Genomic DNA, 247,158 nt, shown 5'->3' on the forward strand with positions numbered 1-247,158 from the left:
GGGGGCAGTGGTCAAGCTCTTTCCTAAAGTGTGGTTATTGTGTCACTGATGGTGATAGAGACGATTCTTGGAGTTTATATGGGCAAACGTCTTAAATTGCAATAGTTCTATGTTTATTTCAAGTAATACAGCCTTTATGTTATACACAATAAACATATCTGTTCCTTAGTTTTTGACGGTTACTGTGTACCAGGCATTGTTCTAAGTGTTTCATATGTGTTAATGTTCTTACTTAATCCTCACCACAACCTTATAAGATAAGATATTGTTGTCCTTCCCTTAAAAATGAAGAAATTGAGGCCCAGAGAGGTCAAATAACTCGCAGAAAGTCACAGAACTAGTAAGAAGCAGAGCTGGAATTTGACCCAAATGGTTTGAGAAACTCTGCTTAAAAGAAAGCTACTAGGGGATCCCTGGGTGGCTCAGCAGTTTAGCGCCTGCCTTTGGCCCAAGGCGCGATCCTGGAGACCCGGGATCGAATCCCGCGTCAGGCTCCCGGTGCATGGCCTGCTTCTCCCTCTGCCTGTGTCTCTGCCTCTCTCTCTCTGTGTCTCTCATGAATAAATAAATAAAATATATTTTTTAAAAAGTTACTACTATTATTTGCTTTAAAATAAATTCCAGTAAAAAATAAATGAATCAATTTAAAGAAAATATCAAATAAATAACAGACCAAGTGGACTCAGCTATCACAGCAATTGTGGAAGAAGTAAATGAACAGCGAACCCTTGGGGAACAGTGCTCTGGCTGGAGAGTTACAGCGAGAAATCATGAGTGACATGAGCAAGCAAGAGAAATACGTGACAGGGAACCAAACCAAACATAGTCGACACATGTCCTGAGAATACAGTGCAAAAGGAAACATCTGGATCATACTGTTCCCTGCCTAGGGGGAGGTCACACTGCATCCTTTCAATTCTGGGTCATGATCTTCGGGACAGACAATAACAACAAACCACAACTACAATATTCACTACTAACTATCACAAGTGCACTTGTTATTGTGAGGGTGAGATTCCTTAATAACATCATGAAGGATTCACTGGGTTTTTAAAATTTGGCCAAACTCTTCAACATCATGACCATAGTTAAGTGTATTAGAAATGTGCTAAATTACTTCCTTGATTGCATTTTGAACATTTCAACAGCTGAGTACATTGTAAATACTCCAGCAGGAATTTTTATTTCTCATCATTATTTCTTTGGGATCCCGTGAGAAATACAAGAATCTTGTTTATTGCTGAAATATATCTTGTTTAATATCTTTCGTGGCTGTCCCTAGTGTCTTACCAGCAAAAAACGGTAGTGAAAATGCTCCTAGGCAGGGGGAGAACTGATATAGGGCAACAGAAAGGAAGAAAAGGAAAAGAAAATGCACTGGGGAAGGAAGACGGGATTGTACACCTTCTGGGGCTCCAGGTCGTAATCTGGGAGAAGGCAAGAAAAAAGAGATGAAACAAGTTGAATGAGCCAAGCATACTGGTCACGGAGACCCTCCTCTAGGCACTGGAAACTAATGTCTTGGCACCTAAGTGAGAGTGAGGGCAGCCCAGGCCACTGGCACATTTGCCCACACTCCACATCCCTTGCTGGTGCTCGCCTGCATTTTCTTTGGTCCTTTCAAGGTCTTGGTAGCACATTGTTTCCATGGCAACCCCTGGGAGTGTTTGTCCTTGAGGCCTAGAGAGCCATGTGCTACCCCGGACCCCTGGACCTCCAGGCTGGGTGTGCAATCTTCCCAGCACCCTCAGCGGGACTGGGTCACGTCTCGATCTGTACCTCATGACTACAGCTCTCTTGCAGCTGCCGGAATCAGGCCCCTCAAGATTTCCACAGATCTACTTTCTGCAGTAAAGGGAGAGAACAGAAATATGTCCCATCTGGCAGGTGCAAATGAGGTAGTGTTACTAGTAACAATTCAAATGTCACCAGTTCTTGCCAGTCCTTCTCCAACCCAGCATTCTGGCCTGAAAATCGACCCCAGGTGTTGTGTGGGTGTCTTACCTGGTTTTGCCAGCATCCTTACTCTAAGCTCTTCTCGGGTCCTTCCTCTCAGCTGGAAGATTCTGTGATTCTATGGGGTCCGTGAGAAGGGTGGTAGGATTTCCAGGCACTTGTTGATGTTTTAAACTCTTCCTTATAGAAAATTTCAAGCACGTACAAAAGAACAGAGGAGAGTATAACAAACCCTCATGTACCCCTTGCTCCAACAGTGACCTATTCTAAGCCAATTTGTGTATCCTCTACATTTGCGTTGACACTACCCCCCTCTGGATTATGCTGAAGCAAATCCTCAGTCTTTCAGACTAGATCTCAAAAAAGACAGCTCCTAAAAAATAAAACTGAATGCAAGAGTATTTAAGCCTGGGTTTCTGTGTATAAAATGCTGCATCCATACATGCATTTTCCTGAGAAAATGGTCAATATCTTCTGTTAAATTTTTAAACTGGTCCAGAAGTTTAAAATTTAAAAAGCACTGCTCTAAGTGGGACAATGAGACGACAGCCAGTCTGCCCGAGGGTCAATAATTCCCAATGAAACATCTCATCTTTTCACCATTATCGCCATTATACCCATTTGGAAAGCTTTTTCAGAACCTTCTTTTTTTTAGCAATGATGTAGAGCTGTAAATGTCTATTTTAAAGGTTTACAGTATTAAATATACTCTTCAAAAACCAAAAATAATAATTTAGAGAGCAGAGAAACATTAATTAGGGGCATGTATACCATGGACAACATACAGTCACCTACAAGGGCTTCCCAAATGGGCTCCCAGCCGCCCAGTGAAGAAATCCAAGCTGGAGAACCAGAGGGAGGGGCAGCCAGAACAATTTCACTCAGAGCATCAGCTCAGGAGTGTAGCATGTGAGCAAAGCACTGCTCAAAATGTCCTTATGTTGTAAACTACAAAGGAGAACATCACTTCCAGGAATGTGATATGAAAATAAAAAACATTCAGAGGCTGCCTGGGTGGCTCAGTCGGTTAAGCATCTGCCCTCAGCTCAGGTCATGATCTCAGGGTCCTGGGATGGAGCTCCCAGTAGGGCTCCCTGCTCAGCAGGGAGCTTGCTTCTCCCTCTCCCTCTGCCCCTCTCACGCCCCACCTTGTGCACACACACACTCTCTTTTTCTCGCTCTATCTCAAATAAAATCTTTAAAAGAAAAGAAAAAATTCAGAAACCATACATACTGCTGATTAAGTTTAAATAACTAAGTTATTTTAATAAAACAGACAAAATATACATTAATTTTTTTTATTTCCAAAAATCTGGGTTAAACAGTCAAGCTGCACATACATAAACCAAACAACTAAAAAAAAAAAAAAAAGCCCCCAAAACCCAGAACCTTGCAAATCATCAACAGACTCTAATAGACTATCAACTAGAGAGCTGGACTAGATGAACAAGAAAATCCCTTCCACCTCTGACACTACGACAGAATACAGATGCCACATGTGCTTTCCCACACGTATGCCCCCACCTGCACATGTGCACGTGGTACACGCACAGGCATCAGTGGGCGGAGAAAGAAAAAGTTGAAAATGGTACATTAAAATCGTTCAAGTTACTTATCATTTCTTATATTATTCCGAGTGATGTTTCCAGTGTTAGGAAATGATAGATACCCTCCTCTACACCAAAAAACAAAACAAACCCCAACATACCCAGAACAGTGAAAACATTAGGACACAGCTTTGTTGCCATCATTTGGAACATATAGCCACACAGAAAATATTTAAAATTTTAAATAAAAGCATCGCGTTTCTCATCTAAATAGTTACAGTGAACAGACTTTTGTCATTCACGGCCAAGCAATAGGGGACCCTGGAAAAAAAGGTTACCCTGGGAACCCATCCAGAAGAGACTCTCTCCATCTGGAAGAGGTTTGCTGTGCTTCAGAATGAAAAACGAAGCAAATGCAAAGCAACCTGTTAACTCTTCTATTGCTGAATTTAAAGCAAACATGCTGGTTGTGTAGAAAATTGAGAGTTTAAATCGCAAAGAAACTCGGAGCACAGATAAACCTTTATAGTGCCATGAAGTAGAGCATTAAGGCCAGTGATACTCAACATTCCTGGGTCTTTTCAAGTCCCTCCAGGGCAAGCAAATGAGAAACCAAACCAAACAACCCAGCTTCAGTTATAAGGCTGACAGGAGACTCCAGAAGTGATTAATTAGGTTTGTTGGGGTTTTTGTTTTTGTTTTTGTTTTAGCTGCTTCAATTCCCTTAATATCGGAATTTAAAACTTCGAGTACAGCTAAGGAAAGCACTGTCACTGCCCCAGGCCAGCTTCCTGCTGTTGAGACTGAACTTTTTTTTGATATTCTGAAACAAGGTCTGTTTTCCCTGGTTCTCTTTCTAAAACAAGGATCATGGAGATTCCATGGTTTTCTAGTTTGGCACGTGTTGTTAGTTCTGAATTGGAGGAGCGGGGACAGCAGGGGGGATGACCCCAACAAGCTCCAGGCCAGGCTCCCAGATCCCTTGCCCGGGCTCGCTTGACAGCAAGGGAACCTCGCCGCCTTGTGTTCTGAGTGGGAGCGAGGAACCTGCGGGCAATTTAAATTTTATCTGTAAGGGATGAATCTGAATTCTTTATTTATACGGTCATGACGATGCATTACTTCAGTGATAAAAATGAAGGAACACGATGCTGTGATACGGCAATTATTTTCAGGTACATTTTCTGGCGTTAGGGAAGCCCATTCATGTGAGGATGGGCACATTTAGATACGTGCCTTCCAGCCATCCTACCTATTTAAAAGCCCACATATCCTTCATCTAGTGGGTAAATGATCTGGTGTGTAATACCCCCAGAGTCCCTTGAGATTAAATTAAGTAAAAATTGCTTTTTTTTTTTTTAAACCAAACATTGTAGGTTACAGTACAATTTGTTAGAATAATACCGTAGATGGTTTATTTCCTGAATGCTTGTCATAACTAAAAATCCTTTTGTATCTTAACATGGATCAAATTCCAGAATTCCACAATGTTTCCCCTCAAAATTCCCTATTGTTTCCTGGCATTTGGTGCTATAGAGCAGAAGGCTGAAGCCAGAAAGCTCTTTTGTTTTCTGATAGGCAATTTGTTAACTTTCTGACTAGATGCCCGCAGCATTTTTTCATTCTATATCCTTAGTAGTTACAATTTTTGTCAGGAAATGCTTGGGTACAAGTCTCTTTTCCCCTTTTTTTTGGGGGGGGGGTAGGTGGGTAGAGCTGGAATGCAGTGAGTCTTTTCATCCTAAACACATAGACTTTCATTCTGTTCAGGAAAGATTTCATTTTTATAGTCTGATGATATATATATATATATATATATATATTTTTTTTTCCAATAAAGTGTTTCCAACAGGAAAGCAAACCTCAGGAATGTTAGCTAATGCTCTGTCTTCCAAATCCATTACCTTTCCCCATTGCTTTCATCTATTTCTTTTGAAAGAGCATGAGGAAGAAAATCTCAAGTCTGTCCTTCACATTACTGATTTCAGGGTTTCTAAGCTCAGTAGTGTTCTTTTCAGCTTCACTGTGGATTTTGTAATCTGTTGTGCTTCTAGCTTCCTTGCAATTCTTCTTTCTGATCTCTCTTCTTTTTCATTTTATTCTAGCACCTTTTTCTCTAAACCCACTTTCATTCTTAGATAACTATTGCTGGACGGAAGCAATTCTTCTGTTCTTTCAGTTACAACCAGAAGAATCCTACCATTTTCTTGTTTCTCATAGTAGACTGCTTTCATTTACAAATGCTCTTGGAAGCTGTTTATTTTCCTTGGTTCAGTCATTTTTTTACATGCCCCTTTTTGCTTTTTTTTTTTTTCCTCTATACTCATCCTCAACTATGGTCCTCTCTTCCTAGATCCACTATTTGCCCCTGGCTGTGCTATCTGTCCATGTGCGTTTGTCAACTCTCTTTTGTGGGTATATGGATGGCATGGTGGCTAAGGAGGTGCACATATTTTCAAGTCCAATTTCAAGGTTAATGCTTTTCTACTCAAGTGTCTTCCTAGTCCTTCCTATTGTTTTCTGGATCCCTGAACCAATATCATTCATGAAAAATCACAGTATTTGCATATCCTGCTACTTAGCTGTGTCTGTCCTCATCTACAGGACATTTTTCCTAGAATGCACCATGCCTCTAATAGATCTTTTGGCTTTCTGCTCACATTTTAGCCCAAGGTTTTGGGAGTCTTGGACTGAATGAAGAGAAGGTGCAGGGAGAGGGCAGAGAGGGTGGGACAGAGAATCTTCATGGTCTGCCACCTGGTTAGGAGGTAGGATCAGTCCATTATTTCTCTGGCTCAGGAGATCTGATCCAGAGTAAGCAGGCAGACACGGTTGGTGAAGAAAATGTGTTATTAAGTATCTTTCACATTTTTTTATTTCTCAGAATGTCCATGTCATGACATGAAGCCAGAGAAAATAGTGAGCTACAACCTGGAGGACTTTGCCTCAATCCACTACTGCATGCCTCATCACTTGCACCAATACCTTCTAGATTCTAGAACTGAGACTTAGCCTTCTTTGGGATTTTTATGAGTGTTTCTTTAGGAAGTTGGGAGTTCAATGGGGACTCCTGCTAGCCAGATGTCATTCTGCCAAATGCAATTCAATAATTAGTTTTTAAAAATCCAAATCTCCCCAGCTATGGTATAGAGGAGAGTTCTGGATTAATTTTAGTCCTGAATCTACTTCCTGTCTTGTTAACCTTGGATGGCCCCTTAAATAACTCTGGGCTTCAATTTCCTTATTGGTAAAATGAGGGAATTTGACTCCACGATCTCAGAGTTACTTATAACCTATTGTTTTTTAAGTCTCGAAGCAGAAAATAAACATCCCCTGATAAAGGAAAGAGGAATAGAAAACACATGACTACGGTAAGTATATTTTGCTATGAGAGTGCTTTAGCCTAAAGATTACAAAAGTCCTTTGACATCAAAATTAAAAAGCAGAAGTAAAACACATGAGCATATCATTGTGACATTTTAGCAATGATACGAATGTTGAAACAGGTGCAGTTAGTAAACTACTTGACTTTTATTAGAATAAATTGTGGTGTGACCGTCTGCCCATTAGGGTAGATAATAAGTAATACAAGTTATTTATTGGATAAAGACAGAAAGTTTTCAATACGTAGAATGTTCACAGAAAACCATCAGGCTTTCCATCATACCAAGTGACCAATCAATTAGTAAGAGAGAACATATAAGGTGTGCCACCATATGACTTAAGAAATGAACTATTTCCCAAACAGAAATTGTTTTTTTTTTTTTTTAACTTTTGTGATAAATGGACCTTCTTTGCCCCTGAAAGATTTTGCCTCATGAACGGAGCACTGGATTGGGAGTCGGAAGACCTGGATTCAAACTTAAGTTCTCCCACTTATAAGCTCGGTGAGACTTCGGGAAATTTACTTAACTTCTCTGAGCCTTGGTTTCTTGATAAGTAACATGGAAATAATTAGACCTACCTTGCAGAGTTGTTGTGAGATTAGGTGAGAATATGAGGCAACTGTGAGAAAGCACTTACCACAGTGTTGGTCAAATGTGAACCTTCTAGAAACTTTTTTGAACTGTAACATAACTACAGTTAAATGCAAATTAATCAATCAATTATTTTGACCATAAAACACTTAGGAACTCATTCTCATCTCATTGTGGGGGAAGGATCTAACTAATTGCTTTTAACAGTAATGGAAGCAATATGCATCCAATATAACCCAGTGATCTTTTTTTGGCTTGAATAAATATTTCCTGAAATTACTAACTTCCATATCAGCTGCATTAGATTAATAAAGCACTATAATTGAGCATAGAAATCTGATTCTGATCAACAACTAAACATGAGAAACATCTCTGGATTTCTTGGACTGTGAAGAACTAGAAGCCTGTGAAACTGTAATAATTGGCAGACTTTGCCAGAAGGATGGGCAGCCCCTGTCAAAGGAGTTTTGGGAAATCCTGTGATGTCAGATTTATGGACACAGAATACATAGGAATTCCCGGAGGTAAGTTAATCACCCCACCTGGCCTCCTCTTTTCTCAGGAAGGGAACATGTCCTTAGGTCACCACAAATCTCTCCCTCCACTCACATTTCTACGAAGGTAATTAATTCATATGGGGGAAAAGCAACAAAGATTTTTAAGAACATTGGCTAAACAACTGAATGTTTTTCTTTTAATACAGAGCATTAAAAATTCAACCCCAAAGCAAAAACATTTAAAGATATATGTGAATTTGAAACTTTTATATTCTTCTATTCAGGACTGTTAACCGTTTCTAAATGTGCATGAGGCCTAACTTAGACAAAATTGGATCTCATGTAGAGCAAATGAGGTAACTTTGAGGTCTTTGTTGTTTGCAGTTATTGATGCCTAAAGGTACCTGGTTACTAGCTCAAAGGGGGGTTAGCAACCCAGGTTTCAGTAAAAGCAATGAAGTGATGGGTGTTCATAAACACAATATTTAAACATCCTGTTTACTTCACTAATTAAAATGTTATCATTAGCCTAAACTGAGAAAAGTAGTCAACATTTTGCTGCCTAGAGATAGCACAAAAATAATTTGAAAAGTTGTGAAACCTGAAAATTCAAGAAAACTATTTTTTCAAAAGACAGTGTTCCAGTGTAGTAAGAAGCTCTCAAAATTAAGGAGATTCACCGTATGATGTTGAGGAACTGGGAATTTTGCTTCTGAGTTTTGCCGCTTCCTAACTATATGGGCTTCAGGAATTGTAATACAACCGTTCACGTTGCAGATGATCCATTCCAATGATCCCATTTTATCATGGACGAGACTGAGTCCAGAATTGCCAAGTAGGGAAGGAGCTGCCGGTCAGATTCTCTTTCTAGTAGAGCAAGAGCCTTCAGCTTCCACATGAAGGTTAATTTGTCCAGATTCTCCCAGTGACTGTCAATGAACACGCTGGGATGCAGTGCTTGATGCTTTTAATCGGGTCGAATTTAAATAAAAAATCCAAGTAATAGAATTTCACATTTCTTCAAACACCAATTATCAGTCAGGGCAAGCTATTAATACAGCACATAATCCAAGGAGAGCTGGAAAATGCCACACAACCAAGGAGACCATTTCTTCCAAGACTTTGGTTAGGTTCTTCCATAAATACTCCCCTTTGCAGACACACTAAACAATGCAAAAGCTTTCTCATAAAGCCTCTTAAGGCATCTCTGTTCTTCACGTGTTTTTGCTTACAGCTGAGGTATCAGGGCTTGGCTGTGTTGGAGGTAGAATTTATGGGCAGACTTGTGACCAGGTTATCGGGTTTGGTTTCCTCTTCAAGTTTAACAGTTTAAAGGAGGGAGAATCTCCACAATGGAAGAAATAAGAACGATGTGATGCAGATTAGTTGAATAATGTTAATTATTACTATTACCAAGAGTTGTAGCTAAAATAGCCAACGTGTATTGCGTGCGTACTATGCGCCTAGGCTGGGGTTAAACTAACCTTTACCTTTAATGGGCTCACACCCTTCCAAGCTGACCCCCATCACCTCTGCCGGAATAAACTCCCCAGGGGACACTGCTGGGTTCTGGAGAGGAGGAACTAGGCCAGCAGGGCTCCTGTCAGAGCAGATGCAGAAGGTGCCTGGGCAAGAGCTCCCCCAAAGCACTGCACAGCGCCCCCCCAATACCTGTAGCTCCACGGTTTTGATGCGGAGCCAGAGGCAACTTGTGCTTAGGTGAGCTCGTGAGTTCCTGACAGTTGTTCCCACTTTTGAGTGAAATAAATAAACAAAGGTAAGTGGAGTAAATGCCCTTAATCTCTCCCCTCTCCCTTCTCTAGAGATTCTCCTTTCTCCTGGCTCTGGGGAGAGTGGAAGAGCATGGAGTCCCCCAGCGGGCGGGCGGGTGGCCGACAGGGCCCAATGGCCCCCCCCAACTAGCTATTCTGTCCTGCCTCAGACCCTCTGAGGACGGATGTGATCATGTAGTTGAGGAGGCGCTTTGCCACGTTAGCAGGTTTACCAGGCGTCCCCATGTGTAACGTGTGCGTTGCACACACACACACACACACACCTAACACACACACACCTAACACAGTGCCTCGCCCAATGGGTGGTGTGGAGTAGCGCCTGATCAATGCGTCTTCTTTCTCACTCCCACTCCCCAGGGGAGGCATGAAATGCGTGGCATTTAGGATGCTGAGATTACAGTTCTTTCATTCTATCAGGTATCACTGAAGATTCCACCTCCTGATTTTTTTATTATAATCATTCACCTCAGAATTCTGGGGATTTATAGCACATCAAGTAGTGATAAGCAACAAATGTGAGGCGGAGGTGGTTATTATTCAGCTGACGAAAAGCCCCTGTCAACAGAAGGATGACAACCTCAGGATCAGTTATTGCTACTTATGGGAATGTTAAAATCTGAAAAGATCCCAGTGATTCCTAATGGCAGTTTCCTCTTGAATCTATTTAAAATAAAAATGGAGGTTTTATATAATTAGGCTGCACGCTCTGTCTGCCCAGTAGTCCACATGGGTTATATTTCTATTTCAGTGCAGAACTGACAGGAAAAATGACCATCTGCTTTCCACAACACAAAATATCCTTTGGGTGTTTAGCAAACTAAAGGAAACTGAACCTAATGCTTTGTGTCTCTTTTTTAAGCAAAATCCTAAAACCACTATCGGAAATCACAGTAGCATAGTATGCAATATCAAATCATAACACTGATTATTAAATATTACCTGTTATTTACATACACATGGAGACATACCAAAATTAATCCATATTCAGGAAAGATCCACTGGTAAGCAAAATTATAAACGTGCAGTTTAACCAAAAAAGGAACAACATTTAACCTTAAGGCAGCATTGGCTGAGTCTTTTCTGGTAAAGGAAGGATTACATATTTCAACGACTGGTGAATGATTTTGAAGAACAATTAATTAAATACTAAAATAATGTTTTGCAAAAGAACTAGGACTGATTTTAGGACTCCTGCAACATGAGTTTAGATTGGAATTTTAATTTTGGATTAGAAAGCACACACAGGAACATAAAGTTGTAGCAGTCTTTCCTCAAATACAACCTAAAGATTCCTGGACATTATTATTACTGATTAGCACTCTTTGGGCTCCTTTCTTCACTTCTCATTCAGTGGCTATCAGAAAATTCTGCTAACATTTCAGTAACATGTGGTCAGGTTGCAGTTTACCTGAGTGTATCGATAACCTATCATCATGCTCTGCTTTTTACAACTATATCCTAAATGCTGAGTCTGCTTACCTGGGAGGCTGCCTACATCATCATGTCCCAAGCACTGGTGCCCAGCCAAAGGGATGACATCTATGGTGGCTGAGAAAGTCATACTCTGATCAACATTATTTCAAAGTTCGTTAAGAAAGCACATTGTGGGATTTGTTTTCTTTGCAGCTTGCTTTGTTGGATTTTCCTGGTTAAGCCTGAAAATCACCTTTCGCCGTTTTACAGATCTGGTGCTAGATGCTTAACCAACAACTGTATGACACGAAGAAGAGATTGGTAAAATTCAAAAAAAAATGTACAAATGAAAATAGCTTTCACGTGGTGCTGAGAAATAAAACATAGGCACTTCTGCGTCAGGAGGTTTTCATATTTTGATCACAGATCGCTCTTCCAAGCCACTTCTTTTTCACTACTGGAAATTCCCTCACGGTACAAACCATCTAGTTCACTGGAAACCTTGCCCTCCCAAACATCTTCTGGTGCGCTCATCTTTCTTCGTAAAACGAAAATGGTCTCTGTGGGTGCAGAGATCACGTCGCTCCCGGTGCTGAGAGCAGGACTATCAGCACTACTGAGTGCAGCCCCACCAGCTTCCATCAAGCAGAGCTGCTTGCTCTGCGGAACCAAGTTATCCATCAGCAAAATAGAGCGGGGAGTGTCAAGTGCAATTTTTCTCCTGGAAATAGCTAACATGTCTATCTCTCTCCTTCCAGTTGCTTGTTGTGAGTGTGAGTCAACAAAGTATATAAAGTCTTCATAACATTCTAAAGCTACTAGGCTACTGGGAGTTTTTTTTAATGACTACTTAAACAGTCTCTTTTTCTTCCTTTTTTTTTTTTTTAAGAAAATCTGTGCTAAAAAGGCACTAGATAAAATGAACTTCCTCACTCTTGTATGTAATGATGACACATGGTGTTAGATTCTATAATTTAACAAAGGTGACACACGTTTGGATAAAATACCCTAATTTTTCAGACTCATCTACTTTCAGGTAAAAAATAAACCCCAAGTCAAAGAAATAGCAGGTCACACTGACAGAAACTAGCCTGACCTTGAAGTCACCGGCATTCCCTGCCACCTCAGAGCTCCAGCCTTGGTTGCCCGAGGGAGCTCTTGCCCCTCAGGGTAAGCAGGGCAGTGGCCTGGACCCAGGGGAGACTCACTGACAGCAAGTGTGGGAGCCAAGCCTCCTGGACACCTGAGTAAATGAGACAAAGGTGAAGTTCTCACAGTTTTCCAGCTTGACCTTCTTGGCTAAGTTTGGGACGATTCCCCGGAGAGACCGCAGTCCCATCCTCTGCTCCTCATACCATACACTGCCCATGTCCGTGGCCTCCTTCCTGGCCGTAAGGTAGAAAGGCGACTTGGCCTCCATTTGGGTGGGTGGCCGGTGGATGTACATGTACTTGTAGAGAAGGCAGTAAGGGCACTGTTTGTGTCCCCTGGAATGCTCATGGTAGATTTTCCCATGACATACTCTAGTGGAACCACTCCGGCTCTCCCGCTTGACACTGTCTGTCCGGGCAAAATAGGGCTGGTTTTGGGGGTCTTTGAGCAGCTCGATGTCACCATACATCAGATCGGCATGTTCCTGCAGTGTCCGCATATTCAGGTACTGGCTGTTGTACTTGACCACAGTGGACAGGAGAGTGATAGGGCTGTCGTCCCCTAGACACCCTGCCTGCCACATCTCCTCCTCATCAGAAAGAGAGAAGTAGACAATATTGCGAGAACGAGCACCTGACATGCCTGCCTTACTCAGCACCCACAGCTTCTCCTTGAGTTTCTTGGTGGATGAACTGAAGGTGCTGCTCGTGATGGAAAAGCCCACACCTGCATTCTTCAGGATGCGGTCCAGGCCTCGGCGAATGGCATGGAGCGAGGTGGCCAGGAAGTCGGAGCCGTCGCTCTTCTTAACGGTGACATAAAAATTCTCGAGCAGCTCATTCAACTTCGCTGCAGGGATCTCAAATGAGACAAACACTGAGGTTACACATTTGAGGAAACCCAAATAGCCAGACCCTAATCCTTCTCCTAATCCTCACCGGGGGCTGTATTGTGGACAAAATATTTTGTAGGCCTCTAGAGGGTTGATTCCTAGCATGATACAGTGAAAGAACTTCAAGCAGAAGATCTCAATTCCATACATGGAACTACAGTGTTTCAAACAGCAAAATGGGACACAATAATCAAGATCTTCTCTGGGTACCTGGGTGGCTCAGTCAGTTAAGCAATTGCCTTCAACTCAGGTCATGATCTCTGGGTCCTGAGATTGAGCCCCACATCAGGCTCCCTGCTTAGCGGGGAGCCTGCTTCCCCTCTCCTTCTCTCTCTGTGCTCTCCCTCCCTCTCGCTCGAATAAATAAATAAAATCTTAAAAAAAATAAAAACCTTCTCAAAGGGTTATTGTAATGCTTAAATAAAGTAGGGGATGCAAAAAGGTTTGTAAATAGTGAAGAACACACATACATATATATACTCATTATGATTACTGGCCTTTCACTATTCTACTTCTCTCTGGAAAGCCTTTCTTTTCTTTTCTAGCAAATCATTCCCTTCTTTCTCTATTTTCTCAGTAAAATTCAACCATTCTCTCTAAAGAATTTGTGAACTAAATTTACAAATTCTGAATCATCCCAGTATTGATTTCCTTAAAATCTGCACATACTATTGGGTCCTATTGGCACTAAATACAGCGCCATTAGGGAAAGATGACGGATATGTCTGGGTTGCAGAGCAAGTTAACGACCTTAGTTCTTCACCTGAATATATCCAAATAGGCCCTGAAATATCACTGGCTTAATGATCCATAGGGTTGCAATATCAATAATTTTTCAAAAGTACGGAAACTTTAATGACTGCACTGACCATTAGAGAGAGATCCTCACTTGGATATGGTGGGAGGAAAAGAAAGTCTGGGCATTAAGAGAGCTTTATTTTCAAGAGGGAGCTAGAAAGAGAAAACTAGACTTTGCTCATAGTCATTTCAGGTCAAGTACACATTCTAGGACAAAAGAAAGTCTCAACGGACAACCTTTCAAAAGTAGAAACTGTACAGGTTAACATTCATTCTTCTAACTGCCCTTGGGCCAAAGAGAAGATAAAAACTGACTTAGAGTTAAAAATGAATCAAACTGAAAATATTCCATGTCAAAATGCATGAGATTTGCTAAATACACCCTCATAACATCATAGTCTTGAATGACTTTTTTAGAAAATTGTATTGAAAATAAGCAAACTGGTTATTCAGCTCAAAAAGCTAGAGAAAGGAAAGGAAATTCAAAAATAATAGAACGAATTGATAAAATAAAACATAATGACCTAGAAAAGATAAATTTGGATTAAAAAATGAAAATATGTAATCTTTGAAAAGATCTATGAAGTTGATAAACTTCTAGGAGGGTTGACAAAAAGAGAGAGAGAAAGAAGAGGAAAGGAAATACCCATTTAAACAATATTAGGAATGAGAAAGACAGTAACTATAGAAAATGAATCAATAATATGAAAGAACATTATATACATTATATTTATGAATTTGAAAATCAAGGTAACCTGAACAATTTTCTAGCAAAATATAAATTACCAACGTTGGTTCAATAAGAAGTAAAAGATCTGAAGAGGCCCAAAATAGAGTGAAATGATTGTCAGAGATGTGTATCACTCCTAAGGAGATGGCTTTATGGAGTCTATTCAGCTTTTGTATTTAAACAGTTTTGGAGCATAGGAAAGGGAAAGGATCTTCATTTTTCTCTAATCCAAATCTGACAGATACACCAAAAAAAAAAAAGTATATGAATATAAACAGGCAATTTTCGTTTTGCACAGTGCCAGGCTAAATAAGACATGTGCATGTTATATAATCTTGCAAAACAAGGACAAGGCTCTGATACACAGCTCTGATATGCATGAGTAGCAATTAACAGGGCACCATGCAAAGCACGGACTGCCCATATTATCAAATCAAATTCAAAACTGTAGGGAAGCAATACTACATCAAGACAAATGAGGACTGTTGCAGAGTGTAAGGATGACTCAATCTTAATAAATATGTTAATATAATTGACTTATAGAGAAAGTAGTATGAACTTGCTAATTACTGAAAAATTACTTCAAAGTCTGATATCCATTTCAAATTTTTAAAAATTCAAATTAAATTTAGATTGCAAGAAAAAAAATCTTCTTACTCTGACGAAGAGTATTTTACAGACAAGAACTATAAAAATTATACCTAAGATGGAAACATTAGAAATTTTTTTTTATAAAGTCAGGAATAGGATGAGCTTGCTGAATATCATTATATAACATTATATAACATTATTCAGCAGGTTCTACAAACCAGGCAAGACAAGAAAAAAAAATTACACACACACACACACACACACACACACATGTATATAAACTAAAGGAAAAAGATAAAATATAATTGTTTTCTGATAATCTGATTCTTGGTGTAGGAAACTCCCAAGGGATTCAGCTGAAAAGCCATCAGTAGGGTAGCTACATACAAAATATGAAAAGCAACAGTTTTCTTACATACCAGTAAAAAACAGTCAAAATAATCATGAGTCTCAAACTCAACTGGTTTCAGAGTTTTATGTTGTCACTTGCACCTCCCCACTTGTAGGTGATAACATCTTTGTGTCAGTTGGGATTCATTTGGTCCCAAGAGCTGATAAGCCACATGTGAAAAGCCTAGGCAAAGAGAGATGTCCGATTTATCAGCCTCCAAGACCATCAGGGCTCTGTCTCTCACCTCTGCCTCTCTGTGCAGAGTTGCTTTCTTTACACAGCCCCAATCATAACTCCCTGGCACTCTCTAAGGTTTGCATCTGACAGCCTCAGGTACTGGCAATGTTCAACTCTCATTTATAGTAGGAAAATAATCTAAAGAAAGGACTCTGGTTGGCCCATTCCTGATCCAAACAATTGATGCAAAGTTGGCCACTGTACTTAACATGATGGCTTCTTCAGTAACCAAGCGGACTGTAGGAGAGGAAGGGCTCCTTAATAAGGGATGCTGAGCAAAAAGTCTTATTACCATAGTACTTCAAAACAAAATAAGCCACAACACACACACACACACACACACACACACACACACACACACACACACATACAACCTTTGAGGGGCACCTGGGGGGCTCAGTCAGTTAGGCGGCCGACCCTTGATCTCGGCTCAGGTCATGATCTGAGGGTACTGGGATGGAACCCTGAGTCTGGCTCCTCACTCAGTGGGGAGCCTGCTTGAGGATTCTCTCTCCCTTCCTCTTCCTCTGCCCCTCCCTAAGCCCCTCCTCTCTCTCTCTCTCTCCCCCTCTCTCTCTCTCTCTCTCCCTATAGTAAGTAAATCTTTAAAACAAGGACAACTCTGATAGCTCCTGTTGCCCTTAGGATAAATTTCAAACTGTTCACCCTGTAGGCAGGACTTTACAATTTGCTTTCACCACCTTCTACTTTGTTTGCAAAGACAGCCACAACACCTGCCCCCCTCCCTGTTCCTAGGCCCCTCTGCAGTGTGATTTTGGGGCTCCTCCCACTGCGAGGTGGGATCTATTTTCCCACCCTTGGAATCTGGGCTGGCCAGGACTTATCTTAACCAAAGAGTATGGCATGAAGCATATGTCTGAATTACAATGTGTGAATTCCAAGCCTTAGGGCTGGAGATGCTGCTTCCATCTGCTTTGGTCTTACAGGTTCTAGCAGGTTCTGCTTTCATCATCCTCATTGATGTTGCCACGTGGGGAAGCCCAGTCAGACCACGTGAAGCAGAGACAAGTTGCACCCATGTGATGGATACCCCGAGTGAGACCAGTAGAAGAACCCAGCTGAGAACAACCCATAGAATCGTGAGCAAATTAAATGAATGTTGCTTTAAGCCACTAAGTGTTTGGGTGGTTTGTTCTGCAGCAGGAGTTAACTGGTACACACACTATTTCTCTAGCCTAATCTGCCGTTCTCTTTGTACTTTATTTTCCAGCCTCCTTGAACTCTGTGCCATTCACGAGAACCACCAAGTCCTCTGATGCTTCTAAGTCTTTAGGCAAGCTACGTCCTATGACCAGAATGCCTTTCTTCTAAACCTTCTCTATGTGGGAATTCTCTGTTCATTATTTCAGATCTAGCTCAAATTCTGCTGTCTACAATAAAGGCTCTTCCAGCTTCCTTCAGCAAAGTTACTTTCTCACCTAGGATCCCACAACGCCTAACTTAAATTTTTTTATTATGGCCCTCTCCATATGGCACAGCGTCTTATCTATTTATATGTTATGTATCTGCCTCCCCGCAGGGACTGAGAGCTCCCTGAAGGCAAGAACTACACCTCATATGCAACCGGGTCTTCAACACGCAGCAGAAGGCCTGCAGCACCTCAGTGATCCACAATGAACTGATAAATGTGGATTAAGCCAATGAATTAACTTTGTAGTCAGTCAGGAGAACCAAGCTGACTTAAGATGCAGAATATTTTTCTCGATTTGTATAGAATATCACAGGTTTCAAAGTAAAGCCACAACAAAAGCAATTCCTGGAGAAATGTCAAGTCACAAAATTTATGCTGTTTGCACACAAGAAACCATTCAGTCTGGCCCACGTGGGCGGCCTCCTCAGTTTTCTCAGACTGAGATTTGGTTGGTGGTTATTTGCCAAAGTTACCAAGGTCTTCAATTTGTTATAAAGACGTTGCACAAAACTATTTTTCTTCAGTAAAAACTCTATAGGGTTTTACGATGTCAAAATTTGCCATGGATTGTAAACTTGGTTTCCTTGATGTAAAAATGACCAGAGGAGTAAGACCTTGGTCATGGGGCAGATGACTCCAGAGAAAGTAGACTTGTGTGGCAAATTCCAAAGTTCCAGAACTAAACCATAATCTTTGGCACTTGAAAGAGTTAAGACAAGTAAAACCAAGAGTTACTTTTGGGGGAATGCCTCAAATCCCTCAGTGGATAATCTTACCTAAGGGGATGAAGAAAGTGGAGAAATGCTTATGAACTGCAAGTACTCTTCTAGGAGAATAAAACAGAATCTTGAAGTAACCTTTACTGACAACAAAAATGGCTTCATTTTTGCAGTTACCAAATTTTACTTTATTCAGAAAGATAGGTGTCGACTTCAAGATGCTCTGTTTTCAAGAGTGAGTCTAAGTCAGTGGGGGTAGCAGCCTTGAGGGAGATGGGTCAGTGAGGATCAGATCACACTTGGGAAAATAACCTGTAGGAAAAATACTATGTGGAACTCACATAGTAGATGACAGAGTGAGGGTGGCAGTGTCCACCTGCTCATTTAGATGACATTTTGAAGTCTGATTTGACTCCTTCCTTTCTCCCTTGAACAAATAACTAAATGTAAGGCTCACCAGCTACCAAACCATGATCAAGAGCTGTTACCTACCTTGTCTGCTGCCAGCTATATCTATCTTTTTTATTTTTATTTTTTTTAAAGTCAGTTCCATGCCCAACGTGGAGCTTGAACTCACGAGATGAAGAGTTGCAGGCTCTACCGATTGAGACGGGCAGGTGCCCCTTCATCAATTTTTAAAAAATATTTATTTATTTATTTATTTATTTATTTATTTATTTATTTATTTATGATAGTCACAGAGGGAGAGAGAGAGAGAGAGAGAGAGAGAGAGGCAGAGACACAAGCAGAGGGAGAAGCAGGCTCCATGCACCGGGAGCCCAACGTGGGACCCGATCCCGGGTCTCCAGGATCGCGCCCTGGGCCAAAGGCAGGCGCTAAACCACTGCGCCACCCAGGGATCCCCCCCTTCATCAATTTTTAAAGACACTTCCATATTAAAAATATCTTAAAATTAGACCAAAAAAATGAGACTAAAGAATACAGGCTTTGATGCCACAAATCCTTCATTTTACTAAATACCAGCCAATCCTCTAAGATACTAGCCTCTTTCTTAAGAATTTATTATTAAAAATGTTTAATTTGGGGGATCCCTGGGTGGCGCAATGGTTTGGCGCCTGTTTTTGGCCCAGGGCACGATCCCGGAAACCCGGGATCGAATCCCACATAGGGCTCCAGGTGCATGGAGCCTGCTTCTCCCTCTGCCTGTGTCTCTGCCTCTCTCTCTCTCTCTGTAACTATCGTAAATAAATAAAAATTAAAAAAAAATAAAAATGTTTAATTTGGGGCATCTGGGTGACTCAGTCAGATAAGCATCTGCCTTTGGTCCAGGGTCTTGGGATTGAGCCCCATGTTAGGCTCCCTGCTCAGTGAGGAGCCTGCTTCTCCCTCTCCCTCTGCCTCTCTGCCTGCTTGTACACACATTCTCTCTCAAATAAATAAATAAAATCTTTAAAAAAATGTTTGAGTGGCCTATGTGAATAGATTACAGAAGACTGAAATATATATTCTTTCTCACCGGTTATTCTTCCAGCCAACACAGGGGAAACTAAGAAATACTAATGCAGTTGAAAGGTATACTCTTTGGGACAGATGGGACATTTTCTCTACCTGAGATGCAGAATTTATCCAAACCTTGGAGAGTGCAGAGAAATTAGGTTCTTTTTGGGTATTCCTGCCTGGGAACATAAAGGTTCCCAGTAACTGTCAACTGCAAAGTCTGAAAGACAAGACCCTCAGGCCTAGAAAAGGTTAAGGTTAATGGGGATGAAGATGGTGCTAGGGGTTTGTAAGAACAGGTGAATTTTAAAATTATTAATAAAGGTGAAATACATTTTTTACTGTTTTATTTGTTTTTTTTTTTAAATTGCGGTAAAAGATATATAACTTTTACCATCTTAACCATCTGTAAGTATACAATTCGGTGGCTTTAAGTACATTTATAACATTGCACAACCACCATGACTATTCACTTCCAGAACTTTTTCATCATTCCAAACAGAAACTGTCTTCATTCCACAATAGCTCCACTTTTCCTCCTTCTTCCAGCCCCTCATAACCTCTCTCATACTTCCTGTCTTTACGACCCTGCCTATTCTAGATATCTTACATAAATGGAATAATACATAGGTGTCCTTTTGTTTCTGACTTATTTCACTTAGTATAATGTTTTCTAGGTTCATTCATGCCGTAAGCATCTATCAGTACTTCATTTCTCTTGATTGCCAAATAATACTCCATTGTATGAATATGCCACATTTGATCTATTCGCCTGCTTGTGGGCATTTGGGTTGTTTCTATGTTTTGGCTATTGTGATAAGGCTACAACATATATTTATGTACAACTTTGTGTACAAATATATGTTTTTAATAACCTGGGTATATGTGTAGGAGTAGAATTGCTGGGTGAAAGAGTAACCCTATGTTTAACTTGTGAGGAGATGCCAGACTTTCCAAAGCAGCTACATCATTTTATATTCCCAAAAGAAGTGTACTAGGGTTCCATTTTCTCTATGTTCTCATCAACATTTATTATTATCTTTTTATTTTATGATTTTATTTATTTATTCCTGAGAGACACACAGAGAGAGGCAGAGACACAGGCAGAGGGAGTAGCAGGCCCCCTGCAGGGATGCAGGACTAAATTCCAGGACCCCAGGATCACAACCTGAGCCAAAGGCAGATGTTCAGTCACTGAGCCACCCAGGTGGTCCTGTTATTATCTATTTAAAAAATTATTATTATTGCAGTCTTCCTATTGAGTATGAAGTAGAATCTCATGTGGTTTTGATTTGCATTTCCCTGATGTCTAATGAAGTTGAGTATTTTCTCATGTGCTCATTGGCCATTTATTTATCTTCTTTATAATAACTGTTTAATGTCTTGCCTGATAATTCTAAAATCTTTGTTAGATCTGGGCTGGAATGATTGGTTCATTCTTTAAGGGGTATGTTCTTGCTTCTTTACATGTCTAATAATTTTTGTTTAGTTGCTAGACATTATGAATTTTATTTCTTTGGTTCTTATGACACAATGATTCAATATTTGGATGTATTGAAAAATGATTATTATCAGAGTCTAGCTAACATCCGTCATCACACATAAATTTTTTTTCTTGTGATGAGAACTTTTAAGATCTACTCTCTTAGTAACTTTCAAATATACAATGCAATATCATTAATTGTAGTCATCAAGCTGTACATCACATTGCCATGACTTAATTTATTTTATTGCTGGAGGGCAGCCCGGGTGGCTCAGTGGTTTAGCGCCACCTTCAGCCCAGGGCATGATCCTGGAGACCGGGGATGGAGTCCCACCTCAGGCTCCCTGCATGGAGCCTGCTTCTCCCTTTGCGTGTGTCTCTGCTGCGCTGTCTCTGCCTCTCATTAAAAAAAAAAAAAAATTAATATTTTATTACTGGAAGTTTGAACCTTTTGGTCACCTTCATCCATTCTACTCTCCTTCACACCCTCACACCCCCACACCTCTAGCAACCATTAATCTTTTCTCTTTTTCTACGAGTTCAGTTTAGGTTGTTGTTGTTTTGTTGTTGTTGTTGTTTTGTTTTGCTTTTATATTCCACATATAAGTTAGATCATATGGTATTTGTCTTTCTCTGTCTGACTTATTTCACTTAGCATAATGCCCTCAAGGTCCATTCATGTTGCTGCAAATGGCAGGATTTCCTTCTATTACATTGTATGTATATGCACCACATTTTCTTTATCCATTCATCCCTCATGGACACTTAGGTTGCTTCCATGTCTTGGCTACTGTCCCAGGACCCTAAATAAGGGTGCAATGAACAGGGGGGCGCATAAATCTTTTCATTTCCTTCAGACAAATACCCAGAAGTAGATTTGCAGGATCACATGGTAGTTCTATTTTTTAGTTTTCTGAGGAACCTCTATTGTATTTCCCATAATGGTGGCACTAATTTACATTCCCACCAACAGGGCACAGGGTTCCCTTTTCTCTACATTCCTCACTAACACTTATTATTTCTTGTCCTTTTGATACTAGCCATTCTGACAGGTGTGAGGTGATATCTCATTGTAGTTTTGATTTGCATTTCCCTGATTAGTGATATTAGCATCTTTTCATGCGCATGGGTTTAGCTTTTAAGATGTGTTGGGTGGGATCACAGCAGAGCTCAGTTTAGAGCTCACTATTCTCCACACCTGATGAAAGACTTTTCTCAGTACTCTCATTTGTTACCTTCCTCTAAGGGATCAAGTCCTATGCTGTCTGTTCTGTCTGAGAACAGTTGTTGTACATATTGTACTCAGTTTTCTAGTTGTTACAAAAGCAGGGTAATTTTGGATCCGTTTGTCCCTGTGGCCACAAGTGGAAGTTTTTCTTTATTTTCAAATCTGTTGGATTATTTTGATTACTATATTGTTGCTTGCTCAATTTTATGATTCTTTTCATTTCTATAAATATTTCATAATATTAGTCTATTTAAAGTCCTTGGTGTCTAAATGTGTTGATTGTTGTGTCTATTCAACCTCATTCATGGTGACCTATTTCCTTGAGCAGCTAGTGTTTTGGGTTGAACATGTCTCTGGTTTTTTTTGTTTTGTTTTGTTTTTATTTGTGTTTTAATGGGCGCATATTTAGTTGATTTTAATCTGCAAAAAACTTAAGTTCCTTCATTTTGGGTGTTCCTCCTCAAATATTATTAGCATATGACTCTGTGAGGAGCCAGAACCTAGAACCTAGAACTTCTTTAGGCTCCTTTCAGGGTCCTCTACTAAATCAAGGATTCTTCCGTGCATTTGTCTCTTCCCTTCTTTAATAACGTTATCAATATATGCCCTCAGGGTGAACCCTGCCCTTTGTGCTACTGCTCACTGCTCCAGTTTCAGCTGTCTTTGTGTGTGTGTGTGTGTGCGTGTGTGTGTGTGCCATGGATGTTTCCCTTCCTTTCTGCAAGTAGAACAGAGAGGCCCCTCACAGTATCTAGAGCACCATGCTGTCAGAAGTAGAAACCTGGATTTCTTATTTCATCTATTTTTGGTGCCCTAAACACATCACCCAAACCTGGAGATGTCACCTGCTTTGAGCTTCACTTATGACTTCTTTGTGCAAGGTATTTAAGTCTATGCTTCCAGCTTTAACATTTCTCCCATTTTTGTTTGTTTTATATTTTTATTTTTAAATTTTTAAAAGATTTATCTATTTATTCATGAGAGACACTGACTGAGGGAGAGAGGCAGAGACACAGATAGAGGGAGAAGCAGGCTCCCCACAGGGAGCCCGATACGGGACTCGATCCTGGACCCCGGGATCACAACGTGAGCCAAAGGCTGGCACCCAACCACAGAGCCACCCAGGCGTCCCTATATTTTTATTTTTTTAAAAATAAGCTCTAGGCCAATGTGGAGCTTGAACTCATGGCCTTGAGATCAAGAGTCACACACTTTACTGATTGAGCCAGACAGATGCCCCTTTTACTTCCATGTTTTAAATCCCACATTCCCAACTGTTTATTGGACATGTCCATCTGGACATCTGTCTGCTTTAGACTCAGTATATCCAAATCAAAATATGCCTTTCTTTTTTTTTTTTAAGATTTTATTTATTTATCTGAGAGAGAGAGAGAGCGCGCACAACAGAGAGCACAAGTGGAAAGCAGGCTCCCCCTGAGCAGGGAGGCTAGTGTGGGGCTCAATCCCAGGACCCTAGGATCATGACCTGAGTCAAAGGCAGATGCCCAACTGACTGAGCCACCCAGGCACCCCTAAAATATGTCTTTCTGTTCTGTCTCTACATGTCCAAAAGTATTTCCTTTCCATTGAGCAACTTCAAACATTTCAAGTTGGAAGACATTTTAAGAGTTCGTGTTACAACTGGAGAAATTGAGGACGAAGGATACTAAATAAATTTTTGCTCATCACTTCCAATTAATTTTTCCAAATATCTCTTTCACTATATTCCTTCCTGTTAAAGAAACTTCAGTGGTTTCCCCCTTCCCTGACTCTTTAGGTCTTATAGTCAGAGCATTCTCCCTATTTTGACAGTCCCTTCCCTGATGCCAATGCAATAATCCTTCAGATAAAGTCTTTGCTTACAAACAAAAACAAAAGAAAACTTCAACATCTTCCTAGTATTCACAAGATTTTAGTTTGGCATTTAGTTTATCAACATCTGGTTTTATAGTCTACTATTCCCATATCTGAAGTCTCTGTTGCAGGCAAGTCAATCTATCCCTCCAAATCTTATTCTTCTTCATGTCACTTAGGCTAGAAGACTCCTGTCTTCATCCAATTCTACTGAAATTCTAACTCTCCTTTAAAACACAATTTTTCTTTTGATTTCATGTTCTTTCAAAGTTATCTCTGTTCTGTGTTCCTAATAATGCTTAACACAATGCCTAGCACTTAGAAGCTGTGAAGGTGGCTGAAAGAAGAAGTAAACTCAGGAGTTTCTTACCTTGGTGATGTCCGTGTGATCTTTGAGCCCGTTGGTCACACACCAATATCGCCACACATTCAGGGCATATCGCGTGGCTTTGGTAGTATTTGGGCTTACTGCACTGGTACACAGATCATTCAAGTCATCATTAATATTAAACACAGGAAATTTGTTGAGCTTAGTAGAATAGGCTAGAAACAAAAACAATAAAAGGCATTAAAATAATTTGCCATTCCCTTCTTTAGAGAATTGTATCTTGGGATCATGTTAAGTAACAGAAATCTCCTAAGACCTAACACTTTAAAAAATGAAATATCTATCAAGTATACATATATTAGAAGAAATAAAGTAGGGAAAATATTTCTAGCATGGAATCAATGCAGTAACCTTGCATTTGATTCCAGTATTTTTGCTATATATATCAACTGATGCACTAATGCAGGCATTCCAGTAACAGAGGGGAAAAAATGAATGCAGAAAAACAAAGAATGTTCTGTCCAAAAATTTTCACTGGAAATAAAAGGCATTCATATGAACAACAGCAACAATAAAAATAGAAGGAAATAGGGAAGATGAGTTACACATCCTTTCTCGTTGCCCCCAGTGTAGGCAGAGCTGTCATTTCTCTGTAATGTAGTGCCTTATCTACCATCCTGGACAGCCTTGTATTAAATGGTGCTGGCATATTTCTTTAATTCTTTTCACAAATGAACAAAGAGATATTTAAACCCCAACTCCCAGCCCATCAGCTCACTTAGAATCAGAATGGAAGGTAAAGTGAAAATAATTTTAGGGGAAAGAAGGAAGAACATGCCAGAGGGGCTCGCATCATCTCAGAGGAGAAGGAACAGATTTTAAATTGCAATTGCCAAACCAAGTCAGGTGAAAAGTGGTCTTCCCTCAAGGTGTCCACTTTAATTGTTGGATACAGAAGAGATAATCAAGTCCATAACTATTAGGCCTTTCTTTTTACTCTGTGATCTACTAAAATCAAGCTTAAACTGTTTAAATTGTTGTCTTTGGATAGGAAAAAGAAAACCAACAACAATAAGGTGGGCCACTTTAAAATGAAAATAATGCCAACCTCTAGTTTACCAAATGGTCTGATCCTCTCTGGAATGTTTCTATGTTCAAATAAGGCATTAAGAGGCTGAGAAATAGCAGAATGGAAAGTTGGTGCAATTACCAGGGTGATCTGCAAATTGGTTCCACTTTGCCTAACTCATCTCACCTCCCACTGACCCCACTGAGGAACTCCCAACCACTAGCTCCTGCTGTCCCCAGCATCTACTTTGCCCAGAACACCACATCAACCTTCCCCACCTGTTGCCTGAAAAATCTCCCCATGATCTTTGTATCAAATAGTGTCTTTTTTCCCATTTCCAATTCCAAACTCACTTTTATACAACCTTCCCCACGCAAAACAAGCTCCCTTATTCTCCACAGTATGTGTCTCATATTTGCTTTATTATTCCTTAAAGCTGTGATGTAATTGTGTCCAGAAAATCTCCAGTTGGTATGTATTGCTTCTTAAGACTGTGTCTTTACCCTTTAAGTTTGCTGTTGAACCATTAAGCACATAATCTGCTTTAATAAATGCTTATAGCAAAAGAGAAACAATGCTAGAAAGGCTATCCGACTGTGTCATGTGAGTCCATTCTTCTCATCACCCTCATAAAACTGAGATAACTCATATTGTTTCTGGGACTTCCTTGATATTAATGAAAGGATTCTAGTATAAAATTGATCACTAATTCAATTTAGTTAATTGAATGGTTACTATATGCCAAGAGTTATCTGTAATTGCTAAGCAACTGTGTTGTTATACTTATTTTACAGATAAGGAAATTGAGCCTCAGACATTTAGTAACTTCATACATCACTCATCCAATATTTACCAAGGTGCCCTCTCTGTGCCAGGCACTGGGTTGTGTCCCAAGTCATGGAATTAGCAAGTGATAGAGCTAGGGTTTGGACTTGGGTCCCACTGACTCTATGCTCACAGCAAAGGAATCCTGTACTACATGAATAAAATTTCAGTATGGAATACAATTTAGATATTAGCCACTTATGAAAAGTATATCCTGGCCCCCAACATTTACTTGTATTAACCTCCAGTAAGGAGAACTAAGTCTGATTTATTTACATAACCGCTACGGTTTCACTGTGTTTGTTTTTAAACAATCACAACAAAAGACTTCTTGCAACACAGCCCAGTCTCCATTGTCTCAGTACAGCATAGGAGTAGAAAAAAGTCACACTGCAAAATAGGATATTTAAGTTTAATTATTACATGAAACAATTACATGGCCTTAAATAATTTCATTTTTATCCTAGGACAGACACTGTACACCGAAAATGGAAAACAAAATCCTAGAACACAGAGAAACAGGTAAAGAATGCTTGTATGCCTTCATAATGGGAAAGAAATTGCATGGAAATGATTGACACATAGTTCTTTCATAATTCTATTTAAATATTAAATTAAATATACATAATAAATTGCTTTTTAAAAATTCTCAGTAAAAGTTGTAGAGCTATGGTGCTGAGGAAATTTTTAGGAGACTCTACTGATGGAGAAACAAACAGAAGTGAGGACTTAGAAGTGAATATAGGAGAAAGAGGGGACTACTAAAGAAAGACGTGCATTTTTCTTCCATTAGAGGACAGGGAAACTGCAAGCTCAAAGTTCAGAAAAGCTGGCCATGGGAGCAGGAGTGACCATGGAGTCATGTACTCACTCTAAGGACGGCTAGATCTGAACAATTCCTCTGCCCTCAATGCATGGTTCACACTTACATCATTTACAGCATAGGTGTTGGCGAGTACAGTGTGAAAAGTGAGGGAAATTACTGTAAAAAGCTACCCTTGAGTCAGGGAGAGAAGGGGCATTGCCTCAGGAAACTCTAGCTAGCCCCACTGGACACAGGGAAGGGAAAACAGAAAACAGCTGCAAAAAGCAAAAAATGGCTGAATGCATGCCCTCTGTCAGATTACACTTCTCCTGTGTCTACATTTGAGAGGTCCCACCTTCCCAGATTGTTTCCAGCTTACATACCCTGAAAAGAAGCCTATTTGTGGATATTTCTATGTGCACTGATTACAGCTGGGTGAAGACCACTTGCAAAACCCTGCTCAACTATACCTGGAGCTCTGTCCAGATATATCAAACAAGAGTCTTTAATAATATCTAAGGAAATCCCTGTAAGTTAGAGTAATGACAAATCTAGTCTTTCATTTTAAAATGTGAGCACACAGGGGGTGCCTGGGTGGCTCAGTTGGTTAAGTGTCAGACTCTTGGTTTCAGCTTAGGTTGTGATCTCAGGGTTATGAGATCAAGACTTGCATCAGGCTCCACATTCAGTGGGGAATCTGCTTGAGATTCTCTCTCCCCTCTCCCTCTGCTCCTCCACCTGTTCTCCCTCTTTCTCTAATAAACAAATAAATCTTTTTTTTAAAGTGTGAGCACACAAACCAAGCATCATTTGGCACCTGGGGAAAACCAGTAGCATGGAAGTTATCAAGTTACACAAGCGGAGCAACTAACTTCACATTCTACTCTCCCATAGAATTCAGAAAACCAAAGAAAAAAGTCAAAGATCATGAATGTATCATTTCATAGACTTGAGAGCATAATGCATCCTTAAAACAAGAACAGCTTTCATTGGAAAAGGAAAATTCAGGAAAACAAGAAAGACCCTGGAAGTTTAAAATGATTTTAAAAACATATTTAAAAAATACTTAATAGAAAAACTGGGTATTAGAATGAAAATGGCTAAAAGATGAATTAGTGATATGGAAGGAATTTTCTCAGAAGGGCAAGCAAAGTCATAACAGTTTTTAAATTACAAGGGTGAAGTTAAGAGGCAGAGAAGACTGAGCAAGGAGATTCAAAATCTAGCTTGTAAGGATTCAAAAGAAAAAATTATGAGAGGATAGAATAAATAGTGAAAGAAATAATATGAGAAAAGTTTCATTAATCAAAGAGATTTTAATCTTTAGGGTGTAAGGCTCATGAACTGTCAATTATACATACTGAAGAAGACATATTTTCTTATAAAAGATATATATACACATATGTTGGTGAAATTTCCAAGGTCTATGAACAAAAATTCAATAATCTTTATCTGGTAAGAGGGAAAAAGTCTTTAATATAGTAACAAGAATCAGATTTCTCATCTGTGACACCACATGTTAAAAAATGACTCTGTCTTCTCAGAGTTGTAAGGGAAAAAATCTATAAAATGAAGAATTCTTTTACCTACTTAAGGTATCATTCAAGTTCTAGGGCAAAATAAAGACATTTTCAATCACGAAAGTCACAGCATCCAAAAACAAGTTAATAAAAGAAATGAAAACTTAAAAACTTAAAAATGATGGCAGGAGGACTTCCACTTAGGGCTATAAGGAAGGGGCTGGTATTGTACTATCTTTCCTGCTGGAAATAAAGCTAGATTAAATGCATGGGGAAACAAAATTAAGTGGACTCAAGGAGCAAAACTCCTGGAGATAAGGGAAACACATAGAAGTGAGTCCTGCATTGATCACTGTGTTCCTCTTCAATCATTTGAAGAGTTGCAGCGCAGATCACAGAGCCCAAACAGAAACAAGCAGCCTGAAGTCTACAGCAATGTCAGTGAAACAAGTATACAAATATTCATGTACAGGACTAATAAGCAGCCAGTACTTGATAGTCAGAGGTCCTAGGAAGGGCACTATGGAAAAGTGAGTCGACATTCTGCGTGCAATTTTCCTTCCTGGAATTGCTGATTCCTAAGTTAAATATGAAGAGGCAAGACACAGAGAAACCAAGCAGAAAGGAGATATCACTAAGAGAAAACTTCATGGCACTGAGGAATCAAGAATAGTAATCCAGGGCCTTCTAAGGAGAAGAAGAACAACCCTGGCTTTCATTTGAGACCCAGGAAGGACTTAACTATAAGAGTAAGAGAAACTGGAAATATAGATGGTCCCTGACTCATGATTTCTCAGCCATATAATGATGCAAAAGTGATAGGCATTCAGTAAAAATCGTAATTCAAAATTTGAATTTTAATCTTTTCCTGGGCTAAGTGATATGTGGTAGGATGCTCTCCTGTGATGCTGGGCAATGGTAGCCAGCTGCAATTCCCAGTCAGACTCATGATCATAAGGATAAACAACTGATAGACTCACAACCATTCTGTGTTCACATGACTATTCTGCTTTGCATTTTCAGCACCATTTTCAAGAGACTATGTGAGATAATCAACACTTTATTATAAAATAGGCTTTGTGTTAGGTGATTTTGCCCAACTGTAGGCTAACGTCAGTATTCTGAGCACATGTAAGATAGGCTAGCCCGAGATGTTCAGTAGGTTAGGCATATTAAATGCATTTACTACCTGAAACATTTTAACTTATGATGGGATTATCAAGATATAACCCCACTGTAAGTCAAGGAAGATCTGCAGAACAGTCTCACTTGGATGAAGGTGATCTGCTTACCCTATTTGCTAGCTAGCAGAAATTTAAATCCTCTCTGGAGGAAGGATAACATCTTCAACAAGTTTTCATACACAGTGGCCAGCAATCAACAACAAGTTAACAGACATACTATAAGACCAAATGAATGAAAAACAACAGAAAAATCAGATAAAATAATTATCTGCATTATTGCAGTTGTCAGACATGGATTTTAAAATAATTTTAATATGTTCAAGGAAATAAGGAAAAGATGGAGAATTTTACTAGAGCATTAGAATCTATTAACAAAATGGCAATTATAGAATTCTCTTCCTTCATTCTCTTCTTCCCTTCCTCTGCTTTTCCTCTTTTCTTCCAAAACTTTTCAGTTTCAAAGTTGTTGGTAGGGTGGAGCAAAGCAGACATCTGTTTTCCTGGAGTATGTGTGTGTTGAAGGGGCTGTGGGGGCTTAGAGTGAGGCATGAAGTCTGCCCAGTGAGGGGAATAGGAATCTGACTGGGGCAAGAAATATGTTTCAGCAGGAGGCAACAAAGCCTGAACTTGGAGAAAACAAAACATCCCATGCAGGGGTAGCCAGGTATGTGGGGTGACTGCCTGAGCAGTGCAAGGAGGACACTCACACAGAAGTGGGAGACATGGGAAGAAGCCCTACGTGAAAAGTCAGAGTCCTACTGGAGTCTTACTGGAGTGAGTTGGGCTTCGCTGCACGGGAGTGGCTGGGTGCCAGTATTACAGCTCAAGAAGTGTGATGAGGGCTTCCATGGAGGAGGGCTTCCTAGCATGGGATGTCAGAGCTTGGGCAGAGTGAGAAAAGTATCTGTGGTTGGGAGGATGGCCCAGTGCAAGGTGTTATAATTTGAGTAGATAAAAGACAAGGAGAAAATCTTAAAATAAACTGTAGGAAAAATACAAATTACCTTCAATGAAGCAACAACAAATTGATTTTTCAGCTGATATGATGGAAGCCAGAAGACAGATGATTATCTTTAACGTGCTGAAAGAAAATTGCTACGAGTGTGGAATTCATATGAAGCAAAGCATCCTTCAAAAATAAAGGTGAAGTACAGGGGAAGTCATACAAAATAATGAACGTATTTGTTATCAGCAGTCAAGTATTAAGTGATAATAAAGGGAGTTTTTCAAGTAAAGGAAATGATCCAGGATGGAAGCACATTGACAGAGCAAAAAAATAAAGAATACTGGAAAGACTGAATATGTAGGTGAATCTAAATGAACACAGCTGTTTAAAACAATACTAATGGTGTCTGGTGGGGCTTTAAATGCATGTAGAATTAATATTCATTACAATAGCACAAAAGAAGGTAACTGGAGCTAGTGTTGAAAAGGTCTTTGCATTATCCAGAAAATGATGAAAACACTAATTTAAAGTAGACTTTAACAGTGCAAGGATGCATATTTTAATCTCCATGGTAACTACCACAAGAATATTGAAAGAATGTATAAGTTGATAGAGGAGGAAAATGGAATAAGAAAGACTTGCTTATCAAAAACAAGGCACAAAGAATAGATGGGACAAAGCAAAATATGTAGGATTATAGGTTTAAACCTAAATGTACCAAAATTATTCCAGGATCAATATTCAATTAAAAGATACGTGATGTCAGGGCACCTGGGTAGCTCAGTTGGTTGAGTGTCTGACTCCTGTTTTCGGCTCAGATCATGATCTCAGGGTCATGAGACTGAGCCCCATGTCAGGCTCCACACTCATCAGAGAGTCTGCTTGAGATTCTCTCTCTCCCTCTCCCTCTGCCCCTTCCCCTGCTAGTGATCTCTCTCTCTTTCTCTCTTTCAAATAAATAAATCTTTAAAAATAAAAAAGGTAAGTGATGCTAGTCTGGATAAAGAAACAAAACTCAGCTAAGTGCTCCTTATACACAGGAATAAATAGGGTAAAGTTGAAAGCAAAAGGATGATAAAAAAAGGTACATTATGTAAACAAGAAAGAAAAGAACACTGGCATAGCTATATATCAGATAAAACAGACTTTAAGGAAGGATGTATTACTATAAATAAAGAGAAATGTTTTAAAATTCAACAGAAAGAACAATCATAAATTTCTAAGTCTCAAAATATAAAAAGCAGAAGTTGCAAGAATTTTAAAAACAGGCAAATCTACCACTAAGATTTTAATATACCATTTTCTATATAACCAACAGAACAAGCACATACAGAAAATCGTCTGTAGAAGACGGAAACATGCAAACATCAAACTGTACTTAACTGATACACAAAGAACGGCATGTATAACTACCGCACAAGACACATTCTTTTCAAAGATACATGACTCTTTTACCAAAATAGAAATGCTAGGACATAAAAGCAAACTTCAACATTTCAAAGGATTAAATCATTCAAAGCATCAGCAGAATTAAAAATTATAAATCAATTACAAGAAGGTCACTTTTGGCCATTAAGCAGTAATATGCTTCTAAATAAATCCCTGATGACGGGGGGAAAAAAACCAATGGGAATTAGAATATATTTCAAACTGAATAATAACAATATACATGTCAAAGTTGTGGGATACACATATTGCAGTATCTATAGAGAAAATTATAGCGTTGAATGCAGAGATCAGGAAAGAAAGGCTGAAATATCAACTGTACCAGGAAATGAGAAAAAGAACAACATATATACTTTGAAAAGTAGAAAGAAGGAAACAATACACAAAACAGAAATCAATGAAATAGTAAATTTACAACTAAAAAAAGTAATGCCAAAAAGATGAATTTGAAAAGACTAATAGAATTAATAAACTGGCAAGAAAAACGAGAGAAGGTAGAAATTGCAATATCGAGAACGAAACCAGGGTTATCACCACATATCCTACAGATATTAAAAATACAGAAAAAAGATATTATGAACAACTTGATGCCAATACATTTGAAAATTTGGGTAAAATGGACAAACATATAAAAAGCCACAACTTCGGGGATCCCTGGGTGGCTCAGCGGTTTGGCACCTGCCTTTGGCCCAGGGCGTGATCCTGGAGTCCCGAGATCAAGTCCCAGGTCAGGCTCCTTACATGGGGCCTGTCCTCTGCCTGTGTCTCTGCCTCTCTCTCTCTCTCTCTCTCTCTCTCTCTCTCTCTCTTTCTGTGTCTCTCATAATAAATGAATAAAATCTTTAAAAAACCCCACAACTTAACTAAAACTCAACAAGTATAAAATTTAAATAGTCCTACACCCATTAAAGAAATCAAACCTACAATTTAAAATATCACAAAACAGGGACGCTTGGGTGGCTCAGTGGTTGAGTCTGTATCAAGGGTCATAATCCCAGGGTCCTGGGATTGAGTCCTGCATCAGGCTCCCCCTGGGGAGCCTGATTCTCCCTCTGCCTATGTCTCTGTCTCTCTGTGTCTCTCATGAATAAACAAACAAACAAACAAACAAATAAATAAAATATCACAAAATACCCTTCAGGTTCAGATGGATTTCACTAGCAGATTCTTGTAACATTTAAGGAACAAATAATGCCAAACCTAAAAACTCTGCTAATAAATAGAAAAAGAAAATAATACCCATTTTCCTTTTTAGGGTAGTATAACTTTTCTATTAAAAAAATGACAAGAATAATACAATAAAAAACTACAAGCCAACACAACTCATAAACAGATGCAAAAATCCCTAACACAACATGAGCAAAATGAATGCCTACCTCACACCACAAACAACCAAAAGACCCCAATTACAAATGGATCATAAACTAAATGTAAATGGCAAAACAGTAAAGCTTCTAGAGGAAAATATAGATCATCTTTATGACCTTGGGGTAGGGGATCCCAGGGTGGGGCAGCAGTTTAGCGCCTGCCTTTGGCCCAGGGCGTGATCCTGGAGACCCGGGATCGAGTCCCACGTCGGGCTCCCGGTGCATGGAGCCTGCTTCTCCCTCTGCCTGTGTCTCTGCCTCTCTCTCTCTCTCTCTCTCTCTGTGACTATCATAAATAAATAAAAATTAAAAAAAAATATGACCTTGGGGTAGCTACACATTTTTAATAGAAAATCATTATTAATACCTCAAAAGTAAAATATGTGATAAAAAATGAATTTTTTTAAGATTAAAAAGGCATTTATTAAAAGGCACCATTTATAGGGTGCAAAGGCAAGCCACATAGTGAGAGAAGATATCTGAAATGTATACATCTAATAAAACAATTAGAAGGCAGCTAGTTCAATTAAAAATGAACAAACTTGAATGGGTACTTATAACATAAGAAATACTATTAGTATTTTAGGAAATAAAAATTAAAATATATCCGCCAAAATGTCTAAAATAAAAACAAAATCTACAAATATCAAGCATTGGTGAGGATGTGAAGCCACAGAATGCTCCTACTCAGCCAGTAGGAATGTCAGTTTGCACACTCACTTTGGAAACTAATTGGTATTATCTACCAAAGTTGAACATACAAATATTCTACGATCCAGCAATCTTACACCAGGGTATATATACCCAACAGAAACATGTACATATTTACTGAAAGGCATGTGACATGAATATTAACAAAAGTATAATTAATAACAGAAAACCCCAAACTGGAAATATCCATATGTCCATAAACAATAGAATGCATATGAAATTGCAAAATGTTTATACAATATATTATTAGACAATAATGACAAAAGATGGATTACTAGAATCAACTAACATGAAAAATATGGATGGACCCCACAAACACAATGTTAAACAGAAGAGGCCAGACACAATAGAGTGTGTTGAAATGGTCCACTTATGTAATTAAAAAACAGATAAAATGACTGTCTGGTGAAAAAACAAAGTGGTTGCCTGAGGGAGGTAACTAAGGGAGGGCACAGGAGGGAAATTTCTGGAGTTTGGGTAATATTCTATGTCTTTCTCTAGGTAGTGTTTTCAGCAATATGCTTTCTTCATAAAAATTAACCAAACTGTACATTATTTGTGCCCTTTTATATCTGTAAAATTCAGTAACAAAACTTTCAAAAAATTCTTTTTTAAATTATGATTATTTATCTATTTATTTATTTAGAGAGCATGAGCAAGGGAAGGGGGAGAGGGCGAGAGAGAGAGAATCTTAAGCAGACTCCAGCTGAGTGCAGAGCCTGATGGAGGGCTTGATCTCATGACCCTGAGATCATGACCTGAGCTGCAACCAAGAATCAGATATTTAATTGACTGAGCCACCAGGCGCTCCTCAAAAAATTCTTAAAATTAAAAATGTATATATAAAACCTAATATATAAAATGAGCTATACCAGGTACCTGGATGAGAAGGCTCAATATCATAAGAATGTGTAATTTCTTCAAATAATCTTTAATGTGGTGTAATTCTAATTAAAATCCCCCCTTTTCGGTTTTACTGGTCAAGTTGATTCTAAAGTTTATCTAGGAGAGTAAATGCATAAGAAAAGGCAGGCAATTTTGAAAATAATAATTGGGAGGTTTTGCCCTGAAAGATATAAATGTACTGTAACACTGCAATGATTTGAAGTGTAAATTCTGGAGAAGAAAGAGAGAAATACATCAGTGCAACAGAACAAAGTCCAGAAAAGGTCTGTGTAAATATGCAAATTGAGTATATAAGAAAGGCTCCAATTCAAATTGCTGGGGAAAGGATGGACTCTTCAATAAATGCTTTGAGATAATAAGCTACTGAGTTAGAGAAAACAAAAACAATCAAATTTAGATTCCTATGTCATACCACACACATTTCCAAATGGATCTTTTTTCAAAAGGCTGTTTCCAAAAAGAAGACAATTTTCATGATTTTGGGAGTAAGAAAAGCCTTTCTCAGCATGATACAACCCAGAGCTATAAAAAAAAAGATTAACAAATCAGATGACATAAAAATTCAAAAGTTCTGCATTGAATAAATTTAAAAAACAATAAACAGACCTGGAGAAAATACTTATAACACATAAAGTGACAAAATGCATATGAAAATCTCCTTTAAATCAATTGGAAAAAGATAACTCACTAGAATACGGGCCTAGGATATGACAGGCAATTATTCATAGTAGAAATACAAATAACAAAAGCATTAATAATAATAAGATAGTATAATCAAAAGAAGATGTATTTCATTTATCAGACTGGCAAAAACACAAAAAAGTCCCTATCTAAATAGTGGCTAGCATCAGGGGAATTTGTACTAGTTTAGAAAAAAATTTGGACACATTGGTTAGTATTTACCTCTGTGAGACTTTTAAGCTTTACAATATGAATATATTATTTTTTTAAGTTATAAAAATGACTAGGATTTTGGAAATGTATATGTAGGAAAAATAAATGTTTTTTATTTGGCTCAGGGATTTCTTTTGTAGAAATTTATGCCAAACATTTAATCATAGATACATACAAAAATCTACGCTCAAGGATATTCTTGAAGGCAAATTTATGGAAGTGAGAAACGACACAAATCCAATCCAACAAAACCATTGTAAAATAGATTTTGGTACTACTATGTAATGGAAAATTATGTAACCATATAATAATCACACTTTCAAAGGCTAAAGATCTTTTTAAAATGTACAAAACAGTAAATACAGTTTGACTACAATTTTTGAAGTACATCTATGCATAAGAATTGTAAAGTAAAACACCAAAACATTAGTTGAATTGCTTTTATGGCTAGTAAAATTCCTGTGATTTTTATTTCCTTTTATTATATTTATTAGTATTTGTCAAATTTTTCACAATGAATATTTACTGCCTTAACATTTTAAAAGCACTACAAATTTTAATAAAGAAAATGCTCTTTTAAAAAACAATAGTTGGGTCTGAAAATGTTTGCCACCAATTCAATGTTTGCTTTTAATATAATCTTTTCAGAGGCTATATCACCAACATGAAGTATTTCGTACATATTAGACATTTTAGTTACTTGATATCTTCTCAGAAAATACAATTATGAATAAATTAAATAAATAAAACTTTTTGTAAATGAAAACATTTTCTGAGGTGTAGGCTAAATATTATTCAACTTGAATTCTAATGTTCTTCCCCTATTGGGGAAATAAAATTTTTCATGTTTTATTTATTTATTTAGTCATGCCTTAGATGTATAACTTGTAATCAAATTTAAAGGTGAATTCCTTGTTTCTTAAAATACCAGGAAAACATAAATTTTAACTATTTATAAAGTAACTTTAATTTAAAATACTATCATATGAAACTACAGTTGTTGCTTGTATTTGTGATATTCAGCTGTGAGAAAAGACGGGTGGATTATTTGTAGATATGAAAGAAATACATTTGCATTTCTGCAAGATAAATCACTGTGATAAAGAACATTGTATTTTCTGGTGTTTTAATGCTTTTCTTTATTAAAAACTTTTAGTGACACAACAAAGATGTCTGAAGTTAATACTTAATTGGAAACATTTTAAATAACCATTCCTATTCTGCTCAAAGAATATTATCAAATGTGCTAAATGCAACAAATGGCACATAAGGAATTGTATCTGACCAAAAAGATTTTCCTAAAAATGAGGAGTCTGGAACCTGACATCTACTTAGCTTGGTATAACTTACAATTGGCCACAGAGCCCATAGAGTCTGTAGTGGAGCCTTCTGTTCCATTAATAGGATTTTTGGACTGGAGGCTCCAGGAAGCATACGATTAATTCAGCTGTCCTAAAGTGTTTTCCCTACCCTATGGACTACGTGTCAACATTATGTAGAAATGTTTCTCCTTCCATGATTTCCCCCTCCTTCGTGGTTAGAAACCACCTGATATGGAATAGTCTGTTCAATATGCATTGAGTATATCCTGGACGGTAACCAGGACAATTTTTTTTTTTCCAAATGTGTTTTTTTTTTTTTAAATGTGGTTTGTTTTTAAAGTTGTTTGCTGTGGCTACACAAATCAGCCAGTTTTGCAGAAAACTATTTATTAAATGAAGGAAGACTGTTCATATCCAAATATAGACAAAATACTGTGATTAAAGCATGTTCTCCTCATTGCTGATGCTTGTTAGCTGATTTTATTAGATTTTCTTTTGCTTTTTTTTTTAAAGATTTTATTTATTTATTCATGAGAGCACAGAGAGAGAGGCAGAGACACAGGCAGAGGGAGGAGCAGGCTCCATGCAGGGAGCCTGACATGGGACTCAATCCTGGGTCTCCAGGATCACACCCTGGGCTGAAGGCGGCGCTAAATCGCTGAGCCACCCCCAGGCTGCCCTTTTTTTTAAAAAAAGAAAAAAACAGAGAGAGAGAGAGAGAGAGAGAGAGAGAGTGCACAGGCTCTGTGAGGTGGGGAAGAGGAGGGGGAGAGAGAGAGAGAATCCCAAGCAGGCTCTATGCCCAGTGCAGAGACTGATGCAGGGCTCGATGTCAAGACCCTGAGATTATGACCTAAGCCCAAATCAAGAGTCAGATACTTAACTGACTGAGCCATCCAGGCTCCCCACTGGATTTTTTTTTTATGTCTTTAAGTTTTAGTCTATACTAACAGATACTGAAAACAATAGAAAATTACACGACGTTAGAGACAAATATTATAAACACAATGGAATAAGCCACTGGGACATAAAACTAGAATTTTATTTAGCGCACAAGTACACAGACAAATATGAAGCAAAAACAGTGAGCTGAAAAAAATGAAAACACTTTAGTGTGAAAAGCAGTGAGCAGCAAAATAAAAATGAAGCCAATAGTATATTCTTATTAACAAAAAAGTTTTATCATATTAATACAAATATCAACTGGCAGAGGATTAATTAACCAAGAGCATCACAGTCACACATCGTAATGTTGTATTAACAGAAACTTCCCTCCATTTCAATTCACCTTTCTCCTCTTTCACAAATTATAATTGTAGCAGTTTAAAAAGAGAATTTTAAAATATGATTAGAGTGAACATCAGGCACAAATGTGTTTTCACATAAGTCAGTTAAAAGCCAAGTGGCCAGAAAATATATAAAAAATGACAGTTTACCAAACAAATGAGGGGGGGGGGGCGCAAGTGAATGCATCTTCAAAGAACAGTACCATTTTTCATAGAATTTTTCTAAGTATTAAGTGTAGTGGTTATATTTGTTTTAAACAAATGCCTGGTGCTAAATTATACTGAATAAACTGATAAATCTACCTTTTAATTCCCAATTAACTGGTAAGTGGTAGAGTAAAAGAAATCTTAAAATTATTCTTATAATTCATAAGATGGAAGACCTTGTTTAAGTTGAATATAGATTCATTCTACTAAACAACCAAAGTTCTTCATTTTAACAGACAAGAGAATCATTTAAGTGATTCCGTTGAATCCAAAATGTTTCCAGTCATTCTCTTACCAGGTTTCAGGCCTATGGGGTTACAGTTACGTTTCCAGATTACAATGAAAAAGGTACGAGCTATGGCTCATCATGGGGCTAATCTGACAAATCTATGTCTAATTTCAGCAGTGAAAAAAGTTTAAAGTCATGATGGAAATAAACTCTATAAATTATAAACCTAATAAATATATATGCATTATTTAATTTAAAAGTTACCTTGGGCATAACGGCCTCAGGACAGACATAGAAAACGTACAGAAGAACCAAAGTGGGTAAAAAAAAAAATTCAAGAGCAGGATTCAAATAAATGTGCCCACAGCTATCTAATAGAAACTGTTAATCATCAGGATATATCATGCCATAATCTTTGGTGTCCAAAATACAGAAGAAATTCTACGTATAAAGGCTTTGCCTGAAAACCCCCAATGCAGGAATCAAGAAATACTTTAGTGTCGCTCTGGAGGCCACTGGACAAGAGCAGAACTTCTTTAGAACGTACATAATTGAGTTTCCTTTTATTGCTTTATCACCTTCATTGAGGGGTAAATGTTTAAAGCATATTCTGGAGAAAAGGCTCACAATTAAAATCTGCCTTTCGTTTCCTTTAAGCAAAGAAGTGGCAGGGGCCTTGATGAATTAGTTTTAATATTCTTAGAATTAAATCAGCAATTTCAGCAGCAATGTTTCCAAATACAGCATTGGCTGTCGCCATGTATCTGACAGTCACACAAAAAGCCTCTCTATAATTCAGGAGATTATCCCTTTATTAAAGGAATCTCATAATTATAAACCCATTGGACAGACAGAATGAAACCCTGCACTAAGCAAGGAATTTTGGTGTGTCAATATTCAAACACTCTTAATGAAGTAGCCTTCTTTTCTTAACATTTTAAGATAGCTTCCCTTCCCCATTTTAAGAGTATAAATGTATAACGATATTTCTTCCATGTGGAATTTTAACAAAATATAGAATTCATTCACTGAAATAATTTTTCTTTACTTTCAGAGTGTGTTTCAAATTGCTGAGGCAAAATGGAAATACCAGGAACCAAACTAAAGACAGGTGGGTATGCAAAAATTGATGGTCATAAGGCAAATAAATGTTAAAAAAGCCCGTGTGAATGCTGAATATAAAAATTAATATTTGGGAACTCTGAGGTTTCTACAGTCCCTAATAAACTTAAAAAGCTAAATATTCTTATAAAATGCACTTTAAACAAGTCATGATAACCAACAAAAATAATGTAGGTACCTCACAGTCCTGTTATTACATCATTTACCTGGATGCAGATAACTAGATAAAGGTAATTATGCTGCTACATTGTCATTCTATTGGATTTCCTTGTAAGGTGTTCAAGTATCAGGAGAACAAAAAACAAAAACAAAAAAAAGATTTGAACTGGGGGGAGTACTGGAAAAGTTAAGAATTCTTGCTTTCTCTTTTTGCAAACATTACCTTTCAAAGAGTTGGGGAAAGTATGGAAGAAAATCTGACCTGGAATTACACATGTGAAATGAGATTCTGAAGTTGGCACCACTTGACAACTACAATATTTCCTTCTGTAGAGGCCACTAAGTGCTGGCTCAAAATATTAAACAACTAAGTACATACTTTCACAAGTTACACATACAAATGTTGACTGGCACAGCCTCTTAGCACAGTTTTTCAGTTTAACTACAATAAGTGATAGCAGCAATGGTTAACAACTCCACATAAACACCACAAACACAGATATGAAACAGCACCTACACCAACATGCAAGTCTCAACAGTGACATCACTGAGTATTACACAATGCATAGAAATTGTAATGGTTTTTGGCAAGATGGGTTTTTTTTTTTTTGTAACAAATACTTTTATAAAACAAAAGTTCTTTTGTTATAAATGCTATTTAAAAAGTTGTAATATAATGAATTGTAGATATAAAAATTCAGTTAGATAAAGTTAATCTGAGTGGATTAATACTAAAATGGACCTGCTACTTCACCCAGTATAAATAATCAATTATAAATTAATTTCTAGTGGAAGTATACTAAGGTATTTGATTTATAAAATGTAAGAATTACAGAAAGTAAACAGGCATAAAAATCACTTAAATATAGTATGCACAACTACTGTTCGGATTCTATATTGCTGATGTCTTCCTAATTCTACTTACCACAAATAAATAAACTATGCCAAAGCATTTTCAAAGCTCTTTGAAATGAATGTACTATGGTAAAAATACTCTCTAGTTCCAGTGTAATACAAAGAACATCAGAAGTCTACCAAAATTCAACATTGCATTCAAAAGACAATTCCACCATACTTTAAAAAAAATTCTAGAATTTCATCTTTTTTCCCTTCAACTATAGTCTGGTAAATATAATTTGTAAAATAAAAATTTGTGAAAACTTTTCATATTTATGCTTGAATTCCCCTTCAGAAGACCAAGCAGGATAACAGAATTTACAAATACTTTGTATTTCAACATCTTCCTGCTATAGGTCTTCCATTAGTTCCCATTTTCTTTTTCCTCCCTATAACTAAATTCACTTCAGAAACATCCCAATTATGTTGATACAAGTTTGATCCTTTGATTAAAGATATGTCCCAAACTTTTAATATGATATTTTAATCTTTCCATAGAGTAAAAAAGGATACTATAGACTCCACTCAAAACTAGTAATATAAATACTATGTAGCTGGATACACAAATGAATACCACACTCAACAAAAAGTTACTTTTTAGTTCATAATCTACAACTGGAATTCATATTCTTGAAAGCCTTAGTTTTCCCTCTGTAAATGAAAACTAAATATGAATGGGGTAAGCTGAGAGATGTTCTTTCAAAAAGGCAAATGATTATGTTTAGAGATTATTCCATCAAATTTAAAAGGAGAAGTTGCCAAAATCAAGATGTTAACAGTATACAATGAAAAGTAAAAATTCTACATGCAAAAATAACCTATTTGGAAACTGGCAGCTTGAGTCTATTCCTAGTAGAAACCTGATTGAGGGCTTAAAAAACAACGACAGTTTTGAAAACAAAAAAAGCATACCCTAACTCAATGGAAATGTAGGGCTGTTTCACCTCCCTCGGCTCTGACCTGGGGACTAGAAGTCAGGGTGCTTGGGTTCTAGTTCTGGTTCAGACTCTAACGAGGTATGTATACCTGAGCGCTCATTAATGTCTCTGAGGCGGTTTCTCTCTTCTATAAAAAAGAGGGGTGGGTTAGATGTTTCCAATCTTATTTTCCAACCTCCATGTGTAGGATGTGTCATAGAGGTAGTAGTTCATTCAATCAGCTGAGTTTCAAAGAAGGTAGGACATAGGGGACATGAGAATTCCTGGGGAATCAGCACTTGAGGATTCCCTTAGCAGTCTCTCTTTGCCCTCCTTGCTCCTTACCCCCAAGAAGACATGGTGACTCTTATTCCTCATAGCACTGAAGAGCATTGGGCTAGAGGATCTCTTGGGTCCTTTCCAGGTCAGTCTCTATGATTATAATTCAGCAAAGATGATGGTTTACATTAATATTCTGACCTAATTAATATTCTGATCAAATTAGCACTGACTTAATTAATACTGAGTGTAATTCAACAAAGTCATGGTTTATATAACAACTCAATTTAAATGTATTAAAATGCTGTCCTTTAAAAAATAATGCAATCTTTAATACCAAATCAGGTGTTCCCCTCAACTCTGGCAGGCCCAATCGATCAATTTACAAATAAGATGAAGCATGAGAAATTTTAATTATCTTTCTTTTCTCTAATTAGAAGTGAAATTAGAGTTGTTGGCAGTTTGCCAATATCATCACTTTTCCCATTTGCCAGTATCATCCCGTTTTTATATCAGCCGAAATATACCATGATGATATATGCAGTGTATTTCTGTGTCCCAGTTATAGTCTATGGCAAGGATCTCTTAAAATCACCCTATCTTCATAACTTTGCCTCATGAAAAGCTATACATCCATTTCATCACAGCCAGATCCAAGTGGGGAGGAGAAGCAATGTTGAATACCAGGCATTAAGGGAAAAACAAAACACAGTTGAGGGGTCTTTGCCAATGGTGTGTTTCTTAATAAGCAACTATCTGTACCTATATATGGTAATATGCCAAGATCTGATATAAAGGTAATTCTATTTGAGAAAAAAATCTATTAAACTAATTGATAGATAACTTGTTAATTCTTTAGTATTTATAACATTTTTTCATAAAGGAACCTTTTAAAAATTAGCTTACTGCAATAAATGATCATACAGTCCCCTGGACTCCTCCTTTAGTCTTATAAATTTATTCCTTTATCACATAGTAGAGTTTTTACTGATAGATGTTAGTATTACAGCTATATTTTGGCCAGAGAAACAAATGTGCCAGGTGATGGCACTGCTCTCAATTTGGAGTTAATGAATATTGATGATTTTATTACACCAGGGACTTCATTTATAATTTATCACTTCAGAGAATCTGAAAAAAGCAGAGCAAATTACTTTGAACAAGCAGCTACAGCAGAAAAGGACGGTACTTCATAGTATCTGGATCTGGTTTCAGATCCTGACGCTCTTACATATTAGCTGTGATATGGGCAACCCTTCTGACCCTGGATTTCCTCATCTATAAAGGAGAAACAGTCATACTTACCCTCAGGATTTCTGTGAGAGTTAAGTGAAACAACTCACAGAAGTACTTAGTACTCCGGCACATTGTAAGTATTCAGTAAATGACAGTCATTGATGACAGTCTACACCTTCTTATACATGTGTGCACCTATGTGAACACAATGATGGTGTAGGAATGGCTTTGCCTTCATACTGGTTTTAAAACAGGCCCAAAGGAAGATTCTCCTCAAAATACTCAAAGCAGCATTACATATTCCACAGCAAATCAACATACTCAATGGCTGAATAGACAAACTGCGTGAGTACAAAGTTTGGGAAAAGATGCAAAATGGAATTGGCAGATGTTTTTGGTGAGCTCTCAAAAGTGAAATGAAACTTTTATTACAGCATCTTTTATAAATTCTTTGAGGGTAGGGACTATTTTATACATATTTGTATCCCAGTGTCTAGACAATAGGCGGTCAAATATTTGTTGATATTACTATAAATTCTCATCTCAGTGAAGTCATTTGATTTCATGACATCTAAAAGCTAAGCCACATGACTTAGACAAATTAATGTGATGGAAGTTTCAGCTAACAATGACCTAACTGGAAAACCAAAGAGACTTCATCTACACTAGATAATTTTCAGACTACTCTTTTGTGCATCAGGAAGTGATTTAACATAGGGAAAAGTGAATTAACATAGGGTAAATTTAACACAGGGAAAATAATCTATAAAAAACCAAATATGTTAAGGAGCCAGTGTATTACAAATCATATTTAGACTACCTCTACTAACCATGATAAGATACAGAGTTTTAAGAATAAGCTCTGTTGGAAAAACATCCTGAATATTTCTAACCTTTTCAGACGTTATGGGTTTTTTAAAGAAAAACTGCTACCATCCATGGTTTTCAACAGCCAGTCACTCAGAAGAAAGATTGAATTTTGCAGCTATGTCTTTCAAATGCTGACAGATGGGTTTGACATTTTTGTTGTAGACAGTTTTGTACTGCCTTCCAGAGAAACTGAGGGCGCTGTCTTTTTCTTGCATAACGTTACACTGACCTAAAAGTGTAAACTTTGCAAATACGGTTTTATTGTTTTTTGTATGAACCACACGACTGCCTGGAAAGGCAGCATATTTAGTTGTAGTAAAAACCTGCCGGACTGTGAATTTTCACTAAAATACATACGTGATATTTTGGCATGTACCACTGCCACAGTATGAACCTAATTTTTTTAAGTTAAAATAACAAATAATAAAAATGGTATCTGGCAGTAGCATATCTTCAGTATTGTTTATATAAAAACACAAAATTTAGAGGTAGTTGCAGATAATTTTTCGTAATTTCATTAATCCAAAGAGATACTACAATTCAGCTAGACTTTTACCAAGTTGTTCTTCAGAAAAGTTTTCTAAATCTAGCTTACAATGTTCCTATTTGGTCTGTGTTATCAAAGCAAAATGTAAATAAATAAAAAGTAATTCACATTCTCAATTTAATTGTGTTCTTCTGAATGAAGATGCAATAGGATGAAATAAGAGAGAGACTCATTTTAGTAGTACCTCAACAAACACAACAGGGATGCAAAATCTCCTAGTTCAGCTTTCTTAGTACATGCTGACTGCCCTTCTTCCTCAAGACAATCTTACTTTGCTGTCAAAAACATATTAAGAATTTTAAAAAGTATGTCAATGCAAAAATTAAATGCACAATCACACTTTAAGTGTTTCACAGAAAACCTTTTTTTTAAACATGAGAGGTAACCCATTAAAAACAACCTTATTTTTAAAAAAAGAATTCTTTTACAGTAGGCTGTCCTCTGCACTTACAAACCAAGTATAGAATAAGGAGAGTTTTGTAAAGAGAGTGTGGAGAAAGAGGCCCTGTGGTTCAAAATGAACAGAAGAGGGGGCACTAGGGCACACAGTGTGCCATCATGAATGATCACTCAGCATTCCTTTTAATCAGACAGGAGAGATGGGAAGACACTGTGTCCCCATCCTGGCTCAAATCACTGGAAACAGACTAGGAGTTGGAAACAAGGAAGATAAATAGAAAAAGACTCCGCAGTCAGATGACAGTACCATTTCCTTAGCTATAATCCAACTGATTTGCCTTGATCTCAACATAAAATGGAGATAACTAATCTCTTCAAGGATGGAAAGGATTAAAGATAATATAGAGAGAAATAGATATGTATGTATTGAAATGTCTGAAGAAATATTTACCAAAATAGTAATAGTGGCTATTTCGGCCAGCAGAATTAGGAGTATAAATTTCATTTTCTTTATGCTTATCTGAATTTTCTAATTTTCATACAGTTAGCAACTATTACATAAATGGTGCATGTAATAAGTCACTTGGCACAGTGCTGGCACACACACTAGCTCAGAAAATGGTGGCTATCATCATTACTAATACAAAAAAATAAAGCAAGATATCTTCCACCCTTTTGTCTTGTTTCTGGATGCCTCCCCATGGAGGAAAAGTCCTGAAGTATAAAGTAGATTCCACCACACAAAGTCCATGGCAGACTTTCTATTCCTGAGCCAAAGGAAAGGTCACAGTTTAGAGGAACGGGTCTTTATGACTTAGTGTTGGAAAAAGCTGCCTAGCCATGGAAAGCTCAGCTAATGTGATGAGTTAAGCAAAGCAAATAAAAATGAAGTTTGAAAAACAAAAAATGAAGTTTGTCCTGATCATACAATAAATTAATACACAAAATATCACCTACCCTCCTAGCTAATGTGAATCATCAGGTTGCCTTGAAGAACAAATACTTCCCAATAGAATCCAATAAAGCAATTAAGTTTTGCAATTTTTAATGTGTCAATGATTCTACAGGATAGGAACCTAGCTCAACTTTATTGTCATCTTAATGTCTACATTTGTGTTGTTATCGAAGGATCTTAACTAAAAATACACCACAGGCTTCAAGACTTGAAAATAAAGACCTTGGAAAAACCACCACAGAGAGTTGCTTAACCCAAATTATTATTATTATAATTGCAGGGTATCGTAGATAAATTTATATTTACTGTAAAAGAAACTCTGCACATTTTCAAGAATGCTTTGAATTCAGCTAAATCTGGTAACAAAATGTTGTTACCCAAAATGAGTGTCAATATTCTTTTGATCTCAACTACAGAGTCAAGTAATCTCCTAGGGAAAAGAGACCGAAGTTTAATGCTTATAAATAAATAATTCAGAGGATTTGGGCTTTGAAGAGTAGGACTCTTTTGTTGTCTTGACTAGAGCTTCTGGATTTTTAATAAGACTCTCCCACTTTCTACTCTCTCCTTATGTCTGATATACAATCTAATGCTTGGGAACATTTTCAAAGCTTTGGTAGTTTTGTAAATCTGAAAATCACACTTCATTTTAACTGATTTCTTAGGGAACAAAAAAATATTCTATCCAGGTTCAAGCACAACAGTAAAAATGAGCCATTAACAGTCTCTTTTGCCACAATATTGGACTTTGCATATTACTTAAAAATTATATTATCTTCCAAAAAGAATTGCACCTTTATTGCCCCCAAAAGAAAAGATGTTAGCTAAACATCTAGATTTTCAGACATTACAAAAAATGAGGCACAGGAGCTAAAATTCTAATAATTCAGCTAAAAAAAAGTATGTAAATAATTTGATGAGCTTATATCAACACTTTCATATTCTGGATCTGACTGAATGCAATTCTGTGTAAGCAGTAGAGTTAATATTGTCTCCTCATGATTAATATAAACTTTTAAAAATTAAAAAAATAAAGCCATTTATTAACTAGACTAAAAATGAGAGGTGGGGTGGGACGGAAAGCGGGAGTTGAGGACACAAGTGTCTAGGATGACTTTCAGTTACTTTTCTGACAGTTCTTTAAAAAACGGAATTCCTTCTCTACTTTGTGTTGCCTGAGAACCACTGTGGTTTTGTAGAGTCTGTATGTAACAGCAATTACATTTAATCACCCACAAGTACATTTGTGTTAAGCCTATAAATACTATGTTAGCGATACTAAACTATCTCCATTGGCTTATTTGTAAAAAAAAAATATATTATATATTTATATTTTTATAAAGTTAATACTGAGGGCAGAGGAAAGGGAACGAGAAGCAGTGTATAATCACAGTTTCTCTGGACACAGTAACCAGACTGGGGGGTCTTGCTCAAGCCACCTGGTCAAGCAGTGTCTGAGGAGGAGTCATAGGAGGCGGAGACGATGAAATTGCCACTGTTGGAGTGGCCCGCCACTGACTGGGCGGCCTGCTGGCTCAGGTTGTTACAGATAAGCACCAGCTGGTTGCTCTGGGCCTCGGACAAGGTGCTGCAGCTCTGATACACACTGAAGTTGGTTTTCCTGCCGGGGATGTTGCCCTTCTCACACATGGTCTTCACCATCTTGGCCAGCTTGTTCTTGCCGAGGGCTTGGCAGTTGTACCAGTGCAGAGCTGCCAAGTTCACGACTGGCTTGATGGACAGGTAGAAGGGCGCATCCTCGTAGCGCATGGCAGGAGGCCGCCGCTGGGCGTACTCCTTGTAGTCCTGGACCGGGCAGGTCTGGGGGGCGTGCTGGGTGGCATACACACGAGAGTCCGTCCCCCCTCGCTTGGTTTTGGCATTGAGGTCACCGGCGTCTTGGCCCATCCACTCTAAGTACTCCAGCCCTGTCTCAGTCACCCGGAGCCGGATATCACCCCACTTCAAGGTAGATCCGTGGAAGCCTGTGCAGTGCCCGAAAGCTTTTGTGTTGTTGAGCCAGACAAGGTTGAGGAGACCCTCGGGGTTATAGCGGCTTAATAGTCCTCTTTTCCGCAGAATGAGCTCATCAGCGAAGGTGAGCTTCATGGACTTGTGTGGCTTATTTCCTTTTCCTTTGCAGCGGAGTTCAATCTGTTTCTGCTTCAGGGCCTCTTGGGAACGCTTGAATTCCTTATCCCTGGTGATACTGTAGCCGTATCTGTGTTCTTTTAGGTACCGTTCAAGTCCACACTGGTAATTGGCCAGGCTGTTGGGTTCATATTCGGACCCATCCTTCTGCCTGGCATCCACAAAGAAAGAGGCCAGGTAGGCATCCAACTCCTTGCAAGGGATGACATAAATCTCTCTGGTTTCAGAAGGATACTTGGAGATGAGGAACTCGCGGAAATTGCGGAGCGCGGTCTGCGTGCTCCGGATGGTTTTCTCATTCTGCTCCCTGCTGAGCTCAGCTGCTCTTTCATCCTGGTCTGCAACAAATTGGGGAGGGGAGGGATAGAGAGGGTGTTGATGAGTTCAGACAATGCACTTTCTACTCTGAAATAAAGTTTCCTCTTATCATGAAAAGGGAAAGGAGGGATCCATTTCATAGAGACCACTCATAAATGCTATTTACATACCTGCTGCATTCTTATAGTGAACTTCAGTTTCACAAATGATGTACTAGACAAGAGTGTGGCCCGTTACAATCAAAATGAGCTTCTCGTGTCACTGACACACACGTTTTGTGCATGAAGGTTTGTGGGAAGAGAGATCAGAGCCAGCCTTTGTTTTAGGAAGAATGTGAGACAGAAATGTACTATTCACCCTACTGCAGTGCAGTGCAAGGGCCCCACTAAAGCTGACACACTCATTCTGAATCGCTTCATTTGTGAAACCAGAGGTTTTACTGGTTCCACTGTATTGAACTAAAATATTCAAACTTGTTATTTAGCACATCACCAGAGATCTATATTTTAAATAAAGTTACTAAACAGATCACTTGTAATCGTTAATTCAACACTCTATGGCAATTTAGGTAAATGCAGTTTATAATATTCTGTATGTAATTGCAGGGCAGTTTGTAATAAGTGATAAAATATTTGGTATTTTGTAAAGTAATGAGGATAAAACTTCATAGCCATAAAGATAGGACAGTGAAACTTGAATCAGGCTACTATAATCCAGATTTAAGGAGAGGGGTCTATCTCTAGGAAAAATAATTTTATTTTGTTAATTTATTATTTACAGTCTTCCACCAAGGACTAGAGCTGTCTCTTTCCATTATGGATCACCCACAATTAAGGGATGTTGCTCTAGAGTAGCAGTTCTCACACTTTAGTCTACTTCTGAATTACTCAGGATGCCTGATCGGTATCAGATTCCTCAGTGGCAGGAATCCATCCATGCTCAGGATGAGGTTTGAGAAACACTTCCTTAAGAAACTAAGTTCCAGTGCTTATGCCCAAGGGAACTCTATTTTTACTGTTTTTTTTTTTTAAATTAAGTTCAATGATATCATTTAAATGGTTTCCTTTCAGTAATTTAAATTTGAACTCTTTTAACAATAAAAATATTTTGTTGAAATTCACTACTGTTATGTCAGGATATGGGTATAACTCAAAAAGAGAAGTTCTAAAAATGAAAGTACACAATAGAAAGCTGGGCTGATTGTTGAGAGGCAAGTATCAAGCTTAATTTAAAACAACATAAAAATGTAATTTCTGATTCTATAGTATAAGGTAAAATCTTTTGTTTAACCTGATTATATTACTATACACATTTATGAATAAGAATGTTATTATTTTTAAATGACAGCTCTAATGTAAAACTGCCAAAATCCTCATAACTTTATAAAATGAAATGAACTAAAATTCACTAATTAAGTATTTTTATAAGCACATTTTTGAAAGATCATATTTCTAAAATTCAATATACAAAAATATATTTATGCCTCATTAGATTTAACTTTTGATTACACCATTTTCTTCCAGTTAAAATAGTTTTTATATGTACAATAAAGTTATGTATCTTTCCATCAAAGAGATGGAAGGCATACTTTGTGTGTAAAAACCTTTTACCGTGTTGGCTTCCTTGGTTGTTTACATGTAAAGCTAATGAAGCCAGCATATTCTGTTCATTTTGGCTGTTTAAATAAATATCTATCACAGTGGACTTCAAACTTCAAAGATTTTCTAAGAAATAAATATTCATAGACAACTTCAGGGGGAAAAAATTCTAGTTTCTCAAGTTTCATATAGAATCTTTTATAAACTTATTGTCTGAGATGAAAACTGAGTTTGCACATACTGCCATCTCAAAGCTACTATGGCACATATTCTGGGGTGTCAAAGACTGCAGAGGCAAACAAAATTATAAATTGATGATTAAATCCATAGCATGTCTTGTCCTCTGTTTTTATATATATTCTGATATGGGTGAAATTTGCCATCAGAAAGAGATGGGTATTTGGGCCTGAATTGGGGTGAATTTTGGACTTCTGAGGGGACTACAGGTTAGTGACGTTAGTTCTTTTCACTAGAAATAGAATATTCTGCAGGACTATCAAGATGTTCAAGACAGAGGCTTAAAACTATTCAGTTCTTTCAGACTCCGCATGCTTTTTGTTCGTAAGATGTTTGATAACTATCACCAAATACGTGAAATATTAATTCTACTTACAGTCAATCCTCCATTTTCACTTTATAAAATATTCAATATTTTCTACCTCCTTATTACAAAAATAAACTGTTGAAAACCTTTTAGTGCCCATTTAAATATCAGTGAGTGGTACTGTTTTTTCAAAGTTCTTTTGAAGGATATATGAATAAAAAAGTTTAAGTCTATTGAACTTAGTTAAGCAGCCTTAGTCTGTATACTGTTCAGAGGAACTGATGAAGACGACGACTATGGAAGGGTCTGGAGTCATTCATCTGCAAACGTTCTGGGTGAGGCAGTCAGCTATTTCACGTCTACATCTCCTCCATTCACATTTTTTAACCGCCTGCTAACACGCTTACTGCTGACCAACACATTAGCACTGCTTCAACATCTTCAGCCCAGTTTTGTTTCAAGTCTTTCTCCATTTTCTACACCACCTCAATCTTAGTGAAGAGCCATTACATCTATAGAAAAATAAAACTAAAAAAGCCTTTGCTGAGAGCCTGGAATGTGCCGCTAGAGGAGGTGGAAGAGTAGAGAAGCCCTCATTCATTTTGCATGAATAAGAGGAAGTAAATGGTTTTAAAGGCAAGTAATAGTTTTTCAGCTTATTACACAACCAAATATGACCAGGGAAGATTGATAATAAAATATAAAACTGTTACATTTATCTTGTTGTTATCTCTAATTTTAGAAAAACTTGTGATCCACTTCCTTTTAAAAACTTTTTATTAGATATAACATACATACAATAAAGTAGACTAGTCATCAAATGCATGCAATTAGTTTTGACAAATTGAATCCAGTATCCAGATCAAGAAAAAGAATACCACTAGTCCCCGGAGTCTTTCTCATGTCTCCTCCTTCCATTTATTCCCTCCCACAGCTATCCTAATGAAACATAATACAATTGTCTGGTCTATTATTATAAACTAATCTGAATGGAATCTAAGAGGATGAACTCTTTTGTGCCTGGCTTCTTTATTTCAACATAATATTTGTAAGTTTCATCCACATTGTTTTGTAGTTATAGATAATTTACCTTTATTGCTGTGTAATATTCCATCGTGTGACTATATCACAATTTATGTTTCCATTCTATCAGGCATTTGGGTAGTTTTCAGTTTTGAGCTATTTCCAACGAAATTGTTATGAACATTCTATGAAATGATCATGTTGGGTGTTTACTTAGAAGTGGAACTACTAGACCAGAGGAAACCATAGGTTCCAGTAGCTTTAACAGATACTTACAAATAATTTTCCAAAGTGCTTACACCAATTTACTTTCACAAACAGGAGTGTGTGAGAGTTCAGGTTGCTCCGTATCTTCGGCAACACTAAGTAGTCTTTTTTATTTTAGCCATTCTGCTGGGTGTGGGATGGTACTGCACCATTAAAACTGTAGTTTTAATTTTCACTTCCCTGATAACTAAAGAAGTCAAATACCTCTTTATATGGCCATTTGAATATTCTCTCTGTGAAGTACCTGTTCAAGTCATTTTTTTCTGTTGGATGGTCTGTCCTTTTCTTACTGTTTGCAGGTTTTAACATATTCTGTTTGCATCTTTATCAGATATACATATTGCAAATATCTTCTTCCAGTCTGTGGCTTGCCTTTTCACTTTCCTAATGGTGTTTTTAATGAATTGGGGTTAGGATTAAGCTCTTAATCCTAATATAGCCCAAATAACATCTTTTTCCTTTATGGTTCATGCTTTTTGCATCTTGCTTAAGAAATCTTGCTTATTCCAAAGTAATGGAAGATCTATTTCTTCCAAGAGCTTTACAGCTTTATTTTTCAATTTCGATCTGCCATCCACTAGAACATCCACCTGTATGTCCTTAGATAAAAATTATGATTATTTTTTTTCAATATGGACCATGATCCATTTGATTTTAATAATAAACTTTCAACAGGCAATACAGCATCTAGTACAGTATCTAAAAGTTACAAATGGGTATAGAGTGAAAGTAAGTCACCCTTCCAGCCCATCTCCTTGTTCCCACATTTCCCTCTGCATGACAACCAATATTACCAATTTATTTGGTATAGTTTTTTAGATTTTTCTATGTACATGCAATTACTTTTTGTCAAAAAGGGGGTGGAATAAATATACTATACATTCTATTCTGCACTGTTTTTTACCATTACAATGTATTACAATGTAGCTCCATATCATCACATGCATAGTTGCCCCAATATAATGTAAAGTATGTATATGGATATACCATAATACATTTATCTAATCCCCTAATTCTCTGACAGACATTTGCATTATTTCCATCCTTTTACTATTCCAAACTGCTGCAGTGAGTATCCTTATATATGTGACATTTCCCATATATGGGCATGTATATAGACATAATTAATTTCCAAAGTGACATTGCTAAATTGGTACTACCCTATATATATATATATATATATATATATATTATATACTACCCCATATATATGTGTGTATATATATATAGTATTAATTTATACTTTCATGATAAGGTATAAGAGTAACTGTTTAATCACACCTTCCTATATATAATGTATTATTATGGGATTGAATTTATCTCTCTACTAAATGTTTTTTATATTTAGTGGTAGACTTAGAGATGTTTTTCCAACTATGAAACCATAAAACAATTCTCTTATGTTTTCTTCTAAAACATTTTATTTCATTTACCATTTTCATTGTATTTCATTAAACTTTCATTTTGGTGTAAAAAGGTAGGCAACCAACTTGATATTTTTCTAGATGGTCATCCTGTTATTAATAATACTGGTGATTGTGGCTCATTATTCACACTTGACCTTTAAAGTTTTTTTTTTTTACACTGTAAATTCCTATATTGCAGTAGTGTGTCATTATTTATTAGCAGTCTATCATGTCTTTTAAACTATTTAAGTATTTTTATTAGAATTAGTTTGTCTGGTTAGTGATCTGATTACAAAGTTGCATAGTCTTTGAGTGGTCTGTCCCAAAGCTGTGTCATTTTTTAGTGTACCATTTTCAAAATGGTTTTCAGAAATGCAGGTATTCTTTGATGACAGAAACATCTGAATGGGATATCACTGGGTTTTGGTTTGTGATCCATTTTTAGAGTCAACATGGAGTTTATCTCATTTCTTTGTTTTAACAATAGCCGTGTTACTTTGCATACTACACATTAATGTATAGACTTTTCCCCAGTTTTATTGAGAAATAATCAACACATATCACTGTGTAAGTTTATACATTACAGCATAATGGTTTGAATTACATATATTGTAAAATGATTACCACAATAGGTTTAGTTAAAATCCATCATCTCATATAGATACAGTAAAAAGAAAAGAAAATTTCTCATCCACATGCAGAAGAATGAAACTAGACCACTCTCTTTCACCATACACAAAGATAAACTCAAAATGGATGAAAGATCTAAATGTGAGACAAGATTCCATCAAAATCCTAGAGGAGAACACAGGCAACACCCTTTTTGAACTCAGCCACAGTAACTTCTTGCAAGATACATCCACGAAACCAAAAGAAACAAAAGCAAAACTGAACTACTGAGACTTCATCAAGATAAGAAGCTTTTGCACAGCAAAGGATACAGTCAACAAAACTAAAAGACAACCTACAGAATGGGAGAAGATATTTGCAAATGACGTATCAGATAAAGGGCTAGTTTCCAAAATCTATAGAGAACTTATTAAACTCAACACCAAAGAAACAAACAATCCAATCATGAAATGGGCAAAAGACATGAAGAGAAATCTCACAGAGGAAGACATAGACATGGCCAACAAGCACATGAGAAAATGCTCTGCATCACTTGCCATCAGGGAAATACAAATCAAAACCACAATGAGATACCACCTCACACCAGTGAGAATGGGGAAAATTAACAAGGCAGGAAACCACAAATGTTGGAGAGGATGCGGAGAAGGGGGAACCCTCCTGCACTGTTAGTGGGAATGTGAACTGGTGCAGCCACTCTGGAAAACTGTGTGGAGGTTCCTCAAAGAGTTAAAAATAGAGCTGCCCTATGACCCAGCAATTGCACTGTTGGGATTTACCCCAAAGATTCAGATGCAATGAAACGCCGGAACACCTGCACCCGGATGTTTCTAGCAGCAATGTCCACAATAGCCAAACTGTGGAAGGAGCCTCAGTGTCCATCGAAAGATGATGGATAAGAAGATGTGGTTTATGTATCCAATGGAATATTCTTCAGCCATTAGAAACGACAAATACCCACCATTTGCTTCAACGTGGATGGAACTGGAGGGTATTATGCTGAATGAAATAAGTCAATCGGAGAAGGACAAACATTATATGTTCTCATTCATTTGGGGAATATAAATAATAGTGAAAGGGAATATAAGGGAAGGGAGAAGAAATGTGTGGGAAATATCAGTGAGGGAGACAGAACATAAAGACTCCTAACTCTGGGAAACGAACTAGGGGTGGTGGAAGGGGAGGAGGGCAGGGGGTGGGGGTGAATGGGTGACGGGCACTGAGGGGGGCACTTGACGGGATGAACACTGGGTCTTATTCTGTATGTTGGTAAATTGAACACCAATAAAAAATAAATTTATTAAAAAAATTTCTCCTCATGGCGAGAACTTTTAGGATACTTTCTCTCAACAACTTTTTCATTTCTATTTGTTTCATTTAATCTTAGTTCTTGTCATCATAATGTATGTCAGGCTCCCTGTTTTTACTGTTGTATCCAGACTCTTCCTCAGCTCCTCTTTCTCTTGGCTGAACCCTCTTTCTTGTGTTGGCTTCAGCCACAAGCAGGACAACAACAGCCAGAGGCTGAAAAGGGACCATCTATTCTCATAATCTCCCTTTAGGAGTAAAAAACCTCTTTCAGTTTATGTTCTCTTGCTAATTTTTCTAGTGGTTATCATTATTTTGATAACTGCATATCTATTTTTATGCAACATATATTGATACCTCACTATAAGCAATGTCAAAATGAATATACCATACACTTACAGTTCTTCCTCCAACTAACCATTTTTAATTTCCTCATTTTATTGGTCCTTATCATTGTTATATATTATTTTACTGTTTGATTTAGTTCTCCTAGTACTCCTTTATATCTTCAGTATCTGAATGCCCTATTACTCAAAATGTTAGCTTTAAGTAATATTTTTTGAATCCTGGTTTATACTGTTTCCCACATTTCTCTCTCCCGTGCCCTCCCAATTACACATTTCAGGGCACCTGGATGGCTCAGTGGTTGAGCATCTGCCTTTCGCTCAGTTTGTGATCCTAGGGTCCTGGGATCGAGTCCTGCATCAGGCCCTGCAGGGAGCCTGTTTCTACCTCTGCTTATGTCTCTGCCTCTGTCTCTCATGAATAAATAAAATTTAAAAAATAAAAATAAAAACATACATTTCCACATTGTTGTGGTTTATATTTACTATAGTTATAATTTATAATATTTTTAATGATAATTTCCACATTTTGTTCAGTCTTACAGTTAAATAGATGAAATCAATGCTTACCCACCAGTGTTTTGCCAGTCTCCTCTCAGCTAAAGCTTGTCCTCCAATAGTTAATCCAGAAAGTATTTATAAAAACTATGTTTACCTGAGGTCTTGAATTTTTGAGCATGTCTTTAAGCTTTATATTGTTTTTATAACTGGACAACAGTTTGCCTAGGTATAAGATTCTCCATTCATACTCCCCACTCCTCCTACACATCCTAGACAATAGTGGCATTGCTCAATTATCTTCTAGAATCCAATGCTGGTGTAGGAAGGTCAACGGTCAGTGTAGTCTCTTGGTTGTTTTTTGGGCAGAGATCTGGATATCTAAGTGATTATTTATTTGTGAAGGGTAGTGAGGTTACTAGGCTGCATCTCAGTTGATCACTGTGCACCCATCTTTTTTTCTGGTACAGTGTGCCCTTTCAAGCCATAAACTCCAGCATATTTCCAGCAGTTTATCACACGGGCAGACCACCTCCCACAAAGATGGAAAGTGTGTGTGTGTGTGTGTGTGTTTCTTGCCTCAGTCCTGCTTCCTCTGTTATTCTCTGGTGTCAAACCAGGCCCAGAGGGAGAAGTTCTCAAGACCAACCCAGGCGCCCCTGCTCCAGGTCTTCAGAAGTGATGGTTAGCACATACCATCCTCAGTGGAGAACTGAGTGCTCACACCTCCATCTGTGACCTAAGGTCATAGGTCTCCTGGTGTCACATCCAAATTCCCAACTGATCACTGCATCTGGCACTTTCTTCACACACTGTAGTTCTAACAGAAGACTGTTAGTTTAAGAGAATGTTTGTTTCTGTTTCTCTTTCTTATTTTGAAGTGATTTTAAAGAGAAGCCAGAATTCAGATCCAGTTCTTCACATGTGAAGAGATGGCTACAACTTTTAGTCTCTAATCAGGGATCCCATTAATGTTCTTTGAACGTGTTCTTATCACATGATGTCTACTTGGTGAACAAGGGTTGCGTTTCTCAAGATTGTGTCTTTCATCAAAAACTCAACAGCCCAATTTCATTAAATTTTGACTGAATGTATACAGTAAGAAATATAACCTGGATTCTAAGTAGTTCTATTGTTTATGTAATGCTAATGGTAAGTGTTTTCAACACAAACAAAAGATATTCTGTAAAGATCACTTTCAGTTTTCTTAAGAGAAATGTATATATCATTCAGCACACTGAATGAGTCACTGTTATTGATGAAAAAAAACACATGAATTGAGATGAGCAAAATGGTCTTTTTACATATAGGCAATTGTGATTAAATAACAGATTTTAAAAACTATAATGTGGATAAAATCCCAAAGACCTAGAAAACTGAATGGAGAAGACAAGGTAGCAGCCAACAAATTATTTCTGTCCAGATCAGGTATTTAACAATTAGAAATGCAAGTATCAGAATCCTGTCCCTATGGCTCCCATGAACTTAACACACCTAATAGCCTAATCATAATGTGTCCAGACCTAAAATGTTAACTTTGGCTCTGTTCCCACAAATCTGCTCTTCCACCTAGTTGGGGCCTCTACCACCTATTTGCCCAAGCTTGAAACCTGAGCACCACCCTTGACACTGGTGACCCGTTCTTCTACAGCTAATCCATCAATCCCTGTGGAGCCACCTCATCATTCAAGCACACTTAATGAGTGAATGACACCTATTAGGAATTAAGTAGGCTGATTCTACACTATAAGGAAACAGTGAGTGTGAGTATAATAGAAACGGTCCTTGCTTTTGTGGAATCTACCACAGAGTGAGTGAAAACAGACAACACAAATATGCACATCTTGGACAAACTGACACAAATACTATGAAGAAAACAGAGTATTGTGAAAAAAAATAAATGACCAACTTAAAGATGGATGTTCTAGGAAGGAGTCTCTAAGAAGACCTTTTAGTTGAGACCTGAAAATGAGACGTCAAGCACATAAACTGTAGAAGGAGGAAGAACAGAGGCAACAGCACATGAGAGGTTCCTATAATGGCAACTAAGTTTGAGAAACTGAAAGAGTATTAGTGTGCCTGGAGCGATCAAAAGGGAGAGTGGTACAAGGAGGGTCTGAAAGCCCATCCCCCCCAGTGATCACACCAGGCCTTGTCGGCCTGATTAATAACTTTGTGTTTTATCCTAAGAAAACTAGTTGGTCAGAAGGCTACATGGTCAGGTTCACATTGCTCTTTTAAGATATAAATCTATCTATAAGTTTGTAAACCTATCTCTTTCCATGCTAAGAAATTTTCAATAAACTTTGCTTGTATAAATAGAGCTAAGTTCACATCTGAATGACCTGGTGCAAAACACTCCCAGACAGTGAAATGATGTATAAACTACTCTGGTAGGGTCACCTGAGCGGCTCAGTGGTTGAGCATCTGCCTTTGGCTCAGGTCATGATCCTGGGGTCCTGGGATCCAGTCCCACATCGGGCTCCCTGCAGGGAACCTGCTTCTCCCTCTGCCTATGTCTCTGCCTCTCTGTCTCTCTCATGAATAAATAAATAAAATCTTAAAAAAAAAAAAAATCTACCTCTGTGGAAGAAGACAGAGAAAACAAAAGAGACCAATACACCTCACTTTTCTCCCTCTCCCAACCCCCCAAAAAGTAGGAAAGGTATTAGAGTTTGTAAAAATTGTAAGATTGAGTTAATAGATATGAGCTACTTTTACTGAGATCTTAAAGGACAATGAGACACAGATGATAAATGGATTATGCTTCCATTATCCTGCCCTATTTATTTCATTCCATCCCACATCTCTGTTGTCACCTCCTTGAGTAGAAAAGAATGCTCAAGACAGTTTCAGTAAAAATCTTTTTTTTTTTTTTTTAAGGATTTATTTTTAAGTATTCTCCACACCCAACATGGGGCTTGAACCTAACCACCAACTGAGCCAGCCAGGTACCCCAGTCTTAGTAAAATTTTTAAGCAACAGCCCTTTTATCCTTATAGCGTCCATACCCCATTCATTACATTATTTTTCATGTGTTCATCAAATCTATGAATCCTGAGTATCCAGCGTATGTTCCAGCATTCCAAAGCTACCTAATCAAAGTATGAAGACTGACTGAATAAACATATTAACTGTTAAAATAATTTTATTTATTTAAAGATTTCATTTTTAAAAAAAGATCTATTTGAGAGAGAGAGAGATAGAGATAGAGATAGTGAGAGAGGGCAGGAGTGGGGAAGAGAGGGAGAAGCTGGCTCACCACTGAACAGGGAGCCTGATGCAGGGCTCCATCCCAGCACTGAGCAAAAGGCAGACAATTAACTGACCGAGCCCCCCAGGTGCCCCCAAAGATTTTATTTTTAAATAATCTCATAACCCTGAGATCTTTGAACTCACAACCCTGAGATCAAGAGTCACACACTCCGCTGACTGAGCCAGCCAGGTGCCTCAAAGAATTTTAAATCTACAGATCCTACACATACATTTCTAATGACTGAACATCTCAAGCTCTGACTTGAGGATGATAGGAAAGGGAGAACTACTGGACACGTGTGGCTTTCAAAAATGCATTTTTAAAATGTCTGTCTTTCCTCTGGACCTTTAATTTATATTAGCTCCCTGGTACCCATACCCAATTCGCTGCTGGACTTCTATTTTAGGAGGTCCTTGTTGTCACTAGGATGCATCACTAGGATAGTTGTGGTTATAAGTAGGGTGGGGGAAGACTTTTCGGGTAGAGGTATGAGTGTCTTTGGTTCTTGGAATGAACGGTCACTTATTATAGCATACCCAAGAGCTGTAACACTTATCACTTAAACTTCCTCTTAAAAGGAGAAGCCATACCATAAAACCTAGTACAGTGAAATGGGTCTTCTATAAATGTAGCCAAGAGATGGGAAATTTTAGGTTACTGTCTTCCAAGAGTTTGTGACCTCGAATGGGACCCTAGGAAGAGCCTCAGCATTGGCACAGGAACTCTTACCAAAAGCCTGAGTAAAATTTTTACACACACAGCTTTTCTGTACTTATTTACATAGACTTCATGCCCCATTAATCCAATTATTTCCTCCCTTGTTAGGAGATGGCATGGAAAAACACATAATTAGTGCAGTATCTTGTGTTCTCATTTAATTTGAAGAGATTTATGTTCGGTTTAAATTCAGATCCATTTCCCTCTATTGCTGTAGCACTCAATTTAACAAAAAATAAGCTTAGCTATCACATTCCTTTTGTGATTTTATTAAAGCAATACATCCGAAGCAATAAGACACATTTCCTGATATTTAACTTATTATTTTTGAATATTTTGTCTTTTCATTTGATAGAGAAATGGCATCCAAATTCTTTTTATAAACCAGTAAATGTAAGTCCACACATTTATTAAATAACAATGTATTTTTAAGTTTGAAATATAAAAAAGTAAAAAGAAATCTGGTGAGTAGATTTATATCTATGAGACTGCAGTTGGGATGAATATTTAATCTACATTTGTGAGTACCTACCCTGCCCCCTAGCATTTCAAGAAGTCCTGTGGGGTGTAGTCAAAGGCAAGTCCCTGATGATTATGTAGATTACATCATAGCTAGAAGAGATGACTAACACACATAAAATTAATTAAAATGACTATACATGGCACTAGGCAATTAGGCACTGTGTTTGTGGCATGACCTCTAAGTCTTATAGGAATTCAGAAACAAGAGAGAAAGGAGTCGAACAGAGTTTGAGGTATGTTGGAGCTCTGTTCCATGGGAGAACAGATGCCATTTTGTAAAGAAGAACAGGAAGATAGAGCATTCTAGGAAGATACTGCATGTGCAAAGGGAATGAGATGGGAGGGAGTCTGGCTTCTGGTCATAAGGACTGTAAAACACTGATCCTGGTCTGGAGGTGGGAGAAGGGCTGGAGTAAGGAATAAAGCCAGAACAGTGGGAGAGCCACATGGAGCGTTTTATACAGTAATTATAAATATATATACCAGGAGAGGAAACTGAATATGCTGAGTGCAAAGAACTTTCAAATGCCAAACATATGAAGAAACAGCTTTTTAAAAACGAATCAACAACCCATTTCTCTACTTCTGACATTCTTTATTCTCCTTATGCTGTTATATTCTTCTGTATACCTGTCACCGTCTGACATACTGTGTATTTATTTGATACCTTGTTTAGCATCTGTCTCTCCCCTGTGAGCTGTGAGTTCTGTAAGAGCCAGGATTTTTGCTACTCTACGCACAAAGTGTGGAAAAGCACTTAAGAAGTAGTAGCATTCAATAAAACATTTGTTGACTAAAATAACACCAAAGCTAAAAGGAAAGTTACTGAGATAACACTGTGTGTAATTACACAGTCGCTTCAGACCAATCATACTATTGCATTTAAAAACAAAGTCAATGGCATAAAATTAAATTGGGGGCTCACAATCAGAATCTCATAGTCACCTTTCCTTCATTAAGCCTCTTCAGAGAGTCTGTTGTAGTTGGGGCAGGGTGGTTATGAAATGACTAATAAGGTCACTAGAAGCTTTTCCCAGGGCTAATTCCTTGGGATAAAAGGACATATCACACAACAGGGCTCAGTAAGGAGAGCATATGACCTTTTATTTCTGGATCTCAGGGTTATGAGTTCAAGCCCCATGTTGGGCATAGAGTTAATAAAAAACAAACAAAAAACCAAAAAAAGACCTATCACACAAACTGCAGCAGGACAGTATTTTTATCTTACTGTCAAGATAAGGAAAAAACAAACAATACTTTAACAGAAGTCCATATTAGAATTAGTATGTCCATAAAATCAAGTGATAGCTCCTTCTCCCACCTCCAGTCCTGACCTTCACTTTGAAAAAAGATTACACTGACATGATGATGTTTTCTATAAGGTACTTATTTCTTCCATAAATGTATTCCTTTGAAAGAAATTAAATTTTCTTAGGACTCTTTCAGATGTTCAAGGAAAATAATCTTGGTATTTAAAAAAAAATGTTCTGGTTGGTAATCTTAGGAAATAGACCAATTTTACTTGTCACCGGGGTCACAAAAAATCACTTTGCCAACATTCATGTTTCATTTCTGAAAACAGCAACAGCTCCTAACTCCTACAATTTATTTATTGGAAATAAGTAAAATGAGCTATATTTACTTTAAAAGTGGAAATGAGGGGCACCCGGCTGACTTAGTTGAACTTCGGACTCTTGGTTCTGGCACAGGTCATGATCTCGTGGGTCATGGGATGGAGCCCCATGTGCAGTTCCACATGGAACTGAAGATTCTCTCTCTCCTCCCCTCCCTCCACTTGAGCATTCATATGTTCACTCTCTCAAATAAATAAATAATGTTTAAATAAATAAATAAAAGTGGAAAATAGGGGTGCCTGAGTGGCACAGTTGGTGCAGCAGCAACTCTTGGTCTTGGGGTTGTGAGTCAGAGCACCACACTGGGTGCAGAGAGTACTTAAAAATAAAATCTTTTTAAAAAGTGGAAAATAGGGACGCCTGGGTGGCTCAGCGGTTGAGTACCTGCCTTCAGCCCAGGGCATGATCCTGGAGTCCCAGGATCAAGTTCCACATCGGGCTCCCTGCCTGGAGCCTGCTTCTCCCTCTGCCTGTGTCTCTGCCTCTGCCCCCCGCCCCTCTCTGTGTGTCTCTCTCATGAATAAATAAAATATTTTTTTAAAAAAGGGAGAGATTAAGTGGAAAATAAATTGAGGTAACCTTGGAACCACCATAAATGTATAAAAGTTAGTGTCTTTTTTCTCCTTTAAACATCCAATTCTTTGCACATTAAAAAAATATTTTTTATTTATTTTTTTAAGATTTTATTTATTTATTCATGAGAGACACAGAGAGAGAGGCAGAGACACAGACAGAGGGAGAAGCAGGCTCCATGCAGGGAGCCCGATGCAGGACTCGATCCTGAGACCCCAGGATCATGCCCCGAGCCAAAGGCAGACGCTCAACCGCTGAGCCACCCAGGCGTCCTGCACATTTTTTTAAAAGATTTTATTTATCCACATATTTGAAAGAGAGAAAGAATGTGAGCAGGGGGAGGAGCAGAGGGAGAGAGACAGGCAGGCTCTGTGTTAAGCACAAAGCCCAACACACGGCTCGATTCCAGGATCTTAAGGTCATGACCTGAGCCAAAATTAAGAGTCCAACACTCAACTGACTGAGACACCCAGGTGCCCCTCCTTGCATATTTTTATGCTTTCTCCTAGAATTTTAAAACACGGGCTATTTTGTAGGATTGTTAACATCATTAATTGAAGCCAGATTTGTATGTTATTATAGCTATATGATCAGCAAATTAGTCTAATGCTGTTTATCTTTTTCAATAGTGAGAGTAAAACACATTTCTTACATATTCAGAAGCATGAAAATTTAGAACAGTACCAGTCAGTCCAGTCTGAGTTTTTTCTTAAAGATTTATTTATTTAAGTAATCTCTACACCCAACATGGGGCTTGAACTCATGATCCCAAGATCAAGAATCACATGCTCTACCAACTAAGCCAGCCACTAAGCCAGTCCAGTAAGATTTTTTATAGTATTTTTCACTGAAGCAGGCATCACTTAAATAATCATCTGGTCGGGCAGCCCGGGTGGCTCAGCGGTTTAGCGCCGCCTTCAGCCCAGCGCCTGATCCTGAAGACCCGGGATCGAGTCCCGCATCGGGCTCCCTGCATGGAGCCTGCTTCTCCCTCTGCCTATGTCTCTGCTGCGCGCACGCTCTCTCTCTCTCTCTCTCTCTGCCTCTCATTAATAAATAAATAAAATCTTTAAAAAATAAAAAAATAAACATCTGGTCATTTCTCTCAGTTAATATGAGTCCAGAGCCTCTGGAAAAATTTCTCCTTAATAAATATGTAGAAAAATGGGGTGCGTAGGTGGCTCAGTCAGTTGAGCATCCAATTCGATTTCAGGTCAGGTCATGATCTCGGGGTCATGAGACTGAGCCCCACATTGGGCTCCACACTCAGTGGGGAATCTGAGATTCTCTCTCTCTCCCTCTCCCTACTTGCATGCTCTCTCTCTCTCTCTCTCTCTCTGTCTCTCTGGAAGGAAGGAAGGAGAGGAGAAGAGAGGGGAGAGGAAGAAAGGGAGGAAAGAAGAAAGGTTGGGTTCAAATCCCAGCTCTACTGCTTAACCAGCAATGTGAATTTGGGTAAGTTTTTTAAACCTAAGCTTTGTTTTTTTTCAGCTGTAAGACAGTTGTAATACCTATCTCTTAAGAGTTGTATAACAATTGATAAGAAAGAAAAACCACCTAGGTCAGTGTTGGGCACATAAAAATTATCTAGTTCAATTCTTTTAAAAAAAAATCATTTCTTAGAAATATGTTCCAACCCACTAAATCTTACATCACTTGAATTTCTCCTCTATTGATGCTTTCATTTGTATCAAATATTTGCTTATTCTTCCAAGTTACATCTGTAAAGGCCACCAGTGTTAGGCATTTGCACATAACTGAACATATCCAGTCACTGACATATGTAAGCAACCAGAATTGCCATCTTAGGAGACCTTCCATTCGACATTACCTAGAATACTGTGATGTGACAAGGTGACTGTGTCACTAAGTAAGAGACATTATGTGACTATGAATTCAATACAGTACTAACAAGGGTAAAATCATGGAATTCTCGAAGAATTTTGCTTCTTTGCACTAAGAAATGAGGGTTTCTCCTCAATTGCTCTTTCCCTTCAAAAAGAGCCGTAGCATCCCATGTGTAACCTAAGAAGCCTTGGGGTCAGCACAACTAGCTGGGGACAGCTGTAGGCTAGTCACATCTGCTCAGAAGGGAGTTAAACAGGCTTCACATACAGAGGACATGCAACATTGAAGGACAACTAAGATGGCACAAAAAAGGGGGGCGGGGGGGAGACCAGATGACAGAAGTGAATAAAAACCAGATGAAACTTCTCAAATCTCAAACTTAATTTCAAGTCACAGGAAAGAAATTAAGCATTCCAAAGGCGAAAGAAGAGCAGAACAAGAGAATAAATATTGTACTATATTAATCACAATAAGGAGCTCTTTTGTCTTGGCCAAAATATATTCTTAAATCAAGTGTAGAATGTGGCTGCATTTTCAGGCTTAGCAGCATGAAACCCACATGACTGTAATTAATGTAATAAATCATGTTGTGGAATTTTCTACAGAATCTGACAGTACTCAGTGATATACTGCTTATTAGAGACTGCAGAGATTTCTCCTCTACTTTTTTTTTTTTTTTTTACTATTATACTGCCAGAGACACTGAATCAAGAGGACCTTCTGATGGGTCTGAAATATCTTCAGCTAGTATAATAGATTAACTATAGAGTGAGCTGCTGCCTTCAGACTTTCATATATTAAACATCATATACAATTTCCCAAAAGAACCTTATTTTTTAGTTCTCACTTTGCTGGGCTTAAGGCAGCTGTAGAAGATACAGGTATTCATTACTCAAGTGATATTTACATTTTCTAGTTTTCGATCATGAAGTCACAGCTGTACACATATGGCTTTCCTTCTGAGTTTATTCTATGGTGACTCCATTAGTACACAGCACAGAATACTACTAAACAGGCATTATTTCATCAGCCTACATATGTTCTTTCATTGCTTTCAACGTCTGAGTCTTAAGTAAAATTTTATTGGATATTAAATCATTTTCAAAAGTAAAAATTACTCCTTGTACAGTTCAGGAACTCAGCCATGACTGCATATCACTTCAGTGAATTCACATATCCTTAAATATGCTTTGCGTAAATTTAGGAATATCTGAAGTTTAAAAAGCAGTTGGTTTAAAGAGTATTCACATGAGAAAAAAGTTATCTTATGTATATTTCCTCTAATAAAAATGATTTTACTAGATTTATCATGAAAGCAGTATGTGTTTAATATAAAATTTTCCCCCAAAAAATAAAGGTATAAAGAAGAAAGAAAAACTGTCCATAAATCCATCATCCAAAGGTGGCCACTGGATATATTGTGGTGTATATCCATCTGGTTTTTAATTTTAATTAAAAGTAGGCCTCTTTAATCACCAAGGGTTTAGGTTTAGTCTGTTCCATCTTAATTATACACTTCAGTTTTCTTTTGTGATGTATTTTTATTTTTCTCTGGAAATACTGCTTTGTCTCATGTTCAAGAGGAAAACTACTGTTAACACAGTAATGCCTGGTTAACTTACTATTTCTGACATATTCCCACTGATCATCTGAAATTACAGATTTTAAGACCTGAATAAGAATTTGGCATTGGATTTACTATCTATGGATGACACACGATTTCTTTCTTAGCTATTGAGAATTTCCTACATCTATTCTTGCCCCTATCCAAACTGTTCTCCACATAGCAGATTGAGTTTTCCCAAAAGAAAGCAGAAGAAATGAAAGTTACCTCTTTTTTCTTTCTAGAAATTTTAGCATTTGCATATTTACTGTGACACTCAACAAAAACACATTTGTACCTTAACATGGGGTAGGCATTGTTTTAGGCATGTCTGTGTATGTCTCCTCGAGTGTTTCAATACTTTGATTTTCAACCCCACCTTTATGGAGACAGTTAGATAGTAAAAGCAGATAGAGATTGGGACTAGAAAAGAAGAGAAAAAAAAGTCTTGGCAATGAAGCTTTTGTAGAAATAAAGAAAACTGAAGGAAGGTTGCTGTAGGTACTAAAAGGACTCCTAAGTGCTAAGAGAGAGAATACTCAAATGTGCAAGAGAAGCATCAGCATGGCCAGTGACCTCGATAGTTAACAGCATGAACCTGGGAACCGGAATGACTCGGTTAGAATCCCAGCTCTCTCACCCTCTTACTCTGTGACCTCCAGCAAGTTCAACTTTTTTTTGCCTTAGCTTCTTCATCTGTAAAATGGAGTTAATTATAGTCCTAACTTCATAGAGCTGTGAGAACTGAGTTACCACAAGTAGTCAGTGAGATAATAAGCACCCTGTAAGTATTGGCTATTTTTATTGCTATTTTGCATGTAGTAATCAAAGAGAGTTAACAGCATATAACCCTACCTATGAAGAAAAATAATCATCACCATTTGTTAATAGCTCATCAGTATGTCAGTCAGAACGGAGTATTTGAAAAGCACTTTTCATGAGTTTGCTAAAATGTTATGGCTAAAAACAAACAAACACAGATATTAGGTAACATCTGATGAATTTAAGAAATAAAATGCTAAACCACAATAAAATAATTATAAAAAATTTTGTTAAAAAAAACACTATGATTAGAAACCAGGACTTCTTTTAAATTTATATTCAATTTATAGGCCTGCATATCTTAATTAGTAAGGCTCAAATGTGAAGGCATCTTCTACTGAAAATGAATAATAAAGTAAAAAACACAAAGGAATTATTAATCAACTTGAAACAAAAGATGTATGGCATATAATGCAAAAGAAAACAGATAACACATAAAAATAGAAATGCAGAAAACTCTAATAAATTACCTCCTTTTTTTCTTAGTCTATTAATATTCATTAAATTCCATCCAAGAAGCAGTAATTTAATGGATAGGAGAATGCTAATTTCTCTAATTGGGTCAGTGGGTAAAAACAAAACATATTTTTGAAAACTTCATTATAAAATAAAAATTATTTTTCTACATGGATTAGCTTTCTATTACCCATTTATAAGTGTAGGAAAAACAGAAAAAAAATTTTTCTTAATGATGGCTTTTCATTACACAGAATAATAATTTAGCAGCGCTAATTTTAACAGTATAAAGGTCTTAAGAAGTTAGTGATCTAGACACGAAAAATATTATGTAAACTATAATTTTAGGCATTATTTTTAAGGAATACGTACCAAACTCGAAAGTCAAATTCACACCAACAGCACATTCTTAGATGGTAAGGATTCCTTATTTTTTCTGCTGAATGAAGTTAACAGGTGGAAAATTAAGTAATACTTTAAGTTAATTTTTAAAAACATTTCTGGGGGGATAGTGCCTGAGTGGCTCAGTAGCTAAGCATCCGCTTTCAGCTCAGGGTGTGATCACAGGGTCCTGGGATCGAGTCGGGCATCGGGCTCCCCACAGAGAGCTTGCTTCTCCCTCTGCCTGTGTCTTTGCCTCTCTCCGTGTCTCTCATGAATAAAATAAATAAAGTCTTTAAAAAAAAAAAGTTTCTGGGGGTAGGAAGGAGTAATTTCAGCAGGATGCCTGAATAAGACATCCCTTACTCATTCCTATAAACAACAATTTGGTATCCATACGTGGACAAAAGTGTATTTGTGGGAGCTTAGGGACTGAGTGGGAGATTTTGAACCCAAGGTCGGCCATTTTGAAAAGGCAAGTTCACAACTAGGTGGCTGTCTCAGCAACCATGGTCCTGACCTGACTACAGATCCTCAAACAGCTCCATACCCCTGAAGACTCAGCTACAGCTCCATGTGGCTTTAGTTCTGTCACCAGCCAGATGCCAAGGGACCCAGGAGAAGTCTTGCCCACATGCACTAGGTAATAGGCATACAGACCCTGGTTCAGGATGTGGACCTTGAAGTAGCCTGTAAAGCACATCCAGCCTCTTCTTGGCTATGGTCAGGGGCCTGTGGAGGTAAACCCTCCAAACTCTGTCAGACTGTAGATTCTGAAAGGCCCTGTAACCAGGAGCCAGCTGGTTCTAGTTGTAGCCTGAGAACAGTCCAGCTGACATAGGGACCTGACAGGAGACACTCCCATCTGTGCCTCTGAAAATTCCAAAAGGGTCCTATACTTGGCTCTAGCCCTCTGACAGCTGCTGTTTGCCAGCAGTCCTGCAGGTCCAAGGACATATCTGCAAATCCAGAGATTCAGAAAGGGCTCAATACTCAGCTCCAGTCTCTCAGCCACAGTCTATGAGTAGTACTACTGGTCCAGAGAATCTGCAGGTGACACTCCTGTCTGCACCGCCAAGAGATCCTAAAACAACTCTATACTCAGCTCTAGCTCCTTTTGCCACGGACAGGGAGCAATGTAGTCTATCCAGGGACCTGGCAGGAGACACGCCCATTCATGCCTCTACATACCTTGACCTTACCTATGGAACTGGAAACAGCACTGGAGATCTTCTAGGCCATGGTCCAGGGTCAGTCCTGCCAACCCAAGGACCCATCCAGTGACCAGGCAGGAGTTTTTCTAGGGACCTGGTGGAAGCTACAATTGTCTGCATACCCAGTTAATAAGGCCACTGTCTTAAGACCTAACTGTGGATCCTAAAGTGGACCTTTGTCCCAGCACTACCCTACCAAACATGTATGCAAGACAGTCCCATCCACTCAGGGACCGGACAAGATTCACACCTCCTGAACCACTGGTAACATGAATACCAACTGCAACCCTACTATAACCCAGCAACAGCCTCATAACTGTTCAGTCCAGCATGATTGTGATTCTGGAAGTAATCCTACCAGCCCAGGGAACAGGAAAAGATCTTTACTTGCTGAAATCAGTCTGTAAAAACTAGAAGTGTTTGTTTCTTCAAATGTACAGACAGTGCAAAGCTACAAGATTAGGAAGAATCAGGCAAATATGACAAAGAAATTAATAAAGGAACCAAAGGAAACTAATAAAGCTCCCCAATTGGTTTAAAAAAATGAAGATCTATAATTTGCATGAGCAAAAATGCAAAATAATCATCTTAAACTCAATGCAATGCAAGAGAACACAAACAACGAAACAGGGAAACAAAGCACAAACAAAATTAAGTTTAAGAAACAAATAGAAACCATGAAAAAGAACTAATCAGGAACCCAGGAGCTGAAGAGTACAGTAACAAAAGTGAAAAGTTCAATAAAGAGCTTCAAACACACTTGATCATGCAGAAGAATCAGTGATGTTGACAGATTATCTGATATTAGCCAGTTAGAAAAAACAAAAAGAAAATAATGAAAAAAAAATAAAGCATGTGTGAATTATGTGATACCATTAAGTGAATGAACATTGCATCGTGGGAGTTCCAGAAGGAGAAAAGAGAAAGAAGAAGAAAGCTTGTTTAAAGAAATAACAGCTGAAAATCTGCCAAATCTTGTGAGAGATATAGACATCCATGTACAGAAAGCTCAAAGGACTCCAAGCAAGATTAACCTGAAGGTTATTCCAAGACCTATGATAATCAAAATGGTAAAAGTCAAAGACAAAGATGGGGTGCCTGGTTGGCTCAGTTGGTTAAGTGTCAGACTCTTGATTTTGGCTCAGGTCATGATCCGAGGGTCATGAGACAGAGAGCCCTGTGCAGAGCTCTCTGCTGGGTGTAGAGCCTACAAGATTCTTTCTCTCCCTCTTCCTGCCCCTACCACACCTCTTAAAAAACAAAAATTTTTTTTTAGTCAAAAACATTTTTTTAAAGACAAAGAGATCTTTTATTTTTTTAAGGGATTTTATTTATTTTGAGAGAGAAGGGGTGCACGCGTGTGGGGGGTGTGGACAAAGAATCTCAAGCAGACTCCACGCTGAGTATGGAGCCTTACTTGGGGCTCAATCCCACGACTGTGAGATCATGACCTGAGCTGAAATCAAGAGTGGGACGCTTAACTAACTGAGGCCCCCAGGTGCCCCAAGACAGAGTTTTTTAAAGTGGCAAAAGAAAAACTATGTTTAACAGCTTCCAGGTAACCACACATGGAATCATGAGGTCCTAGAGCACACAGGGGCTGCATCCAAGATAGAGGCCAATCACTCTGTGGAACAGGCTCTGGGCTTAAGGACAACTGCAAGGGAGTGTGTGAGAAGATCAGTCTCCTAACCATCCTACTGCTCCACTCTCACCTCCTTAAAAAACAAAAAGCAAACAACCCCCCCCCCCACACACACACACAATTTTTGCTTAAGGAAATTGAACCCAATCACCCAGTTGCTGTGGGAAAGCCACAGCCTCTATTGTGCACGCTGGTGCCTGAGACTTGTCTTTGGAGGCCTTGCTGAGCAAGCACCAGCTCTCTGCCCATGCTCTGTAACTAGAGTCCTGCCAATCAATACGTCCCACATACTTTTCACTCAGGAAAAGGCCCAAAGTAAGCAAACTTATTTACACAACTGCAGAAGAAACCAACACCAGATTCCCGTCCTGTGTTCTTAGACGTGAACAATCCGACCAGGCATCAGAAGAAAACTGGAAGCAATAAAGAGAAGGATGAAGAAAAAAGAACAGAAAAACTAAAGGAAAAGATAATCCGAGGACAGAAGATAATTTTTTAAAAATTCGTAATTGAAATTCGGAGAGATTAGAGAAATTATTTTAACTATAATCCTTGTAAAAGGAACAAGTACTAAAGAAAAAGTTTTAAAATTCATAACAGAGGAAAGGAATTTTCAGTGATTTAAAGGCTCAGAGTTTACTTCCCACTTATCCATCCTTGGGAAATTATTTGATGAACTCCAGCAAAATGAGAAAAAAGAGGGACATGTGAAATCTAAGAAACTGAGGATACAACCTAGAGAAACCTCAGGGTAGTGTTAAAACATTTAGTCCAAACTGCAGCACAGAGACTGAGGCCCAAAATGGAAATCTTGGGAGAACCACACAGATATAATAATGTCACACTGCTCTTCTGTCAAGAAATGGTACCAAAAGTTTTAAGAAAACACACACACAAAAACCCCAAAACTAGAATAATACCATATTTCACTGATTGTAAGATGCATTTCTACATTTTAATATCTGTGAAACTTGTCTCACAATTCCTGGGAATTACAGTTTCATTGGTAACATGCTTTTTCTTTCTTTGTGGAATATAAAACAATGGTATATTTTACTACCAATGACATTTCAGATGCAAGAAATACGGTAATAATAATAATAATAATAATAATGCAACACACTTATTGAGGGCTTACTCTCTGTTCCAGGAATTGTTGTAAGTCTTTTACATGTATTAAGTCATTTATGCATACAACAACCCTTAGGCACATGAACATCCTCCTTTCAGTATTCCAGAGGTGGTGAAATTCATTAGGATGAAAAGAGATTCAGTTTTAGAACACTAATACCTATGAACAATATTCATACTATCAAAGTAACATAAATGCTGTTGTTGGTTCTTAATGTTTTTTTTTTTTTCAAAAAAATTTTTTTTAATTTTTATTTATTTATGATAGTCACAGAGAGAGAGAGAGAGAGAGGCAGAGACATAGGCAGAGGGAGAAGCAGGCTCCATGCACCGGGAGCCTGACGTGGGATTCGATCCCTGGTCTCCAGGATCGCGCCCTGGGCCAAAGGCAAGCGCCAAACCACTGCACCACCCAGGGATCCCGGTTCTTAATGTTTAGAATCAACCTACAAATAGAGCAGGAAAGACTTGGGCACATGGGTTGCTCAGCCAGTTGATCTACTTAGATCATGATTATCTTGGGCTCCTAGAACAGAGCCCCTAGTTGGGTTTGGGGCTCAGTGACGAGTCTGCTAGAGATTCTCTCTCTCTCTATGCCCCTCCCCCACCTCACACATATGTATCTCTCCCTTTCTAAAAAGAAATGAATCCTTTTTTTTTTTTTTTTTTTTTTTAAGGCAGGAAAAGACTCAGTTATGGCCACCAAAGACAATGAAAAAAAATCGACAACTTTGTCAGGTTAAGAAGATGATTAGAAGGAAGGTGACAACAGTGGAAGGATAGGAACACTAAAATCTTCAGTCTTAGGTTGAGAAAGCATATTTTCTTTTTCATTATTTTTATTTTTCTGTTGATTACTTGTGTATTTTATTTTATTTTATTTTTTTTAATTTTTATTTATTTATGATAGTCACACAGAGAGAGAGAGAGAGGCAGAGACATAGGCAGAGGGAGAAGCAGGCTCCATGCACTGCGAGCCCGACGTGGGATTCGATCCCGGGTCTCCAGGATCGCGCCCTGGGCCAAAGGCAGGCGCCAAACCGCTGCACCACTCAGGGATCCCTACTTGTGTATTTTAATAGCCTAAAAATAAAATACTGAAAGGTTAATGAAAATGAGTTAAATTCTCATCATTCATAACAAGGAGTCTGTAGGCATTTTCTCAAGTTGATAAATCAAGAAATAGAAGTATAAACAATGCGTTCAAAATTTGGAAAGAACTGAAAATAGAAGGGCTCAAATGAAGTTTCTCTTGAAGAATGGGATTATGAGGTAATGAGAGCTAAGGTGAAAGACGGCTAATGTGTAGCAATATTTTCTTACTGACTGCCACATACATGTAATTACCTTGATAAAACTATAGAAAATTGAAAAAGGCAATAAAAAGTGTTTGCCTAAAACATTAATCCTATAGATATAGTAAGGCTGTACTGAGCAATCACTATGTGTATCATTACTATGTGAAGACCGCAATCTAACTAAGGTACATCAATCATTAAATCGGACTTACTTGATTATAAATCTGATCACTCTTCTCAACTAAAATAAAGCTTAAAATCACCTTGTAGTCACAGAAGCATAAGTTATCATTTTCACTACATTATGTAAGTACTTTCTCTGGTTCTAATATACTCACGGGGACACAAGCCATTAGTTACATAAATGGGATCTAGATTGAGAGAGAAGTTATTCCTGGGTCTACAATGCAGGGGATCACCTGCACTCTGCCCATCCCTACTGAGACCCAAGGTGGTCAGGCAGGAAAACATTTAAGGAGACGTCAGGAGCTACTGCTTCTCTGAGGAAATCAGATGATGTTTCAATTCTGGCAACTGAAACAAAGACTTCAGTGCTGTAACATGGACTTTTCTGCACAGACGTTGTACATTATTTCTCTCTTCAAACCACAAGGAATGAATACCAAGACTGGAAAATCAAGGTCAATGCCTCTTCAATTCTGAACTTCCTAGAAGCCTTAGTCAAATCCAAATTTACTGAAAGAAAATTACACGCTGAGGTTTATAGCTATTTGCCATCTGCTGTATTTGGGTATATTTTGCATATCTGGAAGTCTCAATTATATTTGGGTGAACATTAAATACATAACAGAGCTCTTATTTCATTTGTATAATAAAAATGCCTTTATTTAAGAGAAGTAAGTCAATTGGGAAGATTTTCTTATGAAATATTAAGACAAATTATATTTTAAAAGTATGTGTAGGATACCTGGGAGGCTCAGTCAGTTAAGCATTTGCCTTCAGCTCAGGTCATGATCCCGTGGTCCTGAGATCAAACCCCATGTCACACTCCCTGCTCAACAGGGAGTCTGCATCACTTTCTTCCCCTACCCCTCTATCTCGCTTGTGTTCTCTCTCTCACTTACTCTCTCTCAAATAAATAAATCTTTAAAAAAAAAAAAAAGTATGTGTAAACACTAGAAAAAAGCTGATAAAAGTGAATTTCCCAGAACATTATGCATTTGTACAAGAGAGCACTTAGGTTGAATTTTTTGTTTTTATTCTGCCTTTTGGAAAACTAGTAAACAATTACACTTTTTTTCCCCCAAGATTTCATTTATGTGAGACACACACACACACACACACACACAGAGAGAGAGAGAGAGAGAGAGGCAGAGACACAGGCAGAGGAAGAAGCAGGCTCCATGCAGGGAGCCCGACATGGGACTCGATCCTGGGTCTCCAGGATCATGCCCTAGGCTGAAGGCAGCGCTAAACCGCTGGGCCACTGGGGTTGCCCAACAATTATACTTTTGTTAAAGACAGATCATTAGTTACATGAAAAAATAAGCAATAACATAATTTTTAAAAAGATTTTATTTATTTATTCATGAGAGACACAGAGAGGCACAGACATAGGCAGAGGGAGAATCAGGCTCCCTGTGGGGAGCCTGATGTGTGACTTGATCCTAGGACCCCAGGACCACTCCCTAAGCCCAAGGCAGGCGCTCAACCACTGAGTTACCCAGCATCCCATGATACTATAATTTTAATATAACTAGGCTCATATTATGTACAGGTGTGTATAAAGTATTTCAAATAAATGATGTGGAATGGGTTGTCTGTAGTCTCTGCACTCTTTCCATCTAAGACTCACCTGTCATTTACCATAGTGGTTTAACTGTTCATTTAACCACATTTAACCATGTATCATCCTAGAAACAGCCTTCATAAATGTATTATCTAAAGGCAGCAAATTTAATCTTACAAAGTCATTTAAAGTTGAACAGCATCTTGGTCCAGAAAATACTTTAAACAGTTTTTTTTTAATTGCTGTTTTGAGAAGGCTAGCATTAGAATCTCTCTCATTAGACTATAGGCAATATGACAACAGGAGCCATGTTTTTGCCCTAAATGTTGGTGTACTAGTGGCACCCAACTTGAATTTGGCTTTTCATAGCCTTCCAATGGCTGAATGGACAAATGAATGGTCACGGCCTGCTTCAGAACTCCAGACACTGTTTTATCCTACATGCAGAGAATTATGACTTCACTGTAGGTATCTGTGTTCTGAAAACTTTTAGTGTTACTAAAATAGTGCTATGCCTTTGGACAAAGAATATGAGGGTAGCAACAGAGATCTCAAGTGGCCAGACACTCAGAGTAATCAAGGTCTGTACTTTCTAATCCCTGAAACATCAACCTCTGTATCTCCTCTCCAATGCCTTTATCGTTGTATCATGAGCACTTACTGCCATCTCTCACTGGAATCATTATAATACCCTATAAAACAGCTTGTGTCCCAGCCTCTACTTCCCCACGGCCATCAGTGTAATCTTCTAAGGTAATGAATTGTGTCCTCTGTTCCCCATGTAGGACATTTGTGACATCACATGTATAGCCCTTCATGGGAGGCTCCAGCCTATCTTTCCAGCAGCAACTCTCCTGACCTCTTGGAAACCTACTCTCAAGCCACACTCATATGCATGCTTCCTTAAGCAATCTGCAAATGTTCATGCCCAAATGTCTTTGCTCAGGTTGTTCTGTTTACTTGAAATATTCTTCCCTGCAAACCATAAGGCTGTGTCAACTGCTCCTCATGTGTTTTTCACTGCATTTCATTTATTTCTTTTCTATGCACTTGGAATTGAAGTTGTTGGCTTACTGGCCTCCTTCTGTAAACAATGCTATTGTGGGGACAGGGAATTTGACATTCATCTTTGTATTTTCATCACCTCTGTCATATAGTTGATCCTGAGAAAAATGTTTGATAAATACAAGTGCAAGTGACTTGGCCAGATGCTTAGCAGAAAAAGAGACCAAGACTAAGACTGGCTCCTAGTATGATGAATCCTTCTTTTTTAAAATTTATTTTTTATTTTTTTAATTGTTCTTTTGAATCCTTCTTTTAAACCCTGGTTTAAAAATGATTAAAAATGATTCTCGGGGAAAATAAATTACATCTCTATGATGTACTCCAGCAGCCTAAACTTTGGGTAAGTGATAGGTAGAACCTGAAAATGAAAAAAGGGGAAGAGGAAACAACTGGAGGTATAGGCTATTCCTATCCCAAGACAAGCAGGGGTAGGTGCACAGCAGTGACTCAAAGCCTATGAGTTAACAACTCGGAATTTTAAGTAAGCAGTCAGCTACTTTCTCTGTGCCTATTTCCCATCAGTAAAATAATGAAAACAACCTTATTCTCGATGGAACTCAGGTAATGTTATTTTGGAAATAAAAGTGCTAACAGAGAGCACCTTGGGGAGGATTTTTGGATGTTTTTTATTTATTCCAGTAGAAAAAATTGAAAAAATTCCCCATGACAGCAAGCATCCCATTATAATTGTAAGGAAGAAAGCCATAGTGTCGAAATTTGTAAGAATAACCCCGAAATTCTTTGTTCATAAACAAGTGCGCTGGAAGATAATGTTAGTCAAGTTTCCTTTCTTAGAAAAAACAAAACAAAACAAAACCCTTCTATGCTCAGTAATAACAATAGTGTCATAATATCCTCACCTCATAAATACTCCACAATCAATTTTGTTTCATAATCTATATTTATTTTAAGATTTTATTTGAGAGAGAGAGCGTGAGAGCACAAACAGAGGGAGGGGCAAAGGGAAAAGTAGACTCCTTGCTGAGGCAGGAGCCTGAGGTGTGGCTCATCCTGCCACCCTGAGATCCTGCCCTGGTCTGAAGTCGACACTAAACCTTAAGGACTGAGCCACCTAGGTGCCCCTATAATCTATATTTGAAAAGTAATCATGTTTTAAATATACAGAAAATTATACAGAATAATATGAACGTATGTTTACCATGAATCAGAGGGCTTTGTATGGATTAACATAATCCTTATAACCAACCCTATAGAATAAATAATTTTCTTCATTTTACAGATGAAAATGCGACACCACAAGTTAAGTAACTTGCCAAAGTCACCCAGAAAATGAGTGGCAGAGCTGGGATATGAATCCAGGCAATTGCGTGTCTGGATTTCCATAATTAAGCAGTGCACTTATGTTGTCTCTTATATAACACAATTCATGTTCCTATCATTCAGATTTAATACATGTTATTACTTTGTCATATTTTTTACATGTTTTTGAAAGAAAATGTTACAGATACAGCTCAAGTTTCCTGTGTACCCATTCCCATCCCCATTCCTCCCCAAAAGCAACCACTATCATCTGTGTCATCTCCTTCCATGTTTCATAATTAATTATTCATGGGGGGGTTGTTGTGTGTGTGCGCAAAGTATAACAACAATATACAGTTAATATATTTTAGGACATGGGACTCTTATTCTGCAACTGTGTTTTCAAGATTTATCTACATTAATAAATGCAGATCTGGCTGATGCATATATTCCACTGAAAAATATATCATAATTTATTTCTCTATTGATACACTGAGGTTTTCAATTTTTTTAAATTTGTTATCACAAAGTTGCAATGTATACCTCTGTACGTCCCTCCCTCCCTCCCTCTACATACATATATACGTTTCTCCACGGCGAATGCCTAGAAACTGAATTCCTAGGTTGGATGATATGCATATCTTTAATTTCATTAAATATTATAAATTGCTCTCCAAATTTATATTCCCACGAGCATTTCCTCATTTTCCATACTTCCAACACTTAGGATAGTTAAAATTAATAATTTTTGCCTTTCTGATGGTGCCTCATTGTTGCCTTGTGTTCCTCTGATTACCAGTGAGATTGAGTATTTTTCTTTTTTACTTATTTATTTATTTTGGGAGGGCAGGGCAGGGGTGAGGGAGAAAGAATCTGAAAGACTCCTTCCTCACTGAGCACAGAACCTGATGCAGGGCTCAATCCCACGACCTATCAGGTGAAACCAAGAGTCAGACGCTTAATTGACTGAGCTACCAGGTGCCCCTAGGTTAAGCATTTTTCATGTTTACTAACCACATGGGTTTCCTCTTATTAGAAGGGCTTCTTCATTTCCTTATTTCCCTACCAGACTATTTGACCTTTTTCCTACTGATTTAATATATATTGTATATGAATATTTTTGGTTATGTGCATTAAAATCACCTCACAAATGATTGCTTGTCTTTTAACTTTGTTTATGATATCCCTTGTCCCAGCTAAGACTTTTACTTAGACTTTTATTTTAAGGTTGTCAGCATTTCCAATCTTTTCCTTTATGGTTTGTACCATGTTTTAAAAACTCTTCCTGACATCAAGGCTATTTTGCAAGATTTCCTTCAGATAGTTTTAAGTTTTATGATTCCACATTTAGATCTTTAAATAAGATTTATTTTCATGTCTGATGTGAGACAAAGATCTAATTTTATTTTGTTACACATGGGTGACCAAATGTCAATACCATTCATTGATTGGTCTATCCTTTTCCCACTAATTCAAGATGCCATCTCCTTCACATACAGTTCCCATTTATGTGCAGGTATGTTTCTGGGCTCTCTATCCTGTTCCACTGCTCTTCTTTTCTATCTTTATGTCAGATCATTCCATTTTAATCTTATAGCTTTATAAAATGGATGTAAATTATGTTATGTAAGTTATAATGGATTTTCATTACTGCTTTGGCAAAACTATCTTTGTAAAAACTTAAATATTTTGAAAAGACATGAAAATATAGTCAATCTTTTTTTTTAACAGAATGACTGTACTTAATCATATATCTCCTCCAACTACTTCTCCAACCCAGTGTAGAAAATAAAACTAAAAATTACTAATTTAAAACCAAATCTTTTATCTTTTCTAAGAACTACATTGCAGGAAGGAAGGAGTGTTTACCAGCCAGGGGCTAACGACCACCAATCTCAGCTCCTTAACCTGATAACAGTTTTCTACTGTGCATGATAAAACCTAAGACAGCCCCCACCACTCCACTCTGACAACTGCCCTTTGATCAGTTGGGGAGGAAGGGCTTTGCAACTCTTAGGTAGAGGAGAGGAGATCCAGTGACACTCAGGAAAGTCAAGAGTTGCTGATCTTCAAGTGGAGAAACAATGATACTCTGTGATACTTAGGGACGTATGTAAGGTGCCATCTAAGAGGCTAGGGGAAGGGGTGCTGATCTTACAGATCTGAAAGGGTGCAGTGTTCAGTAACACATAATTTCATCAAGGTTTCAACTTGCTCTCTCTTCTTGTGGACATGCAGTCCCATATCACAACCAGAGAGAAGGGCCTGATTTTTTCCACTGCCCAATTAGGTGATGTTTTTTAGATGAGGCTGCTAATAGCAAGCAGTGACTCCCAAAGACTCCTGGACCCAGGTACATAATTTTTCCCTAAGATATATTCTCATGGTCAAGAAATTACCAACACAATGATCACACTCATACCATATGCAAGGCACTGGAATTAAAGAAAAGGATACTGTGTAATTCCATTAAAGCCTTCTAAGGCAGTAAGGGAACATGAATAAATCAGGTTAAGTAACTAGTACATTAACTTTCTTCTAAGAGACCTAATGAAATAAAGCTCACTCCCCTTCACCATATCTTACAAAACTTCTGACATTACCACCACTACCAACAGCAAATCAAGGGCAAAAGTATACAAGGAGAGGAAAAAAAATGGATGGTAAGAAGGAAGAAAAGAAATGAAAGGTATATAAGATTATAAAAAACGTCAATATTCAGGTTTCCTAATCTTCCTTATTTGGGCTACCTCCAGGTGATTTTGCTGTTCAATCCCTCTGTCAGAGACATCAACTTAAGAAATGGTAAAGAAATAAAATAGATCATTTCAGGAAATAGTACCATGTGAGTTCATGTGGAAAAAGATATGCCTAAGGGAAAACTAATAATTCAAAATTAACTTTTAACAAACATTTAACATAGTAGTAAGAAGTTCCAACTGGGATTTCTCTCATTTCCCAGAACTGCCTTTTAAAGTCCATAGCTGAAAGCAAAGGTCCTAAGTACCTCCTTCCCCTATGCTAGGTTCAGGGAATATGGTAACCTGTGCTCTAACCAGTCCCCACAAGGGACATATTTCAGCAAAAGCTCCCACTGGGAAGGGAGGGGAGGTTTAGTGTGGGGAGAAGCTATTGCTACCCTCACCATCCTTTGGATTACTTATCAGTTTGTACAGCAAGATATCATATAATACAGGGCATCCTGGTATCAGTGGTTACTACTTACCAAAGGGATGTCATTAATTTTAGCTGAAAATACGATCTCAGTGACAAAAAGAAAATTATTTTATTTTTCATGCAATGTCGAGGAGAGGTTAACACCTTTCCTAGGTTTAGTCGTTAAATTCTTCCAGATTCTTTGTTTAAAACAATGAAAGCCCAGTTTAGCCAGCTTAGACAAAAAAGAATTTAATAAAGGCCACAGAATTTATAGAGCACCAGTAAATCAGGTTTGGAGCTGTCCACAAACAATGCCCCAACCCAACACAGGTTTGCTCTGGTGGAGTCAACAAAGCCACCAAACTCCAGCGACAGCCTCTAAGGTTAGAACTACTGCAGGGATGCTGCTCCTGCTATCTCTAGAAATTGCAAGATTTGCAATTTGCAAAATAGATTCTTTTAGGTACTTCTGATTAGAGTCTGATGTGAGTGCATCTGATTGGTAATGCCTAAGGTCACAAGACTGTGCCCTCATTGAAATATATACTCTGAATCCAAGTTTTTGGCCTCTCCGATAGGGAAATACAGATGCACAAAGGAAGGAATTCCCACACACAGGAAGAGTGTTCAATGTTACTGGGTGGCGGGATGGAGTAACAATGTGCCCACAATATGGGTTCTGCATTCCCTGTATCACTGCTTCTCAAGCTTCAATGTGCATACAAGTTATGTGGAGATCTTACTAAAGTGCAAATTCTGATTCTTTGGCTCTGGGGTAGGGCCTGAGATTCTGCATTTCTACTAAGTTTCCAGCTGATAGCAGTGATACTGTTCCACGGACCATTTTCTAGTAGATAAAGGGCTGTAACTGCATGAGATCAGAGTCTACTTCACTACTTAAAGAATATTGGGGCACAGCCTAATAATGGCAACAATGAAAAAATATTAATATTGGTAGAAACTATTATTTGCTGAATGTTTATTATATGTCAGTTACTCTTTTTAACTACATTTTTGCATTTGGTCCTCAAACAATCCTACAAGACAAGCATTATTATTACTTTACAAATGAGAAAACTGTCTCAGGAAAATGAAATCACTTAGCTAAGTTCACAAGGCTAACACGAGGTAAGACTGGGAATCAACCTAGGCATATCTGATTTCAAATTTTGAGTGCCAGTCTCTACTATCTCAATGCCCAGCACTGCCTGACATATCAATCTTAAGAAAACAGATTTAGTTGGGGCATCTCGGTGGCTCAGTCAGTTGGGCATCCGACTCTTGCTTTTTGTTTCATGTTGTGATCTTGGGGTCATGATCTTGGGGTCATAGGATCGAGCTCCATGTGGGGCTCTGCACTGAGCACAGAGTCTGCCTAAGATTCTTTCCTCTTCTCCCTTCTTTTCCCTCCGTTTCTCCTCCTACTTGTGTACACATTCCTTCTTCCTCTCTCTCTCTCTCTCAAATAAATAAATAAATAAATAAATAAATAAATAAATAAATCCTTTAAAAAAACAAATTTAGTCTTGTTCTAGCTTGCAAGAAGAGACATATATTTCTTGTGGAATAAACCACATATATATATGTATGTATATCCATACATACACACACAAGCATATTCATGTTTCTATCCCTTATATTATTAGAACACTGTTCTAGTATATCCTGTCCTTGAATGACATAAACATCTCTGATCTGCCCACATTAAAAAAAAAAAACAAACTTAAATGCCCAAAACAAAAACAAAAATATATATAAGTGGCAGTCGGTATCTCTGGTGTGCTGTCCCTTCCAAGATTAGGACCTAGAATGTCCTTGAAAGAACCCCTCCATCCAACCTCCAACCTCAGCTATGTAGTTTATGTAGAACTGGTCTCAATACCATTTCCAGGTGGGGGTCTAATGCCCCAAAGACTGATTCAGGGGTTAATGGGAATGTTGTGACATAAGTTCCATCTACTGTTAGACATGAATCCTAGTAGCACTTAGCAACCACCTTGAGGACCATGCAGAAATCAAGTATCTATAGAAAGAACTAATGTCCAGGAACCTAAGGTAAGAAATGGCAAGAAAGAAACTAGACCTTCTTTAATCTTTAGCTAAAAGTTTGTTTTAAGATGTTTCCTTGGACCATAAAGCAATTTATCCTTTTTTTAACTTATTTTAACTCAAGTTTTGTTTTTGACAAGAGAAACCATTGTTTATGCATGTCAACATAGACCAAACAACTAGAAATAATACATGACTTAATCAATTTTTAAAAGCTATTGAACTCAATTTTATATGAGGTTTCAAAAACTACTATATTAAATACTTTAAATTATACCCTTCTTTTTCTATGAATGCATTTTATTTTGTAGAAAATCTAATCAAATAGCAGGATGCCAGGCTGGCTGAGTTGAAGCGTACAACTCTTGATCGTCCAGTGATGAGTTTGAGCCCCATGTTAGGTATAGAGATTACTTTAAAAAATAATAATAATCTTTAGAAAATATATAATAATACAAAAATTAGAAAAGGAGATCAATAACAACAGAACTGAAAATCTAGAAATGGACCCAATTATAAAACTGTGATGCATAAAGCAATTAATTCAGTAGTGACTGAGAACTATTCAATAAATGATGCTAGAACATTTAACCACCTGCAAAATCCAAATGAAGTGAGGTTCCAATCCAAAAATATATTCTGGCTTCAGAGCTAAATGTAAAAAAAAAAAAAAAGAAAAAGAAAAAGGAGATGGTGGGGGGGAGGGGCGGAGGGAGGGGAGGGGCAGTGGCGTGCAGTGGCAAGGGGAAAACCAAAAGAGAATCAGAGGAAGATATGGGTAAATAGTTATCTGATTCAAGGAAGGGAAAGGACTTCCTTAGCAAAATAACCAAATGCAGATATGATGATAGCTATCTATAAATAGAGGCTAAAAAGTATAACTTCCATAAAAATTAAGAAAATTCATCTAAAAAAATGCCATCAACAAAATTACTTTAATTACACCAAAATTATTTTAATGGTAAAGAGGGAAATATATTTCCAATATACAAAATGGGCTATGAGTTAATATTTCTAATATATAAAGAATACATATAATTTATTAGAAAAACTAAAGGTGTCTATTTTCAGAAGAAAAAAACATATATTACAAACTTGATAAGCAAAAGTTGATTGCTTGCTACTATAAAACTTCTGGGGAAAAGCTGATAATAAAAGGGGTCCTTGCACAAAATCATAAAGGAAGTCATGTGTATATTTCTTAAATATATAAGAAATACAAGCAAAAAAACCCTGACTCACAATGCAAGAGAGATTTAAATTTATGACTAATGTCCCAAATTTACATTTAAAAACCTCAAAATTTAATGGAATCTAAGCCACTGGGGAGATAGTCAATAATTCTTTTGATAATATGTCCTCTTTACTTATTACTGCTTCCTAGGATTTGGGCTAAGCAGTATAACAGGGCTGACATGAAAATTAGTAATTTTATCCATACCTTGATTAACATTTTATCACTTTGTGAGTTTTGTTTTAAACATAAATAAGGATGACTGTCCACTAGGAGAACAGAATTTAAGTGGCAATAGAAAACTAAACAAAATGAAACAATTTCTCTTTGTTTCTAGTTGACTCGTCATTTGTCAGATTATTTATTTTAAAAATGTTATTCAAAGACATGCAGTATTTCTACAATAATTTGATAAAGACTCCAGCTTACACAACATCTGTTTTAACAAGAGTACCTGATTTTGCTTTCAGCTAGTTCTTTCAAAAGCTTTCTTCTTTGCTTAATCCAAGTACACTTTATAGATTGAGTAAGGTCCATCTGTACATATTCATTCACATACATTTGGATGTGCTGTATTCTAAATTTAAAAAAAGTCTATGTTTAGAATGAAGATTATCTACTATAATAAATGTGCAAAACAAACAATTAAAACTGTTAGAGGACAGACCCTAATTTGGGCTCTATAGAACAGGTAAATTATAAGTTAACTTTATAAAACTCCCATAAAAGAAAAATGTCAGAGTTTTGTTCCAATGATAGTTCCTAGTATAGAGATATTTCTAGTAAGCTATTTGTATAAAGAAATAAAAATAGTATTTCTTTAAAGCTAATAATATCTTAGCAATATAATACCTTCCAAAGAAAAATGGATCAAAACATCAGGATGATTCCTTAGGAAATTCCCATTACCAGTGACTCATACTGTTTTTCCTTAAAGATTCAACTCCAAGCCAAACCAATTCTCTTTGCAAGAGTAAAGCTAAATCAAAGTTTATGATTATATTCATTATGTGCTATACTTGGCCATACCTGCTTTTTATAGCTATTATAAAAAATTGCAATTTCAAAAAAAAAGTGCAACTTCATTGAGAAGGAAAAAAACCTAAGAGAATGTAATCTATACAAAAATAAATACATTAAAATATTTCTTTTACAAATAGGCTGAATTTCTTTCCCAAAACAATTACATAATAAGATATTCATGTTTTGTTTAGTAAAGGGCCTCAATGTTTCATTCACTACCCACTAGGCAGATGCAATGAAATCTGGGGTGAGTTAGTGGATGGGGTAATAAATAATATTACTAAGCTGCAATAAGTTAGTAGAAGGGTGCTGGGGTAAGTTCGTGGAAGGATGTGTAATACAACAGTCTTACTATAACCTGTTTTGGTATCCTGGACCACTTTGCAAAAAAATACTATTCTGAATTCTACCCTCAAATATAAAGTGAGAATATAGAAAACTCTGTCAGGGGGATCCCTGGGTAGCTCAGTGGTATAGCGCCTGCCTTCAGCCCAGGGCATGATCCTGGAGACCCGGGATCGAGTCCCACATCAGGCTCCCTGCATGGAGCCTGCTTCTCCCTCTGTCTGTGTCTCTGCTTCTCTCTCTCTCTCTCTCTCTCTCTCTCTCTCTCTGTATCTGTGTGTATGTGTGTGTGTCATGAATAAATAAAATCTTTAAAAAAAAGAAAACTCTGTCAGGCTGTCTCCTATTTTATTTAAAAAGGGGGGGGGGTGACACACAAATAAATAAACCAGATAAAACTTTAAGTGAAAAGGTACTACTTCTATCCTATATGCATGAAGAGTCAGATTTCCTACCTCGTACAAAGACTAACCAGCCTAATAAAAAAAAAAAATGTCTAAATTATGCCGAAGACCATACTGTTAAAAAGTTCAACATCGTTAGTCACTAAAGTAATGGAAATCAAAACCACAATGAGATATTACTTCATGTACCAAACAGGATAAATACCATTTTTCTAATGGAAAATAACCAAATATTGGTCAGTATGTTAAGAAACAGGAAACTTCTTACATTGCTGGTGATTTTTAAATGGTAGAGCTACTTTGGAAAACAGTTTGGCAGCTCCTCAAAAAGGTAAACATAGAGTTATCATATACACTCAGCAATTCCACTTCTAGGTAGTTGCCCAAGTTATATCCACTCAAAAACTCGTATACGAGTGTTATTAGCATTACCCATGATAGCCAAAAAACAGAAAAAAACCCTCAATATCCATCAACTGATGAAAGGAAAAACAAACTATGGTATATCCATATAATGAAATATTATCTGCCAATAAAAAGAAATTCTGATACATACTACAATGTAAATTAACCTTTAAAAAAAGTATGCTGAATGCAAAAGGCAGTCACCAAAGGCCACATGCTTTGATTCAATTTTTATGAAATGTGCAGAATATGTAAATCCATAGAGACATAAAGTAGGTCAATGGTTGATGTGCTGGAAGGAAAAAAGAGGGACGGCTAATGGGCATGAGTTTCTTTCTGGGGTAATGACAGTGTTTTGAACTAGATAGTGGTGATGGTTGTACAATTCTGTAAATATACTAAAAACCACTGAACTGTTGTATACTTTATAAAAGAGCATATTTTATGGTATGTGAATTATATCTCAGTAAAGCCATTATTTTAAAAAGAAAGAAAAATGAATAAACTGAAAAGCATAGTTTTGAATCAGGATACGAATATTTTCATTGTATATTTTATTAATAATACCAAGACTGCATCAATAAAATCACAAATTTCATAAAGGCACAGGTACTGTCAGCTTCTAGGAAACTTTTCCCAAAATACATGACTTCCTTGAGAGGGATTAAAATGAAACAAACCAAAATGTGTCACAAATTTCTTTCTATATATTCTGTTCTGTATGTCTGTTCATTCTTGTCCGTGTTTCTACTTCTGGCTTATTAGATTTGAATAATGAACCCAAATGCATGACATCGAAGCCTCTCTATATAGTAATAGCCCACATTAAATAAATAATGCATGTTAGAATTACAGAACATTAGAATGTCAAAATTAGGTAGAGACTTCATACAATTATTTCCCTCTCCTCTCAATCCATTTCAGTCAAGCCCATATATTCCAGTAATGCAAGTTATTGGACTCTTTTAATTGTGAGATAAAAGATAAAATACTTCTAGAATTATTCGTTGCTTTTTAAAACACTTGTTCTAAACTGCTGCACCCACTAAAATGAATAGAAAGGCCAAGTTCGTTCAGACAAATATATAATAATGGAGAAACACTAGTTCTATCGTCATTGTATGCCTAACCCAACATCGTATCATTTTGGCTTCAAACAACCACCAAATGCTTTAATACTGATAGGAGAGGATAAACTTTTTTTTTTCAAAGATAACATTAATATACAAAAATTATTCAGCTTGGGGGACCTTAGTGTCTCAGTCAGTTACGTGTCCAACTCTTGGTCTTGGCTCAGGTCATGATCTCAGGGTTGTGAAATCAAGTCCTGCATCAGGCTCCGCACTCGGCACGGAGTCTATTTGAGATTCTCTCTCTCCTTCTCTCTGCCCCTACTCCCACTTGCACACTTTTTCCTCTCTAAAATAAATAAAATCTTTAAAACATCAAAAAAGTGGAAATTATTCAGCTTAAGATCAGATACAGATCTTAAATCTAGCCATGCAATATCAACAGCACAATCCTACAGCTGTCCTCTCAGCCCTGGGTACACTTAACTGGATGGATGGCCTCAACTCCGATGAATTTCCTTCAGAGTATCACCTGGATGGAACAGATTTCATTATTTCTATCTTTCTGAGAGTAATAAAGGCCTGAAAGCTAGCAAAGCGAGCCAATGGTTTCAAAAGTACTGGCGGCGCAGAATTCTCTGATGTACATGGATGAGGGACCCTGTCACCTCATGTGCCATACCTGGTATGCACTGTGCTGTGGCCTCAGTGGTTATGGTTGGAGCGACTGGGGGCTGCTGCTGACTGGAACTCACTTCTGGCTCTGTGTTAACTGAGGGAGAAAGAGCTACCTCACAGGAAGAGACCTGGCTGGGCAGATGGGGCAGGAACTCTTCAGAAGCAACTTGGTCATCCTGTCCAGGCAGCTGCAGGGCAGACAAAGGGATGCTGATCTGTTTGTTAGGATGGGATGTGCTCACAGGCATCTGCATAGCCACCTGCTGGTTGGTGCCATGGGCACCAGGGGGTCCTCTGTTTGGTGAAGCCAGAGATACCCTGGCAGTCTTCTGGACGATTGGTCTGGACATGACAGAGGGAGATGCAGACACACCATGTGGGTCTAGCTCTGTGCCAATGGCAGATGTTACATGGGGAATCAGCTTGGCTGACCCTATACAAGAGGGACCAGCATGAGTCTGAGGCTTGGGTTTTGCCATCTGTGTCAATGACAGGGCTGGTCCATCTACCCCTCCAGTCAGCTCTGCATTCGCCACAATATAATAATCTTCGGGAATTTCTTGTTTGATTTTCTTAATGATGACATCATTGCTGCATTCATCAACCATTTGAGCCTGGGAGCTGGAATGGAGAGAAGATGGGACTATTCCAGGCCTTTTTCGAGCAATGCTTTGAGGCCTTTGGGTTTGGGGTTCAAAGTCACTATCCTCGTCTGTAACAGAAGACTCACAAACCATGTCAAACAAGGTGTTTTCATCTTCATATTCTTCAACAGCTTCATCCAGTTCAGAGGGCTCACTGCAATAAGAGAAGTCACAAGAGTCTCTGGTCCGATTACAGTCTAGCTTCGCTTTCACTGGTCTCCCAGGGTACCTTTCAACAGGGCTAGTTTGTGTCTCTGATGGTACTCCAATTATACTGGGACTATCAGAGTTAAAACTTCTGTTATCCTGGAAACAGACCCTCTCTTGGGACCCAGCTCTGCAAGTAGCTGTCAGGGGCCAGTGATAAGCATGGCCAGCACTACAGCCCCACATTGCTGTGAGGTTCCCATGGGAACCTTCCGAAAGCAAGTGTTTCAGGTTTGGGATGAGGCTGCAAATGGTCCCATGGCTGTGGGCCCAGCTGACCAATTTGGACAGATTCTCAGATGAAGTATGAAGGCAATCCTCCATGTTACAGGATCAGCAGTGTCTTTCCTAAAGGGAAATAATCAAAATAAGAAGCCATTATTACCCAAGATAGTCCCAAACCTCCATTACTTCAATTTCCTTGAACTATGATCATGTGGCATAAAAAAGAAACATACTCCAAAACTGTTATCTAGTTGATGTCACTGCCCATGAACAGAGACTTACAGGGAAAAGTAAAAAGCAGTGATGCCTTATGGCTGTGAGACAAGATTTTTGTTAATTTTCTTTATTGTTATAATAATACTTGCCTAAAAAATACCTGCATGAGGAAAAAAAGTGGGAAAGAAATAAAAAACTATCGAGCACTAAAAAAGAGGCGAGCTTTTTCATGGTATATTTTACTTCCAAAATCACAAAAGAGGGGCCTCTAAGTCAGCCCCTTAATAATACGTTGTGTGCATTATCTATATTAACCAAGGAAGTACACTTCCAACTTTACCCTCTGCAATCAGAAACTTCATTACTAAAGGCAGAAGCATGAAGGCTTAGGTCCATTCTAGGATGAGGCACAGAAGGGAAGTCAATCCTCTCCTGGGCACCAGAAAACAAATGATGTAACCGAGAGTCCAAGGAGAGAATGAAATGCTATAGTGGGGAAGAAAAGTCTTTAGCAGGGAAGGGAGAATGGGCTAGGAGGAAAGCCACTACAGGGTACCTGCTGGGGTCAGGGGCACAAGCAGTCTGCAGACCAGAAGCAAGGATGAGTGGGCCAGGTGCCAGGACTCTAACCAAGTGTTAGGAGCAGGCATTCTGCCTCTGTGCTGTCTGAAATTCCTGAAATAGTGCCTTTCATCTAACAATCTGGAGGTCAGAGATGTGTCTGGTTTATTCCACTTCTGAGCTTCCTGGGCACTCAAGGATAACCAGCTACCAAATAGGAGTAAACCATTTGTAATTGGGTGGAGCTCAAAAAGAATCACTTGTTATGTGTCCTTGACTGGGTAACACTGAGGACAACATAATGGGCAAAAAAAGTAAAATGGGACATGTAGAGTCTGCATATGATTAGAAAGGTCAAGGAAGTTTCTGATAAAGGGGAGATCCTGGGGAGAATTGGGTGGGGGGGAGGAACGAGGATCTTGATGTATTGTTTAGTCTGTCCTGTTCATCTGTAGCTGTGAGTGACAAGTGGTGCCTCAATGTGGGTGGGCTCTGCACTAAGGTATCAAGATGTGTCATGTCAGGTGGCCGTACAAAAGGGCACATCTGAACCTTCATGGCACCCCATCAGCAGTTAGGTAAACTCAAATCCTTTCACATGTTATGAGGTGTCTGTGATGTGTCATGGCCGCCGTCAACTCCTCAAGCCTCATTTCCCATTACTACGGGCTTTTCTCCCACATTTCTAATGGTCTCCTCTAAACAGTTTCTCATGCCTACTGGGCCTCTAAAAATTTGTTCTTTGGCTTGATATGCAGCCCTCTTCTTTTTTCATTTGGAAAACCCTTTCAAAACTGGACTTGGGACTGCCTCCTGTTGACGTCTTTCTAGACCTCCTTTCAACCTCAGATATTTATTTAGATTCTCTTCACTTGCACTTCTATCATCTCAAGAGATCTCTGTTTCTGTTATCATTGACATCTTTGTCTCCCAAACCTGCCTGAGAATTCCCTGAGGACAGAAAACATAATTTTTAATTTTTTTATTTATTTAAAAATTTTAGTATAAAGGGCTACAATTTTTCATTCATCGATGAGGATCTAGTTGGGGATAGAGATATTAATATGATATGATCTGTTCCTGAGACCTTATAATCTATTGATGATGATAAATAAATGAATGAATAAATATATAAATACTGGCAGTGCCATCAACACTAACAAAATAAACATTTAAGACCCTCAAGTAAGAAACATGACATTTCCCTATCACTTTTACTATAATCATTGAAGGGAACAGAGGATTTTCTCCCCAGTGGTATAACCAAACCACAGCTGTATTGTGCATAGGAGAGTAATATAGGGGCTACCACATTTTATGAAGCAGCACAGTAAAAGGAAAGAACAGGAACTGGTGTAGAAGTTGGGAATTTCAATTCTAGTCCTGGAACTGATGTCTATGGCCTAAGACAAGTCTAATTACCTCTAAGCTAATATGTCAGGTCTATATGATCTTCATGTTCCCTTTATACTTTAGGAATTTAGGGACGTTTATATGCCTTGCATATAACTTTAAAGTAAAAATGCAGGTAAAAGAGAAAGGCTGGTACACTTAGGCCAATGAGCACTGAGTAATGTATAGAATTGGCGAATCACTATATTGTACACTTGTGTATTAAACTAATACAATACTGTATTAGTTTCAAGCGTACTAGAATTAAAATAAAAAACTTAGTTTAAAAAAAGACTGAGGTTTCTAATGTTTATTTTTTAAGCTTTCTTAATATATCTACTTAATTTGTATGGCAGAGACTATTTGTCTACCTAGTATCTATTCTCTCTTTTTCCTTACAGAGCATCCCAATTTGTTGAGGCAGCAATATGCTTACCTAAAACACATTTCCTAACTTCCCTTGAAATAGGAATCGTCACATGACACAGTTCTGGCCAACAGTATATAAATAAAAGTCACTGAGTGGGGGTTGTGAAAGCCCTCAAAAACACAGACTTGTTGAATTTTTGCCTTTTTGCCTTTGTCCTTCCCTTTCTTTCTTCCTGGAACAAGGACATGATGGCTGGAGCTCTAGAGGCCTTGTTAGGAACATGAAATAAGAACTTCAAGATAGAAGAGAAGAACCAGAGGTCCTGGCTTGGGTCCCTGTTGACATCATAGAACCACTGTATCAACTCTGAACTATCTAGGATTCTCTGTTACATAAAGAAAGATAATGCCCTGATCTTGCTAAAGCCACTGTTGTTGGCATATTTGATTACATAAAGTTGAACTCAACTACTAACTGATACACAAAAAATAATATCCATCTCTGGTTTTTGGAACCTCAGAGCAAAATCCTTCAATTTCTCTGCATCATCCCCCAAGTACAATGGTTTCTTAGATTGGACTCCACAAATAAATTACTACGAGGTCTATAATTCTATGCCAAAATGTTTGTAACTGTTTTCACTTTGATTCTAATAAAAATATGATTAATATAAGCATATAATGAGTTATGTAAAAAATCACATTGCATCCAAATATTGCCTTTGTATCTATACTCACATTATTATCCATAATCACCTAAAGTGACATGACTCAACTTTCAATTTCTTGGGATACCTGTTTGTGTTGTTTTCTTCTTAGCAAATATAAATACAAATCTTGTCTTTTGCATTAATAATTATCAAATGAAAGGCATCATGATTTGACATCATGAAAATGGCAGATGTAATACTGAAGCAATACAACACTTTTACGTGTCACAGGATAAATGAGAAAATAAAAAGGAGTTGAAATAAATATATTGTTCATATAAAAAATATATACATTGTGGCCCAATATTTGATGAAGATGTTTTCACAGTTCAAACATGTAAAAATGTGGCAGAATCAAAACACAAAATTATATATGCACGTAGAACTCCAAGGAGCTTACTGTTCAGGCAAAAGCTACATACAGTAGTAAGTAAACTAGTACCTTTGCTGAAGGTCCCACAAGCCAGAAAAAAAAATTATAATAAAAAATAAAGTAGATATAATTTTAAATTTTGTTAAAAGCTTATCTACTTAATTCTAAAACGATCACCAACCTTTAAGAATCAATACGTAGTAATCATTAGTCACTTTATTACATTCTGAAATTCACTAGCAATCTCATGAAGAGGCTCTTAAACTTTTCCTGAGTATCATAAAATGAAAATATTTTTCCAGTATCGTTATTAATATATTTCAGCCAGGCAACCAATGTTAACCAATGTAGTTATGAGAGCATAATTGGTTGGTATTTAGGGTAATTAAATGGATTGAGTCCAAGCTGACAAGGAATAGCTACCAATATACTGCAATATATTCTAAATTTAATAGAAAATAGAATCAAGAAGGGGATCCCTGGGTGGCTCAGCAGTTTAGTGCCTGCCTTTGGCCCAGAGCGTGATGCTGGAGTCCCGGGATCGAGTCCCATGTTGGGCTCCCTGCATGGAGCCTGTTTCTCCCTCTCCCTGTGTCTCTGCACCTCTCCCCCTCTCTCTCTCTCTCTCTCTCTGTCTCTCTCTGTCTCTCATGAATAAATAAATAAATTCTTTAAAAAAATAGAATCAAGAAGAAGACAACTAAGATACTTCTGAACTGCTGAAAATGAAGTCAGTTCTAGAACCTACTAATTTGCTTCAACAGTCTGATGATAAGCTCTATGCTGAAAAATGCCTTTTCTAGATTTTCAAAAATTAAAATTAACTTCAGATAGTATTTTCCCATATATGATATGGGCAAAGACTGGATTAGACACTTAGCTTTAGAGTTTTCAGGTGACACTTGACTAAAAACAAACTCAAAGAAGGGCACCTGGGTGGCTCAGTCAGTTAAGCCTCTGATTCTTGGTTTCAGCTCAGGTCATGATCTCCGGGTCGTGAGATTGAGCCCTGCATCAAGCCCCACATTAGCGGGGGAGTCTGCTTGGGATTCTCTCTCCTCCTCTCCCTCTGCCCCTCTCCCCTGCTCACTTGCTCTCTCTAATAAATAAATAAATCTTAAAAACAAAACTAAACTCAAAAAGCCCTGACTAGCAAGTAGAGTTTAGGTTAAGTATGAAACTTAGTTATCCTAAATTAGCAAACAAAGCTACAAATTTATTATTACCACACTGTATGATAACTTTAGACAAGCAGACATTCTATATATTAGTATTTATATTATTAAAGTCAAAATCAGAAATCCATTAAATTTAGTCAGATTTTCCACACTATTTTTTTTAAGATTTTATTTACTTATTTGAGAAAGAGAGTGAGCATGAGTGGGGGTAAGGACAGAGCAAGAGGGAGAAGCAGGCTCTCCCCTGAGCAAGGAGCCCAATATAGGGCTCATTCCTAGGATCCTGGGATCATGACCTGAGCCAAAGGCAGATACTTAACCAACTGAGCCACCCGGGTTGCCCCTAGGCTTTCTACCATTAAACCCAAAACTGATCATTAAGGTTTCAGTAGAATAACATAAAACTAATTATTGTTACAGCTAATATTTATTGAACAATTATTAATTACCAGATACTATTCTGGGACTTGACATACCAATAATCCTAATTATATCAGTAATTCTAGTAAGTTAAATAAATTATTTTCTTCATCTTATAAATGAGTAAACTAAGTCACTTGAACAAAGCAGGAGTGGAGTCAAAATCTGAACTTCAGTCTTATTTCAGAGCCTATGCTTTTAACACACTACATTTCTTCTGACAATGTAATGGTAGAAAGATGTTGTCTCAAATCTGGTTCCCTATCACATTAATGTTAATTTGAATTTATGTTGGTTTTATAATTTAACTTTGAATTTATGAAACTATTTTGGTTTACAGCTGTCTTATTAACATAAATGTTATGTTTATATATACTATTTTAAATAACATTATGACAAAAAATGATTTAACACAGCACTGGGTGTAAAGAAGGTCCATGAAAATGCTTTCCTTTCAAACAATTGAGAAAAACTTTTTAGAAAAAAAAGGCTATGAAAAAATTAGTCACTTTTCCAAAACCTGACAAAAGTGAGTTACCAGCCAAATACCAATGAATGTCTAGTTGGCTTTCACCTCACTTCAGTTACAACAATATGCCCCACAGCCCTTAAAATCCTTCTCTTTATAAGTTTCTGAAACTTTCAAAGGATTTGGTGTTGCTGTTGTTTTAATACTACTAAATCTCAATTCCTGATGAATGACAAAGATTGACACAAGAAAAAAAAAAAAAGAAAATCTTACTAGCCATGTATCAGCCATGTAGCCATGGCTCAGTTAGGTGTCTGCCTTCATCTCAGGTTATGATCTTGGGGTCCTGGGATCAAGCCCCACCTTGGGCTCCCTGCTCTGTGGAGAGTCTGCTTCTTCTTCTCACTCTGCTGCTCCCCACTCCCAGCTCATGCTCACTCTCTCTCTCAATAAATAAATAAAATCTTAAAAGAAAAAGAAAAAGAAAAAGATTTCACTGGTAAATTCTAACACACAAAGAAGAAATAATACCAAAATTATGCAAATATTTTCAAAAAATAGAAGGGAGCACTACTTAACTTGTCTGAGGAGGCCAGCATAACCCTACTACAAAACCTGATAAAAATCTTACAATAAAGAAAATTACAGATCAACATTCTTTATTTTATGCAAAAATCCTTTACAAAACATTAGCAAAATGAATCCAACAATATATACAGTGGGTAATAATACATCATGACCAAGTAAGACTTATCCTAGGAATGGAAAGTTGGCTGACCATTCAAAAATCAACCAATATAATTCAACATATTAACATTTCACAGGAGAAAAACCATGACATCATCATCCCAACAGATGCAGACAAAGCACTTGCAAAATTAAATGTTCATGAACAATTAAAAACCCTTAATAAGCTAATAATAGGACTTCCTCAAGCTGACAATGGATATCTATAAAAATTCTACAGCTAATATTAAACTTAATATTAAAAGACTGAATTATTTTCTCCCAAGATCAAGAGTAAGACAGGAATGCTCACTTGCATCACTTTTATTCAACACTGTAACACTGAAATAATGCATCAAAAGAAATAAAACAGAAAAATTAGAAGAAGTAAACTATTTTTACAGGTAGATGATATTGCTGTTTATGTTGAAAATTCCAAAGAATTCATGAAACTGCTAGAACTCATAAATGAATTTATTAGCAAAGTAGTCAAGTACATAATTAATATTTTTTAAAATCTATTAATTTCTATATACTTAGCAACAAAACAGTAGAAAATTAAATTTTAAAAACTCTATTTATAGTAGTGCCAAAAGTATTAAACACCTAGGAATAGATCTAACAAAACGTATCTAAGACTTCTATACTTAAAACTACAAAACACTGTTGAGAGAAATTAAATGTGACATCAATAAATAGAGATGAGTACTGTATTTAAGATTGTTAGGTTGGTATTATTCCCAACTGATCTATATATTCAACACAATTCCAATCAAAATTTCAGTTGGCTTAAAGAAGCTTAAAGAAATAGATAAATTGATTCTAAAATTTATATGGAAATGCAAAAGATCTAGACTAACCAAAACAAATATCTTTAAAGTTGGAGAACTCACTACACCCGATTTTAAGGCTTAGAATAATTTCAAGCTATAGCAATCTATATCATGGGGTACTGACAAAAGAATAGAAATACACATCACTAGAACAGAACGAGTGTCCAGAAACAGACCCACACATATTTGGTCAATTGATTTTCTTCAAAAGGCAAAGGCAATTCAATAGTAAAGGAAAATCTTTTAATCTTTAAATAATGCTAATTCAATTGGACAGCCATTAAAAAAAAAAAACACCTTCAGTTAAACTATACATAAAAATTAATTCAAATGGATCATAGACCTAAATCTAAAACATAAGGGAGTGCCTGCGTGGCTCAGTCAGTTGTGTCCAACTCTTCATCTCAGCTCAGGTCTTGATCTCAGGGTTGTGAGTTCGAGCCCCAAATTGGGCTCCACACTAGGCTTGAAGCCTACTTAAAATATAATAACAATAAATAAAATAAAATAAAATAATAAAATAAATCTAAAGCCTAAAACTAGAAAAATTCTGGAAGAAATCATAGGATATTATATTTAAATAATATAAACAATATAATATATAAAATATATTATAAATCATAGGATATATATTATATATTATATTTGTCAACTTGGGGTAGGCAAAAGTTTCTTAGGATGCAAAAATCACAAGCCATAAAAAATCAGATAAACCAGACTACATCTATAGCTAATGGAATATAAATAATCCGGGGATGGTGAAGGTATCCATCAAAGGTAAACACACTCAACACTGCTACCTGCTTTTAGGAGATCCCCTATGTAACTTTCGGTGCTATCTACGGAAACTCGGATATGATCTAAAAAGCAGTCATGTCTCAACTAACAGACCAGTGACTGACAAAGCCAGAAGCAAAAGAAAATAAAACAAACCGTGGGAAGTACGGCTCCTTTACAAAACTAGAAATAAGGTTACTGTGTTTTTCTTATTTACTGAGAATGACATACACTTCCTATTTTATTTTTCCATTAACTACAACTCTTAGAATCTAAAAAGTGTTTCAGGGAACCCCGGGGGGCTCAGGGGTTCAGCGCCGCCTTCGGCCCAGGGTGTGATCCTGGAGACCTGGGATTGAGTCCCCAGGATCAGGCCCTGGGCTGAAGGCGGCGCTAAACCCCTGAGCCACCCTGGGGTGCTCGGAAACAGATAAATCTGAAAGATACTTCGTACCTAGCAAATTAAAAAATCATAATAAAAAAGCTTTTAATTTTATGCCATGAATACATTACATGTATTTCATTTATATTTCAATTCAGTAAATTATCTATTAAGTATCTGTTATGTGCTAAATACTTGTTACAGACTGAATTATTCTCTCTTCCCAACAAAAGATATGGTTTGAAAGTCCTATATCCCCATACCTCAGAATGTTACCTATAAGGTAACCTATAATTGCAGATGTAATTAGTTTCCATGAAGTCATACAGAGGTAGAATGGGCCCCTAATTCATATGACTGGTGTCATTATAAGGAGACAGCCACATGAAGACAGACACAGGGAGAAAGCCATGTGACAGCAAAGATAGAGACTGGAGTTATGCAGCTGCAAGCCAAGGAACACCACCAAAGATTGACAGCAAACCACTAGAACGTAGGAAGAGGAAGGAAAGATTCCCTAGAGGTTTCAAAAGGAGCATGATCTTGTCAACACCTTGACTTAGGACTTCTAGACTGCAGAACTGTGAGGCAATACATTTTTATCGTTTTAAGCCACTCAGATTGTGGTACTTGTTGGGCAGCCCAAGAAAACCTAACACACACTGTTAGGTTTTCTACAAATGCAGAGAAATAAGACCAGAGTTCTTGACTTCAAGAAGTTACAGTTCACTAGTCAAATAATTAAGAGTGTGGTATAACATATGTTCCAGATATGGGGATAATAGCTAATTCTACTTTTGGGGTGGGGAATACCAAATCAGGATCTACTTCCTGAAAGAGGTGAAAGCATTCTAGATAAATGTACAATGATGTGAAACAGTATGATTTCAGCCAACTATAAGGAAATCAGTTATTACTTGATTGTGATATATAGGAAGGGAACTATGGGAAAAGATTAAATTGGAAGAATAATGCAAGGGCAAAAGTATGATGGTCTTTGTATACCATACAAAGAGCTTGGAGTTTATGTTATGAGGGGCCTTAATCAGAAAAAAAAACAGAAGCCAAACTTGTACTTTGGAAAGATCATTTTTGAGATAGATTATAAGGTGGCAAACGGCAAAAGGGGCTATTTCAAGAGTCTACACTGGAGGCCTAAGAAAAGGAAGATGGCAGATTTGTTAGAAGATAATAGGCAGCAATTAGTGTGAATCACTTTTGAGGGATAAGGGCAAAGAGAGGCTAAGTCAATTCCCAGGTTTCTATCTCGAGAGCCAGGATAGATTTGTTCTTAATCAAGATAAATATTGTAAGAGAAGAGCCAATGTATAGGTTAGGAGTGATGATTTATCCAATTTTCTTTAAAAAGGCAGTGAACTCAGGAATCCTTTATTTTGAGGGCATAACATCAATAGTCTAACTTACACATAAAACCTCCCAACCTATAGACAAGCATGAGCATACCTTTCTATGAAAAGTACATCCTATCTGACCTTGGAGAATCATTTAAGATAATTTTAAAAGAATTTTTTTGGGGACACCTGGGTGGCTCAGTCAGTTGTATCCGACTCTTCATTTCAGCTCAGGTCTTGATCTCAGGGTCATGATTTCAAGCCCTGCATTGGGCTCCATGCTGGGCATGGAGTCTACTAAAGGTGGGGGGAAAAAAAGGAAAGAATTTTTTTTTACTCTGCCCAGTGGAAACTACTTCAATTGACTTTCAAAGTTACTCTAGTCAAGCTTCCTGAATGAGAGTATGAAATACATGACTTCAGAGATTTTTCACTGGTTCATCTAACTTACTTCCTTGAGTCAAACATAAAATGTCAGCTGTCATCCATTCTATCAATAAATATGTATTAGGCATTGTGAGGCACTGGCCTGACCCCTAGAAAGAGAAGGGTGATAAAGACAGACATTCTAATTCTCTATTATCACAGGGCTTATAGTCTAAGAAAAAAGAGAAACAATAAAATAAATAATTTCAATAAAGCGTAATAAGTGCTACAACAGAGACAGAACACGGTGTTACAGGAACATAAGGCGGGGGGCATCTAACCTAGACCAGGATGAGTCAGGGAAGGTTACCTAAATAACCTAATGATGTGCAAGTTGAGAATCAAAGGATGCATGAAAGTTTGTCAGGTGAAGGACACCTGCGTGGCTCAGTCAGTGAAGTATATGCTTTCAGCCCAGGTCATAATACCAAGGTCCTGGGATCGAGTCCCACATGGGGCTCCTTGCTCAGCAGGGGGCCTGCTTCTCCCTCTGCCTGCTGCTCCTTCTGCTTCCATGTTCTCTCTCTCTCTGACAAATAAATAAATAAAATGAGTTAAAAAAAAAAAAAAAGTCAGGTGAGAGGTGAAAAGTAGACCTGTGTGAAGGCCCAGAAGACACAGAGTTAATGGAAGTTGTTCAGTATGGGTGAATGGAAGAACATAAGGTGAAAATGGTATAAGAGTATATCTGAAAAAGTAGTCAAGGACTCAATTATGATGGTCTTATAGATTATGTAAAAGACTTATGGCTTTATTACAGAGATAATATTTTTAAGACTTTATTTGAGAGAGAGAAAGAGAGCATGAGCAGGGGGAGGGGCAGAGGGAGAAGTAGATTCCCCACTGAACAGGGAGTCCAATGTGGGGCTTGATCCCTGGACCCTGGGATCACGACCTGAGCTGAGGGCAGATACTTAACCAACTGACATACCCAGACACCCCTGACTTTATTGTAGAGATAATCTAAAAGTATTACATGGTTGTAAGCAAGAAGGTGACTTTAGAATCATTATTCTGATTATACTTGAAGAGACCAAGACTAGAGGCAGGAATCCAGTTAGGAGAAATAATGCAGCAATTCAGGTAAGATATAATGGTAACCTACCTTGGATAGTGGCAGAGGGATGGAAAGAAGAGAACAGATTTCAAAATCAAGTAAGAGGTAGAAGACAAAAAGATTGGATAAAGGAGGTGGGAGGAAGAAAGAAGTTATAGATTCTGACTTGACCACTGAGAAACAGTTTGATTTTTGTCATGTTACTTTGAGGTGCTTTTAAGACACACTAAAGGAAGTATCAAATAGACAGCTGGATATATAGATCAGTATAAAGAGATTGACAAAAGGAATGATGCACTATGAACACGAAACAGCTACAAACACTTCTGTACAATCATAACACAGAAAATAAAAACTGAATATACAAAACAACACTTACAATAGCCCTGTGAACTCTGAGCTCCAGGAGTTCGAGTTCATTTAGGGATTTATCCAAACCTGGTAGGGGGTTCCTGAGGGGATGAAAGGGTGTCTTACCTTGACAGTTCTTGGCTAACCTTCCTGTATCTCGGCAGTGACAACTTTTTCCCTATGTTTCTATTTCTTTGATCATCTATATAATTAAGATGAAAGGGAATTAAATGTATGAACTTACAGTGTTAAGGGAAATTAAATGTATAAACTTAAAGACACCATTTGGCAAGTGTCAATGTTCAGGTTACCTGAGAGATGAGACTTGGTAAATCAAAACAAGATTTGTAAAAGGATGGCTACAGAAGAAAATCAGGTCACTCAGTTAGAAAGATGAGTATCAGCAAATTCTCCACTGACTGATACAGCTTCTGAGTCTCCCAGAACAGCCTCAACTGCTTTCCTCCAAGCCCAATCTTAATATGCATAAAACTGAAGAAATTCTGCACACAGACTATTCTGGATGAAGGACCACTTCCATGTCTCAAGATAGGACAGTGCAGAGGTTAAGATCATAGACTCCACTGCCAGAATTTAGAATTTAAATCCTAACTCTACTTATGCAGTGTGACGTTGGGCAAGTTACTTTACCTGTCTGCATCTAATTTTCCTAATCTGTATGAGAATAACCCCAACCCTAATCTACATTATAAGGATTAAATTAATTCATACTGTAAAATGCTTAGAACAATCACTCAATAATTTTTCACCTGAAATTACAGGGTTTTCCCCATTTTGATGATCTGTAATATAACTATAGAGAGCATACAATTTGGCATGGTACACTTGTGGAAGAGTGAGACCCACAGAACACACAATACACTATGGTATACTCAGTCAAGAATAAGGTCCTCATTTAACTTTCTCAGATGCCTTAGACTAATACAGATTCATCAAAGTATACACTAAATTTAGAGCAGCATTACAGAACAAGACCTAGCTATCCAGATATCCCCAGGAATCCTGCCAATGGGCCTTAGACCAGCTATAGGATCTGTTATTCTGCAGCCACCTTAAAATTTTGGTCCCAGAGTTTCTTCTAACAGAAACCACACGAACTTTTCAGTGGCATCCTTTCATTCAACAAATATTGAATGACATTAGGCTACAAGCACTAGAATACTGTCATGAACAAGACAGTCATGATCTGTGCCTATATGGAAAACTCAAGGATGCAGGGCAGGATGGGATGACTAATTATACAAGAAATAATTCTGTTGCAATTTTGACAAAAACTCTGCAAAGACAACCTACTTTATCTAGTTTATGCTAAGAGAGCAAAAAACTAGAGAAATTTATTCTCTTCTGGGGGATTAGAGAAAGCTCCTCTGAGGAAGTAGTATTTAAACTAAAAGCTGAAGGATTAGCAGGAATTCACACGAAGAGGGGAAAGGGCAGGGATGCCTGGGTGGCTCAGCGGTTGAGCATCTGCCCTTGGCTCAGAGTATGATCCCGGGATCCTGGGATCCAGTGCTGCATCAGGCTCCCCACAAGGAGCCTGCTTCTCCCTCTGCCTGTGTCTCTGTCTATGTCTCTCATAAATAAATATACAAAATCTTTTTTAAAAATGTATATATACATTTATATCATGTAAGCTAATTATGCATTTGCCAAGAAAACAAATTCATTATAAAAATAATTTTAAGTGGCTCAGTTGGTCATATCAGTCAGTTGAATGTCTGCCTTCAGCTCAGGTCATGATCCCAGGGTCCTGGGATCAAGCCCTGTATCAGGTTCCCTGCTCAGTGGGGATTTTGCTTCTCCCACTCCCTCTTGGCTCATGTTCCCTCTCTCAAAATAAATAAAATCATAATTAATTAATTTGATTTCATGGTTTTAAAATCCTACCTTTTTTTTCCCCCAAAGATTTTATTTATTTATTCCTGAGAGACATAGAGCGAGGCAGAGACACAGGCAGAGGGAGAAGCAGGCTCCCTGTGGGAGCCCAATGTGGGACGTGATCCCTGGACCGGGATCATGCCCTGAGCCAAAGGCAGATGCTCAACCGCTGAGCCACCCAGGCGTCCCTAATTAATTTGACTTCAGCTTGAGTCATGATCTCAGGGTCATGGGATGGAATTCTCTCTCTTCCTTTACCCCTCGCTCTCCGCCACCCCACCTTAAAGAAAATACTTCTTTTTTTCTTTTAAGATTTTATTTTATTTTAATAATAAATTTATGTTTTATTCGTGTTCAATTTGCCAACTTACAGAATAACACCCAGTGAAGATTTTATTTATTTATGAGAGACAGTGCTTAAGCATGACAGGGGCAGACAGAGGGAGAGGGCTCTGCAGGGAGCCTGCTGGGGGGGGGGGGGGGGGCGTGCCTTGATCCCAGGACCCTGGGATCATGACCTGAGCTGAAGGCAGACATTCAACTGACTGAGTCACCTGGGTGCCCCTAAATACAATTCTTAACAAAATTCCTACTGTCATAGAAAACACATTAATCTTAATCAATTTTTTTAATTAAAAAAATTAACACATAGTGTGTTATTAGTTTCAGAGGTAGAATTTAGTGATTCATCAGTTGCATATATAACATCCAGCGCTCATTCCATCAAGTGCCCTCCTTAATGCCCAGTTACCCTATCCCCCACTCATCTCCCCTCCAGCACTCCTCAGTTTGTTTCCTATAGTTAAGAGCCTCTTACGATTTGCCTCCCTCTCTCATTTCAATCTTAGTCAATAATTTGATACTAATATATTAAAAATGCTTTCAAAAATATTAATACATCTAGGGGGTGCATGGGTGGCTCAATCAGTTAAGCCTCTGCCTTCAGCTCAGGTCATGATCCCAAGGTCCTGGGGCTGAGCCCTATGTCACGCTCTCTGCTCAGCAGGGAGTCTGCTTCTCCCTCTCCCTCTGCCACTTGCCACCTAACTCCTGCTCTTGCTCTCAAATAAATAAATAGAATCTTTAAAAAAATATATTAATGCATCTAAAATACCCATAAATACCTCAGAATCCTTAGTAACTCCCAATTATCCATGTTTTTAATTTCTGCAGTTTATACTAGGCATAAGCTTGTACTACATACTATTAGAAAAGGATTAAAATTAACTAGTGGCATTCCATTCATACAAACTGCTCCATATGTATTGACTAGTAATATTATCCAATCACATTTTAAAGTTGTTTTCCCATCAATGAGCATGATCTAACATGATGGTTCATGCCTTGTACAGCCCACTCAAAGAAGTATTATAAATGGAAAAACGGAAAATTTTATCTCAAAGTGAGTGATGTTAACATTTTTAGCTACCTTTAAATTTACATACCCTCATTCTCCTGGTAGATTTTTCCAAAACTTGAGTAGCAGTGTCTTATAATGAAGACTCTGTCCTAGATGCTGGAAATACAGCCCCACTTCAGTAAATGAACTAATGGCAGGCTGATTCCTGATTTCAGAAAGCAATGTGAAAATATATATGCCACTGCATTCTCCACTGAACTGCTCTAACCAAGATCACCAATAACCTCCACATCAAGAATTTCAATCGACATTCCTCAAGTTCTCTTCTTTTGGCTTCTCAGCAGCTCCAATAGCTGTTCTCTGTCTTATTTGACATCCCCTTTCCTTGGCTTCCATCACACTCTACTATTTCCCAGTTTTCTTTGCTAGGGCTCATCATCCCTTTTGACCTTTAAAACTTGAGTTTATCACGGGCACCTGGGTGGCTCAATTGGCTAAGTAACTCCTGGTTTCAGCTCAGGTCATGATCGTGGGTCCCTGGGACACTGCCCCACATTGGGCTTCCTGTTCAGTGCAGAGTCTGCTTATCCCTGTCCCTCCTCTCCTCCCCCATTCATGCTCTCTCTCAATTAAATAAACAAACAAATAAAATCTTAAACACATACACACAAATTAGAATTTACCAGTGGTCCTGGCAGTCTTCTCATATTACTGTTTCACTAGATGATGTTTTGCTTTCATCTACCCTATGAATCTGGTTATCAGGTATATACCATACCCTGACAATTAATATCTGAATAAATGGCATTACTACCTCCTCAGCTGCTGAAGTCCAAATCCTGCAAGTCACCTTTGACTCCAATATATCCTTCTTGCAGAGGAATTTGTAGGGCAGGTTCAATTCTAAGAATTCATCTCTGGTTTCCAAAATTACTAAGTTTTACAAAGCTTCTTGTTTGTATTACTGCTATACTTCTAAAGTTTGTAGGAAAAAAATGAAACAGAGATGTACTTTATGCATAGGGGATAAACCTTAAATTAACATTTTAAATATACTAATAAGTTAATCAACATGGATAACAAGTATATGATTCTTATATATGGAAACAATTCACTAAAATATATAAATTATTGGTTCTCAGTTAAAAGGAAGTCTTAGTATTGTGAAATATTTGCTCATGAGAATGAAATTTTGAAGTTACTATTTATATATCATATTAATAGTCCTCTTCTTTGACTCTCATTTTCTAGGAATAAGCATGTTGAGTAGTGAAGTTGTACCATTGTTCCAGATAAGACAGGAGTCAGTGACATGGGTTAAGAATGTGAATAACCTAATTTTGTTATAAAGAAATATTTTAGAAAATTCTAAAAGACATCAAAATGGCTTAAATTTCAGGGCACTGGTAAAAGGACTAAACCCTATAATTTGGAGCCAAAGCATTTGTATTAGAAGTCATACAAGAGTGAGGGAAGGTCCACATTTCCCTGAAAAGTACAGAGGAATTTAAAAATTGATAAGGTTTTGGTTGAGTATTATGGTCCCTTAGCAAAGACAAAAATGTCCTTTCTCATATGTATATTTCTAGAGTTTATATTCTGATTTATTGATCTATTTATCTAATTTATAATTAACACTGCATCATTTAAAATCCCTATAGCAGAATATGGTTTTACATTTAGGAAGGCAAATCCCCTCTCATCATCCTTACTTTTCAAAACTGTTTTCTAATTCCTAACTATAATGGCAAAGCTTCTGATGTTTAATTACGATTATTAGTTATTTGTTCTTAATAGATTTCCTTAGCTGTGTTAAAAAAACATTGTCTGGTTTCTTAATTGTAAAGGATGTTTTTTTTCTTAAGATTTTATTTACTTATTCATAAGAGAGACAGAGAGAGGCAGAGACACAAGCACGGAGACAGGCAGGTTCCATGCAGGGAGCCTGATGTGAGATTCAATCCCCGGACCCCAGGATGACACCCTGAGCCAAAGGCAGACGCTCAACCATCCCTAGGATGCTGAATTCTATCAAGTATTTAGTCAAATATACATCTGATCTTTTTTCTTTTTCACATTAGAAGTTATACTTGCAGATTTCTCAGTGTTGACCTGCCTTGCATTCCTACTGCTACTTTTCAGTTTTTGTCATTGGCTCTTTTGACCTTCAAAACTGGCACTTTTCTCATGGTATTGTCTTACTAGATGATACTTTCACCTACTTCTGTGCAGCTAGTTAGCAGATATATTCCCTAATATTTCCCTAATTAATATCTCAGTAAATGGCATTACCATTCTCTGGACTGAAGCCAAATTCCAGAATTAGATTCCTAAATTTTTTTTTAGGATTTGGGGATCTTTGTACAAGTACACTGGTCAGGGGCAAGGCAGTTATGTGTCAGCCATCCCTGTAATCCTCTATAAGCACTAAATGCAGACAGACTACTGAAGACAGGAACCTTGGCCAGCATTGTGTCTTCAGCACCTTTAACAAAGCTGACAAGGAGAAGGCATTCATAAATATTGAATGAAAATCAAATGATTATATACTGAACTCAACTGAGTTCTCATGAATTCTCTGATTTAAAATATGCTACTCAGTTGTTCTGTCCACATACCAGCTCAACAACCCTAGCATTGTGTGTCTCCCTTGCCCCATTACTTCCTGATCAACCTAATGAGAACTCCTGTCCACACATGTACAGGGTTGCATGAAGTACAGTAGCAATTCAGAGAAGGAGACTGGATCAACAATCCAAGTGGAATATTCAGTGGCTAAAATTCCTTTGACAAGAATACATCATCTTTAATCAAAATTATACATTATTGAAAACTGACCAGAGGGGCGCCTGGCTGCTGTCAGTCTGTAGAACATGCAACTCTTGAGTTCAGGGTTATGAGTCTGAGCCCCCACTTTGAGTGTAGAGATTACTTTTAAAAAATGAAAGGAAGGAAAGGAAAAGGAAAAGGAAAAGGAAAAGGAAAAGGAAAAGGAAGAAAATTGACCCAGAATGCCTGCTGCAATCTTTTGCCTCGCTCACAAAAGTTTAAGTGAAGAGGACTATATAATAACAACAAATCACAACAAAACCAAAGAGAAAAGGTTTGTGAATTAGGTAAGAGTATGTAAGCGTGTATATGTTAGGTAGTAAACTTTCCAGAACTGTGTCCTGCTCCACTCCAAGGAGCTCAGCCAGAAGCTAAGTTGCCCTCCGTGTAGGGGGTGCTTAGGAAAGGCTGACAGCTGGGTCCCTCTGAGAAGTACAAATGCAGAAACTAACTGCAACCTGGGTCTTCTCAAGGGAAATCTAAGATGTCACAGATATTCCAAACTTCACCTGAGTCCCCAGAGGTCCCTATGAAGTAAGAGGATGAACACCATGATCACCTACTCAGTGTAGTATAATATCTCGGTCTTGTTTGTTCCTAACTCTCTTGTTCAGCCTCTGCTCGTGGGATCTCAGGACTGTCTGCAGTGACCAAAACGAGAAATGAGTTCACTCACTCTTAATGAGACATTCCTTCAAAATGCTGCCTGGAGATGAGCTCTAAGGTAGATGCTCTGTACCAGGAAGATGGTACCAGCAACTACAACTACCACCTGCAAGCTAAGCCTTACTGTTCTGATATTTAGGAGAATCTTCTACTCTTTTCTGGAGAAGGCCATCCACTAATTTTTCCAGGGTAGAGAGTGTGGAGATGACATTTCTTTGGCTTGTATTAGGTGCTCAGCACTAATTAGTTTTTGGATACTCTTATCTTCTTTTCTTCTTGCAGATTATTTTTCTGGCTCTTCTTAAATTCTCTCTTTTTTGTTTGTTTTCAGGGTCCCCACAGATTTTAATATAGTTGGTATTTCATTTGGCTTTAAGAGAGGAGTAGAGAGGTGCCTGAGTGGCTCAGTTGGTTCAGTGTCTGACTCTTGTTCAGCTCATGGTCTCAGGGTCATGGGATCGGGTCCTGTATAGGACTCTGAGCTGGGTGTGGAGCCTGCTTGGGATTCTCTCTTTCCCGCTTTAAAAAAAAAAGAAAAAAAAAGGGGAGGGGGAAGATAGATAGGTCCTTTAGCTCAACTGACTGAGAGTCAATGCACAATGAGGGCTCCCAAATCAGGCTATGCACTGAAATCACCCAGGTTTCCTGTTAGAAAATATAGAGCCTGTTTCTTAGCTAAAATGTAGAGCTTCTGATTCATTGACCAAGAGGTTGGGCATGGAGGTCTGCTTCTATCAGTATTTGGTGACTGTCTTGCAGCCAATATAAGAATCTCCATTTAAAAACCATGCTTCTAAATGATTTTTAGTAATGAATATACTATAATTAACTATGAAGTCTGTACTTTTAGGCATTTTACTTAGTTTCACTCCACATACTCACTAATGCAGGTGCTACAACATCTTCCTATATTAGTCTTTTAATACACCTCTATGCCGAGACATAGAGTCAAAAGCAGAGACTTTTTAATTTTTATTTATTCACCTGAGAGAGACAGAGAGAGCGAGTGAGAGTAGAGCAGGAGAGAGGGAAAGAGGAGTACACTTATCTTTTTTTTTAAGATTTTATTTGTGACAGAGATAGTGATAAAGAGCACAAGTGGGGAGAAAAGGGCAAAACCAAATACAATTCTTACTCTCACTTAATGTAGAAAGTGTCATTAACTCAATAATCAAACAAATAAACCGAGTAAATGGTACTTATCATCACTGTTAAAAGTAGTGCCACTAGACCTTATAAAGCAGAGACTGGGCCTATTCAGAAATGTCAGAGGAAACTCCCCTGAGAAATGAAATTAACAATAAAATAATTAAAACACCCACCGATGGTACTTACTAGTGCCAGGCTTTATTCTAAGCACATCAGATATATTAATGCGTTGACCTTTATGAGGAAATACTATTACTATCTCCACTTTACAGATGAGAAAACTGAGTCAGACTTGTCCAATGTCACATTCCTAGTAAGTCAAGGAGTCAGGATTCAAATCAAGTTAGTCTGCTTGAATCAATGCTAGTAAACACTACCTTATACCTCTTGGGTGATGTTCCTGAACCCTGCACCTACACCAGGCTCAGCATGCTCCTCTCCCCTTGCCTCATCGGAAAGGGGTCATGTGCTGTACTGGTCCAAAGGAATGGCATGCAAGCTCTATGCTGATGTGAAGCTCCTGAGAGTTAGCAAAGAATTTACAAAAGATGGATAGCTCCTCCCTCTCACTTTCAGAACTGCAGTTACTGCTCCACAACCCCCAGAGTATCTGACCAAGGTGCCAGAGAAACAAGGGATTTTCCTTGTTTTTAAATTAGTAATCCCAAATTCACCCATGTTGACGATTTCTTGGTAATCACCTCTGTATTATAACATATTTGAACATTAAACACCACTGTTTCATGAGGATGTGGGGGGGGGGGGGGGATGCATTGATTACTGATTTTTAAGCCTCCCGAGCTAAGAATGATTGATTGCCTCATGTAATGACCCTGCCTGACACAAGCCCGGTTCCCATAGGCTGCCAATCTATTTTTATACTCACATGTACAGTAAGCCTGTAAACACTAAAGATGGATTACTTTGAATATGGTGTAAGCGGACTAGGCATTAGAAACAAGGGAGCTGAAAAGGCTTAAAACCAAAGACCCTTAATCCTCTGTCAGTCTGCCAAACTTTTTGAAAGTTTGAAGTGTGACAACTGAAAGAAGTACATTCCAGGGATTTCTGCATTCAGTCACTTCAGTCCCTGAATAAGCGAGTGAACTAAATTAAATTTTCTAACAGATCACTGAACACTCACTACTCCCACAAATAAAGTACAGGAGTACTCACTATTCAGATGCTCATTAACCATGACCCTATAATTATGAGATTGTGAATAGCAAAGCTGTCATGCACAAAAATACTCACCAATGAACTGACCAGTCTCCACTTAAACTCCCCCTACCCCAAATACTAGTGTCTATTTTTGGGAACCTCTTTACCTCATTTACCTGACCACATAAAATAAAGATGAATGTAAACTGAAACTACAAAATCTTCAAAAACACAGGATTTGAATTAAGTTGCTAAAAAATGCTGAAGAACTGCTATCATCAAAGTAGATTCATTTTAACAGATTAATGTCTGCCAGACTTACAGCAGTTAGCAAATGCAGAGGATTCTCAAAGATGACACAACAAATACCTTAAGAAAGAAGGGATGAAATCTCCAAGAGCTAAGAGAGGCTTTTAGGAAAACTGCAGAGGCCAGAGTATTTCTGCAAAAACATACCTCTTTCTGACCTGGCTGAATGAAATGAACTTGGTGAAGGATACTGCATTATGCTCTTATATGATTTCATCAGAAAACCTACCCTCCCCAAACGAACACTCAAGTCTTTTCTTGTTCATTCTAAGCATTAGCACAGAGTTTCAAATTATATAAACTTTGTTAAATATGAGATTTTCTAAAAACCTATCAAAATTTTTCAGTTTATGTTTTTGAGTTGGAGCCCAGGCAGTATTAAGTGTTAAAAAAGAATGAAATTCTAATATGTGGAATTCATACAATGTGGATGAATCTTGAAGACATTATGCCAAGTGAAATAAGCCAGACACAAAAGAACAATTTCTGTATGATTCCACTGCTCTGAGTTAACCAGAGAAGTCAAATTAAAAAAGACAGAAAGTGGAAGTGTAACCTGGGGCTGGGGGAGAGTGGGGTGGAGAGTTATTGTTGAACAGGTACATTAAGTTTCCAATCTGAGATGATGAAAGGTTCTGGAGTTGTGATGGTTACACAATAATCTGCAATGTGAATACACTAACGCCAATGAACTGTATACTTAAAACTGGTTAAAATGGTAAGTTTTATGTTAGGTATTTTACCAAAATATTTTAAAACCTCATAGTAAAGCAGAAATATGTAATTTCCTTAACAAACAAACACTCATGCAGTAAAAGATTCATTCAACAGGTTGGAGTTGCTCAAATCCCTCATATTCAAGGAAAGAACAACTCCACCTTGACCAGCTCCTGAGAGATAACCTCTAAATTCAGATATCTTGCCTGGGGGGATGCCTGGGTGGCTTAGCTGTTTAGCACCTCCCTTCGGCCCAGAGCAGGATCCTGGAGTCCAGGGATGGAGTCCCACATCGAGCTCCCCGCAGGGAGCCTGCTTCTCCCTCTGCCTGTGTCTCTGCCTCTCTGTGTCTCTCATGAATAAATAAAATCTTTTAAATTAAAAAAAAAAAAAGATATCTTGCCTGTTAAAGAGTATTTTTATATGCCCATATTGTAGTAGTTTGCTATCTTGGGGGTTGGAGACCAGGTAGACTGCAATGCTCATGTGACTGACTCTAAATAAAAACCCTGAACACCAAGGCTCAGTTGAGTTTCCCTGGCTGGCAGTATTTTACACGTTCTATCAAATACGTGGCTGGAAAAATTAAGTGTGTCTTCACGTGACTCCACCGGGAGAATCTTACCCCTACTTTCTTCTGCATTTCACCCACCTGCCATTTCCCCCTTCTATATCTATATTCTTTCACTGCAATAAGCTTCAACTGTGTATCAGCATTCTGAGTTCTGTGAATCCTTCTAGCAAATCATTATGCCTAGAATGATCTTGGGGACTCCCAACACAGAGAGCCCCAATCAAAGCCCCTCACTAGCTACTATAAAATTTTTGTTCCTACTTTAAGTGTGTTCACTTTAAATGCCCTTTCAGTGCCAGTTATACCCAGGTAACAAGGAACTCCCTTACGTAGCCTCATCAAAGATCCTTAGTAGATAGGAAAACCAAGAGTTCAGACTTGCTAAAACGGTTTTTCTCAGCCAAAGTGCCTACCATTGATGTCTACTGACAAACAGATTTGTTGCTAGTTACAAAGCACTGGAATGTATAAACTGTTCACCTGTCTTTACAATTACTGTCTTTTTTTTTTTTTTTTTTTTTTGCCTAACTAAACACCTCCTTATTCAGTCCTTACAACTTGACTCAGGGGTTTCTCATTCCTCGGCATTTGGAGCTGGATAACCCTTCTTTGAGGGGCTGTCCTGCATGTAGGATATTTTGCAATATCTCTGGCCTCTATCCACAAGATGCTGGTAGCATACTCTTCCCCCTCACGCTGTGACAGCCAAAATGTCTCCAGACATTGTCAAATGCTTCCCTCTACCCCACCTCCATTTGAGAATCACTGATTTGGCCATTTCTTCAACGCTGTCCCCAGAACACACTTAGGTACCACTCCATTTGCTCGCCTAGGATCCTATGTTACCCTACATAAATGACCACTTCCACTAGAGTGTCAACTCCTTGGGCATAAGGCTTATAATTTTATTAATCATTATACTCTCAGCTCCTAGCCCAGCACCTGGCACATAATAAGGTCTCAATAAATACTTGTGGACTAAATGGATAGATTCAGGATATACAGAGTAATGTAGGAGTTACAGGGAGAGGAGGAAACAATGCTGAAGAAAGGCAAGAAGGTGGGAAGCTCAGGGTGTACAGAAATAGCAAACATTTTTGTTTGCTTGAGAAGAGAATGGGTTAAAGAAGGTAACAGGATATGAGATAAGAAAAATAGGTTGGAATAGCACAGAGAGCTATAGAGGCCAAGCTAAAGAGCATGAACTTTACTAGGAATGAGAAATCAAGGGACTGAAACAGATGGTATTTGTTTCAGCCCCTTCTACATATGCCATTCGTAAGTTTATATGTTATCAAGCATGAGCAAAAATGAGATAGCACATCCTGTGGTGTCTGTCTGGTCAACTGCTGTTCTGTACAGCAGTACTCTGCATGTTGAAAGCCAAAGCGTGGAAATGTGTAAGTTGTAGAGTTTGGCATGCACTTAAGGAAATTAATCATTTCCACCAGCCCTTACTCTCTAGGATGGTGGGGCATATTACAAATGTCCAACTTTTAGTGTGCTGAAAAGGGATTCAACAGCTGTGAGCTGCAAGTCCCTTCACCAAGCTTGATTCATTTATTTGTTTATCTAACACCAATAACTGAACATCTATTCTTTTCCAAGAACTGTGCTCGTGCCAGAGATGCAGTATTAAATAAGAGAGATGTAGTCCCTATTCCCACTGAGTTTAAGGTCTGGTTAGAAATGCTTACAATTAAACAGCTAAAAAACACTGGTGTGAGTTATAGTGAGGAAATAATTAGAACTTAAGTTCTTCCATCAGTAAAATAAATAGGCTGAATAGTGATCTCTCAGGACCTTCTCAGATCTGACATTCACTTCAAGTCTAACAGTATAGAAAAAATTTAAAAACTTTTCAAGTTGCTAAACACTTTCTTCCACTTCATAGTAAAGAAGGCCACAGATAAAAGAAAAGGGCTCAAAAATGAATCCAATATACTGTGGAACTGAGGAATGGAGGGCTTTAGTGCACAAAGATTGAATACATAGACAAAAAGAGGACATTTTCATCAGAACAGTAGAGACAGAGACAAGCATTCATACCTACCTCCTTGAACTTAGTTAATGGGCAAACAGCAATGCAAACAACTCAGGGAAAAATGTAAATACTGTAGAAGAATCTATGTTTCAATGACTTGGTATTTCAGCTAAAATCTCTTACAAATATTATGATAATGATCAATAAGAAGGTATTTCTAGAATCAATATTTCATATATCTACTTATTTAAAAATATAAAGATGAAGTATCTTCTATGTACGATAAATTGGGCCAAGTGCTATAGCACAGCAAATATATTTCAGACACGGGTAGTGACCTTAAGAAGCTCATGATTTAGTGGTTAATGACAGAGTTAAGCATTTTACAGAATTATTTGTACAAACACCAGACAATATCACATGCAAAACATTATATAACCAAGGTATTCACAAGATCTGGCCCATCCAGCATCTATTTATTTAATGGTTAACTGTTTACTTAGATATGTATGTGAATAACCATGGAATGTTAAGAGATTTTAATAATTTTTTTTCCAAAAGCTGTGCCTATAATGCTTTTTTTGGTTGCTTTGTTTGTTTTACTCAAATGGGTTGAGAAATTTGGGTTGTTGCTGGCAGGAAGCCTCTAGGTGAGCAGTGTTCAAGCTCTCCAGAGTTTCAATCCACTCAGGGTGAACACAGGCCATGAAGAATGCTTGATTTATGAGATCTCAGAGAAGCAAACTGTCTGAAGCCACAGCATTTCTTTCTGAACTACCAAAACATGAAGGTGAGGTAAGAACTAACAAAGCAAGCCATGTTGATTCCCAGTGTCCCTCCATTTTAGGTTTAAGCTCTCTCTTTTTGCAGAGTAAATAGACTTCCTCGGGCCCCAAATACTACCAATTCAACAAAAGAAAATAGTAAACTCCAGAGTATCATTAGCTTCAGGTTTGAAAATATATTAAATTATCCTATAGCAAAAGAAAGAGATGTGCCTCCCAGGTGCAAGCTAGATATGTTTGTAATCTAATAATGTAAGTGGCACCCATTTGTTAATGTTGCTGTGACTGTTAAAAGAGAAGGTATGGGGGATCCCTGGGTGGCTCAGCAGTTTGGCACCTGCCTTTGGCCCAGGGTGCGATCCTGGAGTCCCGAGATCAAGTCCCACGTCAGGCTCCGGGCATGGAGCCTGCTTCTCCCTCTGCCTGTGTCTCTGCCTCTCTCTCTATATATATATCTATCATGAATAAAAAAAAAAAAAAAAAAAGAGAGAGAGAGAAAAGATACGGTAAAGCACCCAATGTAATATCTGGCATTTCACTACAAAAACAAAACAAAACAAAAAACCTAAAAATAAAAAACTCTAGACCCATAAGTGGCCTGCAAAGCCCATTCTGAAGTGACCCATTTGAACTTCTCTAGTCCATATCTAAACTAAAATCTGTTAATAAATATTAGGATGGCAGTCCTTTTAGTTATATTCATAATTATTTTGTATTTCATTGCTAAAACTTTCATTCTAACCAGTATATTTGTCTCAAAGCAGAGTAGATATGCTGCCTAATACCTGCTAGGTATTTAATACATTATGACTGATAATCCTTTCATCAAAAAAGATATTGAGAAATGAGTATATGTGTCCACAAAAACCACAAAAATAGAACTCATAGTCTTATTCCTAATAGTCCAAAACTGGAAACAGCCCCAAATCAGAATGGGTTAAAAGTCTGTTGTATATTCATACAATGGACAGAAAGAAAAAACCATATATATACTACAGATATACACAACTACAATGAATAAACTTCAGAGACATTGGCTCAGTGAAAGAAGCAAGACACATTAGAATACTTACTGAATATTCCAAAAAAAAAAAAAAAAAAAAAGAATACTTACTGAATATTCCATGTATATGAATTGTAAGCACAGGCAAAACAATCCATAGTGACAAGAAGTCAGAATGGTGGTTGTCTCTACAGTGTAAAAGTTAGAAAGGGGAGAAGGAAACCTTCTGGGGTGAAGGAAATATTCCACATTTTATGTTGATGTTTACATTGTTGTATACATATGTAAGAATTTATCAATCTATACACTTTTAAGAATTGTGCATCTTACTTTATGTAAATTATACCTCAATACAAAAAAAGACTTGGAAGTCTTTTGTAAGTAGTTCAACCCTAGAAACCCACTCTTTATTACTAAACTGTACAGTTTCATGAATGTGACCCCAAGGGAAACGAACAGGAACTTAAAATAACAATGTCTGGCTACACTCACTGCCTGGCATATTAAACTCATTTACCTAAGTACTTTGCTCTTTGGATGTCATATAGGGCTTGAAGCCCTCCCTTCTAAGAGGTACCATCATTTCTGTAGTGTCATCAATCAATCTCTGAGTACTTAGGTAGCCCAGCTGTTTTCAATACCCTCTTTCTTGTTTTGGTTTTCCCAGAATAGATGCTGTAATAAATAATGGTCCTTGTTGATACAGACAGCTCTAAATTAATTTGCCAAAACCATTCACTAGGAGCCAATTCATAAATAAGATCAATTCACTGACTATACCAAAATTTATACTCTTTTACTTTTTCATTATTTCAGTGAAATTTTAGTATTTGCTTCATAGCATTTTAAGAACATTTAATTTGCAAAAAGCAAAGAGTTGTAGAGTGGTTTAGTTTTCTTATGAATATATTTTTCATGAATATATTCAATAGATGTGAATATATTCTTTATGATTATATTCATGAATATATCCTCCCTATGCATATATTCATGAATATATTCTTCTTTGCCCTATTGGGAAAATGCTTTAATGTAGTTTAAAATTAATGAATATCAATATATTCATGAAGATTTTGTAAGTTTATATTCACATTCATGAGCTATGTTCTTGACCATATTGGGACATCTTTGAACTTGGTTTAAAATTTAATGAATATCAATATATTCACTAAGACTATATTCATATTTTCATCAGCATATATTCATATTCATGGCCTGTACTCTTAACCCATACTGGAAGATTCTGAGCTCAGTTTAAAATTTAATGACTATCAATAGATTCATTAAGAAGATATTCACAAGAATACAATCATATTCATTGCATATATTCAAGAATATATTCACAAGGCAACAGACCCATCCAATAAATTTTAACCTCTGACAAAACAAACATTCCTTAAAACAGTGCTAAGAATATATTTGTTTTAATTGGTGAACTGACATAGTGCCTTCTAAAAGGGTTTTTATCTCCAACCAAGTATATACCAGGATTTACCCTAAGAAATTCATTTGGACATGTGCCAGTGGTGTCCCAGTATTTCTCAGTTCTCACAGGCTCTGTAACATCTATGGTTTTCTTGTTTTACTCAAACCCACTGATTTGAAATATATACAGGACTAACTGAATGTTAAAACTTCTAGCAGACCCATTTGCTGATTTTCACAATCTACCTTCAGGTTATCATTTCCATTCTACCCCTTAGAATGTTTTTCATCATATTTTTTTTCCATTTAATTCTCTAATTTGACTACTCTGTTTCAGTTCACTGTTTTAATATTAAAGGAAAACATCCTTAACCCAATAAATAGTATGTATCAAAAAACATAAAATCTTAACACTAGAACAAGAGATTGACATTACAAATCAAAAATAAGGATGCCTACTCATCATTATCATTCAAAACATTCTAACTACCAGGCCCATGCAATAAGGTAAAATGACAGACAAAAATATTGGAGAAGAATCACAAAACCAGCATTAATTCTAGATCATATGCTGGTCTACCTAGAAAAAGATTAATGAGTTTTTAATGGACTTAATAAACAGAATATAAAATTGGAAATATAACTTGGAATTTTAACTTAAAATCTTGGAAATTTAAGTTGAAAATCAAAGGACTAGAAAAATAATTTTATAATTTTGGGATGTTTAAGACATTTTTCTCTTTAAGTATGATTTTAACATTTTAATATGTAAATATTACAACAATGTGATCATAGAAAACATTTTAGTAAGAGTTTTTCCAATTTTTTAATTACTGTCAAACATAGATAAAATTGACAGATCAGTGATCACCGATATAACCCCCACACAGAATCAACTATTATTAATATAATAAAACATTAGAGGGTGCCTCGGTGGCTCAGTCAGTTATGCACCTGCCTTCAGCTCAGGTCATGATCCCAGGGTTCTCGGATCTAGCTGCATTGGGCTCCCTGCTCTGTGGGGAGTCTGCTTCTCCCTCTGCCTGCCACTCCCCCTACTTGTGAGCTCACTCTCGCTCTCTCTCTCTCTCTTTCTCCCTGTCAAATAAATAAATAATTTTTTTTAAAAATAGGTAAAGCAGGGGCACCTGGCTGGTTCACTTGGTAAAACATGCCACTCCTGATCTCACAGTTGTAAATTTGAGCCCCAAATTGGGTGTAGATTACTTAAAATCTTTTTAAAAATAAAATATTTTTTTAAAAATGGGTAAAGCAAATATGATCAACTGTTAACACTAGTTTCTTAAAATTATGATACAGGGACGCCTGGGTGGCTCAGAGGTTGTTTAGCTCAGGGTGTGATCCTGGAGTTCCGGGATCAAGTCCCAAGTCGGGCTCCCTGCATGGAGCCTGCTTCTTCCTCTGCCTATGTCTCTGCCTCTGTGTGTGTGTGTGTCTCTCTCATAAATAAATAAAATCTTTAAAAAAATAAAATAAAATTATGATACATAGTGAGTTCTTAATATTGAAACAAGTTTGTGAATAGACAGTTAAGTTTTGACACAATGATTTCTAAGGGTTACTCTGAGGGCCATTATTAAGGAAAGAGGTGTTATAATTCTGCAAGTTCTTGATTATCATTTTAGTATACTGATAAATCTCATTATGAAGAATTCATGGGCATTCTACTGAAAGGCACACTTGTTTATCAAAGCACACACAAGGCAACGTTATACCAGGCACAGTGGCACACAGGCAGACTGGAGTAACTAATCCCACTAATATCATGAAACCAGGCTACTAGAATGCAAACCCAGTTTTGGACATTGCAATTCTAATTCCAGGGCTGAGTTATCAAATGCTGTAGTAATCTCACCACTGCTACATCAGAATCTTCTATTAAAATAGTGTAGCCCCAGGGCAACTGGGTGCATCAGTTGGTTGAGCATCCAACTCTTGATTTTCTGCTCAGGTCATGATCTCAGGGTTATGAGATCCAGCCCAAGATGGACTCCAAGCTCAGCAGGGAGTCCACTTGAGATTCTCTCTCTCCCTCTCCCTCTGCCCCTCCCTACCACTCGTATATACGCTCTCTCTCAAATAAATGAATAAATTGTAAAAAACAAAAACAAAACAGTCTATCCCCACTCCTGAGGAGACAACCAGGGAAATGACCACTCCAGTCCCTATTATCTTGTATATTTCCTAGCAACAGGAGGAACAAGAGGTTGGGCACTGGCCATTAGAGACCAGGATCATATTAGGAAGAAAAAAAATGGATTCCTCCAACTTCAGGACAAAAAATACATTCTCTTTGAATTTATCGATAAACATTAAGTTAAAAAGTGTGGTTTTCCTTATTTAAAATTTTATTTTAAAAAAGGCTTTACAAAAAGCAAAGATATCAAACACATCTGCCTTTAATTGTGGTACCTTTGCAAATTTTTTGAGGACTGGAACCTATTTTTTGTAAACTATAATCTTTATGACCTATCCTGTGGAACACCCAAAGACATCAGCCTGCAAAAGACTGCAACTTCCAAGCCTCAATTCACCTCCCCCTCACCACCAGAAGCTAAAAAGATTTAAAAGCAGCTCGATAATGCTAGGTATTTTTAATCCAAAAAGGCTCCCCAAGGCATCTATTGAGGCCATCAGTCTCCAATGAGAGGAATTTGAGGCTGTCCCTCAAAACGTGGTCTGTCTGGCAGCAGTGGCAGCAGCAGCAACAGCAGTAAAACTCAGGCTTCACTGTGCAGCATGTAAGGCCCTCAGTCTCCAATTCTGTCCAATGACCAGACATTAATGAAGTCATCATGGTTTCAATATATCAACACTGAGTGTTAACCTTTATACTGTGACCCATTTATGTGTATAACTGAAGTAAAAAAAAAATTCATCTGATATAGATCTTTTAAATGAAATAAGATGTGCTTAAAAACTTGTAAAGTGTTATTAGCATTATAAAAATCAGAACTGGTTCACCAGTGGAGAAAACCAATCTGACTTATGGAATTTTTTTTAAGGCCTTTTAACTTTCAGTATCTATAATGAAACAAAGAAATTAGCAACTGATAAAAATCCTTGCAGAATATGCTTTTTCCTAAATTTAAAATATGCCCTCTTGCCTCATTAAACAAGTAACATTGCCATTTTTTAAAAGTACAAAAAAATAACAGAAAACCCCATGTCACACCACCTAAAAAAGATATTCACTGTTAACATCCTGGTATTTTCCAAATGGTCTTTTGTTTGTATGTGTAATCAGTTTCTTTTTAAACAAACTTATAATCAAACTAAATATTATTATTTACATCCTGTTATCCTAAGCATTCCCATGTTGCTATACAGTCACTTGCTATATGTTATTCCATCAGCTATAACTCAAGAATAAGCTGAACATATATAATGGAATTACTGACAGTTTCATAACAGCCTCTGAAATATTTAGTTAGAGATAAACATACAAGGAATTTCAGGCTTCTCAAAGCTAAACTTAATTTCTGGCGAGCATGACTGGTAATTATAACCAAAAGCCAAATATTATGAAGTCCTTTTTTTAGACTAAGCAAGCTTACCACTCAGCATATATAATCACTGAAACACTTCCCGCATAATATCTGCTCAGCTACTGGCAACTGTAAATGTCTCTGAAACTTAGTGAAATGTAAAAATTCTCTAATATGATTTGCAAAGCAAAAGTTATACCTGACAAATTGAAAGTATAAACTGATCACAATATTATTCTGAGAAGTATCTACACAATATTTATTCCAAGAAAAACATATTCTGAGAAAATTCATACTCATGTATTTTCACCTACTAAAATAGTTACATACATCATCACAAAAGCCAAAAACAATCAATATTGCAAATTTATCTACTTAATAATCCTGGGTTCATATAAGCAGATCAAATTATCTTCAAATTCTACACAGGAATTTGCAAATTCTTTGCAGGAAAATTACTTATATTTTCAAAACCACATACTTGAATACCCTTATTGTACCAAAAAATAGGGAAGTGTTCACAAAAGAAACCAATGAAGGTATGCCAAAGTGACACAGGAGCCAACTCAAAGAGTTTCCAATGCCCAAACTAGAACAATTACAGCAATAATAAAGTAGTACTGGATTATAAACCAAAGTACAAAATAAATAGCCATGAATCCAGATTGATACAAATAAATGACTGACTAAATAAATAACTGGGAGAGAACAGACAAATCTACTGTACAGGTAGAGCATAACACCCCATTACTTTTCTTCCAAAAATTTATGTATATAGTAGAGGGGTGAATACTTTAGTGTAAGAATTGGACAAATATTACCTCAGTCAAGAGACCAAGGCATCAATAGCAATAATTCATGTTGACAACATGTACTGATATGATGTGATGAGAATGGCACTTTACTTCTATGATCTTCCCCAAGAACCCATTATCCCCATCTAATCATGAGAAAAAATCCAGACAAACCCATACTGAGAGATAGTCTCCACTCTACAGAATACACCAATATCCTTAAAACTGTCATGGTCATCAAAACAAGGAAAATCTGAAAAACTGCCACAGCTCAGAGGAGCCTAAAGGGCATGATGACTAAATGTTAAGTGGTATAAATGGGCTCCTAGACAGAAAAAGGACATTAGGTAAAAAGAGGAAATCTGAAAAAAGCATAGACTTTAGTTGATAGTAATGTATTTGGTTAATTAGCTGTAACAAATGTACTTTACTAATGATAAATTAATAATATAGGAAACTGGATGTGGGGTTTCTGTAAATCTAAGAGTATTCTAGAATTAAAAATATATAGATAATGTTTGAAATGGATATATAGGGATCCCTGGGTGGTGCAGTGGTTCGGCGCCTGCCTTTGGCCCAGGGCGCGATCCTGGAGGCCCGGGATCGAATCCCACATCGGGCTCCCGGTGCATGGAGCCTGCCTCTCCCTCTGCCTGTGTCTCTGCCTCTCTCTCTCTCTCTCTGTAACTATCATAAATAAATAATAATAAAAAAAAATTTGAAATGGATATATAGGTATTCACAGATTATACTCACATCTAAGGTCCAAGAGCAGAGACTTTGTTTTGTTCACTACTCCATTGTTAGAACACCTTTAGGCAATCAATAATCATTTTGAAACCAAAGATACCTGTGTGGCTCAGTCAGTTAAGCATCTGCCTTCAACTCAAGATCATAATCCGAGGGTCCTGGAATAGGGCCCTACACTAAGCTCCCTGCTCAGTAGGGAGCCTGCTTCTCCCTCTCCCTGTGTCACTACCCCTGCTTGTGCATGTTCTCTCTCTCACATAAATAATAAATTCTTTAAAAAAATTTTTTGAAGTGAATAAATGGACATACATGATTTGTGACACTGGTTTTATTTTTATAATTCCATTCACAAAAAGAATATGTCGGGGATTCAAAAAGAAATAAAACATGAAATTCACAATTGCTTTCAGTTATTATGAAAGTGTGTATATGTGTGTGTGTGTGTGTGTGTGTGTGTGTGTGTATATCAGGGTGACCTAATCTTGCATGAGATGGTAAGTGGTGAAGAATTCACATGCAAAGAAAGTTAAGCAGACCCAAAACTGATGTCTGGGGATAGAGAATATTTCTGTCTATGCAGCACTAAATGCAAGGCAAAGCATAGTGATGATGGATGGTGTTTGAAAGGCCATGAGGCATCAGACCATCTAGAGGTCTAGGGAGTCACTGAGGGTGGAGTTGGGGGTTTAAGGAGCACAGTGGCATGGCAAGAGAGGTAACTTCAATAGGTCGCATCTTTCTGGAGACACAATGAAACAGTTTTAGCAGAGTGATTGATGTGGAGTTGAGACAAATGCTGAAAAGAATTTAGATAAGGTGATATAACAGAGAATTACAGGAAAGAACTAATGAGGATCAGTTTCTGAAAAAGTGAATTGTTTTTTAGTAGCCTCCATACCCAGCATGGAGCCCAACAGAGAGCTTCAACTCATGACTCTGAGATTGAGACCTGAGCTAAGATCAAGAGTTGGACACTTGGGCAGCCCCGGTGGCTCAGCGGTTTAACGCCACCTTCAGCCCAGGGCGTGATCCTGGAGACCCGGGATCGAGTCCCACATTAGGCTCCCTGCGAGGAGCCTGCTTCTCCCTCTGCCTGTGTCTCTGCCTCTGTCTCTCTCTCTCTCCCTCTCTCTCTCTCTCTCTCTCGCTGTGTGTCTCTAATAAATAATTTTTTAAAAAAAACTTAAAAAAAAAAAGAGTTGGACACTTAACTGACTGAGTCATCCAGGGGCCCCCTGATAAAGTGATTTTTATGCTAAGAATGGAGAAATATGAAGGAGTAAGTCATGTCAAGTGGAGGGGAAATTCTAGGAACAGAGAACACAAAGTGTAAAAGATGCTGAAGTAGAAAAGTGTCTTGGGGCGCCTGTTAGTGGAGCTCTTGATCTCAGGGTTGTGAGTTCAAGCCCTCTGTTGTGTGTAGAGATTACTTAAAAAGAAAGAGAAAGAAGAAAGAAAGAAAGAAAGAAAAGAAAGAAAGAAAGAAAGAAAGAAAGAAAGAAAGAAAGAGAAAGAAAGAAGAAAGAAAGAAAGAAAGAAAAAAAGAAAGAAAGAAAGAAGAAAGAAAAAAAAGAAAGAAAGAGAAAGAGAAGGAAAGAAAAGGAAAGGAAAGGAAAGAAAAAGAAAAGAAGAGAAGAGAAGAGAAGAGAAGAGAAGAGAAGAGAAGAGAAGAGAAAAGAAAAGAAAAGAAAAGAAAAGAAAAGACCTGTCTTAATGCCTGGACAATACTGTCTATTTAAAAGCCTTACATGAGGGGGGGATCCCTGGGTGGCTCAGAGGTTCAGCGCCTGCCTTTGGCCCAGGGCGCGATCCTGGAGTCCCGGGATCGAGTCCCACATCGGGCTCTGGCATGGAGCCTGCTTCTCCCTCCTCCTGTGTCTCTGCCTCTTTCTCTAGGTCTATCATAAATAAATAAATAAATCTTAAGGAAAAAAAAAAAAGCCTTAGATGAAAAAACCAGTACATGAACATGTTAGTGCCTGGATGAATTCATCACAAACACTTCCTGCTTCTTTATATAAAGCGGCAGTAACTTCAACTTGTTTAGTACCTCCCAGAGGTGTACAAAGGGGATTCCTTTCTTTAAACCCTGTAGAACAACTTAGATAAATATGGACACCTAGGCCACTGACAGTCAATGATCTGTATGGCATCGGAAGAATTCATTGAGGGGAACACACCAGAATAAAAAACTTACATAAGAAGCCTCCCAATTTCCCCCAATCCAGGGTCTCTAATAATGGCCCCTGCATCCTTTGTCCTATTCCTTCTCTTCTATGCTCATTCAGACTCAGTAAGTTGAGGGCCTATTTATTCCTATTTTGGTTATGTAAGTAGTAAGTTTCCAGAACAGCAACGATGTGGCTTCTCTCATTCAGGAGAAGTAAAACTGTGCAATTCTATGAGGACTAGAAAATTACATAAAAAGAAATATGTAATAAATTCTCCTTCATATAATAGGTACTAGGCAAAATTACTTTTATATATGAATAATTGCAACAATAAACACCAATAAAGCAGGAGTAATGGCATCATTAGGAACAGCCAAATAATTCAGGCAATGAAGAGACCACTGGTGGTCCCCAGAATCAGTCTACTTCACCATTACTGGGAATATACCATTATAAATAAATGAAAACCACAGGATATGCTCATTTTCTTAAGATTTGTATGCTTACAGGGAGGTCAACTACTGTGGATTTCAAGAGAGAATGTATTTCTAGTGTTTATAGTCCTGAGAGGATGGGCAAGGGGTGACTAATGGGAAAGCAGAGAACAAAATAGAAAAGGAAATGTGTCAAATGTCAACTCATAGCTAGCACAGTAAAATGTTCTCTGATTTTTCAGTATACAGAGAACACATTCCCACATATTTTCACTGATGAAATGCTCTCTGGCACACCAGTTAAAGAATCAACACGTAGTGTGCTTTACACGGAATGTGCTATAATCTGCTGTGGAGGGGATTCTGGGGAAATAAAACACATGCTATGTCTCCACAAGGACACAGAGGTCCAAAAAACGGTAACTCAATTAGTTTAGAATATAAATAAGAATTTTATCATAAAAACAGTGCTACACAAATTATCATTAGGTTCTCAGGCCACCCACAAAAATCTCATTTAACCCCCTCTGCTAACTAGAAACGGGGAACTATTATTGCTACATTCCACAACAACTAGAATTTTTACTATTATTTCTATGAGAAAATGCAACTTTAGTTTACCACAGATGGCAAACTCTGACCCCTTTGTAGGCATCAAAGCCCTACCTAGCAACAATCCCAAGATGCCAGGGCAGCAGCAGAGTCTTTAAATACTTACTAATTCTCTTCTACAGTGACTATTTAAACCTAAACCTAAAATAATTAAAATTAAATATAATTAAAATCTCAGTTCCTTGCTAGCCACATTCCAAGCGCTCAACAGTCGCATGTGGCTAATGATATCATAGTGGGAAGTGCAGGAAGAAAACATTTCCATCACTGCCTAAAGTTCTACTGGACAGCACTCACTACTTCACATCTTTATGAATTAAGGCTTCTCACTTTTCTAACAGCATCATAAACCAAAACAGCTCTCTGAGCAATGAATGGTGGTGATGATAGCGCAACAATGTGAATGTCCTTAATACCACTGATAGTATATCTAAAAATGGTTAAGATGGTATAAGCTTTCTGTTTATATGTATTTTACCACAACAAAAGGAGAAAAAAGCAACTCCCTCAGTTACACTCTTTCCTTGTATTACAAGGTGTGGTATGAATTGCAACTGGTCCCTAAACTGGACTTCCTTCAAGTATGAGACACACCAATGCCAAGAATTTGTAAGTGGTTGTGAGCACACAAAAAGGGGGCAATTCCTAGAGTCCAGTTCTACTGCCCATGCTTCAGTTTTCTGAGTTTACACATATCATTAGTTGGATCTTGGATCCATTCAGATTTTATTTCAACTAGACCCCTTCTCAAATTTCCACCACACATAATTTTGTCCTTCAGAGCTATGTTAATTCCTCAGTACTACCAGTGACATCTTTGTTGGCTTTGCATATGTGAAAATATAGATGGGAAATGATCGATTAACACTGAAAAAAGAGTTGAAATCAACGAGAGAAATAAGACGGGGTGCTCCCCCAGTTATGAAGTCTTATTCAAGTGTTGTCTTAAACCTTATAGGGGGTTTGCATATTATGCACACTCCCCAACTTGAGGCATATCTGATATATACAGTGACTTCCAGGAAAGAACTCCCCACATAAACAGTGCCTATTCATCCATAAGTCCCAGAATAGAAGCAAAGCCATCCAAATCAGAGCCAACTTTATCATTGTATCTCCATCTTCAGTTTTGTTTTAGCATTTCTTTTATATACAGAGAAATACTAACAACTTCATCAACCATGCTTAGGTCGTATATATTAAGTTTTCTATGGTTCTGCTAAACCACCCACACTACTTTCTTAATCCCATTTGTCAGCAGTCTGTAAACACAGAACAACTGGCCTTTGAAAGAAGCCAACTCTCCTGAAACAGCATCATATGTGTGATGTGGGCTCCACTGCAACCATCTGGCAACACACTCAGATTTACTGTTGGATGGATGAACCTACTACACTACCTCTCACTCAATCCTCAAATCTTAAACCAAAGAGCCACTTGAAAATTTCCATTCAGGTCAAAGTTCCTGCTAAATCTATTAAGACATAGTTGAGGGATCCCTGGGTGGCGCAGCGGTTTAGCGCCTGCCTTTGGCCCAGGGCGCGATCCTGGAGACCCGGGATTGAATCCCACGTCGGGCTCCCGGTGCATGGAGCCTGCTTCTCCCTCTGCCTATGTCTCTGCCTCTCTCTCTCTCTCTGTGTGTGTGACTATCATAAAAAAAAAAAAAAAAAAAAAAAGACATAGTTGAAAAAAAAAAAGACATAGTTGAGCAAACTTCTAAGCTTTTTTTTTTTTTTTAATAGGAGAATTCAAGGAAAGTTACAGATACTCATCACCCCATGGGTCTTATCTGCTATACACAGTGGTTCAATACACTATGCACAAAGTTTCACACAAGACAGGAATGACTCAAATCTTGGCTCCATCAATTACTAGCTGTATAACTTTGAATAATTTATTTAACCTCTGAGACACAACTTTCATATTTATAAAATGAAAATAACAGTAGCAATATTTCAGTTGTATGTCTGTAGCAAGAAAACGTATATAAAAGACTGACATCACATTCAGCAAAAAGGTTTTTTAAGAAACTTCTTTCTTGGGATCCCTGGGTGGCTCAGCAGTTTGGCACCTGCCATCGGCCCGGGGCGTGATCCTGGAGTCCCTGGATCGAGTCCCACATCAGGCTCCCTGCATGGAGCCTGCTTCTCCCTCTGCCTATGTCTCTGCTTCTCTCTCTGTATCTCTCATGAATAAATAAATAAAATCTTAAAAAAAAAAAAAAGAAAGAAAGAAACTTCTTTCTGCACGACAGCCACTGTCAAATTCAGCCAACTGCCTCTCAGGTTTTGCTGTATGTTCAGCAAAACTGTATGTTAAGCACTCACCTTAGCTCACAACGTCTGTCCTTAATAAATGGTAGCTATTATTTTTTACAATACTATACTCCTCATCCAAACCAGCTCTATCCCCTGACATCACCTCTGCTAGTCTGCAGATTCACTGACTGTATCTACTCATTAATTACGACATCTCAGAGCACACTCTATAGCCAGCCAGTGCCCCTGCCCCTCTCCAACTGGCACTCCGGCCCCCACTGTAGCTGACCTACCAGTGCTTATTAATAGTAGAGACAGTTCTGTAAAAGTATAGAGGTTATAGAACAACCTATACTAAACTGACACTAGAACATGTGCTCATATACACATCTTCCAGAAAGATTTGTGCAAGGACTCAGTTTTAATTGCTTTCAGAAAAATATTTCACTAGGAAATTCTAAACTATCTTTCCCAGGACTTTCAAAAATACAAAACGAGGTGAGGAAATTCCAGGCCAGAGACCAGATCTGATAAACGGCTTAAATTTCATATAATCCAAGGCAAAACTTCTAAAACCACATATCTACTGGTTGATGCTTTAAAATCATCACATCCAATTATGCACGTACCTGAAAAGTCTCAACATCTTACCAGGACCATCCTATCTCCACTCTTAGCATCTTATTCTTATGTGAGCTCTCAAATTAGGAATCCTAAGTACAAAAAAGAAATCAATTTCTACTAGCATCACAACTAGTGGCTCTGCTATGGGTACAAAAGATACTGCCCGGTTGTCATCACACAGCCCTGTATCTTGCTAATTCAAGCCACCCACACCTGTTAACTTGGGGATATTTCCACCTTCCACTCAATAATACAAGCAGCCTGAGCCATGTGGATTCAAATTTCCATTCCATCTAATGTGATCAAAAGACAGATGACTGATGTTAGATTCACACAATGAGAGTTAAGTTCCTGGGGCGCCTGGGTGGCCCAGATGGTTAAGCATCTGCCTTAAGCTCAGGTCATGATCCCAGGGTCCTGGGATCAAGCCCTACGTCCAGCTCTCTGGTCATGGGGAGCCTGCTTCTCCCTCTCCCTCTGCCTGCAGCTCCCCCTGCTTGTGCTCTGTCAAATAAATAAGTAGCATCTTTACAAAAAAAAAAAAAAAAAGAGTTAAGTTCCTGCACTGGTGTTCTGGGCAGCTATTCCAAGGACCCACTAGAGGTTGAGCCAAGTCCTGAATCAGTACATTTTCTCCAGCTTTAGACTAGGGGCTGGGTAAGGAGGATAAGCTCTATGGCTACACTCAAGGATCAAGCCACAGAAAAGTGGACATGCCAAGAAGAAATAAGGAAGCTGATCCCAAGTGGATCAACAAGGACCAGGGCTCAAGGTCAAAGTAAGTAATGAGAATGACTGCACATGTCAAGCTTATCATTTCTCCAAGAAGGAGAAAATTCTGGCTTTTCAAAAATATCAGGAGCTGAGATAGGTGTATGAAAAATAGAGACTGCATAGATATCAAATGTGACTTAGATGAAAGGAAACTAAGCCCAGAGCTACTTAGAGATGGTAGAGATACTAAACAAAACACAACAGGGTTAAGACCTGGGTAGCTGTTGTTGTGGGAAAATAGTATTTTCTGTATTTGGGATGAAGTACTAAATCAAAATATGAGATACCTTACCTGTAACATGAAATTTAGAGGACAATAAAGATGATCTACAGTTTCTTAGGGAAAACTATTTAAAATCAGAATTGTATGCCCAGCAGTGATCATTTCGACTATGTGGACAAAAATAAAGGCATTTCAGTTAGGGCAGTTAAGAGTATAGTAAGCCCAACGCACTTTTACTGGGAGGTGAGAAAAAGAGTAGAGAATGTATTCTGGTGATATGAAAAATAAATGAACAAAGATTCAAAACAGACAATAAATCAAAAAAAAAACAATTAGATCTGAATAATTTTTTTCAAATAAAGAATATATTATTTTCCAATGCTGATAAAATCTTTCTCAAAAATTATCATGCAATATGCCAAAAAGAAAATCTCAAAATTCTAAAAAGCAAAAACCATAATAAGCACAATAATCAAAAGAAGAAATCTTTAATATTATTTTAAATAGTATACATTATTCAGAAATACAAAACACTGAGAAGGAACACAAAATCCAAGGAGAACAGGATTCCTAGAATCCAGGAAGATGAACTGCTTTATATGCTTTTATTAGGAAAAAAAAATTTAGGATTGAAAAATAAGTTGATTAAATACTAAACTCAACAAGCTCAAAACATGACAAAAGAAACTAGAAGAAAAGGCTTACAAGTAAAGGAGAAATTAATAAAACCAAAAACAAAATGAAGGAGGAAATGGCAATCTAGCAAGTCACAATATAAGGGAAGAAAAAAAAGATCAAATGTAGACATTGTTTATTGAGCATATCCTAACTCCAAGTACTGCATGACAGGTGCTAGGGACAGAATGTTGGGGAAGAAAACAACATATGCTTATCTGACCCAAATCACAGATGGTCTAGAAAGGATTCCCAGAAGAAAAACTCAGGACCTTAGCATGTCTAGTTTCCATTTTTAATCTTTATAGTTTGACTTCGTTCTTATTGGAAAATAAACATTAACATTTACTTGTATTCAGAATTTTCCTGATGAACAGTAACAGTAAAAAAGAAAATCTGAGTATTTCTCACAGTGTCAATCCCTGTTCATTTCTCTGTTCCTTCAGTTTTCTTTCTTATCAGTCCTTCTCCATTCTCTATCATTCTCCCACCTCTAATTTTAAGTTTGTGGATGTTAATTTACCAAGGAAGTCCACAACTCTTACTGTAAAAATGTTAACCTAGGATTAATATGTTCACTCACCTGGACTATGGCGTATCATGTAGACAGTGGCAAAAGCATCAGGCATATGCTGTTGCTTTAACAGACATGATAAATAATGCACAACTAATGTAAAATATCAATTTCATCCTGTCTCAGGTTACTTGAGAGTATACCACATGCATTACCTTAACTACAACTGAAGGTAGTACTTCTACTCAAAGCCGTTGCTAAAAACTGAATTAAATTTCCTTGGAAGTAATATAAACATAGTATGTTTATCTACCTCTGTCTTTTCTATTTCCATCCTAAGTTTTTTAAAATGTAAAAGCAATGTTATCTGCTGCTTCCTTTCTACAAACCAATCCACTCAATTAAGCCAAATGTAAAATGGCAAGAAACTGTTTTCACTTTGTCATTTTTCCCAAACATACAAACTTAAGAACTCCTTGATCTTAATTAAGATGACATATCACCGAGGGGACTGAACTACCTCTCTTCTATTACACTGGTCCACTTCCTGCAATATAGTATATAATTAGAAACAAGACACAAGATAATGTATTTATACCAGCACTTACTAAAATACAAATGAAATGCTTAATAATCCAACAATTACATGAACATAATCCAATGGGATCAAATTATCCCCATATAATTGTTTCATGAGAAACAAGTTAGTACAAAAATGTCTTTGAACTCCAAAAGGTACACCAGCATTTCTTACTATTGTGACTTGTAAAAATAGAATGTATCTGCTGGAAAGCCTCAAAGAACTGAAGGATCTAGAGCTAATTTTCGTAATACACTTTACACAATATTTGCTAATTCAATAAATAATCAGAGAACCTACTATGTACCAGGTCCTAAGGAAGGCAAACTTATATTGAAATGTTCAGAGGAATCATAAGAATAATTCAAGGCAACTAATTCCCAAAAGCCTAAAAAGTCATCTATATTTAAGTTTGATAAAGATTTTGCTACTGTGAAATTACACTTAAATACTAGAATATGTGATATCCTGACAGTAACCAATACACAAAAACTAGATCGCGAAACTTCCAAATGCATCCTGAATAGTGTAGTATGCTATGAGCACAAATTTAGACATCATAAAGGAACATCTCATTTGTTTTAAATCTCACATTAGTATGATAATAGCATAGATTAGTAAAAGCCATATGATGTTTCATAGGGCAATCAACAGAGAAATCATAAACTAAAAACAGCAAAGAATGGTATTCTGCTTTCTTTAGCAGTCATATTCTAAGAGTTTTATTTATGATCTTAACTCTTAGATGGTGTTGCTGCTGATCCGTTTTAACTTTTCTATATATCGTATGAGGTAGAGTTCCAACTTCATTCTTTTATGTGTGGAAATACAGTTGTCACAGCACTACTTATTGAAGAGACTATTTTTTCCCCATTGAATGGACTTGGCACATTTGTCAAAAACCAACTGGCCCTAGATATACAGGTGTATTTCTAGACTGTCAATTCTATCCCATTAATCTATATTTCTATCTTTATGCCAACACCACACAGTTTTGATTATAATAGCTTTGTAGTAAGTTTTGAAATCAGGAAGTTCAAGCCCTCCAGCTTTGTTCTTTTTCAAAATTATTTTGACTATTCATGACTTACTTAATTCCAAATGAATTTAAGGATCAGTTTTGAAATTTCTGTACAAAAGGCTACTGGGATTTCACTAAGAATAGCTCAGGGGAATATTGACTTATTAACAATATTAAGTCCTCCTATCTATGAACATGGGCTTTATTTCCATCTATTTAGGCCTTTAATTTCTTTCAGCACTGTTTTATAGTTTCAGTGTACAAGTCTTTCACCGCCTTGGTTGTTTATTACTAGGTATTTTATTTTCTGAGATACTATTATAAATGGAACTGCTGTCTTAATTTCCTTTGGGGATTGTTCATTGCTTGTGTATAGAAGTGACTTGTGTGTTGATCTACTACCTTGCAACTGAATTCATTTATTACCTCTGGCAGTTTTCTTGTGGAGTCCTTGGTATTTTCTATATATAGGATCACATGCAAATAGAGATAGTTTTGCTTCTTCCTATGCGCTCTATGAACTCTAGTCACCATGGCCTCTTCAGACTTCCATCCCCCACCTTCTCAACTCAGGGAAACTAACTGGCAGCCTCCACTTGGGTTCCCTTCTGCTCACACCAAACCTAGAAACCCTTTCCAGGAAGTAAGCTGAGGAAGTCATGGGGTTTACCTTGTTTGTTTCTCATCTCTCAGAGATCACTGGTACTTCAATGCCTGATATCCAGTATTTTAAAAATCACTGTTTCTTGTTTCCGGTGGTGTGATGGTTAATTCTGTATGTCAACTTGACAGGACACACAGTACCCAAATATTTGATTAACATTAGGCTGGGTGTGTCTGTGAAGGTGCTTCTGGAGGAGATTAACATTTGAATCTGTAGACTACATAAAGCAGATTGCCCCCCCCACCACCGGTGAGTGGCCTCACCCAATCAATTGAAGACCTTAATAAAACAAAAAAGCTGAGTAAGAAGGAATTCTTCCTGTTTAACAAATGAGCTGAGTCATCAGTCTTTTTGTGCATTCAGATTCTAAGGAAACACTGGCTCTTCTTGGATCTTGAGCCTTCAGGCTTTCAGACTGGAAAGTACACCATTAGCTTTCCTAGTGGACTGGAATTACACATTGGCTCTCCAGGGTCTCAAACTTGCAGACTGCAGAATTTGGGAGTTCTCAGCTTGTCCAATAAGTGGCTCAATTCCTTATAATAAATATATAAACATACACATCCTATTGGTTCTACTTCTCTGTAGAACCCTAAAAATACAGGTGGAATGTAAATTTACTCTCAGTTACTCTACCTTGGCCAGAAGCATAAGTCTAGTGTTGTTTTTCTTTTTTTTAGTTTAGTGTATTTTTAAGACATTTTATTACAAGGCAAGTAATAACAACAGTCATGAATACTTTTTTTCTTACTTTTCTACAAGATTCATATTTTTGTAATAGACATGGCAAGATTCTTTGCATTACATAAACAAAATACAGGATATGGAAGAGGAAGAGGTCGGTGTAGAAAACAGTAAAGGGCACTTCAGGTGCACCTGGGTGGCTCAGTTGGTTAAGCGTCTATCTTTGGCTCAGGTCATGATCTTGGGGTCCTGGGATCAAGCCCTATGTCGGCTCCATGCTCAGTGAGAGTCTGCTTCTCCCTCTCCCTCGGCCCCCCTCCATTCATGCTCTCTCTCCTTCTCTCAAATAAATATTTTTTTTAAAAAAGGAGATGGACTTCATATTTTATAAAACATTTACACATACTTGTCTCATTTCATATTCTGAACTGTAAGACTAAACTATTAAGTATTTATAATTTCATCGTGCAGATACTGAAATTGATTCAGAAAATGTAAGTAAGTTAACCAAGGCCAGCTAATAAAGGCAGGACTTGAACTCAAAACTTTTGACTCAAAATTACTTGCTCTAAAAAAAAAAATTACTTGCTCTGACATAAAAATCTCAGGTAGGAAATAGTGACTTATGAAGACATTTGACTAAAGGGAAAAATACCTGTAATTTAGAATCAATCAGATCTGTGTCAGAATTTCTTTCACTGACCAATTCTTTGATCCACTGGGACCAAAAGTCCATTGATTCTAGCATGCTTTCACTGTCCCTCATCCTCGCTTCTTTCTTTATGCAGGTTAGATTTTGCAGTACATCACTTAAAACAACTCCTATACACACTCAATTCTCTCATCCCTTTCTTTCTCAACATAACCTAATGACTATTTTCACATCAAATTTAAGATCACTAAACTCAAGTGGGTCCTCAGGGCTACCTAGTAATTATACTTAACTCTCTAGTCCAGTGGCTCTCAAACATGTTTGTGCATACTAACCCAGAAAGCTTGTTAAAACACAAATTGTTTGCCCTCACCTCCAGGACAGTAGGTCTGATTCCAATTCAGCAGGTCTGGAATGAGACCCAAGAATTTGCATATCTAACACATTTCCAGATAATCTTGGTGCTGCTGGTCCAGAGACAACACTTTGCTCAAGTCCATGCTCTCTCTACCGTCCTAATCGAACATCTCTTCAAATTTCCAATGGCTTCTGCTACATTCTTACTCTCAGTGAGGAAACAGAAGCCATCAGAAGACAATTTCCAGGGCAGCCCAGGTGGCTCAGCAGTTTAGCGCCGCCTTCAGCCCAGGGCCTGATCCTAGAGTCCCACGACTGGCTCTCTGCATGGAGCCTGCTTCTCCCTCTGCCTGTGTCTCTGCCTCTCAATCTCTCTCTCTCTCTCTCTCTCTCTCTCTCTCTCTCTGTGTGTGTGTGTGTGTCATGAATAAATAAAATCTTAAAAAAAAAAGAAGACAATTTCCATACGCTCCCAATGTCAATCTACTTACCTCTCTGACATCATCCCCTTCTCAACCACTCTGTCCCATCTGCAAAACTCTCCCTGCTCTTCCTCAAATGCACCAACCCTGTCCCCACTACAGGGATTTTGTATTGGTTGCCTGGAATGTTCTTCTCCCCAGATATCTGTATGATTTGCTCCTTCACTTCCTTAAATCTGCTTTAGTGTCCTCTTATTAGAGACAATCCCCCCCCCAAAAAGAGACACCTTCCAGACCACCCCACAGCCCCCCACCGCGACATGTGCCTGGCACTCCCTAACTTGAATTCTTTTTCTCCACAGCACTTATTATCATCTGATCATTTACTTAGGCGTTTGTCTATTGGGTATGTTTAATTTTGTGGAGACTGCGTAGAAGGGAGATAGCCAAATTCCCTGGGATTAAAGAGAGTTAGTAATAAAGGAAAGGTAATACTGTAATCCATTTATTTAAGAATCTGGCTATGAAGAAAAGGAAACAGGAACAAGATGTAGCAGGATCAAGCAGAGGTATCTCAGGATGCAAAGGCAGAGATAAAGGAAAGGGGGCCAGGACCAGTGCAAAGAAGTTTAAGGACGCTGAATATTGAAAAAATGTATGGGAGGGGCACCTGGGTGGCTCAGTGGTTGAGCATTTGCCTTTGGCTCAGGTCATGATCCAAGTCCTGGGATGGAGTCCTGAGTCCGACATCCATAAGGAGCCTGCTTCTCTCTCTGCCTACGTCTCTGCCTCTCTCTCTCTCTGTGTCTCTCATGAATGAATAAATAAAATCTTGAAAGAAAGAAAGAAAGAAAGAAAGAAAGAAAGAAAGAAAGAAAGAAAGAAAGAAAGAAAGAAAGAAGAGAAGAGAAGGAATGTATGGGAGACAAAATTGCTTAACTATCTGGAAAGAATGGACTCACAGGGTACAGGATTTTTGCTTCTGCTTTAAAGCAGGTATCTCCTACGAGCTTACTATAATGCAGAGCACTGCAGGAAACAGTTCATACCCACTGTCACATCTAATTTAGTTTATCTCCACAATAACTCTAGGAAGTAGGAATTTCCATCTAGACTTCTCTGTATATAATCAGAGACCTCTTCTAACTGATTTGCCCACACAGGTAATTAACTGCTTATGCTTAGAGAATTCAGAAATCACCTTGGCTCACAGGAACCAACCTTGCCTGACTGACTCCATAGTGTCTTCATACAATTTACCCTCAGGTGAACTCTTAGAGCTACACCAAATACTTTTTCATCACAGCTACTCTAAATCCTTTCTTCTCATTCTTCTTAGTTGCCATTTCCCTCTTAGCCCTTCCACTTTCAGCAGAAAGCCTTCATTCACTCAAAATATGGAGGGTACCCAACAGAAAATGTTTCAACCTCTCTGCCCTCCACTTTAAGCTTTCATCTTATTCTCAAAAATACTCTTTTCCTTTGTGCTATCACTACTCCTACAAATGGTGATCATTACATGGTTTCCTTTCCTTTCCAACATCTGTAACCATTTTTCTTGCCTTATCTTAGGACTCTAACACAGTGGTGATAACAGACATCCTGATCTCGTTCCTCCTAACTTAACCCACAGGTCTTCAATGTTTTCCTCATTTGGACATACCTTTAGTGTTTCCCCACCAAGAATGGGCCTGGCTTCTCACAACAATGTTTGTTTTAAATGCTCAAGGATTGGGGATCCCTGGGTGGCTCAGCGGTTTAGCGCCTGCCTTTGGCCCAGGGCGTGATCCTGGAGTCCCGGGATCGAGTCCCGCATCAGGCTCCCGGCATGGAGCCTGCTTCTCCCTCTGCCTGTGACTCTGCCTCTCTATGTCTATCATAAATAAATAAAATATTTTAAAAAAATAATAAATGCTCAAGGATGGAACATCCATAAGGAATCAGTTCAGGCTCACACAAAACTTCCTCTCTAGGATAAAGTTTATCCATACACTATTCTAATACAGCCAGAGAAGACACTAGATGTATCCATATAACTTTGTTACTTTATCTTCTTTTTAACCATATAGAGTAGCTTCCTTATCTGAGCTTTTGCTTTCCGAGATTTCAGTTACACATCAACTGGGGTCTTGAAGCAGATGATTCTCCTGACATAGTGTCAGAAGGTCAATAATAACCTAATGCTACGTCATTCACCTCACTTCACCTCATCACGTAGGCATTTTATCACCTCACATCATCAAGAGAAGGGTAAGCACAGTACAATAAGGTATTTTGAGAGAGATCACATTCATGTAACTTTTATTACAGTGTATTATTATAACCGCTCTATTATTATTGGTTGTTAATCTCTTACTGTGTTTAACTCATAAATTGAACTTTATCATAGGTATACATCAATAAAAACTCTATGTGTGTGTGTGTATGTATATATAAGTGTGTATATATATATATATGGTTTGGTACTATCTGCAATTTCAGGCATTCACGGGCGGTCTTGGAATATATCTCCCTATAGATAAGGGAGGACTACTGCATTATCTTTCTAGGCATTTTACTCATAAGTCAGCTATTTGTTGAAATGTTTATTTTAGTGTCTTCTTTATCACCAAATAATTTTTTTTCTCTAATAACAAGAAATGCAGGCATTGTATGCTCATTTCACAAAAGTACCATATAGGTGACTAGCCTGTAAAAGTGAAAAAAATTTAAATTGAACCATATAGTTTAACTAGTGGCCAGCAGGGCCAAATAATCTTATACAAATCTTATTAGAAAAAAGAAAATTAGACAATCAGCTTTATGGTACAAATCAGCCATCAGAAAACTGATCTCAAAAACAATTCTCAAATGTTTAATAATGTATATTTTTATGACATGACTTTCATCTGTTGTTTCACCTTCCAGCTAGACTGAATCAGATTTTAAACACCCTTATGGCATTGTACATATGCAGGGAGCAAATGCAATCTATTGAAGTGAAGTACTATGTGCAAAAAGGGCTCAATTAAATTGTGGAATGTTTCTTGTAAATTAAAGCCCTATTGAATAATCATCTTCCATGCAAATTATCTTTCATGGGGTGTTCCAACAATGTGCCATCATCATATGTAGCCGCTTTAATACATGCTTATTTGTAATGCTTGACATAATGAATTCTCCCTCTTTATTCCTGAAGAAATGAGAATGAGATTTTAAGCTTTTTAATTTTTCCTGCTAGACTGTCTTTGTGAATGTACCAGTAGTGAGAGACTATTTTTTCATTACCTACAGTGCAGAAGAATGATTTATCCAGATGCACTACTCACACATTTATCAGAAACAACAGTTTAAATGGATTTCTGATGGAAAAATACCACAGTATCCCCCCCTCAAAACACAAATCTTCTCTGGAAACCCAGAAGCTTACTCTCCTAATCCTTATCTCAAACGTTTAAGGTTTCCATTCTTAAGAAAACAGAAGAAAGTCATATGCTAAAATGTAAATACACAAAATAGAGGCTGTTAGCATAAAGTATCAGGAAGATCCACCTACTTCCTAAAATTTATACAAAATTGTATGCTGTATGTGCAGGTGTGCATTTTCTGAGAAGAGAATTCAAACTTTTTATCCAATTCTCAAAGGGGTCAAAAACCTACAAAAAAAAGATTAAGAATTACCAAGTAAAGCTAAGAGATACACTATCTCAGTCACACTTGATCTTACAGAAACAGAAAGTTTGATTGATATCCTAGTCGACAGGAATTTAGTTCCCCTCATGCTAATGTTATATATTTACCAAACAGACAAAAAATTCTTACTTGAAAGAATCAAACTAGTCAATCACAGTCATTTCTTAAAACCAGAAGAGAGATTCCATATGTCCTTCCTGAGTATTCAGATTAATTATGTGCCTATGATATACCAACCCAGCCCTGAAAAGGATAACAAACTCAACAAACAAGGGTGTTCAGGCGAAATCTGAGTCATATGCTACTCTTTGGACCAGAGCCTGGTGTAGCAGCAGTGGGCTGGGAAAGAAAGTCTAATTCAGTGTCACAATTTTCATGTTTCATGAAGGTCTCTGTAAATGTATGGCTTCCTTCCACCCACCTCCAAATGCTTCTAAAAGTCCTTAGCTTAACTATTAACTAAATCATAAATACTGAATTACATTTTAAAGAACTTTCGCAGTTTAATATAATGGACTAGGAAAATTCCAAGGGACCTTCAGGTTCAATTAAATACCACAATTGCTACAACAGCAATGTCCTACTGAGCATATAAGTATCTGAGTCCTGTTAGGAACTCACTACCAAAACCACCAGACTTCTAGTTAAGCACAATCCCCAGGTTCTATTCAGAATTAACATGCCCACAGAAACCCTAAGTTATAATCCATGATTCTGCAAGGAAGGCAGAAAGTTTCTTATGAAGCTAGTGTGGTAGAAACACTGCTGACTACAACTGTACTCACCCAGCTATGTTAAAAAGAAAAAGGCAGCAGCATGACCAAGTAAAACTTCTGAAGAAAACAAAACCAGCACTGCAAAAAGATTCAGACTTTTCCCACTAAAAAGTAACAGAATTTTATGCAATCCCCAAATAGTCTCAAACACAAAATACATTAGGGACACAGTGTGTATATAAAATTACCCTTCACTAAGACAAATACCAGTAAGAAAAATATATCTAACTTTATTTTTACAAATTGCCAAAGTACTCTGTAAGTTAAATTTTGTTTTTTCCATACTTCAAAAAAGTCTTTAAAGATCTATTTATTTGGGGATGGGGGAGAAAGCAGGGGGGAAGGGCAGATGGAGGAGAACAGAGAAACTTTTTTTTTTTTTTTTTGGAGTTCAATTTGCCAGCATATAGCATATCACCCAGTGCTCATCCCACCAAGTGGAGAAGAGAGAAATTTTAAGCAGAATCCTAGCTGAGCTGAGCACAGAATCCAACTAGGGGCTGGATCTCAGGACCGTGAGATCATGACCTGAGCCGAAACCAAGAGTCCGATGTTTAACTGAGTGTGCCAACCTGGCACCCCCATACCTCAAATTTTAACAAGTTTTATTATATATTTTGAGGGGGTTTTCTAGAAAAACTTTTTTAAATGTTAATTCTTGGGACTCCTGGGTGGCTCAGCGGTTGAGCGTCTGCCTTTGGCTTGGGGCTCAGGGTGTGACCTTGGGGCCCTGGGATCGAGTCCCACATCGGCTTCCCACAGGGAGCCTGCTTCTCCCTCTGCCTATGTCTCTGCCTCTGTGTTTCTCATGAATAAACAAAATCTTTTAAAATAAATAAATAGGGTTAATTCTTAACTATCAGCTATTACATGAGTTCTGTGGTGCTCAACCTCTCTGAAGTTAAGGGCACTCAAACACTAAAATTTTGGTGGCACACTTCAAAGGACAGGTTACACCCTCCACACTCTACTTGACTCCCTTTCACCACTGTGTGTCTGTGTATATGGAGCTCTTTACTGCCCTGACCTATATCCGCATAAAACAAAGTTCTTGCATGCTCCAGTAAACAAGCAATCTTTCCTAGAGCTGGATGGACACTGTGCCAGCCAGCTTTTAGGCCAGCCAATGGCCTTTTACCACTCATCTTGCTCTGTGTTTTGTCATATGATCCACTTACTCAGGCCATTCACCTAAGTCACAGTATTTCTGCTACTCAAATAAAAGTAAGTATTCTTTCCCCTCCGATTCGATAACCATCTGTGAAGGGTTTATAGCATAAATGCTACAACAGCAGGGTATGAGGCCACTGTGCTAATTAAGATGATCAGCTTCACAATGTTAATAAACTGCCACATGTTCTCTATGAAGTCAAAGTAGAGAGACATAAACACTTTCAACACCACAATTCAAGTATTTGCTGAACTCAATTTTCTCTGGTACTTAGTGTTCAAATACCTTCCCTTCCTGATATTTAAGCCTCAATAATCATTTGGTCTAGGTGCCTGGCATTCTACCCACATGAATTCATTTAATTTTCACAACAGCCCTATGGGGTATATACTTAGGATCAAAGCATCTTATAAGTGGGAAACTAACGCGCAGAGAGGTTATGTACTAATAAGGGCCAGAAACAAACCCAGGCAGTCTGAGCTCTATTACATCCATGGTCTTAACCAGGATGCTCGCCAAAAGAATTCATTATTAACACATATCTGCTACAGTGGTTTTCCCACTAAGAAGATTTGGACAACACAGATTTAGATTTCATTACTATCAAAGATTTTCTTTTTATGTTAGAGATTAGGTAAGTCATTAATCACAAAAATCATTAAAGTGCAAAATAACCTCAGATTAAATAGTGATGGGACAAACATCTAAGAAAAAGAACTGAAAGCCTGAGTTCCTTCACTTCTCCAAATCATTTCCTAACCTATAAAACATAAAATGAAGGAGTTTAAGTACATAAGCTCCACAGTTCCTTCTGACTCAAACACTGAAAAAATAATTTAAAAACCAGCAACTCCTTAGATGATTTAAGACAACGCCATCTGGGGCACCTGGGTGGCTCAGTAGGTTGAGCATCAACTTTTGGTTTTGGCTCAGGTCATGATCTCAGGGTCTTGAGATCAAGCCCTATGTCGTGCCCTGTGCTCAGTGGGGAGTCTGCTTGAGATTCTCTCTCTCCTTCTCCCTTTCCTTCTGCCCCTCCGTCCTGCCTTCACCCTTGCGCACTCTTCCTTTCCCTCTCAAATAAATAAATCCTAAAAAAAAAAAAAAAGACAGTGCTATCCACTGGCAGGCTACAATCAACTAAAAGTAACTGATTTCTAAGGTATGCAAATTCCTTCAAGTTTCTAAATATCCATTTTATTATAGAAGACAGCCAAATTATAGCAAGTGTTGGCAAGAAGCATAATTCATAATCCCAGGACATTAAAAATGTTGGTATTCCAAGGTATTTTCTTCCAGTCTTTTCCTTATTATGCATTGCTTTACATGACTGTCATTACTGAGCAGAGAGGGAGGGAAAATGGAAGTGAGAAAGAGCACTATTTTTACTTGAACAATTTATGATAGGGATTTTTCATGTTGCTAGAGGTTGACCATGATGGGCCCTCACTGCCACCCCACCTCCATTACCTCCAACCTCACCCCCTGCTACTCTCCCTGTCCTTCACTCTATCACAGCCCTTCATCTTACTGCTGTTCCTAGAACAACACATCAGGCACAGTTCCAACTTTGTCCCTTTGTACTTGCTTCTCCCTCTGCCTCAAATGCTCTTTCTCCAGCTACCTGTATGTCAAGCCCTTTCACTTATTTCAAGTTCTTACTCAAAAGTCATTTTCTCAGAGAAAGAAGGCAATCTAAAAACATCAAGCCCTCACCCTGAAATTTTTCGTATCTCCCTTCCCTTTCTTCTTCCATCTTACCACTAACCTCTTACATGTTATTTTATGTACTTGGCTTGTTTATTTCCTATCTCCTCCACTAAAATTTAAGTTCTATGAAGGCATGAATTCTAGTCTTTACTGATTTGCCAGCATTTAGAAAAGTACCTAACATATACCAAATGCCCAATAAATATGTACTGGATGAATAATCTGTATCACCATCATTTTAAATGGCTATATTCGATTCCATCAAGTGCTTACACCAGGATATAACTAGTAATTCCCCAACTGGTGGATACTAGTTATTGCTAATCTTTTACTACTCTAAATAGTGCTCTAATGTAGAGGTCAGCAAACTTTTTCTGGAGAGGGTCAGATAGTAAATACTTTGTTTTGCAAGGTTTCTGAAATAACTACTAAACTTTCCCACTGTAGCACAAAAGCAGCCACAAACAACAAATGGTTGTAACTGGATTTGGGGTGCAGCTGGCCAGATTTAGCTTGTGATCTCTGATCTCTGCTTTGCTCAAGTTTTTGTGCATATCTTTCCCCATCTTTTCTATTAGTAGAATTACCAGATAAATGGGTATAGACAGATCTATGGCTCTTGATACATTCTGTCAAAATGCTTTCCAAAATGATAATCATGAAGAAGTGGAGCAACTGGGACCCTGACACACTACTGCTGGCAGTATAAACTGATACAATCACTCTGGAAAACTGGCAGTCTCTACTAAGGCTGAGCATATATACCCTATGACTCAGCAATCATTCAGGAAGATTGGGTTAGATATGGGAGGGAGTATAAGGGGCTCCTCTAACGTGCTGATAAAGTCCAGCTTATTGCTATGAATGCTAGTCATATTTATCCACCTTGTAATAATTCATCAACTGTATATACAATATGCTCATTACTGGCACGCATATTGTATTTTGGAGGGGTTCATAAGGTGCCATCCCAAAATATGGCACTTTGGCATACTATTTCAGGCGGAAAGCACACGAGAAACAGCTAATGCAGGAAGTTCTCTCTGACCTCTCTCTTTCTACCTAAAACCAGGTCACAAAATTTCCCATGAGGTAGATGCCCTCCTTATAGCAGAAAGGGAAGAACATTCTTAGCACTAGAGACTGGGAGATGATGCCAAAATGGATCTGTACAAATACACTTACTAAAATAACCCTTATCTTCCATTAGTTTCTCCCATATATTTTCTAGTTACTGTCTCACAATTTATGGCTGCTGGCTGAAACTTTGTCTAGTCACTTCTCCACAAATATATAAATTCTTTGTTTAAAATATATATAAACTTTCATTTCTAACTGCTTCTTTGGGACTTCATTTGCCTTATGAAGACTCCTGTGTGCACACAAAAATATTAAAGAACACTGTATGCTTTTCCCCTATTAATCTGTTTATTACTTAGGCCAAGTCACAGAATCTAGGAGAGTAAGGGGCGGTTTTTCCTCCCTTACACCTTCAAAGTTTCAAAAAACAAACAAACAAAAAAAGAATTCTCTAGACCCATCAGCAATACATAGGAGAATAACTTCCTCTCTTCCTTTCCCCTCACCAGCAATGGGCAATATTTCATATTATATTTTTGCTACTTTGATAGATTTTTTAAAAAAGTAAATGGATTAAGAAACAAAACAAAGAATAGGGAAAAAAGAGACAAAAAAACTAGACTCTTAAATATAGAGAACTGGTGATTACCAGTGAGGAGGTGGGTGGGGGGAATGGGTGAAACAGATGAAGGGAATTAAGAGTACACTTTTGGTAATGAGCACTGAGTAACACAGAATTGCCAAAACTAATGTATACCTGAAACTATATAACACTGTACAGTAATTTTACATGAAGGCAGGCAGGCAGGCAGGCAGAGGCTCTTTTGAGGCACAAGTCTGTTAAGCCCCCAACTCTGGGTTTTGGTGGTTGTGATCTCAGGGTCATGAGAACAAGCCTGAGACAGGCTCCACACTCAGCCCAGAGTCTGCCTGGGATTCTCTCTCCCTGGATTCTATCTCCCTCTGCCCCTCCCCCTCATGCACACACCCTCTGTCTCTCTCTCTAAAATAAGTAATTAAATTAAAAAAATAAAGAAAGAAAGAAAGAAAATTAAAAGTAAATGGATTGCTGTATTATTTTATGCTTAATTACTAATGAGGCAAATAACTGCTCTTCATTCTACCTATTTTTCCCTGAAGTTTAATTAATTCTTTTGTAAATCATTAAAATATTACAGTGCCATGAAGACCTCAACTGTCACATTGCTGCATTTTCTCCAAACTGTTGCCTTCCCTTTTCACTTTACTTTAATAAAAACTTTAAAAGTTTAAGTTTTCACATAGCCAAATTGGCTGACCTTTCACCTATGTATACTTTTCTCAAAAAACATTATACAGAATTACATTCTTCCATTATTAACAAAAATATTGTTTCTTATTACATAATATATAAGGATATCTTTACTTCTCAGGACAATAGTTTGCTCTTAGAAACACAATTATCTATTTGAATGATTAATAGGAAGGCATCAACTAAAAACATATTAAGGCAAATCTATAGGATGAATTTTGACTCAAAATAATTTTTAAATAAGAAAAATCCTAGGAGTAACTGGATGGCTCTGTCAGTAGACCATGCAACTCTTCATCTCAGGATCATGAATCTGAGCCCCACATGGGGGAGGGGGGCCAACAAGGAGGGTATTGGTGAGATAGAGTTTATTTAAAAAAGAAAAAAAACCCTAAACATTTTTTGAAAGCTAAAAGTTGTATGGTGATCTAGTCTTGTAAATATTTTCTTTTTGAATATATGTAATGCAAGTAAATATATTCAATAAACAATATATATGATTATAAATAATTTGTCTATGAATATATTGTTATGAATATATTTAGTATATGTGAATATAGTCTTGATATGTAATACTCATAAATTGGGGGGGTTTGTTTTTTTGCTAACTGGCTGGCTTCTTTCTGACAGATGAAAGTCTTACCTATATACCTAATATTTCTCTAATGATGTGTTTATATACTGTTAAGTTATAAAATCTATATTTTCCATTAATAAAGTAATTGCCTAAAATGTTTAGGGTCCTGGGATGGAGTTCCACATCAGTCTCCCAGCAGGGAGCCTACTTCTCTCTCTGCCTATATCTTTGCCTCTCTCTGTGTCTCTTATGAATAAATAAATAAAATCTTAAAAAAAAAAAGGGGGGGACATTCCTTAAAATGCTGCTCTGAAAGTAGAATGGGAATACTTTCAACTAAAATTTCATGGAAATCTTCAAAGGCTATTGAAACAAGGTTTTGGTAAATCCATGAATTTGATGGATTTGTCAGTTGGGGGATGGAAACTTCCTTGCATTGGTTGTAGGAAACCAGTCTAATGTTGCAAAACTTCAGAGCCAGAATAGCTTAAGTGAATTTTCTAGGGCAAGAAACAAATTTGTCTCTGTTTGTGTTCATCCAGATGCCAGAAAAGAATTCTTGGCAGATTTCCAGAAGTAACTGAATTGCCACCCTTTATTTAAATTTAACCAAATGTGGGAAACATTTTCCCTAAAAATAATTAAAATTTTAAGTTTCATCAAAGAGATAAACTTTATACAAAAATCCATTAATGTAGAACCCTGTTTTCTCAAGATGCCAGATAAAGTATACTTATTATTATTGAGCCATAATTGTCATGAAAATGTTAATGCAAGTAATTTAGAAAAAAACTGAATTCTCTGAAACAAATACATGTCGACTTATCACTACATTATAAAGAAGATAAACTGAAAAAACTGTTTAGTAATCAAATTACTGCATATCTTACCTTTTTTTTTTTCCTAATTAGATATTTGTCCACTTTGATCAATAGGAAAAAAAAAGAAGTTTTCCAAGATAAGGACAAAAAGATCATGCTTAAGAATGAACAAGGAGGAAAAAAAAAAAAAGAATGAACAAGGAGGGCAGCCCGGGTGGCTCAGCAGTTTAGCACCGCCTTTAGCCCAGGGTGTGACCCTGGAGACCCTGGATTGAGTCCCACTCAGGCTCCCTGCATGGAGCCTGCTTCTCTCTCTGCTTGTTTCTCTGCCTCTCTTTCTGTGTCTCTCATGAATAAATAAATAAAATCTTTAAAAAAAAAAAAAAAAAAAGAATGAACAAGGAGAGGGCAGCCTGGGTGATTCAGCGGTTTAGCGCCGCCTTCAGCCCAGGGCATGATCCTGGAGACCCAGGATGGAGTCCCATGTCAGGCTCTCAGTGTGGGGCCTGCTTCTTCCTCTGTCTGTGTCTCTGCCTCTCTCTCTGTGTCTCTCATGAATGAATGAATCAATGAATCAATGAATGAATGAATGAATGAACAAGGAGTTCTAAGCAAGCTGAACAGTAGCAAAGGCTTAGTTTTGGACTCTCCTCAAATCTATTCACAAAAACAGATGAAGTAAACCAAGAAATAGATGCATACATATGCTCAACCTGCTTTTTTTCTTTTGCAAAGATGCAAAAGCAATTCAATGGTGGAAGGATAGCTTTCTCATCAAATGGTGCTGGAGCAACTGGACATTCATAGGCAAAATATGAACCTCAACCTAAACTTCACACCTTAAATAAAAATTAATGCAAAATAAATCAGAGTTAACTATAAAATGTAGAAGGTGGGGATCCCTGTGTGGCGCAGCGGTTTGGCGCCTGCCTTTGGCCCAGGGCGCGATCCTGGAGACCCGGGATCGAATCCCACGTCGGGTTCCCAGTGCATGGAGCCTGCTTCTCCCTCTGCCTATGTCTCTGCCTCTCTCTCTCTCTCTGTGACTATCATAAATAAATAAAAATAAATAAAAATTAAAAAAAAATGTAGAAGGTGGAGCACCTGGGTTGCTCAGCTGGGTTAGGCTTCTGCCTTCAGCTGAGGTCATGATCTTGGGGTCCTGGAATCGAGCCTCATATCAGATTCTCTTGCTCAACAGGGAGTCTGTTTCTCCCATTCCCTCTGTTCCTACCTCCCACCCTGGGGACTTCCCCCCATCAAATAAATACTAAAATCTTTTTAAAAAATTAAATGTAGAACTTAAAAACATGGAGAAAACATAAGAAAAAAATCTCTGAGATCTGGGGTTAGGCAAAGAGTTCTTAGATTTGATACCAAAGCATAATCCATAAAAGGACAAATTGGTAAAACTGAAATTAAAATCTTTTGCAATGTGAAAGCCCATGTGAAGAAGATTAAGACAAGGTACATACTGAAAAAAACATTTGCAAGCCCTAACTGACAAAGAACAAAGGATTAGTAACTAGAATATATAAAGAACTCTCAAAACAGTAAAAAAATTAAAAATCCAATTAGAAAATAGGCAAATGACACACATTTCTCAGAAGAGGATATACAGATGGTAAACAAGCATATGAAAAGTTGTGCTATATTAGCCATCAGGGAAATGCAAATTAAAACCACAATATCGGGACGCCTGGGTGGCTCAGTGGTTGAGCGTCTGCCTTGGGCTCAGAGCGTGCGTGATCCCGGGGTCCTGGAATCAAGTCCCACATCAGGCTGCCTGCAGGGAGCCTGTTTCTCCTTCTGCCTATGTCTCTACCTCTCTGGGCCTCTCATGAATAAATAAAATCTTTTTAAAAACCCCACAATATTACTACACATACATTGGAATGGCTAATATAAGAAATGATGACAGTAAACGCTAGCAAGGATGTGGAGGAACTAGATCACTTATATATTGTTCGTAGGAATATAAAATGGTACAATCACTCTGGAAAAGTTTGGCAGTTACTTAAAAACTAGACACATAATTACCATAAAATACTGCAGTGACGCTCCTTGTTATGTATCCCAGAGAGATTACAAATTACTTTCATAACAGCTTTATTTGTAAAGGTCAAGAAATGGAATCAGCTCAGATGTGCTTCAACAGATGAAGTTAAATAAACTAGGATATACTCACAGATTACTCCTGTTATATGAAACAACCTAGATGAATCTCCATGCTTATTGGAAAAAACCAATCTCGGGATCCCTGGGTGGCGCAGCGGTTTGGTGCCTGCCTTTGGCCCAGGGCGCGATCCTGGAGACCCAGGATCGAGTCCCATGTCGGGCTCCCGGTGCATGGAGCCTGCTTCTCCCTCTGCCTATGTCTCTGCCTCTCTCTCTCTCTGTGACTATCATAAATAAATAAAAAAATTAAAAAAAAATATTTAAGAAAAAACCAATCTCAGGCTCCTGGGTGGCTCATTTGGTTAGGTATCTGTCTTTAGCTCGGGTCACGATCCCAGGGTCCTGAGATCAAGCCCACGTTGGGCTCCCTGCTCTGTGGGGGGGTGGGGGTGGGTCTACTTCTCCCCTGCCCTCTGCCCCTCCTCCCTGCTTGTGTTCTCTCTCAAACAAATAGATATTTTTTAAAAATTTTCTCAAAGAAAAAAGTCTATTGCAAAGGTTACATATAATGATTCCATTTATATAGTATCTTTTAAATAACAAAATTTCAGAAATGGAAGACCCATTAATGGCTGTCAAAGGTTAGAAATATGCTGGCAAAAAGAAAAAAAAAAAAAAGAGGGATCCCTGAGTGGCTCAGCGGTTTACCACCTGCCTTCGGCCCAGGGCATGATCCTGGAGTCCCAGGATCGAGTCCCACATCAGGCTCCCAGGATGGAGCCTGCTTCTCCCTCTGCCTGTGTCTCTGCCTCTCTCTCTCTCTGTCTTTCATGAATAAATAAATAAAATCTAAAAAAAAAAAAAAATATGCTGGCAGGATGCAAGCAGACTAGAACGGCTGGTAGAAACAGGAACATACATAGGTGATAAAATGTACTGTGCTGATCCTAATACACACAAATGTACACTAATACACCTGACAATCTGAATATCTGTAGTGGATTGTACCAAAACCAATGTATTCATTTATTAGGGCTACCATAACAAAATACTAGATTGGGTGACTTAAATAACAGAAATTCATTTTCTCAAGTCTGGAGGCTAGAAATCCCAAGATGAAGGTGTCAGCAGGTTTGGTTTCTTCTGCAGCCTCCCCCTGGCTTCCAGATAGCCAAGTTCTCGCTGTGTCCTCACATGGTCTTTCCTCTATACATAACATCTCTGGTGTCTCTTTCTGCATCCAAACGTCCTCCTCTTACAAGTACAGCAGTCAGATTGGATTAGGACCACCCTAAAAGCCTTAACTTAATAAGCTCTTCAAAGGCCCTACCACCAAATACAGTCATATTCTGAGGTACTGGGGGTTCAGACTTCAACATATGAATCTGGGGGTAATACAATTCAGTCCAGAACAATTAATATCCTGTTGTGATGCTGTTAATATAGTTTTACAAAATCTTCCCATTTGAGGAAACTGGGCAAGTAGGCAAAAAATCTATTCTTTCTTGTAACTGCAAGCAAATCTACAATTATTCCAATGGAAAAACAAACACATGGATGAGAACAATAGGATAACAAAAGACAAGATGTTCAACAAAATTAGGTGATGAGGTAACCCCCTGAACCCCAGATGAGTGGGCAAAACTAAAACACACACACCAAAAAAACAGAACTCCGGATCAGCAACTGGGCAGATGAGAGGAGAAAGAAGAGGCTTCTGATGTGAAGATGGTGAACAAGAAATTACCAACAATCACTCTCAAAAAGAGAAGACCCACTGGGGTGAAACTGGATCCAGAAAAGTAAAGTTTGGCTTCTAGGGAAGACAAGACCTGGTAAGAAAACTGTTGGAATTAATATCGAAATCAGCTGGCTCAGCTGGTAGAGTATATAACTCTTGATCTTGGGGGTGTAAATTTAAGCCCTACATTGGGTATAAAGATTACTTTAAAAATAAAATCTTGAAGGGTGCCTGGGTGCCTCAGTCAGTCAAATGTCTGCCTTCAGCTCAGGTCATGAACCCAGGATCCTGGGATCAAGCCCCACATCAGGCTCTCTGCTCAGTGGGGAGTCTGCTTCTCCCTCTGCCCCTCCCTGCTCTAATGGTCACTCGCTCTCTCTTGCCCTCTCTCTCTCTCACACAAATAAATGGATAAAATCTTTTTAAAAATAAATAAATAAAATAAAATACAAATCAAACAGAGAGGCATTAATAGGGATAAATGAGAGACCCAAAGGAAGTCAATCTCAGAGAATAACAAAAAGGAGACTAAACTAAAAAAGACATTTTTCTTCCTTTATGTTGAAATACGATATACAATCAGGGGTCGGTTAAGTGTTTCTTGATTTCAGCTCAGATCATGATCTCAGTGTTCTGGGATTGAGTCCCACCAGGCTCCACACTCAACAAGGAGCCTGCTTGAGGATTCTCTCTCTCTCTGCCTTTCTGCCTGCTTACATGTGCTCTAAAATAAATGAATGAATGAATGAATGAATGAATGAATGAGAAAGAAAGACACCTAGATAGTGTGAAGAAAGAAAGAAAGAAAGAAAGAAAGAAAGAAAGAAAGAAAGACAGACATGCACACACCTAATATGGCACTATCAGCTGAGCAACCAATTCTTGGTTTTAGCTCAGGTCATGATCTCAGGGCCTGAGACTGAACTCCCAGTTAGGCTCCATGGTCAGCTCAGAGTCTGTGTGAGATTCTCTCTCCTTGTCCCTCTGCCCCTCCTACTTGTGCTTGCTTTCTCCTGCCCTCTAAAATAAATAAATCTTAAAATATATATGTATATTTATATATAACATACTATCAAAAAAAAGAGAAATAATAAGTGAACAACTTGTTGATATTTCACAATTTCACAAACAGGACACATATATGTAACCAGCAACCAGATCAAGGAACAGAGCATTATCAGCACCCCAGAAGCCTCTACTTTCTCCTTCTAGTCACTATTTCCTCAAGGTTCTGGCTTCTAACAGAAATAACTGATTTTGCCTGCTTGGAGATTTTATATACGTGGAGGCACACAGTTCAAACTCATGCACCTGGCTTCTTTAGCTCCACATTGGTCTGTGAGATTCATATATACTATTGCATGTAGTTACAGATTGTTTATTCTCATTGCTCCACAGTATTCCACTGTATGAATATAGAACAATTTATCCATTCTGATTCAGTTTCCTACTGTTGTGTAACAACCCTAAAATTTTGTTACTTAAAATAATTTCTCATTTCTCACAATTCTGTGGGTTATCTGCCCAGTTTTTCTCCTGGCTTTACCTGGACTTGTTTATGTGGCTACTTTTAGCTGCAGGATCAAGTGAGCTTGGAGGTCAAAATGGTCTTACCTACCTGGCAATAAGTGCTGATCATTAGCGGGGGTGCCTCAATTTTTTTCCACCTGACCTCTCCTACTTGAGTTCTTCTTTCTGTTATTGTCTCAAGGCAGTATTTCTCTCCAATGTGTATGCATTTATCAAGCTTCTTATCTGCTGCATCACACCTGCCTAATGTCCTACTGGCCCAAGTAAGGTACATGGTGAAAATCAGAATCATTGTACAAAGGGACAACACAAGGCACAGACACCATGAGATGTCATTTACTTGAGGCCATCCATGTAACATCTACTACATATCATACTGATGGTCATTTGGGCAGACTTCAGTTTTGGCGCTATTATAAGCAGTACTATGAACATTCTAGTACATTTATTTTGGTAAGCACGTATCTTTGAGTGGAATTACTGGGCCATAAAATATGCAAATGCATAGCTTTAGTAAATACTGCCAAACAGCTTTCCAAATTGCTTGTATCCATTTTTTTTTAATATTTTATTTATCTGTTTGTTTGAGAAATGGAGAGCAAGCAGGGAGAGAGGAGAAACAGACAGGGAGAGGGAAGGAATCTCAAACAGACTCTGCACTGAGTGCCAAGCCCAATGCAGGGCTCAATCTCACAACCCTGAGACCATGACCTGAGCCCAAACCATGAACTGGATGCTCAACCAAGTCACCCAAATGCCCCTCCATTTATATTTCTTTCTCCATTTGCACTTCCAATAGCAGTGCTTGAGAACTCCAGTTACAATACATTCTCACCAACACCTGATATTTTTCATCTTTTTCATTTAGCCCTTCTAGTGGGTATGTAATGGTATCTCACTCTAATTTTAACTGAGTGGCAATATTTTTAATATTTCACATAAGCAACAAAGGAAAAAATTTCAAACCAAGAAACTAAAAAAACTACCTTGATCTACTTCCACCTCCATCACAGAAACCTTCTCCTAAAGTATAAGTAAATCCTTCTAATTTAGGGACACCTGGGTGGCTCAGTGGTTGAGCATCTGCCTCCAGCTCAGGGCATGGTCCTGGAGTCTCAGAAACAAGTCCTGCATCAGGTTCCCCTCGCGGAGCCTGCTTCTCCCTCTGCCTACATCTCTGCCTCTCCCTCTGTGTCTTTCATGATTAAATAAATAAAATCTTTTTAAGAATCCATCTAATTTAAACATGAACAAGAGTAAAGAATGCAATCTAATCCTATGTGAGGGACTGTGAGAAAAAGATGGAAAGAACCAAATAAGGTACCAATAGTCAATGAAGGCACATCAAAAATATGGCCATAAAGTAGATGAGAACAGTAGCACAATATTTCAATATTAAAAGAAATTAAGGGGGGAATCCCTGGATGGCTCAGCAATTTAGCGCCTGCCTTCGGCCCAGGGCATAGTCCTGGAGTCTCGGGATCAAATCCCACATCAGGTTCCCTGCATGGAGCCTGCTTCTCTCTCTGCCTCTGTGTGTGTGTGTGTGTGTGTGTGTGTGTGTGTGTGTGTGTGTGTGTCTCATGAATAAATAACATCTTGTAAAAAAAATAAAGAAATTAAGAAAATGAGAGAGCTATAAAATAAAAGTATATATCAAAAACAGAAAAGCAAAAAAAAAAAAAAAAGAGAGAGAGAGAGAGAGAAAGACAAGAGCCATACAAGAACTTTTACAAAGAGAAATGATAGAATTCAGGACAGACTAGGAAAGAAAAAAAATTCAGAAAGGAAGACAAAACTGGACTTAATAGATACCACAGAAACTGCTTGATAAAGGATAAAAGGGAAAAAAAAGAAAAATAAAAGAAATATTAAAAAAGATAAAAATAATTTGAAGAAAGGTATAGATATAAAAGGCAAAGAAGATCCAACATACATGCAACAGGAGACCCTCAAAAAAGAAAATGAAAGCACTAAAACAGATTAAATACTAAAACCTTTCATTGATGAAAATATTTATGAAAAAATATTTAAGCCAACATTATAAAATCCACCTTGTATTATCTGGAAAAAATTAATAGAAAATAGTCGATACATACTCTAGGAAAATTACTAGGCTTTAAAGATGAAGAAAAAAGCCCTTTGGGCATCTAAGAGAAAGATGGAGTCACTTTAAAAAAAGAACATCATAGTGGTGTTAGACTCTGATGACAACACTTTTTATCAGAATACAATAGAGTAGGACTCAGCAAACTACGCCTTGTGCACCAAATCCAGCCCACTGTCTGGTTCTGTAAATCAAGTTTTACTAAGCACAGTCATGCTTGTTCATTTACATACTCTACATGGCTGCTTTGGACTGAAGTGGCACAGTTACATAATTGTGACAGTGACCCATGTTCCACAAAGCCTAAAATAATTACCATTTGGCCTTTCACAGAAAAGGTCTGCCAAACCCTACAACAGAGTAACATATTTAAGAGATCTGAAGAAAGAAAATGTGAGCCAAGTACTTAAATTCAGCAACACTGGCCTCCAAGTATAAAACCACAGATAAACAGTTTTAAGCATGAAAGACAGGATACATTATTCACATGAGCCATTTATGAGGATTCAAAAGAGCTTCAGAGTATCAAAAGGATTATTACAGAAGCCTTAGCATAAGGACTTGTGTTGTGCTTTGAGTAAATTCAACTATAGAACCAAGACCATAGGTGTAGGTGACAGTATGTGATTTGTATGGAGGCGAACAGAACTGAGAAATCTTAGGAAGTAGGAATAAAGTAGTGTAGGGCCTTCATTGTATCACACATATGGGATGAAGTAAGTATGTATGTTATGTATAAAAGACAAGGAGTGGAGGAAAAGGTTTTTTCAGGGACACCTGGGTGGCTCAGTTGGTTGAACATCCAACTCCTGATTTCCACTGGGGTCATGATCTCAGGGACCTGGGATGGAGTCCCACTTCAGGCTCTGCACTTAGAAGCCAAATCGTTTTCCCTCCAAATTCATACACTTAAGTCCTAATAATACCCAGTACTTCAAAATGAGACAATACTTGGAGACAGGGCCTTTAAAGAGGTAATTAAGGTAAAACAAGATGTTTTGGGTGAGTTCTAAGGCTATGGATAGATATGTTATAAGAAGAGATTAGGACGCAGACAGGCACAGAGTGAAAATATCTGAGGAAGACTGAAATCGAAAGTCAAGAAGAGAGGCCTTAGAAGAACCCAACTCTGCCAACATCCTGAACTGGGACTTCTAGGCTCCAGACTGTGAGAAAATTTTGTTGTTTAAGCTACCCAGTCTGTCATACTTTGTTATGACAGCCCTTGTTAACTATACAGGCTGGGGAGAGGAAGTTGTTCTGGCTGAGGCGGAGGTCACAAACACTGTTAATTCTGCCCCAGAAGTATAAAGTCTCAGAAAAGTAGAGCTTTTGATATGTGGTGGTTATGCCTTAAATTATGTAATGATTTAAAAATTTTAAATACGGGTGCCTGGCTGGCTCAGTCAGGAGAGCACATGACTCTTGATCTCAGGGTCATAAATAAGGGTCGTGAGTACAAGCCCCATGTTGGGCATGGAGCCTTTAAAAAAAAAAGGCAAAATTTTAAAAAAAATTTAAGAGTAAATACTTACAAGAGAAAACTGAAGGGGCACAATATTTGCAACTTGAAAAGGCCAGAAAAGTTTAAAGTAGTGTCAGTTTTGAGAAAAACCAAGAAGAAAACCTAAACAAGATATATTCTATTCCTAATTTTAGTAAAATTAACTAAAAGGGTAAATAAATAATCCAAAAACAATCCTGCTAAGCAAGGGAAAGTAATGGAAGCAACTCTGGATAATCTTTAGAATTCAAATTAACTTTTTTTTTTTTTTTAAGTAAGCTCTATGCGCAACATGTGGCTCCAGCTCATGACCCTGAGAGCAAGAGCCACACGTTCTACCAACTAACCCAGCCAGCTGCCCCTCAAATTAACCTAAAATTTTTTTTAGGGACACCTGAGTGGCTCAGTTGGCTGAGCGTCCAACTCTTGATTTCCACGGGGGTCATGATCTCAGGGACCTGGGATGGAGTCCCACCTCAGGCTCGGCACTCAGGAGACAGTCCACCTGAAGATTCTCTCCCTCTGCCCTTCCGCCTGCACACACGATCTCTCTCTCTCCATGATCTCTCTGTGAAATAGATAAATCTTTCTTTAAAAATTTAACAGAATTCCTGATGATCAACAAACAAAAACATTTTCATGCATCAAATGAAAAAATATTTTCAATGGGAATTAATGGAATTCTGGTTCACTGTAAATTTTTTAACAAACAGGTAATAATTACTAGCAATTGCACATATATTATTTCTTGTCCTGCACCTAGAGCTATAGAGGCCATAGATTTCCAGAGGAGAGTCAGATGGAGGGGAAAGCTATTCTCCAATTTGTTGCTACGTAAGAGAGACTTGCTCCCTGGTGCTGAGCAGGCCAAAAGTCAGGCAGATCAGAGAGAAAATAGCTAGACAAATGCATCATTTTACAGTAAGACTTTTAAGGTTTTTAAAAGTTGCTTAAATATTTTAATGTCTTTTTAAAGCTTTTAAAAGTTGTTTCTTTTTTTTACCACTTTTTTTTTTAAGTAGGCTCCAAACCCAGCACAGAGCCCAACACAGGGCCCAGACCCACGACCCTCAGATCAAGCCGAGATAAAATCAAGAGTCCAACTCTCAACTGACCGAGCTACCCAAGCACCCCTAAAAGCTGTGTTTCACATGAAGTTGCACAATTTATCTTTAGCAACATATATGATGTTACTTTTCTTTCAATACAGAAGATCCAGTTACTGACATCCTAGACAACATCTCTTTGCTTTCTTTATTAAAGTATGATGAAGTGTTCTGAGACACATCTTCTTTGTCACTAGAACCATCGGTATTACCAATATGGAATAGTAAAAAAGCTCTCCAACTACTTAAGACTTTACAAAACACGCTTGAATATTGCTGCATAATTTGTCTTTCCCCAGAAAAGCATATTAAACTGTGTTGACATTGGATACAAAATAAAATTCAAAAATTCGCATCTCGAGTACTTTTGGTTTCTTGACCTTTATTTGAATTTGAGACTAAGCTTTACCAAACAACAGAATTTACACTGTAACTAGCCAACCACAGTCCTCATTATGGAATCTATGCAGTACATCTGTTACCTAGGAAACAGACCAGAGCACAGGCAGAGTGCAATTTCTGTATAGCAAAAGAATTCTCCAATCATGCTGGTAAATAAAGTCCATAAATCAACTAATCAGAAGCAAAGTCAAGAAGCATCACAGAAGAGTTAAGCTCTATGGAAACTTTTTTAAAGGAAAAAAAGAAACCTGTGGGGCTTCTTCGGGCAACTATGTAGATCTCTTAAGTAAATATTATGAGCAGGTTTCTTTACAAACACAAACTGTCAGAAAATAAACTGTTCAAAATAAATGGCTTCTCTCCAATCTACAGCTTCTCTATTTTTGACAGTATTTAAGAGAAAAAGCTTCTTCAGAGCCAGCCTCGTACATCTGGTAGTAGAATATTAATCCAAGAATGAATGCCACATTTTCCAAGAGCAGCGTGAGTTTATGCTGCTCTTAAACAATGCAGGATGATAAAGGCTGGAAGAGAGGTCACTGTCCACACTTCTCACAGTCCCATCTGCTTCCACAGCAGACTATAAAAAAAAAAACTTCATGAAAAAGAAGGATTTGAAACTCACCGATCTATTACAAAGAATAAAATTGTTACTTTTCAGCTTTCCATTTGGTTATGACTAATAATACTAGTCCTCTGAGGGTTCCAGGTTAACCTAAAATGGCCATTTTGAGTTTCCTTTAATGGTACCACATTGATAACAAGCAGGAAAAGTCTGCAGATTTTCAAGTCTATCAAACGTAACTGGACAGCTTAGTGTTGTTTTAAAAAAAGAAACCAGCAAATGTCAGTTTATATTGCTCATCTATACTCAAAATCCAACTCTACTAATTCAGAATTTCTGGAAGTAACATTTGTCATATCAAAGGTATCAGAAAAAAGTCTCAACCATGAAGAGTGAAAAATAATGTATACCCCTTCCTAACCACCAACATACAAGAAGAGAAATCAGCTGAAAATATGTAAGGTTCTCTGGACTGCTTCGGGCTACACAAAAAAATACTGTTTATTATACAAAAACAAAAAAATGAATACCCATATATCAGAGACAAAAACAAAAACAAACTAGGTGTTACCTCTTAGCCAGCCCATGGGAAGACACTACACTGCCAATCCCAGAAAACTGTTAGGCATAACTACAAGTTGCCAAGCAATTCTCAACACAGACCACACTCTCTTAATATTTAATTTACACGGTGACTCTTTGTTAAACCTCATCCCTCTGATTGACAGACCTACAGATAAATACATAAACAATTCAAGTTATTAGCTTATCTTTTTAAAAATTCCTAAGCACTGGGCAGCCCCGGTGGCCCAGCGGTTTAGCGCGGCCCACAGCCCGGGGTGTGATCCTGGGGACTCGGCATCGAGTCCCACATCGGGCTCCCGGCATGGAGCCTGCTTCTCCCTCTGCCTGTGTCTCTGCCTCTCTCGCTGTCTTTCATAAATAAATAAAATCTTTAAAAAAAAAATTCCTAACAACTGATAAAGAGTGTGTGTAATCAAATAGCTGGAACTCCGGGAGTGTTTTCCGACTCCATCCCACCATTCCTAATAAAGCCTGAACAAATTTCAATACCTATGCTCTTTGGGCCATCCTTACCAGAAAAAGAAAGTGGAATCTTGCTCAAGGGCCTACTAGTGCCTTGCACTGAAACCTATATGCCCTCTACATTCATTCAGCTAATCTAGAAAGGAAGTCAAAACATGAATAAAATTTGATCAGTTCAAAGGGACTGGTAGGATTGTTAGATTAGATGTAGCGTCTTCTAAGTTTTAAGTGTACAAAAATGTACAGCCCAGATACTTACAACGTTGGGCATGCAATAATAATAATAATCTGTTAATGTAACTAGGACAAACATCTAGGCTAATTTTTTCTTCTGGAAAAAAAATGACTCTTTTTGGCACACTGAAGCTGTCTCCTCTTCATAATGACAAAAATCATTTTGCCTAATCAAAACTGTATTAACATTGTATATTGCTTTCTGATGAATTTCTGTATCCTACTTGATGAAGATTTAAATAAATTCTTTTCCACCGCAATGTTTTTCAGATGTTTAAGAAAGCTTCTGTTTTCTACATACAACTCCACCTATATGACCTGAGTGCACCCAAAACTATTTTTTCAGTCTCCTTGATAACCATCAGATTTAAATTTGTCCATGTGGATTCTCACACGACAGGAAAGAGAGAGAGAGAGAGAAAAAAAAAAAGAAGGTCTCCAGAAGTGAGCCCTAGACTGAGATTCATACAAAGATATAAATTTGTGCCTGCATTAAAAATGTGAATCTGTAAAATCAAGTTTCTGGGTGCTCATTCAACTTCATTTACAATTTGGATACCTACCAATACACATCAGCTCTTCACAAGAAACTCAACCAGATGAATAACAGAAGTCGGAAATATCACCTACGCTACTTTGCAAAAAACTATTTCCACCATGTACGACCCAATCGTGGGGTTTTATAGAGAGAGAGGGGGGGGAATAGACACACAGAATAAAAGAAGGAAAGCACAATCACGGGGGCGGGGGGGGGATCAGTTCTAACATTTATGTTCTCCTCCCTGTGCTGTGGAAGACCTCAGGCTCTAAACCAGCAAAAAATAAAGGTTTTAGCCTGCACGGGAAGCTGGATATTCATTGCACTTGCACTTAACCTCCACCGTGGAGGCTGTCAGCCCGCACCTGACTCGCTTGGTAACTGTTTACCTAACAGGTAGGAGACTGTCTTGCTAATCCTAAGGAGTCTGGGAAATAACAAAACTTTATCATCAAACTTTAAATTTGTGCATGTACATATATATATGTGTATATGTAAAAAGAAAACCAAAAGGTAAAAATCCCAGCCAGGCTCATCTTCGATTTGCCTGTAAGTCCCTGCCTAACCTTAGAAAGAAGAGGAGGAGGAGGAGGGGGAGGGGGAAGAGGGGGAGGAGGGGAAGGGGGAGGAGGGGGAGGGGGAGGAGGGGGAGGAGGGGGAGGGGGAGGAGGGGGAGGAGGGGGAGGAGGAGAGGCAGCACCTGAACACCGACTCGGCCCGCGAGCGCGGCTGGGGCCGGGGGGCCGGGGGCCGGGGGCCGGGGGCCAGGCTGCTCGCAGCCCGGTGGGGTCGCGGGGCCCGGAACCCGCACGCGTGGGCCGCGGCCTCGGCGGGGGTGGGGGGGGCGCGGGGGGCGCGGGGGCCTCCCGGGGACGCCGCCTCCGTTAGAGACAATAAATAAGGGGCCGGAGCGCCGCTCGCCCCTGCACGGCCGCGCCTCCCGCCGGCGGCACAAGTCGGGCAGAGCCCCGAGCCGCCTCCCGCCTCCCGCCTCCCGCCTGCGCCTCAACACTTGGAAACTACGAGGGCCGACGGCTCCTTCTCCTTCCCGCCCTCCTGCCCCCTCCGGACAGACCCGGGGCGGCCGCGGGGGAGCCGGACCACGCAGCGCGGCGGCGGCGGCGGCGGCGGGGGATGCTGCGCGGGGCCGGCCCCGCTCGGAGCCCGGAGCTCCCTCCCCCCCGCGCCCCGCGCCCCGCGCCCCGCCGCTGCCCTGACGCGCTCCCGGCCTCCCCCCCCCCCCCCGCCAGGAGACAAAAGAGGGTTCAGCCGGGTCAGCGCTCGGCGCCGCGGCGCAGGCAGCGCGGACCCCAGCGCGGCCGCCCCCCACACAAAGGGGCTCCCGGCCCAGGGCGCAGCGTCGGCGCGCTCGTCCCCGCCCCGCGGCTCTCACCCACCTGCAGGTGTCTGTGCGTCTGTCCATAGGAACGCGGGCGGCGGCGGGGGGGCCGGGGGGCCCGGGCTGGACGGGGCGGGACCGAGGGGCGGGAGGGAGGGAAGGCGGCCGGAGGGCCGGGCGCGGAGGCAGGGAGCGCGGGAGGGCGCCGGGCGGGCGGCGGGCGGGGGCGGGGGCGCGGGCCGGGGGCGGGGGCCGGGGCGCCAGCCTGGCTCTGCGACCGGCGCGCGCCGCTCCGTGCGCCCCGGGCTCCGCGCGCCCGGCTCGGAGCTCGGAGCGCGGAGCGCGGCGGGCGGGGGGCGGGGCGCGGGCGGGGCGGGGCCGGCGGGCGGGCGGGGCGGGGGCTCGGACCCGGGCTCCAGCCGGCACCGGAAGCGCGCCGCGGGCCGCGAGACCCACAGGAAGTGTGTAACGACACCGCCCGCGGAGCGCTCCGAGCTCGCGGCCGCCGCTGCCCGCGGAGGTGCGCCCCGACCTTCCCCGCCGCGCCGGCGCGCACGGGCTCGCCCTCCGCGCCCAGGCAGGTGCGGCCGGCGCCGCGTGCGGGGGGGGGGGGGGCCGGCCGGTGACCCCCGCCCCCCCGAGCCCCGGGGAGCGTCCCCCAGGCGCCAGCTGCAGCCCCGGCCGGTGACCCCACGCCCCCCCCCCCCGAGCCCCGGGGACCGTTCACCGGGCGCCAGCTGCAGCCCCGGCCGGTGACCCCCGCCCCCCCCCCCGAGCCCCGGGGACCGTCCCCCAGGCGCCAGCTGCAGCCCCGGCCGGTGACCCCACGCCCCCCCCCCGAGCCCCGGGGAGCGTCCCCCAGACGCCAGGTGCAGCCCCGGCCGGTGACCCCACGCCCCCCCCCCCCGAGCCCCGGGGAGCGTCCCCCAGGCGCCAGCTGCAGCCCCGGCCGGTGACCCCACGCCCCCCCCCCCGAGCCCCGGGGACCGTTCACCGGGCGCCAGCTGCAGCCCCGGCCGGTGACCCCCGCCCCCCCGAGCCCCGGGGAGCGTCCCCCAGGCGCCAGCTGCAGCCCCGGCCGGACCCTTTGCTGTAGCACCTGTCCTAAGGCGCGGAGCACCGGCACGTCTACATCCAGGTGCGGGAACACCTCCTGCTCGCGGGCAACCCAGTCACCGCTGCCCAGTGGAAGTTCCCAGACCAACTACCGCACTCGCGTCCATCCCATGGGGGCGGGGGGGGCATGACACCCAAAACACACGAGGACCACCGAGGCAGGCACTGATTCCCCGCCCCCCTACGCACCTCGGGACCACAAGGGGCAAGGCTGGCGCCCCCCACCTTTATTTTACGTAGCAAACGCAGCACTTACTGTATGTGAGCGTCTCTAGGTGCTTAGGGACTATGCAGCTGCTTAATCCTAAGAACTCTATGCAGTGGGTGTTAGCACTGCCCGATTATGGATGAGGAAACTGAAGCGGAGAGGACTTAAGACACCTGCCCAGGATCACAGAGTAGCTGGAGGAACCCGGATTCGTCCCAGGCAGTTTGGCGCCAGATTCCATGCTCTTAACTTCCTTTCTATTTACGGTAATAGGTAGCTCCAAAATAATAATAATAATGGCAAGTAAATAATATTTAAAGCACATCTGATTAGCCATATGTGGTGCTCACAGCCTGGCCTCACCCCACTGTGACCAGGGAACCTCAGCCCCTCTTGCCCTTGGGGTATATCAGGAGAGAGAGAAGAATAAGAAGAGAAAGAGACTACTGACTTCTGAACAAAAAAAGGATTGAAAATGAGTGGGAAATATCAGAGAGGGAGACAGAACATGAGAGACTCCTAACTCTGGGAAACGAACAAGGGGTGGTGGAAGGGGAGGTGGGCGGGGGGAGGGGGTGACTGGGTGACGGGCACTGAGGGGGGCACTTGATGGGGTGAGCACTGGGTGTTATGCTATATGTTGGCAAATTGAACTCCAATAAAAAAAATAAATTAAAAAAAGGATTCTTAACACCTTGCTCTGTCAACACTCCTCCTGGTCTAGGCTGAATTTAAAAAAAAAAAAAAAAACTAAACATTTTTGACAAAATAATTATTGTCCAAAAAAAAGTTAATTGCCATATATTTCAAATATATAATCCTTCAGAGAAAAGTGGAACCCTCAGCAAGTTGGTGGAAATGTAAATGGTGCAGCTGCCATAGAAAACAGTATGGGGGGGTCTATCAAAAATAATATGATTATGATTCAGAAATCCCACTTCTGGGTATATATCTAGCAATTGAAGCAGGAATTTGAAGAGAAATCTGCACACCCATGTTCACTGCAGCATATTCACAATGGCCAAGAGGTGGAAGCTGCCCAAATGTCCATAGATGTGATGGAGAACAGGGGGCTAGCTGAGGACAAAGCACATGACAAGCCCTTGAAACAGGCAGAGGGACCTTCCTGGACAGACTCAGCTGCCTCGAGGGTCATACTTTCCTCAGGACAAAAGGCAATCTCAGCCCGATCCTCAGGACCCCGATCCTCAGGACCCCATGAGTCTACTTTAACATGTAAAAATTCCTTTAGAAATTTCCCTTTATCTCTAAACCCCCCAAGACACTTGTGGGCGATCATCCCCCAAGCACGTGGCCCACGGATACACATCTGAGGGGCTCATGACTCAGGCTTTGTTAGACCGTAGGGAGTGACCTTTTCCCAACAATACCAAGCCCCTCAAGGTCCTGGAAACCTTGCTTCCAGAATCCCTTAGAGAGCAGCTCCCCAAACCCCTCCCGACTCCCAGGTACATAACCAGCCTCCCCTCACAGGCCCGGGGCAGCAGCTCTCCCTGCCCAGGGGTCCTGGCCCCGACTTTTAATAAAACCACCGTTTTGCACCAAAGATGCCTCGAGAATTCCTTCCTGGTCATCGGCTCCAGACCTCACCCCACCAAACCTCACTTGTGTTCCAAAACTTCATCAGATGGATGAATGGATAAACAAAACATGGCATATACATATAAGAGAATATTATTCAGACTTAAATTTCTTTCTTAAAGAAATCTTATCATATGCTACAACATGGATGAATCTTGAGGACATTCTGCTGAGTAAAGCAAACCAGTCACAAAAGGAATACTGTATGATTCCACTTACATGAAATACCTAGAGTTGTCAAAATCATGGAAACAAAGTATTATGGTGGTTGCCAGGAATGGAGGAAGGAAATATGGGGAGTTGCTCCATGAGTTTAGAATTCTAGTTCAGCACAATGAAAAAGTTCTAGAGATCTGTCACACAATAGTGTAAATACAGTTAACACCGCTAAACTATATATTTAAAAGTGGTTAGGAGGACAAATTTTATATTGTGCTTTTTACTACAAATAACTTTTTTTAAAGATTTTATTTATTTATCTATTTATTTATTTATTTATTTATTTATTTATTTATTTATTTGAGACACAGAGACAGAGGCAGAGACACGGGCAGAGGGAGAAGCAGGCTCCATGCAGGGAGCCCGACATGGGACTCGATCCTGGGTCTCCAGGATCACGCCCTGGGCTGAAGGTGACGCTGAACCGCTGAAAATGAAATCCCATTTAAAGGATATATCCATCATGATCACTTTCTTTAATGATGCAGGCTTCCAGCAATGATGGGATACCTTGTTGAATAAACTACCTCTCCCACTAAGAACTAAAACTCTAAAAGTTTTATTTAAAACGATAAAACAACAAAGGCTCTTTAAAACTATTGTGGAGCAACCACGCCTTGAGAGTCCAAGAGCTCACCACACAGGGAAACACGAAGTGAGTCCTACATTTCTTTCTTAGGGCACTGTTGATTTATACCTGAGAGTATAGAAACCGAACACTGAGAAACATCCTAGAATTTTTGACAGTCTGACTGGACTACAGATACAAAAATTGGAGGTCAAGTCTATCAAGACAGCCAGGATTTGAAAGCCCAAGATCCCAGAGAAAAGGTAATCACAGCAAGAGGAGCCAGTCATTCTACATGCCATTTATCCTCAAAGTATCTGGTAATCCCTAATCTGTACACACAAGGAAACCAACCGCTAAGACAAAAAAAAAAAAAAAAAACCACTGAGCAGTAACACTTAGCTATCTCATAGAGCTAGAAAGAATTTAAACAGGAAGGACAGTCTCCGTTGAGACCCTTGAGGAACTATATCCAGAGAGAAAAAGCAAATCAGAAATAGCACTAACAATGCCTAAAACAGCCTGAACTGTTTTGATGACTAGGTGGATCAAGGTGATCTTTCCATATTCTATCTGCCTGCAAGAAAAAAAAGGAAATCTGGTGCACCTGGGTGGCTCAGTCAGTTAAGGCTCTGTCTTCAGCTCACTGAGGTCATGATCTCAGAGTCCTGGGATGGAGCTCGTGTCAGGCCCCCTGCTCAGTGGGGAATCTGCTTCTCCTTCTGCCCTTCGCCCTCCCCCTGCTTGTGCTGTCTCTGAAATAAATACAATAAATCTTAAAAAAAAAAAAAAAGGAAAAAAGCAAATCTTCTTTAAAGAGACTTCATAACATTTCATATGCAATGTCTAACATTCTGTCAACAATTACCAATAGGTACACCTGGAGCTCAGTGGTTGAGCGTCTGCCTTTGGCTCAGCTCATATGATCTGGGATCCTGGGACGGAGTCCTGCATCCGGCTTCCCGCAGGGAGCCTGCTTCTCCCTCTGCATATGTTTCTACCTCTCTCTGTGTCTCTCATAAATAAATAAATAAAATCTTTAAAAAAATTACCAATACACCAAGAAAAAACTAACTGCACAAAGCCAAGAAGAAAAAAAGGCTTTAGGAACAGATGCACACATGATCCAGATACTGTAGTTATTATATACAGCCTTTAGAATAATTATGGTTAATTATGTTCAAGAACATCGATGAAAAAATGGAGAATTTCACTAGAGAGCTAGACTCTTTAAAAAAAATGAAATAGAGCCATCAGAGGGACACAAATCAGAACCACAGTGATGTCACTACACCCCCACTAAGATGGTTACAATGAAAAAGACAATAACAAGTGTTGGTAAGGATGTGGAGAACTGAACCCCTCACACACTGCTAAGTGATATTGTAAAATGGTGCAGGCACTTTGGAAAACAGATGGCCATTTCTTCAAAGGTTAAAGTTCCCATATAACTCAGCAATTCTTCTAGGTATACACCCAAGAGAAATGAAAACATGTCCACACAGAGAACTTGTACATGGGTGATCATAACAATATTATTCATAATGACTAAAAAAAACCAGAAACATCCCAAATGTTCACCAACCCATGAATGGATAAGTAAAAAGTGGTATATTCATACAATGGAATATTATTCAACCAAAAAAAGGAATGAACTACTGCTACATGCTACCACATGGATCAACCTTGAGAACATGTGAAGAAAGATGCAAAAGACCATATATTCTATGGTTCCAGTTATATGAAATGTCCAGATAGGCAAATCTAGAGACAGAAAGTAGATTAGTGGTTGCCTAGACCTGAGAGGTCTTGGGGAAGATATGGGGTAACTGCTAAAAAATAAAGGGTTTATTCCTGGGGTGATGAAAATTTTTCTAAACTTGATAGTGATGATCATTTCAAAACTCTGTGAATATATGAAAAACCACTGGATTATACACTTTAAATGGGTGAGTTATATGGTATGTTAACTTATACCTCCAAAAAGCTGTTACAAAGTATGAAAAAGAAATTTCAGAACTAGGAAGTGCACTAAAATTCTAAATCCAATAAATAGATAGGTTTAACAGTAGATTGGATACAGGATATATGAAAATTAGTAAACTGCTATAAAACACCTTATAATAGGGGATCCCTGGGTGGCTTAGTGCTTTGGCACCTGCCTTCAGCCCAGGGCGTGATCCTGGAGTCACAGGATCGAGTCCCACATCGAGTCCCACATCCAGCTCCCTGCATGGAGCCTGCTTATCTCCCTCCCTCCCTCCCTCTCTCTCTCTGTTATTCTCATGAATAAATAAAATCTTTTTTAAAAAAACACCTTATCATAATTCAAATTCAGATATAATGCCACTTGATTCTAGCTTCCCCACCCTCGGCCCAGCTTCTATTCTCTAACTGGGGGGAATCAAAGTTCTCTTCTTCTAGAGGGGTAGGGAGTGGCTAGGAAGTAATTTGGTGCTTTCTCAGGTAAATACATAGTCAACTGTGTAAACTTTTAAGTTTAACATTGTTTTTATGGTTTTTTTTTTTTTGCAATTAAACAATGTTTTGCATTAACCTTACAATAATGAAAACCTCAAGTTATATTATGGCAAAGTTTTATGTTATATTTTACACTTTAAAGTTTTATTAGATTCTTTTTTAAATAAAATTTTTAATTAAGTAATTTATTTTTACTAGATTACTAGTTTATTATGAAAGGCTATATAAGTCTGGAACAGCCAGATGGAGGAGATCGAAGGCATGGGGAAAGGGTGTGGGCTTCCATTCCCTCTCCAGGTGTGCCACTCTCCATGTGTTCATCAGCCCAGAAGCTCCTATTAGGCTCTTTTTAAAACCTGTCATGTGGGTGCTCCTGGGTGGCTCAGCGGTTGAGCATCTGCCTTCAGCTCAGGGTGTGATCCCGGGGTCGTGGGATCGAGTTCTGCATCAGGCTCCCTGCAGGGAGCCTGCTTCTCCCTCTGCCTTTGTCTCTGCCTCTCTCTCTGTGTCTCTCATGAATAAATAAATAAAATTTGCTATGTTTTTCAACAAATGATGCTAGAATAATTGAATAATCCCTAATTAGAAAAATGAAATTTGGTCTATACCTTGCAACATATACAAAAATTAACTTGATATGTATAATAGGCTAAATGCAAACTATAAAACTTCCAGAGAAGGTTTTCAATCAGGCAAAGATTTAATGACACCCAAATCATGATCCACTTTAAAAAATTGATAATTTTTTAAAAAGATTTTATTCTAAAAAAAAAGGATTTTATTCTTTAAAGATTTTAATTTTTTTAAGATTTTATTTATTTATTCATGAGAGACACAGAGAGAGGCAGAGAGAGAGGGCAGAGGGAGAAGCAGGTTCCACGCAGAGAGCCCGACGCAGGACTCGATTCCGGGTCTCCAGGATCAGGCCCTGGGCCAAGGGCGGCGCTAAACCGCTGAGCCACTCAGCCTACCCTCCCCCCTTTTTTTAAAGAAGGATTTTAAATCTTTAAAAAAATAAAATACAATAGAGATACCACTACATACTTATTAGAATGACTAAAAATTAAAAGACTAAACATTTCAAGTGTTGATAAGAATGTGGAGAAATGAAATCCTATACATTGCTGATGGAATGTAATATAGTACAACCACTTTGGGAATAAAGTTTGGAAATTTCTTAAGTTAAATATACACCTACCATAACACCCATTCCATACCCAAGAGGAAAAAAGGATTTGTTCATGAATGTTCACAGCAGCTTTATTCTAATAGCCAAAAGCTAGAAATAACCTGAATGTCTATAAACAGGTAAATGGATAAAGATATTTAGTATATCCATACAATGGGAAACTACTGAGTGATAATAAAAAGGAATGCACTATTGATATATAGAACAACATGAATAATTCTCAAAATAATTATGCATATTGAAAGCTAGAATGATGAAGAGTATATACTGTACAAATCCATTTATATAAATGGATTTTTCCAGGCAAATGCAAACGAATCTATAGTAAGGTCAGTAGTTGCTGGGAATGGGTGGAGGATAAGCATAAATGACTGGAAAGGGACAGGAGGAAAACTTTTGGATATGTTTATTTTTGGATAATTGGTGATAGATATATTTCCAGTGCAAATAGTAAATACATGGGTAAATTTAAAAGACATTTCTCATTTAAAAAAATTGTTTTAAAGATTTATTTGACAGAGATAAAGCCTAAGTAGGCAGAGTGGTGGGCAGAGGGAGAGGGAGAAGCAGATTGCCCGCTGAGCAGGGAGCCCAATGCAGGGATCATGACCTGAGCTGAAGGCAGATGCTTAACTGATGGAGCCACCCAGGCACCCCTCTCATTTTTTAATTTTTAAAAAGATAATTTACTTGTTGAATGGAATTAACCAATATGTTGTACAGTTTGTAACATAGGAAATAAAATGTGTAACAAAAATAGTAGACAGAATGGAAATGGGTAAAGGAAATACCTTGTGAGATTCTTGCAATACATGAAGGGCAGAATGAAGTAGCAGGAAGCCAGAATAGAAGAACAAAGAAGAGATGGAGGAAAAGCAAGATGATAATTAATAAGCTTCCAAAACAGAAAGCACCAGGTCAAAAAGTGTTCACTGGTGAATTCTAACAAACATTTAAATGAAGAAACTACACTACTTCTCTCTAGTCCCTTTCTGAAGACAGATACAGAGAAAATATTCCTAATTCAATCTATGAAGCCAGCATTACCCTAATCCAAAACCAGAAAGACATTACAAGAAAATTATAGGCCAGCATCTCTCAGGAACATACATACAAAAATCCTCAACAAAATATTAGTAGATTGAATCCAATGATGAATAAAAAGAACTATATGCCACAACTGTCATAGCCTGTTCAGGCTGCCATAACAAAATACAGATTTTTTTTAACTTACTTTCTTTTTCTTTCTTTCTTTCTTTCTTTCTTTCTTTCTTTCTTTCTTTCTTTCTTTCTTTCTTTCTTGCTTTCTTTCTTGCTTTCTTTCTTTTTTCTTTCTTCCTTCATGAGACACAGAGAGAGGCAGAGACAAAGGCAGAGGGAGAAGCAGGCTCTTTACAGGGAGCCCGATGCAGGATTCAATCCCTGGGCCCAGAGATCACGCCCTCAGCTGAAGGCAGACGCTCAACCACTGAGCCACCCGGGTATCCCATAAAATACAGATCTTCCTCAACTTACCATGGAGTTGTCGCAATAAACCCATTGTAAATTGAAAATATCATAAATTTAAAGTGCATTCAATACACATAACCTACCAAACACCCTAGCTTAGCCTCGCCTATGTTAAACATGCTCTAGAACACTTATATTAGCCTACAGTTGGGCAAAGTCATCTAACACAAAGTCTATTTTATGAAAATACAGTGTTGAATATTTCATGTAATTGATTGAATACTATACTGAAAGTGAAAACCAGAATGGTTGTGAGGGGACAGACAATGGTTGTTAAGTGTATCAGTTATTTACCCTTATGATCAAGTGGCTGCCTGGGAGCTGTGGTTAACTGCCACGGACCAGCATCATGAGAGAGTATCACACCACAACTCACTAGCCTAGGAAAACATTAAAATCCAAATTTCAAAGTGTGGTTTCTAATTAATGTGTAGTGCTTTCACATCATCATAAAGCTGAAAAATTGTGAGTCGAACCATCATTAAATCAGGTACCCTCTGTACCAGAGATTGGGTAGCCTGTAAACAATAAACTTTATTTCCCATAGTCCTGGAAGCTAGTAAGTCCAAGATCAAGGCACAGATAGAGTCAGTGTATGGTAAGGGCTTGATTTCTGGTCCATAGATGGCACCGTGTCACTCTGTCCTCACTTTGTAGAAGGGTCTGGCTAGCTCTCTGGGGTCTATTTTATAATGACATGAATCCCAATCATGAGGCCCTCACCCTTGGGATCTAATCACCTCCCAAAGGCCCTGCTTCCTAATACTATCATTTTGGGGGCTAGGATTTCTACATATGAAATGTAGGGGGAGGAGGCATGAACATTCATATAACAACAACCCCATGGGATTTATTTCATGTATGCAAGGCTGGTTCAATATTCAAAAATACTTAATGTAACCTACCATGTCAACAGGCTAAAGATCATATTAATAGACACGGAAAAAGCGTTTCACAGACTCTAGCACCGGCTCATGATAAAATCTCTCAGTAAATAAGGAATAGAGAGAATTTCCTCAACTTAAGGAGGAATATCTATAAAAACCCTACAGCTAATGGTGAGAAACTAGATACTTTCTCACTAAGATCATGAACAAGGCAAGGATGTCCCCTCTCATTAATGCTTTTCACGATCATACTGGAAGTCCTAGCTAATGCAGTAACACCTAATGCAGGAAATAAAAGGTATGGAGATTATGAAGGAAGAAATAAAACCATGTTCATTGATGACATAATTGTCTGTGTAGAAAATCTGAAAAAAAATTTGACAAAAAAAAAAACCCCTCTCGGGAACTAATAAATGATTATAGAAAGGTCGTAGGATACAAGGCTAATATATAAAAGTCAATCACTTTCCAAATACCAGTAATGAAGAACTAAAATTTGAAATTTAAAACACACACACACACACACAAAAAAAAGAAAAACCACAGCACCCCCCAAAATACTGAGGTACAACTAACAAAATCTAACAAGATCTGTATGAGAAAACCTACAAAACTCTAATGAAAGATCCTAGAACAACTTAATAAATGAAAAGATAGTTCATATTCATTGATAAGAAGACTCAATATTGTCAAGACCTCAGTTTATCCTAAACTAATATATGGATTCAATGTAATGCCAATCAAAATCCCAGTAAATTATTTTCTGGTTATCAACAAATTAATTCTAAGGGTTTTTTTTTTTTTTTAAATTGAGAAATACTTGTACTTTTTTTTTTTTTTCATTTAAGTAAGCTCTACATCCACTGTAGGGGTTGAACTCACAACTCTAAGATCAAGAGTCACAAGCTCCACCATCTGAGCCAGCCAGGTGACCCTGATTCTAAAGCTTATACGGAGAGGTGAAAGACCCAGAATAGCCAACTCAATATTGAAGAAGAACAAAGTTGGAGGACTGACACTACCTGACTCCCAAGACTTACTATACAGCATAGTAACCAAGCAGTGTGGTACTGGTGAAGGAATAAACAAATAGATCAGTAGAACAGAATAGAGAGCCCAGAAATAGTCCCACATATAGTCAACCGATCTTTGACAAAGAAGACAGTTTTTTCAACAAATGGTGCTGGGACTGGATATCCACATGCAAAAACAAAAACAAAGAATCTTAATAGTTTATTCCTTCCACAAAAATTAACTCAAAATGGATCACAGATCTAAACGTAAAAATGCAAAACTATAAAACTCCTAGAAAATAACAGGAGAAAACCTAGATGACCTCGGGTATGGTAACAACTTTTTTTTTTTAAAGATTTATTTATTAGCAATGACTTTTTAGATACAACACCAAAAGCACAATCTATGAAAGAAATGATTGACAAGCCAGACTTCATCAAAATGAAAAAATTTGGGGTGCCTAGGCTGGCTTAGTTGGAAGACTATGCGATTCTTGATCTCAGTCGAGGTCATGAGTTCGAGCCCCACACTGGGTGTAGCGATTACTTAAAAAGACTTAAAAAAAATGAAAACATTCTGCTCTGCAAAAGGCGATGTCAAAAGAACAAGTCACAGACTGGGAAGAAAATATTTGCAAAAGACAAATGATAAAGGACTGTTTTCCAAAATACACAAAGTACTTTTAAATTGCAACAATAAGAAAATAACTATTTAAAAATGGACCAAAGACCTAACAGACACCTTACTAAAGAAGATATAGAGGCAAGTAAGCGTGTGAAAAGATATTCAACATTGCAAACTAAAAAGAGATACCACTACACACCTGTTAAAATGGCCAAAATCCACACCACCGACAATACCAAATACTGAAGAGGATGTAGAAAATCAGGAACACTAATTCATTGCTGGGGGAAATGCAAAATTTATTTATTTGACGGAGAGAGAGCACAAGCTGGGGGGTGCATAGAGGGAGAAGCAGAAGCAGACTCCCCACTGAGCAGGGAGCCCAATATGAGGCCTGAGCCTAGGACCCCTGGGGTCATGACCCAAGCTGAAGGCAGACCCTTAACCATCTGAGCCACCCAGGTGCCCCTGGAAGCTTCTTAGAAAACTAAACTTACTACCATATATTTTCCTTTGCACGATTTGTCACTTTAGAAACTCAGAGTCCTTTTCTTTTGTATTCTCTAAAAATATATTGTTCTTTTGTTAAGATGTTATATAACTCAAGTTCTAACCACTCCTTTGAGATATTCAGACCTGAATACCCTATATTTGTGACGCACATGTTAGTAAACTTCTATTTCTTCTTTGCTTGTTAAGCTATCTTTTGCTAATCTAATTTACAGGACCCCAGCTGGAAGCTTCATAGGTAGAGGGAAAAAGAACTTTTTTCCTTCTACTTAAGAGGCTTATGTAAAAGGTACTATATAAGAGGATTTGTTGAAATATAGAATTACTAGCAACAAACCACCTTAAAAATGTCTAAATAACTTCAATCACTAAAACGACCAAGGGCCTTGATTTCTCTCCATAACCATTTAATTTCAGAGTTAGGGCTCAATTGGCTGCTGAACAACACACAAAATAGCCTTTCAAAACTTCTGGCAAGTTCTACAACTCCAGTGCAGTTAATGAGCAAGATCCATGGAAAGGGAACACGTGAATTCATTAAGGCATCTGGGAGGTGTAGCAAAAGGCTTCAGGAATCTAGGTGTGGCTACCTTTGACAGAACACTCCAAACTGGTACTTCCTAGTAATATTGAGCGCAAAGGGGCTGTGGATGACCTATTCCAACTCCCTCAATTACAGATGGGAAAACTAGGGCCCTGTGAAAATATTTTTTCCCAATATCCCAAGGCCTCTTAGTAAGCAAGTTCATGTTTTATTTTTTTTTTAAGTTTTTTTTTTTATTCATGAGACACAAAGAGAGGCAGAGACACAGAGGGAGATGCCGGATCCCTGCAGAGAACCTGATGCAGGACTTGATCCCAGGACCCCAGAATCAAGACCTGAGCCAAAGGCAGACACTCAACCCTTGAGCCACCCAGGTACCCCAGCAAGTTCGTTTTAGTTACTAGAACCCATAATTCCTGTCTCGTAATAGTTTGTTTTCCCAAAGCTTTGAGACCATTTGGAGAATGCAGAGAAAAGAGAGAAGCTCTGGGGATCCCTGGGTGGCTCAGCAGTTTACCACCTGCCTTCGGCCCAGGGTGTAATCCCTGGGTCCAGGGTTCAAGTTCTGCATCGGCTCCTGGCATGGAGCCTGCTTCTCTGCCTGTGTCTCTCTTTCTCATGAATAAATAAAATCTTAAAGAGAGAGAGAGAGAGAGCTTTAATAAACTTCAGTAGAAAACAAGCCTGCTGGCAACACCTGACCAGGATCTTCAGAGCTAGAAGTGACTGGCAGCTGCAAAAGGAGTTGTAAGGCTGACACCCCAAAAGCAATCCATCTGGGCTTCTTGGATGGAGAGGTAATGTCTTTATGGGTTCTATTCAAGGCTAACATCCTGGGAGGTTTTTGTTGGATAGGGATTTTATTAATTTTGGCCTTGGGCTAGTCTTTTCCCATTCTCTGATCCTGTTTCATTTGTAAAACAGACATTAAATGTTCTAATATTATGATTGTAGGAAATGTCAGAATTAAGCGCAGTAATATTAGAGAATGGAAGATGAGAAGTAAAGGAATTACAATGAGCAAGTTTTTTTTTTAAGACTTTATTTATTCATGAGAGACACAGAGAGAGAGGCAGACATAGGCAGAGGGAGAAGCAGGCTCCATGCAGGGAGCCCGATGTAGGACTTGATCCCAGGACCCTGGGATCACGACCTGAGCTGAAGGCAGACGCTCAACCACTGAGCCACCCAGGTGTCCCGTGAGCAAGTATTTTTAACATTAAAATGAAAGGAAATGACTTTTTTTAAACTTTAGCGTAAGAAGACAAACCATTGCACGAGTTTGCTGCGGCTGCCAAAACAAAATACCATACAGATTGAGTGGCTAAACCAACAGAAATCTTCCAGTTCTGGAGAAGAGTAGTCTTGGTAGATTTGGTTTCTTCTGAGGCCTCTCTCCTTGCTTTCCAGATGGACTGCCTCCCCACTGGTTCTCACATGGTCATTCCTTTGTGTGTGCATCCCTTGTGTTTTATCTCCAAATTTCCTCCTTAGAAGGATCCCAGTCAGACTGGATTAGAGCACACCCTAAAAGCCTCATTCTAACTTAACCACTTCTTTCAAGGCCTTATCTCTAAATAAGGAAAGTCTGGGGGGGGGGGGGGTGTTAGGATTTCATCAAATGAGTTTGGGAGGTGTACAATTCAGTGCTTAACAACCATCTATTCTGATGTTCTTTAAAAACAAAAGATTTTATTTATTTATGAGAGAGAGAGAGAGGCAGAGATATAGGCAGAGGGAGAAGCAGGATCCATGCAGGGAGCCTGACATGGGACTCGATCTCAGGAATCCAGGATCATGCCCTGGGCCTGAAGCAGGCGCTAAGTCGCTGAGCCACCCAGGGATTCCCCTGATGTTCTCTTTTTTTAAACACTGTGACCAGGCAGCCCGGGTGGCTCAGCGGTTTAGCGCCCCCTTCTGTCCAGGCGGCGATCCTGGAGACCTGGGATGGAGTCCCACGCGGGGCTCCCTGCATGGAGCCTGCTTCTCCTTCTCCCTGTCTCTCATGAGTAAATAAATAAAATCTTTAAAAAAAATAAATAAACACTGTGACCAAGTGCATACTTCTGGGGAGAAGTTATTTTATTTTAGGATATTTTTACACACTTTAACATGACAATACATACTGTAATTAGCTGAATTACATTAATAACATTTTTACTATAGGTAACATATTTGTAAAGCTCGTTAGAATGAAAAAGTTTTTGTTTCATTAGTCTTCACAAACAGTATTTATTAAGTCGTTTATGTGATTGACAATGCATTGTAGAAGATCTTTTTTTAAAACTATATAAAACTCTAAAATACCATTTAAGATTTCACTAGCATATAATCCCAAACAGAAAAATTAAAACTGGTTGACCTCCTTTTATATGCGAAGTGTTGAAAAGAGCTAATTTTACTGCTTGAACCTGATATATTGCTCATCATACCTTTCCCACAATGAATGAAATCTATGCTCAGAGAGCAAAACTCACAAAATACGATAGGCAGACTGTCTTAGAATTCCACTTAATGAAGCTTGTGTTTGATTAATTAGCTGTTTTAATTACAATTTCAAGTCTTACAGATACAAAAATTGTATTTTTTTCCCAAAACCAACATGCATATCCTTACGAGAGGAAAGAAAACAAACAGATTTTAACTGTTGAGTCCTTTTATTTTTTGAGCTTAGTGATCGACATTTTTTTTTTTTCTTTTTCCTTCACAGCCTGGCATTCATCTGATTCATTAGCTTCTCCAATTTGATTGCTAGGGCCATGTTTCCTTTAATCTTCAATTTTCCTGACATGAATGCCATTGTTGGTTTTAGTTTTCCTAAAATGAGAAAATGAGGGAAGGAGAAGCATCCATTAATGTCCTTTCGGAAATACCACTTCAAGAAGATGCATTATAAAAAGAATTTCCTTGAGTTTTATAAACCTCTGAAGCACACAAATTTCTATTCCATTTTTTTATCAGTAACTTGGGAATCCCAATTCCTAGACTTAGATGTTAACAATATCTTATAATACTAAAAAATGTAAAAACAACAATCAGCAAAAGATTATACCAGAGAGCTGAAAATGGGACATTCATATACTAGTTATAGCACATTAAAGGATACATGGGAAAAAAAATAAAGGATACATGGCCCTTGGATGAATTATAGTAAACAAATACTATCTTAATTTTTTCAATCTGTTATAGTTCATTAAACTTCTAACATTTCAGGTTTAGATTAAAAAAATCAAAAGGTGTAAATGCATATAATATTCTTAAGAAATTATCATTAAAAACAGTGTGAAATGGTGCAGCCACTCTGGAAAACTGTGTGGAGGTTCCTCAAAGAGTTAAAAAACATAGTGTATGGACAAAAGTATGTGTTAGCAGCATTTTAACCACAGAAATGCCAGGATATAAAATATGAGTATTAAAACAGAATTGCAGTTAATAAAAGATAAAAGAAGCTCCATGGAAGGAGGAAACTTTATTTGCTACTCCTATTCTAGTGCTAATACAGGGTCTGGCACATGGTGGAATTAATGAGGAAACCGAGGCTCAGACAGGATTCTGACTTGCCCAATGTCACACAGCTTATATATGGCCGTGCTGCAATTCAAAGCCAGGTGTGTCTGAATCTTTTTTTTTTTTTTTTTTTAAGATTTTATTTATTTATTAGAGACAGAGAGAGAGAGAGAGAGAGAGAGAGAGAGAGAGAGAGAGGCAGATACACAAGCAGAGGGAGAAGCAGACTCTGTAGGGGGAGCCCAATGTGGGACTTGATCCCGGGTCTCCAGGATCACGCCCTGGGCTGAAGGCGGTGCTAAACCACTAAGCCACGGGGGCTGCCCTCCCCCTCTTTTAAAAAAGATTTTATTTATTTATTTTAGAGAGAGAGCACACATGTGAGTGGGGGAAGGGACAGAGGGTAAAGGAGAAGGAAAGAGTTTCCAGCAAACTCTGTGCTGGTCATGGAGCTGGAGCCCAATAGAGGGCTTGATCCTATAACCCTGAGATCATAACCCTGAGATCATGACCAAGAGTGGGACACTTAACCAGCTGAGCCACTCAGGTGCCCTTAATTCATATTTATAGTTTTCTGAGCTATATGATGCCAATTTATAGACAGATCATATGTCCAGCATGCACAATATTTGTCTGGTACATTAGTAATCTTCTACCCGGCCACACAGGAAAAAAAAAAAGTGTGGGTTAACATATTTATATATGTTGAGATATTAAACACTTTTAAATTATTCTATGTAGGAGTTGTAACAAAGCATTATAGATTGCTTAGGGATAGAAAGAATCAAGCCCAATTCTTTAACGCATAAACTGAGCTGCACATTATTTCATGGAAATGTGATATTAATACCCAAGTTTACAAATAATAAATTAAGGGATAATTTTCATTTACATAGAAGATACTGGAAAATCTTTGTTCTTTAAAGGAACAGAATAGCTCCTCCAGAAATGGATAAAACACTGACATCTGGGTGCCCTTTTGCTGGAAAACTGGCATTCTGTCCTTCACCCTACAGTGAAACCCACCAGTCCACAAACCCTAAGCCCTACTCACACATACACAGCTTCCACCAGCTTTATGGAGCCTTCCCTATAAAGACGAATGCACATTAAATGGAGACAAAAAAACCAAAAGCATAAAAGCTATTTGGAGGAAACAAATGCAGGTACTGAAGAACGCTAAAACAAAGTGAATGAAAAAAAAAAAGAATTCCATAGTTCATGTCCTTATCGATAAGAGAAGACAGAAAAGCAATGTATCAAGAACAGAATGCTAGAGAAAGAAGGAAGAACAGAAGCACAGGGAAGAGGGAGAAACAGAGAAGACTTAAAGGGGCAGGGGCAAGGAAACGACAGGAAGGGAGAAAAGTTGTAGGAGAAGGGGAATGGAATGGGATCCAGTGAGTGGGAAAGGGGCAGGTAAGAGAAGAAACAATGACTACAACAGTGAACTCCTGGAAATTAAAAATTTGAGAGATAATATTAAAATACAATAGGAAAGAGTCACTTGTAGATCTTCAGGTCACAGAAATCAATCTTCTCTATTGCTACTGCCCCTCTTCCACTACTGCAAAAGTCTTTCTCTATACACCACCGTCCAGAAATATCTATCATCTATCTATCTATCTATCTATCTATCTATCTATCTATCTATCATCTATCTATCTTCTATCTATTTTGGGCAGGGGGGGGGGGGGGGGGAAGAGACACAGGCAGAGGGAGAAGCAGGCTCCATGCAGGGAGCCTGACATGGGACTTGATCCCAGGTCTCCAGGATCACGCCCTGGGCTGAAGGCGGGGCTAAAGCACTGAGCCACCGGGGCTGCCCCATAATACCCTTTTCAAATAAAGTTTCTCCTTACTATTAAAAAAAGAAAAAAAAAAAGGTAAAAATAAGGTGAATCAATCTCTCAAAAAGTAAAAAAGTTTATTTATTTTTTTTTTTAAATTTTTTTTTTTAATTTTTTATTTATTTATGATAGTCACAGAGAGAGAGAGAGAGGCAGAGACACAGGCGGAGGGAGAAGCAGGCTCCATGCACCGGGAGCCCGACGTGGGATTCGATCCCAGGTCTCCAGGATCGCGCCCTGGGCCAAAGGCAGGCGCCAAACCGCTGCGCCACCCAGGGATCCCAGTAAAAAAGTTTAATATAGAGAGATATGCAATAGCAGAAAGAGGTGATCAAAGATTGAATCAAAGGTTGAATGTTTTCTCCAGAAAGTGAGAACTAAGAGAACTTTCAAAGAAATAATATAGGATGTATTCCCAAGGAACCCGTCAAGTACCCAGGAAAATGAAAGAAAAAAAAGACCACACTACCTTGCATCATTGTGAAAATTCACACCACTATAGAGAAAGGGAACATTCTGATTCTAAAGCTTTTGGATTAAGAAAAACAATAGTATCAAAATCTCAATAGTAATTTTAGAAGATGGAGCAATGACTTCACGATTTTTTTTTAAAGATTCTATTTATTTGTTTGAGAGAGAGAGCGAGAGCGCACACACGCATGTGAACAGGGAAAGGGGCTTGATCCCACAATCCTGAGATTGTGAACTGAGCCGAAATCAAGAATCGGACACTTAACCAACAAAGCCACCCAGGCACCCCTTGGCTCCACAATTCTGAAGAACAGTAACTTTCAACCTAGAAATCTCTACCCAGCCAAACAATGTGTTGGTTGAATACAGTTTTATACAACCTTTTATGTATCCTTTCTCATGAAGCTACTAAAGAATGTGAGAGAATGTGTGCCACCAAAAGAGAATAAACCAAGAATGAACACGGGATACAAGAACTAAGAGACTCAGCATAGAGAGAGTTAAAAATTTCTAGGATCACAGCTGCATAGCAAGCTTAATAAGCTTATCTATTATAACAAGACAAAGAGCTCCAGGAAAAAAAGTAGATTGACAAGTAATCTGACACATTTGGCAGAGTGGAAGATTGTATCAAAAAATTGTGGGAAGAGTATGGGAAGATTCTCCTTGGTTTCTTTGTACCTATTTTAGCGGAGGTGGGGGGGGGGGCATAGGACATTTATTTATATCCAGGAAAAAGAAAAGTTCTCTGAGAGAAAACCTAGTAATAGTCTACTATTTGACTCAGTGGTAAAACTACAGCAGAATCATGATTATTTAAACATAGAGTATTGATTTAAACAAAATGGTGATGGGTCTGCCTGGGCATGAAGTCTGTGATGGGGCGCCTGGATGGCTCAGTGGTTGAGTGTCTGCCTTTGGCTCAGGTCGCGATCCCAGGGTCCCGGGATCGAGTCTCACGTCAGGTTCCCTGCAGGGAGCCTGCTTCTCCCTCTGCCTGTGTCTCTGCCTCTCTCTTCTGTGTCTCTCTCATGAATAAATAAATAAAATCTTAAAAAAAAAAAAAGGTGATATAATTATATTGGAAGGATGGGAAAGGGGTAAGTAAAGTAAAATCAAGGTGCTATAAGAGAACTTAAATCTTATCTATCAGTCTTTAGTGAATCTAAACAAAACAGTGTAAGTAAACATCTAACATTGAGAAATGTGATCACATTGGAAAATGTGGAGTTAAATAATGAAAGAAATACCAAAAAGACCTGAAGGACCTGAAGGACTTCACACCTCTGTGAAGTGGAAGTGGGAAAGACCAAAGGACATATACTCTGAACAATTGGCTGGCTCAGTCAGTGGAGTGTGTAACTCTTGATCTTGGGGTCGAGATTTCGAACTCCACGTTGGGTATAGAGATTACTTAAAATTTTTTTCAATAAAATAAAAATATGTACTCTAAAATATGAAGGGAAATTTATGACATAAAATTAACCATTTTAAAGTGAACAATTGGGGATCCCTGGGTGGCTCAGTGGTTTGGTGCCTGCCTTTGGCCCAGGGCACGATCCTGGAGACCCGGGATCGAGTTCCACGTTGGGTTCCCGGCATGGAGCCTGCTTCTTCCTCTGCCTGTGTCTCTGCCTCTCTCTCTCTATGTCTATCATGAATAAATAAATAAATAAATCTTAAAAAAAAATAAAGTGAACAATTCCGTAGCACTTAAGTGAAGTCACAATGTCATACAACTATCACCTCTATCTAGTCCCAAAATATTTCCATCCCTGCTAAAAGGAAACCCTGTACCCATGATGCATTAACAATTCCCCTTCCTTCTAGGCCCTGGCTACTACCAACCGCTTTCTGTGTCTATGGATTTACTATTCTAGTGTTTCATATGAAAGGATTCATACAATATGGCATCTTTTGGGTCTGACTCCTTTCACTCATTAAGTTTTCCAGGTTCATTCACATTATATGATGAATCAGTACCTCATTTCTTTCTATGGCTGAATAATATTTCATTACACACACACACAATTTGTTTATCCATTTGTTGATGGACATCTGGGTTGTTTCTACCTTTTGGCTACTGTGAATAGTGCTGCTATGAGCATGTATATACACATATTTGAGTATCTATTTTCTTTTGAATATAGGAGTGGAAATGCTTGGTCATGTGGTAATTCTATATTAACTTTACCTGTTTATTTATGGGTTTAACAAACCCAAACATCTATGGTCAACTGATCTTTAACAAGGTGGACAAGACCATTCAATGGGAAAAGAATAATCTATTTAACAAATGGTGCTGGGATAACTGATATCCACAGACAAACAAATTACGTTGGGCTTCTACTTCACACCATACACAAATATTAGCTTAAAATGGGTCAGAGGCCTAAATACGTGAGCTAAATCTAAAAACTCTCAAAAAAAGGGGCACCAGGCTGGTTCAATCAGAAGAGCATGAGCATGTGATTTCTGATATCAAGGTTATAAGTTTGAGCCCCACACTGGATATTCAGATTACTTAAAAAATAAAACCTTAAAAAAATAAAAACAGGGACACCTAGGTGGTGAAGTCAGTTAAGCGTCCAACTCTTGGTGTCAGCTTCGGTTGTGATCTTGGGGTTATGAGATCAAGCCCCACATTGGGCTCCATGCTCAGCGGAGTCTGCTTGAGTTTCTTTCCCCTTCTGCCTCTGCCCCTCTCCACTACATTCTTTTTCTAAAATAAATAAATAAACCTTAAAAAAAAAAAAAAAACAAACCCAACCCTCTGGGGTGCCTGGGTGTTTCAGTTGGTTAAGTGTCTGACTCTTGATTTTGACTCCAGGTCATGATCTTCAGGGTTTTAAGATTGATTCCCAAGTCAGGGTCTGCCTGGGCATGGAGTCTGCTTAAGATTCTCCCCTGGAGCGCCTGGGTGGTTCAGTCGGTTAAGCGTCTGCCTTTGGCCCAGGTCATGATCTCAGGGTCCTGGGATCAAGCCCTGTGTCGGGCTCCTTGCTCAGCGAGAGTCTGCTTCTCCCTCTCTCTCCGCCCCTCTCTGTGTCCCTCTTGTGCTGGCTCTCTGTGTCTCTCTCTCAAATAAATAAAATCTTAAAATAAATAAATAAATAAATAAATAAATAAATGAAACTTCAAAACACGCTAAAAGAAAAAAAACTTGCCAAAAGAAGCTAGTCACAAAAAATCGCGTATTATACTATTCTGTTCATATTAAAGTCCAGAGTAGGGAAATCTAGACACAAAAAGTAGATCAGGGATCCCTGGGTGGCGCAGCGGTTTGGCGCCTGCCTTTGGCCCAGGGCGCGATCCTGGAGACCCGGGATCGAATCCCACGTCGGGCTCCCGGTGTATGGAGCCTGCTTCTCCCTCTGCCTATGTCTCTGCCTCTCTCTCTCTCTCTCTGTATGACTATCATAAATAAATAATAATAAAAAAAATTAAAAAAAAAAAAAAAAGTAGATCAGTGGTTGCTCAGAGCTGAATGCAGATGGGAGATATGGGGTTAACAGCTAATGGGTATGGAGTTTCTTTCTGAGGTGATGAAAACATTCTAAAAGCAACTGTGGTGCTGGTTGCAAATATCTGTGAATATGCTAACAACTATTTAACTGTACCCTTTAAATGGATGAATTGCAGGGTATGTGAATTATTCCTCAATAAAGCTGTTAAAAATAAAAGCTATTGTTACACATAATAAGTTGAATTAATAATTTAACATTTTTCCCACAAAAAATCCCAAGCTCAAATGGCTTCACTGGTTTTTTGCAGGATATAAAATCAATACACAAAAACTAATTGTATTTATGTATACTAGGAACAGATAATTCAAAAATAAAATTAAGGACAATAATTCCATTCACAATAGCATAAAGAAGAATGAAATACTTAGGGGAAAAAGCACAAACTATAAAAGAAAGAACTGATGGATCTGACTTTATCAAATCTAAAAAACTTTTGTTAACTCAAAAGACACCATTAAGAAAATGAAAAGAGAAGTGACAGACTGAGAGAAAATATTTGCAAATCACATGCACCTAGAATTTATAAAGAATCTTGCAATTTAATAATAAAAGAATAAGTCAATTTAAAGACAAGCAAAAGTTATGAATAGTTCATCAAATGCAAATAGCTATTAAACACATGGGAAGATGCTCAACATTAAGGAAATACAAACGGAAGTCACAATGAGATACCACCACACACTCACTAGAATGGTTATAACATCAAACACGCTGCCTGCCATTTGTGATAATATGGATGAATGCAGAAAGACAAAGATGTGTGATCTCACTTATAGTGGAATCCAGAAGCAGAGAGTAAAATGGTGGCTGCCATGGGTTAGGAGAGAGAAATGAGACGTTGGTCAAAGGGTATAAACTCTCAGTTATAAGATGAATAATTCCTGGGGATATAATGTACAGAATGATGACTATATTTAATAATACTGTATTGTATATTTGAAATTTGCTAGGAGTAGATCTTAAAATGTTCTCACTACAAAAATAAAAAAGGTAACTATGTAGGATAAATGTATTAATTCATTGACACATTAGCTTGATTAACATTATGCATTTAACAATGTATATACATGAATCAAATCATTGTTTTATATGTCATTCTGTTCTATATGTCAATAAAGCTGTAAAAAAAACACTAATAAGTTTTGGTGAGAATCTGGAGAAATTAAAACCTTCATATATTACTAATGAGAATGTAAAATCAGTACAGCCACTTTAGCAAATGGTTTGGTAGTTTCTCCAAATATATGGTGTATGTGTATATATACAATACACATATGGTATATATACATATGGTATATATAAGATATATATATCTCACCATATGACCCACCAATTCCACTCTTAGGAATCTGAGAGAAATGAAAATATACATCCACCCAAATACACCTATGACAATACTCAAAGCAGCATTATTCATAACAGCCAAAAACATGAAATAATGCAAATGTCCACCAGCTGGTGAGTGGATAAATAATATGTAGTATACCCATACAGAATATTATTCAGCAATAAAAAGGAACTGAACTATTAATACATGCTACAACATGAATGGATGAATCTCAAAGCCTTATGGTAAGTGAAAGGAGCCAGATACAAAGGACTATATACTGCTTGATTTCATTTACATAACGAGAAATCTATAGAGACAGGAAACAAAATAGTGTTTGGTTAGCCAAGGGTTAAAAATGGGGAATGATTACAAAGAGACATGAGAGAATTTTCTGGGGTGACAGAAATGCACTGTAAGTGATGGCTGTACAACTCTATATATAAATCATGCATACTTATACTGGATAGATTTTATGCTATGTAAATTATACCTCAATATTATTGTTTAAAAAATAGCTAGTAAGCACAATAACCTATATATAATCTCTCCTCCCAATATATTAAACAGGTAACCTTTTTTGTTTTTTTAATTCATGAGAGAGAAAGAGGCAGAGACACAGGCAGCAGAGAAGCAGGCCCCATGCCGGGAGCCCAATGTGGGACTCGATCCCAGGAACCCGGGATCACGCCCTGAGCCAAAGGTGGACACTCAATCACTAAGCCACAGGCATCCCTAAACAGGTAATCTTTTTTTTTTTTTTAATTAATTTTTATTGGTGTTCAATTTACCAACATACAGAAAAACACCCAGTGCTCATCCCGTCAAGTGTCCACCTCAGTGCCCGTCACCCATTCCCCTCCAACACCCGCCCTCCTCCCCTTCTACCACCCCTAGCTCGTTTCCCCGAGTTAGGAGTCTTTATGTTCCTAAACAGGTAATCTTATACAATATATTTCCTTTCTATTATAATGCTTTACCATACAGTGGCCTCTACTGGCCAAAAGGAGATTTTGATTTAGATGATCACTAGTTGCTTAAAGTTTTTATATTTATAAAGTATCCATTATAGAAATTAGGTCAGAAATGGCTATAGTTTCTTAAGAGAGAAATCATACTAGGATATAAGGTTTAAATTGTGCCCCTTCAAAGGAAAGCAGATGGGATAAAGAGTAGGAACAAAAGGACATAAAAAGCAGACGCACACTCACTGTTGCTGTAAGAATACTTTTTTTCTTTTAGCTACTCATTTATCTGACTTCCCCTAATCAATCCAGGAGCACATTCACAGAAAGACATAAATAGAAAGCCCATTATTATAGGTTTATGTTACATAAATAAAATGTAAATTAAAGAAGTCATCTGACTCACCTTTAGATGGCAGAGTAGCATAATGATTAAAAGAGTAGAGCCTAAGAGCCTGGACTCAAATTTTGGCTTCAACATTTCTTCACTATGTGACCTTGGGTTAATTACTTAATCTATCAATGCCTCAGTCTCCATTTTTTTAAAATGGAAAAGATAGGGATGCCTGGGTGGCTCAGTGGTTGAGTGGCTACCTCCACTCAGGGCGTGATCCCAGGATCCGGGATCAAGTCCTGCATTGGGCTCCCTACAAGGAGCCTGCTTCTCCCTCTGTCTATGTCTCTACCCCCCTCTCTCTCTGTGTGTCTCTCATGAATAAATAAATAAATCTTAAAATTTTTTTTCCTCTCAAAGCATTACATGGAGTATCAACTCATAGTAATCATACAATGCATATTAGCTATAATTATTATGTCAGTTTAGAAATTGACAATTTTTATTTTAAATGATCTTTAAATTCAAAATATTACTTATTTATAAAATGTGAATTTGCCAACATTTACTGAGCATCTAGTATGTCCAAAGCACTTTAAGTTTTATGAAGCCAGAGTTGTTGGAATACTAACACACTAAAGACAATATTGAAAATGACTAGAGAGGGTATCTGGGTGGCTCAGTCAGTTGAGCATCAGCCTTTACCTCAGGTCCTGGGATCAGACCCCATGCTGGGCTCCCTGCTCAACTGGGAGCCTGCTTCTCTCTTTCCTTCTGCCTACCACTCCCCCTGCTTGTGCTCTGTCATAGGAATAAATAAAATCTTAAAAAGAAATGACTAGAAAGATTAACTATTAACACTGTAAGATGTTATAATGTGTGTGAAAAAGATTACCAAACAATAGTAATGCTATAATCCTATTTTTATAAGCATATGTGTGTATGTATATATATTCGCAGAAATATATATGACTCTACACCAAAATCAAGTGATGGTTGATATCTCGGTAGTGTGATAAAGAAGTATCTTTATTTTGATTAGGGGTGCTTGGGTGGCTTTGTCAGTTAGGTGGCATGACCTGATTTCAGCTCAGGTCATGATCTCGGGGTCCTGGGATACAGTCCTATGTCAGGTTCCGCACTTAGTGTGGAGTCTGCTAGAGATTCTCTCTGTCCCTCCTGCTGCTCATGCGCTCATTCTCTTAGAAAATAAATAAATCTTAAAAAAAAAAGAGAAGTATCTTTATTTTGCTATTTCTTAAGCATGCTTTCTGATTTTGTACCATGAATTATTTAATACTACTGTAAAAAAAAAAAAACAAAAAAAACAGGTGCTTGGGTGGCTAATTCGGTTAAGCATCCGGCTCTTAGTTTCAGCTCAGGTCATGATCTCATGGGCTGTGACACTGAGACCTGTTTTGGGCTCTGCGCTCAGTGGGGAGTCTGGTTGAAGATTCTGTCCCTCTACCCCTACACCCCACTCACGGACTCTCACTCTAAAATAAATAAATCTTTAAAAAAAAAAAAAAGGAAAAGTTGAAGACTTCAATCATTAGTAACATACACAGACTGGCTCAGATAGGCCACTAACATCCTGGATTACAACTGGAAAGCAAGATCTATAGGACACAGAGTACACACTGTTTTCTTGAATTTATGAAAATTAAAACGGAACAAAGAACGAATAGCATTTATAGATTAAGCGAACCTTTTTAAAATATTATAATGCTTTAAAGTGTCATTTCTAATAAATGCATGTCACAATTACCATTTGTAGTGTTCTAAGAGTAGAAAGTAGAAAAAATTACCCTTAAAATTCTCTAGCACAGTTAGAGGTATATGGACAGAATAGAAAAGTATGCAAAAATTCTCTTGGCTAGAGACTCCACAGAAAGGAGCATCACGGGGCCGCAGGAGAGGGCCTCTGTTTCCCATTACAGTTGCAGCAAGATCAAAGCATGACATAACTCTCAGTAAATGAGGTGCAGCTGAGTCCAGCACCTCCTATGTCCCAGGCACTACTGGAAAGGCAATCTTAGTCCAGCTAGTAGAAATAAATCCACCTAGGAGTCCTTCTGAATTACCTCTCTATTCCCAACATTATCTTATGGGTCTCTGAGTCCTGCAAAAAGGTAATCCTGACTTCTACTTCCCACTTGTTAGCTGAAGTAGAAGGGGCAGGAGAGGGAACCGTAAGATCAGGTACCAAACAGTAAGAACAACCTTCTGAAGACTACGTGCTCTTTAACATCAAGAGCCGCTAGATTCTACTGCTGTAAACACAAGTCTTGATTATCTGGAAAGGAATAAAGTTAGAACTAAATTTTTCTTGAACAATCAGTAAATTAATAAAATTGAAAACTCACCTGAAAACATTTTTACAAAATCATCAGTAGACATACTCATCACCACATCCGCCTGACTGGAGGGCTCTCCATATCCAACATTCCCACCTTTGCTTTTAAGATCAAGAAACCACGTTCCACCATCTTCACCTATGCAAAATGCAAAGATATAGGAAAAAAAAGCCAAAGAAGCCCTGTTCTTTTTTTTTTTTTAAGATTTTATTTATTCATGAGACACACAGAGAGAGAGGGGGGCAGAGACACAGGCAGAGGGAAAAACAGGCTCCACGTGGGGAGCCTGACACAGGACTCAATCCCGGGACTCCAGGACCATGCCCTGGGCCCAAGGCAGGCGCTAAACCGCTGGGCCACCCGGGCCGCCCCAATGCCCCCCTGTTCTACTTAAACTTAATAGCTGCTACAGTTAAAATAATTTTAAATAATGCTCTTTTCTAGGCTAAGACCTCATGCCTCTATCAAATTCAGTAGATATTTATCAAGTTTTTACAAGCCAGACACTGGGCTAGGAGCTGAAGGTCCAGCAATAACATGGTTCTCACACAAGATGAAGTGGAGGGTAAGGTGGAGTCAGGCAAGTCCAGTGGAAGGTGAGATTTAAAAATCAGATAAGAATTACTAGATTTTGAGAAGAACCAAAAAAAGTGATTTAGGACTGAAGGCAGAAAGAGAATGAAGAGTGGCATGAGATGAGCTCATGAAGCAGTCCAGAGGCAGGGGGTAGTGGCCATGTGAAAGATTCACTGACTTCATCCTAAGGGATATGCCACGGAAGGAGAATGGTATAGGTTAGTATTTTAAATAGATCACCCTAATAGCTGTGGAGAATATACTGGAGAGGATGCAAAAAGGCAGGTTAGGATGATGCTGGGGTAGTTTGGGAACTTGATGTGTGCCTGGATCAAGATTGTAGCAGTGAGAATAGGGAAAAGTAGGTGTACTTGAGAGATAATTTCTTTCTTCTGTTTTGTTTTCCTTTCTTTCTTTTTAAAGAGTTTATTCATTTGAGTGAGACAGAGAGACAGAGCACAGGCAGAGGGGAGAGGTAAACCCTCCACTGAGCAGGGAGCCCAATGTGGGGCTCAATCACAGAACCTGGAGATCATGACCTGAGCCAAAGGCAGACACTTAACCATGTGAGCCACTCAGGTGCCCCTGAGAGATAATTTCAAAGCAGAAACCCAAGCCTGGGTAAATGAATATGCTGAGGAAAAGGTATAGAGAGTGCATTAAAAATGATTTGCGGGCAGACTGGGTGGCTCAGCGGTTTAGCGCCGCCTTCAGCCCAGGGCGTGATCCTGGAGTCCCAGGATCGAGTCCCACCATTGGCTTCCCTGCATGGAGCCTGCTTCTCTCTCTGCCTGTGTCTCTACCTCTTTCTCTCTGTGTCTCTCTCATGAATAAATAAATAAAATCTTTAAAAGAAAATAAAATAATAAAAATTATTTGCTAGTTTTTGGCTTTGGGTAAGTACTGATGTATTTTGTACTGAGAGGACTACTGAAGAAGAGCAGATTGAATAGGGAGTGTCTGAGGCAGGTGCTGGGAATGGGAAACTGTTTTAGATATGTTCAGATTGAGGCATCTTTGTGACAACCAAGTGAAAATGTCAAATGAAGTCTGACTAGGCTAGAAATATAGATACATAGGGATGCCTGGGTAGCTCAGCGGTTGAGCATCTGCCTTCAGCTCAGGGAGTGATCTTGGGGTCCTGGGATTGAGTACCGCATTGGGCTCCCTGCGAGGAGCCTGCTTCTCCCTCTGCCTAGGTCTCTACCTCTCTCTGTCTCTCATGAATAAATAAATAAAGCCTTAAAAAAATATATAAGTAATCATTTCCTATGGCCATTTAAGCCAGGTGAGTGATTTGAGGTTTCCTAGGGCAAGTCTGTAACTGACAAGGATGATTTCAGACAGAGGAGGAAAGCAAGGAGAGCTGCTGTCAGGGAAGCCAAGGAAGGGAGCTCTCCCAGAAGGCAAGCACAGTCAACAGCTTCAAATGCTGTAGAGAGGTGACAAGGTAATGACAAAGGCCCACTGATGGTATAGGTCACTGAGGACCTTGGTGACAGCAAATTCAGCAGAATGGAGAAATATGGTATGAGAGGAGAGTGAACTGCAGATGAAAACATGTTTGGCTCTGGGCAGCCCAGGTGGCTCAGCGGCTTAGTGCTGCCTTCAGCCCAGAGCCTGATCCTGGAGTCCTGGGATCGAGTTCCATGTCAGGCTCCCTCCATGGAGGCTGCTTCTCCCTCTCCCTGTGTCTCTGTCTCTCTCACTCTGTGTCTCTCTCATGAATAAATAAATAAAAAATCTTTAAAAAAAGAAAAGAAAAGAAAAGAAAAGAAAAGAAAAGAAAAGAAAAGAAGTTTGGCTTTTTTTTAAAGGGAGAAGAATGGTGGGGGTAGAAGCTGGGTTAGGGGCATTGTGTTTTGTTTTAAAGATGGAATAGACTTTGAGAAAGTTAAAATATCACTGGGGAGGTAGGATATGCAGGCGAAATAAAGGGCATAATTAAAAGCAAAAAGTCCCTGAGGAGGCCACAGGAAATGAGATCTAGGACTTTGCCACTCTAAGTGAGATCTGTGGACTACAGTCCTGTCAGAAATGCAGAATTCAGACCCTGAGACATGCTGAATCAGATTATGCATTTTAGCATGATCCCAGATGATCAGTACGAACAATAAAGCATGAGATGCATAAATCTAGAGCTGAGCTTTGTTCTACTGGGAAGGAAGAAAGAATGATACTCATAATGGCTGATTTGGTATCAGATGACGGGAAGCTAAAGCACTTTGTCTACAAGTTTCTATGATCACTGTGAAAGAAGAGGTGGGGTTATCTGCTGAAACCGGTAGGAAAGTGGTGACGGGAGAGATGGGAGATTTGTGCAACACTGAGAAGCTTTAAAATAGTCACTGTGGAAAATGCAGTAAGCTGACCACAGAAATACAGAATTCTGAGGTACCACTGAGATTCCAGCTGAAGAAGGGTGATGATGAATTTCTACTGCTACAGATCCTCTGGGTGGTGTGACTGGTTTTTTCCATTTTCCCAGGAGGACTGAGCAGCCTGGATGCAACTGCAGGGCAGCCAGATAGTGTGATTCAACCAAGATGAGGCTTCTGACAGGTGGTGACATAAGCACAAAAGGTCCAGGAAATTTAGGATACAGGTAAGAGAGTGGTTAAAGGAATGGACCATGGGCTCTAAGGTGAAAAAAGGAAGGAGAGGGGAAACAGTGGAGACAAAGGATAAAAGAACTGATAATGTCAAAGTTTGCATTCAATGGGACTGAAGTAGTTCATTCTTAAAACTGTCATTAATATGAGTTGAGAAGAAAAATGCTGAGAAGAAAAATGTTGAGAAAAAAAGTATTGAGGGGTTTGAAAACACTGCCTACGTGCAGACAGACTTGAATAATTTCAAAGATAAAAAGGGCAAGGTGCTGTGGATGATGATACATTACTGTATTAACACTGCCTGTCATGATCCATATGCCCTCCTACATAGCATTTCCTCTCACCTACTTATGCCAAGAATTTATTTAACACTGGAAGCCTCTTCCTTTCCAACTAGGGTCCGGCAGAATGGCTCCCGCAAGGAAGGGTGGCGAGAAGAAGAAGGGCCGTTCTGCCATCAACGAGGTAGTGACCCGAGAATACACCATCGACATTCACAAACGTATCCATGGAGTGGGTTTCAAGAAGCGTGCCCCTCGGGCACTCAAAGAGATCCGGAAATTTGCCATGAAGGAGATGGGAACTCCAGATGTGAGCATTGACACCAGGCTCAACAAAGCTGTCTGGGCCAAAGGAATAAGGAATGTTCCATACCGTATCCGTGTGTGGTTGTCCAGAAAACATAACGAGGATGAAGATTCACCAAACAAGCTCTACACGCTGGTTACCTATGTACCTGTCACCACTTTCAAAAATCTACAGACTGTTAATGTGGATGAGAACTAATCGCTGATTGTCAAATAAAGGTATAAAACTCCGAAAAACAAAAACAAACAAACAAAAAACAACAACAACAAAAAAACCTGGAAGTCTATGTAATGAGATTTTATATTACATGTGTCCAGATGTACTCAAGAATACAAATCAGCAGTTATTTGCTATTCTTGAATGTCTACATTCTAGGGTTAAGGGTTCTGGATACATCCAACTATCAAGGTGATTGCTACTAGAGGCTGATTTTCTTCCAAGGGAAATAGCCTACTCTGTTTCATAAAAGCATCAAATTAGCAAATACCATCCTTACCTGATAGTTCAAACTGATAAACTGCTTGAGTGGCTTTAACAACATCATCACTAAGAGAGTCCTTAACAATTCTAAATGTTTCTTCCACAGCTCCAGAACGTTGTTTTGGTGGTGGCTGTGGCTTTTCTTCTTTCAATTCCGGAATAACATCTGTAAAATATTATTGTTATAACGGCTTGAAAGCCTACGCAGTGTAAGGCTATACACAGAACTAATTAATTAACAGAAAAGACTTGCCACCAATGAGACGTGTTTGACAAAAATGACCTTAAATACATTTGGTGACATCAAAAAGCATAAGTCAAATTAATAGGATAACATCCAAACACATCAGTTATGATTATACATGTAAATGGTTTATACACTTCAAATAAAAGGCTTACTGTCAGATTAGGTTAAAAAAAAACCCAAACCACTACTAAACTATAGTGGCTTTTTTTTTTTTTTTTTAAAAAAAACAGGCTTAAACAGACTTTTAGGAGTAATAATTAGTTATTCCTCTGTCACTCCCACCGAGTTCTAAAACCAAATGAGAAAAGAAGACACTAGAGTCAAAATCAGAATATAAACCATGAAATCAGTGGAGCTGAAATGGAGATTATAGCTTGAATCAATAGCCAAGTGACTTCCTAATAACTTTGCCTCTATATTGAACTTAGTTCTTTCATTCCTGGATTGAATTTGCCTCCTCCCATCAGGGCTTAGAAATGCCTCTGATAATAAAGATTGTGTGAAAACCAGGGACAACCTTCTCAGAAAACCTTCACAGGGCTCTAAACCATAGAAAGTCGTTTCCTCTTCCAGTTTCATCAGATTGGTGTCCCTCCCACCAGATGAAAAGGGAGGTCAGGCTATTGCCTCATGAAAGCCCCCTCCCTGCTCCCTCCGTCTAGAAACAGAAGGCCAGGGGAATGGAGGTTATCCACTTAACCCACTGGCCATAACCATCCAGCATATAATGAGCCAGGGGAACTACAGTCCATAAGACAATTCCCAGAGCATGAAGCTGTCTCTCACTATCAACCTCTGTTCCTTTCATATTTATCCTCCGGGAATCACTTGTGGGTAGTTTGGCAGTTGCCCCCAGAAACAAGTGAGAACAATTCATTAATTAAATTAACTCCAAGGCCAATATGTGCTTTAGGCTAAAATTTAAATCTCCATTTACTTTCCAACTCAAATTACACCCAGCCATATTGTCCAATGTAACTCATCAAAGGTTATTAAACAAAATCTAATTGATAGCATAAATATACTCCATCATACAACAGAAGCAATATAAAAGTATCCCAGATTTGCTGGGTATAAATTACCTTCCATTATGATGATTCCAGAGACAAACAAAAACAACGATAAAATCCTTATCTACTTACAAGGTAAAATCCAAACAGATCTTAAAGATGAAATCCTCAAGATCCAACGGAGCAAAGAAGAAACACACTTTTTAAAAAACTTGCAGTTTATTATTCTAAAATTCATACAGATAATGTACCCCTTTACTGCCTACACCCAGGGTAAACAACTCCAACTGCCCTGCCTTTGGCATGGCATTGCTTTTTATTGATGGGACAATATGTATAAATGATGACCATAAGTATACAGCTCAAAACGTTATCAGAAGAATTGGATGGTAGAAAGGGTAAAGGAGAGTGAGAGGTATAGGCTTTCAGTTATGGAATGATTAAGTCACAGGGATAAAAGGTACAACATAAAAAAAAAAAAAAAGGTATGACATAGGGAATATAATCAGTGGTATTGTAATAACACTGTATGATGACACGTGGTAGCTACTCGTGGTGAACATAGCATAATGTATAGAGGTGTCAAATCACCATGTGTACACCTAAAACTAATGTAATATTCTGTGTAAACTATACTCAGTAAACTTTTTAAAAGGTTATCAGGGGATCCCTGGGTGGCGCAGCGGTTTGGCGCCTGCCTTTGGCCCAGGGCACGATCCTGGAGACCTGGGATCGAATCCCACGTCGGGCTCCCGGTGCATGGAGCCTGCTTCTCCCTCTGCCTGTGTCTCTGCCTCTCTCTCTCTATCATAAATAAATAAAAATAAATAAATAAATAAACATAAAAGGTTACCAATAAGTCCCCCAGGAGCCTGTGGTGCCAAAGAGATTGCAGCAAAAACTTTAGTGTAAGGTTTCTTTTATGTAAATTGCATAATTTATCATTGGGAATATTAAGACATGGCATAATGACTTTGCACAAGAGAATAAAACTACAGGAGACCAAAACAAACAAACAAACAAACCACAAAACAAAACAAGTCAGTAGTGGGACACCTGGGTGGCTCAGCAGTTGAGTGTCTGCCTTTGGCTCAGGGTTTGATCCCAGGGTCTGGGGATCTAGTCTTGCATCAGGCTCCCTGCAAGGAGCCTGCTTCTCCCTCTGCCCATGTCTCTGCTTATCTCTCTGTGTTTTTCATGAATAAATAAATACAATATTAAAAAAGTAATTTTCTTGAAAGGTACAAATATGTAAGCTTTAATGAGAAAGAGCATTTCAGTAACCAAAAAAAAAAAAAAAAGCAGCCGCTGTCATACCCTCTCCTAACTTTACACTTAAATATAAACATGTGAACAAAATACTAAATATCACTTAGACTTACAATCTACTGTCAGAATCTAGGAAGAAATGTTCAGTAACTCTAAAGTAGACAGAGTCAGCCTAAGAACATAGGACTGCCTGTGCTTTGCTTCATGAAAGAGCTCAGAGAAAGAATTGCTCTACTCACCTAAACAAAGAAGATAGCTTTCCATATTTTTAAACCTCTGGACCAGACTCTGGGCTTGTATCAGCTAGAAGACTAGCTGTTCTATAATGCAGCCTTTTAAGAACGCCTCCATCTTTCTTCTTTTTATTTTTTTAAGATTTTATTTATTTATTCATGAGAGATAGAGAGGCAGAGACACAGGCAGAGGGAGAGACACATGCAGGGAGCCCCATGTGGGACCCGGTCCCGGGTCCTGGGATTACACCTGAGCCAAAGGCAGACGCTCAACCACTGAGCCACTCAGGTGTCCCCACCTCCATCTTTCAAATCCAATTTCAAAGCTTGTAGTTCCCAAATATCAGAGGAGCAGACAGTAGGGGGAGCCTTGAAGTGATTCATCCTAGGGAGTACAAGTCCCAAAGGGTTACTGATAAAAATGGGGAGAGGAAGAACCTTGGGAGCAGGGCATGCAGGAAACAGTAGGAGGTAAAAGAAAGTCCCATGTCAATCCTGCACACTGGCACCAGCTATATGCCTAACAGGTACTACAACAGAAGCTACAGCTTTGGAAGGGAATTCCACCAGATGGACAGGGAGTGGAGCCAAAAGCAATCCATGCACCTCTGTCATTTGATTGTACTAGCTCTAGAGATAGCTCCCAATCTGGAAATGATTTAACGGGGCGGGGTGGGGGGAGTAACCTGATGCCTATGAAAAACAGTGTACCATTGAAGAGAAAAAAAAAATCCATCTATAAAAATAATTCACTATGAAATCCACAAGGATTCCTCCACATGAAAACTCTATGAGACAGGGGCACAAAGTCATATATAACTGGCTGGGATGAAAAGATAATAGAAAAAAATGAAAAAGGAAACAGAGCACATGAGAAACAAAAAGTACGACAGCAAAAATAAAAGAAACACTATAGGCCATAGGGAAGAGATGAAAAGTGTCAAAGATCTTTTTTTTTTTTTCAATGTAGACTCCACACCCAACGTGGGCTTCAATTCATAACCTCAAGATCAAGAGTTGTACGTTTTACTCAATGAGCCAGGCAGGCACCCCGTCAAAAGTCTTATCAGCGATATACAGTACAAACTTAGAAAGGTCTCCCAGGATGCAGAAGGAAAGAACAATAAGATAGAAATAATAAAAGGTGGTGACAAATACAAGGGAAAGGAGAAGGGCAGCTAGGCTAAGAGTAAGTGTTTCTGGGGAGAATCCAAAATAACTGGAACAGAAGCAGTTAAAACTATAAAGAAAAGCCAACAATAAACTGAACAAACGGGGCTCCCTGTGTTGCAATGAGGTGGAGCAGGGAGGAGGGGAGATCAATGAAGAAGTACTGTTTTTAATATGAGAAAAGACACACATTTAAAATTATGTGCATAGTTTACAATATACTTCATAAGCTACAAATACATTATATATAAAACAAACATACACAGCACAAATAACCAAAAAAGGTACAATCAAATGTTAATAGGATTATTAACCTAAAAGGTGAGCCATTCCCCCAGTTGATGACGGAGGGATTACACAATGAAAGAGAAAGTGTGAAGTCAACATACAGTGGATGTGGATATGGACTAAAAAAAAAACATCACCTGAAAGAGATGTTAGATTTCAGGCCAGATATACTGGATGATTACCTATGTGAATATATTAATGTACCTAAAAAACTATTGAATAGAATTGCATGAACAAGGAAGAATAGAGAAAAGAGCTACAGCAGCAAATGCTCTGTCCAGCAACATATGGGGAAGAGAAGCTTTAGCCAAGGGAATGGGAGTATTGTGACCTCAAGGATGAGGGCATCCCTCATGCGGAGATGGATATATGGAATGCAGTCAATACACCTGATATATTCTGATTCCACAGGCAAAATTGCTTCTATCAAAATTTGATGCTAACAAACATCAAATTTCAAGAGAAGTGTATCTTATACTTTACTTATCTAACCTCTCTCATTCTGATTCTACAGTCATGAAACAACCTTCTGATTACAATTCTGTTCCCTATGTCATTATGACCCAAGGGAGAGAATGGGCTGATTATACCAACTACGCATTTAGTCCATGAGATGGCAACTCCTCATCATAAATTAATAAATTGGATTACTGCAGGGAAATATGCTAATTTAAAGGACATTAAATATTTGGGAGTTAGAAAAGCAATTTAAGTTTACTGTTTATGGCTATGGGCTTTGCAATCAGAAACTACAAATTAAATCCTGGTTCTGCCACATGCATGATTTCGGATGTAAAACGAAGATAATAATACTTGCCTTGTAGGCTCATAAGTGTTCAATGAGATAGTGAATGCAAAGGACTTAGCATAGTGTTTGAAACATAGTAGTGCTCAATAAATATGTTGAAAAACAAAATGAATATATGTGATCAATAAGTAGTTCTTATTAATTTAAATTTGGAATCTAAATGAGTGCAGATCCATTATCAGGGTGATAAACAAAACAAAACAAAACAAAACAACCAGCATTTTGCTCTTGCCTACCTACCCTGAAGTCTAGACTCTTTTAGACTTTCATAAGCTGTATATTTTTCAAGTTTTTTATGATAGAAAAGTTGCCTTTAAAAAAAAAGATTTTTATTTCTTCATGAAAGACAAAGAGAGAAGCAGAGACATAGGCAGAGGGAGAAGCAGGCTCCATGCAGGGAGCCAATGTGGGACTTGTTCCCGGGACTCCAGGATAATGCCCCGGGCCGAAGGCAGGTGCCAAACCATTGAGCCACCCAGGGATCCCCAAAGTTGCCATTTATAAGTAGTTTTTTAAACTATCTCCAAAAATTTGGACAAAGAAAAGAAAAAGATAGAAAAGAGGAAGCCAGAAAAAAGGTTGGCACTGAAATGCACTGTGGTATAAGGTTCTATAAATTTGCTACGGAAGTATACAGGAAATTTGTTCTTAAATTTCTTTGTAGCCATCTAAAGAATCTGTGATCACTTAGGAGAGTCACTGTATCTATAAGATAAAAATAAGGTAAGAGCCCAGGAGAAGCGATTCTTGTTAATAAACCATGAGAGAACTTCTTCTCATGGCTATTTGTTAAAGTGTGTCTTCTGACATCTTTCAGTAAGCTAGTGGCATAAAGTCAGAACACAAGGACTAAAATGTAAACTCTGGACCAATCAAAGGAAGCTATTGTTCCTAAATTACAAAAACAAAATAAGGTAAAACCAAAACCTCCTCTGAAGTTAATTTCTTCCATACAGCATGAACTCTGAGAATATTTGGTGTACTCTCATCGACATATTTTTCTTCAAAATAAAATAACACATGAACATGAAATACCTAAAGACAGTGCCAAGAAAAAGAACTAAAGCCTTTAAAAGGGTTTGTTTTCTTTTTAGACTTTAAAAAAAAAAAACAAATGAAAAGAATGTATTAAGAACTTCTTACTCGTAGAAGGAAAAGATAATCTTTGCTTGAATTAACAAAGACCATATATTACTTGTCTAGTTTAAATTACAAAATAGCTTAAAAGCATAAGGCAAGAATGTCCAATTTAATATTCTGAAAGATGGGCAGCCCAGGTGGCTCAGTGGTTTAGCGCCGCCTTCAGTCCAGGGCATGATCCTGGAGACCCAGGATCGAATCCCACATCAGGCTCCCTGCATGGAGCCTGCTTCTCCCTCTGCCTGTGTCTCTGCCTCTCTCTCTTTCTATGAATACATAAATAAAATAAAATAAAAATATTCTGAAAGAAATAAAACAGCATGTTTATTTTCCTACATAAAATATGGTCTATACCTACCACGTGATTCCACTTTCTTGGTAATTATATCCGGGTGTTCATCTAAGAAGAAATCTGGTAACAAGGGATGGCCTGGAAATTGACCCCCCCCAAAAAAAAAATCAGGTTACTATGACAACTCCAATATATTAAGATTTTAACACCTGTTTAGTGAACATTGTATGTTTTTATTGTAATGATCATCCTAGTGCAATGGAAAAGACTCCCATGAGAACCGTCAAACCACTTGACATTCACAAAGCTAAAATACTTTTCCCATAACCAAGTTATTCTCCTTTACTATGGCAAATTTCATCTCTAAGATCCAACCAAATTATGTTGTGCCTCACAGCTGCTCTCCCAGGAGGCTGTGCCCCCTTCTCACCATCCATTCTATCCAACCCTTCTGTCCTACATCTCTCCAGAGTGCCCCGGACTCACCTGGCCTCCTGGGAGAAGGGGGTTCCTCATTGAGAAGGACTTGTTTCCCATCTCTGTCCCTCTCAGAATATTAAAAAAACTGCAGGAATGCACTGGTCTTTGTTATATCCTAACATTTATCAAAATACCCATCTTAAGTTCTCAACACTTGATAATATTTTTAATCTTAAATTTAAGACTTTGTGCACAATGACACTGTGTTTTTAAAACCTAAAGTAATAATTACATTGTACCAGGACCCAGAAGACCTGGATCTGGTTTAAGTTCTGTCCCTTATTAGACGACTGCTCCAAGGCAAAGATTAATTTCTTCGGGCCTATTTTTCTACCGTAAATATTAACTGCTGGATACTGTGATTGTATCATATGCCAGGCACTGTGCCAAGCACATTATACACATTACTGCATTTTTTTCTTACAAACATCCTGCGTGGAAGTTGTTATTCCCTTAACTTGACGAATAAGGAAAGTGAAGCTCAGAGTAAGTGGGTGACATGCCTGAAGTCACACAGCTAGTGAGCAGCTGAACTAGAATCTGAACCTAGGTCGTCTTCTCTCAAACTCTATGCTCTTAATCCCTAAAAATACTGCTTCCCTCACAGGATTGCTGTGAAGGGCAAATAGATAATGTATATTAAATTGCTCTGCGGGACACCTGGGTGGCTCAGTGGTTGACTGTCTGCCTTTGGCTCAGGTCATGATCCCCTGGTCCTGGGATTAAGTCCCCACATCAGGCTCCCCGCAGGGAACCTGCTTCTCCCACCACTTATGTCTCTGCCTCTCTGTGTCTCTTGTGAATAAATAAAATGTAAAAACAAAACAAAACCCCACACAACTGCTTTGTAAAACCATAAAGAGCTATTTAATCTAATTCAGTTAAACTGAAGAGACAGACGGGGGGACACAAATATACACATGTGGAAGTGCAACCTAATGAATAATATTTAAAATACACTTCAGCACAAATAAATATCTCTCACAGCTATATTGTCTCATTTAATACAGATTATGTTTTATACATAAAGATCTCATTATCACCATCATCACCTTCAATTTCAGAGAGGAAGAATGATTTTTGAACAAGGGGGCCTACTGAGAACTTCTCAAATCATAGGGCAGACTGTACAAAGGGCAGACTGTTCACTCATCTCACCATCCAGTAAGCTAGCTGCTCTTAAGAGACTGCCCTTAAGAGAAAAATATTTGAAAGAGTCCATATTCCTAAAAAGTTTTCATAGGAGACTCACTCTCGTATCACCTATTACCACATCTTTGAATAAAGTCTTTACTTTGTGATTTTAAGACCAACGTTAAAAACCAATTTTCAGTTTCAGTTTCAAGATCTGGAAATGGCTATTAGCTGATGTGCCTTCTGTATCTGTACATCACTTAAAAAGCTCTCAATTCACTTCTATTTTTCCTTTCTTTTTGAAGTTAGTATGGTCTTCTTCATTAGGAGGTTGGCTTTTAAAAGAACATAGTAGTTTTGTAATCACACAAACGTGCATACAAAACAGGTAAGTGTTTCCTGAAGGCAATGTAGAAAAATACATCACTACTTTTAGAAACTGTAAGCATTACCTGGTTTAATTGCATAGATGTCAAAATTTTTTATTCCTTCTTCTCTTAAGATATTTTCATCAATAATAAAGTTTCCAGTAAAACTTTTTGGCTTTTTAAAAATGGAATAGGCAGCATCGGCAATGATATCAACTTTTCTACACTGGCTTTCAATACCAGATCCTCCCAGCATATCCATAGCAGCGGTGTGGATGGCTGCAGAGAGAACACACATACAGAACTCCAAATCAAATAACAGGACTGTAGAAGTAACAAGACAGCTGATCTCTTTATTTCACAGGTGATGAAAACAAGGTCCAGAGAGCTTAAGGGATTTTCTGCTGACAGAAGTGGGTAGAAAACACACAATCCTTACTCTACACAACACTACCTCATAAAACAAAACGCCTTTGTGAGACTCACAGCAAAATTCAATTAGACTTCAGATTTAGAATGCTCTAGAATTTGCATTTGATTCTTGAATGTTAAGAAAGCCAAGAAGGTATAACAGAAAAAGCACCGAGAAGTCAGTCAGGTGAGCAGGACTGTTAGGCCAACTATGTTGTGGTTTTTGGCAAGTCACTCGAACCTCTATGGGCCTCGGTTTCCTGTCTCTAAATATAGAGCTCATTTCCTAAGTTTACTGTCTCACCCCTCTATTAGAATATAGAGGCTTTGATTTAAATAAAAAACTAATAAAAAAAATTTTTTTTCTAGGGGCACCTGGGTGGCTCAGTCGGTTAAGTGTCTGCCTTCAGCTCAGGTCATGCTCCCTGGTTCCTGAGATCCAGCCCTGAGTCAGGCTCCCTGCTCATCAGGAAGTCTACTTCTGCTTCTGCCTCTCCCTCTGCCCCTCCTCCTTATTTGTGTTCTCTCCCACATTCTCTCTCAAATAATATCTTTAAAAAATTTTTTAAATTAAAAACTAAAAAATTATTTAAAAAAAGAATATAGAGTCTTTGTTTTTCTTGTTCATCACTGTATGCCTAGTGGCTAAAGCAATGACAAATGTATCATAAGCACTCAATAAATACTAGCTGGATTTTTTTTGTGGTCCCTTTTAAGCTCAGGTACTATTTTATTTTTTTATTTTATTTTATTTATTTATCTATCTATCTATCTATCTATCAATCAATCAATCATAGAGACACAGAGAGAGAGAGAGGCAGAGACACAGGCAGAGGGAGAAGCAGGCTCCATGCAGGGAGCCCGATGTGGGACTCGATCCCGGGTCTCCAGGATCATGCCCTGGGCCGAAGGCGGCGCTAAACCACTGCGCTAAACCACTGCGCCACCAGGGCTGCCCATCGGGTACTACTTTAATACAGGAAATACCAGAAAATAACGAGAAGCAAAGGAAGTATTTAAAAATTATCTATAATCCCCCTACTCAGAGATAATTACTATTAATATGTGCATATAATATTTACTGTTTTAGGTGCATATAATTTTTTTAAAAGATTTTATTTATTTGAGAGAGCGAGTAAGCATGAGCAGGGGGGAGTGGGAGGGGCAGAGGGAGAAGCAGACTTCCTGCTGAGCAAGGAGCCTAACGTAGTACCTGATCCTAGGACCCAGCAATCATGACCTACGTTGAAGGCAGACTCTACTTAACCAACTGAGCCACCGAGGTGCCCCCTTGTTTTAGGTGCAATTTTTAAATTCTATGTTTTTTTATGAGGTAACTTGAAATTCTACCCTTCATAGCACACTATTAATTATACATACTCAAAATTGTGAACAGTAACTTATCTCAATTTACTTAAATATATTTTAGCTTATATTTCGAACAATGAAATCAGCTTGTTTAAATGTACCTTAGGTTTCAGTTTCTAGTAATTTTTTAAAGATTTTATTTGCTCATGAGAGATAGAGAAAGAGGCAGAGACATAGGCAGAGGGAGAAGCAGGCTCCCTGCAGGGAAGCCTGATGTGGGACTTGATTCCAGGACCCTGGGATCACGCCCCGAGCCCAAGGCAAATGTTCAACCACTGAGCCACTCAGGAGCCCCCAGTTTCTAGTAATTTAAAAGTTCTCTCCATACCACTGTTAAACCATCATTTTAAATCATTACATAATGGAATAATTTACATAATTCAGTCCACAAGATGAAGTTTATAGCTTTAATAGCCACTGATCTCCTTTCATTTATTCAACATATAGTGATGGAGTCAGGCACTATTGCAGGGATTGGGGACAAATGAGTTGATAGAACAGACAAAACAGATACCCTCATGGTGATCACATTCTAGCACACATCCCTACTTCAAAGACAGCACAATTAACTTGGGGAATATCCTAAAAGCACCGAGTTAGAAAATATGTCCCTACATTTTAACTATAGTTCCTTTACTAGGAAGAAATTTTTTATTTAACCAATAGTTCAAGAGCTCTGGTCTCGCTCTTGATGTGATACTTTATCAATAAAAAATGGCTGCTAATATTTATCAAGTGCATCTTATGCTAGGCATGCTGCTACATATGTATGCTACATTAGTTATCCGAATGAATTCTATGAGGTAGGTACTGTTATTATTCCTGTTTTACAGAGGAGAGCACTCACACAGAGGAGTTAAGTAACCTGTCCAAGGTTACAGGAGCTAAAATTCAAACACCTAACAGCTTGACTTCAGAGCCAGGATCTTAACCACCATGAATCTAAAGGGTCATATGATCAATATTAACCAACATTCTTAGACTTCAGTTATCTCACTCCCATAAACTGCAGAATTTGTTTTTTCTTTTTGAGAGACCACGAAGAAATGAGCATGCAGGCAGTGGGGAAGGATGGAAGGAGGAAGAGAGAATCCCAAGGAGGCTCCATGCTGAATGCAGAGCCCAACACAGGGTCTGATCTCCAGACCATGAGATCATGACCCAAGCTGAAATCAAGAGTCAGACACGTGGGATCCCTGGGTGCCACAGCGGTTTGGTGCCTGCCTTTGGCCCAGGGCGCGATCCTGGAGACCTGGGATCGAGTCCCACGTTGGGCTCCTGGTGCATGGAGCCTGCTTCTCCCTCTGCCTATGTCTCTGCCTCTCTCTCTCTCTCTCTCTCCCTGTGTGACTATCATAAATAAATAAAAAAATTTAAAAAAAACTAAAAAAAAAAAAAAAAAAAGAGTCAGACATGTAACCAACTGAGTCACCCAGGCACCCTAACTGTAGAATTTTTCTAAAAATATTTCAATAAAAAAAAAAATCAATATAAGTGCCTGGCCAGGATAGCATGGGACTCTTGGGCTCTGGGCCATGAGTTTAAGCCCCACACTGGATGTAGAGGTTACTTAAAATAAATAAACTTTAAAAAATGTCAATATAGTGTACCTTATAACTGTATGCATATGCTTACACTTTAATCTCAGTGTAGACCATATGAATAAGAATTCTTAGAAACTCTAAATTAAGAATATGTCATGGATGTATACATGTGTCCTGCATATTCATGTGTACAAATATGTACACAACTTAAGAACAATGAATGATTTTCCCAAACAACCTATCTTTACTTCAGTAATCTTTCTACAGAAGATACCAAAGAAGGCAGAGATGCTCAAAAATCAGGAAATAAGCCAGAGTTATTTTCAAGAAACATTTTGCAATGTCGTAGGCTGCCCTAATAAGTTATAAAACTGGTAACAGAAGCAAGTTCTCAGTAGGATACATCAAATGAAACTTCTGAAAAGAAAATAAGCAAAAATTTTCATGAAACCTGTTATGCCTTGGATCACAAGAATCCTCAAGATGACCCTAGAACTTAATTATTATTAAGAAATAATTGGAGAAGTATCTAATAGTTTCAATTGATTCTCCTGATTGCAAGCTGCTCAAAGCACAGAGTAACAACAGCCTTAATATCAACCAAAGAGGGGCACCTGAGTGGCTCAGTTGGTTAAGCGTCTGCCTTTGGCTCAGGTCATGATCCCAGGGTCCTGGGATAGAGCCCTGCATCAGGCTTCCTGCTCAACAAGGAGTCTGCTTCTCCTTCTTCTTCTGCCTCTCCTCATGCTCCATCTCTTCTCAAATAAATAAATAAAACCTTAAAAAAAATATTGACCAAAGATGTTCTTTCACATAAACATAGAGAGAGCATAGCAGACTTAAAACATCAGCATTGCCTTTGACTCCTCCACTGGAAAGAGAGCTTGTCTCACCTCTTTAACACCTGCCAGCCCCCAAAGGCATACACATATTCTTTGTGTACTCCTGAACCAAAGATATCATTGATCATAAAGTGTACCGCTAAGAAAAAAGAACACCTGCAATTAAACTACAGTACATCATTAATAGTAAGAGCATCCTGCTATCAAAGATGTAAAAATGTGAAAACATGGGCATCTCAGGATCAATGAAATATATATAAACTGCTATTTAAACAAGTTGGTAACCAAGTCCCTTAAAAAACCAGGAAACTAGTTTTGATTTCCAGCACCATGGAGGCCAGCTATTATCTTATTGTCCTGACCTCCCTGGTTAGCTGAGTTCCCACGTCTATTTATAATGCGGTCCAGGTGACAGAGGACTGCAGCTGTTCTGATACTTTTTTTTTTTTTTTAAGATTTATTTATTTATTCATGATAGGCACAGAGAGAGAGAGAGGGAGGCAGAGACACAGGCAGAGGGAGAAGCAGGCTCCATGCCGGGAGCCCAACTCAGGACTCGATCCCGGGACCTCAGGATCGCTCCCCGGGCCAAAGGCAGGCGCCAAACCGCTGAGCCACCCAGGGATTCCTCTGATACTTCTCTTAATCTTCCTCTCTGCTGTCAGTTCTGTGATCAACAGCTGGATTCCCTGGCTCCTCACCCTAGCCCATGTGAGGTCTATTTCAAAGTGTACTTTCCTCTTCTGTCACACTCATTCTGACCACTCAAGAGGTAAGAGGCAGCAGGCATTTTGAATAGCAGCCCACTTGCCTTCTCCCCACCTCACCCTCCATTTTGACACAAACTATGAAGTCAGTCTTGTAAAAAGAACAAGTAATACTTTTTAAAAAAGATTTAAAAAATCTCTAAGAGACACAGGGAGAAGACAGAGACATAGGCAGAGGGAGAAGCAGGCTCCCCAAATGGAGCCCGATGTGGGACTGGATCCCAGAATTCCAGGATCACGCCCTGAGCCGAAGGCAGACGCTCAACTGCTGAGCCACCCAGGCGTCCCAAAACTCCTAAAAGTTATACTTTTATACTTCTTAAGCTGACCTAGCTGGGGCTTGAGAGCCTCCTGTTATTAAACTACTAAGGCCTGTTCTCTGACTCCTCTGGATGTGTTGAATTCAATGGGGTGAGAAGTTCTAAATTCAGAAGGGAAAATGTGGCCAGTGAACAGAAGGAACATGAAGCCAGAAAGGACAAAGAGTGGACTAGGGCACTGTTCTGATTATAGTTAACAGAGGTTACACTGTGTCCATTCCATTAAGTGCAATAAATCTCCTTTTCCATGATGGGAATAATGTTGGGAGATTATTTCTGGTCCCAGTAAGCATAGAGAGGGCTGCATTATTTCTGGTCCCAGTAAGCATAGAGAGGACTGCTCTACACAGCCTTGGAAGAGAAAACATGCTTTTTTAAATAGAGGCCTCACAAACAGCCTGAGGCCTGGACACCCTCTCAAATCCATTTTCATTGTCTCAGTCATGAATAACTCAATATCCTAGCTAGCATTTCTGCCTCCTCTATGATCTTCTAAACCATCCATTTAGATGCCAAATTAAACTTTTTTTTAAAAAGATTTTATTTATTTATTCATGAGAGACACACAGAGAGAGGCAGAGACACAGGCAGAGGGAGAAGCAGGCTCCATGCAAGGGAGCCCAACATGAGACTCGATCCCGGGTCTCCAGGATCACACCCTGGGCTGAAGGTGACACTAAGCTGAGCCACCCAGGCTGCCCCAAATTAAACTCCTTAAACTCATCAGCAACCCTATCACTCCATTTTTCCTCTGCTCTCCTGCTTCTAAAATTCTGAAGTGGCTCTGTCCTGAATACAAGGTAAAATTCAAGCTCCTAAACTTGGCAATCAAGACCTGGGGCTTAGCTCATTCAGCACCCCCTGCCCAGCCAGCACCCCTCAACCTCACACCTACCCAACATTCCAGACAACTGCTCAAGTTCAGTGGGAAAAAACCCACAGCCCATCTATCATACATACATACATACACCAGTATCAAATTCCTTGACAGTTCCACCACAGTATTTTCTCATACCATGGCCTTTGTTGCACCCCCTACCAGGAACACCTTGTCCAATTCTTGCTGATTACAAAATCTCCTTCATTTTCAATTGTTTACCTTTATCAGAAAATCTTCTTTCATAACCTTTAACCACAACTACATGGCCCTCTTGTTCTTTTATTTATTTTTTTTTAAGATTTATTTATTTATTCATGAGAGACAGAGAGAGGCAGAGACATAGGCAGAGGGAGAAGCAGGCTCCCTGTGGGGAGCCTGATGTGGGACTAAATCCCAGATCCCGAGATCACACCCTAAGCCGAAGGCAGATGCTCAACCGCTGAGGCACCCAGGTGTCCTCTCTTGCTCTTTCAAAAGTATCCTGTACATAATTCATAATGTCATGTATTTCAAGGAATAGGACTGTAAATTCAATTTACAATGCCATTAAGTCTAGGCCCCAAGTAATATCAATGGTTCCAAGATGTATAGTAAAACTTCTAAAATGATTATCTCAGAGCTAAAGCAAAGATGCTGGCAGCGAGCTGATTTCTCATGTCAATGCTGGTAGTGTCCTCCACATTCCCTTTCATGCAATGTTCTGCTCAAAAGGTCTATTTTGGAGCTAGGCAGGAGGTAATTTTACTGTACATTCACGAATTCATCAAATAGTTACTGAATGTTTACAGTGACTATAATAAAGTGAACAAAGCAGATACTGTCTCTGCCTTCAAGAAAATATTCTAGCAAGAAAGACATTGAACTAAGTTATAAAATCAATAGTTTAATTACAAATGTTGTTAAGTTATGTGAGGGAGATATACAGACTATTAAATCCAGGGGTCAGTCCCCATCTTATAAGAACTATCAGCAGCAGGGCAGCCAGGGTGGCTCAGTGGTTTAGCACCGCCTTCAGCCCAGGGCCTGATCCTGGAGACCCAGGATCGAGTTCCACGTCGGGCTCCCTGCAGGAAGCCTGCTTCTCCCTCTGCCTGTGTCTCTGCCTCTCTTTCTCTCTCTCATGAATAAATAAATAAAATCTTAAAAAAAAAAAATTTTACAAAAAAAAAAACTCCCTGCAATCTGTCCTTCCAGTACCTGAGACTCCCAATTCCCCTTACTTTGTTCCATTTTTTTCCTATTAGATTACCACTGTCTACATACTTTACTATTATGTTAGCCATCTATTGTATCTCTCCCAATTAAACTCTAAGTTCCAAAAGGATACAGCTTGTCTGTTTTGTTCTCTGATGTATATTAAACAACTAGAACAGAGCCTGGCACATAATAGGTGTCTAATAATTACCTGTTGTATGAATAAAATCTAAAATTCTTAAGAGTCAGACTAGGCTGTTTCTAACTTTGTTAACCCAGGATCCCAAAGACCAAAAGGTTAGGGGAGTAGAGCTGAGGAGGGAAAGACTAAGTGCAGATGACGGTAACCACTCTAAATAGTAAACTTTCATTCATGTTAGTACCCCTTAATATCTTATACTCAGGTAGACAATAAATTACCCTTGGAAGCACAATGAGTAAATAGTGCAGAGAATTGTGCCTGGCATATAAAGATGTTTGGAAGATGAATGAACAGAAACAACAAGTAACATAACAGAGGTACAAAAAAATGGGAAAATACTGTTAGGACTTTGTATCTGGGAGACCTCCCTTTCTAACTGCCTGCCTGAGTCTCACTACCGACAACAGCAAAGTCTGCAGTGGGAGGAGGAGGAGGCTGAGAAGGGAAGAAGCAAAGTAAGTTGAAGAAGAACAGCACAGTAAAGCGTGAGCTTTTTAAAGTTTTTAACTGTGATCCATAATCAGTAATACTTTTTACCAATATTACTAAGAGTACATAATACCTACATAAACACTCACAAATACATATATGTTCGTTTGTATATGAAACAATTCTATCAGCAATGCCCCCTGATATTTTCTATCTTATTCCATTAGAAATAAAACAACAAAATTCTGGCTGCTACCTTCTAACTCAATTTCACAATCCACAAAATTGATTTCATGACTCGCCAATGAGTCTTGACGTGTACTTTGGAAAACAGCATAGAAGCACTTTTTCACTTTCACCTTTTGCCCCACTGCAAAGATTATCACTCCAGAAAATCTTTAAAGAACTGTGTCTACCATGGAAACATAAAGGAAATGAAAAAGCAATAAAACATGGTTCTAATTCCACAGTGGGCCAGGGAAGAAAGAAATCTCAAATAGCAGAAGAAAACAATTTTTAAAAATTTATTCTTGGAGGGGATCCCTGGGTGGCTCAATGGTTAAGCGCCTGCCTTCGGCCCAGGGTGTGATTCTGGAGTCCCAGGATCGAGTCCCACATCAGGCTCCCTGTATGGAGCCTGCTTCTTCCTCTGCCTGTCTCTCTGGGTCTCTCATGAATAAATAAAATCTTTAAAAAAAAAAATTGATTATTGGAGCCCTTAGAAGAAAAGTGGGGACTACAGAGGTGGTTGCAACAGCTATATTCTCCTAAAAGTTACATTAGCAACACGCCCCCATGCTCCATACATTCTCACCCACAGCCCCTCATTTCCCTGCCATCAATACTACAGGTCATTGGCCCTTTCACTTCTGTTTGAAGCTGACGAAACCCCTTCACCCCGCAGACAGCAGATGGGAATAAGATAAAAAGAAATCCCTCAAATGTCCCTAAAGTAGAACTCTGGGTTAGTTTCACACTGTTATATGTCACAACTCAGTTCAAGAGTACCCCTAACACTATAAAATGCTGGATTAAATGGGTTTCATGGTCAACTCTTACCAACCTAGTCATCTATTTGTTGAAAAGGCTAAAAAAGTATCCACAATGCCCTGCACAATGTCTGCCACATGGTAACTGTCCAATAAATATCTGTTGAGCAACAAATGAATAAACAATATTCCAGAAGGAAAAATAGGAATAAACAACATAAACATCCTTAAACAATAAAGAAACATGTTAAAAGACACAAGAGGGAAGAGATCTGGAAAACCAGAATGTTGGAAATTCTATAAATGACCTGGCTTTTCAAGAAATCAGTGGCAAGGAAAGAAAATTAAAAGTGTAACTACTATAAGTGAAAAAACATACCAAACAGACGTACTGTGTTAAACTTGTTTATATCCTGATTTGAATAACCAACTGCAGAAAAAATATCTGATCACATGGATGGAGCTGGAGAATATAATGCTAAGTGAAATAAGTCAGTCAAATAAAGACAAATACCATATCATTTCACTCAAGTGGAATTAAAGAAAACAAATGAGTAAAACATGGGGAAAAAAGAGACAAACCAAGAAACACTCTTTAAAAAAAAAAAGATTTTTTAAAAAATTTTATTTACTCATAAAAGATGCACAGAGAGAGGCAGAGAATAGGCAGAGAGAGAAGCAGGCTCCGTGCAAGGAGCCCCATGTAGGACTTGATCCAGGCATCCCAGGATCACGCCCTGAGCTGAAGGCAGATGCCCAACCGCTGAGCCACCCAGGCATCCCAATTTTATTTATTTATTTGACAGAACACAAGAGAGAGGGAGAGGGAGAAGCAGACTCCCCACTGAGCAGGGAGCTCGATGTGGAGCTTGGTCCCAGGACCCTGGGCTCATGACCTGAGCCCAAGGCAGATGCTTAACCATCTGAGGCACCCAAGTGCCCAAGAAACAGACTTTCAGGTATACAGAACAAACTGATTGTTAATAAAGGGAGATCTTGGTAATGGGATGGGTGAAAAGTGAAGCAGATTAAAAGTACATGAATCTAATTTTTAAAAAGATTTTATTTATTTGAGAGAGACAGAGATAGTGACAGGGAGCACAAGTGGGGGAGAAGAAGGAGAAGCTGGCTCCCTGCTCAGGGGGACTTGGGACTTGATCCCAGGACTCCAGGATCATGACCTGAGCAGAAGGCAGATGCTTTGCCGACTGAGCCACACAGGTGCCCCAAGAGTACACTTATTTTGATGAGCACTGAGTACTGTAGAGAATTGTTTAGTTACTAAAGTGAACACCTGAAACTAATGTAATAAATGTTAACTATACTGGAAATAAAATTAAAAAACTTAATTTAAAGTAAAACAAATAGGTAAGTATAGTAGTTGTCTATAACTTTAATATCCAAAAGCACTTCTATACCCTAGCCACCAACAGAAAATATAATTTTTAAAAAAACATACCATCTAGAATTGTTGATGGTTGCCCCAAGATGAGACTTTTAAAATTATTAGAATACTTTTCCTTCCCCTATTTTCTTATGCTTGTATTAGCCCTTCAGAATTCAATTACTTCCATATTTCACCCTCCTCCAACTTCTAAGTTTTAAAAAGAGAGTTTCGGGGGCACCTGGGTGGTACAGTCAGTTGAGTGTCTAGTTCTTGATTTTGCCCAGGTCATGATCTCAGGGTTGTGAGATTTAGCCCCAAGTCAGGCTCCCTGCTGGGCAAGGAGCCTGCTTAAGATTCTCTCTTCCTCTCCTTCTGCCCCCGTCTCCCCACCACACTCATGCAGGCATTCATGCTCTTGTGTACATGCCCCCACAAGCTCGTTCTCTCAAAAAAGTTTAACCTTTTAAAAAACTTGTTTAACTTATTTCCCCTTTATCCAAGATGTACCTCAAAAGTGTCAAGGGCAATAAATGAGAATCCAGTAACTGAATTTTTTAAGTACATACCTGTTTTAGGCCATAATGCATTGACTGCAATTTCACCCTTAAATTCTTCTGCCATCCCAAGCACACACATAGACATACCATACTTAGCAATGGTATAAGCTGAAAGAAACCACAAAGAATAGTACTTAATTAAGAAACTAATTTGTGAGTATCAATAACCACTTTCTATGGCTATACTGCTAGTAAAATAAGAACAAAAAGTTGAAAATTTGTTTAACCTAATCAAAACAGAACTTTCGGTTTTGCCCTGTGGCTTTCTATTCCAATTACCTGTCCAAATTTTAGTGAATTATGTACAAAGGAGGAATATCTGATGTAACTATTTTAAAGGAGGCACCTCTATAAATCTTGCAATTTAATGCATACTCACCTCAAATCATTAGTTTGTGGTGAAAGAAAAAGTACTTCATAGTTTCTAACCAACTTCATTGGAGAATAAGTTAAATACAATAAAACACACCCATTGGGACTTGAGGGAGCTTTCTGGAATGATGGAAATCCGTAACTTGATTTGGGTATTGGTTATACAGGTATATTCATTTGTCAAAACTTACCAAATTTAACCATTAATATCGGTGCATGCTATTGAATGTAAGTTATAACCTCAGTATTTTAAATTATAGGTAAAAGATTAAGAATCTAGTTTCCAATGTGCTGATTCTGCACAGAAAATTTAATGTTGAATGCTATGTAAAAATGGGATTACATTATAGATACACTGATTTAACACAAAACAAATTAACCAAACAAATCATCCCCTCAACATACCACCTACCACAGTGCTGTTTGAACCACATTGGATTTAGGTTCAGTGGTGGGCTGAGATTGAGGATATGAGCAATTTTACTCTTTTTCAAATAAGGAATGCATGCTTTAGATCTAAAAGCAAAAGAAAACACATCAAGTTAGTAGCTTTCTAACAACTTCCCCACTTCAAAATTATATTCTATTTTTATTTTCAAAGATTTTATTTGAGAGGGAGTATGCATGAGTGGAAGGGCAGAGGGAGAGGGAGAATCTCAAGTAGACTCCCTGCTGAGCACAGAGCCTGATGCAGGGGCTCCATCTCAGAACTCCAAGATCATGACCAGAGCCAAAACCAGAAGTCAGATGCTTAACCAACTGAGCGACCCAGGTGCCCCTAAAATTATATTTTAAAGTACTTCTACAAAGCAACTAAACGTGGTCAGGAATCTGTAGGGTACTTTTGTGTTTACTTTTCTAGAATGAAGGTAGGAAAAGCAATAATTTTCATTCTTTGAAATTCTGCTTAATGGCCTGACAAAATGATCTGATGAATAAAAATACTCAAATCCTTGGCATATCAGCCTTAAATTCAACTGAGGTTACTTTCAACTACATGTTTCCAATTCTCCTCCCAAGAGACAAAACGTGTGTGCATGTGCACTCATAATTTTCAGTGAGTTAATGTCCCTGCCAATAGCATGGGCAGTACTATGGGTTCAAATCCTCTTTCTTCCTCTTCATTGGGTGATCTTAGGCAGCATATATTCTATTCTAATTCTCAGTTTTCTCATCAGTAAATGTTGGTAATACCTGCTACCATGTAGGACTGACCAAAGGATTAAAATGAGATGGTAAACAGGAACTACTTAAAAGAGTACACATGTTAAACATGAAATAAACTGCTATTATTAGTATTACATATGCTGGCTTATCTCATCTTAGTAGGTGTGGTTGGTATTCCTACTATGCTGGGACTGTAATTTAATAACACAACTCCTAATACATTCCCAAATTTAACTTGTACCAATATGCAATACAGTATGCCTTTGGGCATACCGCATATAAAAACTTAGCTTTTATATGTTTTTTTAAGAAACTGTTCAAAAAAGCAGGTAATTAATTTTTTTAAACTCAGGTTCAATATTTTTAATTAATTAATTAATTTTAAAGATTTTATTTATTTATTTATGATAGACAGAGAGAGAGAGAGAGGCAGAAACACAGGAGGAGGGAGAAGCAGGCTCCATGCCGGGAGCCCGATGTGGGACTAGATCCCGGGACTCCAGGATCGCGCCCTGGGCCAAAGGCAGGCGTCAAACTGCTGAGCCACCCAGGGATCCCCTATTTTTAATTTATTAATGATTAAACTACACTGTGTTATTAAACTAGAGCATATTGTACCTTAAAATTTGTATAGCCTTGAAGTATTTGAAGTAGAAAGAGAAAAAAAGGAAAAAAAATACTAGCTTTTAGTTTTATTTCACATTCAATTATTTCTAGGACTTTTTTTTTTTTTTTTTTTTTTTTTTTAATTCATGATAGGCACACAGTGAGAGAGAGAGAGGCAGAGACACAGGCAGAGGGAGAAGCAAGCTCCATGCACCGGGAGCCCGATGTGGGACTCGATCCCGGGTCTCCAGGATCGCGCCCTGGGCCAAAGGCAGGCACTAAACCACTGCGCCACCCAGGGATCCCCTATTTCTAGGACTTTGAACTAGTTGATTCTTCTCCTGTCAGTTTTTTTTATTAACTAATGTACAACATTCTTGCTACCATCTGCAAGGTCTTTTCAGGTCTAGAAACGAAATACAATCAACATCACTAAAGGGTTTTATATATATTGTTTTTTCTTTCCAAAAGTGTTTCACTTTCATGGGGGTGAGCTGGGGAGAGGCAAACATTACAGCTGACATTCATTAAAACAATGAAGCTGCACCTCAAAATTTCAACAGGAAAAATCAAATCTATTCCAGGCAAAAAGACCATGACTACATTTTACATCCAAGGAAAAAGCTCATTTCATTTACATTATAAACATGGGCTTCTCCTTTGATCTATCTGACAAAACCTTTAACTTTCTACCTGCACTCTGCCTGCCTGACCTTCAGCATTACTAATCCTAAATCAGCTGCATTTTTAATAGCATCATGGCCAATTTTACATTTTAAAGACCATTAGCACCACACTTAAATACTAATAGTTTCAGCTAAATAGTTAAACTTACTGAAAATTTACTGAGGGCTAGGCACTGCACTTATTTCTATTACATAATTATTTTACTTAATTAGAGTTATAAGCTCAAATGCCTATGGGACATTTGAGTAAATGAATAAAGTGAGCTGGGTACAGGAAAAAAAACTGTTCAGAAATACAATTAAAGTTTATTACTGAATTTCTGTAAGTATTTAACATGATACAAACACATATAACACTAGAGGTTCTGTATTTAATTAAAACTTAAAAACACAAACTAAGGGTTTGCCTTCTACCTCATCTCTGCCTTCCAACCCTGTTTCTCTAAACCTGTGACACAAGTCACAGGGCCCTGGGTGCCAGGAATCAGGAAATAGCTCTAGATCCTTGCTGAAACCTCCCAAAAGGTAGTTCTTTGGGCCTTTCCCCCATGCTCTCCCTGACGGTACTCCTCAAGCTTGCCTGAGAAAACAATCTATGCTTCCCTCCATGACTATATGGGTGTCACCAAATAAAAACAAAATGTTTATCAATTTTCTTTTATTTTTAAAGGTATGTATGTATGTATGTATGTACTTATTTATTTATTTCAGAGACAGCATGAGCAGGGCCCAAGGGCAGACGCCCCTCAATTCACTCTTTAATACCTTATAACTTTCACATAGAACCAAAAACCGGGGATCCCTGGGTGGCGCAGCGGTTTGGCGCCTGCCTTTGGCCCAGGGCGCGATCCTGGAGACCCGGGATCGAATCCCACATCAGGCTCCCGGTGCATGGAGCCTGCTTCTCCCTCTGCCTGTGTATGACTATCATAAATAAATTAAAAAAAAAAAAAAAAAAAAAAAAAAAGAACCAAAAACCGGCCACTTTTTCTTTGATCCAAAGGTCAACAGCAGGGATCCCTGGGTGGCGCAGCGGTTTGGCGCCTGCCTTTGGCCCAGGGCGCGATCCTGGAGACCCGGGATCGAATCCCACGTCGGGCTCCCGGTGCATGGAGCCTGCTTCTTCCTCCGCCTGTGTCTCTGCCTCTCTCTCTCTCTCTCTGTGACTATCATAAATAAATAAATAAATAAATAAAAATAAATTTAAAAAAATAAAAAAATAAAAAACAAAGGTCAACAGCAGGTCTTTCTTTTGGCATTGCAATATGCCTTTAACTGGGAAAAATATTTAGTTCCAGGGTAACTGGCTGTCTCAGTTGGTAGAGCATGTGACTCTTGATCTCAGGGTCATGAGTTCAAGCCCTATGTTGGGTGTGAGCCTACTTTAAAAACAACAACAGGGGGCAGCCCTGGTGGTGCAGCAGTTTAGCGCCGCCTGCAGCCCAGGGCGTGATCATGGAGACCCTGGATCGAGTCCCATGTCAGGCTGCCTACATGGAGCCTGCTTCTCCCTCTGCCAGTGTCTCTGCCTCTGTGTGTGTGTGTGTGTGTGTGTGTCTCTATGAATAAATAAATAAAATTAAAAAAAAAAACTTAAAAAACAACAACAACAACAACAGGGGGCAGCCCTTATGGCTCAGCGGTTTAGCGCCGCCTTCAGCCCAGGGTGTGATCCTGGAGACCTGGGATCAAGTCCCGCATCGGGCTCCCTATGTGGAGACTGCTTCTCCCTCTGCCTGTGTCTGCCTCTCTCTCTCTCTCTCTCTGCATCCCTCATGAATAAATAAAATCTTTAAAAAAAAAAACTCCTAAAATTAAAAAACAAAACAAAACTGTTCCTAAATATAGGAGCTTTCAACAATGAATAGAATTTTTGCTTTTAAAAAGAGTTTTAATTTTAGGGTAACTACTCCAGAGATATTTGTAGACCTGCTACTTCAATGTACTCATATTTAGTTTTTAGTATATGAATGCCCTATGGCTCATATGTTCCATCTATAATTCTCCATCTACACAAGCAGTATTCATTGAGAAAGGTACCTGAACAAGGTTAGTTCATTTGCTCATAGTTTGAAATCAGGAGTTTTTTTTGGCTTTGTTTTGAACTGAACCTTCAAACTTGACAACTGCAGAAATGTAGTTTAAGCCATCAGTTTCATTCTTGGAAAACGATCATGGTACAGGAAAGGGGCCAGGTTGTTCTTGCCAAACAGGCTTTCCAAAGACAGAATTTCACAAGGAATGAGCAATGAGAATCCGACATTTGTGTTTATGTTAGTCATAATGTCAACTGAAAAAGTTAAGTCTTTGATCCAATCTTTGTATGGGAATTGAGTTGGAAATTCTCTCATGGGTGACAAAAAGAGAGTTGATTTCTTTCAAATTAAAACTAAAATCTCTTCAACAATATATCATAGCCACATAATCTTATAACAGAGCAGATGATCATGTTTGTAGTCCTTATCAGTAAAGCATTTAACTGTGGTTCAAACCAAAGAAATGCATTTAGTCCTTAAAATTCATAACATAGTCCATTTTTAACTTTTTATCAAGAGCAATTCCCAATGAACAATATGATGAACAAAATTATTTCTGCATCTCTGTGAAACATTTCTACATTAGTTTAGTAAGTTTAAAGCTAACACCGACCATTAGAGCTTAAAGTTAACACTGACCATTGCAAGAGCGCTGTCTATAGTTATGTTACCATAATTTTGACAAATCTACATTAAACATCCTATTTTTTTATTTATTTATTTTTAATTTATTTATGATAGTCACAGAGAGAGAGAGAGAGAGGCAGAGACACAGGCAGAGGGAGAAGCAAGCTCCATGCACCGGGAGCCCGATGTGGGATTCGATCCCGGGTCTCCAGGATCACGCCCTGGGCCAAAGGCAGGCGCTAAACCGCTGCGCCACCCAGGGATCCCCTACATTAAACATCCTAAGACATTTCTCAACATTTAAGAAGTCACTTCCATGCTCATGTCATGAATACTAGTCTAAAAGTGTTTTTAATCACATCAAAATTCTGCCGATACCTTAAATAAATAAAACTTGGTGAGTAGAATATTTAGATCTGTGGCTCCATCATTTAAAATCGAAATTACCTCAAATGATTTAACTTTCACAAATCATGTCCTTCTAAGCCTTAATTCAACATGCTGAGCAACAGTTAGGTTAGGTTTATATTTTTAAATGCTTGTCTAAATGAGTGTTTATATTTAATCAAAATTCTTTCACAAAGTTACCATCTGTAAAAGATTTTGAGGCCCAGACAGTTTCTTCATGTAACACATGACTGCATCACAGAGCAGCACTGCTTATTTTATTTGAAAATAAACACAAATCCTATTGAAGTGTTAGTCCTTTTTCTACTTAAGTTTTTCACCACAATCTTTTCTGTATGTTTGCCATAGTTCCTAACTGTGGTTTGATTCACTGTGGTTTCCATTCAAAAACGATATATACTTTACATAACGAATTTAGAAAAACATGCCTCACATCTATAAAGAAGTAAGCTCTCCCTCATTTTACTTGAACATATGGCCCTCTTGGCATATGTCTCATTTTCTCACTTCAGACACATGGGTATGAGAAATATTTTACTTCCCTCTTTAAGAAAAACAGAAGGACAAGCACACAAGAAGATGAAAATGGTCTGTCCTCAGCTTCAGGTGTCTATTAATCACACTGTAATGTAACAAAAGGCTAATTAATGCTAATGCCTGTAATGAGGCAGTTGATACTCTGCCACTCAGCTATAGCAGCTAACTGCTGCCACGTGGGTGTGCTGCAGCCAGGTTTTCCAACATTTCAAGAAAGCCACAATTCCAGATTTTTGTATAAATCTGATCATTTTCATATGGGCAACTAATAAAATTCTGAACTAATAAAGGAGCTAGTAAAAACACATTGTTTCACATTGTGAGGGCCCAGTTTTGCAGACCCAACAAAATAGATTTCCAGACTAACAACAAATTTTACATTTAATCCTCATGGCCAACCTTATGACTTACTTCATCATCCCATTTTAACAAATGAGGAAACAGAATCTGCAAGAAGTTACCTGCACAAAGTCATAGATAACACATACTCAAAGGAGTCTAACTCCAAAGCCCAAGGTCCTTTAACCACCGATTCTATGTATACATGTGAAGCAAATACATAGAAGATACAAACAAAGCAAACAAGTTCTATGCTAATCTTTCCTTACATCCACATGAAAAATATGACAGAACCTGAGGGTAAATAAACAGATAAAAAATGGACAAAAAAGGGGCAGCCCAGGTGGCTCAGAGGTTTAGCGCCATCTTCAGCCCAGAGCGTGATCGTGGAGACCCGAAGATGGAGTCCCATGTTGGGCTTCCTGCGTGGAGCCTGCTTCTCCCTCTGCCTGTGTCTCTCCCTCTCTCTGTCTCTATGAATAAATAAATAAAATCTTAAAACAAAAATTTTAAAAATGGACAAAAAAGAGTGGGCTGTCTGGAGGCATAAGGGTGGCTCAGTCAGTTAAGCATCTGTCTTTAGCTCAGGTCACAATTCTGGGGTCCTGGGATGAGCCCGGCATGGAGCTCCCTGCTCAGCGGGGAGCCTGCTTCTCCTTCTCCCTCTGCCTCTCTCACTCTGTCTCTCATGAATAAATAAAATCTTAAAAAACAAACAAACAAAACAAGTAGATTGTCTGATCAATCCAGAACAGATTGAGACTACATTTGGTCTCATTCTGTATTCTCTATTTCCTGATATTCCTGAAGACAGCATTAGCCTTTTGTTACATTAAAATATGATTCACAAACACTTGAAACTAACATAATACTATATGTTAACTATACAGGAATTAAAATTAAAAATAGTAAAAATGAAAAAAAAATGTGATTCATAATGAGGTTCCTGTTATTTACATAACTACAACCAGTGTTTTTCAGAGGAAGGAAAGACTACTGCTGATTTGAATAATCAGAAGAGTTGTTATGTATGTATATATTGATTCATGCAAATGTTTGGAAATGCTTGAGCTATAAGCTTTATTAAATTCATAGAGAAAAAGGGCTCTGAATAAAACTATTTATTTTAAGATTTTATTTATTTATTCATGAGAGATACAAAAAGACAGGCAGAGACATAGACAGAGGGAGAAGCAGGCTGCCCATGGGAAGCCTGATGTGGGACTCAATCCCAGGACCCCGGGATCACAACCTGAGCCAAATGCAGAGAGATGCTCAACCACTGAGCCACCTAGGTGCCTCTGAATCAAACTATTTAAAATACCATTTACTGGGGCACCTGAGTGGCTCAGTTGGTTAAGCATCTGCCTTCAGCTTACGTCATAATCCCTGGGTCCTGGAATGGAGCCCCAAAATGGGCTCCCTGCTCAGCGGGGAGTCTGCTTCTCCCTCTCTCCCAACCCCTCCCTGCTCTCGCTCTCTAATGTATAAATTTTTTAAAAAATCTTAAAAACAAAATAAAATACCATTTACTGATTTGGAGCACTTTTAGTCCTTTATAATAACTGACTAGGTTTTATTCATTCATTCATTTATTTTTAAATATTTATTTATTTGAGAGAGAGAATGCATGTATGTGTGAGAGCATGAGCTTGCGTACCCAGCAGGGAGGAGTAGAGGGAGAAGTGAGAGTCTGAAGCAGTCTCCATGCTGAGCACAGAGTCCATCATACTTGATCTCATGACCCTGAGATCAGGACCTGAGCGGAAACTAAGAGTCGGGACACTTAACCGACCTTACCATCCAGGTGCTCCATAAATGACTAGGTTTTAAGCTGTATTATTATTCTGGTGCAAATCTGTTTACAACTAGTGCTCTGAGAACACACTATAAGGTTCTCCCCAACCACTCTAACTTACGTCAGATAGGTGCCTCTGGTGTTGACATTCATCATCAAATCGACTCTCTTCGTAGGAGTTTCCAATGTGTTGGTCAAGCTAATAGCACTGGCATTATTCACCAAAATATCAATTCCTGTTTTCAAATAATAAATTTCCTGTTAACATAATTTAAACTTTATAACAGAAGAACATTTATTCTATATAGTTGACCTCTAAGCTGGTTCGCAAATACTTCTTTTAGATAATAAGACTAACTCACCAATGCAAGACCTGATGATTTTCACTAACAAAATGGAGAAAGCCAACTACCAGAACTCCATGTGAAAATACGAGGAGGATTAATCCTTGGTAGTTTGTAGCTTCCATTTCTATTTGTTCTCTTACCTTCTGGTCTTCCCTCCTTGCCTCCAAGAACCTTAAGTTAATTGCCTTAAAACCTTCCCTCCTCCCTAGCATCTTTCCAAGGCCTTCTCTCCTTCCAAGCTTACTTCCAAGGTCTCCCTTCTCTCTAAGACACTTATTTAAATAAAAGGGGTCCTTCCTGGCCTTAGGAACTGGGAAAAGAGAAAAGACCTAGAGTGAATTTTCAATTCTAGCAAATCATCAAAGTTTAAGTAATTCATACACAAAATAAAATTAATCTAGAATAATCACTATTTATGCATATTCTGTTATAGTCTCTCTATATGTAACATATTTTGTTTAAAAGTTTGGTTACAAGTTTTGTTAAAAAATGTTAAATGAATATAGTAAAATACAAAAGTATCTTAAACACATCTATTTCTACATGATTCATAATTCTTTTTAAAGGGCACTTAAGGGCAGCCGGGTGGCTTAGTGGTTTAGCGCCGCCTTCAGCCCAGGGCATGATCCTGGAGACCTGGGATGGAGTCCACATCAGGCTCCCTGCATGGAGCTTGCTTCTCCCTCTCCCTGTGTCTCTGCCTCTCTCTCTCTCTGTCTCTAATAAATAAAATATTTAAAATAAATAAATAGCATTTAATATTCCATCAAATAAAAATATGACAACTTCTGCTGGGGTTACACCATTGCAATAAACATTTTTAGTTATCCTCTTAACTTTGCCATGCCTCTCTCTCACAATATGTAGATAATCATATAAATAAGGCTGTTATACTCACTATAACATTTAAGTCATAAGTACCCTTTCTTCATATGTAGTATTTTAAAATCTTCATCACATTTTCAATCCCCAATTTCTATATTCTTTTGTATAAAGTCTGTGTTGCTAATATTTTAAAATGTGTCCTCTGAATAACTTTGGATTCAATCAACTATATTACATTGTACAGCTTTGTTATAACAAAACTCAAGTAAATCACCTGTATATCTGAGATGAGTTCTAAATCCTGTGACTACCAACTTTTTAGAATGAACATAATGAAAGTTACCTTCCCAAGTAGCAAAGACCTGTGAAAATAATTTTTAAATCCAGACTACCCATGTTTCTGAATGAAAGCTCTTTGGCTGGCATAAAACAGAGAAAGAAAATTGGAAAGCAGAAATTTCTGGGCTTTAATTCTTCCAAGATATTTCAATTTGGGTCCTTAAGTTCTCTGTGGTAACAAGAAGAAATTAATTTTTGAGATTTCAGGACACCTGGGTGGCTCAGCAGTTTAGCGCCTGCCTTCGGCCCAGGGTGTGATCTGGAGTCCCAGGATCGAGTCCCACACTGGGCTCCCTGCACGGAGCCTACTTCTTTGTCTACCTATGTCTCTGCCTCTCTGTTTCTCGTGAATAAATAAATAAAATCTTTAAAAAATAATAATTTTTGAGACTTCAATCTCTCTGTAAGAGCCCAATACTGGCAAGTGGAGGTACTTTCCATTTGGACACTCTAGCATGTTACTCGGCTTTGCCATCATGTACTATATAATGTATAACTTTCTGGTAACCCAGGATAGACAGTACAGCTAGAATTCAAGATGGGAAGTCAAACAGGGGGTGAATTCTAGGCCTGTATAACTTTTTTGAGTATCTTTTATATCCTGTCTTGACCCAATTCAGAGGTTTCTTGGGACAGTCCTGACAATATTTGAACTGCTCACATTCTCCAGAATTATAGGACAGAAGGAAGGATAGTAGGGCTTAGACAAAGGTGGTGGCAGCCCCTTCCCCCATAACTGATGATCTCATTCTCCTGGAAGGATAAACTTACCCTCAGTTGATGCACACAATGGATCAACAGAAAAAAATAACGCTGAATGATTATAGAGAAAGGTAAAGCCCCTATCTACCCCATCTTCTTTCTCCCTTAATTCTTCCCTAGAAATGTTTAAATAAGGTCAAATCTTAATTAACACTAATTGGTCACTTTTACTAGCAGGTGAAGTCATTTTAGATAAAAGGTCCTGCACATGAATGTGGCTTCCTCTCCTTCTCTTCCACACTTGTGGTCCCATCAGTAAGAAAAAAGCAATTTTACATTCTCTCTCCTCTTCTCACATGGGCATTCACATTACTTTGTCAGCTAGGGGTAAGACTTTGGATTTTTTTTAAAGATTTTTATTTGAGAGACAGAGAAACACCTGCACATACTTGCAGAAGTGGGGCGGGGGGGAGGGGCACGGAGGGAGGGGGCACAGAAAGAGAGGGAGAAATAGACTCCCCACTGAGCCAGGAACCAATATGGGGCTTGACCTGAGCCCACCTGAGCCACCCAGGCACTCTAAGACTTTGGATTTAAAGATAGTGGCCCCACTTGAGGCAAAACTCTGTGCTCCAGTCAGTCATTCATTCATTCATTCATTTATTTTTCCCAGTCATTTATAACACAGCACTCTGCACCAAAGATTATAAGCACAAGCCATGCTAACAATAAAATATCTCTTTTCCGGGATCCCTGGGTGGCTCAGTGGTTTGGCGCTTGCCTTTGGCCCAGGGCGCGATCCTGGAGTCCCGGGATCGAGTCCCGCGTTGGGCTCCCGGCATGGAGCCTGCTTCTCCCTCCTCCTGTGTCTCTGCCCCTCTCTCTCTCTATGTCTATCATAAATAAATGAGTAAATCTTGAAAAAAAAATATCTCTTTTTCCCCACTGGTCACTATCTTTCACATGTACATATAGTCTCTGCAATATTATGGGAGGCAGAGGGAAAAGTGGCAATAGTTTGGGCAGGATTTGGACACAGCCAGGTACCTTGCTATAATACCATTAAAGCTTTAGCTCAACCCCCAACACCTGCCTTGTAAAAGTTTATGAACTAATTGAGGACAAAAAATACTAAGATCTAAAGTAGTTTAACAGGGGCGCCTGGGTGGCTCAGTCAGCCAAGCATCCTACTTTTGATTTTAGCTCAGGCCAGAATTTCATGGTTGTGAGATCAAACCCCACATCAGGCTCCACCCTCAGTGGGAAGTCTGTCTGAGATTCTCTCTCTCTCTCTCTCTCTCTGTCTGCCCCTCCCCCTCTCTAAAATAAAACAAATCTTTAAAAAAAATAAAATAGTACAAGGATCAAAGGCATGTTTTAAGAATTCAGAGAAAGAAAAATACACTTTTTTAATAAATTTTTTAATAAATTAATTTTTTATTGGTGTTCAATTTACCAACATACAGAATAACACCCAGTGCTCATCCCGTCAAGTGTCCCCCTCACTGCCTGCCACCCATTCACCCCACCCCCCGCCGAAAAATACACTTCTGATTAGTTGGCATGGTGAGGAAATTGGCTTCATGAAGGAGATGAGATTTAACTACAGAAAGGTGGGATTTCAAAAGACAGAGAAGGGAACATTTCAGGCAGGACTGGAGATGCAGAGATGGGCACTAAAGAAGACTCAGGATGGGGAAGAGAAAAAGTTAAGAGGCAAAAACTTCAAGGCAAGGATAAGGAAGTAAACTATTTAGGGAAGAATAAAGTGTTTATACAGGGGCAGAGAAAAAAGAGGGGACCAAAAAGTGTTGAGATCAGAACATAAAATATCTTGAATACCAGTAGGTTATCTACACTTTATCCAATAAATCTCAGAAAGTTATCAAATGATGGTTACATTAATTAAAGAGAGGCAAGAGGATGTGATCTAACCAAACTAGTTGGTTAGATATCTTATTGTCAAGGGCCTAACCTTATTTTGAATGGTAGATGTGTTATATTATTCAAAATAATTTTTATCAACAACAAAGTCATCAGATGGTTTTAAGCTGCATCTCTACATAAGCAAATACTCATTATCTGGTTATACTCCAAAGACTAAGGAGATTAAGACAATTTTTTAAAATGTATAGTTACAAAAAAAAAATGTATAGTTACAATATTCAATAATTATTTCAGAATTAAGGCATTACCTCCAAATCGCTCCACTGCTTTCTCCACTGCATTACTGATTTGCTGTTCATCTCTCACATCAACAGCACATGGCAAGGCCTTTCCTCCAGCTGCTTCAACTACAAAGGATAAACAAACAAAAAAGCACTGAGGCATTCAAATACTAAACTTTTCATTTTATTTATTTTTTTTAAACTTTTCATTTTAATATGAATCAAGTAAGCACCTTATTTTCAGAAAACCAATAAAAATAACTATGTTCTTATAACTACTAGTGACTCCACTCCACAGAACAGACTAATCCATATCTAGCCTCAGACTACAGAGACCAACTCTATTTAAAAAATGAGAAAAAGGGAGGGGAGTGTCAGGGTGGCTCTTGGTTTCAGCTTGGGTCATGATGTCATGGGTCATGGAACAAGCCCTGCTCGGAATCAATGCTCAGCAGGGAGTCTGTTTGAGGATTCTCTCTCTACCTCTTCCCCACTCTCATGAGCTCTTTCCCTAAAATAAATAAATAAATCTTTAAAAAAACAAAAAATAAAAAATAAAAAGGTAATAAAAAAAATTCTATTAAAAGCTAAGAAAAAAAGGAAGTTGGGATGCCCACCTGGGTGGCTCAGTGGTTGAGAGTCTGCCTTCAGCTCAGGGCATGACCCTGGAATCCCAGGATGGAGTCTCACATCGGGCTCCCTGCATGGAGCCTGCTTTTCCCTCTGCCTGTGTCTCTGCCTCTGTGTGTGTGTGTGTGTGTGTGTCTCATGAATAAATAAGTAAAATCTTAAAAAAAAATTAATTGAAAAAAGAAAAAAGGAAGTTAATTTTAAAAACCTTTATCATGGGGGATCCCTGGGTGGCTCAGCGGTTTCGCGTCTGCCTTTGGCCCAGGGCGCGATCCTGGAGTCCCGGGATCGAGTCCCATGTCAGGCTCCCGGCATGGGCCTGCTTACGCCTCCTCCTGTATCTCTGCCTCTCTCTCTCTCTCTCTGTCTATCATGAATAAATAAATCTTTAAAAAATAAAATAAAATAAAAAAAAAATAAAAACCTTTATCATGAAATTTCAAGAAATATGCAAAAACATAAATAAGAGTATAATAAATTACCATTAATCTATCACCTATCTTCAATGATTGTCAATGCTCTGACAGTTAAGTTTTTAAAAGATTTATTCATTTCATTTTTTTAAAGATTTTATTTATTTATTCATGAGAGACACACAGAGAGAGAGGCAGAGACATAGGCAGAGGGAGAAGCAGGCTCCACACAGGGAGCCTGATGTGGGACTCGATCCTAGGACTTCAGGATCACGCCCTGGGCCAAAGGCAGGCACCAAACTGCTGAGCCACCCAGGGATCCCCTATTTATTCATTTCAGAGAGAGAGAGAGAGTGCACAAGAATGAGCAAGGGGAGGGGGAGAGGGAGAAGCAGACTCCCTGCTGAGCAGGAAACCTAATGTGAGACTTGATCCCAGGACCTCTGGACCATGACCCAAGCCAAAAGCAAATGCTCAACCAACTGAGCCACCCAGGGGCCCCTTGTTTAATTTTTTTTTACCCCCAATCCTGTTTTTGGCTGGTGTGTATTTTAAAATAAATCCCAGGTATCATCTTATTTATAAATACCTCATATGTGTTCCCCTAACATAACCATGAGGCTATTAACATGACTAACAAAACTAGCAATATTAACTGAAGTTGAATTTTTTTTTTTAAGATTTTATCTATTTATTCATAAGAGACACAGAGAAAGAGAGAGAGAGGCAGAGACACAGGCAGAAGGAGAAGCAGGCTCCATGCAGGGAGCCTGACGTTGGACTCGATCCTGGGTCTCCAGAATCCACACCCAGGGCTGCAGGCGGCGCTAAACCGCTGTGCCACCCGGGCTGCCCTTGAAGTTGAATTTTAAGCCCTCCTTCCTGATACTATGCCTAGTGCACAATGCCTTGAATATAAGCACTTGATAATTATTTGTGAACCAAAAGTATTAAGACAATGAGTTTCAAATGGCACAGTATAAATAGAATGGAGAGCTTTTTCAAAGTGTTTACATCACCCGCTTCTCATTTCCACTCCCCCTATTCCCTATTCTCTGCACAGATACAAGAATCACTGCCCTCAAGAGACATAATTTTTAAGGGGAGTCTCTCACATCATTCAAAAATGCTGGGGGAGCCTGGGTGGCTCAGTTAGTTAAGTGTCTACCTTCAGTTCATGTCATGATACCGGGGGTCCTGGGATAGAGCCCCGCGTTGAGCTCCCTGCTTGGTGGGGAATCTGCTTCTCCTCTCTCTCCCTCTGTGCTTTCTTTTCTCTCTCTCTCTCTCTCTCAAATAAATAAATAAAATCTTTAAAAAAAAAAAAAAGTGCTGGGAAAAAAGTTCCTGAATCAGTGCTCTAAGGTAACAAAATACTTCTTTAACCAGACAAAATTATTTTCAGAGCAGCTTTCAAATAGCTAAAATTAAACTCTCCCGCAAATTCTCTATGTATTGAAACCATGGTTAGGACATGTCACGAAATGGCATGGTCACATTCACTCACTTTCTTCAGCAGCAGTAAAGATTGTGCCTGGAAGCTTGGGGTGTGCGTGGGTAGTCTTTGCAGCAATGACAATGTTTGCTCCATCCTTTGCTGCTTTCAACGCAATAGCTTTGCCAATGCCACGGCTTGCACCTGTGATAAAAACTGTACATCCTGCTAGCTTCCTACAACAGAACAAATATGACCTCATAAGAAACCTCAAGTTTTATTTACTTATTATTATTAAGAGGAAACTTCTGCATCTTTTCACATTATGTGTTTTCTCCTCTAAAACTTTCTCTAAACCACCCTCCCTCCCTGACAGCAAATAGCTCTGTAATACTGCCACTGCACAATGATTTATAAATTATTATAACTGAGGGGATCCCTGGATGGCTCAACGGTTTGGCACCTGCCTTTGACCCAGGGCGTGATCCTGGAGTTCCAGGATCGAGTCCCACGTCAGGCTCCCTGCATGGAGCCTGCTTCTCCCTCTGCCTATGTCTCTGCCTCTCTCTGTGTCTCTCATGAATAAATAAATAAAAGCTTTATTTATTTATTAAGTTAATTACTTAATTCCCTGATTAAGTTAATTACTTAATTAATTGCAGTATATCCACAAAGGAATATATTCAACAATAAAAAGAAAGGAAGTACTGATCCATGCTACATGGATGAACCCTGAAAACATTACGCTAAGTGAGAGAAGCCAGTCACAAAGGACCATAGACTGTACAATTCCATTTATATGAAATGTCCAGAAAAGGTAATCTGAGTCACAGGGATGGTGGCTGCTGAGGACTAGGGGTGGAGGGGTTTGGAGTTGATAGCTAAGGAGTGTAGGGCCTTTTTCGAAGATGATGAAAAGGTTTTAAAATTGATTGTGATGGGGCACCTGGGTGGCTCAGTCGTTAAGCATCTGACTTTTTATCTCAGCTCAGTTCTTGATCTCAGGGTCCTAAGTTTAAGCCCCTGTTGGGCTTCATGCTGGGCAAGGAGCCTACTTAAAAAACAAAAACAAAACCTTCTCTGAGGAGGGTAAATACGGTGAAAGTGACAATCACAAAGAGATAGGGGAGTATAACTACACAGACTCGTTAACCAATAAGAACATAAGGTTCCTGCCAAGATCTATAGGATTTACACCTCAGAAAAGATCAGAGGGAAACATGGGGAAGGGTTTTAAAGTAAGAAATAAATGTTTTGGTAGGAAAGCTGGGGAGTGGAGAAGGGAAGAGACCAAGAGGTGGTGACTATTATTAGTGAAATACAGCAAACATACAAAAAGCATGTAAACTAATATATATATAGAATAAAATGAGTTGCAAGAAAGAGAAACAGGAATATTACCAATACTCCAGAAGCCACTAGTCTATTCCTTTATTCCCGTTTTTTGTTTTGTTTTTTACTATTTCTTATACCAACACCTCTATGCCTAACCTAAGGGCCAAATCTGACCCTCCATCTGTTTGTATATAGTCCTAAAGCTAAGAATAGCTTTTACAGATGAACATTTATGATCAATTTGATAAGGAACACTAATTTTGAACCCCGATGAAGCCAAACATTACCTCCCTGCTGTGTCTTGAGTTGTACCTACCCAAAAGGATATTCTGAAGTGCTAACCTCTAGTACCCCAGGATGCGACCTTATTTAGAAAGAGAATTGTTGCAGATATAATTAGATAAGATGAGGACATATTGGATTCGGGTGGGCCTTTAATTCAGTATGACTGGAAACGAGGAGAGAAGACTATGTAAAGATCCACATATAAGAATATCATCTGATGAAGGAGGGAGAGATTGGAGTGATGCAAGGTAAGAATGCAAAGAATTGCTGGCTGTCACCAGAAGCTCTCTCACACTGTGGAAGAGGCAAGGAAGAGTTCTACCCAGAATTTCAGGGGAGAATATCCTGGCTGACACCCTGATTTTAGATTTCAGACATCTAGCCTCTGGAACTGTGAGAGAATTAATTTGTTTGCAGCCACTCAACTTGTACATTGTTATGGCAGCCCTAGGACACTAATAAACCCTCTCTTCCTCCGCAAAAAGAATTTCATTCTTCTCATTGTATTGCCAAAAAAACTGTTCTTCTTTTGAATTTCACTAATAAAAAATATTGTGGAAATTGGTTTTCTCATTATGCATTGTCTTAGATATATATATATAGATACACTTATACATACGTTACATACACATTTCATTGCCTACATACTACCTCCAATTTTGCCTTTCACCTATGAAGCCTAAAATATTTACTATCTGGCCCTTTTCAGGAAAAGCTTGCCTGGGGTGCCTGGCTGGTTCAATCAGTACAGCATTGTAACTCTTGATCTTGGGGTCGGGAGTTCAAGCCCCATATTGGGCAGAGATCACTTTAAAAAAAAAATGCTTGCCTAACCAATGTCTAAGTAACATACTTTAATTAAAAAAAAAAAAAAAAGGGGGATCCCTGGGTGGCGCAGAGGTTTGGCGCCTGCCTTTGGCCCAGGGTGCGATCCTGGAGACCCGAGATCGAATCCCACGTCGGGCTCCCAGTGCATGGAGCCTGCTTCTCCCTCTGCCTGTGTCTCTGCCTCTCTCTCTCTCTCTCTCTCTCTGTGACTATCATAAATAAATAAAAAATAAATAAAAATAAATAAAAAAATAAAAAAATAAAAAAAAACAAGTGTCTTTTTTTTTTTAAGATTTTATTTATTTATTCATGAGAGACACAAAGAGGCAGATATGATATAGGCAGAGGGAGAAGCAGGCTCCCTTCGGGAAGCCTGATGTGGGTCCCGAGACCCCAGGATCACCACCTGAGCAAGTCAGATGCTCAACTACTGAGCCATCCAGGCGTCCCAATACACTATTTAATTTTAACTGAACTTTATATAATGGATTCATACAGTATGGAACTGTAGGATTTACTTCTTTCACAAAACATTGTGTGGAGATTTATCCATGTTGGTGCAGATAACTATATTATTTTAATTAATACATAGTATCTCCATATGAACATACTACAAATTGTTTATTCGTTCTACTATTTATAGATTTGGGTGATGGTTTCCAGTTTTCTTTTTTTGTCTATTATGAACAATGTTGCTAAAAATATTATTGTTCACTTTTTCCAGTCACATGTGCAAGAGTTTCTCTAGGGCATATCAACCTATTGGTGAAGCTGCTGGATTACAGGCTACTGTTGTAGATCAAGCATCGTCACAAGTTCTTTGGCATTCCTTTCATCAAGAGGAAGAATGTATTTTTCCCTTCCCCTTGAGTCTGGGTTAGCTTTTTGACTTTTCTTGAGCAATAGAATGTAATGAAAGTGATATTCTGATTTCCAACCCCACACTGTAAGGTGGCTGGCAGTCTCCACTGTCTCTCTCGGTAGCGAGATGCTATGATACAAAGTGGAACAAATTACCAAATGATGACAGGTCAAGTGAGAGAGGCCCTGGAGGGTGAGAGGCTGTTTTAGGATGTTTCAGCCCCAGCTAAGGACTCAGCTAAATGCAACTGTATCAGTGACCTCAATTTAAAGTATACAGAGCAGAAAAACCCAGTTAACTCAAGAACTGTGGATAATAATAAAAAAAAAAAATCACTGTTGTTTTAAAACATTACGTTTTATGGGGTGCCTGGGTGGCTCAGCGGTTGAACGTCTGCCTTTGACTCAGAACGTGATCCTGGGGTCTTGGGATCAAGTCCCACATCAGGCTCCCTGGAGGGAGCCTGCTTCTTCCTCTGCCTATATCTTATCTGTCTCTCTGTGTCTCCCCTGGACTGAGTCCCACATCAGGTTTGGGGAGCCTGCTTCTCCCTCTGCCTGTGTCTCTGCCTCTCTCTCTCTTTGTGTCTCTCATGAATGGATGAATAAAAATCTTCTAAAAAACAAATAAAAATAAACCATTACGTTTTGGAGTATTTGCTAAACAGCAACAGATAATTGAAACACTGAAGTTCAACTTTCCCAAGTAATGCCAAACCTCTTTCCAAAGCAGTTAATATTCCTACTAGCAGCAATATATGAAAGTTTCCAAAGCTCCACATTTCCCCAACATTTAATGTCAGATATTTAAAATTTTTGCCAAAAAAATTTTTTGCCAATTTGATAGATATGAAATGGAAATGGTATCTCAGTGTTGTTTTAATTACATTTCCCTGATTACTAAGAAGGCTAATTTTTATATGTTAACAGTCATGTTCTTCTTTGTAATTCCTATCAGTTTTGTTCATCTTAAAATTACAAACGATTCATAAATTATATTTAAAATAAATTGTATAGATTAATTATAAATATTTAAATGTAAATTATAAAACTATGTAAATATTCATATACTGGGGCAGTTGGCTGGCTCACTCAAGCCCCACACTGGGTATAGAGATTACTAAAAATAAACTTTACCAAAAATGTATTCATATATGTAAATGCAAAGTCATATATATCTACATATTTAAATATGTATAGTACATGTATTTATAAATTCTATGTACTTTAAAAATCTCCTCATTTGTGGCTTGCCTTTTCACTACACCTTGATAGTGTCCTTTTTTTTTTTAAGATTTTTTTTTAAAAAAGATTTATTTATTCATAAGACACCGATAGAGGCAGAGACACAGGCAGAGGGAGAAGCACGCTCCCTGCAGGAAGCCCGATGAGGAACTCGATCCTGGATCCCATGAGCCAAGGCAGATGCTCAAATGCTGAGCCACTCAGGTGTCCCTTTTTTTTTTTTTTAAAGATTTTATTTATTTATTGAGAGAGAGAGAATGAATGAATGAGCGGGGGAAGGGGCAGAGGGAGAGCAGACTCCCCACTGAAAAGGGAGCCCAATGACCAGGATGATGACTCAGCATTCCATTTCACAACCCTGAGATCATGACCTGAGCCAAAGTCAGATGCTTAACTAACTGAGCCACTCAGGTGCCCCTATATCTTTTGATAAGTAGAAATTCTTCATTTTCATGTAGAATTTATGAATCTTTTCTTTTATAGCCAATGCTTTGCGTTTAAAACAAAAAATCCTTCCCTAACCACAACTGTATTAATTTGTCTTTCAAACAATTTAGGGTTTATTTTTTAAATACTAGTCTTAAACCTACCTAGAATTAACTTTTATGTATGAGTTGAGGTAGGGATCCAATTACATTCTTTTCAATGTGGACAACCAACTGTCCCAGTCTAAAAAACCCAACTTTCCCATAGATCTTCAATTCTAGCTTTGTCAAGATGAGTCTCCATAAATAAAGAGCCATTTCTAAGGCTTTCTCTTCTGTTCCACTGGTCTACATGGATTTCACTGTCTTAACTAATAGCTTTACAAACAACTAGCTTTAAAAAAAAAACTAGAAAAGTAAAACTCAAATCAGTCTGGTTTTTAATTTCTATTATTGTAATATGTTTTAATTCTTTGTACAAATATTATTTATTATTCTTTATGTTTTACTAATTATTATTATAAATACACTTTAGATTTCTGTACTTAATTTACCATAACTTTTTATTTCTATTTTTTGTTTCTTTTATTTTAGTATTTTTTATGTATTCTTGTACATCAAACCTTCCATCTGGGAACATTTCTTCTTTGAATAAATAAGGCATGAGAAAGAAAGAAACACTTTGGATTGAAGTGAAAGAAATAATGCTAATATTATTATTTGTAGTTTACATGATTACATAGAAAACCAAAATAATGTGTAATTAAATTACTAGATTTAATAAGAGTTTGACAAATTTTCAAACTCAATGAAAAGTCAATGAAGAAAATTATATTTCTATACATAGGCAAAAATCTGCAAGTAATACAGTATAATAGCAACGAAAATGAGAAGTCCCAAATCCAGAATATGGACTCTCCCACAGGACAAATGATCTATATTCTTCAGCAAATAAATGGCATAAAGAAAGTGGAAGGGGGGCAGCCCTGGTGGCGCAGCAGTTTAGCGCCGCCTGCAGCCCAGGGCTTGATCCTGGAAACCCTGGATCCAGTCCCACTTCAGGCTCTCTGCATGGTGCCTGCTTCTCCCTCTGCCTGTGTCTCTGCCCCTCTCTCTCTGTGTGTGTGTGTGTGTGTGTGTGTCTCTACGAATAAAAAAATAAAGTCTTAAAAAAAAGAAAAAAGAAAAGAAAGTGGAAGGGAAGCTGTTACAGATCAAGAGAGACTTATAAGATCTAGCAACTAAATGCAATGTGAGGTCCTTACAGGATCCCGATTTGATAAAACCAACTTAAAAAGACATCTTTGAGATAGTTATAAGACTTTGAAAATGGATAGGTAGTAGATGATATTGAGGAATTACTGTTAATTTTTTGAATTGTAATCATGAGCTACCCAGGTGTCCCATTCTTCTAGGTTCTTATATTATTTGAGGGAATGGTAAAATTTTTTTCACTTCACATTGTAAGGTATTTACACATTAAAATTCCTACATTAAATGTGAAAAATAGAAATCCTATACCTTGGAGTGCCTGGGTGGCTCAGATGATTAAGCATCTGCCTTTGGCTCAGGTCAAGATGCTGATACCCTGGGGTCCTGGGATGGAGTCCCGCATGAGGCTCCCTGCTTAGACAGGAGCCTGCTTCTCCCTGTCCCTCTGCCCCCCTCTCTCAAATAAATAAATAAAATATTTAAAAAATAATAGGGCACCTGGGTGGCTCAGTGGTTGAATGTCTGTCTTTGGCTCAGGTCATGATCCCGGGGTCCTGGGATCAAGTCCCATATTGGGCTCCCCGCAGGTAGCCTGCTTCTCCCTCTGCCTATGTGTCTCTGCCTCTCTCTGTGTCTCTCATGAATAAATAAATAAAAATCTTAAAAAAATAATAAAGTTTTTTTTTTTAATGGAAGTATTGAGAGGAAAATGTGTCCACTATTGCTTTAAAAGCCTTATCCCTTTGCCTTTGGTCTAGCTGGATTGATTCCCAGTAGGGTAAAGGACATTTTTTTCCTTACACAGTCTCAGGCAGTGGCAGAAATAAAGGCAAAGACGGTTTTTACCTTTAGCCTGAAACCCAGGGGCTGTGCTACAAGGAAGCCTCTCCAGCTCAAAAGCATTAGAACCAAAGGGGGCAAGAAAGAGTCCAAATTTGTCAGTACCACTGGCGGACAGCTAAAACTTGCTAATGTGGAGTTAATCTACACTACAATTTACCAAACTTCTCTGGTACCTCAAAATCAGAGTAAATGTGATAAAAATTTTTGTTAACAGTTTTTAAAAAGAAAAGCAAATCAAAACAAATACTTTTATTATCAAGCATTTTGTTGTCTGCCAACCTGCTGGATTAAGAAACTTCATTCATCCTTTTGGATATTCAACCTCTTTGGAGCGCCGAGGATATTAGCCAGTGTAACATTCATACATTTTTTTTATTTATTTTTCTAAGATTTTATTTATTTATTCATGAGAAACAGAGAGAGAGAGACAGAGAGGCAGGCAGAGACTCAGGCAAAGGGAGAGGCAGGCTTCATGCAGGGAGCCCTATGTGGGACTCGTGGATCCCAGGACCCCAGGATCATGCCCTGGCTGAAGGCAGGTGTGAAACCACTGAACCACCCGGGGATCCCTGTTCATATACTTTTTTATCCAGGAACTTCACCTCCAGGAATTTGTTATAGAGATACACTCAAAAACGTGCAAGCAGTGGATACAAGGTTAATCACTGCAGCAAACATGCAGTAACAAAAAAACTAGAAATGATCTGGTATCCAGGGATGGGTGACTGTTTTAAGTAAATTATGGAACATCGACAAAATACCATGTTACCACTAAAAGAGAAAGAAGATCTGCATACCTAAAATGTATGTGTATCCCAGGACATACTAAGTAAAAATGGCAAAGCCCAAAAGGGAGTTTTCTACTATTTGTAAAAGTGATGCCGGGACACCTGGGTGGTTCAGTGGTTGAGTGTCTGCCTTCAGCTCAGGGTGTGATCCTGGAAACCTATTGGAGTCCAGCATGCGGCTCCCTGCATGGAGCCTGCTTCTCCCTCTGCCTGTGTCTCTGCCTCTCTCTCTGTGTCTCTCATGAATAAATAACTAAAATCTTAAAAAAAAAAAAAAAAAAGGCGGAGTGCGTGACTATGTGTGCCTGTGCATGTTTAGGGTGGTGTACAAATGTGTATATGCATAGCCTATCTCTGAAAACATACCAGAGAGTCACTGAGAAACTGAATGTGAAGGATGGAGAAACTCACTTTTTACTCTATACCCTTTTGAGCTTTTGTAAGTCTTTTGGCCACGTGCCTGTTTGCTTCAAGCAAATTACAAAACACACAAATCGCTGCCCTGAAGACCGGTACACTTTGCAAAAACAGAAAGTAGAATGGTGGTTTGCCAGCAGCTGGAGGGAAAGGGGGAGTTGTTTAATGGGTATAGAGTTTCTTTCTTTTTGCAATTTTATTTCTTTATTCATGAGAGAGACAGAGAGAGAGGCAGAGACACAGAGGGAGAAGCAGGCTCCCCGTGGGGGACTCGATCCCCGGACCCCAGGATCACGCCCTGAGCTGAAGGCTGACTTCTCAACCACTGAGCCACCCAGGTGCCCCGCCTATAGAGTTTCTTTTGCAAGTTGAGAAAGTTCTGGAGAACGGCTGCGGGCAATGTGAATACACTAACTATGCCTAAAAATGGTTAAGAGCTTAAAAATGGTTAAGATGAGGCAGCCCGGGGGGCTCAGTGGTTTAGCATCTGCCTTCGGCCCAGGGCGTGATCCTGGAGTCCCAGGATCGAGTCCCACGTCGGGCTCCCTGCGTGGAGCCTGTTTCTCCCTCTGCCAGTGTCTCTCATGAGTAAATAAAATATTTTTTTTAAAAAATGGTCAGGATGGTAGACGTTGTGTACGTGTGTTTTACCAGCATTTTTTGAAGACTTCAGTGAAGCGCCCCCGCGAAAAGGACGCCCCTATGAAGGACGAGTTTCACGTGTCACGAACTTGAAGATCACCTCTTCAAACAGCCCTTTGTGACGTGGATATTCGGGGGGAGCGTCGGGGACAAGCGAGGCGCCAGCCCCGCGAGCCTTCCGGCGACCTTTCACCTCGAGCTCCAGACCCCGTCCCTCGGCGACCTTTCACCTCGAGCTCCAGACCCCGTCCCTCGGCGACCTTTCACCTCGAGCTCCAGACCCCGTCCCTCGGGGAGCCAGAGGCCCGCCCGCGGCCGCCACCCCGAAGCACACGGCTCCGGCTTCCCCCTCGCGAGGCCCCGCTCTCCACACACAGCGGGGGTCGCGCGCTCCCCCGGGCCCGGGCCGCGCGACCCCCGAGCCGCCCGCTCCGCCCGGCCGCGCCTCCCGTCGTGCCCTTACCCGGTGTTGGGTAACATGGTTTCCTCAGAGCAGAGGCGGCGGCGGCGGCGGCGGCGGCGAGCGGACCCGGAGACGCGGGCCTCCTCTCCTCATTTAGCCCCAGTCCCTCGAGGCCCCGCCCGGAGGCCGGCGGCGAGCGGGCGCTCCCAGGAGCGGCGGCCCTCGGAGTGCGCCTGCGCACGCAGCGGGCTCCCGGCGCTCGGCGCTAGTTTCCGCCTTCCCCGCCCCCGCCCGGCCCCTGGACGCGCTCTCTCTGCGCAGGCGCTGAGGAAGAAAGGCGGCTCCGCCCCGCGCGCGTCGCGGGGCTCTGCGGGGACAATCGGCGTCCCGCCCGCCGCGGGCGTAGTGCGCGCGTCAGCCGCTATCTGCGTGCGCTTTGCCCGCGCGTGGGGTGGCGGTTGCAGTCGCGCCCTCGGGACCTCGTGGAGGGCGCGGGGCCGCTTCTCTGCAGAGGCTGACCTGCGGGCTCCCTCCCCCGCCCGAACCCGGTGCCTGGCTCCTGCGCGCGCAGCACCGAGGGCGCCGTCGTCCTCGCTTGCTCCCGAAGCCGGCCACGGTCGCATCCTCCCCCGGGCTGCGGCCCACGGCTGGCGGCCCTCGCCTGTCCGCGCATCGCCCAGTGATGAGCCGCAGCTTCTGGGGCTGAGCGCTTTGCAGCAGTCTGGGGGGAGCATGCATAGTTAGCAATGGTCTTCCGGAAGAAACTCCCAAACTCAGTGCAGGAATAAGGTGAATTCTGGGATCTAGTATTGCGGGTTTTTTTTTTTTTTAAGTGTTTATTTAAATTCCAGTTAACATACAGTGTGATAATAGTTTCAAGGGTACAATGTAGTGATTGAACACTTCCATGCAACACCTAGCGCTCATCACAAGCGGACCCTAGTGTGTTTTTTTAATTAAAAATTTTTAAAGATTTTATTTATTTATTCATGACAGACACAGAGAGTCAGAGACACAGGCAGAGGAGAAGCAGGCTCCCCGCAAGGAGCCCGATGTGGGACTCGGTTCCGGGTCCTGGGATCACGCCTCGAGCCAAAGGCAGACTCTCCACCGCTGAGCCACCCAGGCCTCCCGAGATAGTGTATTTTGAGAGGGTAGAACAGGATGATGAGGTTGTTAAATGAGGACTAGTTGAACTAGTTTGGAAATAGGGTTCGTATGCCTCCGCTTACTGCAAGCCCTAAATGGTTCTGTTAATTCATGTGTGTTGCCAGCTTCCTATAGGCATTTGAATTGGCCATCCTTGATATTGTCCTTAGAAATTACAGAATTTGTTTATTCAACAAGTGGTAGCACCTAGTTCATGCTGGTCACTGGAGATACAGCAGGACAAAAAAGAGGAGGTCTGCCTGTGTGGGAGGAATGAGGAAACGCCAAGGTGTTATTCAGACTGTTGTAGGTATTAGATGTTTCAAGAAGAGTGTTGATAGGGACCATTCAATGCAAAACTTACCTTGCACTTAAGAAAGTGAAAACAACCCACAGGGACTCCTGGGGGTCTCAGTGGTTGAGCATCTGCCTTCAGCTCCAGGTGTGACCCCAGGATCGGGGTTTGAGTCTCCCATCAAGCTCCCTGCGGGGAGCTTGCTTGTCCCTTTGCCTATGTCTCTGCCTCTCTCTGTGTGTCTCTCATGAATAAGTAAATAACTCCTTTTAAAAAAGAAAAGACAACCTACAGAATGGGATAAAATACAAACATATATCCAATAAGGTCTGGTATCCAGAATATATAGAGAATTCTTACAACTCAGCAACAAAAAGGTGAACAACCCGACTAAAAAGTGAACACGGGCTCCTGGGTGGCCTGGTTGGTTAAGCATCTGACTTATGATTTTGGCTCAGGTCATGATCTCAAGATGATGAGATGGAGCCCTAGGTAGGGCTCTTCAGGCAAGCTCAGAGTCCGCTGGGGATTCTATCCCTTTGCCTCTGCCCCTCTTCCTGCGGATGCACACATGTGCCCTCTCTCTAGCTCACGCTAAAATAAATAAATAAAATCTTTTTTTAAAAAAAATGAACAAAGGATCTGGATAGATATTTTTCCAAAGAATATATGCAAGTGGTCAGCAAGCACATGAAAAGATGCCCACAGCATTAGTTACTAGGGAGCTGCAAATCAAAACTACAATGAGATTCCACTTTATGCATACTAGAATAGTTATAATAGAAAATATGGAAAATAAGTAAGCCAGGATGTGGAGAAATTGGAACCCTCATTCATTGTTGGGAATGTCAAAAGGCATATAGCCACTTTGGGAAACAGTTTTGCAGCTCCTCAAAAAGTTAAAATTGCCACCTACTGGATATCCACATGCAAAAGAGCAATTCACTTTTTGATATATCCCCAAGAGAAATATAAACATGTTCAGAAGAACCACCAGATGGCACTGTTATTTTAAAATTCAAAATGGTATAAGCAAAACGTTAATTAACAATATTGTGACATACTATTATAATCTTAGTTGGATTAAGGCAAAAATAGCATGAAATTCTCTACAGAATTCTCATAACTGGGAAATAAGAGGAGGCATATTTTAAATTGTAAATTCCTTAAAGAAGGGGTGCCTGAGTGACTCAATGGTTGAGCATCTTCCTTTTCAGGGCGTGATTCCTGGGGTCCAGGGTTTGAGTCCCACAGTGGGCTCCCTGCTCAGCAGAGTCTACTTCTCCTTCTGCCTACAACTCTGCCTCTCTCTCTGTGTCTCTCATGAATAAATAAATAAAATCTTTTTTAAAAAAATCCTTAAAAACAGGATGTGATACCTTAATTCTTTTATATTATTATTTAAATTAATACTGCCAATACTAAAAAGTAATTTCCAAATGCATGAGAAATTAAGAATGCAGAATTAAGTTGAAATATCAGAAGATATGACGTTGAGGAGCACCTGGCTGGCTCAGTCAGAAGAGCATGTGACTCTTGACCTCAGGGTTAAGAGTTCAAGCCCAATGTTGGGTGTAGAGATTAGTTAAATAAAAAACTTTTAAAACGGTATAACATTGAGAACTTTAACCTTAAATTATCAAATAAGGTCTCTTCTAACTCTATCTTGCATAAGAATATATATATTTTTTAAAAGATTAATTTTTTTAGAGAAAGAGTGTAAGCAGGGGGAGGGGCAGAAGAAGAGGGAAAGAATCCTGAAGCAGACTCCCTGCTGAGTGGGGAACCTGACACAGGGCTTAATCCCAGAAACCTGATCATGACCTGAGCTGAAACCAAAAGCTAGATCCTTAACCAAATAAGTCACCCAGGCACCCTAAGAATATATTTTTGAGTATATAATGCAGTAACATTCAAATGTGTTGGCCGCAGCCACATAAAGAAAGAAATTTTTTAAAGATTATTTATTTGAGAGAGAGGGAGGGAGGAACAGAGGGAGAGAGAATCTCAAGCAGACTCCCTACCTAGTGTGGAGACTGATGCGGGGCTTTATCTCATGACCCTGAGGTCATGACCTGAGCTAAAACTAAGAGTCAGATGCTCAACCAACTGAGCCATCCAGGTACCCCCATAAAGAAATTTTTCATCCAGACCCAAGACACACAGTTTTCTATTTTATTGAATCTATTATATTCTATCAAGTTGATCATAATATACTAAATTATTTGGATGATTCATTAATGGATTATAGCTTACTATTTGGAAAACACTGCTTTAGTGTGTTATTTACCATTGTGATTTTTCAACTTGACTTTTAAGATATCCTGGGCTTCTCCAAATATAAAATTACTAATTAATGATAGTTAGAGGCCAACAATACAATGCACATGCTTTTAATCGCTTTAGAAAAGTCAGGGGGCTCTTGAAACTTTCCATTTTCTTCACCCACAAGACAGCTCACCCTGGTCCAGGTTAAATGGGGAAATCCTTGGGGTTTTGTGTATGGCAGTTCTTTCTGAAAATGTACCAAATCTTCCCCATAGACCTGCTAGCAGTACCTTTTGTTTCTCAAAGAATTATTCCCAGTCACTATTTTATTAGTAACTGTTATTAACCTCCAAGCTGTATTTAAATGTCTTTATCTTTCTGATAATACAGGACTACAACAATCTATAGAAAGTGAAAATTTCCATCTTAATACCATCCTTCAGAGATAATTATTAACATTTTAGTATGTATCCTTTAAGTCTGAAAAAAAAAATTTTTTTTGGACAGATCCTGCCGCAGGTTGATTTGTACAAATAGCACAAGAGGACACCAGGCCCATGTAGACAGAAGCCCAGGGGTCATACCAGTCCTTGCGTCCTCACACTGGCAGGCAGAAGACTCTACACTGGAGCCTTTGTGGGGGCCTGGGCACCTTTGGGGGCCTGCGCTGCAGGAGTAGGAGCAGGAGCCAGAGCCAGGGCCATAGCTGCAGCCTGGGCCTTGGTTTGAGCCTTGGCCTTGGACTTTGGCCGGCGGAGCCTGAGACCTTTGGCAATGCGGGCTCAAGCACGTTTCCGAGCTTGGGATGAGCTATGTAGGCAAGTCGGTTGAGCTTGCGGCTGCCGCCCTTTAGGATCTTGGGCTTGACCTCCTTGGGCTTGACAAGGGCCTCGATAGCCTCGGCACGTACAGTCATGGCCTTGGCATTGCTGGCCTGCATCTTCTTCTGGCCCTTCTTGTTGTGCTTCTTGGCAAAGCGCATGTCCCTCAGGAACTTGGGGTCTAACCCCTTAAGAGATTCATATCTTTGTGACCGGGGTTTCTGGATGCCATTTCTGTGCCATTTTTGTGATGGTTGTGCATGGTGTGGTTCTTGGACTTGGCCATGTCTGCATCAAAGTCCACGCCTCCCCAAGAGCCTATGGACCAGAAGAGAAAAAGCAAATCTGAAATTTTTATATAGGTTTTGATCATTTATAAATCATAGGGGAGATTATATATATACTATATTGTTTTGGAAACTTTTTGTTTTACTTAATGTATCATAGACATTTTTCCAAGTTTACACCTAAAAGTTTACCTTGACTATTTATTTTAAATTTTTTTTTTTTTAATTTGGAGACAGCGAGTGTGAGCCAGGTGAGGGGCAGTAGGAGAGGGAGAAAGAATCTCAAGCAGACTCCCCACTGAACATAGAGCCTGACAAGGGGCTGGACCCCAGGACCCCAAGATCATGACCTGAGCTGAAATCAAGTCTTATGCTTAACTGACTAAGCCACCCAGGCACCTATACCTTGACTTTTTAAAAAAAACAAATGCATAGTTTTCTTTTATATGAATATACTGAAATTAATTTTACCATTTTCATTTGTGATGGACATTTTAGTTGTTTCCACATTGTCTCCAATAAAAACATTCGTGCATGCATCATTGTTCACTACTCATTTTTCCTCAGAATACATTCCTAGAAGTGAGACTGTTTGTTCAATGGATATACACAATACAGTTTAGCAAGGTTGTGTTAATACAGTTGACTGTATTAACTGATTTGAACTGTGTAAGTCCACATCTACATGGATTTTTTTCGATAAATGCAGTATAGTCCTGTAAATGTATTTTCTCTTATGATTTTAACATTTTATTTTCTCTGGTTTACTTTATAAGAATACAGTATATAGGGACATGTGGGTGGCCCAGCCAAAGGCCCAAAGCATCTGCCTTTGGCTCAGGGCGTGATCCCGGGTCCCGGGATGGAGTCCCACATCAGGCTCCCCATGGGGAGCCTACCTCTCCCTCTGCCTCTCTCTCTGTGTCTCTCATGAATAAATAAAATCTTAAAAAAAAAAAGAATACAGTATATAGTACATGGAACATAGAAAATATGTGTTAATAGACTGTTGATGCTATTGGCAAGTCTTCTGGTCAATAGTAGACTGTTAGTAGTTAAGTTTCTGGGGAGTCATAAGTTACACATGGATTTTTGATTATGTGGGCATCAGTGCCCCTAACCCCTGCATTGTTCAAGGGTCAACTACAACTTAGACCAGGATTTCTCAACCTTGGGGCTATTGACCCCTTGGGCTGGATAATCCTTTGTTGTAGAAGTTTGTCATGTGTATTGCAGAATGTTTAGCAACATTACTGGCCTTTACCCCCTGGATGCTATAGCCCATATTCCCATGTATGTATGTTTAGATGCATAACTTAAATTTACCATGTTAACCATTTTCAAGTGTATAGTTCAGTGACTTGAGTACTTCACATTGTTGTGCAATCAATACCACCATCCTAGCCCTTCCAATTTTGACACTCCAGAAATTGCTGAATGTCCTCTGGAGGACGAAATTTCCCTGATTGTCTACATCATCACAGAGGTAGATGAGAAATAAAAAATGTCAATGTCATTAAGAGAAAAATGAGAGGCTGAAGAGCTGTAATAGATTAAACAAGACTGGGAAACCTGGGTGGCTCAGCAATTGAGCATTTGCCTTTGGCTCAGGGCGTGATCCTTGGGTCCCCAGATAAGAGTCCCACATCAGACTCCCTGAATGGAGCCTGCTTCTCCCTCTGCCTGTGTCTCTCTGCCTCTCTCTGTGTGTCTCTCATGAATAAATAAATAAAATCTTAAAAAAAAGATTAAATTAGACTAAAAAAGACATTACAACTAATGCAACACACGATCCTAGACTGGATTCTATACAAAAAAGATTTGCTCTAGCACAGTCGACAAATTGGAATGTGTATTACAGAGTAAAGTATTGCATCAATGATAAATTTCCTGAACTTGATAACTACTGGGGTAATGTAAGAGACTGTCTGTGTTCCTAGTATGAAGTATTAAGGAATAAGAGGAAATTAATATTCATCAACTCTTAAGTGTGTATGTGTGTGTGTGTAATGGAGAAGTGGTTATGGTGAAACAAATGTAGGAAAATGTTAAAAATTGGTGATTTGGAGTAAAGATGTACGAGAATTCCTTTCTCTCTTTGTTACAACTTTCTTATAAGCTTGAAATCAATTCAAACTAAAAAGTTTTATGTTTTAAGTGAAAGAAAATGCTTAGAGATGAGATTATTTATTGCCTGCCCATGCTTTTCAATTAGTTGTCCTTGCTAATTTTACTCATCCATGCTTCAGAAAAGGTAACTGTAACTACAGTTTAGAATAAAATCTTGATTAGTCTAAGTCAAGGGTTCTTAAACTTTAATGTGCACTGAAATCAACAGAAGAGTTTTGTAAAACACAGATTAATAAGCCCAACCTCCAGAGTTTCTAATTAACTAGGTCTTAGACAGAGTTGAAGAATTTGTAGTTCTCACAAGTTTCCAGGTAAGGCTAATGCTTACTGGAGCACGAAAAGGTGTAGGCTGGTAGTTCTCAACCTTGTTTGCAAATTGAAATCACTTGGGGATCTTTTTAAAAATCTGATGTCTGGGTCTTACTGCCAGAGATTCTAATTAAGTTGGTATAGAGTATACATAGGTGGTATTTATTTTAAAGCTCCTCACCTCGAGTGATTCAAATATGCAGCCAAGATTGAGAGTAACTCTAATTACTCTCAATTAGAGTCAGTGTAATCCCATTCCCCTTGCCCATGCCTTTAGAAGTAGACATGTTATCTAGTTCTGGCAAATGTGAGGTCTGCTGGGAAAGATTTTCTTATTTTAAGAAAGAGACCACAGGAGCACCTGGGTGGCCCAGTCTCTTGATTTTGGCCCAGGTCATGATCTCAATCTCATGAGATCGAGCCCTATGTTGGGCTCTGCCCTCAGTGGGGAGTCTGCTTGAGATTCTCTCTCTCCCTCACCCTCTGCTCCTCCCCCACTCATGCTCTCTCTCTCTCTTTCTCTCTCTCTCTCAAATAAATAGATCTTGGAAGGAAGGAAGGAAGGAAGGAAGGAAGGAAGGAAGGAGGGAGGGAGGGAGGGAGGGAAGGAAGGAAGGAAGGAAGGAAGGAAAGAAGGAAGGAAGGGAAACTACAGAATAGGTTGTCTCTTTTCTTCTAGATGTTATTTCTGGATGTGATATTTGGAATAGCTCTATCTATATTGCATCATAGTAGGGATTAGTCTTCCCCTTTCCCGTGACTCCTTCAAAGGTAAGCTTTCTCCTATAAGATTCAATGAAGAAAGGTAGGATGGGGAGCAGTTGTCTCAGTACCCTCCTGAGCTTTCCACCTGGCCTTCTGATAGTCTACTGGCACACTGTGGGTTTTCCTCACTTTACAGCTGCCATCTCTTAGAATTCCAGGAAACAGTTCCCTCAGTAGACAAGTGCTCACTTGCATGAATGCAAGTAGTGAGTAGAATGGGTATGTAGATGTGTGGATCATGCCTTATGTTACTTTTTTGCCTGTTCATTTATTTACTGTACCATCTGCACATGACTCTCAACCAAAGAGTTGAGGCTTACACGAGGGAATTACATATATATAATTACATGTATAAAACAATTAACTTTATGTTTTATGGGACAACTGCCATGTCAGAGATATTTCCAATACCTATTATGAATTATCCACTTTTTTATGAACAGTATCCAAAAATTATCCACTTTTTTTTTACCAACAGTTTTTTTAAAGATTTTATTTATTTAATCATGAAAGACACAGAGAGGCACAGGTAGAGGGAGAAGCAGGCTCCCAAGACGTGGGACTTGATCCCGGGTCTCCAGGATCATGCCCTGGGCTGAAGGCAGCGCTAAACCGCTGAGCCACCGGGGCTGCCCAACAGTATCTTTTTTAAAAAGATTTTATCTATTTATTTGAGAGAGAGAGGGCACACAGAGGGAGACAGAGAAGCAGACTCCCTGCTGAGCAGGGAGCTCAACATGGGGCTGGATCCCAGGACCCTAGGATCATGACCTGAGCTGAAAGCAGATGCTTAACTGACTGAGCCACCCAGGTATCCCCCAATAGTATCTATTATTGGAGGTATCAATATGCCCAGAAAAAAACCCTGCATCTCTCAGCCTGCCTTGTAACTAGGAGTGGCCATGTTACCATATTATATGGTAATATATGGGCATAAGTGGGAGATATTGCAATGGACTTCTGAGAAAGCTTCCTTAAGGAGCTTCCAGCCATTTTGTGATCTCAAGAATGAAAACCACATGCTCACGTAATAAAAGGGAGACTGGGGGGATCCCTGGGTGGCGCAGCGGTTTGGCGCCTGCCTTTGGCCCAGGGCGCGATCCTGGAGACCCGGGATCGAATCCCACATCGGGCTCCCGGTGCATGGAGCCTGCTTCTCCCTCTGCCTATGTCTCTGCCTCTCTCTCTCTCTCTCTCTCTGTGACTATCATAAATAAATAAAAAAAATTTAAAAAAAAAAAAAAAAAGGGAGACTGGGTCACTAATGAACATGGAATGCCATAATAGTCCCGAAACTACTACTTCTAGACTCCTTTTGCAGGAGAAATTAATCTTTATCTAGTTTAAGATACTTATTTTTTGTTTACTGTTATGTGCATCTGTACCTAATGCTTAAATGATACCCTATCTCAAGGCAAAAGTACCAAAAGAATGCAAACCATTGCAAAGGGGATTCCCTCTTGAGCATATCCAAATCCCTAGCTTTGCTCCTTGCCTTCATATCTGCTTTTCTCTCTAAGGGCATCAATATTGTTCAAATTTCCTCCTTCAAAACTGCTTTTAGGGGCTCCTGGGTGGCTCATTCAGTTAAGTGTTTGGCTCTTGATCTCAGCTCAGGTCTTGATCTCAGGATCATAAGTTCTTAAAAATTGCTTTTAGTATTTCCATCCCCTTTTAGGAAATCCCATGCCCTGCTCACAGGAGTTCGTCTTATTCTTTTTAAAGATTTTATTTATTTACTCATAAGAGATATATAGAGAGAGGCAGAGACATAGGCAGAGGGAGAAGCAGGCTCCCTGCGAGGAGCCTGGGATCATGCCCTGAACCAAAGGCAGATGCTCAACTGCTGAGCCATCCAAGCACCCCTAGGAGTTGGTCTTATATCAGGATCCAACCTCTTTTCATAGGCTATACATTTTCTCAAGTCTGAATTATTCATTCTGTTTTGAATATAACTTAAGCAAGAGAGTCTGGGTTGGGTGTGGGTTTTCCAAGTCCAGTTCCCGTGGAGATATTTCCGCTGAATTTCTCCTGGTATCCAGTATACAACTGTTCTGCCAAACACAGCCACGTCTCCCAAAGTCATGCATTAATTCTGTGACACAGCACTCTACTGCTAGTATAGGTATTCTTAGCAAGCTGAGAAAGAAACACTTGACTCTTCTATAATCAACATGGCTTCATCCCTGCTCACTATAAATACAGCATTTTATTTTGCAGAATAACGTCAGTTCTTTTTTTTTTTTAAATCTAGCTTTCAAACCGTGCCCTATAGACACTAAAAAAACAAATAAAACCATTCAAAGTTAGCATAAAAATCAGGCCCATAATTGAGCCATCTATCATTAATGGCCACAACTTTAATACACAAATATCAAGCTTGGGAATTAACTGCATGTCTTAACTCTGTGCCAAATGAAATTCTTGTCAGTGTCATCCTACCTCCCTCTGCTAAATTAAATTTTTGATTAGGGTCTCACACTCCCACTTCCCTAGGAGAAGAAAAGTTATATGAGGACTTATTATCCTCTGATAGAAGTGATCCTCAACCCTCATGGATGGGGAAGGGGGTGGAGACATTTGCTTTTCCAGTTACCTAAATAACATATCTTCATAGAGAAGTGTTCCAGATTGTTCTTTTGTTTTTCTGCTATTGACCTTTTGTTTGTTTGCCTGTTCAAGGTTGAACATTTGCCTGGTGCACCCCATGGGATTATCTGCAGTTAAACATTTTTTTAGAAATATATTGGGGAGGGAGAACAACAGCTCTATTCAGTTGTCTGGCATCCCATGAACCTTTCCACTGACCTTATGAACTATGATCTGCTTTTTGCACAGGCTAATATTTCAATAAAAGGCAAATGAGGAAAAAGAAAATATACTCTAACCAATCTATTTGGCTCTTTGTTAAAGAGTTATGTCAAAAAATCTAGAGAAGGTTTGAATTAGTGGCCAGACTAAAGGGCTTGTTCTAGTTGCAAAATAAAATTTATATTTCTGATTGCGATATGTTCTCAGATGCCTAAGATGGGACTATTTTGTCCTGTATAGAACTTTTACAATATTGTAGGCATCTAAAATATGTATCAACTTCACATGTCGATAGACAAATGGAATAACAAGGCAGGAAAAGTAAATCAACTCAATATAGCAGACTAATTTCATTTCAGGGAGGAAGAGTTGGTAAGTACCTGGTTAAATGGAAAAGAAGAAAAAAAAAAAGGGAGTTGCCTCTTTTTCTCTGCTACCCCTCTCACCCTCCCTTCTTTGAAAACTGAGGTGAATCACATGTGAACTAACCAGTGAGGGGTAGAAAAAGTAAGGGACAACATGTTAAGGGCTGGTGAAAGGAAAAGTAGAAATATTTTAATGAAAGTCATTAATAATTATATAACTTCCAGGGAAGATGGAAGTCTGGGAAAGTGAACAGAAATGAACCAAAGCCAGAGAAGAAAATTTCAAGTATAACGAAACTAGGGAACTACCATAATCCTACCATTTAGACTATGAAGAATACCTTCCAATTTGTACCCAAATTAAGGAAAGCAATGAGATTTGATAAACATTTCCTCTAAATAGTAATTCAGTGCCATTTTTAGAAAGTAAATGAGATGGCCATAAAGGTCCAACAGTAACCTGAAAGCATGAGGGACATGAGTGGACCATGGAAAAATTAAGGCCACCTTGGCATCCATTCTCAGATGGCAAGGAAGGTAGAATTGAGGAAGAGACAATGTAACACACATTTTAATTTTCCGGAATTCAGTTTCCTGACTTATAATTGAAACTGGAAAGTGAGGGGCAGTTAAAAGATTAAAAGTGATGTACAAGACAGATCTGCAACTGTTGATCAAAGTAAACTGAGCAGAGTAAATAAACGCTGACTATAAGATAAAAATCCTATAACATCCTAAAGTGAAACTCTCAAACTAAAAAAATCAATCTTAATTCCAATAGAAATGAGAACACCTAGAAATCAGAGTTTTTAAAAAGATTTTATTTATTCACGAAAGAGAGAGAGACAGAGACAGAGAATGAGAGAGAGGCAGAGGAAGAAGCAGGCTCCATGCAGGGAGCCTGACATGGGACTCAATCCCAGGTCTCCAGGATCAGGCCCTGGGCCGAAGGCAGCGCTAAACCGCTGAGCCACCCACGCTGCCCTAGAAATCAGATTTGATATCTTTTTCTCTTTCTATTTTTAAGATTTTTAAGTAATCTCTACACCCAATGTGGGGGTTCAAA

The 247,158-nt window shown here is 38.8% G+C and overlaps 3 protein-coding genes and 1 pseudogene across 10 annotated transcripts; 1 reads left to right on the top strand and 3 right to left on the bottom strand.

Annotated features, from left to right (window-relative positions):
• Window positions 1-11,896: 11,896 nt before the first annotated feature.
• On the bottom strand, window positions 11,897-159,966 carry KIAA1958 (KIAA1958 ortholog). Of its 7 annotated transcripts, none has more exons than XM_072727665.1 (5): window positions 159,838-159,881; window positions 155,024-155,116; window positions 88,205-89,399; window positions 24,519-24,691; window positions 11,897-13,194 (listed from the first exon to the last, which is right to left on the bottom strand). In XM_072727665.1, the coding sequence occupies exons 3-5, from the start codon at window positions 89,373-89,375 to the stop codon at window positions 12,388-12,390; spliced, it is 2,151 nt and encodes a 716-aa protein (XP_072583766.1). In that variant the 5' UTR covers window positions 89,376-89,399; window positions 155,024-155,116; window positions 159,838-159,881; the 3' UTR covers window positions 11,897-12,387. The 7 variants fall into 7 exon arrangements, 4 of the variants coding, with proteins under 4 accessions (XP_072583766.1, XP_072583765.1, XP_072583767.1 ...); XR_011995417.1 differs by lacking the exon at window positions 155,024-155,116 and adding an exon at window positions 48,014-49,063 and having other exon boundaries at window positions 12,046-13,194; window positions 159,838-159,966; XR_011995419.1 differs by lacking the exon at window positions 159,838-159,881 and adding an exon at window positions 48,014-49,063 and having other exon boundaries at window positions 12,046-13,194; window positions 155,024-155,093.
• A 14,345-nt stretch (window positions 159,967-174,311) lies between these two features.
• HSDL2 (hydroxysteroid dehydrogenase like 2) lies at window positions 174,312-235,354 on the bottom strand. Of its 2 annotated transcripts, XM_026002771.2 has the most exons (11): window positions 234,953-235,354; window positions 225,681-225,844; window positions 223,158-223,256; window positions 218,871-218,985; window positions 210,958-211,061; window positions 210,183-210,281; window positions 199,368-199,562; window positions 197,368-197,439; window positions 190,861-191,010; window positions 186,598-186,726; window positions 174,312-175,067 (listed from the first exon to the last, which is right to left on the bottom strand). In XM_026002771.2, exons 1-11 carry the CDS (start codon window positions 234,967-234,969, stop codon window positions 174,955-174,957), a joined length of 1,257 nt encoding a protein of 418 aa, XP_025858556.1. In that variant the 5' UTR covers window positions 234,970-235,354; the 3' UTR covers window positions 174,312-174,954. The 2 variants fall into 2 exon arrangements, with proteins under 2 accessions (XP_025858556.1, XP_072583770.1); XM_072727669.1 differs by lacking the exon at window positions 186,598-186,726.
• On the top strand, window positions 190,174-190,613 carry LOC112923062 (large ribosomal subunit protein eL31-like). The gene has a single exon (XM_072727671.1). The coding sequence runs from the start codon at window positions 190,185-190,187 to the stop codon at window positions 190,560-190,562; it is 378 nt and encodes a 125-aa protein (XP_072583772.1). The 5' UTR covers window positions 190,174-190,184; the 3' UTR covers window positions 190,563-190,613.
• Window positions 235,355-239,119: 3,765 nt separating the features above from the next.
• On the bottom strand, window positions 239,120-239,711 carry LOC112923015 (large ribosomal subunit protein eL29 pseudogene; annotated as a pseudogene).
• Between the last annotated feature and the right edge of the window lie 7,447 nt (window positions 239,712-247,158).

This window comes from Vulpes vulpes, chromosome 12, assembly GCF_048418805.1.
Source record: "Vulpes vulpes isolate BD-2025 chromosome 12, VulVul3, whole genome shotgun sequence".
NCBI classification, from domain to species: Eukaryota; Metazoa; Chordata; class Mammalia; order Carnivora; family Canidae; genus Vulpes; species Vulpes vulpes.

Excerpts from the sequence above, each read along its gene's own strand:
- KIAA1958 (XM_072727662.1), bottom strand. The coding sequence starts at position 89,375 with ATGGAGGATTGCCTTCATACTTCATCTGAGAATCTGTCCAAATTGGTC. Across the intron at positions 49,064-88,204 it reads CACAGCACAGTGCATACCAG|ACCAGGATGAAAGAGCAGCT; the intron begins GTATGGCACATG and ends AATTTGTTGCAG.
- LOC112923062 (XM_072727671.1), top strand. The coding sequence starts at position 190,185 with ATGGCTCCCGCAAGGAAGGGTGGCGAGAAGAAGAAGGGCCGTTCTGCC.
- HSDL2 (XM_026002771.2), bottom strand. Across the intron at positions 211,062-218,870 it reads ACCAGAGGCACCTATCTGAC|ATCTAAAGCATGCATTCCTT; the intron begins GTAAGTTAGAGT and ends TTTTGCTTTTAG. Across the intron at positions 191,011-197,367 it reads CAAGAAAGTGGAATCACGTG|ATGTTATTCCGGAATTGAAA; the intron begins GTAGGTATAGAC and ends AATATTTTACAG.